Here is a 288,358-nt window from a genome sequence, read left to right as displayed (position 1 = left end):
ACATCAAATGTCATAATGCAAAGTAAGATTATATTTATTTATACTCTTATAATTTTATCATATTTTTACATTTAATTCTATTTGAGTCACATACTTATATCTATGTATAATCTAATGTTCAGAGTAATGAATATACATCTCCTAAAACACCTTTTCACATGTATGATGGTGGACATGATAGTCAGCAAAAATCACATTCTCCTCAACCATTGCGACATTCGTCTAGACTTAAAGATAATTTAAGAGAGGTAAGTTATAAAATATATATCTTACCTCAGAATTACATTGACATATTTTTTTATGACTAGTTAATGCATTGTCTTTTCATATTCGTTACATGTTCCCCATATTTTCATTATATCTATATGGATTTTGATATTTATTGATAGCTAGTTAATGCATTGTCTTTTCATATTCGTTACATGGTCTCCATATTTTCATTATATCTATGTGGATTTTGATATTTATTGATAATGTTTTAATTTCCACAGAAAACAAAAAAGATAAATGTTGATACTATGGTTAAAAGGACCAAAATCACACCAAAGGACTTGAAAGCATGTGGGTTCAAGTCACGCAAACAATACATAGAGCATATATGCTCAACTAGCATTGCTCTCACTAAACCCACTAGGTTTGCTACTTTGAAGTCTAAACATTCCAACAAGTTTAAATGACTTAGGCTACAATAATAGAACTTTAGCCATTGTTTTGTCTATAAAGGGGCTACAAGGACAGTTTCAATATATTAACTTTCTTTTATTTTGTTTTAAATGTTTTGAATACCAATACTTTTGGCACCTAAAACACGAAAGATACATTTTGTTTAATGAGAACTCGTTTTATTTAGATATATAAAGTATGAGTTTTTGTTTGTGGAATATTACATGTGCTCCCTCCAACTAGGCATATATCTTTATCAGTTTTTAACATCAAAAGTTTTGACAAAATCTTGCTAAATTTGATCTTGGGTTAAGTAAAATTTGTTTTATAACAAATGTTATTTAAAAGGTTATCAATCTTTGGAGATTATATATAGTTTGGTCACATTTTTGTTAGTATTTCTATGCACTATGGATGGGTAGAAATCTATGATATTCAAGATAGAATTTGATTCATTGAAGAGCTAGTGATAAAAAAATGCAAAAAGATATGACTTTTATTTACAAAATATTTGATCCGAATGGAAAATGGCATCAACCCATGGTACTCATCCACCCATATTATTCATCAACCCATGGAATTTACCCATGGTATTGTAAATGGCATCCGCCCGTGGTATTGTGAAATCCACCCATGGCATTCATTCACCCATGGAATTTACCCATGGTATTGTAAATGACATCTGCCCGTGGTATTGTAAAATCCACCCATGGCATTCATTCACCCATGGAATTGACCCATGGTATTGTAATTGAAAAAAAACTATAAGTAACAAGTCACATTTTGTAAAAGGACAGATTGTCTGCCACAATGTAGCTTTTACAGTTCAGAGGCATGTAGCGACCACATCTCTTCTCAGAGATAAGCTACCATCGCCCTAGCTGGGTTATTTCCATTTCTATTTGTAAGCATATTTCAGTATTTAACAGGAACACAATAAAATACAGAGATAACCATAAAGACAAATATTTGTCTTTATGGTTATCTCTGTATTTTATTGTGTTCCTGTTAAATACTGAAATATGCTTACAAATAGAAATGGAAATAACCCAGCTAGGGCGATGGTAGCTTATCTCTGAGAAGAGATGTGGTCGCTACATGCCTCTGAACTGTAAAAGCTACATTGTGGCAGACAATATGTCCTTTTACAAAATGTGACTTGTTACTTATAGTTTTTTTTCAGTTACAATACCATGGGTCAATTCCATGGGTGAATGAATACCATGGGTGGATTTTACAATACCACGGGCAGATGCCATTTACAATACCATGGGTAAATTCCATGGGTGAATGAATACCATGGGTGGATTTCACAATACCACGGGCGGATTCCATTTACAATACCATGGGTAAATTCCATGGGTTGATGAATAATATGGGTGGATGAGTACCATGGGTTGATGCCATTTTCCATTCGGATCAATATTACATACAATTCATGTATTTAAAGATGCATATATTTCTTGAATGCATTACTTTACATAAAAAGTGTTTGTTAATTGTTCAATTAAATTTATATGTTAACACGTGAAAAATATTTTTATCTTTAGATTACAAAATTTCCTTATAATTATGGCTATAAAGATAAAAATGTATCCACTTTTTATTTATTTGAATGTAAACTTTATATATAAAAACGATTGTTATATTTTTCAAAAGGGTTATAAATAAAATAAACTATCATCTTTAGAAATTTCATATGAATTGAATTTCACCTTAAACCTTCTATTAAATAGAAATTTTTATTATTTTTATGTTTATATTAAGTTTTTTATTATGTTATTTTATTCCAACATATAAAGATGAATCATTTTAGAATAATTTTGGTAGTTTATCTTTACCACTCCAACTAAATACAACCAAGTAGCTTTTTTTTAATATAAATACTTAAATATCAAACCAAATTAAAAATTGATAAATAAATAGGAATACATAAATGTATAATATTATACTATAAATTTTATATAATGGTAATTGTTGTTAAAACCTTAATGAATTACACAATTACGTCCCTATTATCAATATATTAATAACATAAAGTGTGTGTATGCATAGTTAATAATTTATTATTTATTATCAATATATTATCAAATATAAATACATTTTTATTATAATGTTAATATATAAAGGGAATATATGAAGTAATCACGTGAGTGTTGAAAAAATTGATATAAATTCATTCTATTTATATAATTTTTTTATGGGGGAAATATCTTCCAAATCCATTCAAAAGAACAAGAAATATTCATCATATAAATGCTTAGTAAGAAAAAATTATATGGAATGAATTTAACCATTCACCATATAGCTATAACAAACCATTTATACATAAATGTATAATATTATACTATAAATTTTATATAATGGTAATTATTGTTAAAACATTAATGAATTACACAATTACGTCCCTATTATCAATATTTTTATTAATATAAAGTATGTGTATGCATAGTTAATAATTTATTATTTATTATCAATATATTATTAAATATAAATAAATTTTTATTATAATGTTAATATATAAAGGGAATATATGAAGTAATCATGTGAGTGTTGAAAAAATTGATATAAATTCATTCTATTTATATAATTTTTTATGGGGGAAATATCTTCCAAATCCATTCAAAAGAACAAGAAATATTCATCATATAAATGCTTAGTAAGAAAAAATTATATGCAATGAATTTAACCATTCATGATATAGCTATAACAAACCACTTATATAAGACTTTACCTATTCTCAAAAAATCATAGTAGATCAAATAACAAATCCTAGTGAACCAGAGTAGTGCATATATTACCACAATGCTGACATTGAAATTCGAACAAGAATGAAATTTCAAAAAAAAAAATCATTCCATTTCATTGGAAAATTGTTTAAAAAAAATAATTTTAATGTTTGCCGGCCTTGAAGCTATTCTCTCCTAAGTTTTATGCCTACTTCCCTATCAAAAACATCTACACATTGTCAAATGGTTGACTCCATCATCCATAAAATATAGAGAGTCACATAAATTGTAGGGCAAAGATTCATTTCTATTTAAATTTTAAAAGAATCTCATAAAAAATTGTGGGGTGGAGATTCATTTCTAATTAAATTTTAAAAATAGCACGGTTGTTTATACTCAATTTTCAAAGTTTTTATTAAATTATATTTTAAAATTTCTTCCAAATTTAAAATAAAAATTTATTATAAAACTATTTTTTCTAGCCTTTTTTAACCTTTTAATAATTTAATTTTTAAAGACTCTTTGGGAGAGCTCAATTGAAGTTTTGGGTTCAAATATTGTGCTATCGGCGGATTGGGGTGAGAAGTTGGACATGATGAAAATATAATCCAACCAAGCTTACCAAAAAAAATTGTAAAATTTTAATTTTAATTTATATAAATTTGTATGGAATTATTATGTATAATAATCATTTTCATATATCCAATATTATACATTTAAAATTTGTAATAAAAATTATATATAAATATAAAATAAAAATTATATAATCAAACTTATATAATTAAGATAATATATATAAAACTTACAATTAAATCAAACATATATAAAATTTAAGATATGTTATTAATTTTAATTTAGATATTATATATAACCAAAATTGTATGTACTCTAAATAAAATCTACTTTTGCATTTCTTAAATAATATATAATATTAAAATAAAAATTACGATTCATATTATTTATTAAAATGAATATTTCAAAATATATATATTAGATTATTTATTGATTTCAATACAAATATTGTATGGTGTTGATGTTCAATTTAAAAATAAAATAGAGAAATTTTATTTAATTTATGCTTTAAAGTTTTTAACATTCTTCTCACCTTTTAAAAACATTTTAACTATTTGTTCATTATAATGATTATGGAATCTTAATTAAGCTTTGTGTATATTTAGATGAAAGTCTTGTATATAAACATGGTTTTTATTTTTAAAATATTATATATAATATATGTATTTGATGTAGGAGCATCCGACGAGGCATTGGCTTATATCTATAACTTTCTTATATGTGCATCTTTTCTATATATGCATGTCATTTATGTATCTGCATCGTATATGCGCAAATTCCATATACAAAAATTGTGCATATATGGAAATTGTTCATATATGGAAGATATGCCCATCTCTTCCGTATATACATAAATTTCGTATATGCGCAAATTCCATATATAGAAATTGTGCATATACGGAATTGTGCATATACACAATATATGCGCATATCTTTCATATATGTACATATCCTCTGTATATGCGCAACTTCTGTATATTCACATATCTTCTGTATATGCGTAAATTTCTTATATGTACATATCTTTCGTGTATACACGTCTTTTATATATGTGCATCTACTATATATGCGCAACTTCCATATGCAAAAATTGTGCATATACGGAAGATATATGCATATCTTCTGTATATGTGTAACTTTCTTATATATGAATATCTTCCATATATGTACATATTTTATGTATGTGCATCTACCGTACATGTGAAACTTCCATATATGGAAATTTTTCATATACAGAAATTGTGCATATACGGAAGATATGCGCATCTCTTTTCTATATGCGAAATTTTTCTATATGCACATATCTTCTGGGTATATGTGCAACTTCCATATATACACATAAACTCCATGTATATGAAACTTTAGTATATATAACTTTAGTATATATGCATCTACCATATATGTGCAACTTCCGTATATGTGCAACTTCCGTATATGCGCATATCTTCCATATATGCGCAACTTCCGTATATGCGTAAATTTCATATATGTGCATATCTTCGATGTATGCACGTCTTTTATATATGTGTATCTACCGTATATGCGCAACTTACATATACAAAAATTGCGCATATATAGAAATTGTGCATATACGGAAGATATGTGCATATCTTTTGTATATGCGTAACTTTCTTATATATGCATATCTTCCATATATGTACATCTTTTATGTGTGTGCATCTACCGTACATGTGCAACTTCCATATATGAAAATTTTTCATATACGGAAATTATACATATATGGAGATATGCGCATATCTTTTGTATATGCGAAATTTTTCTATATGCACATATCTTCCAGTTATATGTGCAACTTCCATATATACACATAACCTCCATGTATGTGAAACTTTAGTATATATAACTTTTGTATATATGCATCTTTTGTATATGTGCAACTTCTGTATATGCACATATCTTTCGTATATGCGCAACTTCTGTATATTCGCATATCTTTCGTATATGCATGTCTTTTATATATTTGAATCTACAGTGTATGCGCAACTTCCATATACGGAAATTGCACGTATACGGAAATGTGCACATATAAGAAAGTTATGTATATATGGAAGATATACACATATCTTCCGTATATGTACAATTTCCATATATGCGTAATTTCCATATACAGAAATTGCGCATATACGGAAATTGTGCATATACGGAAGATATGCGCATATTTTCCGTATATCCCTAACTTTCTTATATGTGCATATCTTCCGTATATGCATGTCGTTTATGTATCTGCATAGTGTATGCACAAATTCCATATACAGAAATTGCGGATATACGAAAATTGTGCATATACGGAAGATATGCGCATATCTTCCGTATATACATAATTTCCGTATATCTGCAATTTCTGTATATGGAATTTGTGCATACACTATGCAGATACATAAACGACGTGCATATACGGAATATATGCACATATAAGAAAGTTAGGGATATATAGAAGATATTCACGCATATCTTCCATATATACATAAATTTCGTATATGCGCAAATTCCATATACATAAATTATGCATATACGGAAATTGTGCATACACACAATATATGCACATATCATTCATATATGCACAACTTTTGTATATTGTATATGTGCATCTACCGTATATACGCAACTTCCGTATATGCACATATCTTCCGTATATACGTAACTTCCGTATATTCACATATCTTCCGTATATGCGTAAATTTCTTATATGTGCATATCTTCCGTGTATACACGTCTTTTATATATATGCATCCATCGTATATGTGCAATTTCCATATACAAAAATTGCGCATATACAGAAATTATGCATATATGGAAGATATGTGCATATCTTCCATATATGCATAACTTTCTTATATATGCATATCTTCCATATATGTATATCTTTTATGTATGTGCATCTACCATACATGTGAAACTTCCATATATGGAAATTTTTCATATACGGAAATTGTACATATAGGGAAGATATGCACATCTATTTTGTATATGCGAAATTTTTCTATATGCACATATCTTCCAGGTATATGTGCAACTTCCGTATATACACATAACCTCCATTTATGTGAAACTTTAGTACATATAACTTTTGTATATATGCATCTTTTGTATATGCGCAACTTTCGTATATGCACATATCTTTCGTATAAGCGCAACTTCCATATATTTGCATATCTTCCGTATATGCTTAAATTTCTTATATGTGCATATCTTTCGTGTATGCACATCTTTTATATATGTGCATCTATCGTATATGCGCAACTTCCATATACAAAAATTGCGCATATACGGAATATATGTGCATATCTTCCGTATATGCGTAGCTTTCTTATATATGCATATCTTCCATATATGTACATCTTTTATGTGTGTGCATCTACCGTACATGTGCAGCTTCCATATATGAGAATTTTTCATATATGGAAATTGTGCATATACGGAAGATATGCGCATATCTTTTGTATATGTGAAATTTTTCTATATGCACATATCTTCTAGGTATATGTGCAACTTCTGTATATACACATAACCTCCATGTATGTGAAACTCTAGTATATATAACTTTTATATATATGCATCTTTTGTATATGCGGAACTTCCGTATATGCACATATCTTCCGTATATGCACAACTTCTGTATATTCGCATATCTTCCGTATATGCATGTCTTTTATATATGTGAATCTATAGTATATGCGCAACTTCCATATACTGAAATTGCATGTATACGGAAATGTGCACATATAAGAAAGTTATGTATATACGGAAGATATGCACATATCTTCCGTATATTCACAATTTCCATATATGCGCAATTTCCATATATAGAATATACAGAAATTGCACATATACGGAATTTACGGAAGATATGCACATATCTTCTGTATATCCCTAACTTTCTTATATGTGCATATCTTCCGTATATGCACGTCGTTTATGCATTTGCATCGTATATGTGCAAATTCCATATACAGAAATTGCGTATATATGGAAATTGTGCATATACGGAAGATATGTGCATATCTTCTGTATATACATAACTTTCGTATATGCGCAAATTTCATATACAAAAATTACGCATATACAAAAATTGTGGATATACGCAATATATGCGCATATCATTTGTATATGCGCAACTTCCGTATATTGTATATGTGCTTCTACCATACATGCGCAACTTCCATATATTCGCATATCTTCTGTACATGCGTAAATTTCTTATATGTGCATATCTTCCGTGTATGCACGTCTTTTATATATGTGCATCTACCGTATATGTGCAACTTCCATATACAAAAATTGTGCAGATACGAAAATTGTGCATATATGGAAGATATGTATATGCGTAACTTTCTTATATATGTTCAAATCTTCTGTAAATATGCATAACTTCTGTATATGTGCGCAACTTCTGTATATGCATATATCTTTAGTATATGTGAAACTTTTAGTATATCGTAATGATATGTTCGTCCACGCATGAAACATCAAATAAGATATAAATATAAAAGTAACTTGTAAACTTGATAATTTGTAAATAAGAAAAGAAAAATACGTTACAACTACATTCATGAAAAGTAATGTAACATTGATAGAATATAACATCACATCCACATAAAGATTTAAAATTCAATGAAGATGTTGTCATAAACACAAGTCTAAATTTATGTATTTTTATTCAAAATAGGTCCAACAATACATGTTTCTTTTTTACAAAATAGAACTTCATTTCCAACATAGATAATGGAATCTCATGCCCATAAATGACATAGTGGAAAAAAAACATCATGATTGATCTAAATTATGGGTCTATAAGTCACCCTCGTCCTTCTTTGCACTCCCAGGTGTATTTCCAAATTGATATCTCTGCAAAAATTACAATAATCAATAAGTTGTAAAAATTGAAAGGCATATAATCAATTTCATTAATTCATGATGATATTTTGATCAAATACTCATTCTCACCGTGAGGAACTGAGGCAATGGAGAAGACAACCCTTCCTGGGTAGATGGTGGAGCACTTGGTGACGGATATAGGCATGGTTCAAGGGTGCTGGATAACGGCATGGTGGATGTGAAATAGGGAAAATGTAGTGGGTGTGGGCAACGATACACCCCCATAGGTTGTACGATAGTGGGAATCACTGTAGGCCGGGGGATTAACCCAGGGGGAAATTGGAATGTTAAGGGTGGACGATTGAAAAAATGAGAATGGTGGATGACTGAAGGGTAGGGGTGAGCATTGGGAAGGTATTATATAGGTGGTTATAGGCATGGAAGAATTTATGAAGGAAAAAGGTGGTGGGCGTGGGCGATGATACATCCTAATTGGTTCGAAAATAGGGGGAAGCACCCTTGGGGAGGATATTCGAATATTAATGGTTGAAGCAGTGTTCCCAATGCTAGATCTTTTTTCAATAGCATGTTCATCAAATAAACAAATTCGACAATTTGGAATGTTGTGAGATGTGGGTCCCTAAGTTGTAACAATAAAAAAAGTTCATATAGTTATGCAAATGTGTTGAGCATGATAATATATCGCATTCAATGTAAAACAATGCATAGCATTAAATTCCATACCAATATTGGGTATAATAGAATCTTGCATTATCTCAAGTGCGTGGTCCACATTTCTTTGTTTTTGAGAAGATGACTCCAATTGTTCATCCATTCTTTTTTTCCTTGCATGAACTCATCTAACCCTTTCAAATTGTAGTTTATCTGTCCCTGATTTTGACTTGCGATCACATCGCCACTTTTTATTTACTGGACTCAAGAAACTATGTTTTCTCTTGGTAGTGATCTTAGATGGAGTTATAGTATTGAATTTTTTTTTGTTGTATTCTTGACATGCTTTGTCTACCAAGTTGTTCAATGCATATGCATGTTCCAAATTTGTAGGTATTATGGATCTCAATTTCTCATGAGTTGATATAGATTGAAAGTGAAGAGAGGGAAGTAGAGAGAGATGGAGAGAGAGAGGGAGTGACAAAGAGATTGATAGATGTGGAGTGAGAGAGTGGGTGTGTTTGGGGGGTTGAGATAGAGAGACAAAGAAAGAGAGATGGAGGGAGATATAGATATAGATGGAGGGGGGAGAGAGGGAAGAAGATTTGTTGCATTAGATGCATTAATTTCATTTTAGATGGTGATTTCTAAACCTATTTCATTGCTTGCACTATATGCATTGATTTCAATGTAGATGATTTCTAATCTTATTTGATTGCTTTCACTAAATACATTGATTTCAGTGTAGATGGTGATTTCTAATTCTATTTGATTGCATGCACTATATGCATTGATTTCAATGTAGATGTTGATTTCTAATAATATTTGATTGCCTGCACTATATACATTGATTTCAATGTGGATGATTTCTAATCCTATTTTATTGCTTACACTAAATGCATTGATTTTAGTGTGGATAGAGATTTCAAATCCTATTTGATTGCTTGCACTAGTTGCATTGGTTTTAGTGTAGATATTGGTTTATAATCCTATTTTCTTACTTGCACTAGATGCATTGATTTCAATGTAGATGTTGGTTTATAAACCTATTTGCTTACTTGCAATAGATGCATTTATTTGAGTGTAAATGTTTATTTCTAATCATATTGGATTGCTTGCATTAGATGCATTGAGTGTAAATGTTTTTTTCTAATCTTATTTGATTTCTTGCATTAGATGCATTGATTTCAATGTAGATGTTGATTTCTGATTTGATGTAATTGGATGTATGATGGTGCATTAATTTTAAAGTGTTTGGATTAATATTGTGCATTGATTTTCGTGTAAGAATAAAAAATTATTGACAATGTACATTGATTTTTGTGTTATAGTAATTCAACCTATTAATATTGGAGACAAAGAGAGACAAGGTATGATGTTTACTACAATATCTTAAGCTAAAGATTTAAATGGTGTACGGTTTAACCTATCCTTTCATATAATCTATATGAAAAGACAAAAAAAGTAACAAGGGTGACAATAAGAATAGTAGAAGAAAATAGTTTGAAATTAACCATAGTGAAGACTATTTGTAATTTACAATATTCATATTATTCACATTTTGTATCATTCAACACTGTTACATTGTCAATTTACATTCAAAAAATGTATTTTATCATTTTTCATAATTAAAGTTATTCACAATATATATCACTCAACTAACTGAGGTAACTAAACAATTTTAAAATTAAAATGACTAGAAAAATCTGAGACATATTTAGCATATTTAAAATGATTATATTAATATTAGATGATTTTACATATTTTTGGTAAAATTAATCATATTTTCTTTGGCCGCACACGATTGAAACTAGCTTAGATCCATCTTAACTCCTGATATATCAATTTCCGAGAGGGATCAAATCTCTCGAAGTGCAAACCCTTCCCCAAGTTTTGCACTCAAAAAAGAGATTTGTAGCTTGAGAGTTTTGATCCCTCTCGGCGCTTGATAGATCCAAAGTTAATATGGATCTTATTAAGAGAATCTTTGTCACAATGCGACGTTGAACTCTGGTTGATCATGGTTGTCACAATGTGATGTCGGACTAAGAGACAATATTTGTCATAATGTGACCATGAATATTGCCATGGTTGACCATGATTGACCATGGTTGAGAATGGTTGACCATGGTTAGCCATGATTGACCATGATTGACCATGCTTGACCAATATTGACCATGTTTGACCATGATTGATTTTCATATTGAGAAAATCCTATGATATACCCTAAGATAAATATTATAAACCATGATATATAAACCCTATGATATTATAAACAATAAAATAAACATGGTTGGCCATGGTTGATTTTCATATGTGACGTTCAAACATGGTTGATCATGATTGGTTTTCATATTGAGACAATCATTGTCACAATGTGCTATTGAGCCATGGTTGATCATGGTTGATTTTCATATTGAGACAATCTTTGTCACGATGTGACATTGGACCATGGTGACTTTCAAATTGAGACAATCTTTGTCACAATGTGACATTGGACCATGGTTGACCATGATTGACCATGCTTGACCTGCTTGACCATGGTTTATTTTCATATTGAGATAATCTTTTTCACAATGAGGCATTTGACCATGGTTGAACATGATTATAAATCATATGAATAATATTATACCCTAGAAATATGAATCCTTGGATTAATAAACCCAAGAGATTGATATTATAATCCCAAGGGAACAATAAACCCAAGGGATTAATATTATAATCCCAAGGTAATAATACAAAACCCCAAGGGTTTATAAACCCAAGGGAATAATATTTAACCCAAGGGATTAATATTATAAGCCCAAGGTAGATAAACCCTAAGATAAATATTATAATCCCTTAAATAAACATTGTTGAACATGGTTGACCATGATTGATTTTCATATCGAGACAATCCTTGTCACAATGCAACGTTGGACCATGGTTGACCATGATTGATTTTCATATTGATACAATCTTTGTCACAATGTGATGTTGACCCATGGTCGACCATGGTTGACCGTGACTGATTTTCAAATTGAGACAATCTTTTCCACAATGCAACGTTGAACCATGGTTGACATGATTGATTCTCATATTGAGAAAATCCTATGATAAACACTAAGATAAAAATTATAAACCAATGTATATAAACCTTATGAAAAATATTATAAATGATAAAATAATCATGGTTGACCATGGTTGATTTACATATTGAAAAAATCTTTGTCACAATACGACGTTGGAGCAAAGTGAGTACAAAAGTGTTGTGAATTAACCTTGAGTTTTATGTGTGGCACCTTGGTGGCAGCTTAGGGAAGACATATGAAGGGGTGAACACAAGTTCATGTTACAACCTATGGATTGTGCAGGACAATAGGGAGAGTAGTTGTGGCAGTTGCGTTGAGGGGGTTGAATACAACAAGTGCCATGGATATGTGCAAGGAGGAGAACAAGAAAACCCATGCTAAGCCTTCTGTTGAGACCATACTTATGTTAAGGACACAAGTGTCTGATAGAAAACTTCAATGAAATGATGTTGGTTGTGTATTTTAAATAATCAAATAAAAATAAATAAATATTTATAATGGAGTTGAATTTTTACATGTAAATTATGCATATATGAGTGTAAGACCTTGTAAGGCATGCATATCCTTGAGAAATTATCGATAAAGTCTAGAGTTGGACTTGTTGAGAAATCTAGGGCATCTTAGTTAGGTTTATCATTAATTTTATTTCTCTTCCTTTGACACTTTCTTGTGATGATTATTAATTCTTCTTTTCAATTTATTAGATTACTATCATCAAAACAAATGCCAAACAAGGAATATCACAACACAAAATACAAGATGTAGGCACACAGCCAGGGAAAAACCCCTAAGAAGGGGATAACCTAGTCAAACTCTTCCTTTAGTAGAATTAGATCAAGTTGAGTCATATCAAGACCTATTTTGACCTTGACACAAATTTTCGTCCATCCGTCAAGTCAACCTCCCTTGAAGACAAATAAGATTATATTATGGCATATAAAGTTTTTGTCTCCTTATTTTCTTCTTGCAAACCTTGGTCTCCATCTTTACTTGTTCACAATTTCTAGATATGCTCAGCTTATGTATATGTGCATATATGAAAGTTGCACATATACAGAAGATATGTGCATATATTGAAGTTGCGCATATATGGAGGTTTCCATATATGCATATTATGGAAGTTTCATACTACATTTGTATATGCACAACTTCTGTATATGTGCATATACTGAAGTTGCACATATATGAAAGATATGCATATATACGAAATATATGCACATATAAGAAAGTTGCACATATATAAAAGATATGTGCATATATATAAGTTGTGCATATATGGAAGATAAGCGCATATACATAAGTTGTACAGAACTTCATCCTCTTTATATTTGTGGGTTCTGTATAGTCTTATGTATCTGAGTAACTTCTATATATGTGCATATACGGAAGCTATGCATATACAAAAGCTATGCACAACTTCAACCTCCATATATGCACAGCTTCCGTATATGTGCATATACGGAGGCTGTGCATATACAGAAGTTATGCATATATGGAAGATATGGGTTTCATATGCACATATTTCATATATGTGCATGTCTTTTATATATGAGCATGTTGTCTATATATGTTCTTCTCTTGTATATGCACATAACTTCCATATATGTGCTTCTTTTGTATAAGTGCATATACATAAGATATGCACATATACAAAGTTGTGCATATATGGAATATATGTGATACAAAAAATGCACATATATAAAAGTTGTGTGACTTTCATACATGCATATCTTTTGTATATGTTCATATCTTTCGTAAATACACATATATTTTGTATATGTGCATATCTTCTATATTTGCGCAATTTATATTTATGCATATTTTTTGCATATCTACAACTTACATATATGCACATACCCATGCACAAATTCAACCTCTGTATATACACAACTTCCATATATGCACATATCTTTCATATGTGTGCAACTTCTGTGTATACACATATACGGGAGTTGCACATATAGAGAAGGTATGTTCATATACAGAAGACATGCACATATACAAAATTTGTGCATATACGAAAAATGTGTGCATATACAGAAGATATGTGCATTTATGAATGATATGCACATTTATGAAAGTTGTGCATATACGGAAGTTGTGTAGAACTTCACCCTCTATATATGCACATAGTTTGTATATGTGCATGCCTTCCATATATGCATAAATTTCGTATATGTGCATGTCTTATGTATATGTGCTTCTTTCGTATATGCATTTCTTCAATATAGACATAGAAGATAGGTGCATATGGAGATTGTCATATATGCATATATGGAAGATATGTGTATATACAAAAGTTGCACATGCATAGGAGATATGCACATGTCCATATATGTACAACATTTCATATATGCGCAACTTCCTTATATGTTCATATCTTCTGTATATGTGCTTCTTTCATACATGTGCATATCTTATGTATATGTGCATATATAGAAGAAATGTGCATATACGGAGGATATGCACATATATGGAAGTTGTGCATATGCAGAATCTATGCACATATATGGAAGTTGCACATATATAAAAGATATTCATATATATAGAAGTTGTACATATATAAAGACTGTTGTGTAGACATATTACAGACGTTTTCGTATATGCACATATATAGAAGTTTCACATATACGAAAGATATGCACATATAGGGAAGTTGTACATATATAGAGACTATTATGTATACATATCACGGATGTTGCATACAACTTCTATATATGCTCATATTTTGCATATGTAAATATACGGAAGTTGTGCATATATACAAGATATGCACATATATGGAAATTGTGCCTATATAGTGGATATGCGTAGCTTCCATATATGCACAACTTCTATATATGCGCATATAAAGAAGTTTTGTACAACTTAACTCAGTTACAAAAGTTGTGCATGCCTCTACTATAGGAAAGAGATGACTCAAGTTCATCCTTTGGTTGAGAGTGACATAAGCCTTTGTAGCATATGCCAAGGCAGCTGGATGTCTTCGTACATCTGACACAATCACCTGTTCTTCAAAGTAAGTAGGTGATGCATGCTCATCTGGTGTGTGCGCTCTACGTACTTGTACAACTCATTATTGTGACTCATCAAAGGATATGTTGTACACATTTATTCCTGGATTATCCTCAAGGAGAATGGTATCCCCTTGTTCACTCGGGACATTCTCTATCGTTGGAGCTGGTGAAGCCTGTGGGGTGACCTAAGTTGCTTTTAGCATCAATTCAGTGTCCTGATCCTATTCTGGCTGCTCCATCTCCATGTCCATTTGTTCTACTATTGGCTCATCCTGCAGAGCAAGTTCATGTTCCTGTGGCTACTCACCCTGTTCCTCATCTGCTGCTGGTTTAGAGTCTTCAACCTGTATCGACGCGGTTTGCATTGTCTGTGTGCCTTGCACTTCTTCCTATTCATGTTCATGTTTCACTTCCTTCTCTCTTCTGTGCAGCTCTTGTTCTTCTTTGAGCTTCTGCTGGACTTCCTGCAATTTCCTCTCTACTTATTCAAGTCTTTGCTTCTCCATTTTTCTTTTCACTATTCTCCTATTGCGTTGTCACCTCTTCACATCTATCTATGAAAGAAAAACATACATAATTTGCACATATACAGAAATTTTGCATATACAAAAGATATGTGTATATACAGAAGTTGCGCATAACCGAAACCTATGCATGTCTAGGGACTATCGTATATGCATATTATGTCAGTCTTCAGATATGCACAAATTTCGTATATTCGCATATCTTCTGTATATGCACAACTTTTGTATATGTGCACATCTTCCATATCTTTACATATTTGGAAGTTGCACATATACGATATATGTACATATATGAAATTTGGAAGGAAGTTCTCTGATCCGTGCATTCAGAGAAAAACTATTGATTTTTTTTTTTAAACACAGAAAAATGTAAAAACTCTATTGAATAATGCCCATTAATAATTCTATTGAACAATAAGTTCATACTATTATTACTATCCAAAATGAAATGCCAACTGTATAATGACCCCATGGATATATTGTATGTATGTTGACTATGATAGTTGGGTAACCTGATTATCAAGGTATTGACCTTTCATGAATGCTGACTAACTGTCGAAGAATTCACCTTGAACTATATGCATCATTGTAGTCTCCTATCGAATCACACAGGGATCTGAACTTGTCACTGTGCTTACATGCCTCAGTTCTCTTTCCTGGTTTTTGCATTCACCCATCGGTTTTCCTTACCTAACGCTTGTTCTGAACCTATTAGAAATGAAAAGAAATAGGCGTAGATAGAAATATGGGTTCATTCCCTGCCGCACTTGATCCTAAAGTATGACTACCTTAGTGATACCTTGTATCATGTTGGCTATAGTTGGGTATGGGCTTCTAGTTTCTTCATTTTATTTTTCCCTTTTTAGTTCATTTGTGAGTGGATGCAACACCATCACTAAGATTTGGTGTTCGGTATCATCACTTAATGCCAAGGTTCAATCACCATCCCTCTCCATTCCTTTGTAGAGATTTTTTAGTAGCGAAAATGAGAATTCACATTTGAATTCAGATAGGGCTTCAAGAGGCATCTAAGTAGTGGGGCTAGGATTATGATCCATCTCATGTTCAGTTGAGTGTATAGAACTGAAGCAGAAGATGCAGGAGGACCATAGATTGTAGGATCCAATCTCACCATAGCCTCAAGTAGGCATAATGTAATAAAGATTAAAGGATAATCCTTTCTTGTTAGGAAAGGATAATGTATCAGAGTGAAACCGACAGCATCATTACACTATTTCATAGGAAGAAAAACATACATGAAGTGATATATAGAGGAGAAAACATATTGTGCATTTCTATGATATGAATCAATAAAATAATTTCATTAACCTTCAAGATGGATTCCCTATCACCGCTCCATTACATTCAGTAATTGTATAGCTCAATCCCCTCATGAATAAGCAAATTAAACCAAAGGGAAACCACAAAATTTGGGTCTCTTGGGTGTAGAATTCGAGAACACGTTAAGTGTTTCTTCCCCCTATTTATAAGGAGAGAGGAAGCTTTGAGCAATAGTTACAAAATATCTCAGCCGAGCTCCAGTTGTCTAATCGACTAGTTGTCTCAGCGTGTGATGGTTTTGCTTCCCAAATCATTGCAATCAGATTTGATTCCGTTCTTTAAAATGCAGAAATCACAAAATAAAAGAAAAAGGAAAATTGAATTATGAATTGAGGAAAATAACTCCATGATATTCCTGTTATGGCCTCTGATCAGGCCATGTCTCTGCCAAAATGTGCCTCTCTTGTTGTTTGACGAGTTCACCTATTGATTTTAACTTAATTACCTGACTTCCCCACTATCTGGAGTTGTGAGTGATCAACAGTGGTTGCTTGTCATAGAGCAGAAGCGAAGATTGACCTAGTAGCCCTTCATTGTCTCACTATGCAGAGTTCCATGCTGAGAAATTAATTCTTGGGTGACCTGCACAGTTCCTCCTGAGTCCCATACCTCCATTTACTCACTGAAGACGTGTGTTGGAGAACAAAGATGGCTTATATTACCTCAAGGCAGACCCAACACTCCTTCATGCAGATCATGGTCCTTGCTGCCTTAAACCAATGATTTTTTATCATCACCATTACTTTTGAGACCAACCTCTTTATTACCGCATTCAATTGTGCAACTTCTGACTCATCCATCTCTTTAAACTTCCTCTATTACAAGTTATACACATCTACATAAGTTGTGCATATACAGAAGATGTGTGCATGTATAAAATTTGTTCATATATGGATGTTGTCGTATATGTATACTACAAAAGTTTCACACAAATTTTGTATATGCACAATTTATACAGAAGTTGCACACATACAAAAGATATGTGCATATATAGAAGTTGCACATATGTAGAAGATATGCACATATACATAAGTTGCACATATACAGAAGATATGCGCATATACATAATATATGTGCATATACAGAAGTTGTTTAGAATTTCAGTCTCTATATAGGCACAAATTTTGTATAGACGCATATCTTCTGTATATGCATAAAAAGATATTTGTATATACAGAAGTTGCTCATATACAAAAATTGTGCATATACAGAAATTGCACATATACGATGGTTGTGCATATATAGTGGCTAGAGTTGCACTAAATTATATATATTCCACATAACTTGTGCATATACATAAGATGTGCGCATATACAGAAGTAGTGCATATACAGAAGACGTGCGCATATATGGATATATGGACATGCGCATATAGAAGTTGTGGATATATGGATGGTGTCGTATATGTATATTACGAAAGTTGCACACAAATTTAGTATATGCACAAGTTATACAAAAGTTGCGCATATACAAAAGATATGTGCATATATAGAAGTTTCACATATGTAGAAGATATGCACATATACAGAAGTTGCACATATACAGAATATGTGCGCATATATGAAATAAATGTGCATATACAAAAGTTTCTTAGAACTTCAGTCTCTATATAGGCACAATTTCTGTATAGACGTATATCTTCTGAATATACATAAATAGATATTCGTATATACGGAAGTTGCGCATATACAAAAATTGTGCATATACAGATATTGCACATATACGGTGGTTGCGCATATACAGTGGCTGGAGTTGTGCTAAATTATGTATATTCCGCATAACTTGTGCATATTCAGAAGATATCTGCATATACGAAAGTTGTGCATATATAGAAGATGTACGCATATACAAAAGTTGTGCATAGATGGATGTTGTCATATATATATATTATGAAAGTTGCACACAAATTTCATATATGCACAAGTTATATAGAAGTTGTGCATATACAAAAGATATGTGCATATATAGAAGTTGCACATATGTAGAAGATATGCACATATACAAAAGTTGCATATATATGGAAGATTTGCAAATATACAAAATATATGTGCATATACAAAAGTTGTTTAGAACTTCAGTCTCTATATAGGCATAAATTCTTTATAGACGCATATCTTTCGTATATGCATAAACATATATTCGTATATACGGAAGTTGTGCATATACAAAAATTATGCATATACAAAAATTGCACATATACGGTGGCTGCGCATATACAGTGGCTGGAGTAGCACTAAATTATGTATATTCTGCATAACTTGTGAATATACAGAAGATACGTGCATATACAGAAGTTGTGCATATACAAAAGATGTGCGCATATATAGAAGTTGTGCATATATGGATGTTGTCATATATGTATGTTACAGAAATTGCACACAAATTTTGTATATGCACAAGTTATACAGAAGTTGCGCATATACAAAGGATATGTGCATATATAGAAGTTTCACATATGTAGAAGATATGCACATATACAAAAGTTGCACATATAAGGAAGATATGTGCATATACGGAATATATGTGCATATACGAAAGTTGTTTAGAACTTCAGTCTCTATATAGGCACAAATTCTATATAGATGCATATCTTCCATATATGCATAAACAGATATTCATATATATGGAAGTTGCGCATATACAAAAATTGTGCATATACAGAAATTGCACATATATGGTGGTTGCGAATATACAGTGGCTGGAGTTGCACTAAATTATGTATATTTTGCATAACTTGTGCATATACAGAAGTTGTGTAAATACAAAAGATATGCACGTATATAGAAATTGTGCATATATGGATGTTGTCATATATGTATATTACGAATGTTGTACACAAATTTCGTATATGCACAAGTTATACAGAATTTGTGCATATACAAAAGATATGTGCATATATAGAAGTTGCACATATACGGAAAATATGCCCATATACAGAATATATGTGCATGTACGAAAGTTGTTTATAACTTCAGTCTCTATATAGGCACAAATTCTGTATAGATGCATATCTGCCATATATGCATAAACATATATTCGTATATACGGAAGTTGCGCATATACAAAAATTGTGCATATACGGTGGCTGCGCATATGCAATGGCTAGAGTTGTGCTAATTTATGTATATTTGCGTCTTACATAGATGTGTAGCTTTTGTATATGTGAATCTTCCGTATATGCCCAACTTCCATATATGTGCATATACCATAGCTACACATATACAAAAGTTGTTCACTACTTTAACCTTTGTATATGTGACTTCCATATATGCGCATATCTTCCATATATGTGCAACATCTGTATATGCACATATACGAAAGCTGCATGCATATATAAGATATGCGCATATACAGAAGATATGTGCATTTGTGTAGGGTCGGTGATTTGGGTTTCTAGGGAAAATGGAGATGGCTAGTTCACATGCTGAAATTGACAAAACACCTGAGAAAAGTTGCACATGAAGTAGAATATCTGCATATATAAAAGTTGTGGAGAATATCTTGAGTGATTTCTTTTATGTAGAAGTGAGGACTTGCATTATTTATGAGTAATTTTACTACTACGAATTAAATCATGTTATTGAATGGAATAAGGACCCCATGTGTGGAAGAATCATGACTCAAGGATCCAACAGAGGTTGTGAACACAACCTCAGGACTTAGATTGAGATTCTTTAGTTGATTGGATTATTGTTATAACTAACATTGTGTAGTTTTTTGTACGAATGAGCTTGTTGTTTTAGTTACTGGATTGATCGCACGTCCCTTTGGTGCTCATGAATTAAATGAATATGAAATTTAGATATTTTATTCTTTCATGTGACATATGAGGGATGAATCCATTCTTTGTTACAATATATTATTGTTATAATTTGTTACCTTTGATATAGTATTAACCAATTAATTATATTTCTACATATATTTTTCTAGTGCCTCATAAGTTTATGATTCCCTGGTTGACAATTTAATGTACAACAATTTAAACAATTAAATTTCCTATCAATATCACTTATGATATTTCTACGTTTTTCCATTTGTGATAACTCATACATATATGTATAGTAGTGTTGTGCTATTACCATTGTAAAATTCATCCCATATTAGGAAAAGAGCTCACCCATTTGTATCAAACACAATACCATCTCAAGCCTTGGTGCTAGATTTTACTAGTCAATATCCAACCACTTGTGTGTGTTTGTGTATGTCTTTATGTGTGTATCCTATCCATATTATATCACATTATATAATCATTTTATTAAAAGAACCATGTATCTTTTCAAATACCATCCCCATATCTATATCCATAAAGCTTATATTTTACGCAATAGTTCAAGTGTTGGATAAGTGGACAAATTATGCATTTCCAAAGGATTTGTTTTGTACTCATGTTTGAATTTTATTAACACCCAAGAGAAATTGAATCAAAACTACATGAAGTAGGTTGAGTTTTGAAATCTATGAATTTGTATTGATCATAGAGGAAAAAAACCACTAGATTTGACAATGCATTGAGTCAAAGCACAACGTTGATGACCAAAATGTCGAGAGAGGAAATTGCGTTTAAAATTTGTAATAGTTGTATGAAGGGGATGTGGATTTTAGTAAATCATTGAAGGCTTGTAAACAACCATGTAATGAAGAAATGAAAATGCATTCCAAGAGGGTCTATTTTTTATCAATAATTACTCTAGGAGGATCAATGAAGGAAAAACTCTTTAAAGAATTGCATAACAACATCGTAGGAGATCAATTTGTAGAGAGAAAGTATTTGATATGGAAATTTTACTATTGCCCCAAAGTTTCCATTAATGTGAAGAAATGGGTGGATGGTTGTTTAATTCATGAAAATGCAAAGGAGGAAGCCAAAATAATGAATTGTATATGCCATTTTCATTACTAAATAGACTATGGGAGGAATTTAGTATGTATTATAATTTTGTATTTCCAAGAATGAAAAGAGATATTGACTTTATATTTATGGTTGTTATCTGATTTTCAAAGATGGTGCATTTCATCCCATGGAAGACCAATGATCACACAAACATTATCTATTTTTTTTAGGGAAGTCTTTTCTCCATTTGGTTTTTACGTGTGGCATTACATGAATTCCATTGGAATGGTATTTTACACAATCCTTGTCATTCCTAGTATAGAGATCAATGTTTTAAGTTTTCAACTTCTCTTTCTTCCTAGTTTAATGCTTTCTCCTTCTATTATGGCTTATATATATATATATATATATATATATATATATATATATATATATATATATATATATATATATATATATATATATATATATATGCATTTAGATTATTGGATAAACCATAAAATATGAAGGGAACCCCTATAAGGAGAAAATGATTGGAGGTCATTTTCTTACCCTAAAATTTACGAATTAGCAATTTCAAAATTAATGGTTTCCTCTTGAGTACCATAGAAATAAAACTTTCAAAATAAGTAAAAACATTTAAATTGAAAATTAAATTTAAGCAATATGAAGGAGGCATATAATTCATTTCGTGCTCAACATGGAGATGATACATAGTACTTATAAAACTATAAATAATTACGATATCAACAATAATACAAAGTTAAAATATACACATACTAATACATTTACTCAAAATACATGCCATCAATCATTTAAGAGATAATAATACAATAAATATATGTATTAAATGTGAACTATAATAATAATAATAATAAAATTTCATAGTGAGTAACCATAGACATCTATATATAATATTTATAACCAATAATAATGTTAACCAAATATAAATACAAATGGCAATAAAAAAATCTTAGAATGGAGAGAGATAAATTTAATATGTACACACATTAAAAAAATGACATTAAAAAAATGATTATGTTGAAGTCCACAGGGCCTTGGATAGACGGTGATTAGGTGCCCTGTTAAGGAACTCCTCAATGTGAAGTCACCGGTTCAATTCCCTGCCTCGAATGGGGTATATTGTACATGATGAAGACGCAGTCCTGCCAAGCTTACAAAAAAATGATTATGTTCAAAATGATGAAATTTACATATAAAAAAATATTATAGATTTAATATTTACTTAGAAATATTATAAAAAATAAAATATAATTATATAACAATAATCAAAATTACATGTTTACATAGTAATATTTACATAATTGTGATTTTTGAGTTCTCTCAAATTAAGTGAGATTACAACCAATCTAAATCCATTTTTAATTATAAAAAAATGTATAATTCAAAACATTCAATCTCTCTTCATGCTTAATAAAATTATATTTAATATGGATTTATATTAGGAGTTTCATGTGCCATACATAAACTCAACTTGAAACTTAGAGTTTCATATTTCCCAAATGCTCTTATAATTAGAGAACTCATTCTACATCCCACTATAGAATAATTTGTAACATTGTCATCGTCTCCTTCTTAATGCTTACTTATATCAATAAAAAAATTACAAGTAAATAAATAATATTCTCAATTGTCTTTGATAAATGAAATAATAATTGGAAACATGTGTGGTTGCACTCAAGGAGATATATTAATGATCTAGTATCCCATCCACACATAAATAGATCAAAGTCCATGCTCACATCATTCTTTCAAAAAGTTGAATCCCCCAATTGGATTTAGAGGGTTCCATTATATAAATTCACACACACATCCACCAACATAGATCCATCTTAACCTATAATGAAGCTAATCCATAAATGTAATCATTTCCTCAAATTATTACATTGTTAAAAAGGCTTGCATCTTAAAGGATTTGATCCTCTTGTTAAGATGGATCTAGGGAGACGTTATCCAAATTTCTCCTTCTTTTATTTCTGTGTAGCTTATATGTTTAACTTCACCCTTCTTTATTCATGTATTCAACCTATGAGTTGGAGGGCCCTCTAAATAACTCTACATAAGGAATGAAAAAATCTTTGAAGTAATAAACAACTATAGTTAGTTGGTTATTAATTTATCTCGTGTCTTTTTATATTATCTACATATCAAATTTGATTCCTCCTTCAAGATAACCATCATTCTTCCCAACCACTCAAGTTAATATTTCTTCCCAACCACCCAAGTTAATATTGAATAGGCATACTTATATACATACACATATATATATATATATCTATATATATATATATATATATATATATATATATATATATATATATATATATATATATATATATATATATATATATATATTTGTTTTTAATTGTAAATTAAGGTTGACATTGTAATATTTTATTTAAGCAATTTAAATGTTGTTTGTCATTTATACTTAGAGCCCAACAGGATTACAAATCTCCCTCATGTCGACTTATGAAAAGTGGCTCTGGCTCTACTCTAGAGGCTAAGATATTTGATTTTGTTTCTTGCTTAGTAAATCCATAGTTAAGATGAATCTATTCAAATGGGTTTATCTCTAACTTGGATGAGTTTTATGTGTCCCAAAATGGGTCTGACTCTCTATGATGCAAAGAGAGACTCATTTTATAACCCATTACAAAAGATATTGTAATATCTATCTCCTATGTAATGTTCACTTGCATGAAGAAAAATAAAAATATTTCCTCTCATCATTGATAATTTAAAAAATAACAATAAAATCTTATCAACCTAGCATAGAAGAGATTGTAACATCCAACTCCTATGTAATGCTCACATGCATTAAGAAAAATAAAAATAAAAATATTTGCACTTCTTCTTTGATAAGTTAAAAGTAAAGTTTCTCATGCATATTGAATGATGGAATTTTAAAGTTAGAAATTTTCTCCCAAGAGTTTATCTTATTTTAATACAATCCAAATACTCACTCATAATTTTGAAAAAATGAGTAGATAAAGGGGGAACATTGCCTCCACCAAAAAAAATAGATCCACTTAAAGGATGAGTTTGTCCACTTAGCTAACTAGTGAGAAGTGGAAATGATTTTCTAAATGGATAATATTTTTGTTTAAAGTCATAATTTCATTTAATAGATGTAAACTTTGTACTTAACTATTTTGACTACTTATTAACTCACTCCAAAGAGTGAATTAACTTGTGAGAAGTAGAAATTCTTTTCTAAATGAATAAAATTTTGTTTAAATAATAATTTTGTTTAAAGTCATAATTTCATTTAATAGATGTAAACTTTGTACTTAACTATTTTGACTACTTATTAACTCACTCCAAAGAGTGAATTAACTAGTGAGAAGTGGAAATTCTTTTCTAAATGAATAAGAATTTTGTTTAAAGTTATAATTTCTTTTAATAGATAAAAACTTTGTATTTTAGTAATTTGACAATTTATTATCTTACTCCATGAATGACTTTAATGAGAAGTGGAAATTCTTTTCTAAATAAGTAAAAATTTTGTTTAAAATTATAATTTCATTTAATAGAATAAAACTTTGTACTTGGCCATTTATTAAGTCACGCAAGTGAGTGAATTAGCCTTAGTTTCTAAATAAACAAAAATTTTGTTTAAAATTATAATTTTATTTAATAAACAAAACTTTATATTTTAATCTATTCATTTGATTTAAGAAAATATATCTCTATATATATTACTTTTGAAAAATTTAACCCATTTTAAAATAACTATAAAAACTTGAGGTTATCCGTAGATCCAATCCACTATTAAAACAATAAAAACTTTGCGGTTATGTCAAAATCAGGTGAGGACCAGAACACGCCAGCAACTTGCAGAACCGTTGCGGAACTGGAGATTTTGAGGCTTAGTTCAAGGGAATCCGGATCTTATTGAAGGTGTAGTATTTTTCAGCGTCTTTTCTTGCAAAATGGTAATAGAAATCTGTAATTGTTGCTTTACTTAGGCAGTTTAGTTTACTTGCAAAAAGGGAACGGAAATCTTGAAATGTTGCCTTACTGAGGATGCGCATATATTCTGTGATCCATAGTGTGTAAATTTAATATTTTTTGCTCAGTTTTAAGCTGCTTAAAATTTTTCTTTTCCAACTTTTTAATGTCAAAGATGCGCATGTATTCTGTGATCAATAGATCCAATCCCCTATTAAAACAATAACTTTTCTCTTAAAAATTAAGAACATTTTAATAACAAAACAAAATTCAAAATTATTAAGGAATCCCATTCCTCCCACTACAATTATTTCCTTCAAATTTAAAAATATTAAAATAAAAATAGTTTACATTTCAAAGTATCTGATCCTTCCTTAAAGTTTACAATATTAAGACAAAAATTGTTTGCATTTCAAGGTTTTTGATCCTCTTCAAAATAGACTTTAGCATATATTATTGAATTTTTTATTTTTGGTTTTTAATTGTGCGCAGCCTATGAGTTTGATGGCACCCTCTTTTCTTCTTGTATGTAACCTATGAGTTTGAGGCTGTGTGATTTGTGTACATGTTAACAGAATTCCTTCCATAGTTTTTGTTTATGTACAGTCTAGTTATTGTAACTTATAGCTGCATTAAGCAGGGTTTGGTGGGTGCTTCGCTATTAGTTGGAGGACGCCTTCATTTGGAGGAATTCCCTTATACTATACATTCATGCTAGCTACCATGGTTTGAAAAAACTGTGTGCGACCAAGCCCAAAATCCTAAAGTCAAGCCCTCAAACTTTCCACTGGAAAATTTAAATATTTAGACTGACAGTAATGGCTCAAACAATTACTCTACATCCAATCTCGTTCTAAAATATTCCTAAAACATACAATCTTTAATTTTAAATTTCACTAACATACCCACAAAATACTTACTCATCCATGAGAGCAAGGAAAGAATAATAGAGAGTAAAGAATCCAATTATATTTTGGAAATACTAAAACATGTCTACATAAAAATAGGGCCACGCTATTAAAAATAATATGTGTGCCAACTGAAAGTTTGCAGTTAATATTTTATATGGAGTCTGAATGAAACAAATTGTATATCAAAAAAATATATCTGCAGTAGTAGCATCTATATGGTCCTATCACAAAACACTTAACCCTAACCGTGCCATAACCATGAATTCAATGCATCCTAAGTCGCACGCAATCCTCACAGCTTCACCCGCACCTTAGAATTCTTAACAGTCACTGTGGCCTTGGCATCGAGCTAGTCGACGACAAGGTCACATCGCGCGCAAACTGTTGTCTTCTATAACTTAAACTTCCCAACCTTTATTTTCACGGGAACATGGCCTTTAATTTCAGGGGAATGCTCGCCTGATTTATCTCCGCATTGAGGGTAGACTTCATGGTGTTGGTGAGCTTAGCACCGGTCCCACTGAGTTCCACGTCCAACAAAGTGGTGTTCTTGTGGCCCTGGTAGAATACTAGCATGAAGACTGTGCAAGGCTTCGAGCCTGAATACAAAACTGCGAGAGGGCTATTGTCAAGATAATATATAACGATCCTCTTGTTGAGATTCCGGGCCTTTACTTTCACATCGAATTGGAAATTTGTACTGAAATTGACGGGGTTGATGGTGAAATTAGTAATATGGATGCTGTCGACAGAGTTTTTGGGGATCTTGGGCCGGAAGACCAAATACAGAACACCATAGGCGAGCGCGATTAAAAAGAAAATGGTGTAGCACAAGTAGTGGAAACAGGAGCACCGGCGCTTGAGAGGTGGTGACAAGTATCCGAGATGCTCTCTTTTGGAGATAACTTGGTCCTTTGGAATCTTTAACTCTTAGTGGGATCGACTCCGCCCTTCTTAGATGAAAGATTGCTGGAATTGGGCGCCAATGGAGTGCTTGGCTTCTCGTTTACATATTCTAATCCAGGTGGATATTGGTGGCCACCTGACAAGTCCACCTGGACCCCCACCATTGTCTTTCTTAGCATTTTCAGTTTCCATAATTGTAGCACAACTTACTATTTTTAGCAGTTTTTCAGGTCCTGAACTTCCGGAGCCGTTTTGAGGCCCTAAACGACGTTTTTTGAGGAATCCGGGGGCAACATGATAGTGCTTGGATAGATCTTTCTAATGAGCTATTGTACGCGTCAAACGGAGATCATATGTCAAAGTTACGACCCCGGGAAGTTGATGTACCAATTTACCCCAAACGGGGCCCACAATTTGGCGTTTCATCTCCTAGGGTTAGGTTTTGGAATGTTAAGGGTTTTCCATTGTTTCTCAACAATAAATAGGCCTTCGAGCCTCATTGTAACACAGTTCAGAGGCATGTAGCCATCACATCTCTTCTCAGAGATAAGCTACCATCGCCCTAGCTGGTTTATTTCCATTTCTGGTTGTAAGCATATTTCAGTATTTTCCATTAATGAAATGAAGTATTATTTCCGCTGCATCTTTGTGTATATGGTTATCTCTGTAATTTGTTGCGTTCCTGTTTAAATCCGGATCAGTGGTATCAGAGCGGTCTGCTTTTTCTCTGTTTTTCTTTGCATGTCCCCAACAAGGTCGGGATATAAGGAGTTAGGGCTTGAACTGGTTGAACCTTTGCAAGACCAGCCTCGCAAATCCCGACGGCCTCCCATGGCGGACGAGAAGAAAGACGAGGGGGCAGGAGATCCCATCAAAATCTTGCTCGAAGAAGCCCTCGAGCGACAACGGAACGCGATGATGGACAGCTTTGCCCAGATCCTTCAGCGGCTACCCAGAAGCAACGCATCGGCTTCCAGCAGTTACTCTGGAAACGCCACACCCTTTAAGGTACAAGTTAATTTTGAAATCCCCATATTCGAGGGTCAGATAGACGCAGATGCCATAGATAAATGGTTAAATCTGCTAGAGGGTTATTTTTCTGTTCATGAATTTTCGAGTCGGGAAAAGATTGTTTTTTCTCTTCTGAAAGCAGCCCCCCACGTCAAGGACTGGTGGGAAACCTACTGCGAGCAGAAGGATGAAAGTACTGGCTCACTATTTTCAGCCGCACCCACCTGGGATTCATTCCGGGATGCCATGAAGGAGCAGTACTACCCTGTCGGAAGCTACGAGGATGAATACATAAAGTGGACCACGCTGCGGCAGGGAAGGGACCAAGACGTGCCGGAGTTCACCAATCTTTTCCATACCCTTCGCACAAAGTTGGGTATCAAGGATTCGGAGCAACATTTGATACTCAAATACCGTGGCTGCCTGCACAAGTACATCCAGGAAGAAATACAATTCCTAAACATCCCCTCGCTCGGCGCAGCATACCGATATGCCGTCAAGGTCGAGCAGAAGTTGAAAAAAAAGAAGCGAGACTTTGGATCTGCGAATCCAAAGCAGGGGAAAGGTGCCCCTAAACCACAGAACAAAGGACAAAGCCAAGGCGGGACAACCCAAGACAACCAGCCGAAGCTGCAAGCAAAGAACAGCGCCGCGAAGCTGAGAAAGGACACTGGAAAATGGTGCGAGTTCCATAAGAGCTCCACTCACAACACAAGTGAGTGTCGGGCCAAGCAGTCACTGGTGGCTGAGCTAAAGGTTTCAGAATCAGATGCATGTTCCGACTCTGAGTCAGAACCCGATAAGGGGTATGAAAAAGGGAAGCAGATCATTGATGCGGATCCCAGCGCCACTGTTGCTACCACAAAGATCTAGAAAAATGAACCCGAAGATCCAGAGGAGGAGGAGCGTCTCTTCCACTCCCAGATGTGGGTAAAGGGCTCCCCGATAGAGTTCATTGTTGATAGCGGGAGTCAAAAGAACCTCATTTCGACAGAGGTCGTGAAGCGGTTGGGCTTATCGACCACAGCACATCCACAACCATACACCATTGGGTGGCTTCACCAAGGACGAGATCTTCGCGTGAGCCAGTAGTGTCGCCTTCCATACAACATCAAGCCCTTCACGTATGAGGTATTGTGTGACATTGCTCCCGTTGAAGTTTGTGATGTATTACTAGGACAACCATACTTGTGGAAGCGACATGCTGTGTATGAATCAAGACCCCGTGCTGTTATTATTACATTGGGAAATAAGTTGTTCAGGATACCAGAGGTAGCACCACCTGCCGCCATCTCTTTGATTACTGCAAAACAATGCAGTAAGATCATTTCCAAAACCAGGAAATTTGTTTTCCTGATGATACGCCCTCAAGGAAAGAAGAAGACAGTGGCCGCGGCCTCCAAACGGGGTCCCTCTGCACGACAACTACAGATGGACAAGATTGTGGAGGAGTACGAGGACATCTTCACCTCCCCGGCAGCGGTTCCTCTGCACTGTCAAGTCAAGCACTCCATCGATCTGACCCCAGGTGCGCCGCTACCCAATGGACCAATTTATCGGCGCTCCGTTCTGGAGAACAATGAAATCAAGAGGCAGATTTAGGAGCTCCTACAGAAAGGTCACATCCGTCCGAGTTCATCGCCCTGTGGGAGCCCGATCGTGTTGGTACAGAAGAAGGATGGAACGTGGAGACTCTGTATTGACTATCGGGCGCTGAACAAGATCACTGTCCGTAATAGGTACCCGATCCCGCGGATTGATGACCTCCTAGACCAACTAAAGGGGGCGAAATATTTCAGCAAGATCGATCTGAAGTCAGGATATCACCAGGTACCAATCGAACCCTCTGATGTGTGGAAGACTGCCTTCAAATCCAAGGAGGGCCTCTTCGAATGGTTGGTCATGCCTTTCGGATTGACGAATGCTCCTGCAACCTTTATGAGGCTAATAGATGACATCTTGCGGCCATTCACCAACTCCTTTGTAGTAGTATACTTGGATGACATTCTGATCTTCAGCCAAAGTTGGGAAGAGCACCTCCACCACATTCGACATGTTCTCCAAACACTGCGGCAACACAAGCTATGTGCCAATTTGGAGAAATGCACTTTTGGGATGACCCAGGTTCAGTATCTGGGATACATCATTGATGAATAGGGGGTGCATGTCGATCCAGCCAAGGTCCAAGTCATTCGGGATTGGCCCTCTCCAACCACTCTAACAGAGCTCCGCAGCTTTCTAGGTCTGGCCAACTTCTACCGCAGGTTTTTGTTGGGGTTTTCTCATATTTCGTGGCCCTTGAGTCAAGTCACCAAGGGAGGGGAAAAAGCAAAATTCTTCTGGTTTGAATCTCAACAGAAGGCATTCAGGGAGTTGAAGGATCGCCTCTGCACGGAACCAGTGCTCGCGTTACCAGATTTACAACAACCATTTGAGGTCGAGACAGATGCCTCTGACTATGCTATTGGGGCAGTTCTTACTCAACATGGACATCCAGTGGCATATCACAGTGAAACACTTTCAGACACAGTCCGGAAGTACCCCACTTATGATAAAGAGATGTATTCCATTGTACAGGCCTGCCGACAATGGAAGCATTACATTCTGGGGAAGGAAACGGTCATCCACACAGACCACCGACCCCTGTAGTTCATACAGACCCAAGGGAAATTGCAGAATGATCGCCATCAAAAGTGGTCTACATACCTGCAATAGTTTCACTTGAATATCAAATATAAAAAGGGCAGCACCAATAATGTTGCAGATTGCCTCAGTTGACCACCGATCATGGTGCTAACCACCGTGCTCAACTCTTGTGGGCACGAGACTTCTGATTGGCCACTCCTCTACAAAAGCGACCCAGAATTCGGCCACACATACCAAACACTCTTGGAGGGTCGGCATGTTGCATATTTTCACCTCCAGGATGCCCTATTATGCCACCTCGGTCACCTTTGTGTTCCTTCAAGCGAGCGTGCCAAGATGATTTGGGAAGCACACTACAGTCGGGCTGCTGGGCATTTCGGGGTCGAGAAAATAGTGGCAGTACTGCAAAATTATTTCTATTGGCCGAATCTTCGACAGGATGTTGGGAAGTACATCCGATCATGTACTGCCTGTGCCAATTCCAAACCGACCATTAAGAAGCAAGGCCTCTATACCCCGTTGCCTACCCCTAGCCGACCTTGGGAATCCATCTCCATGGATTACATGTCAGGCCTTCCTTCCACTAAGCATGGAAATGACTGTGTTTTTGTGGTCGTTGACAGGTTCTCAAAGATGGCCATTATGGTGGCCTGCAAGAAGAATATCACAGCAGAAGCCACTGCTAAACTCTTCTTTGAACGAGTGTGGGTGCACTTTGGGATCCCACTGTCTATCATCTCAGATCGGGACAGTCGGTTTCTCAGCACATTTTGGTCCAGTCTCTGGTCAATGCTGGACACCAAACTCACGAAGTCCACAGCCTTCCATCCTCAAACTGATGGCCAAACAGAAGTTGTCAATAGGATTATTGTGCACATTCTGCGCATGTATAAATCAAAGAATCCATGCACATGGGATGAGAGCCTCCCCTATTTTCAGAACAACTACAACCGAGCGCTTCACAGCTCCACTGGCCATATCCCTTTCCAGCGGTTTGGGATTCCAGTCACTATGCCCCATTGATGTGGCCATGCCACTTGCAGCTACTCACATGAATTCAGCTCATGTCCAGTCCGAAACAGATAAGGCCACCAGCTTCATTGAGCGCATCCAACATATTCGCCAGCAGGTCCATGACATTCTTGAGAAATCAAATGCCAAGTACAAGCAGCGACATGATCAACATCGGGTGCCACACAAGTTTCAGGTGGGCGACAAAGTCTGGTTGCATTTGCAAAAGGAACGCCTTACTGGAGCCTATCGGAAATTGAGACCACTTCGATATGGTCCTTACACCATTACTAAGGCTATGGGAGACAATGCATTTGAGCTCAGCATTCCCCCATTACTTGGCCTGCACCCAGTGTTCAATGTGGACCGCCTTCGGCCATACTTTCCACCATTGCTAGACACATCCGACATTGCAGAACAACTCAAACCCACAGAATTAAATCCAGATTGCATGGAACAAGCTGCAACTGATCGGATCATGGATACACAGATCAAGAACACCCACCAACAGAATATCCAACTGTATCGAGTTGTCAAAGCAGGCCAACTCCTTCAGCAGGGCAAGTGGCTCACCAGGGAACAAGTTCAGCAGAAGTTTCCTCATCTCATGGAGGAGCTCAACGCAATGGGGACCATTGCTTCCTAAGGGGGGAGGAATGATCCAGGTGGATATTGGTGGCCACCTGCCAAGTCCACCTGGACCCCCACCATTGTCTTTCTCAGCATTTTCAGTTTCCTTAATTGTAGCACAACTTACTATTTTTAGCAGTTTTTCGGGTCCTAAACTTCTGGAGCCGTTTTGAGGCCCTAAACGACGTTTTTTGAGGAATCCGAGGGCAACATGGGTCCATGGAATGGACCGATGTTGCTCGTCCCAACAATGATAGTGCTAGGATAGATCTTTCTAATGAGCTATTGTACGCGTCAAACGAAGATCATATGCCAAAGTTATGACCCCGGGAAGTTGATGTACCAATTTACCCCAAACGGGGCCCACAGTTTGGCGTTTCATCTCCTAGGGTTAGGTTTTGGAATGTTAAGGGTTTTCCATTGTTTCTCAACAATAAATAGGCCTTCGAGCCTCATTGTAACACAGTTCAGAGGCATGTAGCCATCACATCTCTTCTCAGAGATAAGCTACCATCGCCCTAGCTGGTTTATTTCCATTTCTGGTTGTAAGCATATTTCAGTATTTTCCATTAATGAAATGAAGTATTATTTCCGCTGCATCTTTGTGTATATGGTTTCTCTGTAATTTGTTGCATTCTTGTTTAAATCCGGATCATATTCGCCTGCATCCTTCGCGACATCTGCAGTCATCGGGTACATTCTCTGTTGATTTGCCATCATGGCACCTAGCCCCGAGCTGCGAACAAAGCGAAATGAACCGATTTAGGCTGACAAGATTTGATCTTGGGAGTCCCTGAAACTTAAAATGGATTGACTTATGCCAACGAGACTCGATCCTGGGGCTCGCGAAACTCTAAATGAACCGACTTAGGTCGACGAGATTCGATCCTGGGGCTCCGGGAAACTTAAAGACCTTCACGCAATGATGGGAATGAATTCTGCAGGCGCGGAGCATCCACAAAAGAGATGTTAGTTCATGGCAACCAATATTTCCAATCTGCCTTTTGGAAGGTGAGGGAATATAGCATAGGTTGCCTGGTGGAAAAACTGAGTAATGAAGCTACCCGCAACAGTTGGAGCAGTTAGTATCATGTACCAGTTTCGAACCACATTCTTATGCATTGTTCTGTGTATGTGCTTCTGCAAGAAGTGGGCTGAGGAGACCCTGTTATCTGTACAGGGCATCATGTCAGAGCTCTCCCCGATCAACTGACGTCTAGACGAAGTCTTACCAATTCCAGAGTTCTTCTATCGATGATAATGGGCATGGTTTGCATAGAGGTTTGGGTTTTTGAAGAAAATGAGGGCGGGTTGATTTTCCAGAATGACTTCAAATTTTAATTTCACTAGCCCGTGCATAATTTAAAAACTTGAGCATATACAATCATATATGCTCCATGCCATAACCTCCAAAAGCATGGCGTACTATCAAAGAAATTTCTCGGATCCATCATGGATGCATAAGTCATGGTGGATGAATGTGAATACATACAAAGACATCGACACATTCTCTTATGAATTGAAATCTGTTCATCCGGGAAATGATGTACACGGGTTGATAGCCATGGCATACTATCACCTTGTACTGTACTTGAAGTGGATCTATAGAGGTGGAAATAGGCCTTGCCGGTGTGGCACCACCATCGATAAAAATCAAACCAAAACTTAATATTAAAGAACAATATTTACAATAAATGGGTGTGAGGTTGCCTTTCCTTTACGAAAAAAGACATGTGAGAAACTTAATGCTTAATAATACGCTTTACATATAAAAAGAATAAATTAACATCCTTAGTTTTGTATTTATCTTAATATCATATACAATGTGTTTCATTTTTGTTTTTTTCTCATTTGAAACTCCATATCCCACATACAATGTGTTTCATTTTTGTTTTTTTCTCATTTGAAACTCCATATCCCACATCGTTCATGGGAAGAAAATATCTGTGACTCATATTATTTGATAGACACAAAATAAGGGATGAGAATCTGAGTTATCATATAGATGAATTTATTAAATCATTACAAGATGAGCCATACTTGTTGGTTTGAAATGCGTTGGACAAAAGATTCAAAAGATTCTCTTATATGATTGTTACTAAAAAACTTTGTTTAAATTTTTATATTGTTTATTTTTTTTTGTTAAAATTTTATTTTAATATATATATGAATTTATTAAATCATTACAATAATTTATATACATGAATTTATTAAATCATTACAATAATTTTTATATGGTTTAATTTTAATTTTATATAAGTATTAATATATGCATGTTGGGAAGTTAAAAATTATAAAAACGAGTCAAGACCCTAACCGAGACAAGATCATTTATTTAATTAACGGAAAAATAAATAAAATATATACACAAGTCAAAAGAAATATATATATAAATAAATAAAAATAAATAAAAAATAAATAATATCTCTCTATATATATATATGCAAAGAAAAGTAATCAATAAATAAAACAGGGTCAACAGTAAAATATGGGGCTGAGGCCATCAAACAAATATAAAAAACACTAAAAGGAGTTAAGAACAAATAGGATGATAAAATACATAAAAAACATGAAGGATCAAGAAAATATACTCTAATGAAGAATAAATCAATAACAAATACTGTAAAAAGGACGCCAATACCTACACAGATAAACAAACAAACAAATAAATCCAAAAAATAAGCCTTAAAAACTAGGAGGACAAGACAGGGACCCAACTTCTACTAATATTCCAACCATCATCTCTATTCAAATTATTGTGTCTTTTTCAAATTTCTAGGGCCTCCCTCAATTTATGCTAATGGAAATGACTAACCCTAGCAACGAATTGGGCCTCCTCAATGCAGATGTGATGCTTAGATTTATCTGCATGATCTGCCAAAGCAGAGGAGCAGGTCCTGCGATGCTTGATGTCAACAGCATGCTCACATCTCCTTTGATTAATCAAGCGACCAATCTCACCAATGTAGGGAGTGTTAACACCCAGGTTGTTCCCTTTGACTCCCAAGGGAATACGGTCGGGGTAACCACTAACCAAGCTTTGGATTATAGGTTCTAGCCTACCTATAATCAGAGAGGGCTCTCTCTTTAAGATGTGTCTCTGTTTTGTCAAGATTTTAGGCTAGTTATGATGTTCAGTTTTGTTCAAGGTTTTGGTTGAATGATGTCTTTCAGTATCTAGGGTGAAAATATTTAGATAGTATTAGTTCATTGGGAAATGGATTCTGGTGGTTATAGGTTGTTTGGAGTGTTGAGTGAGATTGTTGAAACAACAGGGCCATTTAAATATTTCATGAAACAAACTTGAAATTGTGATGGTGAAGTATGTTTAACTAGTGAAAAGCGATTATGAATTTTCCACTAAGCTGTGAGTGCAAGAAAGAGATATACTGGACAGGAGCAGACTTGAATTCCTGAGCAATAACCACTGTGAAAGATATAGTGTGGAGGTGCAGCAATTAAGAATCACACCCTTATAACTATAACTGAAGAAAACACTTATAACAGCATGGATTGAGGCCAGGGTATTCTATGAGTAAATCCTGGAACTATTCTTTTTCTCTGCCATTAAACTGTGAAACATAGAGCATGAATGGGTTACGAAGAAATAATAAAAACACATAACGAAGAGTTTAAAGGAGACTTATTGTGTCTTGAAATACGCAGGAATCCTGTAGCATTCAGCAAACACACTACAATGCCTCAGACAACGCAGAACCTTAGAAATTCCATCAGCCTTTGTATTAATACTCTGAAAATTTATAGCATAAGAACTCTAGAAGAGAAAATCAACAACCCCTTGCAAGCTTATGCGAGGGGGAATATATACAATCGGTTACACAAAATATCTGAACCGCTGAGTCACTTAAGAAATAAATATGTTTACCAACTTTATAGAATAGTAGATAAGGAAGTTATTGCTGCTCTTAATACAAAATGAATGCTCTTTAATTCTGTCAGAAGACTTTTTGACCTTTGGAGGCCACTGAGTCGGTAGAGCGTTCTGAATAAATGCTGACTGATGTGTCTTTATGCTCTGTCACGCTGTAGCTTTTTCGACCTTGTCATTTGCAGCTGTCAGTGTTACCTTAATGGCCGAATCTTCCTGCTGAGTTGGCTCAGTCCACTCTTCTTCATTCATATTGCATGCATCAAATTTTCTTGTATATGATAACTTATGTTTTTTGATGAAAAAACTTGATGAGAGCCTCTTGTTCACAGTATCATCTGTATCATTTTGGTCCACCATTCCTGTGTGGGCAGTTGATGTCTCAGAATTGCATCTAAGGTCTCATCTGCCTCTGTATATTTATAGAAGTTTGGAGGCACTTCAAACAAATTCTTGATCTCATTCATAATAAAAAATAAATTCTCTACTCTATCATAGAGATTTTGCCCAGATGCTGGCCCTGTTTCTTCTGAAGTACTTGGTGTTACAGTGATCTGATTTGTAGCAAATGTGTTGACCCTCTTTGCATAGTTCTCATGTGAAAGGAGCCTACCTGCGCTGTTCAGTAAGCCAGGAGGACCTCTGCCTTGTAGTACTGCAAATTTGTCCATGAACACTGTTTACTTCTGTCTGCATGTCCTGGCTTCTTCTTTCCAGTGTTTGTACCAGGCTTCTTAATGTAAGGACCCTCTTTATCAGCAAAATGGTTTCAGTTCTGTTGGGAATTCCCATTGCTGCCAGCTGAGGACCTGTACGGTTGTTGAGCACATTAATCATTCTATTGGCTACCTCAGGCATGTTGCCTAGAGATGCCCTTGATCTCTGGACTTCTCTGTGTGCTTTTCCTATGAGCTCTATTTGCTCATGAATAGTCTCAATATATTGCCACTGATCTGTGATTGATTGGCCAATGTTGGCCCATAAAACTGTCTTAAGCTCAGCCACCACTTTGTCAAGGGTGAGCTCCTTCTCCAGCTCCTTTATCTTCTCCTTAAGGGCCTTTATTTCCCTCCCTTTTTCTGCCACATTCTGCTTTGACTTGTCATATCTTTCATTGAGCTTAGCCAAATTCTCCCTGGCCTCATTTAGTTCTGCCATTTGGGCTTCCAGGGCTTGGATTTCACTCTTCAGCTTCTGCATGTCCAGGCTTTGAGCCTGCTCTGTTGTTGGTGCTGGTGCTGATGTAGATGGTGCTGTTTGTTCTGTGGGAGGAGCAGTAGTTTGAGGAGGTTACTCAAGATTGATTATCTCTGGAGGGGGCTGAGAAGTTTGGCCTCCTTCCTTCTGTTGCAGAGCTGCCTGTAGTGCTGCCTCTGATTCTCCCAATTTCTCTTGTGTCTGGATCAGCTGTTTGTACAACGATACCAGCATAGTTGTTGCATCTTGGTCATGTCTCAGCTGAGCAACCTCTCCTGTTTGGGGATGAAGAGTTGCTGGAATCTTGATCATTTTCCTCAATGCTGCCATGTCTGCATCTCTTAGTTTCAATAGTGCTTGAACAGCCTTGATGTCCTTGGGATCATGCCCAAGCTCTATAATTATATCCTCTAAAGCTTTGATTTAGTTGTCCTTTGCTTGAGAGGATGCCTTTTCCAACTCAAGTTGGGCAGCTGTGTTATTTAGGATATTTTCCAGCCTAAGATTTACCAATGTTTTGTCTGCAAGAGTGGCATACACCATCTCACCCGTTTGCTTGTGCAATTCTATTTGATCCATAGGGTGGATGTCTTTGGCTAGGACCTCAAGGTTGGTCCTTATGTAGTCTGCAGCTGACTGGGGCTGCAACATGGTTGGCATGAAATGACTCATTACCATTTTGCCCTCATGTACATCATAGGTAGACATCAATCTTTGCTGGTTTGTAGGAGCCATCTTTAACAAGTGATTGTAGAGCTGTATCTTGATTGGCTCGTTCCTCTTTTTGATATCAATAAACTGCTGTTTGATGCCTACTTCAGCTCCCTTTTGGTGGCTTGAGGAGCTGACTTCTCCTCCAACTGTCCTTTCATGTTCCTGCTGAAAGGAACTTGCAGATGCATCCATACTCAGTGGACCCATGCCCAAAGACTGCCCAATAGGCATTTCTTCCTCAGAGAGGGGATTCATTCTGTGCCTTTTCTCCCCATGACTTATAGATGTGGTGAGGGGAGTCTCCTGCTCTCTGTCCCTCTTTTTTCCTTTTTCTTCTTGTTGTGGAGTTTGTAGCACTGAGGCCTCCACTGTCTTTTCTTGGCTAGGAGGCAGAGTTTCTTGTGCCTGCTGCCCAATGGATATTGGAGCTTCGGATGTTTGCTCTTGCTGCCCTGGTTGCTCTTGTTCTTGCTGTTTTTTTTGCTGTGCCTCTTGCTGTTGTACTTCCTGCTGCTGTTCTGTAGGAGCTAGCTGTTTTGGCTCCATCTGTTTCTCTTTGCTTTTTCTGGAAGTTTGATGAGTAGTTCTGGCTGCTTGCTGATGTGCTGTTGAAGATGATGCAACTGCTCCAAGCTGCCTTTGGTATGAAGAGGAAACCTCCCCACAAGTTTCCAAGTCAACCTCTTTCTCAATATTTTTTGCTTCTCTTTGTAGCATTTGCTCTCTAGTCATTGGCTCTTCTAGGGTGCCCTCTTTCCAACTTAGTTGATTGGCATATTTCTCAATATGAGGCAATTTAGTGTGAGCATAGCCACCCAATTTATGTTTTATCCTTCTGAGAGAAATGAAATGATTAGGGTCATAAGGTATCCATTTGAAACTAGTTTCAAATCGGAGGGCCTCTAGCACGCCATCTGCTTCCTTCCATCCCTCCTCCCTTATGTTGTAAAAGAAAGGGCCTAGCTGGTTCCTGACTTTTAGTTGCACTTTCTTGTTTTTACTATGGAAATGGATCATGTCTGCATTTCCAAACTGCCTGAAATACTCCAAGGCAAATAGTCTCATAGGGACATATCTTGGCAGCCTATAAGGGTCCAACTCATAGCCATATATTCTGATTACTGTGTGGTGTTGGTAAAAGTACCAATCACCAATGCTGTAGGACTTAGATAGATGGAGAATTCTTTGCATTTCATCAGTTAATCTTGGAGGAGGAACACCATATAACAAGGTCAAAGCTGGATGAATGAAGAGGTCTATGAATTCACAGTATGTGTATGGTGAGCAAGAGGTGTGATGAAAAACCGAAGTCCAAAACACAACTGACCTTGGATTTCCCTGGGCATTAAGTTTCTTGAGAGGAATAGGGAAACTGTCAGGTTGATAAAATAAGAATAGATGATATATGTATCTGGTGTATCTAAACACCTTCTCCCTTTCTAGATTCATCAGTTGCTCATGAATCTTGTTTGCAATATATGTAGCATAATCATAATGCACAACAGGAGGCTTTCCAGGAGAAAATATGGACAGCATAGCCATAATGGTGTCATCAACATCCTCAGTTCCCTTGTAGCCCAAGACATAGCTGATCAAATCTACAAGCATTTTTCCCAAGTCATTGAGGTATGGATTTCCAATAGGAGGCGTTCTCACAGTTTCAGAGCCTGGCTGTATGAATAACTGATTGATTTTGATGATCTGGGCACTGGACAGGTTTCCCCCCTTCTTTAATAAGTCTAACATGGAGAGAGGAGTCAAGGGTCTTGCAGTGTGAAAGTGCAGCATCTCATTTATGGCCTCAGGGGTAATATGAAACAAGACTGAGCCTGTGGGACTGAGAACAACTCTCTGACATGGATCATAGCATTCACAGCATCTATGGATCAAGTCTGGAAGGGGATTGACTTGAGGAAGGTTAAAAATGGGCAAATTGGAGTCCCAAATCCCTAATATATCAGCTCCACTGAGGTGTTGGGCTTTTAACTCATTCAACAGATGGATGTTAAATTTGGAATTCATTGAAAATGAGTCTATCATCTGATAATCCTTATCCCCCAGGGCTTTCCATTCCAATTCTCTTTGTGGGGCATTCAGAGGTTGAATGTTCAATGCTATTGGTGTTTCCATGGCTAATAAGGCCTCTGATTTGTATGTGAAGTGGTTTAACTGAACAGAGCAGCACAGAGGGGTATCTTTAAAGCAGAGAGGTAGATTGCAAAGGAACAGAGGGTAAATTGTAATAGTAGCAATTGAAATACTGCACAGAGGACTGCCAGAGCAAATGTCAGGCCTGAAAAACTCTCTTTACGGTGAATTAGAGTAGTTCGGGTTTTAAGTCCACCAATGCGCGGACATACTGCAGGTTTGGTGAAAACTTGGACAAAGAAGGCTATGCAGGTGAATTTCGATTCAACAGTTGAAAATGAAGGCCAACCACCGGGGATTTACTAATAAATTCAATGTTTTCTTACTCTGTTAAGCTATCTTTGGACAATGAAGAATAAAACCAGGCGCAGAGGAATGCTTTGGATAAATACCTGGTAAACTGTCGACAATGGCTACAAGTGCAGGTGGGATGGGAGCGCCGGCGGTCTCTGGGTCAATTTCTGCAGGTTGGCAACGAATGAACGTAATTTGCATGCAGAGGAGAATAGTTCTTGATTTTGCAAAAAGTGAGAAAAACCGCGTTTTTCGACAAAAATATGGACTTTTGGGATTTTGGCGCTTTTTTTTGGATGACGTCAGCATGATGTCATCAGGTGGGGTCAGGGTCGGATGACGTCAGCATGACGTCATCGGGTGAGGTGGCAAGCTGCGAGTGGTCCACGGGGGTGCGTAGTTGGCGGACATGTCGGAACAATGGCGGACAGGGGCGCTGGCACGGCGGTGATGTAGCAATGACGTGGGTCTGACGTGGTAATGACGTTGGCATGGCGGGTTCACACAAAACCAGAAACGGTAAGTGGATTTTCTCGGACCACCCTCGATACGGAAGTTGTTTTGTCAGAGGGCGACCCGAGAAATTGTGGGGGCGACGAGTGGCAGAGGCCTGACGTCACCCTCTGACAGTTTCTCGGGTGCTATCTTACGGACGTCAGGCCCGACCCGATATGCATGTGGGCCGTCGGATGAAAAGAGCCAGATTCGACGGTCGACGGATCGCTAAGGCGCCAGGACGATACGGCAGCGGGTGGGGATTAAAATAATATTTTCTTTGGAATACGCGCCCGGCGGGGACTTAGGAGTTCGACGGATAATATGGGTTTTTCAATGTAATTTTTTTATACAAATGTGTATTTGCGCCAAACTTTGTATAAAGCTGAAAAGTGGGTTTTCGATGTGTTTTTACAAATAAAGCAGGTTAGGGGTGAAAGTGGGGTTTTTTACAAGGTTCTTTTGCAAATGAAGGGGTAAATGGTTTAAATGACCTCTGAAGGGGAAAGAGGGGTAGGGCTTAGGTTATTTCAACTGACCAGAGGTCAATTTAATCCCTGACTTTGAACATATGGCTATAGTGCCAAAGGGGAAGGGAATATTTATATATTTCTTGGGATTTATACACCATAGTGTTTATAATAGTTAGGGAAAAGGTGAACATAGGGATTTAGATAATAAGAAGTTAGGGGTTAATATGGGTGGAAAAGGTGAATGAGGAGTGATAACACTAAGTTTGTATGGAATCAACTTAGTTTTAGGGAGTAGATCAAAATGAAAAGATTTTTAGACAAGAAATGTGGCTTTTAAAGAAACAAGAACCACCATAAGACCTTGAATTCTTTCATGAAGGCAACTGGTACGGGGATGTTAGCAATGAATGTGGAAAGGGGAGATTAGGAAGTTAGACATGCTCCTTTGTTTTGCTTCAAAATGATGGAGAAGAGGACCTTCTCTATCCACTGATGTTCCTTTATAAAAGGTTACCAAACACTCAATTGAAAGGAATGATATTTCTGCAACCCCATCTGCCTACCCATCTACCTGCCTAGCATTTTTTGTTTCTTCATGGAGGGTGCACTTAGACTTGCGGACCCTTATGTGCTTTTTCTTTTCTTTTGGCTTTTTCTTTTGATTTTCTATCTAGAACTACCCTTATTGCTTCCAAGGTCCCAGATTAAGCAGTTGGGAACCTTAATTCTCTACCTAACTAGTGGTTTGCCAAGATTAGACAGTTTGGACAGACTTCTTTCTCTATTCTATAACAGAAAATTGAATCATGGCATGATCCAGATTAGGCTGTTGGACCATCCATCAAAATTGAGTCAACATCAAGCTTATGTACACATTTTGTCTTCTCTAGGAAATATGGGATCTTTGCATCACCAAAGCAGAGCATATTTGGAACTTTTATTTGCCAATCATGAAATATGAAACCTATTGGTATAGGTAGCTAACAGTGGCTCCACATGGGGATGGTTTTTCCATTTGAAAGACCAAGAACAGCAGGTCAGAATGCCTTGGCCTTTTGACTTCTCTTTACCCAAAACTTGGAGTTTTTCTTCCTTGAAATCTCAAAATTGGAATCTGTCATACTTGTGGAACTTGCTGAACTAAAGCCTTTTCCTGATTCTGCAAGACCTTTCAAACTGAGCTATTGACATGCTGAAAGAGAACGTTATAAACAATATATTATGTACAGAGGAACAACCATGCTATGTTCATGGAAAGTAGTCAAAATAGCGCTTCAACATCCTGCCATTCACAGGACCTTCATCCAAATCAGTCTCATCAAGACCTTTAAGAAAGTAAGTGTTGTTTCCTTGCACTGCTTGGATGACAAATGGTCCTCTCCAAAGGGAATCAAACTTTCCATGTTTTCCTTTATCTTCCCTTCTTGAATCCCACTTGAGGACTTTGTCTCCAATGTTAAAGTCTTTTGCCTTATTCCTTTGGTCAAAAGCTTTCTTTAACTTTTCTTGTAAAACTTGAACTCGGCTATAAACTTGGTCTCTAGTTTGCTGCAAGCATACCATTTGATTGATCCTTCTTTGTATGTCATTGGGCTCAGCTTGACTTTCTTGAAGTTGTTTTATAACAGGGATCCCTAGTGATGAAGGAAATTTGGCTTCTAATCCATAGACTAACTCATATGGGCTGACCCCATTAGATCTCTTGGTTGTTAGTCTGTCTGCCCATAAGGCATTGACAAGCTTCTTATGCCAGTTCTTCTTATTTTCTTCCAACATCTTCTTTATGATGTTTATAATACTTTTATTTGATGATTCAGCTAGGCCATTTCCTTGGGGATAGTATGCAGTAGAATGGCCCAAGGTAATGTGAAATTTGTGGCAGAAATTCACCATCTTCTTAGATCTGAAAGCAGCAACATTGTCTGTTATTATCTTATCAGGACAACCAAATCTAGAAAGGATATTGGTCTCAAGGAACTGAATGATAGTAGAATCATTTGCTTGTCTACAAGGAACAACTTCAATCCATTTAGTAAAGTAGTCTGTGGCTGTGAGGATCCATCTATGTTGGCATGAAGATGAGGGATGAATTTCCCCAATGAAATCCAAGCCCCATTGTTGAAAAGGTCTCTCTGTAGCAATAGGCCTCAAAGGAAGTGGCAGTAACTTTCTCTTTCCCTCAAACACTTGGCATTTATGACATGAGGTAGTAAATTTTTTAACATCAGAGAAGACAGTGGGCCAATAGTAGCCAGCCCTCAATATCTTATCCACAGTGGACTTCCAATACAAGTGTCCACCAAAATCACCTGCATGAAATTCTTTCATGACATTGTTAGTCTCATTCTCAATCAAGCAGTTTAACAGTATACCCTCATGGTTTTTCCAAAGCAAATTGCCATCCATGACACAAAATCTTGAAGCTTTCATTTTTAAGAACCTACATTTAGTTCTGGACAATCCTGGGGGAGCACACAGGTTTTGTAACACATAACATATATCAGAATACCAAGAGGATTGTTCAAAGGCTACATTGATCTTTGGAGTCGCCAGCTCCGGTTCATTGTCCAGTTGGTTAATGTCTAAGGGTTGAAAGTTTGCTTCTGTCATTAGTTTGGCCAAACCTTGCCCTTTTATCAGTTTTGTAGGTTTTATTTCAATATTAAATTCCAATATGTTGGCAATCCATTTGCCTCTTTTGCCCTCTAGGTTTTCTTGGGTGAGTATGTCTTTCACAATGGGACTTGGCACATAAGCTATAACATGGGAGTATAGGATGTAAATCCTAAAGTCTTTAATGGCCTTGACCAAAGCATAAGCTTGCTTCTCCATGATCTGATATTTCAGGGGTGCATCTCTGAGAGCTCTACTAAAGAAAGCAATAGGTTTTTCATTTCCTTGGTCATCTTTCTGTAATAAAACAACAGCAATGGTATGCTGGGAAGCAAAAGAGAAAATGATAAATTCTCTGTCAAATTGAGGATTTGTTAGAACTGGGGTTTGGGTAAGGGCCAACTTTATGCCTTCAAAAGCTTGATTTGCTTCTACTGTCCATTTCACTTTTGAATCCTTCTTGAGCATGTTATTTAGTAATCTGATCAATTCTGCTAGGTTTGGGATAAACCTCCTTAAGAAGTTAATTTTTCCCAAGAAAGCTTGTAATTCTTTGATGTTTCTTGGGTGGGGCATTTGCAAGATAGCTTGTATCCTGTCGGGGTCAATTCTAATGCCATCCTTTGAAATGATGTGACCTAACAGCTTACCTTCTTCCAAACCAAATAGGGATTTCTTGGGATTTAAGGAAATTCCATATTTCCTACAGGTTATGAATATTTGTCTCAAATGCTTCAAGTGTTCTTGGTCAGATTTTGAGAATGGTGTGAGGTCATCTAAATAAATGACAAGGAAGTCATGAATCTCTTTGGCAAAAGCAATATCCATTGCTCTTTGAAATGTAGCCCCTGCATTTTTTAACCCAAAAGGAATTTTGACATATTTGAAGGTTCCCCATGGGGTTGTAAATGCTGTTTTGTCCTGATCATCAGGGTGAACTAGGATCTGGTTGAAACCTGAGAATCCATCAAGTAAAGAAATTCTTGAGGCCCCCACTACTCTTTCCAAGATGTGATCCATCTTGGGTAAGGGGTAATTATCTTTCAAGGACACTTGATTCAAGTTCCTTAGATCAACACAAAGTCTTATCTCACCAGTTTTCTTTCTTGTGGGCACCAAATTTGAAATCCAGTCTGAAAACCTGATAGGTGCTATGATACCCGCTTTAAACATTTTTTGCAGCTCTTTTTCAATTGAAGGGAGAAGCATGGGATTGATCCTTCTCAATTTCTGCTTAAATGGCTTTTGATTAGGCTTGAGAGGGATAGTATGTTGGATAACAGAGGTGTCATAGGATTTTAAATCCTCATAACCCCATGCAAAGACATCTTGAAACTCTTTGAAGAGGTCAATGTATTTAGGTTTTTGATCAGGAGGTAAGGATGCAGACAATTTTATTATCTTGGGCTTTTCAACAGTTCCAATGTTGCATTCTTCAATGGCAGCATTAAGGGGCTGCATTTTTGGTTTTCTAGGGATATCATTTGAATCAAAAATGTCCTCCAATGGAGTTAGGCCTGTTGGAAGAAAATTGTCTTTCAGCTCTATGATTTCAGCCTCTGCACCAGCTATTTCTTCACAACTGATTTGTTGAATTTCTTGTATGTTGTCTTTGTTAAAAATTGTTGGATGTAGCATTTGGTTAGCTGTTTTGGGTGACATTGCCCTGTGGTTCTGTTCACTAAGTATTTGTGATTGACTTGCACCCTCAGTGTCAATGTTTAATCCTGCAAAATCTTGTTGCAAGGTCAGGAAATTATTTATTTGTGTATCATCCTCAAACACTTGCCAGTCTTTAACATTGTTTGGGACAGAGGGTCTGTATTTTATCTCAGCTGTGAAGCAATGGCTAGGTTCAAAGGGTATTTTACAGGTGCTTGCAAATGTGGCCAAACTATGAGCATGCAGGTTATGGGTTCTAGGAATTTTGGTAATTTGAAATTCAGTGAAGGACTTTAGTAGTTCAGCAGTAGCAGATCTATAAGATCTCAGTCTTTTGTCATTGGTGACAAAATTACCCTTTACTTGTTGGATAACTAGGTCTGAGTCTCCTAGGATTGAAACTTTTATGGCTTGTGAGGATTTTACTAGCTTGAGGCCTAGTAAGAGGGCTTCATATTCTGCCATACTGTTGGTGCACCTGAAGTTTAACCTATAGGCTCGGCCTTCTGCATGACTGTTTTGTTTATTATGTATCCAAACCCCTGCTCCTGCCCCTAATTTGTTGACTGATCCATCGAATTCAAGAAACCAGAGGACTTCTTGGTTAAGGGAAGAATTGTCAACTGTTGTGGCAGTTAGCATCAACAACTTGGGATCTTGGCTTACATTTGGTTTTCCTTCTTGAACAGTTTTGTTTATTGATTTCTCAATCATTATTTCTTGAACAACAGTTTCTTCATTTATATGCTGATCTTGTTTGAGTGTCTGGTCTTCTTCATCATTTGTGGGACCTGCATTATCATTGAAGAGAATATAGGAGTCTATGTCAGAATGGACAGCATATATGGGAAAGTTTTGAGGTTTTTCTTCACTGCTGACCATGTATTTCATATGTGACTCTCTATATAACCTCTTGGGTTGACCAAAGACTGAGATGGTGGCATATGACATGTCTGATTGTAGGGAACCTTGGAGTTTAGCCCCCCATGATCTTGATAACAGCATCCCATATTTGATTGGGATATCAACAACTACAACATCCATTAGAATTGTTTTGTTTGGGTACTGAACAAGGGACACACATAAGTCTTTTATTAAGCCTAAACACTTAACTTGGCTGGAGTCAAATGAGAATAGGTCCTTATATGGTCTTGTAATATCTAGATTCAATCTTTCCATGACTGATTTAGGCATCAAGTTGTGAGAGGCACCTGAGTCAAACATTGCATTGTGTAGTATCTTATCATGAACATGCAGGCTGAAATAGAAAGGTAAGATCCCTGTAACTGCTGTCTTTCCATCAACCTCTGGACCGAAAAGCAATTCTGGGGTGTCATCCAACACATTGACATTATCTTTATTACGAGTAAGTTGAAGGGACTTCTTGATTTGTTGTCTATAAATGTCATGCTTGGCTAGTTCTGAAAGAAGAATAGCTACCTTCAATTTGCCAATTTCAGCTTCTAAGTCAAAGGGTCTTTCAGATGGGATCTTGGTGTTGTGGGTGACAGCCTTTTCCTTGCTCACTAAGTCTTCTTCTTGATTCTTTTCTTGATCTTGAGGCTTGTCCTTCTTACTCATCTCTTGAGGAGTGTTACTTGGATTAGGCTGCAAGGGTGATGTAGCCATAGGCTGTTGTTTTGAGGGCAATGGTTCAGTGACTTCTTGAAGGGTTACTTCATTTGTAACTGAATCAGTTGTGTCATTTGGCCCTGTGACTATGGCTCTTTTGGGCTGCTGGCTATCCTTTGTTTTTTCAGGCTGTGTTACATTTATAGTTCTGCTTCTTAGCTTGTATTGCTTATGAACTTCATAAACAGCTGTGTCATAGCCTTGTTTAAAGTCAAATGACTCACCTGACCTGGTTTGGAATTGCTGAATGTCGTCATCCTTATGATCTTCTTGACTCAGAAAAACTTGCTGCTCATCATTCAGGCCCATCAGGTTAATGTGGGTGTCATCTGTTTGATCATTCAAAGTGGAAGCCTTAGTATAGTTTTCCTGGAACGGAGGTCTTATGTCTGGATCAGAACCGGCCTTGCCAACGTTTGGGTTTTGATTTCTCCTAAAATTGGGATTCCTGATAGGGTTATTTTGTGGTGCTTCCCATGATGACTTTCTCTCAACCGATTCTACTCTATCACCCAATCTCTTCATACCAGTGAGTATTGCATCCAGTTTTTGATCAAAGGCTGAGGGTTCTTCTTTGAAGGTGGTTCTCTTTTCCAATCTTGCCCTGTTTCTTTTGGCAATCAGATTAGCCTCTACTGTGACAGCAACCTTTTGGGCATCTTCAAGGGTTTCAGGGGCTCTTTCCTTCAACTGATATGCCATATCAGGGTCAAAACCATCAGGAAATTTGTACAAGGCCAAATCGGGAGGAGGTCTTAAATTCTGTGGTATTGCGTTATATACATTGTTGAATCTTGCACAATAATCCAACATGGTCTCTTGAGAACCTCGTTTGATTGTATCATATTCACCAAGTATGTGCAGGGGATCTTTCTTTTTCTCACATCTGTTCGTAAAGGCTTGATAAAGCTCATCAGGAGTTGTGATGGTATTTACGGCCAGCGATCTAAACCAAGTTCTTACATCCCCTGTCAGGCTCTGAACAAAGATTCTCATTCTCACACTGTCATCATCTATTTCATAGTTCTCAAAATGGTCTTGCATCCTTCTGGCATGCTGAATTGCTGTGAAAGGGCCAGTGGAGTCAAATTATGCGATCTTGGATTGGTAGTCCTGAGGCAGGGCTGCAGCATTAGCAGGTAGCTGCAGGAGTGCATATCTATTAGCCATATTTGCAGGATTTATAGGATTGACAGGGATAACTGGGATAACATGAACGACTGGTACAACAGGGGTAATGGGAATGGTAGAAACTAGAGTGTTGGTCAAGGGAATATGTGCAGTGGATGGAGGTGTGAAGGGAGGGCTTTGGGATGTGGATGGTGAACTGGGGGAATCTGGGGTACACCGAAATAGAACCTTGATTGGAGTTGGAACAGGGTTTGGGTAAGCTGTCTCAGGACTCAAATCAACAAGAGTTTCCTGTCCTTGCTGCTTCCTAATGATTTTAGGGATTGTATTAGGATTTTCAAAAACAGTTGGTGGATTGGGGTCAGGATTTGACCTTGTATATCGCAGATTCTTCTTGGGAGCCAGCTTCTGAACTTGTTTTTTAAATATGTTTTTGGAATATTTTTAGAACTATTTCAAGGGACTGCTCAAGAACCACTGTCTAAAGACAGACAACAGTTTGAAAAAATATGCTCGTCCCTAGTGGAGTCGCCAATTATGTTAACACCCAGGTTGTTCCCTTTGACTCCCAAGGGAATACGGCCGGGGTAACCACTAACCAAGCTTTGGATTATAGGTTCTAGCCTACCTATAATCAGAGAGGGCTCTCTCTTTAAGATGTGTCTCTGTTTTGTCAAGATTTTAGGCTAGTTATGATGTTTACTTTTGTTCAAGGTTTTGGTTGAATGATGTCTTTCAGTATCTAGGGTGAAAATATTTAGATAGTATTAGTTCATTGGGCAATGGAGTTTGGTGGTTATAGGTTGTTTGGAGTGTTGAGTGAGATTGTTGAAACAACAGTGCCATTTAAATATTTCATGAAACAAACTTGAAATTGTGATGGTGAAGTATGTTTAACCAGTGAAAAGCGATTATGAATTTTCCACTAAGCTGTGAGTGCAAGAAAGAGATATACTGGACAGGAGCAGACTTGAATTCCTGAGCAATAACCACTGTGAAAGATATAGTGTGGAGGTGCAGCAATTAAGAATCACACCCTTATAACTATAACTGAAGAAAACACTTATAACAGCATGGATTGAGGCCAGGGTATTCTATGAATAAATCCTGGAACTATTCTTTTTCTCTGCCATTAAACTGTGAAACATAGAGCATGAATGGGTTACGAAGAAATAATAAAAACACATAACGAAGAGTTTAAAGGAGACTTATTGTGTCATGAAATACGCAGGAATCCTGTAGCATTCAGCAAACACACTACAATGCCTCAGACAATGCAGAACCTTAGAAATTCCATCAGCCTTTGTATTAATACTCTGAAAATTTACAGCATAAGAACTCTAGAAGAGAAAATCAACAACCCCTTGCAAGCTTATGCGAGGGGGAATATATACAATCGGTTACACAAAATATCTGAACCGCTGAGTCACTTAAGAAATAAATATGTTTACCAACTTTATAGAATAGCAGATAAGGAAGTTATTGCTGCTCTTAATACAAAATGAATGCTCTTTAATTCTGTCAGAAGACTTTTTGACCTTTGGAGGCCACTGAGTCGGTAGAGCGTTCTGAATAAATGCTGACTGATGTGTCTTTATGCTCTGTCATGCTGTAGCTTTCTCGGCCTTGTCATTTGCAGCTGTCAGTGTTACCTTAGTGGCCGAATCTTTCTGCTGAGTTGGCTCAGTCCACTCTTCTTCATTCATATTGCATGCATCAAATTTTCCTGTATATGATAACTTATGTTTTTTGATGAAAAAAATTGATGAGAGCCTCTTGTTCACAGTATCATCTGTATCATTTTGGTCCACCATTCCTGTGTGGGAAATTGATGTCTCAGAATTGCATCTAAGGTCTCATCTGCCTCTGTATATTTATAGAAGTTTGGAGGCACTTCAAACAAATGCTTGATCTCATTCATAATAAAAAATAAATTCTCTACTCTATCATAGAGATTTTGCCCAGATGCTGGCCCTGTTTCTTCTGAAGTACTTGGTGTTACAGTGATCTGATTTGTAGCAAATGTGTTGACCCTCTTTGCATAGTTCTCATGTGAAAGTAGCCTACCTGCGCTGTTCAGTAAGCCAGGAAGACCTCTGCCTTGTAGTACTGCAAATTTGTCCATGAACTTGTTTACTTCTGTCTGCATGTCCTGGCTTCTTCTTTCCAGTGTTTGTACCAGGCTTCTTAATGTAAGGACCCTCTTTATCAGCAAAATGGTTTCAGTTCTGTTGGGAATTCCCATTGCTGCCAGCTGAGGACCTGTACGGTTGTTGAGCACATTAATCATTCTATTGGCTACCTCAGGCATGTTGCCTAGAGATGCCCTTGATCTCTGGACTTCTCTGTGTGCTTTTCCTATGAGCTCTATTTGCTCATGAATAGTCTCAATATATTGCCACTGATCTGTGATTGATTGGCCAATGTTGGCCCATAAAACTGTCTTAAGCTCAGCCACCACTTTGTCAAGGGTGAGCTCCTTCTCCAGCTCCTTTATCTTCTCCTTAAGGGCCTTTATTTCCCTCCCTTTTTCTGCCACATTCTGCTTTGACTTGTCATATCTTTCATTGAGCTTAGCCAAATTCTCCCTGGCCTCATTTAGTTCTGCCATTTGGGCTTCCAGGGCTTGGATTTCACTCTTCAGCTTCTGCATGTCCAAGCTTTGAGCCTGCTCTGTTTTTGGTGCTGGTGCTGATGTAGATGGTGCTGTCTGTTCTGTGGGAGGAGCAGTAGTTTGAGGAGGTTCCTCAAGATTGATTATCTCTGGAGGGGGCTGAGAAGTTTGGCCTCCTTCCTTCTGTTGCAGAGCTGCCTGTAGTGCTGCCTCTGATTCTCCCAATTTCTCTTGTGTCTGGATCAGCTGTTTGTACAACGATACCAGCATAGCTGCTGCATCTTGGTCATGTCTCAGCTGAGCAACCTCTCCTGTTTGGGGATGAAGAGTTACTGGAATCTTGATCATTTTCCTCATTGCTGCCATGTCTGCATCTCTTAGTTTCAATAGTGCTTGAACAACCTTGATGTCCTTGGGATCATGCCCAAGCTCTATAATTATATCCTCTAAAGCTTTGATTTGGTTGTCCTTTGCTTGAGAGGATGCGTTTTCCAACTCAAGTTGGGCAGCTGTGTTATTTAGGCTATTTTCCAGCCTAAGATTTACCAATGTTTTGTCTGCAAGAGTGGCATACACCATCTCACCCGTTTTCTTGTGCAATTCTATTTGATCCATAGGGTGGATGTCTTTGGCTAGGACCTCAAGGTTGGTCCTTATGTAGTCTGCAGCTGACTGGGGCTGCAACATGGTTGGCATGAAATGACTCATTACCATTTTGCCCTCATGTACATCATAGGCAGACATCAATCTTTGCTGGTTTGTAGGAGCCATCTTTAACAAGTGATTGTAGAGCTGTATCTTGATTGGCTCGTTCCTCTTTTTGATATCAATAAACTGCTGTTTGATGCCTACTTCAGCTCCCTTTTGGTGGCTTGAGGAGCTGACTTCTCCTCCAACTGTCCTTTCATGTTCCTGCTGAAAGGAACTTGCAGATGCCTCCATACTCGGTGGACCCATGCCCAAAGACTGCCCAATAGGCATTTCTTCCTCAGAGAGGGGATTCATTCTGTGCCTTTTCTCCCCATGACTTATAGATGTGGTGAGGGGAGTCTCCTGCTCTCTGTCCCTCTTTTTTCCCTTTTCTTCTTGTTGTGGAGTTTGTAGCACTGAGGCCTCCACTGTCTTTTCTTGCCTAGGAGGCAGAGTTTCTTGTGCCTGTTGCCCAGTGGATATTGGAGCTTCAGATGTTTGCTCTTGCTGCCCTGGTTGCTCTTGTTCTTGCTGTTTTTTCTGCTGTGCCTCTTGCTGTTGTACTTCCTGCTGCTGTTCTGTAGGATCTAGCTGTTTTGGCTCCATCTGTTTCTCTTTGCTTTTTCTGGAAGTTTGATGAGTAGTTCTGGCTGCTTGCTGATGTGCTGTTGAAGATGATGCAGCTGCTCCAAGCTGCCTTTGGTATGAAGAGGAAACCTGCCCACAAGTTTCCAAGTCAGCCTCTTTCTCAATATTTTTTGCTTCTCTTTGTAGCATTTGCTCTCTAGTCATTAGCTCTTCTAGGGTGCCCTCTTTCCAACTTAGTTGATTGGCATATTTCTCAATATGAGGCAATTTAGTGTGAGCATAGCCACCCAATTTATTTTTTATCCTTCTGAGAGAAATGAAATGTTTAGGGTCATAAGGTATCCATTTGAAACTAGTTTCAAATCGGAGGGCCTCTAGCATGCCATCTGCTTCCTTCCATCCCTCCTCCCTTATGTTGTAAAGGAAAGGGCCTAGCTGGTTCCTGACTTTTAGTTGCACTTTCTTGTTTTTACTATGGAAATGGATCATGTCTGCATTTCCAAACTGCCTGAAATACTCCAAGGCAAATAGTCTCATAGGGACATATCTTGGCAGCCTATAAGGGTCCAACTCACAACCATATATTTTGATTACTGTGTGGTGTTGGTAAAAGTACCAATCACCAATGCTGTAGGACTTAGATAGATGGAGAATTCTTTGCATTTCATCAGTTAATCTTGGAGGAGGAACACCATATAACAAGGTCAAAGCTGGATGAATGAAGAGGTCTATGAATTCATAGCATGTGTATGGTGAGCAAGAGGTGTGATGAAAAACCGAAGTCCAAAACACAACTGACCTTGGATTTCCCTGGGCATCAAGTTTCTTGAGAGGAATAGGGAAACTGTCAGGTTGATAAAATAAGAACAGATGATATATGTATCTGGTGTATCTAAACACCTTCTCCCTTTCTAGATTCATCAGTTGCTCATGAATCTTGTTTGCAATATATGTAGCATAATCATAATGCACAGCAGGAGGCTTTCCAGGAGAAAATATGGACAGCATAGCCATAATGGTGTCATCAACATCCTCAGTTCCCTTGTAGCCCAAGACATAGCTGATCAAATCTACAAGCATTTTGCCCAAGTCATTGAGGTATGGATTTCCATTAGGAGGCGTTCTCACAGTTTCAGAGCCTGGCTGTATGAATAACTGATTGATTTTGATGATCTGGGCACTGGACAGGTTTCCCCCCTTCTTTAATAAGTCTAACATGGAGAGAGGAGTCAAGGGTCTTGCAGTGTGAAAGTGCAACATCTCATTTATGGCGTCAGGGGTAATATGAAACAAGACTGAGCCTGTGGGACTGAGAACAACTCTCTGACATGGATCATAGCATTCACAACATCTATGGATCAAGTCTGGAAGGGGATTGACTTGAGGAAGGTTAAAAATGGGCAAATTGGAGTCCCAAATCCCTAATATATCAGCTCCACTGAGGTGTTGGGCTTTTAACTCATTCAGCAGATGGATGTTAAATTTGGAATTCATTGAAATTGAGTCTATCATCTGATAATCCTTATCCCCCAGAGCTTTCCATTCCAATTCTCTTTGTGGGGAATTCAGAGGTTGAATTCTCAATGCTATTGGTGTTTCCATGGCTAATAAGGCCTCTGATTTGTATGTGAAGTGGTTTTACTGAACAAAGCAGCACAGAGGGGTATCTTTAAAGCAGAGAGGTAGATTGCAAAGGAACAGAGGGTAAATTGTAATAGCAGCAATTGAAATACTGCACAGAGGACTGCCAGAGCAAATGTCAGGCCTGAAAAACTCTCTTTACGGTGAATTAGATCAGTTCCGGTTTTAAGTCCACGAATGCGCGGACATAATGCAGGTTTGGTGAAAACTTGGACAAAGAAGGCTATGCAGGTGAATTTACATTCAACAGTTGAAAGTGAAGGCCAACCACCGGGGATTTACTTGTAAATTCAGTGTTTTCTTACTCTGTTAAGCTATCTTTGGACAAAGAAGGATAAAACTAGGCGCAGAGGAATGCTTTGGATAAATACCTGGTAAACTGTCGGCAATGGCTACAAGTGCAGGTGGTATGGGAGCGCCGGCGGTCTCTGGGTCGATTTCTGCAGGTTGGCAATGAATGAACGTAATTTGCATGGAGAGCAGAATAGTTCTTGATTTTGCAAAAAGTGAGAAAAACCGCGTTTTTCGACAAAAATATGGACTTTTGGGATTTGGGCGCTTTTTTTGGATGACGTCAGCATGATGTCATCAGGTGGGGTCAGGGTCGGATGACGTCAGCATGACGTCATCGGGTGAGGTGGCAAGCTGCGAGTGGTCCACGGGGGTGCGTAGCTGGCGGACATGTCAGAGCAGTGGCGGACAGGGGCGCTGGCGTGGCGGTGATGTAGCAATGACGCGGGTCTGACGTGGTAATGACGTTGGCATGGCGGGTTCACACAAAACCAGAAACGGTAAGTGAATTTTCTCGAACCGCCCTCGATACGGAAGTTGTTTTGTCAGAGGGCGACCCGAGAAATTGTGGGGGCGACGCGTGGCAGAGGCCTGACGTCACCCTCTGACAGTTTCTCGGGTGCTATCTTACGGACGTCGGGCCCGACCCGATATGCATGTGGGCCGTCGGATGAAAAGAGCCAGATCCGACGGTCGACGGATCGCTAAGGCGCCAGGACGATACGGCAGCGGGCGGGGATTAAAATAATATTTTCTTTGGAATACGCGCCCGACGGGGACTTAGGAGTTCGGCGGATAATATGGGTTTTTCAATGTAATTTTTTTATACAAATGTGTATTTGCGCCAAACTTTGGATAAAGCCGAAAAGTGGGTTTTCGATGTGTTTTTACAAATAAAGCGGGTTAGGGGTGAAAGTGGGGTTTTTTACAAGGTTCTTTTGCAAATGAAGGGGTAAATGGTTTAAATGACCTCTGAAGGGGAAAGAGGGGTAGGGCTTAGGTTATTAAACTGACCAGAGGTCAATTTAATCCCTGACTTTAAACATATGGCTATAGTGCCAAAGGGGAAGGGAATATTTATATATTGCTTGGGATTTATACACCATAGTGTTTATAATAGTTAGGGAAAAGGGGAACATAGGGATTTAGATAATAAGAAGTTAGGGGTTAATATGGGTGGAAAAGGTGAATGAGGAGTGATAACACTAAGTTTGTATGGAATCAACTTAGTTTTAGGGAGTAGATCAAAATGAAAAGATTTTTAGACAAGAAATGTGGCTTTTAAAGAAACAAGAACCACCATAAGACCTTGAATTCTTTCATGAAGGCAACTGGTATGGGGATGTTAGCAATGAATGTGGAAAGGGGAGATTAGGAAGTTAGACATGCTCCTTTGTTTTGCTGCAAAATGATGGAGAAGAGGACCTTCTCTATCCACTGATGTTCCTTTATAAAAGGTTACCAAACACTCAATTGAAAGGAATGATATTTCTGCAACCCCATCTGCCTACCCATCTACCTGCCTAGCATTTTCTGTTTCTTCATGGAGGGTGCACTTAGACTTGCGGACCCTTATGTGCCTTTTTCTTTTCTTTTGGCTTTTTCTTTTTATTTTCTATCTAGAACTACCCTTATTGCTTCCAAGGTCCCAGATTAAGCAGTTGGGAACCTTAATTCTCTACCTAACTAGTGGTCTGCCAAGATTAGACAGTTTGGACAAACTTCTTTCTCTATTCTATAACAGAAAATTGAATCATGGCATGATCCAGATTAGGCTATTGGACCATCCATCAAAATTGAGTCAACATCAAGCTTATGTACACATTTTGTCTTCTCTAGGAAATATGGGATCTTTGCATCACCAAAGCAGAGCATATTTGGAACTTTTATTTGCCAATCATGAAATATGAAACCTATTGGTATAGGTAGCTAACAGTGGCTCCACATGGGGATGGTTTTTCCATTTGAAAGACCAAGAACAGTAGGTCAGAATGCCTTGGCCTTTTGACATCTCTTTACCCAAAACTTGGAGTTTTTCTTCCTTGAAATCTCAAAATTGGAATCTGTCATACTTGTGGACCTTACTGAACTAAAGCCTTTTCCTGATTCTGCAAGACCTTTCAAACTGAGCTATTCACATGTTGAAAGAGAACGTTATATACAATATATTATGTACAGAGGAACATCCATGCTATGTTCATGGAAAGTAGTCAAAATAGTGCTTCAACATCCTGCCATTCACAGGACCTTCATCCAAATCAGTCTCATCAAGACCTTTAAGAAAGTAAGTGTTGTTTCCTTGCACTGCTTGGATGACAAATGGTCCTCTCCAAAGGGAATCAAACTTTCCATGTTTTCCTTTATCTTCCCTTCTTGAATCCCACTTGAGGACTTTGTCTCCAATGTTAAAGTCTTCCGCCTTAGTCCTTTGGTCAAAAGCTTTCTTTAACTTTTCTTGTAAAACTTGAACTCTGCTATAAACTTGGTCTCTAGTTTGCTGCAAGCATACCATTTGATTGATCCTTCTTTGTATGTCATTGGGCTCAGCTTGAATTTCTTGAAGTAGTTTCATAACAGGGATCCCTAGTGATGAAGGAAATTTGGCTTCTAATCCATAGACTAACTCATATGGGCTGACCCCAATAGATCTCTTGGTTGTTAGTCTGTCTGCCCATAAGGCATTGACAAGCTTCTTATGCCAGTTCTTCTTATTTTCTTCCAACATCTTCTTTATGATGTTTATAAGACTTTTATTTGATGATTCAGCTAGGCCATTTCCTTGGGGATAGTATGCAGTAGAATGGCCCAAGGTAATGTGAAATTTGTGGCAGAAATTCACCATTTTCTTAGATCTGAAAGCAACATCATTGTCTGTTATTATCTTATCAGGACAACCAAATCTAGAAAGGATATTGGTCTCAAGGAACTGAATGATAGTTGAATCATTTGCTTGTCTACAAGGAACAACTTCAATCCATTTAGTAAAGTAGTCTGTGGCTGTGAGGATCCATCTATGTTGGCCTGAAGATGAGGGATGAATTTCCCCAATGAAATCCAAGCCCCATTGTTGAAAAGGTCTCTCTGTAGCAATAGGCCTCAAAGGAAGTGGCAGTAACTTTCTCTTTCCCTCAAACACTTGGCATTTATGACATGAGGTAGTAAATTTTTTAACATCAGAGAAGACAGTGGGCCAATAGTAACCAGCCCTCAATATCTTATCCACAGTGGACTTCCAATACAAGTGTCCACCACAATCACCTGCATGAAATTCTTTCATGACATTGTTAGTCTCATTCTCAATCAAGCAGTTTAACAGTATACCCTCATGGTTTTTCCAAAGCAAATTGCCATCCATGACACAAAATCTTGAAGCTTTCATTTTTAAGAACCTACATTTAGTTCTGGACAATCCTGGGGGAGCACACAGGTTTTGTAACACATAACATATATCAGAATACCAAGAGGATTGTTCAAAGGCTGCATTGATCTTTGGAGTCGCCAGCTCCGGTTCATTGTCCAGTTGGTTAATGTCTAAGGCTTGAAAGTTTGCTTCTGTCATTAGTTTGGCCAAACCTTGCCCTTTTATCAGTTTTGTAGGTTTTATTTCAATATCAAATTCCAATATGTTGGCAATCCATTTGCCTCTTCTGCCCTCTAGGTTTTCTTGGGTGAGTATGTCTTTCACAATGGGACTTGGCACATAAGCTATAACATGGGAGTATAGGATGTAAATCCTAAAGTCTTTAATGGCCTTGACCAAAGCATAAGCTTGCTTCTCCATGATCTGATATTTCAGGGGTGCATCTCTGAGAGCTCTACTAAAGAAAGCAATAGGTTTTTCATTTCCTTGGTCATCTTTCTGTAATAAAACAACAGCAATGGTATGCTGGGAAGCAAAAGAGAAAATGATAAATTCTCTGTCAAATTGAGGATTTGTTAGAACTAGGGTTTGGGTAAGGGCCAACTTTATGCCTTCAAAAGCTTGATTTGCTTCTACTGTCCATTTCACTTTTGAATCCTTCTTGAGCATGTTATTTAGTAATCTGATCAATTCTGCTAGGTTTGGGATAAACCTCCTTAAGAAGTTAATTTTTCCCAAGAAAGCTTGTAATTCTTTGATGTTTCTTGGGTGGGGCATTTGCAAGATAGCTTGTATCCTGTCGGGGTCAATTCTAATGCCATCCTTTGAAATGATGTGGTCTAACAGCTTACCTTCTTCCAAACCAAACAGGGATTTCTTGGGATTTAAGGAAATTCCATATTTCCTACAGGTTATGAATATTTGTCTCAAATGCTTCAAGTGTTCTTGGTCAGATTTTGAGAATGGTGTGAGGTCATCTAAATAAATGACAAGGAAGTCATGAATCTCTTTGGCAAAAGCAATATCCATTGCTCTTTGAAATGTAGCCCCTGCATTTTTTAACCCAAAAGGCATTTTGACATATTTGAAGGTTCCCCATGGGGTTGTAAATGCTGTTTTGTCCTGATCATCAGGGTGAACTAGGATCTGGTTGAAACCTGAGAATCCATCAAGTAAAGAAATTCTTGAGGCCCCCACTACTCTTTGCAAGATGTGATCCATCTTGGGTAAGGGGTAATTATCTTTCAAGGACACTTGATTCAAGTTCCTTAGATCAACACAAAGTCTTATCTCACCAGTTTTCTGTCTTGTGGGAACCAAATTTGAAATCTAGTCTAAAAACCTGATACGTGCTATGATGCCCGCTTTAAACATTTTTTACAGCTCTTTTTCAATTGAAGGGAGAAGCATGGGATTGATCCTTCTCAATTTCTGCTTAAATGGCTTTTGATTAGGCTTGAGAGGGATAGTATGTTGGATAACAGAGGTGTCATAGGATTTTAAATCCTCATAACCCCATGCAAAGACATCTTGAAACTCTTTGAAGAGGTCAATGTATTTAGGTTTTTGATCAGGAGGTAAGGATGCAGACAATTTTATTATCTTGGGCTTTTCAACAGTTCCAATGTTGCATTCTTCAATGGCAGCATTAAGGGGCTGCATTTTTGGTTTTCTAGGGATATCATTTGAATCAAAAATGTCCTCCAATGGAGTTAGGCCTGTTGGAAGAAAATTGTCTTTCAGCTCTATGATTTCAGCCTTTGCACCAACTATTTCTTCACAACTGATTTGTTGAATATCTTGTATTTTGTCTTTGTTAAAAATTGTTGGATGTAGCATTTGGTTAGTTGTTTTGGATGACATTGCCCTGTGGTTCTGTTCACTAAGTATTTGTGATTGACTTGCACCCTTAGTGTCAATGTTTAATCCTGCAAAATCTTGTTGCAAGGTCAGGAAATTATTTATTTGTGTATCATCCTCAAACACTTGCCAGTCTTTAACATTGTTTGGGACAGAGGGTCTGTATTTTATCTCAGTTGTGAAGCAATGGCTAGGTTCAAAGGGTATTTTACAGGTGCTTGCAAATGTGGCCAAACTATGAGCATGCAGGTTATGGGTTCTAGGAATTTTGGTAATTTGAAATTCAGTGAAGGACTTTAGTAGTTCAGCAGCAGCAGATCTATAAGATCTCAGTCTTTTGTCATTGGTGACAAAATTACCCTTTACTTGTTGGATAACTAGGTCTGAGTCTCCTAGGATTGAAACTTTTATGGCTTGTAAGGATTTTACTAGCTTGAGGCCTAGTAAGAGGGCTTCATATTCTGCCATACTGTTGGTGCACCTGAAGTTTAACCTATAGGCTCGGCCTTCTGCATGACTGTTTTGTTTATTATGTATCCAAACCCCTGCTCCTGCCCCTAATTTGTTGACTGACCCATCGAATTCAAGAAACCAGAGGACTTCTTGGTTAAGGGAAGAATTGTCAACTGTTGTGGGAGTTAGCATCAACAACTTGGGATCTTGGCTTACATTTGGTTTTCCTTCTTGAACAATTTTGTTTATTGATTTCTCAATCATTATTTCTTGAACAACAGTTTCTTCATTTATATGCTGATCTTGTTTGAGTGTCTGGTCTTCTTCATCATTTGTGGGACCTGCATTATCATTGAAGAGAATATAGGAGTCTATGTCAGAATGGACAGCATATATGGGAAAGTTTTGAGGTTTTTCTTCACTGCTGACCATGTATTTCATAAGTGACTCTCTATATAACCTCTTGGGTTGACCAAAGACTGAGATGGTGGCATATGACATGTCTAATTGTAGGGAACCTTGGAGTTTAGCCCCCCATGATCTTGATAACAGCATCCCATATTTGGGTGGGATATCAGCAACTACAACATCCATTAGAATTGTTTTGTTTGGGTACTGAACAAGGGACACACATAAGTCTTTTATTAAGCCTAAACACTTAACTTGGCTGGAGTCAAATGAGAATAGGTCCTTATATGGTCTTGTAATATCTAGATTCAATCTTTCCATGACTGATTTAGGCATCAAGTTGTGAGAGGCACCTGAGTCAAACATTGCATTGTGTAGTATCTTATCATGAACATGCAGGCTGAAATAGAAAGGTAAGATCCCTGTAACTGCTGTCTTTCCATCAACCTCTGGACCGAAAAGCAATTCTGGGGTGTCATCCAACACATTGACATTATCTTTATTACGAGTAAGTTGAAGGGACTTCTTGATTTGTTGTCTATAAATGTCATGCTTGGCTAGTTCTGAAAGAGGAATAGCTACCTTCAATTTGCCAATTTCAGCTTCTAAGTCAAAGGGTCTTTCAGATGGGATCTTGGTGTTGTGGGTGACAGCCTTTTCCTTGTTCACTAAGTCTTCTTCTTGATTCTTTTCTTGATCTTGAGGCTTGTCCTTCTTACTCATCTCTTGAGGAGTGTTACTTGGATTAGGCTGCAAGGGTGATGTAGCCATAGGCTGTTGTTTTGAGGGCAATGGTTCAGTGACTTCTTGAACGGTTACTTCATTTGTAACTGAATCAGTTGTGTCATTTGGCTCTGTGACTATGGCTCTTTTGGGCTGCTGGCTATCCTTTGTTTTTTCAGGCTGTGTTACATTTATAGTTCTGCTTCTTAGCTTGTATTGCTTATGAACTTCATAAACAGCTGTGTCATAGCCTTGTTTAAAGTCAAATGACTCACCTGACCTGGTTTGGAATTGCTGAATGTCATCATCCTTATGATCTTCTTGACTCAGAAAAACTTGCTGCTCATCATTCAGGCCCATCAGGTTAATGTGGGTGTCATCTGTTTGCTCATTCAAAGTGGAAGCCTCAGTATAGTTTTCCTGGAACGGAGGTCTTATGTCTGGATCAGAACCGGCCTTGCCAACGTTTGGGTTTTGATTTCTCCTAAAATTGGGATTCCTGATAGGGTTATTTTGTGGTGCTTCCCATGATGACTTTCTCTCAACTGATTCTACTCTATCACCCAATCTCTTCATACCAGTGAGTATTGCATCCAGTTTTTGATCAAAGGCTGAGGGTTCTTCTTTGAAGGTGGTTCTCTTTTCCAATCTTGCCCTGTTTCTTTTGGCAATCAGATTAGCCTCTACTGTGACAACAACCTTTTGGGCATCTTCAAGGGTTTCAGGGGCTCTTTCCTTCAACTGATATGCCATATCAGGGTCAAAACCATCAGGAAATTTGTACAAGGCCAAATCGGGAGGGGGTCTTAAATTCTGTGGTATTGCGTTATATACATTGTTGAATCTTGCACAATACTCCAACACGGTCTCTTGAGGACCTCGTTTGATTGTATCATATTCACCAAGTATGTGCAGGGGATCTTTCTTTTTCTCCCATCTGTTAGTAAAGGCTTGATAAAGCTCATCAGGAGTTGTGATGGTATTTACGGCCAGTGATCTAAACCAAGTTCTTACATCCCCTGTCAGGCTCTGAACAAAGATTCTCATTCTCACACTGTCATCATCTATTTCATAGTTCTCAAAATGGTCTTGCATCCTTCTGGCATGCTGAATTGCTGTGAAAGGGCCAGTGGAGTCAAAATATGAGATCTTGGATTGGTAGTCCTGAGGCAGGGCTGCAGCATTAGCAGGCAGCTGCAGGGGTGCATATCTATTAGCCATATTTGCAGGATTTATAGGATTGACAGGGATAACTGGGATAACATGAACGACTGGTACAACAGGGGTAATGGGAACAGTAGAAACTAGAGTGTTGGTCAAGGGAATATGTGCAGTGGATGGAGGTGTGAAAGGAGGGCTTTGAGATGTGGATGGTGAACTGGGGGAATCAGGGGTAGACCGAAATAGAACCTTGATTGGAGTTGGAACAAGGTTTGGGTAAGCTGTCTCAGGACTCAAATCAACAAGAGTTTCCTGTCCTTGCTGCTTCCTAATGATTTTAGGGATTGTATTAGGATTTTCAAAAACAGTTGGTGGATTGGGGTCAGGATTTGACCTTGTATATCGCAGATTCTTCTTGGGAGCCAGCTTCTGAACTTGTTTTTTAAATATGTTTTTGGAATATTTTTAGAACTATTTCAAGGGACTGCTCAAGAACCATTGTCTAAAGACAGACAACAGTTTGAAAAAATATGCTCGTCCCCAGTGGAGTCGCCAATTATGTTAACACCCAGGTTGTTCCCTTTGACTCCCAAGGGAATACGGCCGGGGTAACCACTAACCAAGCTTTGGATTATAGGTTCTAGCCTACCTATAATCAGAGAGGGCTCTCTCTTTAAGATGTGTCTCTGTTTTGTCAAGATTTTAGGCTAGTTATGATGTTCAGTTTTGTTCAAGGTTTTGGTTGAATGATGTCTTTCAGTATCTAGGGTGAAAATATTTAGATAGTATTAGTTCATTGGGCAATGGAGTCTGGTGGTTACAGGTTGTTTGGAGTGTTGAGTGAGATTGTTGAAACAATAGGGCCATTTAAATATTTCATGAAACAAACTTGAAATTGTGATGGTGAAGTATGTTTAACCAGTGAAAATCGATTATGAATTTTCCACTAAGCTGTGAGTGCAAGAAAGAGATATACTGGACAGGAGCAGACTTGAATTCCTGAGCAATAACCACTGTGAAAGATATAGTGTGGAGGTGCAGCAATTAAGAATCACACCCTTATAACTATAACTGAAGAAAACACTTATAACAGCATGGATTGAGGCCAGGGTATTCTATGAATAAATCCTGGAACTATTCTTTTTCTCTGCCATTAAACTGTGAAACATAGAGCATGATTGGGTTATGAAGAAATAATAAAAACACATAACGAAGAGTTTAAAGGAGACTTATTGTGTCATGAAATACGCAGGAATCCTGTAGCATTCAGCAAACACACTACAATGCCTCAGACAACGCAGAACCTTAGAAATTCCATCAGCCTTTGTATTAATACTCTGAAAATTTACAGCATAAGAACTCTAGAAGAGAAAATCAACAACCCCTTGCAAGCTTATGCGAGGGGGAATATATACAATCGGTTACACAAAATATCTGAACCGCTGAGTCACTTAAGAAATAAATATGTTTACCAACTTTACAGAATAGCAGATAAGGAAGTTATTGCTGCTCTTAATACAAAATGAATGCTCTTTAATTCTGTCAGAAGACCTTTTGACCTTTGGAGGCCACTGAGTCGGTAGAGCGTTCTCAATAAATGCTGACTGATGTGTCTTTATGCTCTGTCACGCTGTAGCTTTCTCGGGCTTGTCATTTGCAGCTGTCATTGTTACCTTAGTGGCCGAATCTTCCTGCTGAGTTGGCTCAGTCCACTCTTCTTCATTCATATTGCATGCATCAAATTTTCCTGTATATGATAACTTATGTTTTTTGATGAAAAAACTTGATGAGAGCCTCTTGTTCACAGTATCATCTGTATCATTTTGGTCCACCATTCCTGTGTGGGCAGTTGATGTCTCAGAATTGCATCTAAGGTCTCATCTGCCTCTGTATATTTATAGAAGTTTGGAGGCACTTCAAACAAATGCTTGATCTCATTCATAATAAAAAATAAATTCTCTACTCTATCATAGAGATTTTGCCCAGATGCTGGCCCTGTTTCTTCTGAAGTACTTGGTGTTACAGTGATCTGATTTGTAGCAAATGTGTTGACCCTCTTTGCATAGTTCTCATGTGAAAGTAGCCTACCTGCGCTGTTCAGTAAGCCAGGAAGACCTCTGCCTTGTAGTACTGCAAATTTGTCCATGAACCTGTTTACTTCTGTCTGCATGTCCTGGCTTCTTCTTTCCAGTGTTTGTACCAGGCTTCTTAATGTAAGGACCCTCTTTATCAGCAAAATGGTTTCAGTTCTGTTGGGAATTCCCATTGCTGCCAGCTGAGGACTTGTACGGTTGTTGAGCACATTAATCATTCTATTGGCTACCTCAGGCATGTTGCCTAGAGATGCCCTTGATCTCTGGACTTCTCTGTGTGCTTTTCCTATGAGCTCTATTTGCTCATGAATAGTCTCAATATATTGCCATTGATCTGTGATTGATTGGCCAATGTTGGCCCATAAAACTGTCTTAAGCTCAGCCACCACTTTGTCAAGGGTGAGCTCCTTCTCCAGCTCCTTTATCTTCTCCTTAAGAGCCTTTATTTCCCTCCCTTTTTCTGCCACATTCTGCTTTGACTTGTCATATCTTTCATTGAGCTTAGCCAAATTCTCCCTGGCCTCATTTAGTTCTGCCATTTGGGCTTCCAGGGCTTGGATTTCACTCTTCAGCTTCTGCATGTCCAGGCTTTGAGCCTGCTCTGTTGTTGGTGCTGGTGCTGATGTAGATGGTGCTGTCTGTTCTGTGGGAGGAGCAGTAGTTTGAGGAGGTTCCTCAAGATTGATTATCTCTGGAGGGGGCTGAGAAGTTTGGCCTCCTTCCTTCTGTTGCAGAGTTGCCTGTAGTGCTGCCTCTGATTCTCCCAATTTCTCTTGTGTCTGGATCAGCTGTTTGTACAACGATACCAGCATAGCTGCTGCATCTTGGTCATGTCTCAGCTGAGCAACCTCTCCTGTTTGGGGATGAAGAGTTGCTGGAATCTTGATCATTTTCCTCAATGCTGCCATGTCTGCATCTCTTAGTTTCAATAGTGCTTGAACAACCTTGATGTCCTTGGGATCATGCCCAAGCTATATAATTATATCCTCTAAAGCTTTGATTCGGTTTTCCTTTGCTTGAGAGGATGCCTTTTCCAACTCAAGTTGGGCAGCTGTGTTATTTAGGCTATTTTCCAGCCTAAGATTTACAAATGTTTTGTCTGCAAGAGTGGCATACACCATCTCACCCGTTTGCTTGTGCAATTCTATTTGATCCATAGGGTGGATGTCTTTGGCTAGGACCTCAAGGTTGGTCCTTATGTAGTCTGCAGCTGACTGGGGCTGCAACATGGTTGGCATGAAATGACTCATTACCATTTTGCCCTCATGTACATCATAGGCAGACATCAATCTTTGCTGGTTTGTAGGAGCCATCTTTAACAAGTGATTGTAGAGCTGTATCTTGATTGGCTCGTTCCTCTTTTTGATATCAATAAACTGCTGTTTGATGCCTACTTCAGCTCCCTTTTGGTGGCTTGAGGAGCTGACTTCTCCTCCAACTGTCCTTTCATGTTCCTGCTGAAAGGAACTTGCAGATGCCTCCATACTTGGTGGACCCATGCCCAAAGACTGCCCAATAGGCATTTCTTCCTCAGAGAGGGGATTCATTCTGTGCCTTTTCTCCCCATGACTTATAGATGTGGTGAGGGGAGTCTCCTGCTCTCTATCCCTCTTTTTTCCCTTTTCTTCTTGTTGTGGAGTTTGTAGCACTGAGGCCTCCACTGTCTTTTCTTGCCTAGGAGGCAGAGTTTCTTGTGCCTGTTGCCCAGTGGATATTGGAGCTTCGGATGTTTGCTCTTGCTGCCTTGGTTGCTCTTGTTCTTGCTGTTTTTTCTGCTGTGCCTCTTGCTGTTGTACTTCCTGCTGCTGTTCTGTAGGAGCTAGCTGTTTTGGCTCCATCTGTTTCTCTTTGCTTTTGCTGGAAGTTTGATGAGTAGTTCTGGCTGCTTGCTGATGTGCTGTTGAAGATGATGCAGCTGCTCCAAGCTGCCTTTGGTATGAAGAGGAAACCTGCCCACAAGTTTCCAAGTCAGCCTCTTTCTCAATATTTTTTGCTTCTCTTTGTAGCATTTGCTCTCTAGTCATTGGCTCTTCTAGGGTGCCCTCTTTCCAACTTAGTTGATTGGCATATTTCTCAATATGAGGCAATTTAGTGTGAGCATAGCCACCCAATTTATGTTTTATCCTTCTGAGAGAAATGAAATGATTAGGGTCATAAGGTATCCATTTGAAACTAGTTTCAAATCGGAGGGCCTCTAGCATGCCATCTGCTTCCTTCCATCCCTCCTCCCTTATGTTGTAAAGGAAAGGGCCTAGCTGGTTCCTGACTTTTAGTTGCACTTTCTTGTTTTTACTATGGAAATGGATCATGTCTGCATTTCCAAACTGCCTGAAATACTCCAAGGCAAATAGTCTCATAGGGACATATCTTGGCAGCCTATAAGGGTCCAACTCACAGCCATATATTCTGATTACTGTGTGGTGTTGGTAAAAGTACCAATCACCAATGCTGTAGGACTTAGATAGATGGAGAATTCTTTGCATTTCATCAGTTAATCTTGGAGGAGGAACACCATATAACAAGGTCAAAGCTGGATGAATGAAGAGGTCTATGAATTCACAGTATGTGTATGGTGAGCAAGAGGTGTGATGAAAAACCGAAGTCCAAAACACAACTGACCTTGGATTTCCCTGGGCATCAAGTTTCTTGAGAGGAATAGGGAAACTGTCAGGTTGATAAAATAAGAACAGATGATATATGTATCTGGTGTATCTAAACACCTTCTCCCTTTCTAGATTCATCAGTTGCTCATGAATCTTGTTTGCAATTTATGTAGCATAATCATAATGCACAGCAGGAGGCTTTCCAGGAGAAAATATGGACAGCATAGCCATAATGGTGTCATCAACATCCTCAGTTCCCTTGTAGCCCAAGACATAGCTGATCAAATCTACAAGCATTTTTCCCAAGTCATTGAGGTATGGATTTCCATTAGGAGGCGTTCTCACAGTTTCAGAGCCTGGCTGTATGAATAACTGATTGATTTTGATGATCTGGGCACTGGACAGGTTGCCCCCCTTCTTTAATAAGTCTAACATGGAGAGAGGAGTCAAGGGTCTTGCAGTGTGAAAGTGCAGCATCTCATTTATGGCCTCAGGGGTAATATGAAACAAGACTGAGCCTGTGGGATTGAGAACAGCTCTCTGACATGGATCATAGCATTCACAGCATCTATGGATCAAGTCTGGAAGGGGATTGACTTGAGGAAGGTTAAAAATGGGCAAATTGGAGTCCCAAATCCCTAATATATCAGCTCCACTGAGGTGTTTGGCTTTTAACTCATTCAGCAGATGGATGTTAAATTTGGAATTCATTGAAAATGAGTCTATCATCTGATAATCCTTATCCCCCAGGGCTTTCCATTCCAATTCTCTTTGTGGGGCATTCAGAGGTTGAATGTTCAATGCTATTGGTGTTTCCATGGCTAATAAGGCCTCTGATTTGTATGTGAAGTGGTTTTACTGAACAGAGCAGCACAGAGGGGTATCTTTAAAGCAGAGAGGTAGATTGCAAAGGAACAGAGGGTAAATTGTAATAGCAGCAATTGAAATACTGCACAGAGGACTGCCAGAGCAAATGTCAGGCCTGAAAAACTCTCTTTACGGTGAATTAGAGCAGTTCGGGTTTTAAGTCCACGAATGCGCGGACATACTGCAGGTTTGGTGAAAACTTGGACAAAGAAGGCTCTGCAGGTGAATTTCGATTCAACAGTTGAAAATGAAGGCCAACCACCGGGGATTTACTGGTAAATTCAGTGTTTTCTTACTCTTTTAAGCTATCTTTGGACAATGAAGGATAAAACCAGGCGCAGAGGAATGCTTTGGATAAATACCTGGTAAACTGTCGGCAATGGCTACAAGTGCAGGTGGGATGGGAGCGCCGGCGGTCTCTGGGTCGATTTCTGCAGGTTGGCAACGAATGAACGTAATTTGCATGCAGAGAAGAATAGTTCTTGATTTTGCAAAAAGTGAGAAAAACCGCGTTTTTCGACAAAAATATGGACTTTTGGGATTTTGGCGCTTTTTTTTGGATGACGTCAGCATGACGTCATCAGGTGGGGTCAGGGTCGGATGACGTCAGCATGACGTCATCAGGTGAGGTGGCAAGCTGCGAGTGGTCCACGGGGGTGCGTAGCTGGTGGACATGTCGGAGCAGTGGCGGACAGGGGCGCTGGCGTGGCGGTGATGTAGCAATGACGTGGGCCTGACGTGGTAATGACGTTGGCATGGCGGGTTCACACAAAACCAGAAACGGTAAGTGGATTTTCTCGGACCGCCCTCGATACGGAAGTTGTTTTGTCAGAGGGCGACCCGAGAAATTGTGGGGGCGACGCGTGGCAGAGGCCTGACGTCACCCTCTGACAGTTTCTCGGGTGCTATCTTACGGACGTCGGGCCCGACCCGATATGCATGTGGGCCGTCGGATGAAAAGAGCCAGATCCGACGGTCGACAGATCGCTAAGGCGCTAGGACGATACGGCAGCGGGCGGGGATTAAAATAATATTTTCTTTGTAATACGCGCCCGGCGGGGACTTAGGAGTTCGGCGGATAATATTGGTTTTTCAATGTAATTTTTTTATACAAATGTGTATTTGCGCCAAACTTTGGATAAAGCCGAAAAGTGGGTTTTCGATGTGTTTTTACAAATAAAGCGGGTTAGGGGTGAAAGTGGGGTTTTTTACAAGGTTCTTTTGCAAATGAAGGGGTAAATGGTTTAAATGACCTCTGAAGGGGAAAGAGGGGTAGGGCTTAGGTTATTAAACTGACCAGAGGTCAATTTAATCCCTGACTTTGAACATATGGCTATAGTGCCAAAGGGGAAGGGAATATTTATATATTGCTTGGGATTTATACACCATAGTGTTTATAATAGTTAGGGAAAAGGGGAACATAGGGATTTAGATAATAAGAAGTTAGGGGTTAATATGGGTGGAAAAGGTGAATGAGGAGTGATAACACTAAGTTTGTATGGAATCAACTTAGTTTTAGGGAGTAGATCAAAATGAAAAGATTTTTAGACAAGAAATGTGGCTTTTAAAGAAACAAGAACCACCATAAGACCTTGAATTCTTTCATGAAGGAAACTGGTATGGGGATGTTAGCAATGAATGTGGAAAGGGGAGATTAGGAAGTTAGACATGCTCCTTTGTTTTGCTGCAAAATGATGGAGAAGAGGACCTTCTCTATCCACTGATGTTCCTTTATAAAAGGTTACCAAACACTCAATTGAAAGGAATGATATTTCTGCAACCCCATCTGCCTACCCATCTACTTGCCTAGCATTTTTTGTTTCTTCATGGAGGGTGCACTTAGACTTGCAGACCCTTATGTGCCTTTTTCTTTTCTTTTGGCTTTTTCTTTTTATTTTCTATCTAGAACTACCCTTATTGCTTCCAAGGTCCCAGATTAAGCAGTTGGGAACCTTAATTCTCTACCTAACTAGTGGTCTGCCAAGATTAGACAGTTTGGACAGTCTTCTTTCTCTATTCTATAACAGAAAATTGAATCATGGCATGATCCAGATTAGGCTGTTGGACCATCCATCAAAATTGAGTCAACATCAAGCTTATGTACACATTTTGTCTTCTCTAGGAAATATGGGATCTTTGCATCACCAAAGCAGAGCATATTTGGAACTTTTATTTGCCAATCATGAAATATGAAACCTATTGGTATAGGTAGCTAACAGTGGCTCCACATGGGGATGGTTTTTCCATTTGAAAGACCAAGAATAGCAGGTCAGAATGCCTTGGCCTTTTGACTTCTCTTTACCCAAAACTTGGAGTTTTTCTTCCTTGAAATCTCAAAATTGGAATCTGTCATACTTGTGGACCTTGCTGAACTAAAGCCTTTTCCTGATTCTGCAAGACCTTTCAAACTGAGCTATTCACATGCTGAAAGAGAACGTTATATACAATATATTATGTACAGAGGAACAACCATGCTATGTTCATGGAAAGTAGTCAAAATAGTGCTTCAACATCCTGCCATTCACAGGACCTTCATCCAAATCAGTCTCATCAAGACCTTTAAGAAAGTAAGTGTTATTTCCTTGCACTGCTTGGATGACAAATGGTCCTCTCCAAAGGGAATCAAACTTTCCATGTTCTCCTTTATCTTCCCTTCTTGAATCCCACTTGAGGACTTTGTCTCCAATGTTAAAGTCTTCCGCCTTAGTCCTTTGGTCAAAAGCTTTCTTTAACTTTTCTTGTAAAACTTGAACTCTGCTATAAACTTGGTCTCTAGTTTGCTGCAAGCATACCATTTGATTGATCCTTCTTTGTATGTCATTGGGATCAGCTTGACTTTATTGAAGTAGTTTCATAACAGGGATCCCTAGTGATGAAGGAAATTTGGCTTCTAATCCATAGACTAACTCATATGGGCTGACCCCAATAGATCTCTTGGTTGTTAGTCTGTCTGCCCATAAGGCATTGACAAGCTTCTTATGCCAGTTCTTCTTATTTTCTTCCAACATCTTCTTTATGATGTTTATAAGACTTTTATTTGATGATTCAGCTAGGCCATTTCCTTGGGGATAGTATGCAGTAGAATGGCCCAAGGTAATGTGAAATTTGTGGCAGAAATTCACCATCTTCTTAGATCTGAAAGCAGCAGCATTGTCTGTTGTTATCTTATCAGGACAACCAAATCTAGAAAGGATATTGGTCTCAAGGAACTGAATGATAGTAGAATCATTTGCTTGTCTACAAGGAACATCTTCAATCCATTTAGTAAAGTAGTCTGTGGCTGTGAAGATCCATCTATGTTGGCCTGAAGATGAGGGATGAATTTCCCCAATGAAATCCAAGCCCCATTGTTGAAAAGGTCTCTCTGTAGCAATAGGCCTCAAAGGAAGTGGAAGTAACTTTCTCTTTCCCTCAAACACTTGGCATTTATGACATGAGGTAGTAAATTTTTTAACATCAAAGAAGACAGTGGGCCAATAGTAACCAGCCCTCAATATCTTATCCACAGTGGACTTCCAATACAAGTGTCCACCACAATCACCTGCATGAAATTCTTTCATGACATTGTTAGTCTCATTCTCAATCAAGCAGTTTAACAGTATACCCTCATGGTTTTTCCAAAGCAAATTGCCATCCATGACACAAAATCTTGAAGCTTTCATTTTTAAGAACCTACATTTAGTTCTGGACAATCCTGGGGGAGCACACAGGTTTTGTAACACATAACATATATCAGAATACCAAGAGGATTGTTCAAAGGCTGCATTGATCTTTGGAGTCGCCAACCCCGGTTCATTGTCCAGTTGGTTAATGTCTAAGGCTTGAAAGTTTGCTTCTGTCATTAGTTTGGCCAAACCTTGCCCTTTTATCAGTTTTGTAGGTTTTATTTCAATATCAAATTCCAATATGTTGGCAATCCATTTGCCTCTTCTGCCCTCTAGGTTTTCTTGGGTGAGTATGTCTTTCACAATGGGACTTGGCACATAAGCTATAACATGGGAGTATAGGATGTAAATCCTAAAGTCTTTAATGGCCTTGACCAAAGCATAAGCTTGCTTCTCCATGATCTGATATTTCAGGGGTGCATCTCTGAGAGCTCTACTAAAGAAAGCAATAGGTTTTTCATTTCCTTGGTCATCTTTCTATAATAAAATAGAAACAATGGTATGCTGGGAAGCAAAAGAGAAAATGATAAATTCTCTGTCAAATTGAGGATTTGTTAGAACTGGGGTTTGGGTAAGGGCCAACTTTATGCCTTCAAAAGCTTGATTTGCTTCTACTGTCCATTTCACTTTTGAATCCTTCTTGAGCATGTTATTTAGTAATCTGATCAATTCTGATAGGTTTGGGATAATCCTCCTTAAGAAGTTAATTTTTCCCAAGAAAGCTTGTAATTCTTTGATGTTTCTTGGGTGGGACATTTGCAAGATAGCTTGTATCCTGTCGAGGTCAATTCTAATGCGATCCTTTGAAATGATGTGTATCATCCTCAAACACTTGCCAGTCTTTAACATTGTTTGGGACTGAGGGTCTGTATTTTATCTCAGCTGTGAAGCAATGGCTAGGTTCAAAGGGTAGTTTACAGGTGCTTGCAAATGTGGCCAAACTATGAGCATGCAGGTTATGGGTTCTAGGAATTTTGGTAATTTGAAATTCAGTGAAGGACTTTAGTAGTTCAGCAGCAACAGATCTATAAGATCTCAGTCTTTTGTCATTGGTGACAAAATTACCCTTTACTTGTTGGATAACTAGGTCTGAGTCTCCTAGGATTGAAACTTTTATGGCTTGTAAGGATTTTACTAGCTTGAGGCCTAGTAAGAGGGCTTCATATTCTACCATATTGTTGGTGCACCTGAAGTTTAACCTATAGGCTCGGCCTTCTGCATGACTGTTTTGTTTATTATGTATCCAAACCCCTGCTCCTGCCCCTAATTTGTTGACTGACCCATCGAATTCAAGAAACCAGAGGACTTCTTGGTTAAGGGAAGAATTGTCAACTGTTGTGGGAGTTAGCATCAACAACTTGGGATCTTGGCTTACATTTGGTTTTCCTTCTTGAACAGTTTTGTTTATTGATTTCTCAATCATTATTTCTTGAACAACAGTTTCTTCATTTATATGCTGATCTTGTTTGAGTGTCTGGTCTTCTTCATCATTTGTTGGACCTGCATTATCATTGAAGAGAATATAGGAGTCTATGTCAGAATGGACAAAATATATGGGAAAGTTTTGAGGTTTTTCTTCACTGCTGACCACGTATTTCATAAGTGACTCTCTATATAACCTCTTGGGTTGACCAAAGACTGAGATGGTGGCATATGACATGTCTAATTGTAGGGAACCTTGGAGTTTAGCCCCCCATGATCTTGATAACAACATCCCATATTTGGGAGGGATATCAGCAACTACAACATCCATTAGAATTGTTTTGTTTGGGTATTGAACAAGGGACACACATAAGTCTTTTATTAATCCTAAACACTGAACTTGGCTGGAGTCAAATGAGAATAGGTCCTTATATGGTCTTGTAATATCTAGATTCAATCTTTCCATGATTGATTTAGGCATCAAGTTGTGAGAGGCACCTGAGTCAAACATTGCATTGTGTAGTATCTTATCATGAACATGCAGGCTGAAATAGAAAGGTAAGATCCCTGTAACTGCTGTCTTTCCATCAACCTCTGGACCGAAAAGCAATTCTGGGGTGTCATCCAACACGTTGACATTATCTTTATTACGAGTAAGTTGAAGGGACTTCTTGATTTGTTGTCTATAAATGTCATGCTTGGCTAGTTCTGAAAGAGGAATAGCTACCTTCAATTTGCCAATTTCAGCTTCTAAGTCAAAGGGTCTTTCAGATGGGATCTTGGTGTTGTGGGTGACAGCCTTTTCCTTGTTCACTAAGTCTTCTTCTTGATTCTTTTCTTGATCTTGAGGCTTGTCCTTCTTACTCATCTCTTGAGGAGTGTTACTTGGATTACACTGCAAGGGTGATGTAGCCATAGGCTGTTGTTTTGAGGGCAATGGTTCAGTGACTTCTTGAACGGTTACTTCATTTGTAACTGAATCAGTTGTGTCATTTGGCCTTGTGACTATGGCTCTTTTGGGCTGCTGGCTATCCTTTTTTTTTTCAGGCTGTGTTGCATTTATAGTTCTGCTTCTTAGCTTGTATTGCTTATGAACTTCATAAACAGCTGTGTCATAGCCTTGTTTAAAGTCAAATGACTCACCTGACCTGGTTTGGAATTGCTGAATGTCGTCATCCTTATGATCTTCTTGACTCAGAAAAACTTGCTGCTCATCATTCAGGCCCATCAGGTTAATGTGGGTGTCATCTGTTTGCTCATTCAAAGTGGAAGCCTCAGTATAGTTTTCCTGGAACGGAGGTCTTATGTCTGGATCAGAACCGGCCTTGCCAACGTTTGGGTTTTGATTTCTCCTAAAATTGGGATTCCTGATAGGGTTATTTTGTGGTGCTTCCCATGATGACTTTCTCTCAACTGATTCTACTCTATCACCCAATCTCTTCATACCAGTGAGTATTGCATCCAGTTTTTGATCAAAGGCTGAGGGTTCTTCTTTGAAGGTGGTTCTATTTTCCAATCTTGCCCTATTTCTTTTGGCAATCAGATTAGCCTCTACTGTGACAGCAACCTTTTGGGCATCTTCAAGGGTTTCAGGGGCTCTTTCCTTCAACTGATATGCCATATCAGGGTCAAAACCATCAGGAAATTTGTACAAGGCCAAATCGGGAGGAGGTCTTAAATTCTGTGGTATTGTGTTATATACATTGTTGAATCTTGCACAATACTCCAAAATGGTCTCTTGAGGACCTCGTTTGATTGTATCATATTCACCAAGTATGTGCAGGGGATCTTTCTTTTTCTCCCATCTGTTAGTAAAGGCTTGATAAAGCTCATCAGGAGTTGTGATGGTATTTACGGCCAACGATCTAAACCAAGTTCTTACATCCCCTATCAGGCTCTGGACAAAGATTCTCATTCTCACACTGTCATCATCTATTTCATAGTTCTCAAAATGGTCTTGCATCCTTCTGGCATGCTGAATTGCTGTGAAAGGGCCAGTGGAGTCAAAATATGAGATCTTGGATTGGTAGTCCTGAGGTAGGGCTGCAACATTAGTAGGCAGCTGCAGGGGTGCATATCTATTAGCCATATTTGCAGGATTTATAGGATTGACAGGGATAACTGGGATAACATGAACGACTGGTACAACAGGGGTAATGGGAACGGTAGAAACTAGAGTGTTGGTCAAGGGAATATGTGCAGTGGATGGAGGTGTGAAAGGAGGGCTTTGAGATGTGGATGGTGAACTGGGGGAATCAGGGGTAGACCGAAATAGAACCTTGATTGGAGTTGGAACAGGGTTTGGGTAAGCTGTCTCAGGACTCAAATCAGCAAGAGTTTCCTGTCCTTGCTGCTTCCTAATGATTTTAGGGATTGTATTAGGATTTTCAAAAACAGTTGGTGGATTGGGGTCAGGATTTGACCTTGTATATCGCAGATTATTCTTGGGAGCCAGCTTCTGAACTTGTTTTTTAAATATGTTTTTGGAATATTTTTAGAACTATTTCAAGGGACTGCTCAAGAACCACTGTCTAAAGACAGACAGTAGTTTGAAAAAATATGCTCGTCTCCAGTGGAGTCGCCAATTATGTTAACACCCAGGTTGTTCCCTATGACTCCCAAGGGAATACGGCCGGGGTAACCACTAACCAAGCTTTGGATTATAGGTTCTAGCCTACCTATAATCAGAGAGGGCTCTCTCTTTAAGATGTGTCTCTGTTTTGTCAAGATTTTAGGCTAGTTATGATGTTCAGTTTTGTTCAAGGTTTTGGTTGAATGATGTCTTTCAGTATCTAGGGTGAAAATCTTTAGATAGTATTAGTTCATTGGGCAATGGAGTCTGGTGGTTATAGGTTGTTTGGAGTGTTGAGTGAGATTGTTGAAACAACAGGGCCATTTAAATATTTCATGAAACAAACTTGAAATTGTGATGGTGAAGTATGTTTAACCAGTGAAAAGCGATTATGAATTTTCCACTAAGCTGTGAGTGCAAGAAAGAGATATACTGGACAGGAGCAGACTTGAATTCCTGAGCAATAACCACTGTGAAAGATATAGTGTGGAGGTGCAGCAATTAAGAATCACACCCTTATAACTATGACTGAAGAAAACACTTATAACAGCATGGATTGAGGCTAGGGTATTCTATGAATAAATCCTGGAACTATTCTTTTTCTCTGCCATTAAACTGTGAAACATAGAGCATGAATGGGTTACGAAGAAATAATAAAAACACATAATGAAGAGTTTAAAGGAGATTTATTGTGTCATGAAATACGCAGGAATCCTGTAGCATTCAGCAAACACACTACAATGCCTCAGACAACGCAGAACCTTAGAAATTCCATCAGCCTTTGTATTAATACTCTGAAAATTTACAGCATAAGAACTCTAGAAGAGAAAATCGACAATCCCTTGCAAGCTTATGCGAGGGGGAATATATACAATCGGTTACACAAAATATCTGAACTGCTGAGTCACTTAAGAAATAAATATGTTTACCAACTTTACAGAATAGCAGATAAGGAAGTTATTGTTGCTCTTAATACAAAATGAATGCTCTTTAATTCTGTCAGAAGACTTTTTGACCTTTGGAGGCCACTGAGTCGGTAGAGCGTTCTGAATAAATGCTGACTGATGTGTCTTTATGCTCTGTCACTCTGTAGCTTTCTCGGCCTTGTCACTTGCAGCTGTCAGTGTTACCTTAGTGGCCGAATTTTCCTGCTGAGTTGGCTCAGTCCACTCTTCTTCATTCATATTGCATGCATCAAATTTTCTTGTATATGATAACTTATGTTTTTTGATGAAAAAACTTGATGAGAGCCTCTTGTTCACAGTATCATCTGTATCATTTTGGTCCACCATTCCTGTGTGGGCAGTTGATGTCTCAGAATTGCATCTAAGGTCTCATCTGCCTCTGTATATTTATAGAAGTTTGGAGGCACTTCAAACAAATGCTTGATCTCATTCATAATAAAAAATAAATTCTCTACTCTATCATAGAGATTTTGCCCAGATGCTGTCCCTGTTTCTTCTGAAGTACTTGGTGTTACAGTGATCTGATTTGTAGCAAATGTGTTGACCCTCTTTGCATAGTTCTCATGTGAAAGGAGCCTACCTGCGCTGTTCAGTAAGCCAGGAAGACCTCTGCCTTGTAGTACTGCAAATTTGTCCATGAACCTGTTTACTTCTGTCTGCATGTCCTGGCTTCTTCTTTCCAGTGTTTGTACCAGGCTTCTTAATGTAAGGACCCTCTTTATCAGCAAAATGGTTTCAGTTCTGTTGGGAATTCCCATTGCTGCCAGCTGAGGACCTGTACAGTTGTTGAGCACATTAATCATTCTATTGGCTACCTCAGGCATGTTGCCTAGAGATGCCCTTGATCTCTGGACTTCTATGTGTGCTTTTCCTATGAGCTCTATTTGCTCATGAATAGTCTCAATATATTGCCATTGATCTGTGATTGATTGGCCAATGTTGGCCCATAAAACTGTCTTAAGCTCAGCCACCACTTTGTCAAGGGTGAGCTCCTTCTCCAGCTCCTTTATCTTCTCCTTAAGGGCCTTTATTTCCCTCCCTTTTTCTGCCACATTCTGCTTTGACTTGTCATATCTTTCATTGAGCTTAGCCAAATTCTCCCTGGCCTCATTTAGTTCTGCCATTTGGGCTTCCAGGGCTTGGATTTCACTCTTCAGCTTCTGCATGTCCAGGCTTTGAGCCTGCTCTGTTGTTGGTGTTGGTGCTGATGTAGATGGTGCTGTCTGTTCTGTGGGAGGAGCAGTAGTTTGAGGAGGTTCCTCAAGATTGATTATCTCTGGAGGGGGCTGAGAAGTTTGGCCTCCTTCCTTCTGTTGCAGAGCTGCCTGTAGTGCTGCCTCTGATTCTCCCAATTTCTCTTGTGTCTGGATCAGCTGTTTGTACAACGATACCAGCATAGCTGCTGCATCTTGGTCATGTCTCAGCTGAGCAACCTCTCCTGTTTGGGGATGAAGAGTTGCTGGAATCTTGATCATTTTCCTCAATGCTGCCATGTCTGCATCTCTTAGTTTCAATAGTGCTTGAACAGCCTTGATGTCCTTGGGATCATGCCCAAGCTCTATAATTATATCCTCTAAAGCTTTGATTTGGTTGTCCTTTGCTTGAGAGGATGCCTTCTCCAACTCAAGTTTGGCAGCTGTGTTATTTAGGCTATTTTCCAGCCTAAGATTTACCAATTTTTTGTCTGCAAGAGTGGCATACACCATCTCACCCGTTTTCTTGTGCAATTCTATTTGATCCATAGGGTGGATGTCTTTGGCTAGGACCTCAAGGTTGGTCCTTATGTAGTCTACAGCTGACTGGGGCTGCAACATGGTTGGCATGAAATGACTCATTACCATTTTTCCCTCATGTACATCATAGGCAGACATCAATCTTTGCTGGTTTGTAGGAGCCATCTTTAACAAGTGATTGTAGAGCTGTATCTTGATTGGCTCGTTCCTCTTTTTGATATCAATAAACTGCTGTTTGATGCCTACTTCAGCTCCCTTTTGGTGGTTTGAGGAGCTGACTTCTCCTCCAACTGTCCTTTCATGTTCCTGCTGAAAGGAACTTGCAGATGCCTCCATACTCGGTGGACCCATGCCCAAAGACTGCCCAATAGGCATTTCTTCCTCAGAGAGGGGATTCATTCTGTGCCTTTTCTCCCCATGACTTATAGATGTGGTGAGGGGAGTCTCCTGCTCTCTGTCCCTCTTTTTTCCCTTTTCTTCTTGTTGTGGAGTTTGTAGCACTGAGGCCTCTACTGTCTTTTCTTGCCTAGGAGGCAGAGTTTCTTGTGCCTGCTGCCCAGTGGATATTGGAGCTTCATATCTTTACTCTTGCTGCCCTGGTTGCTCTTGTTCTTGCTGTTGTACTTCCTGCTGCTGTTCTGTAGGAGCTAGCTGTTTTGGCTCCATCTGTTTCTCTTTGCTTTTGCTGGAAGTTTGATGAGTAGTTCTGGCTACTTGCTGATGTGCTGTTGAAGATGATGCAGCTGCTCCAAGATGCCTTTGGTATGAAGAGGAAACCTGCCCACAAGTTTCCAAGTCAGCCTCTTTCTCAATATTTTTTGCTTCTCTTTGTAGCATTTTCTCTCTAGTCATTGGCTCTTCTAGGGTGCCCTCTTTCCAACTTAGTTGATTGGCATATTTCTCAATATGAGGCAATTTAGTGTGAGCATAGCCACCCAATTTATGTTTTATCCTTCTGAGAGAAATGAAATGATTAGGGTCATAAGGTATCCATTTGAAACTAGTTTCAAATCGGAGGGCCTCTAGCATGCCATCTGCTTCCTTCCATCCCTCCTCCCTTATGTTGTAAAGGAAAGGGCCTAGCTGGTTCCTGACTTTTAGTTGCACTTTCTTGTTTTTACTATGGAAATGGATCATGTCTACATTTCCAAACTGCCTGAAATACTCCAAGGCAAATAGTCTCATAGGGCCATATCTTAGCAGCCTATAAGGGTCCAACTCACAGCCATATATTCTGATTACTGTGTGGTGTTGGTAAAAGTACCAATCACCAATGCTGTAGGACTTAGATAGATGGAGAATTCTTTGCATTTCATCAGTTAAACTTGGAGGAGGAACACCATATAACAAGGTCAAAGTTGGATGAATGAAGAGGTCTATGAATTCACAGTATGTGTATGGTGAGCAAGAGGTGTGATGAAAAATCGAAGTCCAAAACACAACTGACCTTGGATTTCCCTGGGCATCAAGTTTCTTGAGAGGAATAGGGAAACTGTCAGGTTGATAAAATAAGAACAAATGATATATGTATCTGGTGTATATAAACACCTTCTCCCTTTGTAGATTCATCAGTTGCTCATGAATCTTGTTTGCAATATATGTAGCATAATCATAATGCACAACAGGAGGCTTTCCAGGAGAAAATATGGACAACATAGCCATAATGGTGTCATCAACATCCTCAGTTCCCTTGTAGCCCAAGACATAGCTGATCAAATCTACAAGCATTTTGCCCAAGTCATTGAGGTATGGATTTCCAATAGGAGGCGTTCTCACAGTTTCAGAGCCTGGCTGTATGAATAACTGATTGATTTTGATGATCTGGGCACTGGACAGGTTGCCCCCCTTCTTTAATAAGTCTAACATGGAGAGAGGAGTCAAGGGTCTTGCAGTGTGAAAGTGCAGCATCTCATTTATGGCCTCAGGGGTAATATGAAACAAGACTGAGCCTGTGGGACTGAGAACAGCTCTCTGACATGGATCATACATTCACAGTATCTATGGATCAAGTCTGGAAGGGGATTGACTTGAGGAAGGTTAAAAATGGGCAAATTGGAGTCCCAAATCCCTAATATATCAGCTCCACTGAGGTGTTGGGCTTTTAACTCATTCAGTAGATGGATGTTAAATCTGGAATTCATTGAAAATGAGTCTATCATCTGATAATCCTTATCCCCCAGGGCTTTCCATTCCAATTCTCTTTGTGGGGCATTCAGAGGTTGAATGCTCAATGCTATTGGTGTTTCCATGGCTAATAAGGCCTCTGATTTGTATGTGAAGTGATTTTACTGAACAGAGCAGCACAGAGGGGTATCTTTAAAGCAGAGAGGTAGATTGCAAAGGAACAGAGGGTAAATTGTAATAGCAGCAATTGAAATACTGCACAGAGGACTGCCAGAGCAAATGTCAGGCCTAAAAAACTCTCTTTACGGTGAATTAGAGCAGTTCGGGTTTTAAGTCCACGAATGCACGGACATACTGCAGGTTTGGTGAAAACTTGGACAAAGAAGGCTATGCAGGTGAATTTCGATTCAACAGTTGAAAATGAAGGCCAACCACCGGGGATTTACTGGTAAATTCAGTGTTTTCTTACTCTGTTAAGCTATCTTTTGACAATGAAGGATAAAACCAGGCGCAGAGGAATCCTTTGGATAAATACCTAGTAAACTGTCGGCAATGGCTACAAGTGCTGGCGGGATGGGAGCGCCGGCGACCTCTGGGTCGATTTCTGCATGTTGGCAACCAATGAACGTAATTTGCATGCAGAGTATAATAGTTCTTGATTTTGCAAAAAGTGAGAAAAACCGCGTTTTTCGACAAAAATATGGACTTTTGGGATTTTGGCGCTTTTTTTGGGATGACGTCAGCATGATGTCATCAGGTGGGGTCAGGGTCGGATGACGTCAGCATGACGTCATCGGGTGAGGTGGCAAGCTACGAGTGGTCCACGGGGGTGCGTAGTTGGCAGACATGTCGGAGCAGTGGCAGACAGGGGTGCTTGCGCAGCGGTGATGTAGCAATGACGTGGGTCTGACGTGGTAATGACGTTGGCATGGCGGGTTCACACAAAACCAGAAACGGTAAGTGGATTTTCTCGGACCGCCCTCGATACGGAAGTTGTTTTGTCAGAGGGCGACCCGAGAAATTGTTGGGGCAACGCGTGGCAGAGGCCTGACGTTACCCTCTGACAGTTTCTTGGGTGCTATCTTACGGACGTCGGGCCCGACCCGATATGCATGTGGGCCGTCGGATGAAAAGAGCCAGATCCGGCGGTCGACAGATCGCTAAGGCGCCAGGACGATACGACAGCGGGCGGGGATTAAAATAATATTTTCTTTGGAATACGCACCCGGCGGGGACTTAGGAGTTCGACGGATAATATGGGTTTTTCAATGTAATTTTTTTATACAAATGTGTATTTGCGCCAAACTTTGGATAAAGCCGAAAAGTGGGTTTTCGATTTGTTTTTACAAATAAAGCGGGTTAGGGGTGAAAGTGGGGTTTTTTACAAGGTTCTTTTGCAAATGAAGGGGTAAATGGTTTAAATGACCTCTGAAGGGGAAAGAGGGGTAGGGCTTAGGTTATTTAAACTGACCAGAGGTCAATTTAATCCCTGACTTTGAACATATGGCTATAGTGCCAAAGGGGAAGGTAATATTTATATATTGCTTGGGATTTATACACCATAGTGTTTATAATAGTTAGGGAAAAGGGGAACATAGGGATTTAGATAATAAGAAGTTAGGGGTTAATATGGGTGGAAAAGGTGAATGAGGAGTGATAACACTAAGTTTGTATGGAATCAACTTAGTTTTAGGGAGTAGATCAAAATGAAAAGATTTTTAGACAAGAAATGTGGCTTTTAAAGAAACAAGAACCACCATAAGACCTTGAATTCTTTCATGAAGGCAATTGGTATGGGGATGTTAGCAGTGAATGTGGAAAGGGGAGATTAGGAAGTTAGACATGCTCCTTTGTTTTGCTACAAAATGATGGAGAAGAGGACCTTCTCTATCCACTAATGTTCCTTTATAAAAGGTTACCAAACACTCAATTGAAAGGAATGATATTTCTGCAACCCCATCTGCCTACCCATCTACCTACCTAGCATTTTTTGTTTCTTCATGGAGGGTTCACTTAGACTTGCAGACCCTTATGTGCCTTTTTCTTTTCTTTTGGCTTTTTCTTTTGATTTTCTATCTAGAACTACCCTTATTGCTTCCAAGGTCCCAGATTAAGCAGTTGGGAACCTTAATTCTCTACCTAACTAGTGGTCTTCCAAGATTAGACAGTTTGGATAGACTTCTTTCTCTATTCTATAACAGAAAATTGAATCATTGCATGATCCAGATTAGGCTGTTGGACCATCCATCAAAATTGAGTCAACATCAAGCTTATGTACACATTTTGTCTTCTCTAGGAAATATGGGATCTTTGCATCACCAAAGCAGAGCATATTTGGAACTTTTATTTGCCAATCATGAAATATGTAACCTATTGGTATAGGTAGCTAACAGGGAGTACCACAAGAGCATGGGATAACGTAAACACCCTTCATTTTCTTGGGGTCCAATGGGTCTTTGACAGATCTAAGAGAGTTGTGGATGGTATTACTACCCTATATGGAAGGGCCACCGCTATTAAAGTTCATCACTTTGAACGGTCTCGCGTAAGGGCTTCCAAGTTGAAGAAAGATTTGGATTTTCTAAAATGATGTAGAGACTCTTCGCTACTCCATCAAATCAATCAACTGTCACCTAGAATAACGTATAAACACCAAGCAAGCCATTTCAAGCCACGCTGCCCACAAGCTGATCAATCAACCTTCCTGTTGGTCAACTGGAGAGCTTGAATTAGTAGTCATCCTGAAACTAACTCCTGTCAAAAATTGCGTAGAGGCTGTAGACCTTGCACATTTTTCTAACTGAGAAAATTGCATAGACAGGTTGGACAGAAACCCAGTGCCCGTCCCTATCTCCCTCAGGAAATTACGTAGTTTTTCCAGCCAGCTCACTAGTCAGCCGACCGGCTTCTCACCCAGAAAATTGTGCAAATTTCATGAGAAATCCCTTTGCTGCCCAACAAACCACTCAGCTTAGAAACTGTGTCGAGGTGATCAACTAAACAACCTCCTAGCATCAACGTAGTTTTTACTGCCAGCAGCTCGCTGCCAGTTCCCTCCAGGAATTGCGTAGTTTTTGTTTCCAAGATCCCAACATGTGAGTGTGAGTTTCCTCCAGGAATTCCGTAATTTTGGCTGCAAAGGTGCCAGCAGCCATCTGCCAATTCCCTCCAGGAGTTGCACAATTTTGGCTTCTAAGCTCTCGTTGCCCGCTCCTTCCAAAAATTACACATATTTTGTCTATCTAGCCTTCTTGCAGCTCGGACTACCCCTCCCAAAAATTGCACAAATTTTTCCTCCAGCTGAGCCAGACCTCGCAGACAGTGACTGTTGATCCGGATTTCAGGTCTCCATATCCCAGTGACTTCTGCGTAGTTTTCACAGCCAGTGCCTAGAGCTTGCATCCCAACTCGAAGCTTGCAACCTTGTCTTCTCTCCCGGTAACATGCACCCCAAATGATCATTCATCATGGTAGACTAGGAGGTGTATGGATTTGATATCATCTCGTCATGAGTGACTGTAGATATAGGGACACAAGTAAAAATGGTTCTGTGACAGATGGGATGAACAAGGAGAGTACATGCAAGAGGACCTGTTGGTGAATAGACGAAAAAATGATGAATGCAAAGAGATGTGATTGCGAATGGACGATCATGCAAAGTTGTGTTCAAGGACGAATGGATGAACATGTGAAGATGTGTTCGTGCATGGATGGATGAACGGACATGCACTTTTTGTGAATGGATGAACTTGTCAAGCATTCCAACATACAAGAGAGGAGAAATGTGTGAATGCAACATCAAGCGAATCCAATGACCATCGAAGACTCCGCGCACTTTTCCATGTGGAGGTGAAGTTGTGACACACCATGAGGACATCCATCACCGAACAACACTACAGCTCAACATGCACACCACCAATAACATGAATTTACCAACACTGTCATGTCGAGTCTTTTCATGAGTCATGTCGTCCACATCTCTACTGTGAGCCATACTGTTAATCAATGTAATGTAACGTGCAAGTCCAAGAGACCCACTTTTCATATGAAGAGTCATATAAAGTTGAAAGTTCATGGAAGTCAAAAATCATAAGGGAAGCCGAATAGCCATAAGGGTCAGTTTCACCCTTGGCTATAAATACCCCCTCATTTGTACATGGAAAGGATTTTTTCACCTCGGATCCTCCCACAAAGCCTTGAGAGTCTGTAATATTTTCTTTGAGGAGTAAGTAGTGGCTCCAATGCCCCGCCCATGGGGTTAGTGATGTATGGTGTAACAATGTGTCTTAGAACTTTCACGTAATTCGGAAGCCTGCTAACAGGCCAACACATTTTCACACATGTGTTGTAATTGTTGTAAGACTAATCTTGAACACTTGTAATACATGTTGGTTTAACCTATGTTTAACACTTGAACCCATTCAATTGCTGTAATACATATATATTAATGAAAATTTGTTATATGAGTTGTTAACGGTATCCTGCATGTGTTGGTTACCTCCTCGGACATCAGACAAACATTTCAGGTAAAATTTCTATAATGACCATCTCACTCGCACGAACTTCTCCACTGTGTGTTGTATGTGTTATCTTTCCTTGTGTGTTGTGACTGCCGCATATGTGTGGACTGCTCCTCTGGAAGTTGCACATGTCCTGTTGTGTTGTCTGTTCCTAACAGAGTTGGAGCTTCTTCCCATCTGACTTGGGACTCACTCTCACCTTGTCCCTATGCGGTGAAAGAACCATTGACACAAGTAACACTGGCAATCACCAGGCATGCGAACCTCACTACTCGAAGAAAAAGTAAACCACTCTCCTGTGCAGACAAGCAAGAGATGAGGAAAAAATTTAAGATAATGGAAACCAGGCCATCATACCAGATGAGACTCCCACACCAAACGGTGTGAGGTCTAGTTGGGACTTCATATCTGGGTGATCCCTTGAATGTTGGCGGGTCCAACGCTGTTAACATTTCTGGCGCTAGAAGGAGGGCCACCAGTTGTTTATGGCTAAACATCCTCTCACAATGGATCATCAACCATCTGGTTAAGGCAGTAACTCGTACTCCCTCTCACCTATGCATGACTCTGCAATTGGTTACTTATCACCTCCCAAGATTGAACAAAAAATTACATATCATCACATTTGTTCCATCCGTCCCATCACCCACTAGTTCGTGAAATAATTCAGACTGATCCCAGGAATACAACATATTCCATATGCATAAAGGAAGCCAAAAACCACTCCCATATGGGTTTTTGTATCATTAGTGGAGGAAGCAATTCTTGCCACTCTTGAAGGTCTAGCATAAGATGTTGAAGATGGGGAGGAACCTCCAGTCTTTCGACGGGGGGAGTGAGACACCCACATGATCTTGGGCTCAGACTCTGGTATAGGAGGCAGAGGGGAAGGTAGCGTTGGAGGTGGAGGTGGAGATGAACCAATAGACTCAGAGCTTGAACCATTTGATTCTGAAGAAGAGGAGGAGGACTAAGAAAAAGAAGAGATGGCTGACCAAAATTTGGAATGGATGACTCAAGGACCATTATCTCTCTCGAGTGCTCTTCACATGATGCCAAAGCAGGTGGAGAGAATGAGAATCAAGTTCAACCCTGATAGCACATTGAAGGCAGAAGACCATTTAGACAACTTCTACCTGCAGATCCAGACCCTTAAGGTATGGTACGATGACGTAGAATGTAGATTGTTTCCATGTACCTTGGACGGTCACGTAGCTGCATGGTATCACAACCTTGTTGGGAAGAAAATCCCTCCATAGCATGTTTTTGGGGATTAAATCTCAAGTTTTGGTTAATGTAATGTAAAGACCCCGTGAAATGCGGGCGCAGAGCGCGGGAGTCTAGTGTTATCTGCCCTAAAATAATGTAATTTAATGTAAAGTGTGTCGGCCTACCCATGGTCCGCAGACCATGGGATTGTATAAATAGAGTGAGGCTCTAAGTGTAAAGACAATTTTTCTGAGTGTTTGAGAAGAAATAGATAGACGTGAAAGCATGGTTAAAATATAGAAGTGGTTCTGAAGTGTATTGAGTTGTAGTGGTAGGTAGAGGCTCTGCAGCTAAGTACGGAGAGGCCTAAGAGAGTCCGCAGCTGAGTGCGCGGACCCCTGCGGCTGAGTGTGCAGGGCAGAGTCGGGTCTGTAACTAAACTTGAGTATTAATAAAGATAATATTGAGTCAAAATATTGGGTGTCTGTTTGTAGATCTGTATTTCTATGTTGTGGTTATCTTTATGCATTTATATTGTTTTTGAGTACACGTGCTTGTCTGAAAGTTGAATAAGTAATAAGAATATTGGGCTCGCACAAACTAAGTTAAGCACTAATATAATAGCACAGTAAGGATCAAATCATAATGATATTGTATTCACAAAGGTGTGCATGGGTTGCGAAGAATAGAAAGCTGCGGGGAGTAGCGTAGCACGCAGATTAGGATCACGAACCTATAGAACTCTCATCGAGACGTCCCTAGGGTGTGGAAACCTGGTTCCAACACCCTCCCATATTACTTCGGGTGAGACCTCAGTTCGTGCTCCGCGGGCTGTTGCCAAAAGGGCCATTAGTACTGGGATTTGCTTGGCTAAAATCACTGCTGAACTTGGGTTAGGCCCCACATAGCCAACAAATGGTTCCATTGATATGAACAGGATATGCCTAAGGGATGTCTGATGTCATGCCACTGGAACCCATCAAAGAAGGAAATTGAAGAGTGGTTGGACAAGAAGATTCACAAGTTTGCGACACAAGAAAACAGAACTTCGCAAGTATCCGAGAAAAGGTTGCTGGATCGCTACGTGTATATGGAAATCCACAAGATTTCCTTCACATCCTTTCCTTATGAACTGTATGAGTGGATCATGAGATTAGCTAACAACTAGGGAAGGTTTAAGCTTTTCCAACTGATAGTGTGGACTCTAGAATTAGTGCGTAGACTAGAGGCATCAGAAGACAAGATCACGTGAGCTGTGGACCATTTGCTCGACCGGATAATAAGGGGATTTATCACTGAGTTTGCAGTAGACACGAGCATGAGCTACAACGAAGCAAAACGACATTTTCTCAAGGGACCACAAGGTAAGTACATTAAATCTTTGAATACTTGGATTAAGAGGCTGTTATGTGAAAAATGGGTTATGCGAATACATTAATGTTTGGAACGACACGGAGTGGAAAGATCTACAAAGGTAGTGGGGAATTAGTAAACAATCCCTTAATTTCACCTTCGCAAGAGAGCAATAAAGAGCTTGCTCGGGTCTCTCTGAGAAGTGCAGTCAATTTGATAAGGCACCACATTCCGTAGTTACCACCTCCACCCATGCCAGCACCCATATTTAGAGGAGTAGCGAATGAGGATCCGAACCAGTTTTGGTTTGTGGTAAGAGTAGTATGGGAAGCGCAAGGGGTTATGGATGATAATGTTAAGAAGACTACATTGGTGAGTGCACTGCAGGATCATGTGTTGACATGGTATATCAAGCACTCTAATGACCATCCAAATGCAGGGATAACAGAGATCTAGAATGCATTGAACAAAGAATTTAGCTGGTCGAAATCAGAAACACAGTCAATCATCAGGTTTAAAGAGATCGCGATGCTTCCAGGTGAGACCTCCTTGGATCTAGATCAATGACTAAAGAGTACGATCCACGAGGCTAATATGACGCTCACGGATGCACAACATCGCACATGGTTTGTGGCATCCCTGACACCACACTTGAAGACGACGCTGTCAAAACATAAAATTTCCACCCAGGTTGAAGTGTTGGAAATGGTGATGAGGTTGCATGAAACACCGATACAAGATCTGGGCCTAGGGGTTCAAAAAATGCACACGCAACTACAGAATATCTACCTGGAAAGTCATCTCCTTGTAGCCAAAAGAATTCTCAGATATCTCAGAGAAACAATGGACTATGGACTGTGATACCCAAGATGTAATGATTTTTCATTTATTGTTTATACTAATGTTGGTTGTGCAAGTGACATAATTGATCGAAAGAGCACAAGTGGTGGTGGTTTCTTTCTTGGAGAAAGTATAGTTTCATGGTTGAGAAAGAAGTAAGCTTCCTTTTCCTTATCTACAACTGAAGAAAAATATATTCAAACAACTTCTTGTTGCACTCAACTACTGTGGATGAAGAAAACCTTGCAAGATGTACAAGTGTTCTATGTTGAACTTATTCCCATTATCTATGAAAACACAAGTGTAATCAACATGTCAAAGAATCCAATTTTTCACTCCAAGACCAAGCATATCCATATCAAGTATCATTTACTAAGATATCGAGTTGTAGCACAAATTGTGAAGTTGGATTATGTACCTACTAAAGATAAAGTTATTCATATATTCACCAAGGAACTTCCTAGAGAACAATTTGAATATTTGAGGCAAAGATTGGGATTTGTGCCTCTTACCTCCCTCCACTATCTCTTCCTTCAAGAGGAAGAAAGGGACATGTTGCATGATCAATATCTCAAAGTGAAGCTGCCCAGTCCACAAGGATCAACATGAAAGATGAAGATTTGGTTACCAGAGAAGCACGACGATAGGTGGATCATAGTGGTGTCCTTATCATTGATGTCAAAGCGAGAGAGATCTAAAGAAATCAAAACTAAAAAAGGGGGAGTGAGGGAGTGATATAGCGATCATGCATAGAAAATCACAACAAAAACACCAACAATAGATAACACAACAACAAAAAATAGTAAAGAGGAGTGCATTCCAAGGGGAGCACAATTTAAAAGAATTAAAAGAGAGAAAGGTGCTTTGATTAATTTTGGTGTTGCCATCAATGCCAAAGGGGGAGATTGATGAAACATGTTGCCATTGATGGCTACAAGGTGATGGAAACAAAGTTTTCATTATAGTAAATAGGTAGCATAGGTGTCAGAGAAGGTCTCAGGGAGCAGACTAATGGAGAAGCATGGTGAAAAAGGGTGTAGAAGCTTTAGAGCCAATTATGGGGCAATAGATTATCTCAGATGCAGTTACAAGTCACTCAGATGGATAGAGATCTAAAAGCACTTCCTACTGATATATGGAATTCCTAAAAAGGCTTCCTTGATAAAAATTTATATCCAGTCAAATTTTGGTGGCCCCAAGTCCAAATTAATAGAGTTAACAAAGGTTTTGGAGGATGTTTGGCATGCCACCAAATTTGGCACAAGTGCTAAGATAGGAAAAGACTCTAAGCAAGAGCTCTAGGAAAATGTGTCAAACACATTGTGCAGTGGAAAATGTTTCCATTTGAGTAGTTTGCAGTGGTTGGAACACACCCAGAAGCAAAAAATTGGAGATAAGATAAAGAGGTAGTGCGACAAAGAGTCCGCTAGGAAGAAAACAAATGAAAGGGTTGGGCCACATGGTGAATTTCTAGGGGCACTGGAAATAGTCCATTTGATAGGCTCTATGGTCCCAGAAGTGGTTTCCTACAAAATTTGATCGCACATATCAATGGTGGAGAGTTACTCTAGGGGAACCTCTCCCAAAACCAAAATATGCTTAGGAGTGGTGCTGGAGAGAAAAGTCTCAAACACATGGTTTTTGGAAAAACAAATTAACGTAGAAATTAGTCGCAAAACCAAAATTCCAAAGACCTTTTTATCTCTCCTCTAGGAGGATAAGTGGAAGCATAGGATTGGATCAAAAGACAATAGAAGATGATGTTAGCATCAACCAATAAGTGGTGGACATGTGGCATGCTGATATGGAATTTTTGGGCACCCAAGTGGCCCTTTTCTAGGTGAAAAATGTCACCACTTAGAGGTTGACATGTGGCAGGGGTGACATCATCCCAGAGGGATCAACCCAAAAAATTAAATTTTCAGCATTTGGTGGTAGTGCCAAATTGTATAGTACTGGGACATGATGGAAGTGGATAGAGAGACAACCAATTAACAAGAGGTCAGGAAGACCCTACCGGACAACTCATTCAGGTGGATGGAACCCCGGAACCCTGCAATCTCAAAACCTCGAAAATCGTGAAATCTCATAACAAGGTAGAAAGAGAGTCAAAGTTCAGAATCCTGGAACACCAAAACCCTTGAATATCGAAACTCAGAAATCCTGAAATCCATAACATGGTCAAAATAGACAAGGAGAGGGATCCCAAAAGGTTGAAACCCATAAGGCTCTATTTTATCATAACAAAAGAGGGAGGAATTCCGCATCTCATGGGGGAGATCAATGGAAATAGGATCAAAGGCAAGGAATGGGAGGTCTTGTTCCAATCTTGATTCACCTAAAACCACATCGTTGTTCTTGAGATTTCTAGTAAGAGAAGCTTCTCCTCCATTTGGGGAAAAACTACCTGAAGAGGACCAACATGGATTTGCCTAATAAAAGTAGCATTGGCAGCACTAGACCTGTGTAATGGAAGAGGTTACGAGAATGGATTTTCCTGACAAAAATAGTGTTGGGCTTGTAAAACAAGGTTTTTAAAAGCTCTTTAGAATGATTTCAAGGCAAGTTTTATTCCTTTTATTTAGGGATGTTACAAACATGTTTCATGGTGAATACATTGATTGCAACAACTTTCATCACTTTGCGACACTTATGACATTTGAAGACACAAAGTGTGACACTTCAGGGTACAAGACTAGGAGTGTGAAAAAATACTGTATAACACTATGATAAGAGAGGGGTCAATAAGATAAAACCAATATGGTTAGAGGGATGAGATAACCATTGGAGATCCAAGTGAGAAACTTGAAGTGAAGGTCAGGTAGAGACCTTGAAGGCCAAGAAGGATAGTTATCTAGAGTCAAAGGGAGTGAGAAATCTTAGGAGGGAGTCAATCTCTAGAGGGAGCCAAAAACTAAGAGGAAGACAATCTTCACGTACAAGAATTCATGGTACAATATGTCCATGCATGATTATTAGGAGTAGGATGTCTTTAAAGAAGGGTCCCTATCATATAAAGTGAATTGTTTTTTGGAAATAATACTAAGAGGGGGGGGGGGAGTGAATCAGTATTATCAAATCAATAACTTTTTCATTTCCATAATCAGATTCATATATGCTATTTCAATTAAGGGAACCTGCGTGTACATGCAACTGTGTTTAATGCAACTAGCGTATATCTAGCAAACTTATGATTCAGTTAATTCATCATATGTTGATCTTTAATCAGTGTATCATAACTTCATTAACAATATAAACAGTAACTAGGTGCAGTAAAAACAAAACAGATAATCACACATAAGAAACACACGTTAACACCATGATATAAGGTGGAAACCCAATGCGGGACAAGAACCACCTGTTGCTGTTTTCTTTAAGATAAGAAAAACCTGTTTACAATCTTGTACTGGCGCAGACTCATACCAGTATGGAGGCACCAACCTGCAGAAGCCTACAAACTTCTGTCATTCTCCAGCTTCTACTGGAAGGGAGCTACAACCCCCTAGCTCTTGTACTAGCCGATATATTTACTAGTATGTAGGTGCCGACCTACGGAAGGTTGTGACCTTTTCTTTTCTCCCAGGGACCACATTTCATAAATTTTCAGACTGGATCTGTCAATAACATCAAATCACAAAATACATCACCATTGCAATACAACCATCAACTATATCCTCATCATCAATCTTTGAATCACCCAACACTAAATCACTGAAACCTTGTTATCAAAACACAGTCACCAGAACACATATTAGAACCCAGAACTCTGCAACAACCACTTGAACCAAAAGCAACCTCAAATATCGAATCTCATAATTTATACATTACTTGGTTTTGTCAAACCACCGTGTATATGCCCTTTCACCAAAGCGAACCAACGTATAGATCTGAAAATAATTACTTATACTTTCGCTACAATTTACTGCTTCAGATATACCCAGATCATCAGATATAAAGGATAAGACATGCGTTAGTATTCAGATCTGAACTATTTATGATCATACAACATAATGATAATGCATTTTATTCTTCATGATCCCGGTCCATCAACCTTCATTTTCCACATAGGAGCATCCTTAGCAAAGTATCACATACCCATAACCTTCATACCAGATCTCACACTTCATCAGATATTCATCACTTGCACACTTGCACTTTGGCCTAATGATCTTCTTCTCCTTATATAGGTTTAGGCCTCTCTCAATACCATGGTCCAAAACCACATAGGACCGATACCTTGGACCCAATACCTGGGGTCAATACCTCGGACCAAATACCATGGACCAATACCAAAATACCATGGACCAAATACCATGGACCAAAACTTAGTTTTCCAACATGTACACACCTTTCCTTCTGTGAAATTTCATGTGTACATTATACACACCTTTGTATATAGTGAACTTGCGTGTATACACAACTTGGTATGTAGTGAACCTACATATATCTTTTCGTATATGCGACTTTGTATATAGTGAACCTACATGTATACACGACCTGGTATATAGTGAACCTGCATATACCTTTCTTTCTTCATTCTTGTTGTTTACCTTCTATACTGTGATCTTTCATCTGAGAGAGTTGCCATCAAGGAAAATAGTTATGTCATACCTGTATCATAATGCCAACAACTCCCCCTTTGGACTTGATGGTAACAACCAGACCAAGTCACTCTCCCCCTTTGACATCAAGGGCAAAGGGTGGACCAAGATATTCTCTCCCTTGATATACATTCTGTTGTCCATACTCCTGCTGAGTACATGCTGAAATCTCTGATTGAGCTCCCCGTTTTTACATGCTAAGATGTATCAATCCGTCCATGCTCCCCCTGAGCACATGTTGAATTCTGTGATTGAACTCCCCCTTTGTACATGCCAATATGTACCAATCTGTCCATGCTCCCCCTGAGCACATGCAGAGTTTGCAAAAATATTTTTCAAAAGAATAACATGACTCTACAACTCAACTAAGTGAGTATGACCTTCCTATCACCAATGACTCATACATACATCAATCTCCCAACCAAGTGGGGATACACCATTTTGACTCATCCACCTAACCAAGTGGGGATATACCAAATGTTTATACTTGACTGAAATAGAAATTATAACATCGTCCTTCCCATGCATAGTGGGGGTACAAATTACATCATATGACTCATGGGTCTTTAAAAGAAAACAAAGACCAAAGACCTAAACAAGACCATTATAGTCATCAACAACTATCATACACCATATGATCTACACCCTAAGCATCTCTCAGCAACATCAGCAACCTATAACCTGTAATGCCATTCTCTTAGCGAACCAATAACAGGTAGCAAGATGTATCATTTAGCCACATAAGAATCATCACCAAAGACTTCTAACCATAATGCCAACAATTCATTATTCAAAGCATATGCTCCCCATGAACCTGTGCCAACCAACATATACCATGACTGAACCATATGAGAATTCTTTTCTTGAGTTTGTTCTGTTTCTTTTTCTTCAGAGGTCCATATACGTGACTCTACAGCCTTTAACTCGCATATATATGTAACTTCTCTTCATAATAGTTGCATATGCAATTTGGAATACTTAAGGTTTACACTTTCATCTTCCTCTGGGTCTGTTATGTCTTCTAACCGAGTTATGCCACATCTTTCTAACACTAATTATGTCTTCTTCAATACCTGGGATTGAGATGATGTATGATCCTTTTGGTTTGGTGTCCGAATTTTTCTCTTGCATTCCTTTACTTTATGTCCAAACTTGTTAAATGCATAACATCTTACATGTTTCATATTCCTTTTATTGCAATCAATAGCTTTGTGACCAAACATATTGCAAGAAAAACAATATCCCTTAAAGTACCTGGAACGTGATGATCTTTCTGTGTGATGGTATTGAACCATTCTACTTTTGCATCTAGCTGCAATATGTCCAAAATTATGACATTCATAACATTCAACATTATTCATCGGAGGAAATAACTGTCTATCACTTCCACAATTAGGAGCAAAAAATTTTCTTTGAAGAATTTCTTTCCTTGGTTTTTGCAGGGGTTGACCTCTTATCACCTTGTTGAGCATTTTAGGTTTTGCATTAGAGTTCCTTGCCTCAGCCTGTGAGCTAGATTGACCTTCAATAGTTTCATAGAAACCAAGACCAGTTTTGATAGCAAGGGACCTTTGACTAATAAGAATATCATCCAAAATCTTAGTACTGTCTTGAAATCGAAACAGTTTATCCTTTTCTTCTAATTTACCTTTTAAGATATTTACCTTAATCTGATGTTGTTCTTCCTTTTCCAGATATTTCTTCTTTATTTTTTCTTCCGCTTTTCTTCCTTTTTCCACTTGTTGCCTTAATTCGAGCACTTCATGTTCTTGTTCTTTAAGAGCTTCTTCATTCTGCTTCTTTGATTCTTCAATATCTTCTTTTAGAGAGAGGATATTAGATTAAAGTCTCTGGATTGTTATGCTCTAATCTTTTACTACATCCTGCAGCTGCTCCCTTACTCTAGTTACTGTCTCCAGCTAAACTTTTAATCTGGTAACTTCTTCTTTTTCTACGTCATTATTTTCATATTCCATGAGAAGTTTAATTTCTTGATTATCTTTATCACTATTGGATAAGTCATCACTATTATCATGAGTATAATAACTTCTATTACCTTCTCCAGATATCTTTCCTTTGTTATGGGGGCATCTAGTAGCATAATGACCAACTCTACCACAAGAAAAACATTTGAAAGGTAGCTTACCTTTTAACCTTCCAGATCCTCGTTGAAGCTTCTTGACAAAATTTACCTCATATTCTTCTTCTGAAATGTATCTTGATTCACTGAATGCGACTTCTCTCATATCTGATGGTCCTCCTTTTCTCATTTCAAAAGAGGTTAAGATTTCGTGAAGTTGTGTCATAGTGAAATTCTGCAGATCTTTCTTTTCTTCTATGGCAGACACTTTGGGTTCAAATTTAGTAGACAAGGATCTCAAAACTTTCTCAACTAAGACAACTTCCTTAATTTCTTCACCCAGATTCTTCATACAATTGAAAATCTCATCTATATGTAGGAAGTAATTAGCTATGCTTTCATCACTATGCATCTTAAGAGTTTCATACTGAATTATGAGAGTTTGAAGCTTAACACGTTTTACCTGAGAATCTCCTTCATAGCTTAGAATGATTTTGTCCCATATTTCTTTGGTTGATTTGAGTTACATGACCTTGACAAACTCTGATTTTGACAAACTTCCCAATAAGATAGTAACAACTGTGGCATTGATTTCATATTTCTTTCTATTTGCTGTATTTGTAGGAATTGTTGATGGAAATGTATATCTTCCTTCCACGATTTCCCAAATATCCATTCCAAGTGATTGTAGGTAGGCTGTGGTTCTTATCTTCCAGTAAACAAAATTGATCCCATCGAAAATTTGTGGTCTGATGGATCCTTCTCTTTCTTGATTACTCATGATGATGGATCTTCCTTCAAGCGATCAAGGTTCTTCTAAAGGACCTGCTCCAATACCAATTGTTGGAAATAATACTGAGAGGGGCGTGGTGAATCAATATTATCAAATCAATAACTTTTTCATTTCCATAATCAGATTCATATACACTACTTCAGTTAAGGGAACCCACGTGTACACGCAACTGTGTTTAATGCAACTAACGTATATCCAATAAACTTATGATTCAGTTAATTCATCATATGTTGATCTTTAATCAGTGCATTAAAACTTCATTAACCATATAAACAATAACCAGGTGTAGTAAAAATAGAACATATCATCACACATAAGAAACACACATGAACACCATGATATAAGGTGGAAACCCGATGTGGAACAAAAACCACCTGTTGTTGTTTTCTATAAGATAAGAAAAACCTGTTTACAATCTTGTACTGGTGTAGAATCATACAAGTACGTAGGCACGCACCTGCAGAAGGCTACAACCTTATATCATTCTCCAACTTCTACTGGAAGGGAGCTACAACCCCCTAGCTCTTGTACTAGTAGATATATTTACTAGTACGTAGGCGCCGACCTACAGAAGGCTACGACCTTCTCTTTTTTTCTAGGGACCACATTTCATAAATTTTCAGACTGGATCCATCAATAACATCAAGGCACAAAATCAATCACCACTACAATACAAGCATCAACTATATCCGGATCATCAAAGTCTGAATCACCCAACACTGAATCACAGAAATCCTGTTATCAAAACACAGCCACCAGAACATAGAGTAGAACCCAGAACTCTACAACAACCACTTGAACCAATAACAAACTCAAATATCAAATCTCATAATGTATACGCTACTTGGCTATGTCAAACCAGTGTGTATACACCCTTTCACCAAAGGGAACCAACGTACAAATCTGAAAATAATTACTTATACCTTCACTACAATTTACTACTTCAGATATACCCAGTTCATAAGTTATAAAGGATAAGACATGTGTCAATATTTAGATCTGAACTATTCATGATCATACCATATAATGATAATGTATTTAGTCTTTATGATCCCGGTCCATCAACCTTCATTTGCCACATAGGAGCATCCTTAGCAAAGTATCACATACCCATAACCTCCATACCAGATCTCACACTTCATCATATATTAATCACTTGCACACTTTCACTTTGGCCTAATGATGTTCTTCTCCTTATATAAGTTTAGGCCTCTCTCAATACCATGGTCCAAAACCACATAGGATCGATACCTTGGACCCAATCCCTGGGGTCAATACCTCAGACCAAATACCATGGACCAAAACTTAGTTTTCCAACATGTACGCACCTTTCCTTCTGTGAAATTGCATGTGTATGTTATACGCGCCTTTGAATATAGTGAACCTGCATGTATATGCGACTTGGTATATAGTGAACCTGCGTATACCTTTACGTATACGCGACTTTGTATATAGTGAACCTGCATGTATACGTGACTTGGTATATAGTGAACCTACATATACCTTTCTTTCTTCATTCTTGTTGTTTACCTGCTATACTGTGATCTTTCATTTGAGAGAGTTGCCATCAAGGACAACACTTGTGTCATACTTGTATCATAATGCCAATGTTGTTTATATGTCATATGGAGGAGTTGTGGTAGCATGTCAAGGGTGGAAATGTGTTCTAGGTTCGAAGGAAGAGCCATTTCCAGGTGGTGTTTTGAGAATACATCCCTCACTATGAGGGAGTCTTAATATTTTTGGTAGTGTCGAGAGTATTCTCGTGTGTAGGAAAAGTGGGATAAGTGACGGGGCTTTGTACCTATAGATACATGGTATTTTGATGACCCATGCTATTTCACCCTTTGCAAAAGTATAAGGGTGAGCAATTCATTCTTGTGGTTAGTAATAGAGACATCTTGTGGATAAGGATGAGTAGACCTCATACCTCAAAAAATTGAGAGGGCTTATGAAATATGGTCATTAAGAAAGAATCTTGTGGAGGATAATTATGAGTAGGCCTCATAACCATTTAGATCTGAGAGGAAATGTGGAAGGTGGTTGGAATGAAAGAATATTTTAGAGGAGAATTCCAAGTAGGCCTCAGACCTATGGTTAGTAAGAGCACATATACATGTAAAAGGCATGATACATTGAGAGACATTATCTCATGTAAGAAGGAGATTTTCATGAGTAATAATGTAATTTTACTCTTAGTGAGATACTTAGTTGTACTAGGTCTGAAGAAAGAGAACTGAGTGGCAAATGAGATGCAGATCAACAATACCGAGGACAAATATAGGGCTATATTCATTGAATAGGATCGAGGGTAATTTTTGTATGTGTAATTTCCTCAAGGGCCATCATGCTAGTAAGGGAGCATGAGTAGGTTATGAGAAGAATTTAAAGAAGAAGTATTGTTTGGGAAAAGCTTATGTGTAATATGTTACTATGCATCACCTACCTTTTGTTTTTATAAGTTTCAATATGCTAAATTTGTTTCTAGTTAGAAACACCAATATTTTTTAGTTCATTATATGTGTAAAGTTAATAAGAATTTTTTACTAGATATGGTCTGTGTGTGTGTGCACCGATTCTATTGCCAAAAATTCTAATAATTATTTCCTTAAATATGGGTAAACATGTAATAAAATCCATTAAAATTAATCCCAATAATGGCATGATATGGTTTATGGTTGTGTAAATCCAAGGGTCTTGGTTGTCTCTCCCTTATTCTATTGGCATACTACACATTCAACCACAAAATTTTGCACATCTATTTTAATACCTTCCCAATTATTTTTTTCTTGATCCTATGTTATGTTTTCAAGAACCATGCATTTCCTCCTACAGAAAGTGTGTAATTCCAAAAGGATCTTTTGTTTGATTACATAAGTATAAGAGACCTTGAAACCACAACAAAACACTCTTCCATGTAATTTTTTCTAATGCACCAAGGTCCTCCTATAATTTTTGAATGATCTTGCATACCTTCTCATTTTTCTTTCATTCTATCCTTGTTTCTTCCACCTAGTTAGTTTTTGGAATAGACATACAAAATAATAAACCCTTTATGTCTTCTTCTTTCCTTGAGATTGAATTTGGCACAATATTTTATTTTCCCTCTTCGCAAATAATTTCAAAGTAATAACCTAACATCTTTGTAACCTATTTTTATTGAGTTTTGAAATATAATATATATTACAAGAAATACTTCAAACTATCATGACCTATTTTTTAACTACATGTGGTATGGATAACATTTATTTTCATATATGGGTTTGAGTAAATTCTTTTAGTTTTGATACTTTCAAGGCAAAGGGGCTTTCCTTATTATATGAAAAATACACCAATTCCATGGCTTGAGGAATTACACTCCATAATGTGTTGTGAGTGGAGCATGATTGTTCAGAGGACTTTGTTTCAGCCGGATGTATACCCCAAGAAGTTTGTACACCCCTCCACACGGGGGGGTGTGGGGGGGACTTGTCCCCCCCTTGCGGGTCCGGGGGGGCCGATTCCCCCCCGGCTGGGGGGTCCGGGGGCTAGCAGTCCCCTGGTGGGGGCTCGGGGGCAGCACCCCCGAAGCTAAAAACAAATGCAAAATTGCCTTGTAAAAGTATAGTAATTTCTAGTCAATCTGGGCCGTTCATTAGGCGGATGATCTGACGGTAGAACTTATGTTTAGTTTAGGGTTTTTTTTCCCTAGAAGGCAACCCCTCTCTTTGTATGAGGGTATTGTATTTGAGGTTGAGATACAAATGTGTATTCTGTGAGCGAGAAACAGAGAGGTGAGACTGTGAGAGGAAACAGAGGATATTACAGCGGATTTGCTGTAGGTTGTGTCTCTTCATTTTGCTGGATAATAGAAAAGAAGGACTGGCTGTTCAAGGTGGACGTAGCCCAAAATGGGTGAACCACGTATATCTGTGTCTCTCTTGTTTTATGCGTTTTCTGTGTTTATATTTCTGCAATATTTTATGTGTTCCATTGCTTCGTAATATATAATTTTCTAACAACTGGTATCAGAGCCGAAGGTCTATTTGGCTGATAAACTCGTAGGAAAGAAGGGTTCCTGGTTCGAGTGGGAGCAATGGCGGAAGATGGTAAGTTTAGGGTCGAGAAATTTAACGGCCAAAACTTCTCGCTGTGGAAGATGCAGATGGAATATTATATGTATCAGAAAGATCTATACCTACCATTGGGCGGAAAAATAAAGATGCCGACGGGTATGAAAGACGAAGAATGGAACCTTCTCGATAGAAAGGCACTCAAAACAATACGGTTGTGCCTTGCTGTGTCAGTCACCTTCAACATTTCGAAGGAAACCACGACAGAGGGTTTGATGCAGACGTTGTCGAAACTATATGAAAAACCCTCGGCCTCAAACAAGGTATTTCTTATGAAACGGTTATTTAATATGAATATGTCGGAAGGTAGATCTGTTGCAAACCATTTAAATGATTTTAATACAGTTACAAGTCAGTTAAGTTTTGTAGGGGTAAACTTTGATGATGAAGTTAGAGCTCTGTTATTCTTGTGCTCATTACCAGAAAGTTGGAATGGTTTGGTAATGGCCATTAGTAACTCCGTTTCTGGATCTAGTACTTTAAAGTTTGATGATGTTGTCGGTGCTATCCTTAGCGAGGAAATGCGACGGAAAAGCTCTGGTGAGACATCAAGAAATGCTTTGAGTGCAGAGTCTATAGGAAGAAAAATGGAAAGAGGAAAGAGCTTAGGATATCGCAGTAAATCAAGGAAAGGCAGATCTAAGTCCAAATTGGGGATAGTGTGCTGGAAATGTGGAAAGAAAGGACACCTAAAGAAAGACTGTAGATCTCGGAAGGGAAAAGAAGGAGATTCACAACAAGAAAACAATCATGAAGCAAATGTGACAGGTGAGGTGTTACAAGATGCTTTGATTCTTTCTTTCGAAAATATTACTGATTCCTGGGTGGTAGATTCAGGGGCTTCATTCCATGCCACACCTGATAAGAACTACTTTCATGACTATGATCAAGGAGATTTTGGACAAGTTCGTCTGGGTGATGATAAACCCTGTAAAATCGTTGGAATGGGTAAGGTTCTTGTAAAATAGCAGAATGGAAACCAATGGCTATTAAAGGAGGTAAGGCATGTTCCATATATAAAGAAAAATCTGATTTCAACAAGGCAGTTAGGCAGTGAAGGTTGTGTGACAACTTTAACAGATAAAGCTTGGAAGGTCACCAAAGGAGCCCTGGTAATAGCAAAAGGCAAAAAGGTTGGTACATTGTATTTATGAAATGGTTTTCTAACTCTGTTAATGCTTTAACTTCCAAAGGAGCAGATGTAGCATTATGGCATCATAGGCTCGGACACATGAGTGAAAAGGGGATGAAGATTCTTCACTAAAGGAATTTGTTGCCGGGTTTGAAGAATGTTGATTTGGACTTCTGTGAGAATTGCATTTATGGAAAACAGAAGAGAGTCAGATTTCTCAGAGTTGGGAAAGAAAAGAAGAATGAAAAATTAGAGCTTGTGCATACAGATGTATGGGGACTTGCTCAGGTATCATCTCTCGGTGGCTCTCGTTATTATGTTACTTTTATTGATGATGCAACTAGAAAAACTTGGATTTATTGTATTAAGAATAAATATGATGTATTTGATACTTTCAAGAAATGGAAAGCTTTGGTTGATATTGAGACAGGAAAGAAATTGAAGTGTCTTAGATCAGACAATGGAGGTGAATAGTGCAGCAAAGAGTCTGATAGGTACTGTTCTGAGCATGGAATTCGCAGAGAGAAGACAGTTCCAAGAACACCACAAGAAAATGGCGTGTCATAAAGGATGAACAGAACAATCATGGAGCGTGCAAGGTGCATGAGATTACATGCAGGATTGCCTTTACAGTTTTGGGCAGATGCTGTAGATACTGCTGTTTATCTAATAAATAGAGGGCCTTCAAGTTCCTTGGATGGTGGTGTTCCAGAGGAAGCATGGATACGTAAAAAGGTAAACTACTCTATTTTAAAGCCTTTTGGCTGTGAGGCCTTTGTCCATATTGATAAAGAAAACAGAACAAAGCTTGAGGGAAAGTCAAAGAAATGTACCTTTATTGGATATGGTGTTAATGATTTTGGTTATCGCTTATATGATTACGAAAATCACAAAATCATTAGGAGCAGAGATGTAATATTCAATGAAAAGGTCTTGTATAAGAATCAGTTGCAGGAAAAGAAATAGGAAAAGGAAAACAAGGAATACGCAGTTCTTGATGAAATCACTAAAAATGGAAAGGTACCTGAAAATAATAATAATCAACAACCACAACAACAGCAACCACCACAATAACAACAGGCACCCCAAACACCTGAAATTGGTGTTAGAAGATCTACCAGGATAAGTAGACCCCCTGAACGATACTCTCCTTCATTATATTATTTATTGTTGACTGATTCCGGTGAACCCGAATGTTATGAAGAAGAAATGCAGGAAATAAATGTGCTCAAAAGAAAATTGGCAAATTCATTTGCAATGAAGGATTTGGGAGCTGCAAAACAAATCCTTGGTATGAGAATAACTAGAGTCAGGAAAAATCGTAAATTAACATTGTCTCAGAATGAGTACATACAAAAGGTGTTGAAAAGATTTAACATGCACAATGCAAAACCAGTTAGTACACCTTTTGGTAGCCATTTCAAACTTACCAAGGAGATGTGCCCAAAGACCCAAGAAGACATGGGTTATATGTCTAAAGTTCCATATGCATCAGCAGTTGGAAGCTTAATGTGTGCAATGGTCTGCACAAGCCCTGATATTGCACATGCAGTGGGAGTTGTAAGTAGGTACATGAACAATCCAGGAAAGGAACATTGGATGGCAGTGAAATGGATTCTCAGATATTTGAAAGGTACCATAAATAAAGCATTATGCTTTGGTGGTTCAAACATCTCCCTACAAGGATATGTTGATGCAGATATGGCAGGTGACAGAGATAACAGGAGGAGCACTACAGGATATGTATTTACTGTTGGAGGAACAACTGTCAGTTGGGTTTCAAAAATCCAAAGTGTTGTTGCACTTTCAACAACAGAAGCAGAGTATGTTGCTGCTACAGAGGCTAGTAAAGAAATGATTTGGTTACAAAGGTTTATGGGTGAATTGGGTAAGGAGCATGATATGGGCACGTTATGCAATGATAGTCAAAGTGCCATTCATCTTGCAAAGAACTCAGCATTTCATTCTAGGACTAAACACATACAGCTCAAGTACCATTTCATACGATTAGTGTTGGAAGATGGAGAGTTGAAGCTGGAAAAGATACACACTAGCCAGAATCCTGCAGATATGCTAACAAAAGTTGTAACTAGGGAGAAACTGAGAATATGCTCAGTTTCAATTGGTCTTCAAGGATGACGATGAAGATGAGAAATAACCAGGTCCAAAGAGGAGTCATTGTCCAGCAAATGAAGCAGCGATGGAGTTTCTACAATCATTCTCTAAGTGGGAGATTATTGTGTGTGGAGCATGATTGTTCAGAGGACTTTGTTTCAGCCAGATGTATACCCCAGGAAGTTTGTACACCCCTCCACGCGGGGGGGTGCGGGGGGGACTTGTCCCCCCGTGGGGGTCCGATCCCCCCCGGCTGGGGGGTCTGGGGGCCAGCGGTCCCCCGGCGGGGGCTCGGGGGCAGCGCCCCCGAAGCTAAAAAAAAATGTAAAATTGCCTTGTAAAAGTATAGTAATTTCTAGTCAATCTAGGCCGTTCATTAGGCGGATGATCTGACGGTAGAACTTATGTTTAGTTTAGGGTTTTTTTGCCCTATAAGGCAACCCCTCTCTTTGTATGAGGGTATTGTATTTGAGGCTGAGATACAAATGTGTATTCTGTGAGTGAGAAACAGAGAGGTGAAACTGTGAGAGAAAACAGAGGATATTACAACGGATTTGCTGTAGGTTGTGTCTCTTCATTTTGCTGGATAATAGAAAGGAAGGACTGGCTGTTCGAGGTGGACGTAGCCCAAACTGGGTGAACCACGTATATTTGTGTCTCTCTTGTTTTATGCGTTTACTGTGTTTATATTTCCGCAATATTTTATGTGTTCCATTGCTACGTAATATATAATTTTCTAACATAATGAAGGATTTTCTGAAGTCAGGTTGCTAGTACAAAATTTGTACACATAGGCTCTTTAATTTTTTCATAATATTTGGTTGCTCCTTTAGTCTAAAAAAGTCTTCCTTCTTGAATTTTTTTTAGAGGTGTTGTTATTTGATCATAATTCTTGAAAAGGTTGTGGTAATATACTACTAATACGAATAATCCTCTAAGCTTCTTTAAGGTCTTGGAGATTGGCAAATCCTTCATAGGTTTGATTTTGTTAGAGTCCACATTGACACTTTCATGGGATATAATATGACCTAAATATTCCACTTCTTTGACCCCAAAGGAACACTTGGAAGGCTTTACATATAGTTTTTTCTCTTCCAATAGTGTTAATACACTATCAACATGTTGTACATGCTCTTTCCACGATTTGTTATAGATTATTATGTCATTAAAAGGTACTAACACAATTTTTCTATGAATGGTTTTAAAATAGAATTCATCAAGATTTGAAATGTTGAAGGTGCATCAGTAAGTCCAAATGGAATAACCAAAAACTCATACTGGCCTTCATGTTTTCAAAAGGTTGTTTTGGGAATGTCTTCTGCCTCATTCTAATTTGATGATATCTAGAATGAAGATCTAACTTAGTAAATAAAAAAGCTCAATGAAAGTCATCTAATAATTCATTAATGATAGGAATAGGAAATATATCTTTAATTTTCATTTTGTTGAGCCATCTATAATTAGGACACATATTCCATGAAGCATAGTTTTTTATAGTCATCACCACTCTTGAAGAGAAATCACATTAGATAGATTGAATGATGCCAATATTTAACATTTCTTAAAATATACACTAAATAACACTCTTGTGTGCATATAAATACCTGTAAGGAATACTTTTAGGTGGTACACTTCCAGGTTGCAATGAATAACATGGTTATGATCTTGAGTAGGTGGAATACCCTTAGGTATCTCTCCAAATATCTTGGAATGATTGTTGATAACTTTCTAGAGATCCATTAGAGTATAGAATATAGATGTTTGAACATTTAATGAACACAATTGTGACATTACACCATGGTATCCCTTTTTAACAATTTTGTCATGCTATTATAGATTATCACTTTAGAGGGTTTCCCTTGGATACCTCTAAGCTCAATTTCCTTTCCTTCAAGGAAAATCTCATGAAAATATCTTGAAAATTAAGTGTCTCTATTCCTAATGGTTGTAACCAGTCGACCCCTAAGGGTGATGAGTAGAGATTAATGAAGCACTCAGGACGGAGGTTAAAAAATAAAATCAAGAAAATATTAAAAAGGTAAGGTGGAAAAAGAATGGTTCAAGGGAATAACTGAAAAATTATATAGAGAAGTCAAAAGGTCACATAACCATAATCAAGAACTTAATAATGCTAAGAATATGAAAAGGTTTCTAGAAGAAGTAAAATGAAAGATGATCAACATATAAATGAATAAAGTTGTTTAAGAAGAATTAGATATTGAAAATGTTAATGAATAAAATAAAGCAATAAAAAATATCACCCTTTAGCCTCAAAAGGAGAAGGAAGACAAGGTTCAATATGATTCAAGTTGAGCTCTAGATTCAAAATGTGAAATGGAAATATAATGAAATTATCTCAAAAGTAGGTAGTATAAAATACCAATTAAAAATGATATAGGATTCCATAGTCTCTAAAATAATAATAATGATATGGGTGTGAAAAATGGAGATAACCATAAAATGTGAAACTAGATAGACCCCCTCATTACTAGGAAAGTTTTCAAGAAAAGAATATTGATATCAACATAACCAAGTAATAATATGTAATAATCATAAATAATTATGGAATAAATAATCACAAAGTAGTTATTTAATAGGATATTATAGAGACCAATAACTAAAACAAATTGGAGAAGTAACAAAAACAATACATGGAATCGAATGAAATTAAATTATGCAACAACTAACTATCAATGATTATGGCTGGAAATAATTGAGTTTGAATGGATGTATCATATTTAGTGGAAAGAAGAAAGCATGAACATAAGAAAATCATATTACTGGGTTCCATCACATGTAATGCCTTTAATTGTAAACTTTATGGATAAATTTTTTCAAAGGAGGGTAAGATAATAAGAGCCATGGGGGGAATTTATGGTGTTGAAAATAGCAACAAGAAATGCTAAAGATAGAATTGCTATAAATAACATTTCAGGATATAATCCAACTCTGTTGGAAATAGCAAAAATAGAAATGCTCAAAATAGCATTTATATAAATAGCATTTCAAGATAGATTCCAATTTTAATTAGTCCCTGAATTAAAATTCGAATTTGGTCTGAACATCTGTTTGAAAAATCATTAATTAATTCATCTTGAGTTAATTAGTTGGATAAAATAAAACATGAAGTTTTTGTGAAGACATGCAACAATTATCCCTTTGATTGAGGAAGTTATCCCTTAATTAAGGAGATAAGGATGAGTTGTATTTGAGTGGTAATTAGTGAGCTTAGTTAACTGAGTTAAGTCGAGTTAAATTAGTTCCAAATAGTTGGAGGAACTAATTGTGAGTTCAGTCAGTTAATGCATGCATGTATGCAACTAGTGTTCTCCAAATAACTAAATGTTCTCTCATAAATAACTCATGCATGTCAGTTCAGAGAAAGACCCATTTGAGATTAAAGGAAGGGACAACGTACTATCAGTTGGAAGAATTTTCGTATATAGAAAACTCGTACATGTAGAAGGAATTATCTCCTTCAGTATTGCGCAGTTATTTAAGAGGTTAGCGAGCAGTGTGTGAGGTAATTACACACAGATGGAAGCTTGAGGACCCAGGAGAAACTGCGCAAGGAAATAGGAGGCTTGGAGGATTGAAGGAAGGCATATGTGTTGTCTATTCTGTATATGCACAGCAGTGAGGGATTGTACTGAGAGTTGGATAGCTTGAGAGCTAAATCTTTGTATAATCCTAAGATATTTCCACTTGTACGATAATATAGATAGCGGGGTTTTTATCTGAGGCTTTCCCCAAAGTATTCTTCTATGTTTCATGTGTGATTGAATCTTCTTCTCTGTTATATGTGTTCTAGTTGATCTTGCTTAAATCGATTAAGCTTCCGCAAGTTTGATTGTGGAAGTAGATTAAGTATTTTTCTTTAGTACATTGCATAATCAATTTTAATCTACAGTAAAATTTCTACATATGGGTCTTGAATGTATATGATACAATCCCAAATAGGGCATATTTAGTGTTAAATGTATATGTAATGGGGAAAATGTTTATGTAATAGTGATTACTTTAAAGATTTTTCTACATGTGCAATGGGTGAAATATGGATATTGTGTAGTCATTATTAAGGGGAACATATGATTTGGATGTATAAATGTATTTAAATCCCAGTTAGAGTGTTTTGGATGTATGAGTATTTTGTGATAATCCTAATGAAAGTAATATATTTTGGCATCCAATTTTCGTTCATCCATTTCTATTTAGGAATAATTCATTCCCTCAACATCTCAGTGGTTACAGTTTCATACAAGATTGAAAACCTATACCATATGTTGACACCTAATCCTTGTGATTAGGTGAAAATGTGAAAAATAATGTCAATATAAATTAAGGAGAGATGGAATATGAAGAGACACTTGGAGATGAAGCCCAAGAGTCTCACCCTCCATGTATATATCTATGATAGACTTTAATGTAAAATCACAGTTCATTTGAGGATTTACCTCTTGGCCTGACATGGTATCAGAGCGCACTTTATTTTTGGCTTCCCTCTTTACCCTTGTAACTCCGTGTTGCTTATGTTCTACCTATTTTGCAAAACTGACACCTCTGTCATTGCTCCATTCTTTGTGTTAAGCGTTAATCTATACCGAAATTTGTGTTGTTGATTGATGGAGGATCGAGTCTTTCTCTCCTCGAAATGTTGTGGTGCGGTGGGCCTCCTCCATGCTGCACGAATGACATACCGATATTTGGTATGCCGATTTTTTTTATGACTATGGCATTCAAACTATGGCATCGATTGAGTTATTGGATGGTGGTATTACATTGAGTTATGTAATTGTTGTGCTATACAACAACCCTCCCCATTTCAAAAATTTTCATAAAAGACTTTAATAAGAAATGGTTACCCTTTAGAATATAAATAAAATCAATAAATCATTTGAAAATAAATTTTTATAATAAGTTATATAAAAATTTTCTTTTAGGGTAGGTTAAATCGTAATTGAAATTTGCAAAACTTTTGAACCCATGGAAGTCCTTTTAAGCAAATCCAATTCGATTTGAGTAATAAAAAAACCTTATCGAAAAGCTTTATCAATGGAAATAATTATAAAAAGTGAATTGTCGCATCGCGCACATCCTTTATCTCAACGGTGGACTTAAATTGTTCCATTGAGATTCACCAATGCGACAACTCTATCGGAAATCACATATCGCTACTCGTTAAGAAAACGTCCCAAGCGTTCCATGGAAAACCTCTAATTTGACAAGCCGATCACAGTCGCGCACCACTAAAATCATAAGACAATCCCAAAAACTCCTTTGAAATCTTCTAATGCGATTTCATTATTGTATAGCGCACGTTTGATAAAGGCAAAACATGAAATATTATGAACATGTGCGGTTTAAAGTTATAAGTCAATTATAAAGAAAATTTAAACAATTTATCAATTTTAAAGCATGTTGCCTCCCCATGCCAGCTCACCAATGATAGCAATCGCAACCACGCAAAGGAACCATTTAAGCATGGCATTTGTAACTCTCGATCTGCGATATGTAATTATCGCTAATCGTAGATCGGAAAGTCACGATATCCATTCTAAAAAAGGACCATTATAAATTTGCGATGCGACCTACCATCATGGCATTAAAGTTTCACGTTGGAAGTTATGGGGAAATCATTAAGAAGCAGTTATGGTTGAATCCTTCAACGATTTCATCCGTGGTGGCTTAATATATCATAGATCCGTAGAATCTATTATGCTTAATTGATGTTAGTGTTGTGCGATGTGTATTATCTTTGAACAAGTTTTTCCACAGTTATGTCCTTCTATTTCATTTTTCAGAGTGAATATGAAATCATCAGTCCAACAAAAATGTCTAAGAGATCTCGGAAAGCAAAGGTCCCCGTCATAGAGAAAGATGAGCCAGCAAAGTTGGTACCGATAGCTGATACTACCTGTTCAAGTGCTGGCAAGTCTTCATGGGAGGGCGTATATAATCTACTCGAAGATGAGGATCCAAGCGAAATTGAAGAAGAAGGATGAACGACTGATTCAAGTGATAAATCAGAGAATACTCCTAAGGATTTAGCTAGCTCCTTCCTCCACAGAATAGCAACCTATTGTTTCTCATCCTCTGAGAAACTAATCTATCTCTTCATCTTTGATGGCCCTGGTGGCCTCCCTGTCATGCCAAGCTTCTGAAGTGATGTCCTCTTCTCGGTCATGAAACCATGATTTTCTCTCTACTTCTTCCCATTATCTGTGCTCCTTTTCATGTAGCAGTTTTGTTAAAGCTTCAACCTCAGCCTGCCGCTTGTCCTCTCTTTGTTGTTCATCAGATGTTTCCTTGTCTTTCCTTCTTCATGTGATTGTCTGGTCACCTTTTCCTCCAATTGCTTGGTCTCTCTTAGCTTAGCCAGCGTTTCATGTAGAATAGTTTCAGCATCCTGTAGAGAGGATGTTGTGTCCAACATTTTCATTCTTTCTCTCTAGGTGGATGTCTTCGAGCTTCCCCGTTCATAGGTGATGGATGCCTTTGAGGGAGACTTTTCCTTTTGTGTAGCTGGGGTGTCTACAATTGTAATTGGCTCTTTTGAATGTGGGTGGGGTCTTCCAGTTTTTACCCGCATGCTCCTTCCTGCCTTAAAATGCATGGAAGGCTCCCTCTTTCGTTGCCCTTTTTGCTTTGGAGATGTGATAAGGGTAGCCAACACAACTGCTACCTCCCTGGCTAAAACCTCAGGTGATTTCTCCTTTTTGTTCCTCTATTTCCATACTTCCTGTAGAAAGTCCTGTGTCGAATATTTTATGTCTTCCTGTAGAAACTGCTTTCTGGCTTCCTGTAAAAACTGTATTCACTGTTTTGGTTTGCTTGGCTGCGAGTACCTTCCCTTTTAATTTTCCTATGGTTGTCTTGGTTGTGTCCTCACTTGCTTGGACTTTTTTAGTCCTCTCTGCCCTGCTCTGCAATCGTTTCTCCCTTGGTGTTTGTGCCTTTGTTCTACCCATAGTTTTGGGCTCAGCAGCTTCGCCTTTCCCTCATTTCTTTTCTTGTTCTTTCTGTGGTGGTCTGTCCTAGGTTTCCTTACCCCTAGCTTTCTCTTCTACCTCAATATGCTTCCTTTCCTCACTGCTGGATGAAGTGAGTTCCTTAGCCAAAATTCGGATATCATCATCCTTGGACATATTGCGGAAAATCTCTCAGGAGAGAGGGACAGTATAAGTATGGAGGGCATCTTCCACTAGAAGCTTGATAAGCTCATGACGGGCCAGCTGGTCCCATGTCCCTTTCTTCAATTTTGTGCCACACTCAATTAATGATTGTAGTAGGAAATAGGGGATGATTAACTTTTGTTCTGTGGGTAAATCCATCTTATGTCTGAGTTCAGTTAGCAACTGGAAGTGATAACCATATCCAATACTGAACCGCCCCTCACAGGTAATGTATTTCATGATTTGAAGGTTGACCTCGCTCCAAAATGGATGTAGGCTGGCTCTCCGGACCCCATTCTTATATTCTGAAAACTATTCCTCTGGTAGGAAGAATTCTTTCTTGCTCAGGTTAGCTTTGCATTTACACATACAGGTTGGTCTCTACTACTGCATGTCTTCCTTGCAAGGGAATTTTTTATTTTCTTCTTTAAAACTGATGAGGAGATTTCGGATGCAGAAGAAAAAAAAATGGGTAAACTCAGTGAATCATGCAGGCAGACTTCCACTATTCTCAATGCACAGGCAGACTTTTTACTCTCATTTTTTAATTTAATTCCGTGTTCAATTCACCATTTTGCACCAAAAAATCATGAACAAAGAAGTTTCCCCGATCCTACCTCGTTTGGAGCTTGAAATCCGCTGAAAATCCCAGGTTTTCTTTTTGCATGACTGTTTTTTGCGTTTCCTATAGAAGACTTCCTATAGAACGAAACTGCGCTTCCTGTAGAGCCTGATAGGCGGGAATTTTTTTAAAAACGGCCGAAATCTCGAGAAATCATGTAGTAAACTTGCAGACGACCACTGGTTAATTGATGTGGACATGGTGGATGCGTGCTTCAGTTGTGACCGCAGTTGAAGAGAGGGTGGTGAGAATTTCAGCTGAGCATCATTTAATTTCACCGTGATTCGTGGTGAGGGAGTGAGGTGGCCAGGTGTACATGGCCACAAGTAGATTGTAGTGCTATGATGAACTATATGTTCTCTTCTTGTTAATCAATTGCACTGGAGTTCAAACGGCTAACACTACCTGTCTTTTAATTTCACGTGAGTTGTCCATACACGCATGCTGCATGATTTCTGGCTGAGCGCTAGAGAATTGGACAAGGCACTATCGGCTTAATCCCACCACTTCATTCGTTTATGCACTTTCGAATCATATTGATGCAAATAGAGGAACTGGTTAGTCACATACCTGGAAGTCGAGCGTGGTTGTTGTGAGGTGCTGTGGCCTTTCATTTGCTGCATGCATTGGTCTCTGTGGTTGCATGATGGTTTGGTTGCTAATTCATGGTTGTTTTCCTTGTGCAGGTGTCCTCTAGCCAGATCTAAGCTGCAGGAGCTGGCTTCAACATTTATATTTGCACCCTCATGCTGTTGACGCTGAATTTTCACAGGACAGAAACTTGTTTTCTCCATTTCTCCCGAACGATAGACCGGATCGATCTAAAACTTTCTGAGCATGTTCCTATCATCATTATACACCTCCCATAGTGAAATTGCGATCAATGGATGCACATATTTCGAAAAAAATGGAAAATGGCTGAAGATTACAGAGGTCAATTTCTCAGAAACTGTGCATCGGAATTGGCTGAAACTGCTTGGGTATGTTACTATCACCCATATGCATCTCCTCATGAAATAGGTTTTAAAACAAATGCATGGATATGGAGAAAATGCAAAAGTGGCTGACGGTGATGGAGGTTGGTTTCTTGGAATTCGTGCACCAGAATTGGCTGAAACTGCTCGAGCATGTTGCCATCATCCTTGTACAACTCCCCGTAAAACGGTTTTGTAAATGGATGCACGGTTTTCACGTGAGGGAAAAAACAAATTCTGTTCTATGTATTTTTGGTTCAAAGCATTCTGCAAGTTTTTGCATAGAAAGAAAAACTGAGCTTGGGTTGTGATGCAGGCATGGAGATGATGGAGGAGGAGTTTTAAGATTGTAGGAGGACTTCTGAACCCTTGAGGAAGCTATCATGTTCGCCAAAATACCTTTTTGAAATCCATTTCTAGCTTCCTGTAGAAATACTGTAATTTCATAGGAACTTCCTGTATAACACACAATTTTGAGGAAAGAAGCACAATGAAATGGGAAAAATGATGGAGAAGGGTGAGGGATGGAAACATGGATGCTTGCAGGCCTCATGGATAGATTCTTGGCCTTCAAGTCCTCTTCAGAGATCAATTTTGGTTTGTTTGTAGGTTTCCTGTAGAAGACATAGAACTTCCTGTAGAAAACACAGAACTTCCTCTGTCTTTGTTTTGAGCGATCCTCCTGACTTGCAATGTCCTTGCTGCAACCTGAAATTATTCAATGGAAATTAGGTTTTTTTTTTTTTTTGAAAATGACTAGGGTGCCTCATGGAGGTTTTCACCCTAATTGCATGCCCTGGGCGCCTCCAAGGGAGGTTTTCACCCAGAGATCTTATTCTCTTTTCTCTTTTTTCCCAACCCATTGACCGCCTCACAGAGGTTTTCAATCAATGAGCCAATCCGAGGTGCCTCCGAGGAGGTTTTCACCTTAGATTTTTATTTTCATCTTATTTTTATTTTTTCTTTTTCTTTTTTTTCTTTTTTTCTTTTTTTTTTACCCTACCCTACTTGAAAAAAAAAATCATTTTCAAGTGTAATAATACTTCCAATGGAGCCATGTGCACATCGAGATTAGAGACAAAATGATGTGGCGGCTTGAGATGCATGCTTTGACAGCTATCCAGTTTTCAGAGACCAAATGATTTGACTTTGAAGGGATCAAACATAGCTGAGGAAGAGAGTACTGCTGCAACTTAGTGACCGTTTGAAACCATATTTCAATATAGCTCTGATATCCTTGGTCCTCTTGCTGATCTGGATCATGTTTCATGTCACCTTCTACCATGACTTTCTCATCTTCCTCTTTTTGCTGATCTTCCTCTTGAATACATGGAAGATTTGATGGTAACCATGAGGGAACTCTCTCGATCTTTGGTTTTGATGCCTTCTCTTTATCAAGTGTAGCCCATGGTTCTTTTATCTTTTATTTTGAATCTTCTTTTGCTGGATGTGGTCCTTCAATGCTTTTAAGATAATCTCTTTTTTGCAATGCTTTTCCTGAGATATGGTGAAGATCATTGAGCTCAAGAGGAGTCATTTGGACATGTTGTGCCTCAGCTTTGAAATTAGGCTATTCCAATGTGCGGGTTTGGAAATGGTGGTATGGGTAGTTGAGTGGGGGTGTATATTTGAGATGGATGTGGATGGGTTTGTGGTTGGGCAGGTGGTGGAGGCAAATGAGTGGGAGGAGAGTTGTACTGGGGCCTCCACCCCTGATGAGGTGCATTCCACTGAGGCTGTGGCTGAGCATAAGAGTGAAATGAATGAGCAGTTGGTTGGGCATAATATGGGTCTGTGAAGGAACAAGGAGGAGGTGTGAACCAGGAAGGATGAGAAGGGGGACCCCAAGAAGGCATGAAAGTGGCTTGATAGGGGTTATAATAGGTCTGGGATGTCCCTTGCATTCCTTGCTGGTAGGGTATGGGTCCATGTGGCCTCCTTTGATTCATATAATAGATTCATTCAGTGCTTCCTTTGGCTCTCTGATATGCAGCTTTAAGTCCAGGCAAGGAAGGGCACTGATTCATAGGATGGTATTCTTCACAGACGAAACAAACTTCTAGGGAGTGCATTGGACATTCGTTCCTAGGATGCTTTCTAGTGCACTTAGGACAAAAGATGACCAAAGCCCTCCTGGCTTCCTCTTGCTTCCTTTGGATCCGCAAGGTATCCAGTTGCATGGCAAGAAACTACCTCACATCACTCTTGAAATCTTCCATCTGATTTGCAAATTCGTTTTTGGATAAGGTACTGCTCCCAACATTTCTGCTTGCAACCATTTGCTCTAGAGGAATGTTTTCTTCTTCTTCTCCCATAGAGGTTCTTTAAATATGTCTTGTTGTCCACCTAGGGGTTCTTCTTAATCATAGACATCGAAGAAGAGAGAAGGTTGGCTGTGTGAAGCAGTGGAGGGTGTTGTGCAAACATTTTTCTGACTTATCTTTACTCCTACCAGACATGAAATGAAATATTTTTGGTTGATTTTTGTTTCTTTTTTCTACTTGTCCCTGCAAAAACTAAAATAGATTGAACTGCAACTAACTATCTTGCTGAAATTAAAATGCGGAATTGAAATGAAAGCAGGAAAGGACTAATCTATTTTGCTGAAATGAAATTGCAGGAATGAAATGCTAGTCTACGATTACAGAAATGAAATTCTAATCTACGCTTGAAGAATTGAAATTCTAATCTATGAAAGCAGGAAATATCTACTCTACTTTTGCGGAAATGAAATGAAATAAACTACTTAGCAGAAGGTTGTAGTGGAAAATAGAATAAAAGCAGCAATCACCAATACTCTGACGCTTCCCCGGCAACGACGCCAAAAATATGGTGGGCCCTAGTATTGCAGCAATAACGCTGCAACTCCTGGGACTCCCTTCTTTAATTTTATCAACCCGATAGTTCGTAACAAACTTGGAAGCGACAGTGCTGTATGCACAAGTACTAACTCTTGCCGCGACTGTCACTTGATTAGCTGGCACAAGTCCGATATGAGCTTAAGCCAACTTATATGAGCTCTTAGAAGAAGCTTTTTAACTGATGGATGGAAGCTAACTCAAAGAAGGTTAATCTACTTGCAAAAAGAAACTATAAAGCTGAAAGGAAATACAAACCCTAGCAAACCCTAATTTTACCAGCTAGCCCTACTGATGCAAGAAAGAGGATGCAAGCTATTGAAAGAGATGCCATTGACTTCTAGGAAGGTAAAATGCATGTGTCTAAGCTACTTCTACAGTAACACCTGAAAAGAAACATCTTCTTGTATTTTTGAATAAGTTGTTAGAATTATCATGCATGTGCTTTTAAATGGTTTTGACTGTGCAGAGGTGGATTGGCAAGAGGAAATGCTTGGAGGAGGACGGGAAGGTTCAGAGAGGGCCTAAGGGGTTGCTAACACCCTTCCAAGGAGTTTCATAGAGTTTGGCTATCAAGAAACCTCATTCGTGGGCTTCTACAGGAAGTCTGCAGGGGTTCTATAGGATGTTCTGGGATTTCTACAGGATGTCTGTAATTTTCTATAAGATGTTCAGAAATGGGATTTTGGAGGACGGATGGAGGAAGAAAGATGAAGGAGTGGGTATGGAGGTGAGATAGGGGTGTGAGGAGGTCCAGGACTTAGGGAATGGAGCTGAGGAGTGGCAAGGATGGTTGGATTTGTTCAAGGAGAAGTGGAGCAATGTTGCACAAAAATATGGGAATTAGGGAAAAGTGAGAAAATGGAAAACATGAGGCAAGAATCCAAGTTGGAGGATGGAGCAGATGGGATTGATGGAGTACAGGTAGATGGAGAGGTATTACAAGCGCTCTGCAAGTTATCTTCCGAATTAGACAAATGAAGACTTGGAAAATCAAGAAGCTAATTACTTTGACCTAATCTGACCTAGATAATAGCAAAGAAATGGGATAGAAGTTTATTTGCAATGAAACACGTGAAATAGCTATGAGCAACACGTAACCACAGCTGGTATCAATCTCTGCAAATGAAAATCTAACACTAATGATTGCATGGTGAAGCAAAGACTGTGTTTTTGTTGGCAGCAAGGTCACCTTGATCCCAGCTCCTGATCCCACTGAAGGAGAGGTGAAATCAGAGGTGCTTGATGGCCTTTTTCTAAAGATATTCCCTGTTAATAACCTATCAAATCAATATGAACATAAAAATCCTTTTTAATCATCAAAAGCAACTTAAATATCAAAACAAGATTTAAATCTAAATAGCAGATTTTATTCTAAGAATGCAGCAAAGACACATAAAAGTAAACAAAGGAGGTACTGGGAACTTGAGATGGGCCCAACCCCAAGAGCTAAAACCTAATAAGAGCGACTTAGAGCTGGTGAAAATCTGGATTCATCTTTATTGATCAAAAGAATAGTTACATTCTGTCCACAAGGAAAACTTGAAAATGTGCTGAAATGTATAGCTAACCTACTGTCTAAAAAATGACTAAAAGAATGACTAAAATTGAACTACAAACTAGCTAACTTCTGCCTACAAAGTGACTAACTGAAATGAGGCCCTAAGGATTCTTATTTATACAAATTGAGGACCCTAATAGCCCTCCTAAACTTTCGGAACTCGGCTGCCAAAACTTGTAGTTAACAACACTTTTACTAGCACTTGCTCGGTTGCCCTTGTGATAATCGATTTGATGGCCCTTGAACTATGAGCTGATGGTGGAGAATTTGAGGTAAGGGCCCATAAATGAAGGGGACACCTTACTAAAAATCCTCTCCACGAATTTGGCTGCCAAATGCTCATTTAAACCTTTGATTTTGTCTCCAAATACCAAAAAGACTGCATAGAGCACACATTAGACTTGTTGGCATAATGACTAACCCAATTCAGTCTATTAGCATAAATATAATAAAAAACATGCAATAAAATAATGAGAATGGTGGATTAAGTCAAATTAGCAGGTTGAATGAGCCCATATAATTATCCATTTTTGGGGCTCATCACCTGTGTGAAAGTGTTACCATACAATGACCTAGTGAGATGGGTAATAGAGAGTATCAACATAACCGACAGAGCTTTCTTTATTACCGATGGAAGGATGTTCGGGTCATTCAAGGTAGAAGATGTCAAGAAGATGTATCATTTGTGAGACCCCCAGAAACATTACAACAAAGCATTTTTAGAAGCTTTTTCCAAGGAAAACGATGTAGAGTCAGACCCTATCAAGCAACGAAGACATTCCCCAAACAATCATAAGCATGAATCCTTTGGTATGTACTCTGTGGACTCCTTAGCATCTCCCTATTTTCGTGTTGATGCTATGATATGTAGACTCTTTGGAGTCTCTGATTCATCTAGGTTTTCCATAGAAATGGTGCCTTTAATGAAAGCAACAATTAACTCTTATATCATGGATTAGGCAACCATTTTATCAGATAAAATGGCCAACCAAATCCTTGATTATAGAATAAATAGGTATGTAACTACCCGGATAATACCCCCATTCTATATGAGCACCTACATCATGGATACCATATGTTTCAATTAACTACCCCATTCTAGGTTGGAAATGGACTCATCAAGACCCAACTCCTATTCACATTTAACGTAAGTATTTGTGGAAGGCCCATTATAAAGATCATATATATAGTATTTTCCATGGGTTTGTTTTACCCAATCATTAGGCCATATTCAACAAACCTACTCCTCGGTTACCTGATGAGGCCAGCATTGACCTAACTTTAATTGGAAGTTGTTTTGATGAAGAAAAGTTCACCTATGTCAGACTTTTTGCCAGCACCACAGATCCAAATGTTCTCCCCTTGTACATTCTTAATAAGCTACTGGCCAGAGTAATAGCTTACCAGATAATAGAAACAGGAATGTCCAGGAACCTCAGAGAGTCAGAAACAAATGTGGCCTTCATTTCCCCTCCACTGTGGTACTTACTCACTGCATGATTTCAAACGTGCATAGAAAGAAGCAGAGAAGATAAAATTCTAAAGTTAGCAATCATTCCTATGAGACAATATGATCCAAAAGCAGTGGCTTACAACTTTACCACTCAGGTGAAACTTTCCAAATTTGAACATGAGAAAGATGAATATGATGACTTGTTCACTTTGGCTAAGTTATTTTCACAGGTAAAACATTTAGCAAAGATCAAATTGGGACTAGAGGGGATAGATAAGTTTATGCAGTTCAGGACACAGAGGTTACAAACACTACCTTTGGATTTATTGAAAACTACCCCTATGATGCAGCAAGAAGGCCACAGTGAAGAACAAACTACTGAGAAGAGTCCTAAAAGTGAGAAGAGTCCTGACAAAGAGAAGAGTCTTGAAAAGGATAAGAGTCCCGAAAAGGAGCAGACAAATGAAAAGACCAGTGAGCTCCTAGATACCGATATGCATATTGATTCCAGCTTAATCAAGGAATGGGAGTAGTTTGATCAAAAGATCAAGAACCAAAATGACTCCCAAAACATCGTTATACCAGAATCGCCTGCAACACAGGAGCCTATTATTACTAGTACTACAATAGAAGGGGTAGTCGGCATAGTGAACACTCAACATGACATTGAAATAATTCCAGAGAATCCTTCAAAAGAGATTGTATTGAAGGTAGAGGAAATACCACCCCTGGATGTATTTTACAGTCCAAAGCATAGGGTTGTGGTCAAAAGACAAAGGAAAAGGAGGAAAATTGACCAAGGAATATTCTCAACTCCTCAAGCTAAACTTATGAATGTGGTATGGAAAAACTCAGAAGTTAATCCTTCTGAGGATTTAACTAAGTTATCTCAATATGCAGGTGCCTATACAGCCGCTACAATGGACAAGGCCTTCAAAGTTGGCCAACTAATGAAGGAAAAGGATCTAAGGATCACCCAACTTGAAGATCATATGGCAGTGGAACAACAAAATATCAGTCAGCTTGAGCAACAGCTATCGGAACAAAAACAATAGAATGAGCAACTAGTAGAACACTTAAAACTGGAGAAACAAAAGATCGATCAGCAGGCTCTCTAGAAACAACAAAATTTGTCTCAAGAACTCAGCAAGCTTCAAGTGGCAATTCAACAGGAAAAGAAGGCCAAAGTAGAAAAAATTGCACATATGCAATTACAGGTAGAGAAATTCAAAGTGTATCTGAAGATTGGTGAATTCAAGAAAGAAGTTGTGGAAGTAATTAAAGCCTTATCTTGACAACTAAATATCATTTGCCATAAAATATCATTTGTTGACCCATTGTGCACTATCACTGCATCACTCATTGAATAGGCAGTTGACACCAGGCTAGAATTTGAAAATGCAGATGATCAGGTCAAAACATTTCTCTCTTGGAAAATTTTAGAAGAAGGTATGGCTGCTAATCTACCGAAAATGCAAGAATCACACAAATAAATCTTGTTTTCAGAGTGGGAATCATAGTTAATAAAGGCTGAAAGAGCTACTTCTAGAGACAAGGCTACAATGAACAGTGTGATTGAGTTGGTAAATGATAGCTTATATGGAGCTAACTTGATCTCCGATTTCTCCCTGGGAAAGCTCCCTAAGGTAAAAGTGCTAGAAAATCAATGGAAATAGGATGTGGCCAGTAGAGAAGAACAAATTAGCAAAGTGAAAAGCTTAACTTGGGATGCATTTTGGTTCTTCCTAGTCAATCCTCACAGCCAGCAGATGGCCACCAAATGCCTTGTCGACGCTGTCAATCACATAGTTCTCGAGCTTTCAGATGCCACATATACAGGTCAACTACATTCAAGGCTGAGTCATCCTCCCGAAATTTGAGAAATGCTCTCAATTTGTTAGTTTTTGCAAGTGCAAGAGGATAAGTAGATACAATGAATCAGTTCAAAGGCTATCACACTGTTCTTTTGATAAATCAAATCCCAGATTTTCATTTTTGTAGTTTTAACAGCTGAAAGCGATTTTTATTGACAGTTAGTTTTTATTTTTATTATTTAAACCCTTTCATATCTTTAAAGAAAGGGTCCTCAATTTTCTTAAAAACTTGATTTCGGAGGTTACACTTTTATACTTATGAATATAATTTTATCAGTAGTGGATCAAGGTTCTACATTTTGTGAATAAACTTTTTCAAGACCTGCACTTTTGTATCTCCTAGAAGTTTTCTCAAATAAGAAAGTGGAATCGAAGTGTTATTTGCATTGGCAAGACTCAAATGCATGCAGTATTTTTATCACTATTCTTTTGTCTTGTTTCCTTATGTGATGAAGCATTCCTTTTAAAAGTTTCTATTGTTGATGTATGTATGCTCTTCAAATAATTCTTTATCATGTCATTTTTGAAGATTTAGAATTGTTATACTTTAAAGATATATGTCAGCGATATATATTGTTATGAATGTGATATGTTTTATTAATAATTACTTTGTTTAATTTCTTAAACAAAGTAATCATTATCTATGAATGCCTCTTTCTATCGATCAATAATTCATCTATATGATTATTTATCTATTAGAAATAATTAGAAATCGCATTGTTAGTACATTACCTGGGTTAGATAAGTATATTTGTATATTTTTGAGTTATAGGTTAAAGAACTTATCATCTTTATTATACATTATAAAACAATCATCCATCAAAACATTCATTATATGGGAAATGGGTCCCATAATATCCAGTCAGAGCCACCACACCAAACGGAAAAGGAGCTGCACTAAGGTCCAGGCTGGGTGGTTATCCCCAATGTTGGTGCTGGGATTTTAGAGGAATCAACATTTTTGGCACTAGGAGGAGAGCTTGAACTGTGAATGGTGAGAAAATGCAAATCCTTAGGCCATTCTAAGAGTAAAACTCATCATCTCCTCCAACTTCTCCTTCGCATTCTAAATCTCCTATTTTTAAGCGACAAGTTGAAAAGGAAAATACAACACCCACTACTGAAAACTTAAACACACCTGAAAATTCTTCTCTTGAACCCCCTAAAGTACATTCCTTGATTGATAAACTCCAAGGGTTTCCGACATCCCAAGAACAGTCTGAGCTAACCCAAGGAAATGTGACTTCACAATATATTCCATCCCAGCCTCTTACTAGAGCACAGAGTGAAAAGCTTGGTATTCCACCAACTAAATTTCCTCTGCCAAGTCAAAAAAGAGCTAGGAAGACACCTTTAGAGTTTGACAGTGAGATTCTTTCCTCATCATCATCCATTCTATCTAAACCATTGCAAATTCATCCATCTATTTCACAACTCCAAATCATAGTCCAAAAGGGGATAGGTACCCCAACATCCTCTACCCAATCACTTTCAACTTCCTTTTCACCTTCTTCTACCATTAGCACAACAATGGCACAACCTCAACCAATGCCATGGACCAATCCCGGAGCTGTCACATTGCCTACACCCTTGATTCAATTACCAGTTCATCCTAAAAAATGGTTAGCAAAGTTTAATCCTGACATTGGTATATTAGCAGAAGAACATATAAACAATTTCATGTTGTCAATAAACTTGAATTGGGTAACATAAGAAGATGCTGTTGTTAGACTATTGCCATACACTTTACAAGGAGTAGCTAGATTGTGGTATTTTTCATTACCACCAGGATCCATCAATAGCTGGGATGCTTTTCAGGAGAAATTTTTAACCAAGTTTGGAGACTATAGGTCCATAGCCACTTTGATTAATGATCTCTCCAATCTGAAATTTGAATCAAAGGAACCCATCAAAGACTTCAACTCCCGATTTAACAAAATTATGAATAAAATTTCTACAACATCCAAGCCTAGTGAAGAAGTCTGAAGAGAATGGTATATCTCTGACTTGCCTTCAAACATAGCCATCTTCGTTGATAGGGATGCCAAACCCACATTAACAGAAAATATGAAGGAAGTGATCACTATTGAAAAATGTATCATTGATTTGAAAAAGAAAAACACTCTTGAAGAAAGAAAATAAAAAGAGGTTACTTTCAAAGATGATTCAAAGAAGAAAGCAGTTAAAGACCCATATGACATGGAAGGTTTACAAAAGGTTCTGAAAACTATGCCTAATGAAATGGTGGAAATAAAAAAGTAGGTAGCTAAAATTTCTACTAAAAAACCATTTAGAAATTTTAGAAGAAATCAGTTAACTGACCCTAAACCACCTAATGCTATATCCAATGCAGAATCAGACCTAGATGACGATGAAGGCACAATTTTGTCATTGAAGGAAATGGAAGAAGATGAAATAGTTGAATGTCATGGAATGTGGGAATTTATCTTGCCTAATTTTGATACTGAAAGTGAACAAGAAGCTCTCCCAGTAAATACCATAAGTAAAAATGCAACAGATCCTGTTCAAATAAATCCAAAGAATAAAAAATCAAGCCTTGTTACTAAAGATAAAGCTCCCATGAAGAAAACTCCAGTTGTGCCTACCCAAAATCAACCATCATCCTCTAATCCTCCATCATCATCTAAAATATTAGTAGTTTCTGACTCTATGGATTATAACATCATGGAAGACATGAATAAGACTCGAGCAAATATTTCTTTACATGAACTTAGCAAGATCAAATATCAATAGAAGTTGTTACTAAAAGAATTAAATGTGGTACCTTCTTCTCCTCTTCCAACTAGTGTATTATCCAAGGCAGCTAAAGGATCAGGTAAGCCACCATCAAATAAAGTAGATGCTACTGATGTTATTTTGATCGAAGATAGGTCTAATTCTCATACTCCTTTTCTCTCAACTTATGAGATCTATAATAAAAATCTGCATAATTGTCTGATATATTAAGGGGCTTCATCAAACATAATGCCAGCCGTAGTTTGCTCCAAATTAAACATTGAGCCCCAGAAGTTTGTAGTTCATATTGTGCAATTAGAGCGGACTAAAGTGCAAGTTTTAGGAGAAATTAATTCATTTACTATTAGATTATCAGCTGATCCCAAGGTAGTTCAAAGAATTGATATATTGATTGATGACATCCTTGAGTTTTATGGTTTAATTCTAAGCAGGGATTGGTCTGAGAAACTCCATGGTTACATTTCCACTGATTGGTCTCACATGTGGCTTCCCTATAAAGGGAAACCAAATCAAATCAAAATAGATTGGGAAAAACACATGCCTCATATAGTAATGGAGTTTGAACTAGAAAACCAACCTGTAGCTTTCAATAACAACATTATTAGAAATTACTCAGCTGAGTCATTCTTTGGAAATTTTAATGCTCAACAATCGCCTTTTCCTGTTAATAGTATCGCGTCACAAATTGAAAATTTCTCATACTGATACTTCAATATGTGTCAGTGATTATGAACTTGTAAATAAATCTGTAGATAAGCCTTTATTTTGGTCTTTATATTTTGATGGATCAAAATCCAATGATGGTGCAGGAGCAGGACGTATTTTAGTTAGTCCAGAAGGGGAAAAAATTATGCTATCATGCAAACTGGAATTTGAGTGTACCAACAACACTACAGAATATGAGGCATTGATTCAAGGGCTCTATAAGGCAATAGGCCTAAATATTCAATATCTAAAAGTATTCGGTGATTTCAAAATTGTCATCAAACAAGTAAGGAACACTATCCATTGTCTCTCAGGACATCTCAAATATTATCAATCCCTTGTTCAAAATCTCACAACTCATTTTCTGGCATTCAACATTTCTCCTATTCCAAGATCTCGGAATGTAGCAGTTGATTTATTGGCTAATGTTGCTTCTAAGCTCCTTCCATCCAAGGATTATAGTCCAGATAGGTTTTCAATTGAATTAATTTTTTGACCATCTGTCCAAGAAAATGTCACCAATTGGCAGGTATTTAATCATGATGAAGACATCTGAAAGTTCTTGACTTCTAAAAAATCTTATGATGGTTAGATTATCGATTAAAGAGATCATGATCTTCAGCTAAAACAAATACTAAATGAGAATTCTATTCCTAAATCTGTGGTCAAGCTAGAAGATCTTTATGATATCAAAGATAGATTCAAAAAGGTCACTAATGCATAACTTCAAAGTTCTACTTTAAGGTTTGAATTAGTAAATCTTGGCGCTAAGGCCAAACCACAAAATGTCAATCTAGGGCTTGAACTTACATCAGAAGAAAGAGTTCCTTTCATCAGATTATTAAACAAATACAAATTTTTTACTTGGAATTACGAAAATCTGAGAACTTATGATACTTCTATCATTCAACACACAATTCCAATGATTTTTGATGAGAAACCTATACAACAAAAGTTAAGGAAAATTCACCCAAATTTGGAAAGTCAAATCAAAGCAGAGTTGAATAAACTTTTGAAAGCTAAAATAATTTTCTTGGTCAAACATTTTAAATGGGTTTCAAACTTGGTACTTGTAAGAAAAAAGAATGGTGATATTAGGATTTTCATAGATTTTAGAAATATCAATAAGGCATGTCAAAAAGATAATTTCCCATTACCAACAATCGAACATATACTTCAATTAGTTGTTGGTTCAAAGTTAATGTCCTTTCTTGATGGTTTTTTAGGATACAATCAGACACTGGTGCATCCAAATGATAGACTAAAAACTACATTCAGAACTAAATGGGGAACATATGCTTATCAAAAAATGCCTTTTGGTTTGATAAATGTTGGAGCTACTTTCCAACAAGCCATGGATATAGCCTTCAAAGGTTTGATCAATAGGTCAGTTGTTGTTTACTTAGACGACATAACTATATTTTCCAAGAAAAGGGACAATCATCTACATAATTTAAAACAGATCTTTGAGTGATGTAAAAGGTATGGGATTTCCCTAAATCACAAGACATCATTCTTTGCTCTAAATGAAGGAAAACTCTTAGGGTTTATTGTATCCAAAGATGGCATATATTTTGATCCCAATAGGATAAAAGAGATTTTTGATATTCCTTTTCCACATAACAAGAAATCAATGTAATCATATTTGGGACAGATAAATTTTGTAAAAATATTTGTTCCTGAGTTTTCTCATATAGTTTTACCTTTACAAACTATGATTAAGAAAAATTCAATTTTCAAATGGGGACATAACGAAAAAGAAGCCTTTGACTCAATCAAATAGGTAATTATTAATGTTCCTGCATTGAATACTCCCAATTTTTCAAATCATTTTATTTTGTATACTTTGGCCACTGAAACATCTTATACTGTTGTTCTAACACAAATCAATGATCAGCAAGTGGAAGCATCTATATCTTTCTTTTGTTCCAAGTTGTAGGGTGCTGAACTCAACTATTCAGAAGTAGAAAAACAAGCTTTTGCTGTGTTTAAATCTATCAAACACTTTAGACCATTTCTACTAAAAACACACACAAAAGTAATAGTCCCATTCTTCGCAGTGAGGCAATTGCTAGTGCAAAGGGAAGTAGGAGAAAAGAGAGCTAATTGGGTAATAAATTTACAAGAGTATGATATTGATATTAAACCAGTGGAAATTATGAGAGGGCAAGGTTTTTGTGGGTTCTTAGCAGGAGCTTCTAATATTCCAAAACATGAATATTCAGATAAGACTCTTCAAGTGAACGAGATAAGTATCATAAATTCTGAATCTCAGTATGCTGATCTGATATTTTACTTGAAAAATGGATATTCTCCCCCTGATTTCAGTTACAAAAACAAACGTGCCTTAAGATTAAAAGAAAAAAACTTTGAAATCATTGATGATGTGTTATTTAGAAGAAATTATGATTCAATTTTATTAAGATGCCTTGAAAAAATTGAAGCACAAAAGGTTTTTCAGGAATTACATGATGGTCTAGTAGGTGGAAATTTTGGAGGAGATACTATAGCTCACCAAATAATACATGCTGGATATTATTGGCCCACTTTGTTTAAATATGCCCATGATTATTTCAAGAAATGCAAGATATGCCAAACTGCTAGTGGGAGACAAAGGAAACCAACCTTTCCTTTACAACCAGTAAACATTGAGCAACCATTTTGTTGGAAATAATACTAAGAAGGGGGGTGAATCACTATTATCAGATTAATAATTTAATTTTCAAAATATATTTGTATATGATACTTTAGTTAAGTGAACTAGAGTGTAGACGCGACTATACTTAAGGAAACCATTGTATATGCAGAGATCTTTTGATTTACCCAATTTACCATGCATTGAACTTTAACCAGTATATCAGGAATTCATTAGACAGTGCAATAAAAGAAGAATAAAGCATCACACACATGCAACACACATGAACACCAAGATGTAAGGTGGAAATCCAATGTTGGTGAAAACCACCTGCTGTTGTCATCTCTATCTTCTTTTAAATAAGAAAATCTATTTAAAATTTTTGTACTGGTGCAGACTTATACCAGTACACAGGCTTCTACTTGCAAAAGGTTACAACCTTCTCTTGTTCTCCATCTTCTCCTAGAATGGAGCTACAACCCCCTAGCTCCTGTACTAGCTGATATGTTTTCTTAGTACGTAGGCACCAACCTACAGAAGACTACGACCTTCTCTTTTCTTCTAGGGACCACGTTTCATAAATTTTCAGACTGGATCCCTCAACAACATCATTCAATCATCAAATATATCTGCATCAACTAATCACCATTTGAGCCAACCATAGTCGAATCAATCATTCACTTAGACCACCCATCAATCTAATCATTCAGAATACTGTCACCAGAATACAGTAACCAGAACCCAAACTAGAACCTAGAACTCTGCAACAGTAAAGAGAGACAACTGAAATATATTTTATAAGGTATACGCTATTTCCATGTGTCAAACCTGCATGTACATGTGCTTTTCCTAAAGCCAACCAGCGTATACATTTTCAAATATAAATTCATAGTTCTGTAGCTATTCCAAACTTTAGTTATACCCAGATCATATCATTTACAGAATAATATATGCATCAATATTCAGATCTAGAATATACATGAGAAAAAACACATAATGATAGTTCATTTTATGCCTTAAGTTCCTGATCCATCATTAGATCTGTTCTCTCATCATCAGCTAAGGTTCATCCTTGGTTCAAATCTAGCAATGCACTATAACCCAATAACCTACATACTAGATCTCACACTTCATCAAATATTCGATACTTGCACACCTTGGCCTAATGATCTTCTCCTCCTTTTATAGTTTTAGGCCTTTCTCAATACCATGGACAAAAACCATTTAGGACCAATACCTTGGACCAAATACCTAAGGTCAATACCTCGGACTAGATACCTTGGACCAATACCATGGACTAAATACTTCCAACCAAAAATTTAGTTTTCCAAGGTATACACACTTTTATTTTTGTTAAAGTGCATGTGTACGTATATGTGACTTGTATACAGTGAACCTGCGTGTATACGTAGCTTAACAATGGTGAACCTTTGTATACCTCTCTTTCTTCATTCTGTGAAGGCTAATCTATAATTCTTTGTTATTTACCTTCTGAACTGATTCCTTGAAGATGCCCTACTACTGTCATGCATTCTGTCACATCTGATATCTCTTCTTTAGATTCATCTAGTTACCATATCAAGTGAGTTGTTCTACTACAAGTGGGTTTCCATCAAGTACAACACATACATCATAATGCCAACAATCTCCCCCTTTGGACTTGATGGCAACAACCATACCAAGTCACTCTCCCCCTTTCACATCAAGGGAAAAGGGTCATGCTCCTCTCGAGTGCATGCTGAATTCTCTGATATGCTGAAGTGTGCTAATTGAGTTCCCATGATCAAGTCCATGCTCCCCCTAAGCATAGGCAAAGTTCTACAAAACGATGTTCTAAAAGAAGAACATGACTCTATACATACATCTCAAATGACCTTCCTATCACAAATGACTCATACATACATCCATCTCCAAACCAAGTGGGGATATACCAATTGTTTATACATGTCAAAAACAAGAAACATTACATCATCCATCCCATGCATAGTGGGGTTACAAATTAGGTCCTTTCATGACCTTTACATTAAATACATGACATATATAACAGAGACCATATATCTTAAACAAGACCATGATAGTCATCAACAACTATCATATGATTTGCGCCATCGTTAGTTCCAAAAATATCAGCAACCATGTTCTCCCACTGAACCTGTTCCACCTGTTCACTGTCAGATCTGATCATTGTAAATGTTAGTAAGAGATATCAAAGCATCATCATCAATCAGATATACATAAAGTTATCGACAAATTTATGAGGACCAATATATTTCCACATGTTATCAGGAGATTGAAACCATCATCAAACAGAGTAGATAATTGATAGAACCATAATATACCCCCTTTTTTTTAGTCTGTCCCATTTCTTTTCTTCAAACCAACATATATGCGACTGTGCCCATAGAAACCCATGTATGTACGTGACTACACTTTGTGAAACTCGCGTATGACCACCTTTCTCTGAAGAAAATAGGATTTAAGAGTAGGATGATGCAACAACTACTCCTAGCTTTTGTCTGAGATATTCAAATGTCTCTCCCGGCAGTGGTTTAGTGAATATATCAGCAACCTATTCTCTGGAGGGAACATACTCCAATTTGACCTTTTGTTCAAGCACTTGTTCACGTAGAAAATGATATTTGATGGGTATGTGCTTGGTCTTGGAGTGCATGATTGTATTTTTTGAAATACTAATGGCACTTGTGTTATCACATAGAATGGAGATGGTTGGAGTACATGTGATCTGAATGTTTTGCAAGGTTTGCATCATCCAAAGTAGTTGTGTGCAGCAAGATGCAACAACCACATATTCTGATTCAGCTATAGATAATGAAATTGAACTTTGTTTCTTACTGAACCAAGACACTAACCTGGAACCCATATAGAATGCACCACCACTAGTTCTTTTTCTGTCATCAACACTTCCTGCCCAATCTGCATCTGTATATGCATGAAGTGTAAGATCTGTATCTCTAGGATACCATAAACCAAAGTTCTGTGTTCCTTGAAGATATTTGAAAATCCTTTTGGCTGCCTGAAGGTGTGTTTCATTAGGATTTGTTTGGAATCTTCCAACTATTCCCACTGCATGCATGATGTCCGATCGGGTACCTGTGAGATAAAGAAGACTGCCAATCATCGATCTGTAAGTTGGTTGATTTAATGCTACTAATTCATCATTTGAGCTAAGACTACATCTTGTTACCACTGGGGTACATACTGGTTTAGAATCTTCCATGCCGTACTTTTTCAGGATCTGTTTGAGATATTTGGTTTGTGAGAGAAAAATACCATCTTTATTTTGTTGAACTTGTAGACCAAGAAAATAGGTAAGCTCATCAAGCAAGGACATTTCAAATTCTTGCTGCATTACTGAGGAAAAATTCTGACTCATAGATTCTTCATTGCTACCAAAAATGATGTCATCAACATACACAACAGTTATTAGCAATTTATCAATGTCGATCTTTGTATATAGATTGATATCTGCTGTCCCTTTTGAAAAACCTTGTTGGTGGAGATATTTGTCAAGGTGGTAATACCATGCCCTTGGAGCCTGTTTTAGACCATAGAGAGCTTTTATGAGTTTTCATACAAGTTTTGCATCATTTCCAATAATGAATCCTTCTGGTTGTTCAATATAGACTTCTTCTTCTAAGTCTCCATTAAGAAAGGTAGATTTTACATCCATTTGGTATACTTTGAATTTTTGAAAACTAGAAAGAGCAGGCAACATTTTGATGGCTTCAAGTCTAGCAATAGGTGAAAAAGTTCCTTCAAAATCTATACCTTCTTGTTGAGCATACCCTTTACAAACAAGTCTGGCCTTGTTTCTAATAACTTCTCCATTTTCGTTCAGCGTGTTTTTGAATATCCATTTAGTTCCTATGATATTCTTATCATGAGTTCTAGGAACTAATTCCCAAGTATTATTCTTTTCAATTTTCTCAAGTTCTTCATTCATGGCCTTGACCCAACATTCATCTTTGCATGCTTCATTTACATTTTGAGGTTCGGTGGAAGATAGTAATGCTAGATAGCTTGAGGCTTCTGTAATAGTTCTTCTTGTCTGTACACCTGCCCCTTTTCCCCATAAAATTTTAGTTTTTGGATGATTTTTTTGAACATACCTAGACAGAGTCTTTACTTCTACCGTTATCTCTTCTTCTGGTGCTTCATTGGTTTCTTCTTCAGAATTAGTGTGATTTAATGAGGGAAAATGATCCTCATCTTCTTCATAATCTTCAGTTTTTATCTGTTTTTTATTTTTGCATGCTTCATCAGCCACAACAACAATACTTTCAATAATTTTCGCAAGTCATTTATTATAACATCTATATCCTTTACTTCTGGAAGAGTAGCCAAGAAGGAAACCTTCATCTTCTTTGGGTTCAAACTTACCAAGTTTTTCATTAGTCCTTTTGATGTAACATTTTCTTCCAAAAAATTTGAAGTATTTTACAGTAGGAGTCTTACCATACCAAAGTTCATGTGGAGTTCGAGTGTTGTTTACTCGAACATTTTCTTAGTTGAGAATAGTGACAGCGGCGAATGTAGCTTCACCCCAGAAGGTTACAAGAGTTCCAGATTTTTCTACCATAGCTCGAGCCATTTGTTGAACAGATCTATTCATTCTTTCTACCACTCCATTTTTCTAAGGAGTCCTTGTAGTGGAGAACTTTCTTTTTATTCCATGTCGTTCATAGAAGTCAAAGAACTCATCCGAGGTAAATTCCCCTCCTCGATCAGATCTGAGGCATTTGATTTTGCAATCTGATTCATTTTCAACCAAAGCTTTGAAGGCTTTGAATTTTTCAAATTCTTCATATTTATGCTTTAGAAGACCTATCCAACACATTCTGGAAAAATCATCAATGAACAATATAAAGTATTCTTCTCCACGAGGTGACGTTTTACTTGATGGTCCACATAAATCAGTATGAACAAGTTCAAGAGGCTTACTAGCTGATCCTTCTTTTTCAATGAAGTGAGATTTGGTTTTCTTACAGAATTGACATGATTTACATATTGTATTTTCAGTAATGTCGATATCAGGAAGATCACGAACAACCTGGAATCTGCATGCTTTTCTTATTTCAGAAAATCTTAGATGCCCCAATCTTTTGTGCCATAGCCAATTTTCATCATTTTTTCTTAGATAGAATTGTTGTTGTCCTCCCTTGAGCAGGTATAAGTTGTTTGGAGTTCTTGTACATTTGATCACAGTTTCTCCTGTATCAAGCTCACGAACAACACATCTGTTTGATCAAAATACCACTTCATGTCCTTGATCACACATTTGACTGACACTCAACAGGTTATGTTTTATACCATCAACATACATAACATTCCCAGCTTTAACCTTTTCTTTCAAGAAAATGAAGCCTTTACCTTTTATGACAGCAGGAGTGTCATTTCCAAATGAGACACTCTTTTCCTTTTCTAAGGCATTATAAGAGTGAAGTTTTTCTTTGTCACCTGTCATGTGTTTTGAGCATCCACTGTTGATGTACCACTGATTTTCTTGTCCTTATGCATACAAGGCTATACCACATATTTCTGTTTGTGGTTCTTTCTTTCTCCATATTTTGGGATTTAAGGGAGTTTGCACCTTTTGAGATATTTGCCAAAATTTGCTCCTGCGGTCAGATTCTTCATGGCCGAAGTTGTTACAGATTGAGCATTCTATTTCATTTTCAAGAAGAGAAAAGTTATTGTAGGAAATTTTCTTGATCCCTGTCACACTCCTTTGATTTCATGCTTCTCTAATCATGATGGTCTTGTAAGCAACACATTGAGCAACTTTGTGTCTAAAGTTGTGATATGAAAAACATTGACCATTAAAGAAGTTCCTGCGATTATCGAATCTATTGACCCAGTGATTGTAGTTTCTATTCAGCTTTGAAGCAAATTCATTATGATTTACCTAAGGTTGGTTGTGACTTTTTTTAATCCTTGAAGTAAATGGAGCCTGATTTACCTGGTGATCTTCTTTATGTCTTTGCTAAGGATTGGCATATTGTTCACTGTTCTTTGCTGCATTAAGATAGCTTTTAGTGGAGGTTGACGGCTTCTATGATTGAGATGCTTCTTCAATATATCCAAGAACTATATTTATTAGAGGAGAACGCTACACTCTGATAATTTTGTTTAAGGTTTCTGATCCTTTAGCAAATCTAAGATTGAGAGCTTTTGTTTTCTCAAGATCCTTTCTTAGACCCACAATTTCACATTCAAGTTTATCATTATGTTTTTCTCTTTCAGCAAGTTGGTATGTCAAGGTATCTATAATCATATTCTTTTCTTCTAAAAAGATTTTGAGTTTAGAGATTTCTTCATAAACATCATCTTCATCTAAAGCATCCAAAAAATTATCATCTTCATAAGCCATCAGAAGTCTATAGTCATTACTATTTTCATCATCATCACTATTTGCTAGACCATCGTTACCCTCATGAGTATAGTGGCTCTTTTTACTTACGCTTTGTTTTCTATTCCATTTTTCAGTTTCCTTCTCTTTATCATATTTATCTTTATGGGGAAATTTGGTAGCATAATGACCAACTCTACCACAGGCAAAACATTTGAAACGTAGTTTACCTTTGAATCTTCCAGAACCCTATTGAAGCTTCTTGACAAAGTTTACTTCATTCTCTTCTTCTAAAATGTGTCCTGATTCATTGAGTTCTTCTTTTCCTTTCACTAAAGTTATAAATGCGGCTTCTCTCATATCTGATGGGCCTCCTTTCTCATCTCAAAGGTAGTTAAGATTCTGTGAAGTTGTTTCATAGTAATAGTCTGTAGATTGTGTTTTTCTTCTATGGCAGATAGTTTTGATTCAAATTTAGCAGACAAGGATCTCAAAACTTTCTCAACTAAGGTAACTTCCTTTATCTCTTCACTCAGATTCTTCATGCAATTAACAACCTCATTTATACATAAGAAGTAACTAGCTATACTTTCATCATTGTGCATCTTAAGAGTTTCATACTGAATTTTAAGAGTTTACAGTTTAGCACGTTTTACCTGAGAATCTCCTTCGTAGCTTAGAACAATTTTGTCCCATATTTCTTTGGCTAATTTGAGCTGCATAAATTTGACAAACTGTGATTGTGACAGACTTCCCAATAATGTATTGATAGCCTTGGCATTGGTTTCGTATTGCTTTTTACCTACCGTATCTGTAGGAATTGCTGATGGAAATGTATATTTTCCTTCCACGATTTCCCAAACATCTGTTCCAAGTGATTGAAGATAGGTTTTGGTTCTTATCTTCCAATAAATAAAGTTGCTTCCATTAAATATTGGTGGTCTGATGGATCCTCAGCTTTCTTGATTACTCATGATGATGGATCTTCCTTCAAGCGATCAAGCTTCTTCTGTAGGACCTGATCTGATACCAATCATTGGAAGTAATATTGAGAGGGGGGGGGGGGGGGGGGGGGAGGTGAATCAATATTATTAGATCAATAATTTAATTTTCAAAACAGATTTGTATACACTACTTCAATTAAGTGTACTAGCGTGTATACGCAACTATACTTAAGGAAACCAGCGTATATGCAAAGATATTTTGATTTACCCAATTTATCATGCATTGAAATTTAACCAGCATATCAAGAATTCATTAGACAGTGCAATAAAAGTAGAATAAAGCATATCACACAAGCAACACACATGAACATCAAGATATAAGGTGGAAACCCAATGTGAGTGAAAACCACCTGCTGCTATCATCTCTGTCTTCTTTTAATAATAAGAAAATGTGTTTACAATTTTTGTACTGGTGCAGACTTAAACCAGTACACAAGCTTCTACCTGCAGAAGGTTACAACATTATCTTGTTCTATAGCTTCTCCTGGAAGGGAGATACAACCCCCTAGCTCTTGTACTAGCCGATATGTTTGCTTAGTACGTAGGCATCGACCTACATAAGGCTACGACCTTCTCTTTTCTTCGAGGGACCACGTTTCATAAATTTTTAGACTAGATCCATCAACAACATTATTCAATTGTCAAATATATCTGCATCAACCAATCACCTTTTGAACCAACCATAGGTGAATCAATCATTCACTTAGGCCACCCATCAATTTGATCATTTAGAATACTGTCACCAGAATACAGTAACCAGAACCCAAACTAGAACCTAGAACTCCGCAATAGTAAAGAGAGACAACTGAAATATATTTTATAAGGTATACGCTACTTCCATGTGTCGAACCTGTGTGTACACACACTTTGCTCAAAGCTAACCAACGTATACATCTGAAAATATAAATTCAGAGTTTTGCAGCTATTCCAGACTTTAGTTATACATAGATCATATCATTTACAGAATAATATATGCGTTAGTATTCAGATCTAGAATACACATGAGAAAAGCCACATAATGATAGTTCATTTTATGCCTTAAGTTCCTAATTCATCATTAGATATGTTCTCTCATTATCAGCTAAGGTTCATCCTTGATTTAGATCCAGCAATGCGCCATAACCAATAACCTGCATATTAGATCTCACACTTCATCAAATATTTGATACTTGCACACCTTGGCCTAATGATCTTCTCCTCCTTTTATAATTTTAGGCCTTTTTCAATACCATGGACCAAAACCATTTAGGACCAATACCTTGGACCAAATACCTTATACAAATAACATGGATCAAAATATCATGGACCAAATACTTCGAAACAAAAATTTAGTTTTCCAAGGTATACGCCCTTTTCCTTTTTTTAAAGTGCGTGTATACATATACACGACTTGTATACAATGAACTTGCATGTATACACAGCTTAAACAATGGTGAACCTACGTATACCTATCTTTCTTCATTCTGTGAAGACTGATCTATAATTATTTGTTGTTAACCTTCTGAACTGATTCCTTGAAGCTTCCCTACTACTGTCATGCATTCTGTCACATCTGATATCTCTTCTGTAGATTCATCTAGTTACCATATCAAGTGAGTTGTTCTGCTACAAGTGGGTTGCCATCAAGTACAACACATACATCATAATGCCAATACATTTGAACAGTAGGTGCTTGATATCATAGGAGAGATTGTTCCACATTCTTCCAAGCAACACAGATATATCCTTACAGCCACAAACTACTTCACAAAGTGGGTAGAAGCAATTCCATTAAAGGTAGCCAATTCTTATGCAATCATTGAATTCATTAATCAATTCATCATTACCAGGATTGGTGTACCTAATGCCCTTATTTTTTATAATGCATCTTATTTTTCTGGAAGTAGTACAGTTGAATTTTCTCTTAAGAGAGGTTTTAAATTAAAATATTATGAAAATTACTATCCTCAAGGTAATGGTTTGGCAGAGTCCACTAATAAGAATCTTATTAAGATTATTAAAAGAGTTGTTGATCAAAATCAAAAGAATTGGAATAAATATTTAATATTTTCATTATGGGTAGATTGCATAACTCAGAAGGCCTCAATAGGTACTTCTTCTTTTAACTTAGTGTATGGGAAAGAGGATGTATACCTTCAAATTTAGCAGTCCCATCTTTAGCCCTAGTACAATTTATTGAAGAAAATCCTTCTTCCTCTATCCAATTAAGATTTGATCAAATCCTGAATTTAAATGAAGAAAGAGAAAAGGCCAAAATCATTCATGCTAAACATCAACAAGTCATTAAATCTTCTTTTGATGCAAGTTCTACTGGCTTAGAAACATTACAAATTGGTGATCTCGTGTTGAAATGGGACAAAGCACATGAAGACAAAGGTAAACATACCAAGTTTCAAAAGATGTGGCTTGGACCATTTCAAATCATTGAAAAGATAGGCTCATCTTAAAGAAACTCTTTTCTTAAGGAGGTAACCCCTTCTTACCTATATATATTCTTTATAAAAGTTTGTTTGCTTTAGAAAATAATGTTGTAAATAGTCTTCCATTGGTCTTTTACTATTGAAAATCTCTTTGAGAGAATATTGTGAATACTTGCTTTCAATAGGTGAAAACTTTTAAGGAAATGATTACAGTTTTGGAAAGTTGAATAAAACATGAAACTCTGAGAACCTCTTTAAAGTTTGTAAAATCTTTCAAAACCTTGAAAATACTGTAAATCATTCTAATTTTTATAAAGTTAAGAGAGGTTATTTGTAAAAATTAAAGACTTTTCCAAACTTAGCATCCATAACTCTAGAAAATTGTCATCCATAAACTCTTAAGGAGAAAGTTATTCACCCCATCTAGTAAGTTTGTGATTTTTTAGAGTGTAATTCTAAAATATGTTTGATATAAAAGATAAGAAGTCTTATCATAAGCCTGCTTACCATGATCATAGGAAACTAACTAAACTGACATTACCAATACTGCATATGAAAACAAGGTAATGGCTTATAATCATAAGAAAAGGGGTTTCATCATGAGCCAACTTGTTTAGTTCAATTACAACAAGTGAATGGCATTGTTACAAGCTAACACTCAAACCAAGACAATGGCTTTTTATCTTAAAAAATTAAAAGAATATAAAATCAAAAACTATATATGTAAACATATCTTTATGGATTTATCTTTCAAAAGTTATACTCCTAGATGGATGGGACAATGAATGACTGATCACCAAAAGGTAACCCTGTTGAGACTATAGATGTTTGCTAGCAGTAGAGACACTACCTATGACAAAAGAGTAAATTTAAAAGCTAAGTTGGAGGAGCCCCCTACTTTATCTTTATCAACCAATCAAAGCTTGAAGAGACCAAAAATGTTTTTATTTTTAAGGGATTGTAAAAGAAATTGCAAAAAAATGTTATTTTATTCAAAGTTAATTTTTGTTTAGCTATTCTTAGATGGTTTTCTTTACCCTAAATTTTTTCCAAACTAAGAAAGTTTTAGATATTGCATTATTTTTCAGAGAGAACTGTTTTTCCCAGTGAATCGCCAATTGTTGTGATATACAACAACCCTCCCCATTTCAAAATTTTTCATAAAAGACTTTAATATGAAATGGGTACCCTTTAGAATATAAATAAAACCAATAAAAGCGTTTGAAAATAAATTTTTATAATAGGTTATATAAAAATTTGCTTTTAGGGTAGGTTAAATCACAATCGCAATTGCAAAACTTTTGAACCCATGGAAGTCCTTTTAAGAAAATCCAATCCGATTTGAGTCATAGTAAAACCTTATCGAAAAGCTTTATCAAGGGAAATAATTATAAAAGGTGAATTGTAGCATCACGCACATCCTTTATCTCAACAGTGGACTTAAAGTGTTCCATTGAGATTCGCCAATGCGACAACTCTATCAGAAATCACATATCGCTACTTGTTAAGAGAACGTCCCAAGTGTTCCATGGAAAACCTCCGATGCAATAAGTCGATCGCAATTGCGCATCACTAAAATCATAAGACACATCCCAAAAGCTCCTTTGAAATCTTCCGGTGTGATTTCATTATCATATAGCACGCGTTCGATAAAGGAAAAACATGAAATATTATGAACATGTGCGGTTTAAATTTATAAGTCAATTATAAAGAAAATTTAAATGATTTATCAATTTTAAAGCATGCCACCTCCCCATGCCAACTCACCACTGATTGCAATCACAACCACGCAAAGGAACCATTTAAGAATGGCACTTGTAACTCCCGATCTGCGATATGCGATTATCACTAATCGCTGATCGGAAAGTCACGATATCGATTCCAAAAAAGGACCGTTATAAATTTGCAATGCAACATACCATCATGGCATTAAAGTTTCACATTGGAAGTTACGGGGAAATCATTAAGAAGCAGTTATGGTTGAATCCTTCATAGATTTTATCCATGGTGGCTTAATATATCATAGATCCATAGCATCTATTACGCTTAATTGTTGTTAATCCTATGTACTATGTATTAGCTTTGAACAAGTTTTTCCATTGTTACGTCCTTTTGTTTCATTTTTCAAAGCAAATATGAAATCGTCAGTCAAGAAAAAATGTCTAAGAGATCTTAGAAAGCAAAGGTCCCCATCATAGCGAAAGATGAACTAGCAAAGTTGGTACTAATAGCTGATACTACTTGTTCAGGCCTTGAGAAGACTTCATGGAAGGGCATATATAATCTACTCGAAGCCAAGGATCCAAGCGAAATTGAAGAAGAAGGAGGAATGAATGATTCAAATGATAAATCAGAAAATACTCTTGAGCATTTAGCCAACTCCTTTCTCCATAGAATAGCAGCCCGTGCAAAAGTGTTACCATACAATGACCTGGTGAGATGGGTAATAGAGAGTATCAACATAACAGACAGAGCATTATTTACTGTCGATGGAAGGATGTTCGGGTCAATCAGGACAGAAGATGTTAAGAAGATGTATCATTTTCTAGACCCCCAGAACATTACAACAAAGCACTTTTAGAAGTTTTCACCAAGGAGAACGATGTAGAGTTGGACCCTATCAAGCAATGGAGACATTTCCCAAACAAGTACAAGCATGAATCCTATGGTATGTACTCCGTGGACTCCTTAGCATCTCCCTATTGCTATGCTGGTGCTATGATATTTAGACTTTTTGGAGTCTCTGATTCAGCTAGGTTTTCCATAGAAATGGTGCCTTTAATGGAAGCATAAATTAACTCTTATATCATGAATTGGGTGACCATTTTATCAGATAAAATGGCCAACCAAATCCTTGATTATAGAAGAAATAGATATGTAACTACCCGAATAATACCCCCATTCTATATGAGCACCTACATCATGGATACCATATGTTTCAATTCTGACTACCCCATTCTAAGTTGGAAATGGACTCCTCAAGACCCAACTCCTATTCACATTTATCATAAGTATTTGTGGAAGGCCCATTATAAAGATCATATATATAGAATTTTCCATGGTTTTTTTTTGCCCGTTCAACATGCCATATTCAACAAACCTACTCCTCGGTTATCTGATGAGGCCAGGATTGACCTAACATAAGTCAGCAGTTAGTTTGGTGAAGAAATGTTCACCTATGTCAGACTTTTTGGCAACACCACAAATCCAGATGTTCTCTCCTTGTACATTCCTAATAAGCTATTGGCCAGATAAATAGCTTACCAAATAACAGAAACATGAATGTCCAGGAACCTCAAAGAGTCCAAGAAAAAAATGTGGCCTTCATTTCCCCTCCGCTGTGGTACTTACTCACTGCATGATTTCAAACATGTAGAGAAAGAAGCAGAGAAGATAAAAATTATTTAGTTAGCATTCATTCATAAGAGAGTATGATTCAAAAGAAGTGGCTTACAACTTTACCACTCAGGTGAAACTTGCCAAATTTGAACATGATAAAGATGAATATGATGACTTGTTCACTTTGACTGAGTTATTTTCATAGGTAAAACATCTAGCAAAGATCAAATTGGGAGCAAAGGGGATAGATAGGTTTATGTAGTTCAGCACACAGAGGTTACAAACACTGCCTCTGGATTTATTGAATACTACCCCTATGGTGCAACAAGAAGGCCACAGTGAAGAACAAACTACTGAGAAGAGTCCTGAAAAGGATAAGAGTCTCGAAAAGGAGCAGAAAAATGAAAAGACCAGTGAGATCCTAGATACCGATGTGCATATTGATTCCAGCTTAATCAAGGAATGGGAGTAGTTCGAGCAAATGATCAAGAACCAAAATGACTCCCAAAACATCATTATACTAGAATTGTCCGCAACACAGGAGCCTATTGTTACTAGTAATACAATTCAAGGGGTAGTCGGCACAGTGAACACTCAGTATGACATAGAAATAATTCCAGAGAATCCTTCAAAAGAGATTGTATTGAAGGTAGAGGAAATACCACCCCTGGATGTATTTTACAGTCCAAAGCATAGGTTGTGGTCAAAATACAAAGGAAAAAGAGGAAAATTGACCAAAGAACATTCTAAAATCCTCAAGATGAACTTATGAATGTGGTATGGAAAGACTCAAAAGTTAATCCTTCTGAGGATTTAACTAAGTTATCTCAATATGCAGGTGCCTATACAACCACTACAATGGACAAGGCCTCCGAAGTTAGCCAACTAATCAAGGAAAAGGATCTAAGGATCACCCAACTTGAAGAGAAAATGGTAGTAGAACAATAAAAGATCAGATAGCTTGAGCAATAGCTAGAGGAACAAAAAAACCAGAATGAGAAACTAGTAGAATAGTTAAAACTGGAGAAATAAAAGATCGATCAGCAGGCTCTCTAGAAACACCAAAAGTTGTCTCAAGAACTCAGCAAGCTTCAAGTGGCAATTCAGTAGGAAAATAAGGCCAAAGAAGAACAAATTGCACAGATGAAATTACAGGTAGAGAAATTCAAAGGTTATCCAAAGATTGGTGAATTCAAGAAAGAAGCTCTAGAAGTGACTAAAGCCTTATCTCGACAACTAAATATCCTTTTCCATAAAATATCATTGATTGACCCATTGTGCACTATCATTGCATCACTCATTGAACAGGTAGTTGACACTATTCTAGAATTTGAAAACGTAGATGATAAGGTCACAAAATTTCTTTCTTGGCAAAGTTCAGAAGAAGGCATGGCTACTAATCTACCAAAAATCCAAGAATCACAGGAAAAAATATTTTTTTCGGAGTGGGAATCACAGTTAATAAAGGCCAAAAGAGCTACTTCGAGAGCTAGGGCTCCAATGAACAGTGTGATTGAGTTGGTAAATGGCAGCTTATATGGAGCTAACTTGATCTTCTATTGCTCTCGAGGAAAGCTCCTTGTTGGGTGCTAAAAGGTGTCTTTTAAAACTCCTAATTGCCTCACATTAATTATCAACCTGGGTAAGTCTTTTTGTTTCAAGAGTGTAGAGAATATGTGTAAGCTATAAATCCAGGAAGTAATACTTTTTAAGTTGAACTATAAAACTTGATACAAGAGTAACTGGATGCAATCATAAATCTCAAGCTGTAACTTTTAAAGGAAATAATACATCTAAGCATCAGGACTTAATCTCAAGTAAAACCATAATCAAATCTGAAGTAAGCACTTCAATTGAAAATAGCATCAACCGAGAGCATAGGAGCATTAACCAATCTCTTCTAGCTGATTCTATCTAAATCACACTCAATCTCAATTAAACAATTCAAATGGAAATGATGTCAACCGAGAGTTCAGTAGCATTAACCAATCTCTTTCAGTTGATTCTATAATAACCACATTCTCAAGTATGCCCTATTCTATAATGCTGTAAATGAAAGAAAATGAAATCAATTCTATAATCCACACCTTATCCATGCTTGCTTGTGTAAAAATAACTCATGCTTATGCTAGAAATGAAGCACTCTGTAATGAAATTAACACACGCTCTGCAATGAAATTAACACTCACAACCTACAGAATTGAAATGCAACCAGTAATGGAAATCTATAGCGCTAGTGCTAATCTAGCTAGATCTCCCAGTTGTGGTGGGCCCTTGCCACTTCTGGGAGGAAAGAACTTACAATAACTGGAGAATGAATAACCACTCATGCTTAATCAACACGTCTCATTCGATTCGATCTTCACGCATCAAGGAAAATCAACAGATTCTTTCATTGAATGAAAAAAATATAACATAGTTTTCCTGTAATCCAGTAGTGATTACATGTATATATAAAAATCTCTCCATTACCCGTCTCCTCCTATCCTATCCTATCCTATCTCCAATGATCCATATCCCTCTTTGATCTCTGTTCTCATTTAAATACAGAGATAGAAGATAGAAGTTACAACAAATATGATTACAAAATGATTCCGATAACAAAATTGGATTGTTCACAACCAATTGACCAGCAAGATCATATCTGAAATATCTTTCCATCAACATTCAACAAGAATAGGTCGAAGTTGGTATTGCAACTGAGATAATTTGGAAACTGGCCGCAATAGCGAATCTAAGAAAAATGTCTTCATAGAAACTTCTATTTCTCTTAATATGGACTGAATTTGGGAAAAATACTCATTATAAAACTAATTTGGTCTCGTTCTGAAAAAAACCCATGTTTCAGATTTTCTAGACTCTTCTCCATTTGCTCAAAACGTTCAATGTAAAACTGTCACTTCTTATTCCAAGGAATTTCTTAGTTGGAATATTTAATGATGAGCTGGAGATCAAATCTGCAATCTAGAAAATATCTGGGAGGCTAAAATGGTGAGTGATGTTACAACAAATTTATTAATAAACCATCATTGGTAAAATCATGCATAATAATCATCAATTTATTAAAAATAAAGGAGAAGAAATAATATCTATCCACAAGAGCATAAATAGTTATAAAATGGAATTATATGATAAACCATGATAAATGATGTGATAAAAAATGGTAGAAATGGATGAAATAAGCATTAAATAGTGATAATAATAATTACAAACTAGCGGCCCAACATACCCCCAAACTGAATATATTGCATGTCCTCATGCAACCCAAAGACTCTGTATTAACCAAACAATAATACAAAAATTGTTCATCCCAACTCATGAAATGGATGGAACAAATAAATTCTTCCTCAAATAATGAATATTCAATTTTAGCAATGTTGATGAAGGCGTAACAATTTTTATGTTGACGTTCAACTATATGTATATGAAGTTGCAACAAAATATGATATAAGTAACAACAAACTTCATTAACCATTTCCTCAAAACTACAAACCAAAATTTGCTGAAATTTTGCAAGTAGATTTCTACTATATTAATGCTTCTATGATCCAAAAATCAGATTGTTTTGATGCACAGTGCATGATTTTGGAAATTTGACAAACTAATGTAACTTGAACTTGTGTGGGTTGGTGTATTTTAATGATACATCTTTGTTATCAAAAAATCACAAGAATTCAGTTCATAGTTTTAAAGATATACGCCAATCAATTTCTGCATTGTATAAAAATGAAATTGTATGCCTTAAATGAGAAAGGAAATAGAAAAAATTCATCATGTGTAGCAATTCCTCCCCCAAACTAGAGAGTTAGCATGCCCCCATGCAATGTTAAAAAAAAATTGAGGTGGTTGCTACAATTTGTTGAAGTGTATGCTTGGTGTAAAACATGGGATAAGGGAGGTGGTGAGAATGAATAAGAAGATCAATGGATGATAAAAAATATTAATGGCATGGTCATAAGAAAGAAATGAATGAAAGTAACACTCTCCCAAACTGAAAGATGATATGTCTTTGGAAAATGGGAAATGGTAAAGATGTGAAATGAATGATGATAAATAATGCTCAATGGATTTTCATGAAATTCTCCTAATTTTTCAATAAATCAGAAACTTATGTTATTTTACCTCAAGTTTTACCTCCAAAAAAAATGTGGAATGACATGTATGGACTGGCATTTGTTGAAGTTGATGTAGGCTGAGTTGATGTTGAAAGTGATGGAAAAGGTGGAATCCAGGCAAGCACATCATGTCTGAAGAATTGTTTGCATTTGCGAGTTTCTCGAGCCTCTTCTGTTAGTTGCAAAGCATGACCTTGCTACGAATAGAGTTCCCCCCCATACTTGTCCATACTTGTTGTTTTCTTGTAAACAAATCACTATTTTGTATGCAAATTTCTTGAATCCACATTTTTAGTTTTCAACGGAAACAAATAAGCTGTATGCAAAAATTTCAATAAGAAAAAACTTTTGTATAAATGAAATACTAATATTTTATCAAATCAACAAGTTATGGCAGAGTGCAGTAATTATATTGCATGCTATCCCATAATGCATACCTTCCCCCTCCAATTGGAAAAGCACGTTCATGACCATATGAATAGGAAAAGTGTTGTTTTGATGGCAAGGCAATGGAATGAACAATACGACAGTAAATGAAGCAAAGTACACATATCAATGATAGGACGGCAAGAGGTATGGTTATAATGAGAATAGAGCATGTAGAAGTAGTTATGAATAAAAGATAGGATGATTTGGATTGATGAGAGTTATGCGAAAAAGAAAAGGACAGTAATAATATGCCAAGAAGATGCTTTGCTGACGATATTCTAGTCAAAAATGATGTGATTGATCTGGAAACAATTTCTCATGCGTAAAGGTTCAAAACAGGGAAAAATTAAGGAAATAACTTCTCCGATAAAAAAAGAGAATAAGAAAAGGGTATTATAGTAATAATTGACGATAAGATATAAATTCAATACCATAAGCAGAGCCTCTGCTGCTAGCAGGTGTCCATAGTCTCGACAGGGTCACTTTTTAACCCATCTAAGCTAGGATCCTCAATTTATAAATGGAGAGTTCCAGTGTTGTTCTACAAAAGAGATCAGTGTGCTAGCATGGTAACCAGATAACCACACTGCCATTCACTGGGATGTAGCAAAAGTGATCAGGCTGGCTTGTGGTGAGACCTCTTGTTCCAATGATATTTTGGCTATCCAATGGATCATAACCCTAGTGTGGTGGCCATAATGGGAATGTCACTTTATTACAGCCTTATGAACATGGTAGACTAGCTCTTAATGGGACCCCTTATCATCCTTCTACAAACAACATTTTGTTGTTATTACACATTTTTATGATAAATAAAGGGAGGCTCAGTACTCCTTAAGAGTAGGGATGGTGGAATAAGTTGAAGATGTCAATAGAAAAAATTATAGACATAATCTCATTTATTACAAGTAAAGAAGATTATAACCAGGAAGGGTGGAACCAGCATGGTATTAAAATGATCAATCAGTATCATGTACAACAAAAAACAATGTAGTAAAGTAGTATATAAATAATTGTGCCCCTTTTGAAAAGAATATATCATCAAGGAGCTGCTCTGTTAAAGATCATAACATGAATGATATTAACTCGCTTCAATAGAATCCATAATTCTTGCCTTCATAAAATTAGTGTACTTCATGCCCTGAAAGGGAATCAGTAAAGTGTGGTTGAGATGAACTAGGAATAATCCCACAAGAGGAAGGAGGTGCTATTCACAACACACAAAACTTCACAAGAAGAAAAAATGTTGTTCTGAAGAGGGAACAACAAAAAATCAAAAAGTGTTGTCCCCAAGAGGGAACAACAAAAACTCAAAAAGTGTTGTCCCCAAGAGGGAACAACAAAAAAACTCAAAAAGTATGTTCCCTGAAAGGAACAACAAAAACACTTTTTCCCTAGAAGGAACAACGAAAACACTTGAAAAGTGTTGTTCCCTGGAAGGAACAACAAAAACACTCGAAAAGTGTGGTTCGATAGAGGGAACAACAAAAAAACACTCAAAAAGAGTGTTGTTCCCTGGAGGGAACAACAAAATCATACTTAGAAAAAACATGTTGTTCCCTATAAAGAACAACAAAGAAAAACATACAAAAAAGTAAAGGGAACAACAAAAAATACTCGCAGAAAGTGTTGCTTCCTTGGAGGGAACAACAGCTGTTCCTTGTAGGGAACGAAAAAACACACAAGAAGAGTGTTGTTCCCTTTAGGGAACAATATTTTTTCCCTGTAGGGAACAACAAATCAACACACACGAAAAGTGGTGTTCCCTTTAGGGAACAACAGCTATTTCCTGTAGGGAACAACAAATCAACACACATGAAAAAGTGTTGTTCTCTAACAGCTGTTCCCTGTAGGGAATAGTAAATCAACACAAATGAAAAAGTGTTGTTTCCTTTAGGAACAACAACTATTCCCTGTAGGGAACAACAAATCAACACACATGAAAAAGTTTTTTTCCTTTTAGGGAACAACAAATCAACACACATGAAAAAGTGTTGTTCCTTATAGGGAAAATCAAATCAACACACAAAAAACTGTAGGGAAGAACTCCTGTTCACTGTAGGGAACAAAAAATAAACACACACAAAAAGTTTTTTTCCCTTTAGGGAATAGCAGTTGTTCCATGTAGGGAACAACAAATAAATACACAAAAAAAGCGTTGTTCCCTTTAGGGAACAACAACTATTCCATTAGGGAACAACAGTTGTTCCCTTATGGAACAACAGCTATTCCCTGTAGGGAACAACAAATCTACACACGAAAAAGTGTTGTTCCCTTTAGGGAACAACAGCTGTTCCCTATAGGGAACAACAAATCTACACACGAAAAAGTGTTGTTCCCTGGAGGGAACAACAAAAGAAAACAAGGAGAGAAAAAAATCACAGACAAACAATCATATTTATAGCTACAAACAAACAGAAAAACAGAGATAATCAATTGTATTTACGAAAAAAGAAAGAAATAACTTTTTATAGAAATGAAGTTGCCGAAGGATTGCCTTCTGCAATTAAAACTTGCATGGTGGGGTCGTCATTGTTCAATCACTAATGGAGCGGAAACTACAATTTGGAGGAAGCAACACCTGAAACACAAAAATATAAGAGATTAGAAAAGAAACAAAACTTTATTTAAAAAGAGTATATAAATAAATGAATTAAGTAACAATAGCTATGATGTTATTTCCTAATGGAATATCAGCCAATGGAAAAAAAAATGATCTCTTGGAAAAATGTATTGACAGCAGTGACATGAATCTTCAAATGGAAATAAATTCTTCATTTCTTCTATTATGAATCTGTTAGGTAATGAATTGGATGAGATTCCCTTGTTTCATTAAAATTTCTTTCAAGAATCGCTCGTCCATAAAATGACCTTCTTTATTCTCTTAAGACCTGCAAAAATGAGTGTCTACCTACAATAAAAAATTAAATCATGGAGAAAGAAAGGTGATCGGGTTCCCCTGTTCCAAGAATTATGAAAAAAACTAATAATTAGTTACTGTGTAAAACAAATCTACGGAAAAAAATAACAAAGTAAAATTAATTTATTACCTGCGGGAGAGCAGTGACCAACCATACTAACCAATAGTGTTTTAATCACAACTCATTTGCTTTTGGTCCAATTCAAGTGATTCAAAAGCCAAATGAGAGCTAATTTAAATTTGTATCACCAATAGAAGCAGGTTTTGAAAATTTCATGATATGATATGTCAATTTTACTTAGAACAACCTGCATAATAGAGTCATTTTTGATTTCCCCATTTAGAACAATAGTGGATATATTAAGCATAGATTTTTCGTTTGATGACAGATTTGAATGATTCAAATTTAAAATGAAATTAGATTTTTATCACCAATATAAATAATTTTTTAAGAAAAGAAGAATTGATAGGTCAAATACTCTAAGGAACAACCGGAAAAACAGAGTTTTAAGAGTGCTAATTTATGATAGATAGTCAGTATTTTGGTCATAAATTTCTCATATGATATCAAAAATGTGTGATTTAAATTGTATTGTAAACTATATTCATAGGGGAATATACAATAGAAATAGGTTTTCAAAATATAGTCATTCAGGCCCCCAAAAACTGTCTGTTCCAACTCTATTCTTGAGCTCCCTACTAGACATCCTGTCAATGTTTTGGTTATAAATTTTTCGTTTCAAATAAAAATTGAGTAATTGAAATTGGGTTAGAAATTAGAAATCAACGACTACTTAGGATATAAATATGTTTTAAAAATATAGTCATTTAGGCCTCCAAAAACGGACTGTCCCAACTCTGTTCCTATGATGTCTATTAGACACACTGTCAATGTTATGGTTATAAAGTTTTCGTTTCAAATCCAAATTGAGTGATTCAAATTGGGTTGGAAAGTAGACATCAAGGGCTACTTAAGATATAAATATGTTTTAAAAATATTTCCTTTTGGTCCCTCAAAACATGGCTGTCCCGATTTTGTTTTCAGAAATCTTATCAAGCCCACAAGCCAAAAAATATGATATTCAAACATTTTTTCCAAATTGGTGATAAAAATGAATATGAGTGTTTATAGAACTATTATTTCCATTATGATTCATCTACATACACAAATAAATTAAAATATTTATCACCGATGTTGATTTCCATAACATGTTGTAATAAAAACAACTATTTTTACATTGAAAAAATGTGTTTATTTTATTTCCTTATTTATTTTATTTTCTACACTAGCCTATTTTGATTTGAAAAATGAATATGATTACGTATAAGAGTACTTCTAGTGGATCCATTTTTGAAACAAGGCTTCAAGTGTGTATATACCCAAATTTGAAAAATGCATGTTAATAACTATTTTGGTATGAGAAGCCAACTTCCCTTGAAACGATGGTGTCAAAAATTGTTGAAGTATGGAGTGATGCTGCAAGAAATTATGGAGTGAAACCAATCTTCAACATATCCTATACTTTCTTAATTTTCCATAGTCATCATATCATGAAGTTCTTGAGTTTTTAAAACAACTTGTTGATGCAGACTAGAAGAAACCTCATTTTCTTCCATAACTTCTACAATTTTTGGATTTGAAACAATTTGGATCTCACTATAAGTTTTCTCCAATGGTGCATGTGAGATAGAATGGGTGGGAAGGGTGGGTAAATTTTGCAGTTCAACACTGTAAGCATGTTGTACTGGTTTATGATGGCGAGGGTGTGGAATGAGTTGAGCAGGAAATTGTGTAGGGAATGGAGAATTTTGGTGATGTAGTTGATTGGGTTGAATGGATGATTTTGATAGGCAAGAAAGATGTTGCGGAAGAGCTGGTGAAGAATATGGAGGATGTGTTTATGCTATAAGATGAGGGAGAGTAGTCATGCAATCATAAGATGAACAAAGCCAAACTTGTAGACAAGATTTGTGAGGGTTATATTGAGATGGACATGGCTGCCCTAACACATGAGTATTCCATAATGGATTATGCAAGTAAGAGAATGGAGAGGAAGTGTTTTGAACCATACCTTTAGGCCATGATTTCCATGGTTTTGAGCTTGTTGCAGTTTCCTCATCTCTTTGATATGCTACATCCATCCTAGGTAAGGAAGAACAACTATCTATGGGATGCTCCTTTCGGTAATGAAGGAAAAACACTTCTTCAATTTCTTGATTTTTCTGAACCTGCAAAACATCCAATTTTTAACTTAGAGAGCTAATAAAATCAACTTTAAAATTTTCAAATAAAAGATTGATTTCAGCTCTTATGTCTCTTGTTCTTATAGCAGAGTTGGAAAAAAAGGAAGAAAATTCTCTAGAATTCTTACCAGCCTTGGAGAATCCTCTTGAATACCTTATACACAATTCACAAACATCATCATATGACAACTAAAAAAAATCACCTTTTCCTATCAGATTTAAGAGTTCTAAAAATTCATCTTTGATTCCTTTGAGTAGGAGTGTTTTTAAGATATCTTTTTCCAAATACTTATGCTTTGATTTTTGAAGGTTGTATCGAAATTTCTCCACATAGTCCTCCAACCTTTCATCTTCCCCTTGTATCATATCGAAAATATCTTCATTGGATTTGTCGTAGTCTTGGTACTTCTTCAAGAATATGTTCTTCATTTCCTCCCATGTTTGGATGCAGTTCCCACCTAGGCTCATGAACCATCGGAGAGCTACTCTTTTTAGAGGAAGAGGAAACACTTTCAACCTTTGAACATTAGTACAATAATAATATCCTCTACAAAGTATTTCTAACTCAAATAAGAATGTATCTAGATCTTCATTTGTCAAACCATGAAAATTTGGTAGAGAAGATGGGGGGATTATGTGCATTTGTGTCACTCCTCCTAGATCTTTGATAGGGAATTCTAAAGTAGAAATGTGAGCAATTTCTTAACATAATAGAAGATGTTCTTCATGTGTTTCTTTGAGGCTCCTCCTTCAAATATTCCTGTCAATTGGTTAGTGGAATGGGTGGTGCTTACATCACCACTTGAGTGGAATTATGAGATTTTTTTCAAAAATTCTACCTCTAAAATTCCTACCTGAATTCCTACGCAATTCTGTTGAAAGCAGGTGGAGGAGCAAGCACTTTATTTGCTTGTTACACAAGTTCTTGCCTTTTGTTTTTAATACCCAATTCTTTCACAACAGACAAACATCAAACACCTACTTCAACTTCTATGCAATTGTGCTGAAAAACAGGTGGAGGAGCAAGCACTTTACTTACTCGTTACGTAGATTCCTACCTTCCTTTTTTAATATCCAATTCTTTCCCAGTAGAAAATATCAAACATACATCACTCTCTGTGAAATGGCAACACTCTCCCCAGCAATGACGACAAAATTTTGGGTGCTAAAAGGTGTCTTTTAAAACTCCTAATTGCCTCACATTAATTATCAACCTGGGTAAGTCTTTTTGTTTCAAGAGTGTACACAATATGTGCAAGCTATAAATCTAGAGAGTAATGCTTTTTAAGTTGAACTATAAAACTTGATACAAGAGTAACTAGTTGCAATCATAAATCCCAAGTTCTTACTTTTAAAGGAATTAATAAATCTAAGCATCAAGACTTAATCTCAAGAAAAACCATAATCAAATCTGAAGTAAGCAATTCAATTGAACATAGCATCAACAGAGATTTTAGTAGCATTAACCAATCTCTTTCAGCTGATTCTATAATAACCACATTCTCATGTATGCCCTTTTCTACAATGTTGTAAACGAAAGAAAATGAAATCAATGCTATAATCCATGCCTACTTGTGTAAAAATAACTCACACTTATGCTAGAAATTAAACACTCTGTAATGAAATTAACACACGCTCTGCAATGAAATTAACACTCACAACCTACAGGTTTTGAAATGCAGTCGGTAATGGAAATCTACAGCGCTGGTGCTAATCTAGCTAGATCTCCCAGTTGTGGCAGGCCCTTTCCACTTCTGGGAGGAAAGAACTTACAGTAACCGGAGAATTAAAAACCACTCAAGCTTAATCAACACGTCTCATTCGATTCAATCTGCACACGTAAAGGGAAATCAATAGAATCTTTCGTTGAATGAAAATAATACAACATAGTTTGCCTATAATTCAATAGCGATTACATGTATATATCAAAATCTCTCCGTTATCCCCTCTCCTCCTATCCTGTCCTATCCTATCTCTAATGATCCATATCCCTCTTTGATCTCTGTTCTCATTTAAATACACAGAGAGCAGATAGAGGTTACAACAGATATGATTACAAAATGATTCTCATAACAAAATTGGATTTTTCACAACAAGTTGATTAGCAAGATCATATATGAAATATATTTCCATCAGCATTCAACAGGAATAGGTTGAATTTGCTATTGCAAATGAGATAATTTGGAAATTGGCCATAACAACGAATCTAAGAAAAACGTCTTTAGAGAACCTTCCATTTCTCTTAATATGGACTGAATTTGGGAAAACAACACATATGAAAACTAATTTGGTCCATTCTAAACAAACCCCATGTTTCGAGTTTTCTAGATTCTTCTTCATTTTCCTAAAACGTCCATTGCAAAATTGTTACTTCTTATTCCAACGAATTTTTGAGATCAAATTTGCAATCTGGAAAATATCTTGGAGGCTAAAATGGTGAGTGATGTTACAAAAAATTTAATAATAAACCATCATTGGTAAAATCATGCATAATAATCATAAATTTATCAAAAATAAAGGAGAAGAAATAATATCTATCCATAAGAGCATAAATAATTATAAAATGGAATTATATGATAAACCATGATAAATGACGTGATAAAGAATGGTAGAAATGGATGAAATAGGTGTTAAAGAGTGATAATAATAATGAAAAACTAGCGGCCCAACACTCCCGAAGGCAAAAGCACAAGAAAATCAATGGAGACAGGATCTGGCCAGCAGAGAAGAAAAAATCGGCATAGTGCAAAACATAACTTGAGATGCATTTTGATTCTTCCTAGTCAAGCCTCACAACAAGCAAATAGCCACCAAATGCCTTGCCGACGTTGTCAATCACATGTTTCCCGAGCTTTCAGATGCCACATTTACAGGTCAACTACATTGAAGGCTGAGTCATCCTCCGGAAATTCAAGAAATGCTCTCAATTTGTCAGCTGCAAGTGCAAGAGGAGAAGTAGAAACAATGAATTAGTTCAAAGGCTACCACACTATTATTTTCAAAAATAAAATCCCAAATTTTCACGTTTGTAGTTTTAATAGCTCAAAGCGATTTTTATTGACAGTTAATTTTTATTTTTATTATTTACACCCTTTCATATCTTTGAAGAAAGGGTCCTCAATTTGCATAAAAACTTGATTTGGGAAGTTACACTTCTATACTTTTGAATATATTTTTATCAGTAGCGAATCAAGGTTCTACATTTTTTTGAAGAAAATTTTTCAAGACCTGCACTTTTGTATCTTTTGGAAGTTTTCTCAAATAAGAAAGTGGAATCAGAGAGTTATTTGCATTGGCAAGACTCAAATGCATGCGGTATTTTTGTCATTGTTCTTTTGTCTTGTTTCCTTATGTGATGAAGCATTCCTTTTAAAAGTTGCTATCGTTGATGTATGTATGCTCTTCAAATAATTCTTTATCATGTCATTTATGAAGATTTAGAGTTGTTATACTTTAAAAATATATGTTAGCGATATACATTGTTATGAATGCGATATGTTTTATTAATAATTGTTTTTTTTAATTTCTTAAACAAATTAATCACTATCTATGAATGCATATTTCTATTAATCAATAATTCATTTATATGATTATTTATCTATTAGAAATAATTAGAAATCACATTGTTAGTACATTACCCGAGTTAGATAAGTATATTTGTATATTTTTGAGTTATAGGTTAAAGCAATTATCATATTTATTATACATTATAAAACAATCATCCATCAAAACCTTTATTATATGGGAAACTGGTCCCATAATATCGAGTTGGAGCCACCACACCAAATGGAAAAGGAGTTGTACTAAGGTCCGAACCAGGTGGTTATCCCTAATGTTGGTGTTGGGATTTTAGAGGCATCAACTATATATATATATATATATATATATATATATATATATATATATATATATATATATATATAGATATATATATATAGATATGTTGAACATTGTTGATGAGACCATACTCCTAGTTGGCTTGGCTCCTGTGAATGGTATAATGCCTCCACAATACCAATCGGCTCCCGTACTATCGAATGGATTATAGCCCTCCATATCGCCACACCTCACCTCTCTATTGCATTGATTGTGGTTGCAGTGGAGTTTCTCCAATACTCTGCATGGTATATAACACTTAAGGTTTCTCCTTCCGCATACCACCGATCCAAACCACCTCCTCCTATGTCAAACGTTGAATGGTTGCCTCCGTCTCATATCACATGCCTCCTACAATATGTTGTTGAGTCCACATCTCCCACTATGTGCATATATTACACCTTCCCTCATAGTTTTTAATACCCACCATACCATGCTCCGGTTTTTAATACCCGATATACCACACTCTCATATACCCGATACACCTCTAGTCCTAGTTTTTATTACATTAGACGTTGTATTCAATGGATGATTACCATGTTGTCATATCAATGAATGCTCCTCAAGACCACTCTGCTACCACTCGAATCCACCAAACGTTGGTTTTTAATACGACTTTAATATATAACTTCATTACTATGTTGCTTGGTTAATTCCAGCCATATCCACCACCATGGGGCCCAAACTCATTATGTGTATAACACCCCCCCCCTGTTGGAAATAATACTGAGAGGGGGGGGTGAACCAGTATTAACAAATTCTTTTCAATATATTTATACTTTGAAATTATTCTTCAGATATTGTATGTCAGTACCATAAAATAATATGCATGAACAAGAAAAACAGATAGTCACACCAAAGAACACCAGATATAAGGTGGAAACCCAATGTGGGTGAAAGCCACCTGCTGCAATATGTCTCTATCTTCTTTCAATTAGAAACTCCTTTTACAATGATTTTGTACTGGTGCAGTCCTTTACCAGTACGCAGGCTGCAACCTACAGAGAGCTACAACTCTCTCTCGTTTTCCAGTCTCTCTTGGAAGGGAGCTACATCCCCCTTACTTCTTTTCTTTCAAGGACCACATTTGATTAATTTTCAGATTGGATCCAAGAACATCAAATAAAAATCAAGTACATGTGAATCAACCAATCTCCTTATACAATCAAACCAATGAGCCACCCAAACTTCTCAGAATGCTGTAAACAGAAAACCAACACCAGTATCCTAAACTCAGAACACAGCAGCAAATAGAAAACAGGCAGCCAACAAATATTTCAAAGCAGATCCGCAACTTCACCAATATAAACCTGCGGATACCTGCACTTCACCTTCAGCTGTGCTGCGTATACCCGAACTTCGTCTTCTTCTGTACTGCGTACCCCGCACTGTGCCTTCAGCTGCTCTGCGTATACCCACACTGTGACTTCCTCTGTACTGCGTACCTCGCACTGCGCGTTTAGCTGCGCTGCGTATACCCGCACTGCGCCTTCTTCTGTACTGCGTACCTCCGCACTCTCGCTTTAGATCGCCTGCGAACCTCTGATTAGGGCCAAATTAATAGTCCTCCAATGTACTACAGACAGTCAGATCCACAGATCTGATCATGCGCTCGAGAGATCACGTCTTGGCAATAGATTCGCCTTCAAATTTTACCTTGATTTAGATCTAGCTTTTAAAACTAATAACCCAAAATTCAGATCTTAAGATATTCAGCTTTCAAAAGATGTTTCAGCCAAGTGATCTCCTTCCCTATTTATAGTCAAGCCCTTATTCACACCATGGGACAAAACCATCAATAACCAATACAAGGGATCCAAACCGGGGCTAAAATAGATCCTATACCACGCGCCGAAACCATAGGATCATGAACGACGAGCTAAATACCACGGGCCAAACATAAGAAACCCCACGTGAGCGCACTTCTCTGCCTTGAAGTGAGTGAATTGGGGGACCGCACTTTCTGAATGGGTAACCTGCGAGTATGACCACACTTCATGAATGACGAACCTGCGGGTCCGTACCTTTTGAACCATTCACCTGCAAACCTCGTAATTTTCATCATTTTGAGAGCCTGAACATAGTTTAGCCACTTGAGTGAGTTGCCATCAAGTACGACACCAGAATCATAATGCCAACAATCTCCCCCTTTGGACTTGATGGAAACCTCAAGATCCTCAACGTCATTCTCCCCCTTTGACATCAAGGGCAAAGGGTTATGCTTCCCCTAAGAACATGCTCCCCCTGACTATAAACCAGATCTGCAAAGGAAAGAAATTTCTTCAAGAAGAACCATAATCCACCAAACACCATAAATGACCATGAAAGAGATAGAGACATATTGCAGCAATATTCCTTCTGTTCTTCCTCCATAATGCCAACAATGCATTATATGCTCCCCCTGAACCTGTGCCATTCGATCTTCGACCAATCCGCAACTCAGCAAATGTACGCATATACCCCAGATGAACCTTGCGTACAACCAAAAATCAGAAGAGAGTCAACAACAAGATGATGCATCAACAACCCCCAGCTTTTTCCTGAGGTATTCAAAGGTCTCCCTGGGCAATGGTTTGGTGAGTATATCGACAACTTGTTCCTTAGAAGGAACATACTGCAACTTGACCTTTTATTCAAGTACTTGTTCCTGGAGAAAGTGATACTTGATTGGTATGTGCTTGGTCTTTGAATGCATGACTGGGTTCTTTGAAATGCTGATTGCACTTGTATTATCACATAAGATGGAGATAGGTGGTGTACAAGTGATTTGAAAATCCTGCAAGGTCTGCATCATCCAAAGGAGTTGAGTGCAGTAAGATGCAGCAGCAACATATTCCGCTTCAGATGTAGACAAGGCAATCGAACTCTGTTTCTTGTTGAACCAAGATACTAATCTGGAACCCATAAAGAATGCACCACCACTTGTGCTCTTCCTGTCATCCATGCTTCCGGCCCAATCTGCATCTATATAAGCATGAAGTGTGAGATCTGTGTCTCTAGGATACCATAAGCCATAATTTTGAGTCCCTTGAAGATATTTGAAAATTCTCTTTACTGCCTGAAGATGAGTTTCCTTTGGATTTGCCTGAAATCTTCCAACTATTCCCACTGCATGCATGATGTCTGGTCGGGTACCTGTCAAATAAAGTAGACTTCCAATCATAGATCTATAGGTTGGTTGATGCACTGCTGCAGATTCATCATTTGCACTGAGGCTACATCCTGTGACCATGGGTGTACATACTGGTTTTGCATCTTCCATGCCATATTTCTTTAAAATCTGCTTGAGATACTTGGTTTGAGACAAGCAGATCCCTCCTTCATTTTGTTGGATTTGCAAACCAAGAAAATATGTCAGTTCTCCAAGCAAGGACATTTCAAATTCTTTCTGCATCACCAAGGCAAAGCTTTGACTCATAGCTTCTTCATTGCTACCAAAGATAATGTCATCTACATACACAACAATTATTAGCAATTTGTCATTTTCAATTTTTATATAAATATTGCTATCTGCTGATCCTTTTGAAAAACCTTGTTTATGAAGATATTTGTCCAAACGATAGTACCAAGCCCTTGGAGCTTGTTTAAGACCATAGAGAGCCTTTTTCAGTTTGCATACAATATTTGGATCATTTCCAAGAATGAAACCATCTGGCTGCTCAATGTATACTTCTTCTTCTAAGTCTCCATTCAGAAAGGCTGATTTCACGTCCATTTGAAATACTTTGAACTTTTGAAAGCTTGAGAGAGCAAGGAACATTCAGATGGCCTCAAGTCTTGCAACAGGAGCAAAAATTTCTTCAAAATCTATTCTTTCTTGCTGCGCATACCCTTTACAAACAAGTCTGGCCTTGTTTCTAATTACTTCCCCATTTTCATTCAACTTATTTTTAAAGACCCATTTTGTCCCTATAACATTCTTATCCTTTGGTCTAGGAACCAACTCCCAAGTGTTGTTCTTTTCGATCTGCTCAAGTTCTTCATCCATTGCTTTGACCCAACATTCATCTTTGCATGCCTCTTTTACATTTTGTGGTTCAGTGGAGGAGAGTAATGCCAAATAGCTTGAAGCTTCTGCAATTGTTCTTCTTGTTTGTACACCTGCTTCTTTGTGCCCCAAAATCTGAGATTCTGGATGATTCTTCTAAACGTACCTGGATGGAGTCTTCTCTTCTATCCTTATCTGTTCCTCTGGTGCTTCTTGAGGTTCTTCTTCTTCATCATTCTGTCTTTGAGGGTAGTCTTCATCTTCTTCGATATTTTCATGATTTACTTGCCTCGGAATGTATCCTTTTTCATCAACCACTACATCAATGCTGTCAACAATTCTTCCAAGTCTTTTATTGTAGCACTTATATGCTTTACTGTGTGGAGAATAACCAAGAAGAATGCCTTCATCTGCTCTAGGTTCAAGTTTGCCAAGTTGCTCATCAGTATTCTTAATATAGCATTTGCTCCTAAAAATTTTGAAATGCTTTACCGAAGGAGTCTCACCATACCAGAGCTCATGAGGAGTTTGAGTGTTGTTCACTCGGACATTTGTTTTTTTGAGAATAATAACCGCAGCATATGCAGCTTCACCCCAGAAAGTTGCAGGAGTTCCGGACTCATCAAGCATAACACGAGCCCTTTGTTGGACTGTTCTGTTCATCCTTTCCACCACCCCATTTTGCTGAGGAGTTCTAGCTGTAGAGAATTCCCTTCTTATCCCATGTTCTTCACAGAAATCGAAAAATTCATTTGAGGTAAACTCCCCACCTCTGTCGGACATGAGGCACTTAATTTTGTAACCTGATTCATTTTCAACTAAGGCTTTGAAGGATTTGAATTTTTCGAATGCTTCGTCTTTGTGCTTCAAAAGTCCTAACCAAACAAACCTAGAGAAATCGTCAATAAATAATATCAAGTATTCTTCTCCTCGAGGTGACCTTGTCCTGAAGGGACCACATACATCTGTATGGACTAGTTCAAGAGGCCTGCTAGCTGATCCTTCCTTCTCAGGGAAGTTGGTTCTGGTTTTCTTACCAAACTGACATGATTTGCATATGGTGTTGTCTGGAATTTTGATATCTGGAAGACCACGAACTGCCTGATATTTGCATGCCTTCCTTATTTGTGAGAAGCTTAGATGCCCCAACCTCTGGTGCCATAACCAATGTTCATCATCCTTGCTCAAATAGCATTGTTGTTGTCCTTCTCCAAATATGTATAGATTATTTGTAGTTCTTCTACCTTTGATCACTGTTTCACCTATATCAAGATCACGAACACGACATCCATTTGATCTAAATATTACCTCGGTTCCTTGATCACACATCTGGCTGACACTCAGAAGATTATGCTTCAATCCATCAACATACAAAACATTTCCAGCTTTGACCTTTTCTTTCAACTGAGTAGTACCTTTTCCTTTTATAGCTGCAGGAGTATCATTTCCAAACGAAACTTTCTTTCCCTTTTCTAAAGTAGAATATGATTCAAGTTTTTCTTTATCACCTGTCATATGCTTCGAACATCCACTGTCGATGTACCATAGATTTTCTTGTCCCTCTGCATAAAAAGCTATCCCACATCTTTCTGTTTGTGGTTCCTTTATTCTCCATGTTCTGGTGCTTGAGGCTTGTTCCTTTGTCTGCTGAAACCTACTCCTGCATTCAGAATCTTCATGACCGAAGTTATTGCAAATAGAACATTCAATTTCATTTTCAAGAGCCAAAAAGTTGTTATAGGTCCTTTTTGTAATCCCAGTCATACTTCTTTGTTTTTGAGCTTCTCTAGTCATGATTGTTTTATATGCAACACATTGAGCTACTTTGTGACCAAAGTTATGGCAAGAGAAACATTGTCCATTGAAGAAACTTCTGCGATTATCAAATCTACCAGCCGAATGATTGTAATTTCTATTGTCATCCATTCTTGAAGCATATTGAGAAGATTTTACCTGTGGCTGGTTGTAGCTTTTGTTCACCCTTAAAACGGATTGCCCCTGGTTTACCTAATAGTCTTTGTTTGTTCTTGATGTAATTCATCCCTGCTTTACCTGGTGATCTCCATTGTGCTTTTGTTCATTCCTTCTTTCTGCATCAAGATAACTCTTTGAGGTGGATGCTTGAGATGTTTCTCCATTATACCCCAGACCTGTCTTGTTTAGCGGAGAACGCTGTACATTGATGATCTCATCCAGAGTTTCAGATCCTTTGACAAACTTAAGATTAATAGCCTTTGTTTTCTCAATTTCTTTTCTAAGGCAAACAATTTCACATTCTAACTTTTCAAGAAATTTTTCTTTTTCATCAATTTGAAATTGTAGAGTATCAATGATCACATTCTTTTCTTCTATACATGTCTTGAGTCTAGAAATTTCTTCATAAAAGCTATCCACATCTATAGCATCCATGTAATCGTCATCTTCAAAGGCCATTAAAATTTTATAGTCATCACCTCGTTCATCTTCATCACTATTTGATAGACCATCACTGTCTTCATGAGTGTAGTAGCTTTTCTTATTTGCATTTTGTTTCTTGTTCCATCTAATAGGTTCCTTTCCCTTGTCGATCTTATCCTTATGAGGACATTTGGCAGCATAGTGACCTACTCTTCCACAAGCAAAGCATTTGAAGGGCAACTTATCTCTGAACCGTCCAGCACCCCGTTGAAGATTTCTGACAAAATTTGATTCTTATTCTTCTTCTGACCCATGTCTTGATTCATAGTACTCTCCTTTGCCTGAAGCCTTGAATGAAACTTCTCTCCTGTCAGATGGACCTCCTTTCCTCATTTCATAAGCAGTTAGAATTCCATGCAGTTGTGACATTTTAAGATGTTGTAGATTCTCCTTTTCTTCTATAGCAGAAACTTTAGATTCAAACTTAGGTGACAAAGATCTTAGAACTTTTTCAACCACAACAGCCTCTTTTATTTCTTCACCCAAATTTTTCATACAATTAACAATCTCATCCACATGAAGAAAATAGTTGGCCACACTTTCATCATTATACATCTTGAGATTTTCATACTGAATCCTGAGGGTTTGAAGTTTTGCACGTTTTACTTGATCATCTCCTTCATAGCTCAGAACAATCTTGTCCCATCTTTCTTTTACGGATTTATACTACATAACTTTCACAAATTCTGATTGAGATAGACATCCTAGAAGAGTATTGACCGCCTTTGAATTTGTTTCATATTTCTTCTTCTCAGCTGGATCTGTAGGAGTAGCTGATGGAAAAGTATACCCTGTTTCTATGATGTCCCAGACTTCTGTACCCAAAGTTTGAAGATAGGCAATAACTCTTACCTTCCAATATACGAAGTTTGTCCCATCAAAAATCGGTGGCCTGATTGATGCTTCCCTCTTGTAGTTTCTCATGATGATAGATCTTCCTTCAAGCGATCAAGCTCTTTCAGAAGGACCTGCTCTGATACAAATTGTTGGAAATAATACTGAGAGGGGGGGTGAATCAATATTAACAAATTCTTTTCAATATATTTATACTTTGAAATTATTCTTCAGATATTGTATGTCAGTACCATAAAATAATGAGCATGAACAAGAAAAACAGATAGTCACACCAAAGAACACCAGATATAAGGTGGAAACCCAATGTGGGTGAAAACCACCTGCTGCAATATGTCTCTATATTCTTTCAATTAGAAACTCCTTTTACAATGATTTTGTACTGGTGCAGTCCTTTACCAGTACGCAGGTTGCAACCTGCAGAGAGCTACAACTCTCTCTCGTTTTCCAGTCTCTCTTGGAAGGGAGCTACAACCCCCTTACTTCTTTTCTTTCAAGGACCACATTTGATTAATTTTCAGATTGGATCCAAGAACATCAAATAAACATCAAGTACATGTGTATCAACCAATCTCCTTATACAATCAAACCAATGAGCCACTTGAACTTCTCAGAATGCTGTAAACAGAAAACCAACACCAGTATCCTAAACCCAGAACACAGCAGCAAATAGAAAACAGGCAGCCAACAAATATTTCAAAACAGGTCCGCAACTTCACCAATATAAACCTGCGGATACCCGCACTTCACCTTCAGCTGTGCTGCGTATACCCGCACTTCGTCTTCTTCTGTACTGCGTACCCCGCACTGTGCCTTCAGCTGCTCTGCCTATACCCGCACTGTGACTTCCTTTGTACTGTGTACCTCGCACTGCGCCTTTAGCTGCGCTGCGTATACCCGCACTGCGCCTTCTTCTGTACTGTGTACCCCCGCACTCTCTCTTTAGATCGCCCGCGAACCTCTAATTAGGGACAAATTAACAATCCTCTAATGTACTATAGACAGTCAGATCCACAGATCTGATCATGCACCCGAGAGATCACGACTTGGCAATAGATTCGCCTTCAAATTTTACCTTGATTTAGATCTAGCTTTTAAAACTGATAACCCAAAATTAAGATCTTAAGATATTCAACTTTCAAAAGATGTTTCAGCCAAGTGATCTCCTTCCCTATTTATAGTCAAGCCCTTATTCACACCATGGGACAAAACCATCAATAACCAATACAAGGGATCCAAACCGGGGCTAAAATAGATCCTATACCACAGGTCGAAACCATAGGATCATGAACGAAGGGCTAAATACCACAGGCCAAACATAAGAAACCCCACGTGAGCGCACTTCTCTGCCTTGAAGTGAGTGAACTGGGGGACCGCACTTTTTGAACGGGTAACCTGCGAGTATGACCGCACTTCATGAACGACGAACCTGCGGGTCTGTACCTTTTGAACCATTCACCTGCGAACCTCGTAATTTTCATCATTTTGAGAGCCTGAACAGAGTTTAGCCACTTGAGTGAGTTGCCATCAAGTACGACACCAGAATCATAATGCCAACACCCCCCCCCCCCATACATAGCTCCCCTCCCCCACCCCATATAGCCCTCCCCCATATAACCCTCCCCCCATATAACCATACCTCGTATACTCCCTCCCTCATATAATACCTTTGATCTATATATATCAGAATTATAATTTTTTAAACAAAATTACCACTAGAAGTGCATTTTTTGCTAGCAAGAGTGCATTTTACACAATATACACTTTAAAATGCATTCATTGATATCTATTGTTGGAATAGTTCTCTCGGAAAAAGAGAACTATCCTTATGGTCATGGAAGATAAAACATACTCATTTTGAATGAGTTGTGGAAAGGAGTTTCTGTAGGAGAAGGAGAAAATGAACTTTCCAATCACACCTTAGATAAGGAGATTTCCATTTGGGAAAACAAGAACAACAACACTTATTCCTTGATTGTAACATCCGTAAATAAAGACGTGAGTTGCCATATTTAACCATTCTCAAATTCATTTGAATCCTTAAAGAAGTTGAAGGAACTGTATGACTCACACTCTAAACTTGAAGTTGTCCAATTGATGATTAAATTGCTTAGCCTTGAATTGAAAAAAGATGACACTCTTGCTTTAGCATTAGAAGTAAGATTCATTATTCATGATATAAAAACCACTAGTGTTCAAATAGACATTCCTCTCATAGCTTATGCCAAGGCACTATATCCCACTTATTCAAATTATCTTGAGTCATTGCAAGCAAGTGGAAACCTAAAGGAGATTACCTTTAACTCCCTTGAGAAGAAGTTTGTCGAAAGATAAGGATTTTGGGAAGAAGACAACTCCTCAGTCTTCTGAAGAAGCTGTGTGTCTTGCACATAAATAAAAGAATCATTCACAAGATTCTTCTAGAGGGATAGGTAGTCGAAGAGGAAGAGGAAGAAAGAATTTTAGAGGCAGGGAGAAGAAAGTTCTAAGGAAAAAAGTCTGATCTTCATTACATACATTACAATAAAGATGGACATGATGCATCCACATGTAAGTTTCCTTCGGACAAAATTGGGTAGGAAAGAAATGAATCCAAAGTTAAAACCAATGACAAAGGGAAAGGTAAAGCATCCAAATCCACTCATTATGTTGTGGAATATTGCAATATTGGAGTAACTGAAGACTTACTTAATGTTTCACTTGCTTCTTAGAAAAATGTTTGGTTGCTTGATTTGAGGGAAACTTGCCACATGACTTTGACAAAATATTTTTTGGAGAATTTACTAACAATGTTGATGGAACTGAATAATTTTCATAAAAGTCAAAACTCAAGCCATCGAGGCTTAGCACAATCAGGCTCAAACTTCTTTCTCTTCTATACTTTTTTATGCATTTTGTTATATATCTCCTAGAGTTGAGGAGAAAATTGTTCTCTTTGGTCTACATCTACTAGCAAGGACACCCCATTCATATGTCTAATTGCAAGGTTGAGGTCAAAAAAGCATCATATTGCTCACTTGTCATGATGGGGATAGAAGAAGAAAGACTTCTGAATCTGGAAGGTACCTATACTCGTGCCCAAAACTTCTCATACATTTCTCATTATGATGAAGGTACATTTCCATCAAGTCTTTTATGGCATGCTAGATTTGGACACTTGAATTATTACAACCTTCATATGTTGAAGAAAAGTGGTGTTACCAGTTTTCCTACAATTCCTTGGAAACTCAAGCAATGTGATTCCTGTATCTTAGGAAAGCACAAAAAAATGTCTTTTCATGATTCACATTCCAGAGCACATAGAAAGATTGAACTTATTCATTTAGACTTATGTGTCCCAATGCATGTTCCTTCCACAGATGGAAATAAATACATGATGAAATTTATTGATGACTACATCGAAATGTGTTGGGTTTATTTACCAAAGAAAAAAACTTATGCTTTACAAAAATTCAAGAACTTCATGGACTAAAAATGATGAACAATCTCATATTGCCTCTATTCGCACTAGTAATTGAAAATAATACGCTTCAAATGAATTTGAAAACTATCTTTTCCAGCATGGAATCAAACATCAGACAAGTGTACCTTATAATCCCCAATAGAATGGAGTAGCTGAAATAATGAACAAGACAATATCAAATATGGTACGTTCCATGATGTTTTTCAAGAATGTAAATTTGATGTTTTGGGTTGATACAGTTCTATGTGCTGTGTATATAAAGAATAAGTGTCCATCTAGTGCTATTAAAAACAAGACTCCTAATGAAATGCGGTATGGCCACATTCCTTTGGCAAATCATCTCAGGGTCTTTGGTTCCACTTGTTATGCCTTGATACCCAAGGAACAAAGAAACAAACTTGTTGCAAGGAGTCATAAGTATATCTTCTTGGGGCATTCAAATACCTCTAAAGCATACCGTCTCTATGATGAATTTAATAAGAAATTTGTAGTGTATACAAAACACTCAATTGTTGTCCATTTCAGAAACAACCTGCATAGCGCAGCTTCTAGTCTCACTCAAAGCAGCATTTGGGGATGCTAGAACCACTTTTTTTGCATCCAGGGATATGTGATAAGCGGTTTCTAAGACTGCACAGCTTCAAATCTGCCTTAGTGCACATTGGTGTCCTCCTAGGGAATGCCATTGTAACTAGGGAAATGTAGCTTTTAGACCTTCGTGAAGGTCTACAATCAGTATTTGCAGACCTTAACCAAACGATCTATCTATTTTCGTGCATCAGTAAACAACCTTAGATCTGAGTTTGTGAAAATGTATTCAATTTGTCCAAAAACATAGTAGAATTAACTGTTATCTTCGCGAAACAAGATAACTACTTAAATTATGCATTAATAAGACAGATCCAGTGACTTCACACAACATTCATTCATTATTTCATGAAACATATCATTAAGCGACAGAATATAACATAACGGATTCGAAAAAAATGCACAGTAATTCTCCAAAATCAATATTTATTGATCTTTAGTGTTAATATTATAGACTCTTCTACCTTGCACAATCTGTTGAAGGGATCCATGCAGTCAAATGCAGACTTACAAAGGCCTCCCTTGCACTCAGTTGTAGGAACCTTCCCCTTCTCGCCTAAGTACAGGAAGCAGAGCCTTCCTACCTTAGCACTTTCCCAAATAGTTCCTATCTTCATTCTTCACTATCTACTATCCTCTTCTAAACTTACTATGACTCGAATATATAGACTTTTCAATACAATACCATGGTCTGTGGACCATGGGTGAGGCTTAAAACTGACTTAACTATCTATCCAAATAAGGAGCTAAGATCCATTTGACACCTATCTATCTGTGCGCTTTGCATCCACATATCACAGAGACTTTACACCTTTTACAACAACATATACAAAATTTGGGTTAAGTAACCCCAAAACGGACCCTAGGGACCCTAACCCAACATATAGAGATGTGATCTTTCTTGAATCTTCCAAGGCTGACAATGTTGTTGAGCAGTAGCTTCATCATCTGGATAGATTTGGACATGCCAAGCCCTTTCAATAACTAAGCATCTTTTGAAACTCAACTTCAAACATTATGATCTTGACTATGCAAATTTATTTGTCAAGAAAGTTGGCAAAAGAATTGTATATCTTGTGTTGTATGTAGATGATCTTTTGATGATAGGGAATAATGAGAGCTATATTGCATCCATAAAGAAGAAATTCAGGAAAGGTTTTCAAATGAAAGACTTGGGGTATCTTCACTACTATCTTGGTATTGAAGTAACTCAACATCCAAAGTTTATATTCCTCTCTGAAAAGAAGTACATTGGAGATCTATTGAACATATTTGGCATGGTTGAGTGCAATCCTTTGACTACTCCAATGGAATAGAACTTAAAGCTGACATCCACTGAAGGAAAATAATTTGAGGATGCAACGAAGTATAGATAGCTTGTAGGAAGTCTCAATTACCTGACTACTACCAGATGAGACATTTCATTTTCTATTGGAATCCTCTCCAAGTTTATGTAAAAGACTTGTGAGGGAAATTGGTCTGCTATGAAAAGAGTTCTAAAGTACTTGAAGGGAAATAAAGACTTTAGACTTAAGTATACATAGGTGGGTGACTTCATCCTGATTGGATACTTTGATGGAGATAAAGAAACTAGGGTATCTAATTTAGGTTATGCTATGAGTCTTGGATAATGAAATATCTCCTGGAGGTCACATAAACAATCAGTTTTAGCAAATTCGACAACAAAGGCAGAATATGCGACAATAGAGGAAGCAACAAAGGAAATTGTATAGCACCAGAAAATTTTGAAATATTTACAAGTGAAACAAGTGCATTCAACTCCACTCATGATTGAAAACACTTCTGCAATAAAGTTGGCCAAGAACCCAAAGTTCCATGATCGAACGAAGCACATCAATACAAAATACGATCTAATTTGACATCATGTTGAGGCTAAGACAATCCATCTACACCATTGTTCCACAACTGAGTAGATTGTAGACATATTCACCAAAGCTCTTAAAATAGAAAAGTTTGAAAGATTCAAAATGATGCTTGGATTCATCAACATCCCTTCAGATTAAGAGGTGGGGGGGATGTTGACACATAATCCTTGGGATTGGGTGAATATGTGTAAAATAATGTAAATAGAAAATAAGTAGAGTTGGAATATGAAGAGATAGTAGAAGATGAAGCCCAAGAGTCTCACCCTCCATGTATATATCTATGATCAACCTTAATGCAAAATCATAATTCATTTGATGGGTTACCTCCTGGACTAACACCATAATTAATCATAATTAATCTTTTTTTGACAGTCAAAATTTTCTATTTTTAGACCCAATTAATTTTTATTAGAGAGACATTATCCTTTCCATGTCTAGCCTTGAAATGGAATTTCTTCGTGTGTTTTAATAGTTTGTATGTATTCTATCTTGAAAAATATGTCTCTATCATATAAGTCAAGGCCTCCAAAAAATAATTTCACTTGGGCCTAGTAGAACCAAATCACACTCCACTTATAAATTTAAACATTTAACAATGGAAACTTAAATAATGATATAGTAGGACCTAAATTTGTCCACTTTTATGCATCCATATTAAATAGTATATCCTCACAGGTGTGAATAATAACAGTCCTAACATTAGAAGGAGGGACTAAAAAATGAGATCTCTCAATGCTTAGAATTAAAATGAGATTTATATCCATTCATTAAACTTTTAATTTTATTTAGAAGAAACTCTCATGTGTGGTTTACAAGTTATGAAGGTAAAACTTCCCACTTGCTATTTATAAAAAAAATTGTTAACCTTTGGTTATGGTCCCAACAACTCTTTAACTTATTTTATCTTAGATGTGTCTCATGTTAATTTTTGTTATTTCTGAACAATCTTTACTTCGTTGATTTCGTGGACTATGTTTAGGATGTAGCTTCCAAAACTTGTACTTTTAGAGTCCATAATTGTGGAAATTATTACACTTATTAGGATCGACAATGTTCTTTTAAGCATTATTTTCATCCTTGTTTTTCTTCTTGTTGTTGTTAGGGATAGTACTTTGGTTCATTGATTTAGTGGCCTTTGATCTCTCAACATCATTAACCCATTCTGTCTTATCACTAAATACAGATATTTTATGCTAGCTTTATTAATGGTGATGACCTAAAAAAATCATAACTCATATTATAGATAATGATGCATTTTAATACCAGACTAGGTGAGTTTTCTATATGCATATGAAAATGGATTTTCACCTAAACTTATTGATGTATTATGATTCTCTATGACCTAAATTTTGGTAAAGTTATTTCCATATAATCTATTACAAACTTTTATATTCCATTAAATAAAAGTGTTTATTTGAAAAGATTTTAAAATACTCCCATAGGGGAGCTTCAATGAGTTTCCACAATCACAAAAATTATCATTCCCACCATGAACAACCATTCCCTCTTATATTGAGCATGGAATATAAAACCTCTATATATCACCCAAATGATTACAACAAAAAATTAACCTCCATTTTTCCCTCCCAATTATCTAAATTTCCTTTATTTATAATGTGGCATCATATTGAAGTACATGAAAATTTTCTTCAAAATAAACACATTAAATTAGCGGTTTCTTCTTTTACCATATGTTAATGAAAAAGAAAAGAAATTTAACTCTTCCTCCTCTGCTCCGTTATTATTTACATCTACATTGTAATAGAAATAAGTCACTTCATTATCATTTGCATAATTTCCACATTTCTTGGCATACACTATAAGTGGAATTTAAATTCTTAGTTACCCATCTCATAAGATTTGTCAACATCTATAATATCCATCTTCACCTTAGTGGACTTCCTGTAATTTCAGAAGGAATTTGTATTGGTTCTCTTAGAAAAATATCCTACAATTAAAAATAATGCATATAGACTTTAGTAATATAGGTGTTGAGAAAAAATCATGATATGGTACCTTTTGATTCAAATCTACTACGAGAGTCATCGATCATACCCAATGCAAACCAAAATATATTACTAAAATAAAATTAAATGTATCTAAGAGTTTCTATATTATATGTAGATTCTTATTGCTTAATGGGTTTAATAACAATAAGAAAAGTACAATAGAAAACTCACCGTATAAAGATTTCACATAGTGCACATAATTTTTAACTAGAGAACATTCTAAGGAATAAACTATAGGTATATTCAAAATCCACTCATACTGAGATGATTTACAATTGCCTTGTATGACGTAGTGACTAAATATACTCACAACGTTTATACCTGGGTGCTTTGCACACTCTATAATCATTTAGATTCGTCTATCCTCAATTTTAATTCATCTTCATGCTTGCTCCTAATGAATTTCATAGGTTTAAAATTGGTTTACACTAAAAAACTAAATATTATTGATAGTGTTGAATGGTGTTGTCATTGGTGTCAACCCTGGAGTTTGACTTTAGCTAAACACTTGGAATTGATGTCAAATTGTAAATGAACACTCATAATATTTGTTTGAATTACATCACCTTAGAAGCTCCATTTTTGGATGACTGAAAACCCTAGTTCTAGAGTTTGGGTTCCTCGGACTAAGGACATACCCTACACTTGTTGAGGGTCTTTGAAGAAGAAAATCCCTGCATTTTCCTTGTAGGTCTTCTCCATATATTCTCCTCATTGAGATGTTTCTAGTGGTATATGGAAATCCCCAAGAGGCCTCCCAATTTGTGAGATACTTTCATTTGAAGGTGAAGATGCGAGTTTGAGGGAAAAAAACCCCACATGGTGTTGATGTGGTAATCCTCCATTGGATAACACATTAATTTGCATCAAATGGTAATAAAATTTCCATATATCTAAGGATTAACTTATCCCTTGAAGGGTATTAAAAATGATTTTACATTTCTCTCAAGAAGTCTTTACTTTTAAGAAAACTATAACCTAATTATAAAAGGGTTGTGGGATTCCTTTAAAATACAAAAATTCAACATTAAATACATTACCTTCCTAATTCTCTCCAATAGTCTTCCATTATTGAAGTCCCACTCATTCATAAGGAAACCTATTTAAATACATGGTTAGTCCTCCTCACCATACAAAAAAACAAAAAATATTAACTATCTCTAGTGATCTTGCTTTGAAATGACCTCGGCTTCTGTACAAAATTACAAATTTGAAGAGAAGGTTTAATAGTTTCTTTGTTTTGTTTAAATCTCTTGCAGAAGTTTGGTCTTAGGGAACTCTATTTTGATCAACAAAAGGACTACTTCTTAGAGATTCAACCTCAACTAGGGCACCATTTCCCTAGGCCCAGGGTTTCATAGGTGACCTCAGGCCTAGAGTGTAACAAAGATGTGTGAAGGGTTTTTGGCTCCTTTTGTTTTGTTTTTGGCTAAGGGACATTTTGGGTTACCTATTTTAGTTTTTTCTTTTGATTTCTACTTTTATACCTTTGAACGACACCAATGAAGCGTAAAAGGCTTGATCTGAAGTCTAACCTTGCAGCTAGGGAGAAAATCCATATGGCCTAAAATATCCTTTTTAGCCCTAAATTAAGGCATCCTCCTATAAGTTCCAAGTTTTGGATCAAGTAATCCAGTTTGGCTTTCGTCAAATTTTTCATTTAAAAGGGTTTCATCCTTCAGGATTTTGTTACTAGTCTGAATCTCCTAGTAAGACCTAACCATAGCCCTTAAATGCCATTTCATTCCTCGTGCTTCATAAAGAATATTCTAGGGTAGTGAATCGTGAAGAAGAAGGAAAATTAATAGTATTATTGGACTAATAGAAGACCAAAATTATTGAAGTTTCTATTATAATTAAGACTTTGATTAACTAGTTCAAACTTTATGTAAGTCTTCTCTGCGAACCTCCTCAAGGACAGTGGCAACGAAAGAGACTAGGTGGTGCAAGGTAGGAGAGTGGAGTCTCCTTTAGGTTGGAGCTTAAGAACACTTCAGGGTGGTAGGTGGCGCAAAGGCAAGTTGGATCCTCGATGAGGAATTGGAGCATTCGTCCAGTTGCAAATGGTACACAAGGTGTTGGAGCATCTTCAGGTTGGACCCTATAAACTAAGGCATTGGAGTGTCCTCCCAATTGCAGTTGTTAAACAAGGCATTAGAGTGTCCTATAGGTTGGAGCCTATAAATTAGGGGTTTGTAGTGTGACACTTCTAAGAACAGTAAGGCCTCTATTACTGGCAGTTCCATTAGAGAGAGACTGCATAAACTTGTTGACAAAAAAGACTTAATGATCAATATATATATATATATGGACTTGAAATAGATAAGTGACCCTATGGTAGTAGCAGTACATGTAGAGGTATGTTTGGTAGCCCATTGACAATTAAGGATATCATATCTACCCTACATGATCTTGTCTTATGATATATGAAACAATGACCTTATTGTGATGCAGTGTTAGGAATTAACATATATTGAAGGATTGATGATGTTGTACAGTGGCATTAACCTAAATTTATGTATACAACAATGCTATCATTAATGATAGTAACTCTTGTTGAGATATGATGTCTTGACTCAACTTGATAATTGACATATGATAGTGATCAATATACAAAGAACCTCATGTGAGAGAAACATTTGTAGACAACGTTGACATTTACAACAGTAAATGTATTTGACAATGGTCCAGGTACTTGGCACATGATAGTGACCTATAAACATGACCTCTTAACAATATTGTGTCATTCGTAACATTGGTTGTGAGTTTAGTGATATGGATTCCCATATTATGAATAATTGAACAAGAAATGTGACAATGTTGTCACTGATAATAGTGTCTCTTGTTGTGATGTGGTGATTTGACTTGACATGATAGTGATAGTATTGAGCAGATGAAATTTTTTTGATAGCTAGTGGTTTGTAGTACATGCTAAAGGGAAGCAAAGTGATTGTTGACAGATTGTATAGTGATCAGTTTGATATGTAGTTTGTGCATTGTGATTGAGCAGAGGCTAGTTTGGGAATAATGTTACTATGGTTAGATTAACATATGAGGTTTTCAGGACTTGGCAGTGATATTGCTAGGTCCCTACACTAGTAGCATATGGACCTAACATGCATGTTAGGTCCATATACTACTAGTGTAACCCCTTATTGTTTTTTTTTTTTTGGTTGTGGTTCACGGACAACTTGGTCAATGGGTGGCTGCTACTTCCATGGAAAAATCTGGGCTGATCGACCCCGGAGGGAATCAAGCCCTGTGGCCCACTAGCAAGGCCTAACCCTAAGGACTTCGGGCACAATTGACCCTGTGACCTCCCGAATGGTGAGGCACTGATTTTGACCAACTGAGCTAACCCTTGAGGCTTGTAACCCTTTATTGTTATTAGTACAACCCCCTTATTATATTGTTGTGCCCATGTAGTCCCCATGTTGTTATTATTGTGCGCCATAGAAGCCCATTATTATTATTATTGTGCCCTTACATTATTATTTTTATGTCGGCTCTAATTATATTATGACCCCTTAGACTCCTATATATAGAAAGGAGGTCTTGCCATTTTTATCATCCAAGAATTGTTCATTTTTGTAATGTAAAGGAGGTTGTCCCCTCGAAGAGGCTTATTTCTAAGGTGTTTATCTATCTTTTCTATCTTTTTGTGAGCTGGTTTCATAACATTTGGTATCATAGCTTTGGATTATAAGGTTTCACTACTCCAAACAGGTCATCGTGGCATTTTCACTACAAAGTTTCAGAATCTTAAAAACAAAACCATGTGAGAAGAGTTCGGTCTGAACCTCGGGTCCGAATTTCAGATCTTGTCTCACTATATTTTTGGAGATATGATCTTAGGAAATTAGGGATTTTGCAAGCTCCATAATTTCATCTCAAGCAGGTCATCATCAAATTTTCTCTATAATATTTTTTCTACAAAGCTTCAGACTCTGAAATTAAAAATCATTTGAGTTGAGTTCTTGGTGAAGCTCGAGTCCAAATCTCAGATCTTTTCTCGCTATATTTTTGAAGATATAATCTGAGGAAGTTAGGGTTTTAGTAGACTCCCAAATTACATTCTAAACAGGTGACCTTGGGAAAATTGTCATAACTTTCTCTCTGAGCAATAAATTGAAATTTAGTAAGAAGGTAAACAAAGAGGACAAATTGTAGTTTTTTTTGTATATTTTTGAGATCCGAAAGTCGAAACAGTGACACATGGCATGTCATACAAGTTCGCTTTACTGAAAAATTATATAATCAGGCCATCTTAGGATATTGGGCATAACTCTTACTTGGAGAATCAAATTTTGATCAAACTTGTAGGGTTAGAAATAGGCTTAGACGGCCATTGTAGGATGTAATTTCAGAACTTGGAGATCAAAAATTAGTGAGTTATGGTCATTTCAATATCAAGCTCCTAAAATCAAGAAAAAGCGATATGAGGAAGTTTGATGGTAAGGATCCGGTAAATTTAGAACCAACTGATACAAAAGGTACATATTGCATCTATATATTTAGAACCAAATCAATTTTTATGGTATAAAGGGCTTTCTTCTCGTAAAGCACTTGTCAATTGGTAAATTTTCATAGAATAAATGATAGCACATTATGAGGATACAAAGAGTAACACCTTCTTTAGCCAATTGATAAATATCGAATAAAAGGGTTCAATGGCAGAGCAAATTGAGGACTTCCAAAAATTGAATATAAGGGTAAATGATGTTCTAGAGAAGTAAAGGATTGATGTCCTCATAGGGACTTTAAAGGATAACATTCAACATGAGGTTCATCTTTGGGAACCTGATTCATTGGAGAAGGCATTAAGGTTGGCAAGAAAAATTGAAAGCAAAATTATGGAAACAAGGAATCCCACCACTCACGAATATAATTATGGAAGTGTTTTTTCTCCTAGCCTTCCACAACCTATAAGGTTTACATGACAACAATTGGAAGAAAAAAGAGAAAAAGTGCTTTGTTACAATTGTGATAGAAAATACACTAAAGGTCAAAAGTGTGATGAGAAGAAATTATTTTACATAGATTATGAAGAGGAGAAAGAAAAGGATCAAGAAATATCAAAAGAAAAGGATATACACCAGGAACCAACCCCATAGAAAGAAGAAATGAATCCAACCATATCTTGTAAAGCATTGGCAAGAATTACCACTCCTCAAACTCGCAAGATAGAAGGACATATCAAGAAGATAAAGGTTCAAGAAGTGAAATATCACATCAAGAAAGAAGAAATGATATGACCATATCTTGTAATGCATTGGCTGGAATTACCACTCCTCAAACTATCTAGATAGAAGTACATATCAAGAAGAAAAATGTTCAAGAAGTGAAAGATGGCATCAAGCATCAAGAAATGAATCCAACCATATCTTGTAATGCATTGGAAGAAATTACGACTCCTCAAACTCTCAAGATAGAATGACATATCAAGAAGAAAAAGATTCAAGCAGTGAAAGATCACATCGAGCATCAACAACAAGTTCTCCAACTTTTAAAGGATAATACCACTCTGGTGTAGAATCAAATGAAACAACAGGCAAATCAACATCACAGTGAAAGAAGTTTTGATGTAGGCGATTGGGTATTTTTATGGCTACATCTCAAGCAAGCTATTTATGAGAAGGAAATGTTGGCAATACTACATGCACTTACGAAATGGCGGCCTTACCTAATGGGAAGACACTTCAAGGTAAAAATGGATCATGATAGTCTTAAATACTTTTTAGAACAAATATTATCTTTATAAGAATAGAAAAAATGGGTCACAAATATATTGGGTTATAACTTTGAAATCATCTACAAAAAAGGGAAGCAAAATGTTGTTGCAGATGCACTCTCAAAAAGGATGAGGATGTGGAAGCATTGTTTTGTGCTATTTCTATTATCCAACCAGATTTGATAAATGAAGCAAGGGATGAATGGAAAAAGGACGAAGAAGTGTGGCTCCACTCATTCAAAAGTTGCAAAAGATCCCAGTTCAAACAATATTGCCAGAACTTGATAAGGAAGGAAAAATCATATTGGAACCTGGAGCAGTCATAGAAAAAATAACCCGATAGCTATGAAATCGATCAATTTCAGAGTATCTCATCAAGTGGAAGAACTTACCTACTGAAGATTCCACATGGGAGAACAAGAATTTTATACAGAAGCATCAAGAACTACTGAAGCGTTGAGGACAACACTTTTTGAAGGAGAGGGGCATGTTAGGTCCCTATACTACTAGTGTAACCCCTTATTGTTATTAGTACAACCCCCTTATTATATTGTTGTGCCCATGTAGCCCCCATATTGTTATTATTGTGCCCTTACATTATTATTGTTATGTCGGCTTCAATTATATTATGACCCCTTAGACTCCTATATATAGAAAGGAGGTCTTGTCATTTGTATCATCCAAGAATTGTTCATTTGTGTAATGTAAAGGAGGTTGCCCCTTTGTAGAGGCTTATTTCTAAGGCGTTTATCTATATTTTCTATCCTTTTATGAGCTGGTTTCATAATAGATATACATACCAAGCAGTGCAATGGAAGCTTCATTACAATTTATTATATTGATTTTGAGCACATGGAGATCCACTCTTAAAATTGTGAAATGTGGTCTGCCAGTTGATGAGGGAGGAAGGAGAGTGGAGTCTCCTTCAAGTTGGAGCCTGAGAACACTTCAGGGTGGTTGGGTGGTGCAAGGTAGGAGAGTGGAGTCTCCTTCATGTTGAAGCCTGAGAACACTTTACGACGATAGGGTGGTGCAAGGTAGGAGAGTGGAGTCTCCTTCAAGTTCGAGCCTAAGAACACTTCAGGGCGGGAGGGTGGTGCGAAGGCAGGTTGGATCTTGAACAAGGCATTGGAGCATTCGTCCAGTTGCAACTGGTACACAAGGTGTTGGAGCACTTTCAAGTTGGAGCGTGTAAACTAAGGCGTTGGAGTGTCCTCCCAGTTTCAGTTGGTAAACAAGGCGTTGGAGTGTCCTACAGGCTGGAGCCTGTAAATCATGGGGTTGGAGTGTCCTTCAGTTGGAGCTAAAACCTTGATGTAAATCTTTTTAAAACAATTATTAAGAAGTGTTTGGTGGTTTTTGTCCTAGAGGGTTTCCCACCTAAAAGCATATGTATCTATTGTCTCTATTTGTTATGCATTATTAGAAGGTGTTGATGATGTTTATGTTTAGCTCATGCTAATAACAATTAATGCTCCGTAGAATAAAAAATATACTAATTGATAAGAAATATTGATTCACCCTCCCTCTTAGTATTTCCAACAAATAGTTCTATATCCTCAAAAACCAACCCTTAGCCTCTTTGTGTTCTTACTATTCCTTTGATAGTTTAATCATATGATGACATGTAATAACTATATATAATATATTATCTAGATATTTGATGTCAAATCCTTAAGGTCGATTCAACTCTAACTAATTTGACCATATCCATACTTGAAATATTGTATACTTCGCTCTTTATGGATCCTTTAGTAGGCTTATCATAATCTCATACTGACAATGTAATAGTTTTCGAGTTGGCATATGCCACCTCTTCATTGATTCATAAGATCTTACCTACCAGTTGATTTCATCTTATCATTTTTCCTTTGGTCCATGTATATATCACATAGTATCCATCTTTTGCATGTTTTCCAACTACCTACCCCATGTTTGCAAGCTATGACACCTATATTCCACATAGTACCATAGGGTCCTACCTCGTCTCTTATTTTTGGGCTACATGATGTTCAATGGTTTGAAGCATTCCCAAACCTTTCTTACTATATTAGGCAACTCGATTTTCCACAAACTTGATAAGTTTTATGCAACTTACTTGGGTGGGGCATTTTGCCTCCTATGTTGGATGTAGAATGAAATATTACACACTATAAACGTTTTGATTTAAAGGGATGAACCAAATTATTATGATCTTTCCTTTTCTTAGACCTTGGAGTCTCACTCCATTTTGTCAATAAAATTAGACATTTTGGAATTTAATTTTGAATTGACTTTTCTTTTACCTTTGAGTCTCACTCCTTACCTTATAGATCATGTGGATAATTTTGTCCATAAAAATAGAAAATGTAAGAAAAATAATGTATAGATAAGCTAACAATAACCTTAGAAAAAAGAGCATATTCTTGATTGACCTAATTGGTGACTTCTTAGAGTTAGTTTAAATCAAAGAAAGGTCTAAATCAAAGAAAGGTCTAGGCTCATGTTGCTTATGCAAAATGGATTGCATAAGATGACAAGGTAAGTGCCATTGATTCACAATGCCTCGACATTGTTGTTGTTCTGACTGTTAAAATTGCATAAATTTCAATACCGTAATTTGTTATTTTTAATTAATGAAGTCATAGAGAAATTATGATCTCTTTTTAGACTATTGCCTTTTTTTTCACAATGGTTGTCGAAATCAATGACTTTAATCACAAGTCAAAGTATTAAAAAACCCAAAACTAAAAACATAATTAAAAATTAAAATACAATGGCAACAAATTAAGATTCCACAGGCTTATTGTTATTATGATGATGAAACAAATATGTAGACGCCTGTGTAAAGGCGAACGAAGGCAACGGTTCAAACATTTAAAGAAATAATGACAATACATTTCATTACATCCATCAGCAGAAGCAGAAGATCAGAAGTCGAGCTCTCAGAAAACCAATAGTTTGGGTATTATATAAATTATTATCTGAGTAAGAGACTGACACTGAACCGAACACCTAATTTGAATAAATTATTATCTGAGTAAGATACTCACACGGAACTGAAAACCTAATTTGAATGGCTCCCGGGCGATTTCAGGAAGATTCCGACGAGACTGATTATAATTTTGATCATCCACTACACACCACGAGTAGAAGTCCAAGCAGCAGCAGCAGCAGCAGCGAGAATGACAGCGGATCCAGCGAGAGTTCGCATTATTCAGATATTGGTGGAGAACGTGAAGTGCCATATTTAAAGGAGGCATCTGCTGATACAGTGCTCAAGCTCATAGAGCTTTGCTTGATGTACAACCCTAATTTCTCTTGCAATGGCGATTTCTCCATTGAACGTCTGTATGAGACCCTCGACAGAATTCCTCCCGAATTGGTTGAAGAAATCCTGGAAGATGGAACCTCAGACTCAGAGCAGTGGGAATCCGCGGAAGAAAACGTTGAATACTCTGACGCTGCTGGCGCTTCAATAGGTGATGAAGGAAATCGCCATGAAAAAGGAGAGAGGGAGGAATATTACAGACAGGAGCAGGTGGAGCAGAATGGGGGAGGAAAGTAGTCTTAGCGATGAAGGGTCATGGCCATAATAACCCATGCAACAATTAATGCTATTTACTGACATGGCTGTGAATACTTCTTTTGTTCTCAAAAATATTGTTCCTTGCTCTTAAACAACCAAAGTTTATTTCTGGTTAGACTGTCATTTTAAATTAGTGTGAATTTTTTTTTTTGGTAATATTTATAAAATTACGGCCATCCTATTAATAAATATTGTGATAAAATAATGTGATTGATATAAGTTTTTGACATAAATTTGATTGGTATAAATTTCAGGTATATAGAAAATTTTCTTATTAATTTACTTATAATATATTTTAATCCTCATGATGGAATTAAATTTGAAGAATTTTTAAATTTCATAAATAAAAAAATGATTTTTCATAAATAAATAATTATGATTATTAAGAATATTATTATTTATTAATATTATTATTATTATCAAATTAATGTTTTTATTAAATAATTAATTTATGTTATATAATTCAAAATTAAATTATAATAAATTATCTTTAATATTAAATAATAATTAATATAAATTAATGATAATATTAATAATATTTTTATTGTAATATATTTTTATAATATTATTCGAGATAGAAACCAAAAAGATAGTAATCAATAGCAATTAAACATGCTCCGGATCCTTTCTTGGAATTGTCGGGGCTTCCCATGGAACAAAGGCCCCAAGCTAAGTTGGATTTCAAATGATGTTGATATTATTTTGCTTGTTGAAACTTGGGAGCACGAAGAATCTAAGGTCCCTAACGTAGATGGTTTTACGCTATGGTCTACCTGGAACAAGCGATCCTCCCGTAGAGGCATTGGGGGAATAGCTTGTTACATTAAGAAGAACATCTCCCCCCATGTTAGGATTTATAAAAATGACCCTCACAACCAATATAGTTGGATAGAGATCAAAGACATTAATAATAAAATGTCCTACATAGCAATATGTTATTTTCCCCCCATTAATTCTAATTTTTATAAGAAGAAGAATCTAGATAAAACTAACCCTTACAATGGTTTAGAGAATGATATTTCTAGCCTAAGGAATGACGGTAATATCATTTTAATAGGTGACTTTAATGCTCGAACTTCAAACAACCAAGCTATTATTCTAAGCAATCATTCCAACCCTAATCCTCTTTGGTTAGACGAAGACCCTACTCTAGCTAGCAGGTACAAAAGGAACTCTGAAGATCTCGGGGAAAATTTGTTTAGGTTGGAGCTAGTCAAGCTCTGTAGTGCTCAGGATCTCATAATTTGCAACGGTCTAAAGAAGTGGCCCAATTCTAGCAAGATGACCTGCATCTATGGACTTGGTAGCAGCGTGGTAGACTACGTTATTTCCGATCTCCCATTATACAACGAAATAATAAATTTTGACATCTTAAATGACCACGAACCTGACTCTAATCAAAGGCCTTTACTTATAACTCTCAATTTTGTCATGCATAAAGTTCCCATAGAAAATAATACTTATAGCCAAAAGAACTTAATATTTGATAGAAATAAAAATGATCTCTTTCTAAATGAATTAAAAACTAATTTGCTTCCTTTATCTAATATAGACAACATAGAAGACCTCTATCATAATTTTACTACAACCCTCTCATATTTTATTAACAAGTTCTCAGTTGAAGTTTCAAATAATAAAAGAAATAGCAAAACCAATCCATGGTATGACAAAGATTGTAAAAGTGCAAGGAGAGCAATTATGGAAGCTGTTGATGAATCTCTTAAAATGAACAAGATAAAAATATACAAAGCCCTAACTAAAAGGAAAAAGAGGCAGTACATTCGTCAAAGACAAGAGAATCTCTTACACCTCTCTAAGGTAGCTCCTAAGAAATTTTGGAGGCAGATTCTAACTAGGAAGACTAAGGGTAATAATAAAATTGCTCTTCACAATTGGAATTCCTATCTTAAAAAGCTTTATGAATCTCCAAATGTCATGGATAATTTGGAAACCCTTCTCACAACGAAAGAAGTTTTCTCTTTAGAAGACATTAAGTTTGGGGTTAATCGCCTCGCTAATGGGAAAGCTAAGGACATTGAAGGTTACCAAGCGGAAATCTTAAAAATTGGAGGTCCTGTCCTCATCCCCCACATCCACAAGCTTTTCAATCAAGCAGTCAAGCAAGGGTTCCCTAAACCTTGGACTGAGAGCCTCATTATCCCTATTTTTAAAAGTGGGGATACAAATAACCCCTCTAATTATCAAACAATTATGATTAGCCCTCTCTTAGCCAAGTTATATGGTAGTATTTTGGAAAAGAAGTTAAGCATATGGCTTGAAAGTGAAGGTAAGCGGGCTAAAGGCCAAACAGGTTTCAGAAGGAATCACTCAACAATAGACCACCTTGTTACGCTTAGGATCATTGCGGAGGAATGTCGTAATGATAAATCCAATTTATTTTGTTGCTTTGTGGACTTTAGAAAGGCTTTCGATACGGTTCCTAGATACAACCTTTGGAATAGATTAGAAGAGCTAAAGGTTCCTCTCGGGTTGAGAGCTGCCACTATAAGGTTATACGAGAATGTAATTTCCAAGCTAAAGAGCAATGAAGGGTGGTCGAAAGATATTAAGTGTAACATCGGAGTTAAACAAGGTTGCCCCCTCTCCCCTACCCTATTTGGCATTTACATCGATAAGCTCGAAGGCTATTTAGAGGAAGCAGGATGTGATGGCACGATCTTAGCGGGGATAGTCGTCATCCTTCTTCTTTATGCTGACGATATTGTTCTTTTGGCAAGGTGCCCATCTGATCTTAATAAGCAACTCAGGCTTCTTAAGGATTTCTGCTCTACAATGGGTATGACTGTTAACACTGACAAAACAAAAGTTATGATTATCAAATCCAAGAAGGAAACTTACACTAATTTTATGTATGACAATAATAACTTGGAGGAAGTGTATTCTTACAAGTACCTAGGAATTGATATTCATCACAAGCTCAACTGGAACCATAGCATTGAGAAAAGGATTAATGGGGGGTGGAAAGCTTACTTTGGTCTTGAAAATAATTGTAAAATAGCAAACCTTGTAATGTGGGATAAAAAGAAGTTCCTCTTTGAAACTTTAGTCACTCCTGTTATCTTATATGGCTGTGAGGTTTGGGGTTGCAGCATCTCCAGAGAATCATGGAGAAAGATTGAGCAAATCCAGAAGCGTTTTATAACTTATAACCTGAAAATTAAAAGTATACACCCTATCCTATTCTCCTTATAGAAGCAGGTCTTTCCCCTATTGAGAGCCTAGCTATGCTTAGGTTTTTGTTGTACAAGCACAAAATCAGTAACATAGACGATCATAGACTTCCTAAGCTAGCTTTAAATTCTAGCCAAAACCACCTAAGGCTCAATCGAGGGTGGCATAAAGACACAAGGGCTTGGTTAAACTATTGGGAGATCAACGAAAATGATGCATTGCAAAACATAAATAACATCAAAGATATTGTTACTTCTAAGTTCAAAGAAAAAATGTGGTGGGAGAAAGACTTAGCGGCTAAAAGAAAATTAAGTTATTATAAGAAGGTTATCAACCCCACCCTAGAAGATCAAAAGTATCTCTCTATTTTAACTAGCTCAAAGAAGAAAATTAATATAGAAAAGATTAGAACGAATTCTCATGAGCTCCATAGTGAAACAGGTCGTTGGGCAGTTCCTAAAACGCCATGGACAGAAAGGATCTGCCATATATGTGAGAATAGGAACATCGAGGATGAAAACCACTTCCTCTTAGAGTGCCCGCGTATAACCACATTAGATCTCAGTTTCACAATCTTTGTTACAATACTGACCTTCCTAGCCTTTTACAATGTCAAAATTATAGTGAGCTCGTGAGGCTTCTCTCCAAGATTTTTGAGCATAGGAATAAAATCTTAAATCAAAATAGATAATTTGTTTTTTTAGGTCCGATAGACCATTATTTGGTCTCAGCGGAAGTTAACCATCATCATCATCATCATCATTATATATTTATCTATAGTAAATATAAATGAAATTTTCTATTTTCTGTTTTTTATTTATTAATTATTCTCTATTTATTAGATTAAATAGAGAATTTGAAAAATATAACATCATATTTTTCACTTTAAAATACATTAATAATAAATTAAATTAATTTATTATTTCCTTTGCCACTCATTAAAAATAAGCTTCCACTGACACTTGCAAGTCTTCAATATGGTCTGAATCACAATGTGTTTGCCAAAATTGTATCTCATGGTTTCACTAAAGTCTTAATGTCCTTGGGTTATTATAAAGTCTTAATGTCCTTGGGTTATTATAATTATGCACGGCCATTTAACATTCCCCTTTATCACATGCCTTATCATTGTCTTACTCTTCCTTTGCATCCTACAATTCTAATTTAGTTTTTCTCTTCAAAGATTTACATGCCCAAGAGTAGAAAATTTGAAATATGAGGGTTTAGTTATTAGCTATTAAGATTACGGTTTTAGTTGAATAACATTTTTTAAGATTTAAGTTCTTATCTATTAATAAGAAAATTATCTATTTATTAGATTAAATAGAGAATTTGAAATATTTTCTTGAGAGGTGGCATTTTCTTCATGTTGTTTGTTCATTTTCTCTAGTGTGTTTTAACTAGGTTTACTAGCACTTTTTGGGTTTGTCGCAACCATTTTAAGGCCTATCTTATCGTAGGTTTTGGAATGGTGAGATTTCCTTGTTGGTTTTTAACTTGGAATTTTTTTGAAGTTAAAATATGGACCAACAATCCTCACTGAAACACATGCTGACACAATATTACGGTGCAACCCCTTATTAGACTGCGCAGATTATATCCACTATTGCTCATGGAACGTTTCAGAAGACTCCGAGTTCATCAGAATGCACCCGCGTTATCTTTATATGCCCATTCGAACCAACTGAACTACCACCACCAAAAGCATCACTAGGAAGTTGAGATTTGTTGGGCCAACAAGATGTAGGGAATCAAGCGAGTTGTGAATTTTAGAAATCACAGCCTCCTCCTTGCCAGAATCGAGGAAATAATGAAGTCATACGAGGATGTCACGATGATATCTGCGGAGGTTCCGGTGGTGTTTGCCAAGGCATGTGAGATGTTCATCGGTGAACTTACCATCAGTACTCTCATGTCCTCAAATCACATTAACTACGGACCTTGCAGAAAAAAAGATATAACTGCGGCCATAACTAGAATTGATATATTCGATTTTCTTATTGATATTTTCCCTTTAGGACCAGGGAAGTGTTGAATGAGCAAAGTTATTTATTTTCGCTGCAATAGGTGTTGTTTAATCTATTAGATTTATTATTCTTTTGGGTTTGAAATATTTATATTAAGGTTTATATACTTTGGGTTTATAATATCAATATCTTGAGTTTGTCAATTTAAGGGTTCATATTTTCAAGGCAACAGCTCTAATGTAGATGTTGTTTAATCTATTAGGTTTATTATTCTTTTGGGTTTGAAATATTTATATTAAGGTTTATATACCTTGGGTTTATAATATCAATACCTTGAGTTTGTCAATTTAAAGGTTCATACTTTTAAGGTATAATATTACTCATACTATTTATAAGGTTTAATATAAATCTCTTGGGTTTATAATTATGTTCAACCATGGGCAACCATGGTCTAATGTCACATTCTAAAAAGTATTTTCTCAATATGAAAATGAATCATGGTAAAACATGGTCAACCATGTTTATTCTAAGGTTTATAGTATTTCTCTTACGGTTTATATACCTATGGTTTATAGTATTAATACCTTGGGTTTATCCCTTGGTTCGGTGGTCCAACTTCACATTGTGACAAAGATTGTTTTAATATGAAAATCAACCATGGTCAATCATTGTCCAAAGCCACATTGTGAGAAAAGTCGTCTCAATATTGAAATCACTCATGGTCAACCATAGTCCAATGTTGCATTGTCACAAAGGTTTTGTCAATATGAAAATCAACAATGGGCAACCATGTTTATTTTACTGTTTATAATATTTATCTTAGCATTTATATATCTTGTGTTTATAATCATGGTCAACAATGTGCCACCATACCTAGGGTTTATAATCCCTTGGGTTTTAGTATTAATCATTTACTTTTAGTATTCCCTTGGGTTTATAATATTAATATTTTGGGTTTGTTAATCTAAGGGTTTATATTCCTACGATGTAATACTATTCATAGAGTTTATGATATAAACCCTAGTGTGTAATATTATTTATAGAGTTTAGTATTAATCCCTTGGGTTTATTATTGCCTTCTATATATGAATCTCTTAAATTGATCAATTTAAAAGTTCATATTCTTATATTATAATATTATTAATCCCTTAAGTTTATTAATCTAAAGATTCATATTCATATGATATAATATTATTCTGGTATGTTTTTAATTAAAAACTCAAAACTAAAAACATAATTAAAACTTTAAAATAAAAATACAATAAACTTATCTAAATCAATGACTTTAATCACATGTCAAGATAATTAAAAACTCAAAACTAGAAACATAATTAAAATTTAAAAGTAAAAATACAATGGCAACAAGATTCCAAAGGCTCATTGTGATTATGATGATGAAACAAATATGTAGACGCATGTGTAAAGGCGAACGAAGGCAACGATTCAAACATTTAAAAAAGTAATTACAATACATTTCATTACGATCAACAGAAGCACAAGATCAGAAGTCGAGCTATCAGAAAACCAATAGTTTGAAGAAATTATTTTAAGTTTATTTAGTTAAGGAAAAAATTTATGATATAGATTGTTTTTTACCTGTGTAAAGGCAAACGAAGGAAACGATTCAAACATTTAAAAAAGTAATTACAATACATTTCATTACAATCAGCAGAAGCACAAGATCAGAAGTAGAGTTATCGGAAAACCAATAGTTTAAAGAAATTATTTTAAGTTTATTTAGTTAAGGAAAAAATTTATGATATGTACGAATTTACAGGGTAAGTTCCTCAGACAGAACACCAAAGGACACCGCTCATAAACAGATTACAGATCAATACACTAGTATTTTTGACGTGGTTAAAACCGTCAAAGAGGGAAACAGTCCACGGCCTGAGCCAACACGGCCACTTCAGGCAATTTATTAATAAAAGAATGAAAATTTACATAAGCCTCTCTCATTGACGGTTACCCTACAAATGACCCTCCATGCTTTTTAAATAGAGATCATGGACCAATCGGGTGCTAAGCCACAGATCAAGTGTTGGTAATACTGAGGAGAGAATGAATCGTCGGATCACTACATATCGTGACCGTCAGATTGTAAGTTACAAAAGTACATAGTAAAGAAACACACTTTACTTAACTCTACACTAAACCAAGTTATACTTAACTATTTCCTATGTGTCGAAATATCCTAACATGATATAGATTGTTTTTTAATCTGATTTTTGTATTCAGTTTTATAATAAAATCTCCCAACTTTTGACAAAACTTTAGTTAAATAATTTATCTCAAAAACTAATAGTCACAATATCTTAATTTTCTAGTTGTCTTTAAAAGCCTCCCATTATAAATAATTATCTGAATAAGATACTCACACGGAACTGGATACCTAGTTTGAATGGCTGCCAGGTGGTTTCGGGAAGATCCCGAGAAGACTGATTATAATTCTGATCATCCACTAGACAACACGAGTAGAAGTCTAAGCAGCAGCAGTGAGAATGGCAGCGGATCAAGTGAGAGTTCGCATTATTCAGATATTGGTGGCGAAGGTAAAGTGCCATATTGAATGGAGGCATCTGCTGATACAGTGTTGAAGTTCATAGAGGTTTGCTTGATGTACAACCCTAATTTCTCTGGCAATGGTGATTTCTCCATTGAACCTCTATATGAGACGCTCGACAGCATTCCCCTGGAATGGGTTGAAGAAATCCTGGATGATGAATCCCCAGACTCAGAGCAATAGGAATCCACGAAGGAAAATAGTGAATACTCTGATGAAGAAAATCGCCATGTAAAAGGAAAGGGGGAGGAACATTACAGCCAGGAGGAGGTGAAGCAAAGTGAGGGAGGAAAGTAGCCATAGCGATGGCCATAATAACCCCTGCAACAAGAAATGCTATTTACTCACATGGTTGTGAATACCTCTTTTGTCGACAAAAATATTATTCCCAACTCTTAAAAAACCAAAGATTATTTCTGGTTAGATTGTCATTTTAAATTAGTGTGAATTATTTTTGGGTAATATTTATAAAATTAGTACAATTGTATTAATATAATAAATGTATGGATAAATGTAATTGATATAAGTTTAATTTTTTTTTTACCAATAACCCAAGGCTATTAAAACTATAGTGAAGCTATGACCCAAGGCCATTAAAACTATAGTGAAGCTATGAGATAAAATTTTGGCAAACACTTTGAGGAGCGATAATCGAAATGGATGCGAAAAAATCCTAATGGTCAGGGGCCATGAGTTAGGTAGCGCAGGAACCAAAAACTACAGTAAGCAACTGAAAGCAAGAACCAACAAAAATGACAGAGGAAGGAAGGAGGGGAGAGACCCCCTCCTATCGAGATACAACAAGAGGGGAAGGACAAAAAGACAACAATGAGGCGGAAGAAACGAAAAAACTGGGACCTGTCCTTGGAGCATGATGGCAGGCAGGCATAGGCAAGTGTTTACCATGTGCGGTAGAGAAACTAAGATTCATAATCCCAAAGAACAAATTGGAGTGATACAGAAGCTACATGAAAGATCATGCACTAATCTGCAAATTCATCAGAGTTTGGCCGACGGAAAAGGACCTCACCAGATAGATCCAGAAAAAATGGCAACTCCGAGGCCATATTGAACTAAAGCTAGGAGCAAAATGTTTTTTTACGGTAATTTTCTCAAACCCGCAAGATAAATAAAAAGTGTTTTAAAATGGTCCATACTACCATTATAATGTGGGACTATTTGTGAGATACTCCGAGGAATTAACTCAGACAAGGAAAAATTCTTAGCAGCTCAGTATGGGTAAGGTTGTTGGATTACTAATGGACTTCTAGGATCCAGAAATCTTAGAGGGAAAAGGAAATACAATAGGCAGCTTTGTTAAAATAGATGAAACTACAAAAAAGGGAAGATACACCTTATATGCTAGAATTTGTGTCTATATGAATATAGCTGACCCTATTTTAGATAGAGTTGAGTTAGAGTATCATGAGGAAGTATGGCAACAAACCCTTGACTATGAGCACATACCTTTCAGATGCAGAAGATGTCATGAGTATAGACATCTGTTCAAGGAATTTCCACTCACAATAGAAGAAGAAGAGTGGAGAAACAAACAACAGAGGGAAAATCAAGAAGACTAGGAAGGGTTCCAAAAAGTAAAAAGCAAAAGAAGACATACAAGAGAGAACCCCAGTGAAGGAAGGAAAGAAAAACAAACCCATCTAGGTAATACAAATAGCTTTGAAATCCTACAAGAAGAAGAAGAAGATAATGAGGCCCAAACATTGGATTATTAGGGAGAAAAGGGAAAGGAAAGTAGCACAAGTCAAGGCAAATCACATACTAAGAGAAAGGCACAATGTGAACCAGCAGAAAAGGAGGAAAAGGAAGCGAGGGAGAAAATGGACAATGCAGGAATGGAAATTGACACAAGCAGAGGAGAAGAACTAAGCATGAAAGAAGAAGTATTGCGGAAACTTCTAGATGAATGGAGACACCTGGATGAAAATTCATTCCAAAAGAGAAAAAAGGATCTATAGAGAAACATTCCAACAATACCAAGTGAAATAGGGACAAGGAAAATTGGAAATGGTAGAACAACTAGGCCTCCAACAAGATAATACTCAAGACCAGCAAAGCAAAACAAAAGGCAGAAAAAAGGAGGCAGGAGGAATATACAGGAATCGATTCTGATCATGGGAGAAATGCTAGTGAACATTGGAAGAGTAGTGTCACTCTCAACAATATTCCATCAGTTAAACGAAGTACACCAATGATAATCACATCTTGGAATATAAGAGGCTTGAATAGTAAAGGCAAACAGAGACACCTAGTGGATAGGCTAAGAAAAGAAAAACCCCAACTAATGTTGGTACAGGAAACAAAAATCTCAGGAAGGAAAATGGAAGAAATCCTAAATAAAATCAAACCAAAATATGAATGTATGACCATAGATGTGAAAGGTAGTGCAGGAAGCATCTCAATACTACGGAACCCTGCAGAAATCTTAGCAGACTACTGGATAGGTATGAAAAGAATACTCACGGGGAAGTTCAAGTTAATAGGAAATAGAGAATAGTTTCTAGTATCGGTAGTATATGGCCCGCATACACCATCAGAAAGAGGAAGCTTCCTCATCCAGCTACAATAGTTAGGAAACATGCATAAAGAAAAGTTTTGGTTGATAGCAAGAGACTTTAACATGACAACATTAAAAGATAAGAAGAAAGGAGGACTGCAAAGAGAAGAGCCTAATGGAGAGATTCAGGGACCTTTAGGTAGAACTAAAGATGGTCGATATCCCAACCATAAATGGAAAATACACATGGAACAATCGATGAGGAGGGAGTAGACAAATAGCCTCAAGGCTAGATAGATTTCTAGCAACATAACACTTCATAGGAAAATATATCTTTTACGAAGCATCAATTCTCCCATGTCTAGGGTCGAATCCTTGGCCCATCAAATTAGAAATTTCCATGAACCAGCAAAACTAGAATAGACCCTTTAGGTTCGAGGCATTTTGGCTGAGAGATCCCAACTTCATAGAAAAATGAAGAACTGGTGGGAGGAGACTGAGACTGGGATGGAAGGAAGAAATAAAATGCACACTCTCCAACTCAGATTAAAAGATCTAAAAGGAAATATAAAGAAGTGGAATAGGGAAGAACTCAAAAATATTTAAAAAGACCAAGAAACTCTTCAGTTAACGATGAAAAGAATCCAACAGAAAATCATAGATGAAGGAAGAAGTGAAGAACTGGTAGAAGAAGAAGGATTGTTGCTAAATAAGCTAGAGGAAAGAAGAAAACAAGAGGAAATCTTATGGAAACAAAAATCGAGAATCCAATGGCTAAAACAAGGAGAGAGAAACATGAAATTCTTCCATGACTCAATGTTGCAACACCGACAACAAAACAAAATATTCTCCCTAAAAGACAGTGAGGGCAATAGGATAATATAGAAAGTAGAAATGGAGAATTTGATGGTACAACATTTGAAAGAGATCCTAACAGAACCCAATATCAGAAGGGAGGTTAACATTGAAAGACTCAGTCAACGTATCCCTAAATTGGTGACTAGAGACCAGAACTTGGCACTCCTAAGGGTCATAACGAAAGCAGAAGTGGAGGAGGTAATAAAGAAGATGTCAAAGAATAAAGCACCTGGGCCAGATAGATTCATTGAAAAATTCTATCAAGCCATGTGGAACTTTATGAGTCAGGATATAGTGAATGTAGTAGAAGAGTCCCGATGCACCAAATTAATGCACCCAACCTTAAATGCTACCTTCGTAGCCCTGATACCAAAGGCAGAGAACTCAGAAGAACCACAAGGGTTCCAACCAATAGCGCTTTGCAACGTCATATATAAAATCCTAGCCACTATAATGGTGAATAGACTAAAACCAATACTACCAAAACTGATATTCCAAGAAGAGATGGGGTTTGTCAAAGGTAGACAAATAATCGATGGCATAGTAGTAGCACGAGAAGAAATCCACTCATTGAAAAATTAAAAAACCAAAAGAATGTTGATAAAACTAGACTTAGCTAAAGCGTATGATAGACTTAGTTGGGGATACGTCCAACAAATCCTAAAGGCATACGGCTTTTAGGACAGGTGGGTAAACTGAGTAATGTCAATGATCAACACATCAATTATGTCAATTCTATTAAATGGGTCACCAACAGAAGCCTTCAATACAACCAGAGGACTCAGGCAGGGAGACCCGTTATCCCTTTTCCTGTTCATCCTTACAGCGGACAGACTAGGAAGACTAATAAAAGCTAAAGTGGATAGAGAAGAACTGAAGGGATTATGACTATGGGAAAATGACCTACCTCTAACCCACTAACAATTTTTTGATGATTTTATGTTATATGGACAGGAAACACTTAAAGAAGCAAAATAAATAATGGAAATTCTCACAGAATTCACTGAGGCCTCGGGGATAGAAATAAGTAAAGAAAAATCAGAAATTCATTTCTTCAATATTCAATCTTCCTCCCAAGCTTTCTTGGTAAGAACCATGGGTTTCAGAGTCAGGAAATTCCCTACAAAGTACTTAGGCATCTTGTTAAACGACCAACAGAGTCGAGTGGCTAATTGGGGAATCCTGATAGGCAAGATGCAAAAGAGAATGCAAAACTAGACATTCAGGGCATTGAACATCCCGAGCCGCATAATCCTGCTCAAATCGGTGGTCCAATCCATACCAATTTATCAACTGACCAACCAAGTCGCACCCAAAACAATCTGCCAGAAAATGGTAGATATGTTTAAAAAATTCCTATGGCAAGGGTCGAGTAAGATAGAAAAGTGGGCGCTGATATCCTAGAAACAGCTAAGTAAATCACTAAAATAATGAGGACTAGGCTTGAGATACCCATACATCCTAAACCAGGTAATGGGGGCAAAGTTGTGGTGGCGTTGGATACAAGGAGGTGATGACCTATGGAAAAAACTGTGGGAGAGAAAATACGAGATGCCCAGGTCCCCAGAAGGAAAGTTGAGAAGCCAAACTGAGAGGAAGGGCTCGGCAATCTGGAACTTGGCAAGAGCCAATAAGGAATTGATCAGTGAGCATAGCTTCTAGGAAGTAAGAGAAGGGGACAAAGCGAAATTCTTGGAAGAGGCATGGCAACAGAGAGAAAAACTTAACCAACAACCCCTACTCCAAGAGATATACTAGTTCACCATCCAAACAGAGGGTGACACAGTAAGTAAATATTGGAGCCTAGAGTCGGATGGCTATTGGAGGAAGTGGAAACAAAAGGAAAATTGGCAAGAAGCACCTGTAGAAGCTAACTGGGAAATATATGAAAAGGAAATGGAATCAAGGAAAGTAGCGGTTAAAGAAGGGACAGACACACTAAGGTGGGGAAACAGAATCAAAGGTATGTTCACAATAGTAGAAGGATACTATCTAAAAGCAGGATACAACAGACACACAGAAACAAAAAAATGGGAAAGCATATGGAAAATGAAAACATGACCAAAGGTGACATTCTTTACCTGGATACTGAGCCACGGGAGAGCGTTAACATGGAACCAGTTGAGGAAGAAAGGAATGCAAGGCCCATCGCAATGCGCCCTCTGTTGTGAATAGGAAGAAAGCATGGAACATCTAACCAACGAATACATGGTCAACAACAACCTATGGAGACAGCATCAGCAGCTCTTTGAAATCAGTGACAGAGACAGAAACAACATGAAAATAATGATTGAGAAATGGAGAAACAAACCTTACCAGAATCCAATCCTGAATAGAGCGTGGAATCTATCTTTAGGATTCATTCTATGGAACATTTATGAAGAGCGGAACCGCCTGATCTTCAAGGAGGATGGCAGAGAAAAGAATGGAATATGGAACCAAATAACCTATAATATAAGAGAGACAATCCTCACAAAGAAGTGGTACGAAGAGGACTGGAAAACGGACCAAACAGAGACAAGAATAATGACACGAATGTAACTAAAGCCTAGTATGACAAACATGATAGAAAAGAAACACCACAATAATGAGATGGAAGAGGTCAATCACTATAGAAATCCTCAATAGGGGTTCATCAAGTTGAATTTCGACGGGGCCACGAAAGGAAACTTGGGAGAAGCATGGATTGGTGGAGTATTCAGAGATGATAGGGGAATGACACTCAAGATCTACGCAATGGACTATGGCAATGCAACAAATAGTGAAGCAGAGCTTCATGCATTGAAAAGAGGGCTAGAAATTGCCATACAGGAGGAATGCCACAAGCTTCAGGTAGAAGGAGATGCGAAACTGGTAGTGGACATGGTCAAACAGCTTTAGCAAGGAACACTAGTGGAAAAAATTAGTAGTAGCTAGAGAACTACCTAGTTGGTGAAGGAAATAAGAAAACTACTAAAATAGATAGCCTACATCCTTGCCACCCATGTGAGAAGAAAGGGAAACAAACCAGCCGACAGTCTGGCGAATTGGGGTTGTAGGAATAGAGGAAGACCACTGGATACAATTGAGGCTGAGCCAATGCAGATGGAGGAGATGGAAAACTTGAACTAACTTCTTGAAAAAGATAAAGAAGGATATAAGAAGACCATAGAAAATCTAATGCGGCCATGGAGGAGTGGCTAGGAAAGGGAAGGAAGAGGACATATGAGGGAAGTACAAGCGCGGGGAATAAAGTGAGAAGACAGGTAATCTGGTAGATGATGGAGCAGTGCAGAGAAGGTACACCTCCCGAGAGTACGGGGGTGGTGATGGATGAAAATGACAGAGAGGAGGGCAGGGCAAAGAGAAGGTAGCAGGCAGAAGAATGACACCAAGTGGCAGAACAAGGACAGTCATAACACGACAAGAGCAGCTGGGAGAAAGTGGGGATTAATGAGAGGCAACGGTAGAAAGGACATAAGGGCAACATCCCAAGATGAAAGTGAATGGATCCATGCTGGTAATAAAGCCAGATAGGTGGCGGTTAAGACAAGGGACAGGAGGAAGAGAGGGATAAAAATCAACGAAAATAAGAATACAGTAAATTGCATGCAAACGAAGACAAGGAAAGCTGGTGAGAAGGAAGGTGGCAAAAGAGAGAAGACACAGGTGTCCAAAGGAAGACGAAACAGATCAACAAGTTTGTATGTTGCCCTCTCGTTCCATACTCCTGCTAAATTCAAAAGTATTCTAAGTAGGAAAATAGGAAGTCTGCGTTGGAAAATGCTTAGGAATGTATCAAAGGGTATCAGAACTTCCCACGACAAGGGAAAAATCATTCCCATAGAACACCTGAATTCCCTGGGCAGGGAAATTTGGAGGAAGGATCTCATACCCAGGAAGGAAGAGGTCCACCCGGGGTTAAAAGCCTGTAGCATTCCCAAGAAAAACATGACGCTGACCAGGTCTGTAGGAATGATGGGGAGAGATCTAGAAGATAAATGGGAATCAACCCGGGAGAGAAAAATCCTAAGGTTTAAAGGGATCCAGGAAATCCTGCATTCTAGGGGGGAGGGTAGGAAAACCGGATTCAAAAAACCTATAGAAAAGACTGGGAGATCCTAGGGAAGAGGGAAACAAAACCGGTCCTCAACCAGGAAGGAACCCTTGTGGCTGCCCAATTTGGAAGGGCATGGTACAGATAGATGCCAAGGGTGTAGAGAGGGAAGAAAACCACGAAATTTCCCAGTCTTGGCTAACAAAAGGACTAGCTCTAAACCCCATCAGACCAAAAACCTGATGGTAGTAAATCTAGGAAAGGGAAGGAAACTGAGCAATTGAGAAATTGTGTTGATTCATTATTATAACTCTAATATATGCTTTGATTTTGTGATATGTATAGTAACATACCTGGAAAAGCACAATGAATAGAATAGAGAACATCAAGATAAAGACAACTACATCCAGATAGAGAACAAAATGGCCCCTAGGAAAGGACAGAGAGTAACTAAAATGGAAGAAAGCACAAGTGGAACAACGATGAAAAGAGGCAAGAAACCAGGTGGAGAACATGTTAGCCCCCTATACTACTAGTGTAACCCCTTATTGTTATTAGTACATCCCACTTATTATATTGATGTACCCATGTAGTGCGCATATTGTTACTATTGTGCCACATAGAAGCCCACTATTGTTATTATAGTGCCCTCACATTATTATTGTTATGTCGGCTCTAATTATGTTATGACCCCTTAGACTCCAATATATAGAAAGGAGGTTTTTTCATTTGTATCATCCAAGAATTGTTCATTTATGTAATGTAAAGGAGGTTGCCCCCTTGAAGAGGCTGAATTCTAAGGCATTGATCTCTCTTTTCTATCTTTTCTTGAGCTGGTTCCATAACATTTGGTATCAGAGCTTTGGATTCTAGGGTTTCGCTGCTCCAAACAGGTCATTGTGGCATTTTCACTATAACATTTTTTAGGCAACGTTTCAGAAGTTGGAAAAAAAACCCATTTGAGAAGAAATTTCTCTGAACCTCGGGTCAAAATTTCAGAGTTGTTCGCGCTATATTTGCAGAGATATGATCTGCGGAAGTTGGTCTTTTTGTAGACTCCTGAATTACATTCCAATCATGTGACCTGGGGAAAAGCATCATAACTTTCTCTCTGGGGATCAGATTGAAATTTCGTCAAAACGTACAAAAACAAGATGGACTTTAGTTTCTTGTATGCATTTTTCAGATCCAAAGGTCGAAACAGTGACTCGTGGCAACTCGTACAAGTTCGCTCTACTGAACTAGTCTATAATCAAGTCACTATGGGAGATTTCGCATAACTCTTACTTGGAGAATCCAATTTGGGTCAGACTTGTGGCATTGGAAAGAAGACACAGAGGGCTACTGCAGGTCACAAATTCAGATCTAGATGATTGGAAAGTATAGAGATACATCAGAGGCAATATCGAGCTCCTACAAAGTGAAAAAAGGTGTGTAGATTTTCTTAAATTTTTGCTTAAGCTTGGTTTGAAAATTTATTTTGAAGGAATTCAAAGGGCATAGTAGAGCATTATTATCGGTAACTGATGCCTCGAGGAAAGAAAATGCAAACACGTAGTAAGGAACCTGAAAGATCTAGCATGACTCATGAAGAAGAGGAAGAAATGCAACATGATATATCAAAATTACAAGACCAAGTGCAACAATTGTCCCTTGTACAAAAAGGAACAGAATCTAAGATGGATGGTTTAAAGATAGACGTAGAAGCTAAGATGGATTGTTTAAAGAAAGGTGTTGAAGTTAAGATGAATGACATGGAAGCTAAGATGGATGATTTGAAGATAGAATTGAAGACAGACATGGAAGAATTGAAGATAAATATGAATAAGTTGCTACAAGAAAGGGTCACTAATGGTGAAATGGTAGTAAAGGAAACTCATGATGAGAACAAAAGAAATGTTAATCATGATTCCATAGACTCTAATGTTGGATCAAAGACCCACCATATTCCAAAAATTGATATGAGGAAGTTTGATGGCAAGGATCCCGCAACATGGATATTACAGATGGAGCAATTTTTCGATCTCAATAATGTGCAAAACACACAAAAGGTACGTATGGCAACTTTATATTTGGAACCGAATCAGTTTGTATGGTATCAATGGCTTTGTTCTCATAAAAAATTTATCACTTGGGCAATTTTTACGGAAGAATTGATAGCACATTATGAGGATACAAAAAGCAACACTTTTTTTAGCCAATTGATAAGTCTCAAACAAAAGGGTTCAATAATGGAGCACATTGAGGAGTTCCAAAAATTGAACATAAGGGTAAAAGATATTCCAGAGGAGCATAGGATTGATGTGTTCATAGGGTCTTTAAAGGATGATATCCAACATGATGTTCGCCTTTGGGACCCTGATTCATTAGAGAAGGCATTCAGGTTAGCAATAAAAATGGAAAGCAAAATTGTGGCAACCAGGAAGCATACCACTCACAACTATAAAGACGGAAGTGTTGTTGCCGCTAGTCTTCCACAACCTATAAGGTTGACACCACAACAATTGGAAGAAAAAAGAGCAAAAGGTCTTTGTTATAGTTGTGATAGCAAATACAAGAAAGGTCATAAGTGTGCTGAGAAGAGATTATTCTACATAGATTGTGAAGAGGAAGAAGAAAAGGAGCAAGAAAGGTCAAAAGAAGAGGATATACTCGAGGAACAAAGCCTAGATAAAGAATAAATGAATCCGACCATATCTTGTAATGCATTGGCGGGAATTACCACTCCTCAAACCATCAAGATAGAAGTACAAATCAAGAAGAAAAACGTAATAGTGTTGATTGATTCAGGAATTACCCACAATTTTATTCATTGTAAGGTAGCAAGAGAATTGAATTGCTTCTTATATCCAGCACCAGAGTGTCAAGTGATGGTTGCAAATGGAGGAACAATAAATTGCTCGGGAAAGTGCCATAATATCAAGCTATCCATGGGAGAATATGTATTGACTAGCCCAATGCTTTCCATTCCAATGGGAGGTGTTGATGTTGTACTAGGAGTCCATTGGCTACAATCCTTGGGTACAATAGATTTTAATTTTCAAGAAATTTTCATGAAATTTTCTGTGGAAGGAAAGGAAGTTGAATTAAGGGGTATTGCATGGGAACTGAGAAAGATAATCAGCTCTAACGGTATGACAAAGCTTCTAAAAAAGGAACAAAGAGGTGTAATTGCACAATTATGTTCACTAGATGTGTCCACAGTGGAATCATCTATTTCTCCAGATCTCCAAAAAGTCTTGGACAATCATTGCAAGGTATTTGAGACTCCCAAAGGTCTCCCACCTATTCGTGATCATGATCATGCTATTCATCTGATTCCAGGAAGTGTTCCTCCAAACATCAGGCCGTACAGATATCCCTATGCCCAAAAGAGTGAAATTGAACATATGGTTGCAAAAATGCTAGAGGTTGGTATAATTCAACCAAGTCAAAGTTCTTTCTCTGCTCCAGTCATTTTGGTGCATAAGAAGGATGGATCATGGCACATGTGTCCGGATTATAGGGAGCTCAACAAGCTCACTATTAAATATAAGTTTCCCATTCCTATCATTGATGAATTACTGGATGAATTGCATGGATCAATTTACTTCACCAAGTTGGATCTTCGTTCAGGATATCATCAAATCAGAATGAAGATTGAAGACATTCCGAAAAAAACATTTAGAACTCATGAGGGTCATTATGAATTTTTGGTCATGCCTTTTGGCCTTACCAATGCACCTTCAACATTTCAAGGATTAATGAATTCAATTTTCAAACCATTCCTTAGAAAATTTGTGTTAGTATTTTTTGATGATATACTAATCTACAGCAAGTCTTGGAAGGATCATGTTGAACATGTTGACAGGGTGCTACAACTATTGGAGGAGAAACAATTATATGCAAAAAGATCCAAATGTTTCTTTGGAGTACAAGAGGTGGAATATCTGGGTCATATTGTATCTCATGAAGGATTTAAGGTAGACCCTAGCAAAATTAAAGCCATTAAGGAATGGAAAATTCCCACATCCATAAAGCATCTGCGAGGATTTCTCGGGTTGACAGGGTATTATCGCAAGTTTATTAAGAATTATGGGAGAATAGCATCACCTCTAACAACATTATTGAAGAAAGATGCATTTTCATGGAATCCAAAAGCAACAAAGTTATTAAACATCTCAAAGAGGCAATGTGCCAAGCACCGGCCTTAGCTACACCGGACTTCACAAAAACCTTTATTGTGGAATGTGATGCTTCAGGAAATGGAATTGGTGCTGTTTTAATGCAAGATGAAAGACCCATTGCTTTCGAAAGTCGTCCAATATGGCGACCCTACCTAATGGGAAGACACTTCAAGGTAAAAATAGATCATGATAGCCTTAAATACTTTTTATAACAAAGATTATCCTCTGAAGAGCAACAAAAGTGGGTCACAAAGATGTTGGGTTATGAATTTGAAATCATATACAAAAAAGGGAAGCAAAGTGTGGTGGCAGATTCACTCTCAAGAAAGGATGAGGATGTGGAAGCATTGTTGTGCGCCATTTCTATTATCCAACTAGATTGGATAAACGAAGCAAGGGATGAATGGAAGAAGGACGAAGAAGTATGGCCACTTATTCAAAAGTTACAAAAGATCCCAATTCAAACAATATTGCCAGAAATTGAAGAGGAAGGAAAAATCATATTGGAACCTGGAGCAGTCACAGAAACAAGAACCCAACATCTACGAAATCGATCAATTTCAGAGTATCTCATCAGGTGGAAGAACTTACCCGTTGAAGATTCCACATGGGAGGACAAGAATTTTATACAGAAGCATCAAGAACTACTCAAGCGTTGAGGACAACGCTTTTTGAAGGAGAAGGGCATGTTAGGCCCCTATACTACTAGTGTAACCCCTTATTGTTATTAGTACAACCCACTTATTATATTGATGTACCCATGTAGTGCCCATATTGTTACTATTGTGCCACATAGAAGCCCACTATTGTTATTATTGTGCCCTTACATTATTATTGTTATGTCGGCTCTGATTATGTTATGACCCCTTAAACTCCTATATATAGAAAGGAGGTCTTTTCATTTGTATCATACAAGAATTGTTCATTTATGTAATGTAAAGGAGGTTGCCCCCTCGAAGAGGCTGAATTCTAAGGCGTTGATCTCTCTTTTCTATCTTTTCTTGAGCTGGTTTCATAACAGAACAAATGAAGAAAATCATCGACGCTTACATGGCTAGGAATCCACCAGACATTAGAGCCCAGATAGTGAGTTGGGAGAGAGAATTAAATGACAGTATCAAGCACTGAGATATCCCCATGGAAGAATGGGAAAGTATGGTGCTGGACCCGTGGAACACTTGAGGAAGACATTCCCTATTCAGGAAAACTATCCAACAATACTGGGTAATGAAAAATGTGGTGGCATGGGCTATGACACTACATCAAGAGCAAATGGCAAACGAAGGAGAAGAGGCACAGGAGAAGAACAAGGAAATGGACCCAGTCAGGGTGGAACTCCTCAGGGAGATAGCGACAATTTAGATACAGACCTACCAAAACAATCTAGCCCTGAGTAGAATTGAACAGACTCTCAAAGAACTAAAGTGGAGAATAGAGTATAGGAGTGAGATGCCAGGATCAAGTGCCAAGGCGCCAGCCCTAGTAATATCCTCAGATGAGGAGTGAAACATAGATCCAGTGTGATAGAAAAAACTTTTTTCTTTTCATGAAATGCATTTACATGTTTAAGTTTAAATTAAGTTCCAGGAACAACAGTATATACAGTCAAAACTGTGATGCTAGATGGATAGCAATAAACCTCCTTTTGGACAGGATTTAATGCTGATAGGTGGTAATCTGGTTTCCTTCGGGCAGGTAAGCCACCTAGAGCAAATGGTTGATAATTTTTTTTTGAAAAAGGAGTATAAATAGAGGATCTGCCAAGCTTACAAAATAAAAATAAAATTTGGCAAACACATTTTGATGTAGATCATATTGAAGAGTAGCATCTTTTTAATATGTGATAGAAATAAAAATTAATTTAATTTATTATTTTTTTCAAAACTGAAAAGTATGATCATTATTTTTCAAATCCTTTATTTAATTTGATTATATGGCCTTTCCTAATAGTTTTTTACTTATGAAAAAAAGTTCAAATCTAATTCTAATATAAACCATATTTCTAATTGTATATATATATAGAATCATTAAATCAAATCATTTATATGTAAATTAAACTATAAGTGTTTATGGATATAAACGGTTTTCTAAAAATGTATATCTATATATATATGAGAGAAGTAGGAATGTCTAAGTAATTACTGTTTTGATTAAAGCCAATTGTTTACAATTCCTTTTTATGTATTTTATAATTACTTTTTATGTATTTTATAATATGGTTTAAAGAGAGTATTTTTAGTGAGAGTTTACACACTCTAGTTAGTTTTCTTTTTCTTGGGTATTTGTTGGTGGAGGTTTGCACTGGACTGTTGATCTATCATTTTTGGTGTGGTGAAAGTATGGAGGACCTAGAGGTTGTTGAATATGATTCGGTGAGTCCATTTATGGGCCAATTTTTGTCTCTTGTGGTGGTTCTCATGTAGGGTTGTATTTCTTTTCTTGTAAATGTTGAAGGGGGTCTGTTCCCTTCCATCCATTGCCACGTGTCTTGATATTTTTCTTCATAGGTAAATATTTTCACCTCATATGGTGATTACTCTCATGATGTAAATGTGGGGGCTTTTTCCACATCAGATCCACCCTTATTTGGTGATGGTTTGTTATGTTTTTTGAGATCTCTTTAAGTGGGTTTCCCTAATTTACAATTTCCATTTCCCTCAAGTGGTCGTAGGGTTTCATCATGTTTGGTCTCCTTGTCCTTTGGTGGTCTTTCCATGGTTATGGAACCTTTTTCTAAAGTCACTTGTCAGTTTTTATATCCCCTCTGTTGAAGTCATTCCTCCACAGGTTTCAGCGATATAGGAGGCTATAGTGCCTAGTCTGAATAATGGGTCTAGACTGGTGGTGTTTTAAAAGGAGTTTAGAAAACCTTGAATGCAAGCTTTGTTTGGTAGGGAGACTCCTTCAAAAGGAAAGAAGAATAGGATTTTGAAAAGCAAAAAAATCCTCAACTCCTTAAAACCTTTGCTTGGGGAATGATGTAGAGATGGCACAAGCGGTGGAACTCATAGCTAGAGGCTGCAAGTTCTATTTTAAAAACTCTTGTTGAGTGGGTGAACTGCAAGTTAAACCCATTGGTCATCGATATTATAGACATTTTCCTTGTAGCCAAGGGTTGGATACAGTTAACTTTCAAGTCTCATGAGGAATCAAAAAAAGTTGTGAAAGAGGTATGGGCTATTGATTCCACCCTTGTTATTTTTAAGTTTTGTACACCATTATTTGATGCTAGTAAGGAATGGATTTATGTGGTTTCGATTAGGGTTCAATTTATTCCCTTTTTTTTCCAATATGTGGAGTCCTCAAAACTTTGCAAATTTGAGGAATAGTCAGGGAGCGTTTTTGGATGTGGATTAATCCTTTAAAGAAACAACATACACGTTGGTGGATCAACATCTGGTAAAATTATGCCTCTAGAAAAAACTTCATGAAACTATGAACATTGGGAAAGAAATTGACATTTTACAAGTTCTCAAATAAAAAGGAATTACGATCAGATGTAGTAGGTGTCATAAATACAATCATCTAGTAAATAATTGTAGTCTTCATTTTAAAAAATGTTCTTCCTTTGGAAAAACTAATAAGAAACAAAAGACTACAATAGAAGCCCCAGATGCTACGCAAGTTTACAAAAAGAATATTGTGTGAGGTTATAGTTTCAAATGTCAATTGGTATTGTTTTACCTAGTTCCCTTATGGTATCTCCAAAGGTTTCTCAAATGGAAGCTACATCAACAAATCATTTGGCCATCATCAACCAATTTGGGTTGGAAATTTCGATCCCTAGTATTTTTGTTTCCCTTTCCCCTATGAGTTTTATTGTAAGTTATTTCTCTTATTTAAGAAAATGTTGGGATGAATATTCTTCTAGAATGGATCCTATGCTCTCTCAAATGTCATTCAATTATGTTTCCCCTATGAATTCCTCTTATCCTATCCCGATTAGGTTGTCAGGTTACTCCTCGTTGAGAGCATTGATCTCTTCGTGGTGCTTTGGAGACTTGGATGAGGGTAATGTCCTATATAATTTGTGATTGACACCACTACCCTTAGTATTCTATAGTCTTCAAGGTGGCCTAGGTCAATTTTCCATTTCCGACCATTTTATGAAGGGGAGGGGGAGAAAATCATATATCACATTAGCAAATGAAAAATCCCATGAGGAGATGGTTGTGGGAAGATGAACTTCCAGAAATTGGGCCCTTAGAGCATTGATAGCCCACTACAGGGTAACTCAATGAATTTGTGTTCTTTCAATTGTAGAGGGTTGGCAAGTAACCCCCAAAAACTTGCTTTTAAGAGATTTTTTTAGGTGGAGAAACCTCACGTTATTTTTCTTCAAGAAACTCTTGGGGAGGGCAACAACATTACAAAATTATTAGAATATATTCTAGACTCCTCGAAATTTATTTCTTTCGATGTTTATGGTAGATCAGGTGGCTTGGCCTTTGGGTGGGATTCCCTAAATATTCGTGTTCATAATACCTGGAGTATCACCTCAAGCATGGGTTTCATAGTTTTTTCTCTAGAATTAGATAATATCTTTAATTTCATAAAATTTTATGGACCAAATGTGGATTCGGTTTCCTTCTACAGTGAATTATTCAGAAATATTTGAATTGATGTTGAACTGTAAGTAGAAACATTTAGATGATTGTCTTTCGGATCCATCACATAATTGAAAAAATTACTGATATTTTTTGGAGGATGTAATATGGTTCATCATCAAGATGAAATAGATGAAGATATTCTTATCTGATATGGATATAAAAAGAGTTAGGTTGAATGCAAGGCAAAGAAGAAAACAAAAAAGATATTATATATTAATTAGTATTAAGTAATGTTGCTCATATACCATGAGTGGAAATTACATATATTTAAGATTTATATTAAAACTTCTTATGAATTAACTATTAACATAGGTCTATAAGAATTAAAAAACTATAATATTAGTAAAGCGATAAATGAATATTACTCTTCATTAAATTAATATAAAAAAATAAAAAATTATAATTTAATTAAAAGGAAAAAATCTATTAAAAAAGTAGGATAAATTTATTACAATAATATTCTCTTTAAAAAAAATAAGTTTAGTAATGTTAATGTCAAGATTTATATTAATTGTAAACAATAATATAACTTACATAAAAAAGTATAACAACAATAAATTAAAGCATTAATTCATAAATCATTATTTAAATAAAATAGAAAATCATAAAGGCTTATAATAAAAATTAAAAAAAATATATAATTTATTAATTAAGGGTCATAATAAAAAATGAATTAGAATAAAAATTATGTTTAAATAAAAATGATTATTCACCTTGAGCTGGTCGGCTCCCCACTTTGGCAGCACAACAGATCATATATATAGACCAATTTCTCTTCTTTGTAGATTCAGTCATGAGGATGAGTTCTGTTTTAGACTCAAAACGTAGAAATAAAAATGCAGACTATGAAATATCGAGCTCACAATCTCAAAAACCACACCACAGAAATCTCTAAACCATTAAAAAAGAGATTAATCGTTAAAAAAATAATAATAACTACAAAAATAATAAAAAAGTCATATATTCATAATGAGTCAAATTAATAAAAATAAATAAGTCTAATAATAAGAAAATTAGGGAATAAGTGAATTAGGAGGAAACTAAATTAAAAAAGAAATAATTAAATAATAATCACATTAAATAAATAGTTTATATATATATATGGAAAATAAGAATAAAAAAATAATATTAAAAAGTAATAACAAGTAATACTAAAAACCAATTATATATATATATATATATATATATATATATATATATATATATATATATATATATATATATATATATATATCCAAATTAAGGGAAAAGGGTTAAGTAAATAAAGAATAATTAATAATAACAGTTTACATAAATAATTACTAAATGACTTTTTCATAGATTATAATTAATTTAAATTTAATAAATAAAAATATAATAATGGAAAATAATTCTTAATTATAATGGATCATATATAGATTTAGGGGTGGGAATAAGTAAATAAATTATTATTATAAGTAAATAAGTTTAATAGAAAAAAAGGTTATAATAAATTTATAAAATAATTGAAGATAATAATAAGAATTAAATAATAACAAACAAGCTTCATGGGCATAAAATACATGGTGATGAGGTGTATTGTTAAATCACTCCGTAATGTGAAGGTCATCGGTTCGAAACTTTGTGGGTAAAAATCAAGTCATGTTAATGGTTAGTGTGGCCCAAGTCGGCTGTGATCCCCAGATGATTTTAATGGCTTAGGTGCCCTTGGATTGCGGTTTCTTAAGCCATAGGTCAAGCCTAACTTAATTTCTAATGAATTTAGACCACTTGACAAACAAACAATATAATAATAAAAAACAAGAAAATAAAAGGCCAACGGATAAGAAAAAAAGAAAGGGAAAAAAAACAAAGAAAACCAAAGAATCGAGGAGCAAAATTAAGAAAAAAAAGTCGAGGAAAGAGCACGGATCCAATTTCTATTGATTCTCCAACCGTCGTATTTGTTAAGGTTGTTCATTGCACACTTCTCAATCTTGATGCCTTCGATGAACTTTTTGTGATGATAATGGGAAATCTTAGTTACAACACAAGCATCCTATATATAAATGTGATGCTTAATATTTTCAGAATGTTCAACAAGAGTCGAAGATCTAGAATTATTATGCTTGATGTCTGCAACATGCTCATGAATTCTATGCTTGATAGAACAACTAGTCTCACCTATATAAGGCTTCCCATAGGAATATGTGATCATGTAAACCCCTTTACAGTTAGAGGGGTCAATTCAGTATTTAATAGACCTAAGGGAAGACCGAATGGTGGTAAGAAACTTACAGGTCATAGAGATATTATTTTTCTTAAGAATCCAAGCCAACTTGTTAATGGTTCCTTGAAAAAAAGGAAGATGGACAGTGGAAATGGGATTGTAGGAATTAGGTTTAGTTTTAAGCCCTTTCATTTCTTTTTCAACCTTTTAGAAATACTTTGATGTGTGATTAAAATTTGATAATTAGTGGTCATTTAAAATTTTCCCTATTTGTTGTTGAATTCTAAAGACACCATGCCAGAATTGATTCTCCCATAGACTACTTTTCATTAAAAAATCCTCTAAGTGCTTAATTGATGTTGATCCAGTCTGATTAAAACCGACATGGAGGAACCAACAAGTAGGCGAGGGTCATGTGTTAAAAAGGCTTGACAAGTTTTTTGTGGCAAAACCCATGGTGCTTAGGTTTCCTCTTTTATGTCAGTGGGTGTGATTTGGAGATGAACCAAATCACTTTCCAATACTATTAGAATTAAAAGGACAAAATCATAAGCCTTTTAGTCCATTCAAGATGAATTCTAACTCGATGAAAGATGATATTTTTCTAGCATTGGTTAGATACAATTGGCGTTCTTTTAATGCTCATTATAGCTTATATGTGGCCAACCAATTTGAGGCCAATTTAAAACATATCAAGCATTTGATAAAGGAATGGCTCACTTCTATTCACATAAAGGAGGAGGTAGACTGCAAGCAAGTTGAACAAAAAATTGAGGCTTTTGAAACTAGAGCTAAGGAATATTGTTAATAGGAATCCTTAATTGTACATACTTGAATCAAGAAGAAACAATATTAATTCCAATAAGGAAGCCTTTAGGTGCCTTAAAATTCGGGAAATTTAGTTGGATTGTGTTGACAAGAACACCCATTTCTTTCATGCCTATGCAAAAGGAAAAAAATTGATCAATGCTATTTGGAAAATGAAATATCATGAGGGATGTGAGATCAAAAAAAATTTAAGGCCTCCTTTGTCTGGGTAGGGCCCATTTCCAAAACATCTTCAATGAACCTAAGGGGGTCATTATTACAAAAGATTTCAGAGTGACTTATTTTTTCCCAATATTTGTGAAGGAGAAAATAGATCCCAAATGGAGGAAGTGTATAATGACGAATTAAGTGAAGTTCTTACCAATTTTCAAAAGATAAGAGCTCAGGGCCTCATGGATGGGCTATATAATTTTTCTTAGTTTTTTTTATCCTATAGTTAAGGACTTACCAAGAGTTGTCAATGAATCTAAAAGGGAAGGAAGGGTACTACGAGCTTTCAATTCTACTTTCATATCCCTTATCCCTAAGGTGAATAGCCCTATGTATTTTAAGGACTTTAGGCCTATCTTCCTATTGAATTGTGTATATAAGGTCATCTCAGAGGTTATTTCTAGAAGGATTAATTCTATACTCTCAAAGACCATTTCAAAACAGAAATTTGGTTTTCTATAGGGGAGACAGATCGACGAAGCCATCAGAATCACTCAAGAAGGGTTACATGGCATAAAAAACCAGGATAAAGGTGTTGTATTCAAGATATATCTCTCAAATGCATATGATCGACTTAATATTATTACTCATGTGGGTTTTAAGGTATTGTTTATCAATTGGACCATGAGTTGTTTGATGTTTGTTTCTTTTGTTGTTTTGATAAATGGATATGATTCACCTCTCTTTCATGCACAGAGAGAAATGGGACAAGGTTGAAATTTTTCTCCACTTCTATTTATGATTTTTGTTGAAGGCCTTAGCGACATGTAGGAGGAGGACAAGAGGAGAGGTGAGTTTAAAGGTGTGGTTATAGCTCATGCTCTAGCAATTACACATCTAATTTTTGTTGATGATATACTTATCTTTTATAATGGATCAGTTAGAGATATCCAAAATTGCATGAGATTACGTTTATGTTTGGTAAAGCTATAGGTATGATCATTAATGAAATAAAATCCACCATATCTTTTTACAATTTGGAAGAGTATGAGATCCTTAATATCATATCATATCAATCTTTCCCTTTTTAGATAACTGAATTGGAAAATGGTTTAAAGTATTTGGCTTTTAATATGAAACCAAACTATTACAAAACATAATATTAGATTTGTTTGATAGCTAAGTTAGAGAAAATACTCACTTGTTGTATTTCAAGTGATTGTACATAGCAGGTGGGTCAGTTTAGTAAAATCAGTTCTTGAAGCCATTATAGTTTACTAGATGTAATTGGATTGGATCCTAAAGGGTGTTTTGGAGAAATCCAAGAGGATATATTTCTAGTTTTTGTGGGTAGGATCCCAAGATCATTTTATCCTTTATTGGGTCAAGTGGAATTGTATTCCTGTGCCAAAGTTTCCCAAGATATTTTTATGCTCTCAAAATCCCTTGTAGCAAATTGTAGGTGGAGGCGTCTCTCTGCACATAGTCTTTAGACGATGTTGGTCTACCAAAAGTATATTACCATTATTCATTGGAAGATTGGGTGTGGTTTTAGGAATAAACATGACATAATATACCATTTGTATGGAGTGTTGTTGTCAATTGATTTGGTCTAATTTCTTCGAGTCTGGCATGGAATTTCAGGAATGGAAACAAGGTTATGTTGGGCTAAAATCCTTGAATAGAGGGTGGTGATAGACACAGAATATCAAAAGCTCTCATTGATACTCTAAGAGATCAAGGATATTCCATAATTTCTCATATTGATAATCCTCCTTAAACTACCCTTTAGCATCAAGGTTGGTTTACAACTACAGATTTTAATCTTCAGGTTGTTTTTTGGGAGTAATCATGTAGATACTTCTATGATATTGTTTTAGCTCACATTATATTAAACGACAGCGAGGATGAGTTAGTTTGGGTGGTTTCTCTGCATGACATATATGCACCTAAGTTGGGTTATATTCATTTAAATTTTCTTGAGAAAAATGTTGATATGTTCTGGTGGTGAAGAGTACTCTGGAAGTCGAAATTCCATTCAAAGTCTCACTTACTAGTGTATTATTGAGAAAAAAGTTCCTACATAAGACGTAATGCAACGTAGACATAATATTAGTCCTATATGGTGTGCCTTGTGTACAGGTACTGAGGAGACCATTGATCACTTGTTTGTACATCGCTATTTTAGAAAACAAGTATGATCGACTTGTATTACACTTCATGCTATAATTGGAAATGGGAGGGTATCTTACGTGAAGAGGAAATTTCAATCTAAAAGTCGCCTCTTAAGGAAAAAACAAGAAATTAATAAAAAAATCCCATGTAGACAATTTTTTAATATTACTTTACTTTTATCTATGTTCAACAATATTTATCAGCACAAGATTTAATACAAATTTTTAATATATTATTTCTATTTTTTTTACTTCTATCGAAATCCCTCAATATATGGAAATTTTATTAAAATAGTTTTCTATATATTTTTATATTTAACTATTTTTTTAAGTGTTTTTTTAACAGCATTGTCTATTGAAGTCACAATTTCACTTGGAATATATTTTTGGCCGAAATCCAGTAATTTTTCATTTCATAATATGTTTGTTGACTATTTAATTATTTTATATTTAACTATTTAACTATTTTATATTTAACTACATAGTCTAAATTTTTTGCCAAAATCTAATAATTTGTCCTTTTTGGAATATGTTTTTTTAATTATTTTATATTTAAATATATTTAATTATTTTATATTTAACTATATATTTTTTATTTTTTGCAGTAATCTAGTAATTTGTCCTGTCTCGAATATGTTTTTTAACTATTTAACTATTTAACTATTTTGTATTTAACTATAACTATATTTTATTTTTAACTATTTAACTATTTTATATTTAACTCATTATATATTTTATATCTGACTTTCTTTTTGTTGTTTTTTTGGAGCATGTTTATTAATGTCAAATGGGCCCACATTTTTAATTTATATTTTTTCACTAATATTAAGATTTACATTGCATTAATAATTTTCAATATTCTAATTCCTATATTTCACTAATACCCAAATTAAATAATTTAAAATTATTTAGGACATGTACGTCTTTTTAAATTTAAAGGATTTTGATTAGTTTACATCTTATGATATAGAAATTATGTGAAAATTTCACGGGGACTTTTAGACTGAAATTTCCTCTAATGAGATCTGGAAAGCTTGGGTTCAAAGTAGGTGCAAAAAATGTTTTAGAGCCCTTCCCCTCATTATTAGTTGGGGAATTTGGTTGGCTAGGAACAAGTAACTTTTTCAAAATATGCCATCCTATCTCGAAAGGATTGGTGCTAAGGGTTTAGCTATTTTTTCACACTACCCCTAGTCAAATGTGCTAGCTTGTGGAAGAAGTATGTTATCATAAAATATGAATGTCAATATTCATTGGGGATATTTCATTGAGGCCTCTCAAGGGGAGGATACACTTTGTGGGGTAGGGGGAGGGTGTAGGCTATTCTTCATTTACCTTAGAATCATTATTTTTATGTCAAGATGAGTTTGGGTAGAGGTATGAACAACTAGGAAGAGTTATTAGCATGTAGACCTCTTATTGTTTTTCTTAGAAGAAAGGTTGTGATCAACTTCAACTTTTTGGTGACTCTTTGTTGGTAGTGAATTGGGCCAATGAGACTCAACTATGTTGGAACATATCCATTGTTAATATTTTGGAGGATCTCTTAGATTGAAGCATTTTTTTAATCCATTTACATGCATGCATGTTTATAAGGAACAAAATGCGAATGTTGATAGGATTTCTAAGGAGGTATTTCATATGGATCGGGGGTTATGGTAGGTGATTGAAGTAGTTTGAGAGGAGCACCACCAGGTTTTCCATAGACCTTACATGGATGAAGTTATCACTTCGTAATTCCCTTTAGGATGAGGAAAGGGCCAGAGAGGTAACCACAAACAGCTCCAGGCTAGAAAAAAGGCCTTTCTAGCCAGAGGGGGCTCCCTCCCATGAGATTGTAAGATTTAAAAGATTAAGGCACAATCTATACAGAGACCAGTTCTAGAAAAATGAAATTGAATATGTTGGGTTGAAGTGCCATTGATTCAAAAGGTGATAAAATGTGATCAACTATCCTTTAGTTCATTTACTTATGCAAGTAAATCAACATCTAATACAAGGGTTGTAGTCATGACTTTATACACGATGACATATTGTAGCATAGAGGATAAAAATTAAAAAGAAAGTAGATTCCTTTCTCAGCAAATAAACAAAATCATTCATTCATAAGAAAGAGAGCTAGCTATAATAGATAATAAGTATGATAATATGGAATTTCATTTGCAACTGAAAAACATGAAGGCAATCGAAATAGAGCAACTTTACTTAATTCCAAATCGAATGATTCATAATACTCATAGACATGGAGAGATATTAGAATATTTGAGAAATAAACACAAAAAAAACCAAACATCATACCATGAGAATCCTTATAAAGTGTATCAGTAACCCTCAAGTCACAAGTACTCTACCATGAATTAATCACAAGCAAAAACTCTAAAAACTACAACATACAATGTTTTGCCAAAAAAACCTTATTTGTCTTCATTCATAAGAATATATAGTAAAAACATGGAGGAAAATCATTTCAAGCTCACTGCATCTTTGATCCTTTAAAGGGTCGATTTAGAACTAGGGAAACATAGTAAACTGTTATTTTTCCATGTTTTTCATCCAAACATAAAGCATAAAGCATCCTTTTTTTTTCTTGAAAGAAAAAAAAAACCTAATTAAGTACAAATTATCTTTAAAAAGGTCTTCAAACTGAAACAACTGATTGAAATAGAAAAAATCTAAAAGTTGCTTTTGTGTCTGCTCAAAATCCTGCATAGCGCCCAAATCTTCATGCTTCTAGAACTCACACGTGGCAAGCAGTTGGAGGGGTGATCTAGACACCATATGTACTCCACGCCAGCACCTTCAAAACCTAATAGGTAGCTATCAGACTGTGTACATGAAATGGTCACCATGGGCTGCGTAGCGTCTGTGTAGCACCTGCGTACCAAAAATGCTACAATTGTTTCCTGAATTCTCTTTATACTTCTTAACATTGTAATGAAACTATTATGCAATGATATCAACTTTAACATATTTATAAAATGGAAAATTAAAACAAAACTTGAGAATTAAAAGGAAAGCCTGATCATTTTATTTTCCTCTTTCTTGATAATTTACTGCTAGAAACCTTCATGCTAGGAGTCTTGGATTTGGGATCTGGACTGATGAGGTCTTTTTGCTTCACATGTGGTGATAGAGTAGGTGATGTTTTAGATTTAGGATCAAACTCAAGAATTTTCATGAGTGTAGGTATAAGAACAAGCCCCTCATACCTCTTCAACAATATATGTGCCTCCTCTAAATCATGTCTCATAGTTCTCAACGGTGCATTCAAGACCAAATTCTTTACATACAAATTTCTACACTATATCCTGACTCGTTGTGACTACTTGCCAAAAATTTTACCCTCTCAAGCGCTTTGGATGCCTCTTTGACCTCATGGTAACAATTTTCTAAAATGTGCTGAATATATTTCTTATACTCCTTGTTTTGTTTCCTGAATTGGTTGACCTCGTCTTTTGATTTCTTCTAACTCCTGTAGGCACCTTGAATGGGGGTGTACAAGGGGCTTTAGCTATTTGTTTCATTTTTTTCACATACTTCAACTTTGATTTAAACACCCTGACTACTAGCTCATTAGACCTCACTACCACATTTCTAGCTTGTTCAACAATGGTAACATGTTTCTTCTTCCCTTTGGCACTTGTTGAGGGCGACTCCATCTTGTCCTCTGCTAGTTTAATGGCTTGTTTTATGTCTCTATTATGCTTCTCCATAAATGTTATCGTGGTCTAATTTTTAAACAATGCCTCTCTTATCTTTCTTATTTTAGGATCCTCTTCCTTGTACTATACATCACCTATTTCTAGTGGTGTTATCTCTTCCTCAAAATCTGATTGTACCATTTCTAGTCCCTTAACCTCATCCACTATTTCATCCACCTGTGCATCTATCTTCTTATCTTCATATATTTCTACAATTACTTGAGGGGCTTCCATTTCTTGGTTTTTCTTAACTCTAGACTTTGTTATAGGTCTCATCACAAATTCATCTTGGATTGTTTCTTTAATTTTGACCTTAAGTCTGGCTTGTTTAGCTGATGTTTCCTGTTTCTATGTTCTTTTGTCTACCTTGTCATCCTCTATGCCTTGAAACTTAGTTTTCTTGCTCAACTTGCCTGGCTTGGAAATTTCCTTCTTTATAGTCTTCATTTCCATAACTATATGAGCACTCTCCTTCTTTGGATGTTCCTACTTGTATTCTTCTTTATCTGCTTGATTCAAGGTGACCTAGTTTGTGGCAAGAGGACAATATTTGCAAGAAAATCAGACCAAGGAATTTTGTTTCTTTCAACAACATGCTTAACCAAGATTTTGATCAAAGAGAAACGAAACAAACTTGAAGCATGGTTATCCTTTTGAATGTGTACTTTAGTGGCCATTCTTTGTAGATTTTTAAGCAAGAACTAAGGGAGGTTCATGGGCTTTCTTTCAGTGAAATTCCATAGAAACCTGAGATGATATTGGTATATTCTACTGAACCTACCTTCACAAGTGAAATATCTTTGGATGACCTTCAAAAGGTATACATACTACTCTTGGAGATAAATGTTAGGGAAGGTGGAGGAAAACTTGTCAAGATACTCTGGTTCTACAAACTTCTTATAGGCCAAAATATCTAACTCATCCCCTTTGAACCATTTCTCCCCTGTTGTTGGGAGATTGGTTGCATAAACGATGAACCTTTTAGACAATATAATCTCCAAGTCATCTAGCTTCACTATGTTGTATTGCAAATTTAGAGCAAATAAACTGGCTAGTTTGACATTATGACCTACTTTCTAAATATTTTGGTGGAAAGGGATGCACCGTGTGTTCTAAAAAGCCACTCTAATGGCAGGGGATGAATTGAGCAGACTCAAAGTACTTTTCTTAGTATGAACAAGGTAACCTCATTTTTTGCTGGCAGTAGGGGCCATCCTATCTGTATACCTAGCTGATGGATTTGGAATTTTGAGTTGTGACTACTTGTGCAGACCCAAAGGAATGAGAGCTGGCTCGTATGACAGCAAAATTCCACTCAAGAAGTTGTAATAATAAGGAGGTGACAACACATATTATGTCATGAAATAAAAGCAGGAGTCTTTAAAAATTTAAAAGGTATTCAAAATCGAATCTTCACGAAGCATTCATCACTCATAATTTAGGCTTTGAGCAGTCAAGAAACACTCTTGGAAGTAAGACTGTGTTTTCTAACAAGACAAGGTGTGCACAACACATGTTTCCTGATAGTGATAGGTAAATTCTTAAACATTTCGACAACGAGAATTATCAATAAGAATTCACATGAAGGATGACTATCTCTATACCTCTGAAATTTCTTCGTTTCAATCCGTATGCTGAAAACTAGCTTGAGATGACTTATTTTGTTGTATAAGAAGAATTTCGCACTATGCTCAAATGGTCTGCAACCTATAAACCTGCCTTCAACTCCTAATCCTCTCTGCACAGTTTGAACTCTACTACAACCCTTGCTCTGAAATGAAGCCACTCATCTCATCCTCTCCATACCACCTGCGAGTAGTCACATAGAAAAATGGCGGCATGCATAATGAATTGAAATTTTGGTGCGGATGTAAGCAAGATGAACGTGCAACTCACGTTTCTTATCAAACTTCTCATGCTTAAAACTTGTTGTTCATTTTGTGTAAGGTGGCGTAGAATTTGGCTATGATAGCTTTGATAATCAATGTGTATCGGGGCAGATAGGACAATAAACAAATCATGGTGGGTAATGATGTTTAGGGAAGGGAATAGTTTTAGGCCTAGGGAAATGTGATTTAGATGATAAAATTTTTAGGCCTAAATTAAATCGATAGGATTAAGGTAGCATTAGGGAATGAGGGGAAGGAATGAAATGTGGTAAAAAGGAAAGAGGTTGAAGGATTTATAAAATGTTTAGCAAAGGTGTAGGTCAAAGCATTAATAATTAGGGTCTTTTTGAGATCCTTTCCTCAATAGCTGACACTTATACCATGTTACCCCACCTATCATCACCTAATACGTGGACACAACAATAAAACATTGACAAACAATAGACACTCTTTCTCAATGACTGAAAAAAGTGATAACACGACTGAAGATCACTCGTTTGAGCAATGACAGGTCAAAACATAACAGTGAGAAAATTTTATGATTTTGACCTTCTTCTAAATAGAAAATAATTGACTCGAGGTACTTTTCGACTGACCAAATAACCATCTCTAACATGGAATCCATTGGGGATGGCATCCTACCTATGAGGTGCCAAGAAAGACACCACAAACTATTAGCCTTCCCATTGGACAACATGGTCATAACAATAAAAGAAATGATATACAGACTCTGAAGGATAAAAACTTTACTAGTTACAGTGACTACAAACGTTATAAAAATTAACTGATAGACTATAATATTTATGGCAGCGATTAGTTAATATCTCATGGCCTTCACTTCGGGCTTCAAATCTTAACTATGACTACCCACACTTGCATTATTAAAAAAAGTGGTATAAACAATGAGATGATCTCTCAACTTCCAACTTAAGAGAGGAAATGTTTGAGTAGGCTGCCATTCATAGGCCCTATTCCAACTAGCTGATCTGACAAATATTCAAGTAAATATGTGTTCTATCCTCTAAAAGCAACAACTTTAAAAGGCCCTTTCCACAAATTTTCAAATTTCCCATGCTTTCCCTTATCCTCATTCGGAGCATCCCATTTCAGCACGTTAGGTCCCTATACTACTAGTGTAGCTCCTTATTATTATTATTGCAACCCCCTTATGGTATTTTTGTGCCCATGTAGTTCCCATGTTGTTATTATTGTGCCCCATAGAAGCCCACTATTGTTATGGTTGTGCCCCTACAATATTATTGTTATGTAGGCTCTCATGATATTGGGACCACTTAGACTCTTATATATAGAAATGAGGTATTTTCATTTGTATCATCCAAGAATTGATCATTTATGTAATGTAAAGGACATTTCCCCCTTGAAGAGGCTAATTTTGAAGGTGTTGATCTATCTTTTCTTCTATTTTATAAGTTGGTTTCATAACATTTGGTGTCAGAGCTTTGGATTCTAGGGTTTCGCTTCTCCAAACAGGTCATCATGGAATGTTCGCTATAGCTTTTTCTGTACGAAGTTTTCAAAGAAAGAATAAAATCCCATTTGAGGTGAAATCATTCTAAACCTCAGGTCTACATTTTAAATCCTGTATCGCTATATTTTTGGCCATATGATCTAAGGAAGTTAGGGTTTTTGCAAGCTCTAGAATTCCATCTCAAACAAGTCATCGTTGCATGTTCGCTATAAATGTTTTTCTACGACTTCTCAGACTATGAAATTAAAACCCATTTGCACTGAAATCATGCTGAAGCTCAGGTCTGAATTTCAGATCTTGTTTTGCTATATTTGTGGAGATATGCTCCAAGGAAGTTAGGGTTTGTTCAGGCTCCCAAATTACATCCCAAATAGGTGACCTTGGGAAGATCGTCATAACTTTCTCTCTAAGTATCAAATTGAAGTTTCGTGAGAAGTTACAGAAAGAGAACAGCCTGTAGGTTTCTTTATATCAGTTTCCTATCTGAATTTTGAAACAATGACACATGGTGCTTTGTACAAATTCACTCCACTGAAAGAGTATATAATAAGGTCATCGTGGGATATTGGGCATAACTCTTTCTTGGAGAATCCAATTTCAATCAGACTGGTGGCATTGGAAAGAGGACATGGAGGGCTACCGCAAGTCAAAATTTCAAACATTAGAGAATCAAAATTTTAGAGATAAAACAGATTCAAGATCGAGCTCCTAAAATCAAGAAAAAAAGATATGAGGAAGTTTGATGGCAAGGATCTGGTAAATTGGAGACTACAGATGGAGAAATATTTTGATCTACATGATGTACAACTATTAAAAAAGCTACATATTACATCTTTATATTTAAAACCAAATCAATTTCTATGGTATAGAGGGCTTTGTTCTCGTAAACCACTTGTCACCTAGTCAATTTTCATGGAGGAAATGATAACACATTATGAGGATACAAAGAGAAACACCTTCTTTAGCCAATTGATAAATCTCAAACAAAAGTGTTCAGTTGAAGAGCACATTGTGGACTTCCAAAAATTGAATATAAGGTTAAAAGATATTATAGAGAAGCAAAGGATTGATATCTTCATAGGGACTTTAAAGGATAACATTTAACATGAGGTTCGTCTTTGGGAACCTAATTCATTGGAGAAGGCATTCGGGTTGGAAAAAAAAATTGAAAGAGGAATCATGGAAACAAAGAATCCTACCACTCATAACTATAAATATGGAAGTGTTTTTTCGCCTAGCCTTCCACAACCTACAATGTTTACACCACAAAAATTGGAGGAAAAAGAGAAAAAGGGATTTTTTAAAGTTATGATAGCAAATGCAGTAAAGGTTAGAAGTGCATTGAGAAGAAATTATTTTACATAGATTGTGAAGAGGAGGAAGAAAAGGATCAAGAAACATCAAAAGAAGAGGATATACACTAGGAACCAACCCTAGAGAAAGAATAAATGAATCCAACCATATCTTGTAAACCATTGGCAAGAATTACCACTCCTCAAAATCTCAAGATAGAAGGACATATCAAGAAGAAAAAGGATCAAGAAGTGAAAGATCACATAGAGCATCAATAAATGAATCTGACCATATATTGTAATGTTTTGGCAAGAATTTCCACTACTCAAAATCTAAATATAGAAGGACATATCAAGAAGAAAAAGTTTCAAGTAGTGAAAGATCACATCGAGCATCAGCAACAAGTTCTCCAACTTTTGAAGGATAACCCCACTTTGGTGCAGAATAGAATGAAACAACAGCCAGATCAACATCTCAGTAAAAGATTTTTGATGTAGGTGATTGGGTATTTTTACGAATACAACCATACAAACAAATGTCCCTCAATCAAGCTAAGAAGGATAATAAATTATCACCAAAGTACTATGGTCCTTACAAGGCGCTGCGAAAGAATGGTACTATGGCATACAAATTGGAGGTTCCTTCATCCTCTAGAGTGCCCCTAGTTTTCCATGTTTCATGCTTAAAGAAGGTTATAGGTGACAAGCTCCCAGTTGAAATAATATTGTTGGAACTTGACGAGGAAGGAAAAATCATATTGGAACCTAAAGAAGTCACGAAAACAAGAACCTGATAGCTACGAAATCGATCAATTTTAGAGTATCTCATCAAGCAGAAGAACTTACCAACTGAAGATTCCACATGGGAGGATCAAAATTTTATACAGAAGCATCCAAAACTACTCAAATGTTGAGGACAACACTCTTTGAAGGAGAGGGGCATGTTAGGTCCCTATACTACTAGTGTAGCCCCTTATTGTTATAACCCCCTTATGGTATTGTTGTGCCCATGTAGTCCTCATGTTGTTATTATTGTGCCCCATAGAAGCCCACTATTGTTACTATTATGCCCCTACAATATTATTATTATGTAGGCTCTAATTATATTGGGACCACTTAGACTCCTATATATAGAAAGGAGGTATTTTCATTTGTATCATCCCGGAATTGTTCATTTGTGTAATGTAAAGGAGGTTTCCCCCTTGAAGAGTCTGCTTTTGAAGGCGTTGATCTATCTTTTCTTCTATTTTGTGAGTTGGTTTCATAACACAGCACCAAATCTCCAATCTGAAATCTGTTGCATTTGTTCTTTTGTCATATATCCTCTTTATCCAGTGTTGTAACAATTGTGTGTTCCTAAATACTTCTTCTCTTAACTGTTGGAGATGGATCATTTGACCAATTCTCTATTGCATTTCATTTGTCTCTACTTCTTCTTCTTATAACAATATGATGACAAACACTCAGAGAGATGAAGGAAACAGTGCCTTTGTTCCATACATCAGTTCAAATGGAGACATGCCTATAGATATTTTAGTACTAACCCGATCTAACAATAATGCATGGATCAATCTTTTGTGCTAGTTCCTTTTATTCTCTTGGAACAATTTTTTGCTAATGTTGATGAGACTCTTGTTGTATGACTCTACCAAGCCATTTCCCTGAGGGTAATAGGTTGTTGAATGTCACAAACCGATATTATACTTGTAGCAAAATTCAATCATCCTTTTTAAATTGAATGTAGCAACATTGTCCGTGATAATATTTTTCGGACAACCTAAATGAGATAGAATGTTCTTTTCTAGAAATTTAATGATAGTTTCATATGTGGCCTTCCTAGCAGGGAATACTTCAATTGATTTTGTAAAGTAATTTGTTCATGTTAAATTCCACTTATGCTTCCTAGAAGAGGAAGGATGAATTTCTCCAATAAAATCAAGTCCCCATTGTTGAAATGGTGACTCAACTACTATAGGCTTTAGAGGCAGGGGAAGTAACTTCTTTCTACCTTCAAACATTTGAAATTCCTTACAACCAGGCACCCTCTTATACACATCTACAAATAGACTAGGCCAATAAAGTCCAGCTCTTAGAATCTTATTTGTTGTAGTTTTCTAGTATAAGTGACGACCACAATCACCCTTATCAAAATCTTCTATTATTCTCTAAGCTTCATCCTCCAATATACAATTAAGAAACATCCCACCAGGATCTTTCCAGTATAAAAATTGGTCAATAACATAAAATTTTACTGCTTTTAATTTTAAAAACTGAGCTTTAGTTTTGGGCCAATCCGGTGGTGCTTGCAAATGTTGTAAAACATATTGGATATCTACATACCATGGTTAATCAATGAATGTTTCTAACACTTTCTCATAAACATTTGAGATTTCTTCCTCTATTAGGAAATGAGAAAATTAATTTTAAGGGATTGTAAGTTTTATTCTGCCATCATATGCGCCAAACCCTGACCTTTAATTAGCTTTGTCAGTGTGATTTCTTTGTCATATTCAAGAATTTTCGCGATCCACTTCCTCATCCTTCCATCTCGGTCACTTTGAGTTAAAATATTTTTAACTGTTGCACTAGGCACATAAGCCACAACATGAGAATGCAAAATGTACACTCAAAAATATTTTAGGGCTTCAACAAGCGCAAATGCTTGTTTTTCGATTATTTCATACTTGAGCGCAGCATCTTTGAGCACCCTACTAAAAAATGCAATGGGTTTATCAACTCCCTACTGATTTTTCTACAAAAGAACCACATTGATATTGTGTTCAAGTGCAAAAGAAAACACTATGAACTCCCTTGTATAATTTGGGATGGCCAAAGTAGGAGCACAGGATAGAGCTGATTTAACTTCACTAAATGATTTCTTGTTGTCTTCATTCCACTTTACCTTGCTATCTTGCTCTAGCATGTCTATAATTTTCCTAGAAATCTCAGCCAAATTGGGAATGAACCTTCTCAAAAAATTAATTCTACCCAAATGTGACTAAATTTCCTTCTTGCTCCTAGGAGCATTCATTTTCTAAATAGCTGCAATTTTGTTAGGGTCTATTTTTATGCCATATTTTGAAATAAAATGGCCCAACAATTTTCCTTCCTCCTAGGTTGAACAAGGAATTTTTGGGATTTAATGAGATGCCATGCTTCCTACATTTTTCCAAAACTGCCCTTAAGTGTTGTAAATGTTCCTCATTAGATTGTGAGCAAACAATAATGTCATCAAAATATATGACAAGAAACTTATCCCTTTATTCTACAAAATCCATTTCCATTGACCACTGAAATGTTTCCCCACCATTCATCAAATCGAATGCCATCTTAGCATACTTGAAAGTAGCCCTGGGAGTTGTAAAGGCGCTCTTTTCTTGGTCCTTTGGGTGAAGAAAATTCTAGTTATACCAAGAGAATCCATATAGTAGTGACATTCTTCTAGCACCCACTACTTTCTAGAGAACATGATCCTTTTTTGTAGTGGATAGTTGTCCTTGAGGGACACCCTATTTAAGTTCTTGAAATCCACACACAAGCTAATCTCACCCATTTTCTTTCTGACTGGTACAAAAATGGACAACCAATTTGAAAAATAGATGGGAACTATAATATCAGCATCAAAAAGTTTCCTTACTTCTTTTTCGATTAAGGTTATCAATACCGGATTGGTCCTCCATATCTTCTTCTTGAATGGTTTTTGATCCTTTTTTCTTGGTATTATATGCCAAATTATCTCTTTTTCACAACTTCAGGTCTTCATACCCCAAGAAAAAACATTGGATAATTTAGTAAACAATTCTAAATATCTTTTTTTCATATCAAGGCTCAAGGTTTTGGACAACTTTATGATCTTGGGGTGTTCTATCATACCTATATTACATTCTTCAATTCCTTCTCCAACGAGTGCTAGTTTTGGTCTTTTGATCACATCATTTTGGTCAAACAACTCTTCCAAAGGTACGAGACCTATTGGAAGAAAGTTGTCTTTAAGTTGCAATATCTTGAACTCAGAACCTTGCTAATCCAATTTCTCCTTCATCTAATATTTGAAAATTTCCTTATTTTCATCACCCCACTCACTATCTCTTTCCCATCTCATTCTAGCAAACTCTTCTTTCATTAGCAAGAAATTTTCTACCTGCTTTTCATTTTCAAACACTTGCCAATGACGATTGTTATTAGGAAAAGTGGGTCTCTTTCTTACCTCTACCCTATACATTCCTTTAAAATTACTAGGGATGTCAAAATCAAAGGCTGAAGTAGATAATGCATCCGCAACAACATTGTCTTTCCTCGGGACCATCAAAAAACTGTACTCAAAAAAATTATGCAAATAATCAAGTACGCCATTTCAATAAGCTCACAGGCAAGAATTCTTGGTCTGTTATTCATCTTTAACTTATCTTAGCCCCTAATTTCTTCAAATTCCTCATACCCAAAATTAGAGTTTCATATTCCACCATATTGTTGGTACAATCAAACTCTAGTTTATATGAACACAACTTTGACTTACCAATTTCTAGACTAATAATCCACACCCCTGCTCCAACTCCTTCTCTACTTTCTACCCCATCAAAATGAATGGTCCAAACTTAATGTTTCTTCCTTGCTTTGCCATCTATTTCACCTTTGGAATTTATAGATTTTTTTAGAGCAGATTGGATGATTTGTCTCTCGTTTTCATTATTGTCCCACCCTTCTTTTTTAAGGTTTTCTTCTTCAAAAATATGTTTTACATTTCTCTCTTTATCTTCACTCAAAACATCAGATTTTATTTCTATATCTTGCTTCTTTTTGACATCTAATTTACTTTTGTTGTCATGCCTTGAATGCTCATGCGAAATTCGTTTCTCCTGAGTGGTGTTCCCTACTTCTCCAATCTCTGAAGCAAGACCTTCATCAATAGGACAACTTGAATTTAACAAAAAAATTAACCTAGATCGGAATGGACATCATAGACCGAATGATTAATAGGTTTATCCTTACTATAGATCATATACTGCATGAGAGGCTCTCTATATAAACTTCTCATCTGTCCTCCAAAAATTGGAATTGTAATGAATGACATGTTAGTTTGTAATTCTCCATTTAGTTTTATCATCCAAGATCTAGACAACAACATACCATACGTGGGAGGTATGTCTGCCACCATAATGTCCATCACCATGCATTTAGAAGGAATCTGAGTCAATGATATTGCTAAGTATTTAATTAAGCCTAGACATTTCACCTTGCTGGAATAAAATGAATATAGGTCCTTGTATGGTTTCGTAATGTCTAATCCAACCTCTCCATGATCACCTTAGGAATCAAATTATGTTATGCCTGAGAGTCTAACAGAGCATTGTGTAGGATTGTTCATGTATATTCAAACTAACATAAAAGGGAGGAACATCACCATATTGTGTTTTATGCTCAATTTTTGTCCCAAAGATGATAGTTGGATGATCATCTACTAAATTTACTGTATCAGAGGTTTTATATACTTTAAGTGCCTTTAAAATCTGAAATCTATATTGATCATTTCTCCCTAATTCACCAAGAGGGATAGAAATCTTCAACTTAGCAACTTCATCTTTAAGATGGAATAGACTTGTTACCTTTTCTATCTCCTTGTGAGCAACATATTTCTTTTCCGCAACTTCTTTGTCTTTGAGCATGTTGTCTTTCCATTGATAGGAGGTTCATTCATTTGAGCACTTGTGCTAGGAATATCTTTCTTCTGATCACTTGTGCTAGGAATATCTTTCTTTTGAGCACTTGTACTAGCGAGGATCTCTTTAACACCACTGGCATGCACTTCTTTTCTTCCTACATTGCTAATTGGTGCATCCTTCCATATTGCATTACCTCCCATAGTCCTACTTCTCAAATTATACTATCACTGCACTTGCATTATAGCATTATGGAAACCATTTCTATATTCCTCTCATTCAATCATCAATGCATCATTTTGGGATTGGGACAACAATGGTTCTTCCTCTTCCACTTCAAAATTTTCAAGTTGTTCATATTCTTGATCCTCTTTGGTCAAATACACCTCCTATTGCCCATCACCAACAAATAAAATTTGATCTTCGGAAGTTTTCTCATCTTCCTCACCTTGATCTTGAGAAAAAATTTGTCGGAGCGGTGGCCTTATTTGCTGTTGTGATTTTTCTGGACCTTTCTCCTCCCGAGGTTTGTTAGGAAACTTTGGCTGCCTTTGGAAACCATGATTTCTGATTTGTAGACCAATCTGGGTCTCTCAGATTGATGTCTGCTCATCCAGGGAGATATTTTACATCATCTTCTCCATTATCCTAACCAATGTTTCAAATTTAGCATATGAGGAAGTGGCAGGATCCTCCTTAATGATGACTCTTTTCTCAGACTTCAATTTCAAATTTTTCGCTAATATATTAGCCTCCACACTGACTGCATTATTTTGCATGTCCTCTAATGTTGTTGAATCTCTTTCTCTAAGATGATAAGCCATTTCATGGTCAAAAGCATATAGATAATGCAATAAGTCCAACCTAGGAGAAGGCTTAATCTCTGCAGGAATTGAATTGTATATTTCGTTGAACCTTGTAAAAAAGTATTGAACAAATTCTCCGGGTTTTATTTTCAAATTATTATACTCAACCAAGATCTGCAAAGGGTTCTTCTTTTCACCCCACCTTGCAAGGAAAGAATCTTCTAACTCTTGATAATTTGCAAAGGCTCCCGGGCGATAACTCTTGAAACATTTCTTGACATCACTGAAAAAATCTAAGAAAATAATCTAATTTTAACATCATCATAATCTACTTCCTTCAAGTCCACAAAATCACTGACCTTGTCTACATGTTTCTTAACAATGATTTCTCCGATGCGATCATCCTGCAGAAGCCTCTACCCATAATTGAGAGGTAAATCATGAATTTGAGTAGGCAACACCAACGGAGCATAACTTGCTTCCATAACTACTATTTGAGTAGTTTGATGACTGACAGGCGATGTAACAACAACAGTAGAAGATGGAGGAACTTGATGAATTAAAGTTGAAACTAAGGATGAAGGCTTTTGAACTGGAGTCAAAATAGAGCCAATAGTGGAAATAGATGGAATGGGGAGATTGATCTGAGACAGGAATGTGTTTTCAACAGTTTTCTAAATTTTGTCTACTAGACCTCTGAGTTTACAAAATTGTTTGATGATATTCTGACTGAACTCATTTTTTGAGGATGATACACAAGAACTCAAATTGTCTAAAACTGATATAATTTCAGCAATACTAGAACAAGACCTCATCCTAAACAACGAGATTTCAGAAGAAATTTGGGGTGAAGAAAAAGATTTCTAATAGGATGGTAGCTAACTTGACTTTCTAGCACCGCTCTCTCCTTCCTGAGGAGTTTTTCAGGATCAGAAACCAAGACAGGAAGGTTTTGGTCAGGGTTCCGCCTGGTGAACCTCCTAGAATCCATATCTTCTAGGACAAGAATGCATGCAACACAATTTTCTAACAATCAAAGGAATATTTACAATTCAACATATGATGTACATTTTAGAGATGAAACTTCCTAGGATAATTTTAAATTTTGAATCACCAGCAATGATGCCACCATGTTATCACTCTGTAATTCCCTTTAGGCTGAGGAAAGGGCCACAGAGGTAACCACAAACCACTCTGGGCTAGAAAACGAGCCTTTCTAGCCAGAGGGGGCTCCCTCTTCTAAGATTGTAAGATTTGAATGCTTCAGGCACAATCTTTATAAAGAACAATTATGGAAAATTGAAATTGAATATGTTGGGTTGAAGTGCCACTGATTCAGAAGGTGATACAATGTGATCAAATATCCTTTAGTTCATTTACTTATGTAAGTAAACCGACACCTAATACAAGGGTTGTAGGCATGACATTGGACATGATGACATATTGTAGCATAGAGGAGAAAAGTTAAAAATAAAACAAATTTCTTTCTGAGCAAATAAACAAAATCATTCTTTCATGAGAAAGAGAGCTAGTTATAACATATAACAAGTATGAGAGTATGGAATTTCATTTGCAACTGAAAACATAAAGGCAGTGGAAATAGAGCAACTTTACTCAATTTGAAATCAACTTCTTCATAATACTCATAAACACGGAGAGATATTAGAATATCTGAGAAATAAACACAAAAAATCCAAACATCATATCATGAGAATCCTTGTAAAGTGTATCGGTAACCCTCAAGTCACAAGCACTCTATCATGAATTGATCACAAGCAAAAACTCTGAAAACACAAAATACAATGTTTTTCCAACAACAGACTTCTTTGTCTTCATTCATCAGAATATATAGTAAGACCATGGAGGAAAATCCTTTCAAGTTCACTTCATCTTCAATCCTTCAAAGGATCAATTCAAAACTAGGGAAAAATAGTAAACTGTTGCTTTTCCATGATTTTCATTCAAACATAAAGCATAAAGCATCCTTTTGTATTCTTTAAAGAAAAAGAAACCTAATTAAATACAAATTATCTTTAAAAAGGTCTTCAAACTGAAAAGAACTTACTAAAAAGGAAAAGTCTAAAAGTTGCTTTTGTGTTTGTTGAAAATCCTATGCAACACCCAAATCTTCATGCTTCTAGAACTTACACATGGCAAGAAGTTGGAGGGGTGAGCTAGACACCATACATATTCCACGCCAACACCTTCCAAACCTGATAGATGGCTATTGTATTATGTACCTGAAATGGTCAAACCATGGGCTGTGTAGCGAATGTGCAATGCCTGCATAACAAATTTGTTGCAGCTATTTCCTGAATGCTCTTCCTTTCTTCTAAATGCTATCATGACACTATTATGTCAATCATATTGACCTTAACATATTTATACACCAAAAAATTAAAACAAAACTTGAGAATAATAAGGAAAGCCTAATCATTTTATTTTCCTCTTGCTGGATAATTTGGTACTAGAAATCTCAATGCTAGGAGTCTTGGATTTGGGATCTGGAGTGATGAGGTCTTGTTGCTTCATAGGTGGAAATAAAGCAGGTGATGTTTTGGATTCAGGACCAAACTTAGGCATTTTCATGAGTGGAGGTATAACAAAAGCTTGCTCATACCTCTTCAAAAATTTATGTGCCACCTCTCAATCATGTCTCATAGTTCTCAGTTGTGCATTCAGGACCAAATTCCTTACATACAAATTTCTGCACTGTCTCCTGAATAGCTGTGACCACTTGACAAAATTCTTACTCCTGTCAAGAGACTTGGATGCCTCTTTGACCTCATGGTCATAGTTTCCTAAAATGTGATAAACATAATTCTTATACTGTTGGTTTTTTTTCCTGAATTGGTTGACCTGATATTTTCATTCTTCTAACTCCTCTAGGGACCTATGATACTGTTTCCATTGATTGAATGGGGTTGTACTAGAGGCTTTAGCTATTTGTTCCATTTGTTTCACATACTTGAAATTTGATTTAAACACCTTGACTGCTAGCTCATTAGACCTCACTACCACATTTGTAGCTTGTTCAGCAAAGGTAACATGTTTCTTCTTCCCTTTGGCACTTGTTGAGGGTGGCTCTACCTTGTCCTCTACTAGTTTAATGGCTTGTTTTATGTCTCTATTATGCTTCTCCATAAATGTTATCCTCGTTTGATTTTTAAACAGTGCCTCTCTCATCTTTATTATTTTAGGATCCTCTTCCTTGTACTGTACAACACCTGTTTCTAGTGGTGTTATCTCTTCCTCAAAATCTGAGTGTACCATTTCTGGTCCCTTAACCTCATCCACCTTTTCATCGACCTATGCATCTATCTTGTTATATTCAGATATTTCTACAATTTCCTGAGGGGTTTTCTCTTCTTGGGTTTTCTTAACTCTATACCTTGTTCTAGGCCACAACACAAATTCATCTTGCACTGTCTCTTCAATTTTATCCTTAAGTCTGTCTTGTTTAGGTTATGTTTCTTGCTCCTCTATTGTTTTGTCTACCTTGTCATCCTCTATGCCTTGAAACTTAGTTTTCTTTCTCAACTTGCCTGCAAATTTCTTGCTTGGATTGACACTTTCCTTCTTTACAGTCTTCATTTCCATAATTGGATGAGTGCTCTCCTTCTTTGGATGTTCTTGCTTGTATTCTTCTTTATCTACCTTGATTGAAGGTGACCTAGTTTGTGGCAAGAGGTCAATACTTCCAAGAATATCATACCAGGGCATTTTCTTTCTTTCAACAATGTGCTTAACCAAGATTTTGATCAAAGAGAAATGAAATAGAATTGAAGCATGGTTATCCTCTTGAATGTGTACTTTAGTCGCCATTCTCTCTAGACTTTTAAGCAAGAACTAAGGGAGGTTCATGGGCTTACTTTCAATGAAATGCCATAGAAACTTGAGATGATACTGGTATATTCTACTAAACCTACATTCGAAAGTGAAATATCTTTTGATGACCTTTAGAAGGTCTACATACTACTCTTGGAGATAAATTCTAGGGAAGGTGGAGGAAAATTTATCAAGATACTCTGGTTTTACAAACTTATTATAGGCCCAAATGTCTAACTCATCCCCTTTGAGCCATTTCTCCCCTCTTGTTGGGAGATTGGTTGCATCAACTATGAAATTTTTAGGCAATATGATCTCCAATTCACCTAACTTCACTCTGCTGTCTTGAAATTTTAGAGAGAATAAACTGGCTAGTTTGACATTATGACCTGCTTTCTAAATCTTTTGGCAAAAAGGAATGCACCCTATGTTCTCAAAAGCCACTCTAATGGCAAGGGACAAATTGAGAAGACTCAAAGTACTTTGTTCGGTACAAAGTAGGTCACCTCTTTTTTTGATGGCCTCGAGGGCCATCCTATCTCTACAACTAGCTGATGGATTTGGAGTTTTGAGTTATGACTACTTGTGCAGACCCAAAGAAAGGAGAGCAGACTCGTATGACAGAAAAAATCCACTCAAACAGTTGTAACAATAAGGTGGTCACCGTTGTCCTTTGAGATAACCAAATTTCAATTGGTTATCCCAAGGCATCTATAATGTTTTGTTGATTTTAATGTTTTTGATGACCAGTGAACTATTTATAAACAAGTGCTTTAAACTTAGAAAGATTATTAATAAAACAAAAGGTTTTTCTTTACATACACATGGTTATTTTTATTTTAAGTGGATGGATAAGAAGAATGTGTATATCTATAAGTTATTTAATATTCACACTGAGTATTTTAAGTAATTTATAAGAAGAAATCAAGAAAATAATGTTTCCTTGAGCAACAAAATATAATTAAACTATTACAGAAATCTAGTGCAATTTAACTTCAAAGAGGAATTTGCAATAATAGATAGTTCTACAAATTAATCTCTTATTTAAATGAAACTTCACTGTGGATTCAAAATGAAATTGATATTCAATTAAATTTTAAAACGTATAACTATTTAATTTTTAATTATATGAACAAGACATAATGAGAAACTAGATGAAAGCAACTCACTGAGAGATAGACCATATGAGGCAAATTTAGAATCCTTTATTATCTCAAAAATGTTCCAACTTAGTACAAATCTATGTGATAACTGGTTCAAGGGTTAAACCATGAATACTTCACCAGAATGAATTACTTAAACAAAATTACAAAAATATTACAATAAATTCCTGAGTGACACGAAATTATATTAATACTTAAACTAACATAAACATAAGTAATTCGATCAAAAGGAATGAATGTAAATATTTTTCCCTATTATGAAGGAGAGAAATTTCTGAGTGGCCACTATTCGGGCATTGCGCTAGTGAAGCTGACATACCCTTTAATCCGAAAATTCACACAACTTTCCCCACCTTTCTTCATCTGGAACAACTATCTTGGTTACCTTGCGGTAGATTTCATCTACCTCATATACCGATCAAACATGGTTTTAACTTTGAAAATATGCTTTATCTCATGTTGAATAAAACTTATGTTGTTGATGGCTTCGTAAAACGCTCTGCCTGTCATAGAACCTTTGATATTGGAGGACTTAGCTATATCCATGGCAATGTCTTAAAGCTTCTTCATGTAGTCTTCCCTCATCATTAATTTATCATTAATTACAAACAGTGAAGGCAGAACTTTCTAGTTCAATGCATCAATCCTTGTGAAAAAACTATTAACTCCTACCCCTAGAGTGCGACACTTATCTGTCACTTGTACAACTAAGTTCTTCTTTGTCATAACTTTCTTCACCTCCAAGATGGCTTTTGTTCTGTCACCCACTACTAGATTATCTAGCTCATATCTATTTTTAGAATTGAGGAACATTATGATGTTATTGGTTGTAGTAGGCATTTCTCACAGTTGAGCATTGATATTGGCAATGGCCTCCTTCGCTTTCTCCATGAGTTCCTTTTGCTAAAAAATAATTTGGATACATGACCAGATTTCATCTATCTCTTCAATAATATTATTCCAAATGATTTCTTTAACATGACCCAGCATAGAGCCAATAGAACACTTGGTTGCTGACTTCTTCCATGCCTCTATCTGATTTTGAGCTCTCTGAAGCTCTGCCGCATGAAAAATATCATATTTCTAGCGATGATAATCTGGAAGTTTCACTTGGTCCTATAGCTTTTTGACCTCTTCAGTCTGGAGAGACATGTTTTGTACTGCATTGTCCAACTAATCTACAACATCTCCTGGACTTGTTGTGGTAGATATGGCTATAGGAATGGCTATGATAGGAAGTTCTTCCAAATGGACAACAGTCTTTTAGCACCTTTCTCCTTTACTTTAATCAGCTTCTCCATCTCTGTATCCATTTGCTTGAGTTGTGCAGTCTGCTCAATGATGAGCTTCATCATATCTGCCTTTTGAGTCTCTATCTCTTCAATATCCTTAGCTAGAGGATCTTTTGTAGCTGGCAGTTTTAACTGCTTCCTCAATGCTACTGTGTCCAAATTATTTTTCTTCACAAGTTCCTCTGCAACATTGATGTTTGAATGGTCATAACCTAGTTTGATCACCAAGTCTTCCATGGTTTTAATCCTGGTATCTTTGACAAGCGCATAGACCTTCTCCATCTTTAGCTGTGATTGGACATTTGCTAAGGTAACCTGCAGTTTTGATAAAGTCATAGCAGTGTTAGTAACAGTTGAAAATATCATTTCCCAAGTCTGCTTATGCATCTCCATTTGGTCAACGGGATGTATATCCTTTACATCGAACTCAAAGGTTGTCTTCTTGTAGTCTAATTTTGCCTTAGGCTGGAGAAATTATGCTTGTAGGAATGCCATTTTCATCTTTCTTTTTTCCGAATCAAAGGCTAATAGTAGCTTGCTTTGAGCACCAGAAGCCTGCTTCTAGAATTGGTTATAGGTGTTAATCTTCAAGGCTTCATTCCTGACTTTTATCTCATTGAATATGTCCATTATACTCTTCTCTGTTTCCCCTGAAGTAGATGTGCATGTCTGTATAATTTGTTATTGCTCTTCTGAAGTTGTGGAGGTGGTGGGAGACTCTGTGGTCTTATCACACAATAATGAGGAAACAAGTGGCTCGTTAGTCGTAATAATGGTATACTTTTCTGAATATTTGCTAAGGCTTAGTCTGCAACTAAGCTTGGCCTTCTCTCTATACATTATCTTAAATCCTTCACTGAAAATGTCAGTCCCTAAAGGCGACTCTTCCTCTCTACTTCTCTATGTTGTTTTCTCCTGCATGGTAGGAGTATGCACTATAGATGATGATACATGTTGTTCTTCTACCTCCTGTAGGGTATTCTCAACCCATTCTAACTGATTCTTTTATTTCTCTATCTCTAGCCTGGATGTATGAGACTAAGGAGCATACTTGGTTTCTACCCTTAATTTAGAAATGATCCCTAATGGATCATACAACTAGGTAAAGCTAAGGCTAAATTACATTTCCTTCAAAAGCTTATCTGCTTCTTCCCCTTCTTCCCTACTATTGAAAATGAAGGGGCTAATCTAAGTTTTGATTTTAAACCAGGACTTCTTCTTGCTAGTAACAAAGTGGATTTCATCCATATTTATCATCTTCCTTATGTGCTCCAGAGAAAAAATCCTCAATGGGAGGAAATTGGCCACCTTGTAAGGTGGGAGCTCACATCCAAATATTCTTAATTTTGTGTAGTTCTTGTAGAGGTATCTGTTAGCACGTGGATTGAACCTCAGGCTAAATGAAGGCAATGTGAGGGTAACCACAAACCACACTTAGCCAAGTAGCTAGCCCTACTAGGCCAGGAGAGAGCTCTCTCCAAAAGGATCTAATCCAAATTGACTAGATCTAGAAACTGATATTAGGCTTGGTATAGTAGCACAAGGTTTGATTTGATTTTGAAGGGGTTTTGCTGGATCAAGAGGAGGAAAATAGTTAGGGCAAGGAAATAAGGTTAACACTGCAGGATGTTCGATGGGGCAAGGTAGGCACAATGATCAGAACTTTAGGGTTTGATGCATAGGGGATTCACTAGGGGAGCAATATCATACCACGTGGGTTCATATTGGGAGACATATATTGAGGAAAAAATGACATAATATATTGGGGGATATATAGGGGGTAAATGGTTATTATATTGTAAAATATAAAAAATGGTGCTCAAAGTTATTGAAAAAAGATGAAGGGGTATAAAAAATGTTAATGAAAAAATGGATTCCTATAGTATATAGTGAAAGTAGGGGTTTTTTAAATTGGGAAGCTATATTGGGTTAATATTGGTAGGGAGTTAAATAATGTAATTTTTAGAGGGATTTTCCAATATGTAGTCAAATTAAGGGTATTTTTTAATATGCCACGAACACACGTGATATGTCATAGCTTCATTGAGTGAATCCCCCATGGGTTGATGGATGAGGTGGAAAGACAGGTGAGGAGATGCAAAGAGCATGTAAACCACATGGATTCTTCCTAAACTAAAGAAAACATAGACTGTGAAATGTCTACCCAAAACAGTGCATAAAAGTTATGGATTCTGCCTTTCAGACTTGTATACATTCACATAAAGAGTATGAAATGATGAAATGGAGTCAACAATACATTTTAACACATGAAAACATAATGAAAACTTAATTGAGCATCATACCACATGGATCCCAAATAACTAGTTGCAATTTTTCATTAATCTCCTACTGTAACTGGTAGAAAATGATGTCTATCAAAGCCTAAGAAATCCCACTGAATCCAACCCTTTACGATGAGAAAGAAAAAGAAAATATAGACCCCAAAAAACTCATCCTAAGCTCAAGGGGTCGAATCCATGAGAAGAGGAGTTGTTTCTAACTAGATCTAAACTGTTAACAAGAAAATATGGTGGTCAAAGTAACTCATCCCTGACCCAAACAAATTGATACATTACACCTCATGAACTTGTTTTACATGATGAATATAGCCTAGTAAGATCTAGAACCATCATAATTACATTCAACTCATCAATTACAAGGATAAAATCATGGTTTTCCAACATGAAAATGAAAAATGGGACAAAACAGTGAAAAACTAGACAATTTGTCAAATGTGTAGCACTAGTGCTAGGCGCAACACCAATGTGAGGTGCACCCTTCAAATTCAGCTGCACTTTTTGAGGCCTTCCTGATGTCCAAATCAGGCCCATAATAGCTTGTTGGAAAGCTCCACCTATCTACTTTCCTAAACATCTTAAATTTTTGCATTTGGAGTTCATTTTCCCTATCAAATGTCAATTCTCCCAACCTTGCTCAAGGCGTAGCGCCCAGGCCGAAAAGAGGACAAAAAGGTCATTTTTTGGGTGTTTTTTTAACTTTTTTCCCAACCAATTCTCCTCCAAATCCTTAGAAAAAGTACAAGGTGTAAATACTCATCACTAGAAACCCAAAAATACTGACCTTTTGCTAATTAGATGCCTCAAAAAAGAGCACAATGCCCATGGTGATGCACATTTTCCTTCCATGACTATGCAAACAATGGAATGAAAAACATAGCAACTTCTTCCAAGCTCAAAAATGATCCATCATGCCCAAAAATGTGTTTTTATGAATAATCATAGATTAGAGGCATGTAAGGATGCCTCAACAAGCATGTCAAATCTCCTCCTCTCCTCTTGCTTGGTCAATTTGTCAATTTTCTCATGAGCTCTTTTGAGCTTGCTCCTTACCACTTGGTTTCTCCTTGCATAATACTTGGCCATCTTCCTTTGTAAATCCACATCTCTATTTGCTTTGTCCAAGAGGGTCTCCAAGTGTGTGTTCACTTTCTCAAGCCAAGACTCTCTGTTTTCAGCTATGTCCTTGACCAATTGCTCATTTAGAGTGAGCTACTCCTCCAATTCTGCCTCTTTTTTTCTTTCAAGCTCTAAGGCTTTTTTTAATCCTCTTGTTCTTGGCCTTTTTCTTTGTCCTTGTTCATCATCCGGCTCTCCAATATCCATAAGCCTCATCAAGCTGAAATTTGGCTTTCTCAACTTCCGTCTTTTCCTTGATGTACTTGATTTGCATTAACTCTTGCTTATCCTCTAGCTGCTTGTTCTCTTGCTCATAAAAGGAGATAACATATTGGGCTCTTTGTAAATTAACCTCAAGATCCCTAATTTTGGCATCATTTTCTCTCAAGGAAGCTCGAGAAGATTTGTTTCCCTCCTCATCACTAGTGTACACAAGGAGAAATTCCTTTTCAATGTCATGCTCTTCATGTTGCTATTTGACCTCTGCTTCCTCTACCATTTTCTCCTTCCCTTTAACCTATAATGTTGATGACGAAGGCAAGGCCCCTCCCACTTTTCGTGGGGTAAACACCTGCCTCTTTCCCCTCTAATAGGTGAAATAAAATGGCTGAAAACTTCTCCTCTGTGGTATACTAGTATGACCATGCTCATTGTGTACATCATGTCCCTTATTGTCATTATGCTCATCATGTCCCTCATCACTATCATCATCTGTAGTGGGTGAATGAATGGCTGCATGAAATTGTGATGTAGATGGTGTGGAGGTGTCTCGTGAAGAATGACCTATTAAAGATGAGTATAAGAATGTTGTGGTGGATGAGAAGAAGTAGATGGATGAGCGGAGGGTGATGGAGGAATGCATGGAGCTGGCTAAGTAGGTGGTTCATTGAATATCTCATTAGCTATGAAGGCCTCCCAAGTAATGCCTAGTTGATCTAAGTGATGGAGGAGTATGATTTTGATAAGAGAATGATGGAAAATACTATGCATCTGATGAGTTGGGTCCCTTTTGTGACCAATATATGTCATCTTGTCAATACTCCTGAAAAGGTAATATTGAAAATTGAGCATTCTTACCCTGGTAAAGTGCATGAGAAGCCTGACGTGATATGAGTATAGTCAGGAAATCCTTCCCTCACATGTGAAATACCTCATGATGATCTTCATCAATGGCACATACTTGTCCAAAAGAAAAGAGAAAGGGAAAATTCCCTTTTTATCATTTCTAAACCTTGTTTTAAGATATGGCTCATAAAAACTGTGATGCAGCTCCTTCTAGTTGAACCATTTCCCTCCTACATTTGGAATTCCAGAGACCTGTGATATGATGGCTGAAGATATAGTGAATGTGACCCCAGCTAAAGTGACCTAGTTGTTTTCAAATTGAGGATGAACTGCTTGGTTAACTAATGATGAAAATTCAACGTCTCAACCCTTTGGCAAAACTCTCTAAACAACCCAAGTGCCTGAAACATGATACTGCAAGTGGTGATGCCATAAGTTCTGTTTTATCAGTGGGTTCAAATCTACTAATTCTCCCTCCTTTCTTGGTTGGCCTCCTAGGCTGTCTTTCACCTTCTTCTGAACTACTTTATTCTTCCATGCTTTGTAGGTGAAAACTTGAGGAACTAATATATATGCCAAGATGAATGAAATGGTGAGGGTGATTTGAATTTGACAAATTATAAGAAGTACTACAACTTTGATCGAAGAAGTGATTTTGGAAGCATGCAAGGGAGCTTTGATAGGGTTTCAAATTTTAGAGTGCCAATTTGCTTAATTGATGGAGAAAAAGAGATGTTGGGCCACTTGCTTGTTGAATACAAGTAGTTTAAGCCTTTGTGGTTTTGAGCAGATGAAGGAAATGATGTTTTGGTACCCCTAGAGTTTTCTAGGCTCCTCTTTCCAAACATGCAGCAGCAAGTGCTAGCGTGCAGTGCCATTTGCAAGCACACACTTCAATCTATAGGCGCGCAACACCGTTAAATTTAACTCAGGCTCGAACTGGCAAATGCACCAATGACCATACAGGTGTGCAACACCTTCTCCCAGCATGCAACGCCCTAAACAAATGTGCCTTTCTGATTTTTTTCCTCCTTCACTCAATCTCCTCTTTTCCAAGGAGAACTTAGGATGCAAAGGAACTAATGAACTTTACAAAATGCCTTTGAAACTTTAGATAGAGGATGATTTTGATTTTTCTCAAGAAAAAACCCACTTTATAATGTTTGTTTGGAACCTTTTATTTTGTTTTCATATATTTGTCTAATGTTTCTCTTTCTCTATCTCTTTTCAGGTGGATGAAGCTTTGATTGAGATGATTTCTTCAATATCTCCTTTCTTGCAGCAAGGAGACATGATTGGGCAGCTTGGGAACAATTATTACATATAATGACTTAAATTACATCAAAAAAAATATAAGCAAACTAAAATACTTTGTTTTCATCTCAAAAACATGTTTTTGAGATGAAAATTACATCAACGAAAATGAGAACTTTATACAATAACCATAACTTCACTATTTGTTTATTGGTCTTCCTCATATTTTTTCTACCCTTTATTTACATGTGAAACTATGCTTCTGACCTTGGCAGTGGACCCAAAGACCTAATGAAAATACAACTGCCTTGACTCTAAAAATATCATAATTGAAACCATACCTAAATGCAACCTGGAGATGGGTCAGCAAATATACCTTATGAAGGAAAATTTAATTTTTTGAGAAGAAGACAACCATCAATGGACCATTTTGGCATGACCTAGTGGAATGATAAAAAATTCAGTATGGGTCACCTAAAATGAAAATGCAAAGAACGGATTTGAACCCTGATGGAAGTATGTAGATACTGATACTAACATTGGCCTTATTGGGGATGGCAACTCCTTGGAGGTGTCAAGAACACCGTAGACCAAGTGCCTAGTTGATTAGGCCAATATGGTCAAACAAATGAAAGACTGAATTTTTTTGAAATTTTAAAAAGGTGACTCAATACAAAATGAAAAATAGCTCACAATTGACTCTAGACTAACTCAAAAATCTACTAAACACTGCACAAAGCATTTAAGTTTTATAACCTTCACTTCGGGCCCCAAGCTCAAATGACATTGTACTTCAAAACTCGCAAATTGGTATATACAATGACAATGAAACAACTTCAACAAGTTGCATAAAAAATAGTAGTGTTTCAGGGGCCTGCCATTCACTGGCCCTCTTGAGCATTCTTGACCATCCATTTCCTTTAATAAAAATGCATTCTGTCCTCGATAGGCTGATATTTTATACGGTCCTTTCGATAGATTGTCAAACTTACCATGCTTTCCTTTTTCTTCATTCGTGCATCCCATCGTAGCACTACATCTTCCAGCCGAAACTTTTCCACCTTAGTTTTGTGGTCATAAATTTTCTTTATCTTCTCTTGTAGTCGAATTTTTTTTTTGAGAAACCTCTTCCCTTGTTTGTTGAAGGTGAATCATTTGATTGATCCAACATTAAATATCATCCTCTTCACTACCATCTTCTTGCAATAATCTCATGACTAGGACAGCAAGGGATGTGGGAAGCACTGTATCAGTACCATAAACGAACTCAAAAGGTGACATACCTATTTATTTCTTACTGCTCACATTGTCGGCCCACAAAGCATTGACAAGCTTCCGATGCCAATTCTTTTTGTTTTCCTCCAGCATCTTCTTAATAATGTTTACCACAGATTTATTTGAAGAATCAGCTAGTCCATTTCCCTGTGGGTAGTATGTCGTGGAATGATCCAATGTGATGTTGTATTTGTTGCAAAACTCAACCATTCTCTTTGACTTAAATGTTGTTTCATTATCTGTAATAATCTTGTGAGGGCAACCAAAACGAGACAAGATATTGGACTCTAAAAACTAAATGATTACCATGTTCGTAGCTTGCCTTATTGAAATGGCTTTGATCCATTTGGTGAAGTAACTAGTAGTTGTCAAAATCCATTTGTGCTATGCTGATGATGTAGGATGAATTCCTCCTATGAGATCAAGCCCCTATTGCTGGAATGGTGCATCAACTACAAATGGCTTCAAAGGAAGAGGAAGCAGCTTCCTTTTTCCCTGAAAAACTTGACATTCGTGGTAGCTCATGACTGTCTTATATAAATCTGAAAACAATGATGGCCAATAATACCCTCTCAAAATTTTTACAGTTGTTGTTTTCCAAAGACAAGTGACCCCCACAATCTCCTCTATGAAAATCATTCATTACCTGCTGAGCTTAATTTTCAACCAAACAATTAAGGAGAACCCTTCCCAGATCTTCCCAATAGAGAGCACTATCTAAAATGCAGAATTTGGTAGACTTTAGTTTTAGTGATCTACCTTTACTTCTTAACATTCTAGGAGGAGGAGAAAGATGTTGAAGAACATATACTATATCACAATATGAATGTGAGTTGAGAAACATCTCTAATACCTGAATGAGGGTGCCACCCTCCTTGTCATTTGACATTGCTGCAATGAGATTTATGTCTAGAGCATGAAGATTCGACTCAGCCATGAGTTTTGCCAAGCCTTGACCTTTGATGAGTTTCGTGGGTTTAATCTCAAGATCATACTCTAACATTGTTGCTATCCACTTACCTCTTCTTACTTCCAGATCAATTTGCATGAGGACATCTTTAACAGTCACGTTAGGAACATATGCTATGGTATGTGAATGCAGAATGTAAACTTGGAAATATTCCGATGCCTTTATAAGAGCCAAATATTTTTTCTCAATGATATTGTAGCATAGAGCAGCATCTCTGGTAGTCCGACTAAAAAATGCAATGTGCTATTACACCTAATCCTTCTTTTGCATCAACACTGCAGCCAATGTGTGCTCAGATGCAAATGAAAATATAATAAAATCATGAGTATAATTAGGACTGATCAAAACTGGGGTTGTGGTCAAAATAAGCTTTACCAAGTTGAAATATTTACTGGCATCCTCAATCCATTTCATAATGATTTCCTTCTTCAACATATTAGTTAACTCAGGAAAATTCTCAACGAAATTTGGTATAAATCTGCGTAATAACTTCATCTTACCATTGAAAGCTTGAATCTCCTTTTTGTTGCATGGAAAGTCTATTTGCTGGATTACCTCCACCCTAGAAGGATCAATGCGAATACCATCTTTAGAAATTATATGACCGAGGAGTTTACCTTCCTCCATGGAAAAAGTCTCTTCTTTGGATTTAAAGAAATCTTGAACTCCCGGCATTTCTGAAAAACAATCCTCAGGTGGTGTAAATGCTCATCATCGGAACCAAAAAATAATGTCAAGTCATCTAAATAAACCACAAAGAAAGATATCCTTCTTGTTAGTGAAAGCTATATCCATGGTCGGCTAAAACGTGGCCCCGACATTCTTCAACCCAAATGGCATCTTGGCATACTGAGAATTTCCCCATGGTGTTGTGAAGGCAATTTTGTCTTGGTGTTTTTCATGCACCAAGATGTGATTGTAACCTAAGTAGCCATCTAGTAGGGACATCTGTGATGCTCCAACCACTCTTTTCATAATATGTTCCATCTTAGGAAGAGGATAATTATCTTTCAGGGATACTTTATTTAGGTTCCGGAAATCAATGCACAAACAAGTTATCTCTCCAGCCTTTTTTCGTACCGGGACCAAAGTTGAAACCCAATCAAAGAATCTAATTGGAACAACGATACCAGCTTTAAACAATCTATTTACCTCTTTCTTGATAGATGGAAACAACTTTGGATTGATCCTCCTCAACTTTTGTCTAAAGGGGTTTTGATCTGGCTTGATAGGAATGGTGTGTTGAATGATGTTCTTGTCATATACTTTCAAATCTAAGTAATCCCACGCACAAACATCAAAAAATTCAGAAAGAAATTTAACGTACTTAGCTTTTGACTTAGAAGAAAATGTTTTTGATAGCTGAACAAGCTTGGACTGGTCTGCTGTCCAATTGTTTACATCTTCAACTCCTTTGTCAGTAGGAACCAAGATTGGTTTTCTCGCCACATCATCTTGATCAAACAACTACTCTAAAGGTATAAGACCTCTAGGAATAACATTATCCTTCAGCTGTAAAACATCCATCTGATTTACCTCAATGTCTTGTTCATCAGAATCACAAACATCATCAATGAAAGCATTCTTAAACTTCCCTTCATTCTACAAAAAGGAATTAATTTCATTGTCATCCCATAAAACTTGCCAATATCTCATATTGTGAGGAACAATATGCCTAAGTTTGACATTAAATTTCAAATTTATTACTAGAATTCATTGGACATTTTAGATTACTCACTCCTGTAGAAAGTGAATCAGAAATGATGTTTTGACTTCTCGGCACCACTGTCAATATGTATTCAAGAAAAATTTTCAAAATATCCAGGCCTGTGCTCCTATAAGCTCTCATTCGCGGATGCTTCGCTTGATATTCTCCTTTGACTTGCTTAATCACTAGCTCTAAATCATCATAAACAGAGATCCTTTTCACACCCAGCTTCTTCAAAATATATAGACCTATAATAAATGCCTCATACTCCACTTCATTATTAGAGAAATCGAAAGCTAATTTATAGGAACACACTCTAGCATTACTTGGGACTTTTTCTAGCTGAAAAACATGACTTCGAATCGAAATTCCAATACCTGCACCATCTTTACCTAAAGCACCATCGAAGTCCATGCTCCAAAGGCTGTCTTCATCTTCCAAATGTTGGAATTTTGCTTTAGTTTCGATCTTACCTTTGCTGGTTGCTTCATTTTTCTACTCTTTACTGACTTTCTTCTCCTATGGAGGTTGCTCAGAAGGAATTTCCATTTTTTCCTTTTCTTGATTAAGAATTGCTCTAAAACTATCAGAAATTTCTGGTACATCATCCACTTCTACAAGTTGAATATCTACTTCATTCAATCCACTATCAGTGTACAAAACAAAAGACTCTAAATCTGTATGTACAACATTAATCGAATGATTTATGGGCTTCTCTTTAGTAGTGATCATATATTTGATCTTCTTTTCCAGGTACAACTTCCTCAATTGACCGAAAATGGGGATTGTAGCATAAGAGAAGTCAAGTTGTAAAGTACCTTTAAGTTTGGCTCCACATGATCTAGACAACAACATACCAAATCAAGGTGGGATATAAGCTACTATCACATCCATCAAGACATTCTTAGCTAGGATTTTATCTAAGGAAACCACCAAATATTTGATGAGACCAATGCAGTGAACTGTACCAGAATCAAATGAGTACAAATCATGATATTTTCGGGTGATATCCAGGCCCAACTTTTCCATGATGGCCTTGGGCATCAAATTGTGGGAAGATTCGAAATCAAGCATAGCATTATGAAGAATATACTCATGCAGTCTAAGACTCAAATAAAAGGTTGGGAATTCGCTATCTTCTAGCCGACCTTATATAGCTAGACCAAAAATAATTTCAGGGTGATCATCCTCAACATTCACCATGTCGAACAAAGGATCAATTTGTAGTATTCTAGACACATGGTGTTTGTAATGGCTATTCTTAAAAAGCTCAGTCAAAGGAATGGACACTTTCAATTTAGAAATTTCACTTTCTAAATTCAAATATGTGAAATTTTCTACCTCTTTGACACCGATGTTCCTCTTATCTATTTTCTTCTTCGTTGCACTATCCTTTTGATGATTGTCTTTCTCTTTTGCAGCTATACTTGTTGATGGCTGATTTACCTTGCTGGAATTCTGATCGACAAGTTCCTTTCCTTTTTTCTGATTGTTTGAGGGATCATTCTTTGATTGAACATCCTTCCTCTTCTAAATAGGATTGACTGGTACATCTCTGATCCTCAAAGGATATTTTCTCTATTTTGCACTAAAAGAATTCATGTAAACATGATGATAATCATCAGATTTGACCTCCAAAACAACATCGTTTGCTAAAATATATTCCTCATCCTTTAGAGTGCCATAACTTTTTGAATACTCCTCATCTTTGATCAGAAATATATGCATACCATCAGTAGTGAAGTAGTGATTAGTTTCAATTACTGGATCTTCCTTGTCTTCTTCTTCCACTCCTTGAACATAATTCTATTGTAAGGGAGTTATAATCTATTGTTGTTGTTGCGTTGGTTTTTCTGGTGCTTTTTTCTCTCTTTGCTTGATTTAGAATTGTGGTTGTTGTTTCCCTCTAAAGTTTGGGTTCCGGATCTGCGATTCAGGTATGTTTGTGATGGACAACCGATCAACCATCATTTTCATTGTTTGAATCAATGTATCCATTTTTACATCTGAAGTAGATGCTTCTTCTTTCACAGACACTCTTTTCTCTAATTTCATTCTTGCTCTTTCGGCCAATAAGTTCACTCCTATGCTCATAGCATTATTTTTCATGTCTTCTAGAATTGTAGGATCACGTTCACGCAATTGATATGCCATGTCAGCATCAAATCCATCTGGAAACTTAAGCAAAGCCAATCCCTTTGGCAGTTTGATTTTGGTAGGGATAGCATTGTACACTGCATTAAATCTCACATAATAGTCTTGCACACTCTTGCCAACATTTCTTTTGATGTTCTCATATTTGGACAGAATCTGAAGGGGATTCTTCTTCACCTCCCATCAATCTAGGAATTGCCTCTGGAGGACGGGTAGAGTAGTGATAGAAGCTGCCGATAGGGCTCTGAACCATTTCCGAACTTCTCCTCCAAAACTTTGTTAAAACAGCCTCATCATCACATCTTGAATTTCAACTTCATGGAGGTCAAAAAAATCATTCATCTTGTCTATGTGCTATTGAGCTGTGATGGTTTGGGTGCCATCAAAGAAAGGTATTTTGGTTTTATAATGAGGGGGCATGGCACCAGGATTTTGAGGAAAAAAAGGGGTGTATATCGAGTAGCCATAACTGGAGGTGGGGGAGGTGGTGGATTTAAAACAAGGATTGGGATATTCGGTATAGTCAAAGGGGGGTTAATGATATATTGTGTGATGTGAACAATCTGTGAACAAGAAGGAAAGGGGTGAGAGATAGTTTGAGTAGAAGTAGATGCAAAAGGAGATATTTCGAAAATCAAAAGATGGCCTATGAGTCTTATTTTGTACCCAAGTGTTTAAGTTTGAATATAGGTTCTACAAATTATCAAGAGTGTGTATAAGTTGTGACCCTGATTTATTGTGTGAAGGTAAGTCTTCAATGGGGTTATAAAGAGATATAGAAGAATAAAAAATTGTCTGATCAATTCAACTTAAAGACTTACTACAAAATAATCTCTACTCAAAATTAACATCAAACTCAATGTCTTTCAAAGTTTCTAACCTTCCCGAGAGTGAATTAACACAAGGAATGAAATCCTCACTTGATTGTTGTCCAACTAAACTAGATTTCTTTGCATCTTTCTTAGATTTTCACCCAATTTTATCAAGATCATTGACAATGGCTGGAGGGTTCAGATCTGGATTGGATTTGGTGTACTTTCGGGAAGCCAGTATGTCTAATTTTGAAATCTTATATACTACTTTACAACTTTCCAATTCAGCCTATTAAATTCTAAAAATCATCATCCAAAAGCTTAAGATTTCAAATGAAACATGCTACTGAGGTGATTTAACTTCTGATCTTTAGAGTCCCCAATATGGTCACCACTATGTTAGCACCTAGATTGAACCTCAGGCTGAAGGAAGGCAATGTCAGGGTAACCACAAACCATGCTTAGCCAAGTAGCTGGCCCTACTAGGCCAGGAGAGGGCTCTCTCCGTAACGATCTCAGCCAAATTCATTGGATCTACAAACTGATATTAGTTTAGGTATAGTAGCACAATGTTTGATTTTATTTTGAAGGGGTTTTACTGGATCAGGACGAGGCAAACAGTTAGGGCAAGGAAATTAGGTCAAAACTGCAGGGTGTTCGATGGGGCAAGGTAGGCACAATGATAAGAACTTTAGGGTTTGATGGATGAGGTGGAAAGATAGGTGAGGAGCTAGAAAGAGCATGTAAACCACATGGATTCTTCCTAAACTAAAGAAAACATAGACTGTGAAATGTCTACCCAAAACAGAGCATAAACATTATGGGTTTTGCCTTTCAGACTTGTATACATTCACATAAACAGTATGAAATGATGAAATGGAGTCAATAATACATTTAAACATATGGAAACATAAGAAAAACTTAACTAGTACAAAATGATGTCTATCAAAGCCTAAGAAATCCCACTGAATCCAACCCTTTACAATGCTAAAGAAAAAGAAGATATATACCCCAAACAACTCATCCTAAGCTCCAGGGGTCGAATCCATGAGAAGAGGATTTGTTTCTAACAAGAAAATAGGGTGGTCAAAGTGACTCATCCCTAACCCAAACAAACTGATACATTACACCTCATGAACTTCTTTTATCTGATGAATCTACCCTAGTAAGCTCTAGAAGCATCATAATTACATTCAACTGATCAATTACAAGGAAAAAATCATGATTTTCCAAGGTGAAAATGAAAACTTGGACAAAACAGTGAAAAACTAGACAATTTGTCAAAGACGCAGCACTAGTGCTAGGCATGCAACACCATTGCCAGGCGCTCCCTCCAACTTCAGATGCACTTTTGGAGGCCTTCCCGATGTCCAAATTAGGACCACAATAGCTTGTTGGAAATCTTGGCCTGTCTCCTTTCTATAACATCTTAAATTTTTGGATTTGGAGTTCATTTTCCCTTTCAAAAGTCAATTCTCCCAACACTGATCAACACGTAGCACCAAGGCCAAAAAGAGGGTAGAAAGGTCATTTGTTTGGGTGTTTTTTGACCTTTTTCCCAACTAGTTCTTCTCCAAATCCTTAGAAAAAGTACAGGGTGTATGTACTCATCACTAGAAACCCAAAAATGCCGACCTTTTGTTGATTAGATGCCTCAAAAATACGTGTTTACCTTCTATGACTATGCAAACAATGGACTAAAAAACACATCAACATCTTAAAAACTTAAAAATGATCCATCATGCCCAAAAATGTGTTTTGATGACTAATCAAAATTAGAGGCATGTAGGGATGCCTCAACAAGCATGTCAAGTCTCCTCATCTCCTCTTGCTTGGTCAATTTGTCAATTTTCTTATGAGCTCTTTTGAGATTACTCCTTGCCACTTGGTTTCTCCTTGCATAATACCTGGCCATATTCCTTTGCAACTCCACATCTCTGTTTTCTTTTTCCAAGAGGGTCTCCAAGTGTTTGTTTACTTTCTCAAGCCAAGACTCTTTATTTTCAGCTATGTCCTTGACCAATTTCTCATTTAGAGTGAGCTACTCCTCCAATTCTACCTCTTTTTGTCTTTCAAGCTCTAAGGCCTTTTTCAATCCTCTTGTTCTTGGACTTTTTCTTTGTCCTTGTTCATCATCTAGCTCTCCATAATCTCCATAAGCCTCATCAAGCTAAAATTTGGCTTTCTCAGCTTCCCTCTTTGCCTTGATGTACTTGATTTTCATCAACTCCTTCTTATCCTCTAGTTGCTTGTTCTCTTGCTCATAAAAGGAGATAACATATTGGGCTCTTTGTAAATTAACCTCAAGCTCCCTAATTTTGGCATCCTTTTCTCTCAAGGCAGCTCAAGAAGATTTGTTTCCCTCCTCATCACTAGTATCCACAAGGAGAAATTCCTTTTCAATGTCATGTTCTTCATGTTGCTATTTGACCTCTGCTTCCTCTACCATTTTCTCCTTCCCTTTAACATGTACTGGTGATGATGAAGGCAAGGCCCCTCGCACTTTCCATGGGGTAAACACCTACCTCTTTCCCCTCTGGTAGGTGGAAGAAAATGGATGCAAACTGCTCCTCTGTGGTATACTAGTATGACCATGCTCAATTTTTACATCATGTCCCTCACTGTCATTATGCTCATCATGTCCCTCATCACTGTCATCATCTATAGTGTGTGAATGAATGGCTACATGAATTGGTGATGTAGATGGTGTGGAGGTGTCTGGTAATGAATGAACAGTTGAAGATGAGTGATAAGAAGGTTGTGGTGGATGAGAAGAAGTAGATGGATGAGCGGAGCATGATGGATGAATGTAGGGAGCCGGTTGAGTAGGTTGTTCATTGAATATATCATTAGCTATGAAGGCCTCCCAAGTAATTCCTAGTTGATCTAAGTGATGGAGGACTATCATTTTGATAAGATAATGTTGGAAAATACTATGCATCTCATGAGACGGGTCCCTTTTCTGAGCAATATATGTGATCTTGTAAATACTCCTGAAAAGGTAATATGGCAAATTGAGCATTCTTGCCTTGGTAAAGTGCATGAGAAGCCTGATGTGGTATGAGTATAGTCAGGAAAACCTTCCCTCACATGTCAGATACGTCATGATGATCTTCATCAGTGGCACATACTTGTCCAAAGGATAAGAGAAAGGGAAAATTCTCTCCTTGTCATTTCTAAACCTTGTTTTAAGATATGGCTCATAAAAACTGTGATGCAGCTCTTTCTGCTTGAACCATTTCTCCCCTTCATTTGGAATTCTAGTGGCCTATGATATGATGGCTGAAGATATAGTGAATGTGACTACTGCTAAAGTGACCTATTTGTTTTGCAAATTGAGGATGGACTGCTTGGTTAATTGTTGATGAAAATTTATGTCTCAACCCTTTAGAAAAACTCTAAACAACCCATGTGCCTGAAACATGATATTGCAAGTGGTGATGCCATAAGTTCTATTGTATCAATGGGTTGAAATCTAATAATTCTCTCTCCTTTCTTGGTTGGCCTCCTAGGCTGTCTTTCACCTTCTTCTAAATTACTGTATTCTACCATGCTTTATAAGTGAAAACTTGAGGAACTAATAAATATGCCAAGATGAGTGAAACAGTGAGGAGGTGGAGTGAAATATAGTGAGGGTGATTGGAAGGTGACCAAGTATAATAAGTACTACAAATTTGATCAAAGAAGTGATTTTGGAAGCATGCAAGGGAGCTTTTCTAGGGTTTCAAATTTTAGAGTGCCAATTTCCTTGATTGATGGAGAAAAAGAGATGCTCGGCCACTTACTTGTTGAATGTGGGTAGTTGAAGCCTTTGTGGCTTTGAGCAGATGAAGGAAATGATGTTTTGGCACCCCTAGGGTTTGCCAAGTTCCTCTGGCGAAACGTGCAGCAGCAAGTGCCAACGTACAACACCCTCAACAAGTGCACCCTTCACCCTACAGGCATGCAACACTGTTAAATTTAACTCAAGCTCAAACTGGAAAACATGCCCTTGACCCTACAGGCATGCAACACCTTCTCCCATCGTGCAGTGCCCTCAGCAAATGCATTTTTCTAATTTTTCCCTCCTTCAGTCAATCTCCTCTTTGCCAAGGAGAAATTAGGATGCAAAGGAACTAATGAAATTTGAAAAATGCCTTTGAAACTTTATATAGAGGATGAATTTGATTTTTCTCAAGAAAAAACCCACTTTATAATGTTTGTTTGGAACATTTTATTTTGTTTTCAAATCTCTGTCTAATTTTTCTCTTTCTCTGTCTCTTTTCAGGTGGATTAAGCTTTGATTGAGCTGATTTCTTCAATATCTCATTTCTTGCAACAAGGAGACATGCTTGCGTAGCTTGGGAACAATTATTACATATAATGACTTAAATTACATCAAAAAAATATAAGAAAACTAAAATACTTTGTTTTCATCTCAAAAACATGTTTTTGAGATGAAAATTACATCAATGAAAATGAGAACTTTATACAATAACCATAACTTCACTATTTGTTTATTGGTCTTCCTCATATTTTTGCTACCCTTTATGTACATGTGAAACTATGCTTTTGACCTTGGTAGTGGACGCTAATACCTAATGAAAGTACAACTTCCTTGACTCTAAAATATCATAACTAAAACCATACCTGAATACAACATGGAGATTGGTCAGCAAATATACCTTATGAGGGAAAATTTGATTTTTTGAGAAGAAGACAACCATCAGTGGACCATTTTGGCATGACCTGGTGGAATGATAAAAAATTCAGTATGGGACACCTAAAACGAAAATGCAAAGAGCAGATTTGATCCCTGATGGAAGTATGTAGCTATTGACACTAATAGTACCAGTCCCCTGTTTACACTTGATCTGACAGTTGCAACACCCTTTTAATTTCCTCACTAATCCTTGGTTCTATTCTACTACTTAGGAGACATATTTATGGACGAACAAACATCTCTGTAAGTTGTTTATAAGTGTACTCCTTCTGTTCCTTCATCACTATAGTAGTCCAAAATATGACTGACTACTGGTTTCCTTTTTCATCCAGATTTTGCAAGGAAAGTTTGACATTTTCCCCATAAAAGTATAAGAACATGTAAAATAGCACAAAGGCATACTCTAATACCTCCTCGGTTGGAAATTTGATAATCTATTGATGAATTTACTCTGCAATAAATTGGTTGAAGTTAAACACAATAGGGGGTTTGGAATCAACAGAGAAAATGGACATAAATCCTATGATGGTCTCATCTACCCATTGATCAGAGTAGTAGCCAAGGAGGTAGGAAAGAACTGTGATAATCTGCTTGGCTCTATCAGGGAAAATAGAGGAGGCATAGGGAGGATGTTTCTTTGGCAGTGAAGCATCTTCTGTTAAGAAAAGTTCCAAGGTTTTGGCCCTCTTGGTAAAGTCCAATTTCTGGTATAGTTCAATCAGTGCTTCATAGGAAAATGGGATAGCATTCTCTACTACAGGGGCCTACATCATCTGGTCTATGGCCTGAGTAGTGATGGTAAATAGAATTTGTCCAGTAGGAGTAACGATGGCCCTTTGGCTTGGAAAATATGATGCAAGACACTTTCTAACAAAATATGGGGTATTGTCGGTATGAGGAAGAATGTAATGAGGTAAGTTGGATTCCCACAACTCGATGTCATCGAACTTGTCAATGTATTTTTCCTCAAGCTAGCAATACATCTCAAAGAGGTCAAGTTCACAGAGTGCCTCATGAATTTTATAGTATCTGTTAGCCATAGGAATGTGATGAAAATCTATGGGAGGATAGATCAGAGTATTGACAATTTCCTATCGTCCTTTGTCCTTTGGAGGCATCTTGGCCAAAAACAGGAATGAAAACTAGATGGGAGGCTTGAATATTTAGACATGAGTTAGGTTTTGGAGACAAGAATAGAAGTAATAGGCTGGAAATGATCAAGCAGAGAGTGTCGGTGGCGGTCAAAAATATCGGGATTGAGTCCAACAACCTGTAACAAATCACTAACAGTAATAGTAGATGGATTCAGTAACTTGTTCACAAGTGGAAAGGAGGTTTATGTAATGAATTCAATTTTTCCGTTGAAGGAGTGTGGGTTCGTTGGGCTAATGGATAAGCTAATTGAATGCTTAACAACTTAATTCTGGAGGGAATGAATGTGATTTGATTAAGTTAACGTATGTATTACGTGGTGGAAGGTAAGTGGCGGGACCGCAACGGGTAGGAGAGCGGTATGGGGAAGGAGAGAATCAGATTTTCGGAAGGCGGCGAGAGTGGTTAGTGGTTTCACTTGAGGGGGGTCCGAAATGCTATGAGATGACACGTAGGGCCAAGCACAGTTTCGTATACCACCCACTTCGGACCCTCCTCCCCCCGACGGTAAAGCTCATTTGGTGGGGGGGGCTAAAATATGATGTGGGCCGTTGGATGTGGGAAGATAGGCAGAGATGGAGCGTGATGTGGCAGAAGTTAATCATGACATGATGGGACTTTTCTTGGTGGGGTAAGGTATTAATAATGTAATGTGTTGGGAATATATGCGATATATGAGGGGTATATCGACTTAGGGATAAGTGGGTGGAGGGAAATATGAGCGGAGGGGGAATGATTTGGGATTTTAAACTTAGGGATAGGATTAATGCCAAAATTGCTTGATATATAAAACCTTAGAGTAAACCCTTACTCCTTTTCCTTCTCTTCTTCACATGCAAACAAAATTTGATAATCGACTCGTGGTGCATTTAGACTAACAACCTATGCATTTATAAGAACATGAAATGAAGCCTTTCTTTTATTTTTTCTTCCCTAGCATTTTATTTTCATTTTTCCTTCTTCATTTAGGGAAGCTAACACATAACATTTTATTGATATGGATGCCTATAAAACATTAAATTGACCTAACATTTCAACTTTTCTTGCTTTTGCATCCATATCCTTACTTAAAATTTTAAAATTATTTTTGATTAATATGCTAATTTATCAAAACCAGATAATGTTACAACATCGGCTCTACTTGGGGACTGCTTCCTCCTATGGGATCCATAGAACAAGCAGATCCAAGGGCCTCATCCTCAAGCTATGGATTCTTTGCTGAAAAAGATACTCATTTGTAATTTTTTCAAAAATAAATTAAACTCTCCAGATATTTACAGATGATGAATGAATGAAAATTCAATACTGAATGTAATGTCTCAAGTATTTCCCATTAAATGGCAATGAGGAATACTCTCCTTCTATATTTTGTAGGATGAATGTATTGTTCCCTTTGACCTCTGCAATGCTGAATGGACGAAACCAAAGTTTGTCAAATTTTACGTGTTTGCCTTTATCTTCTCTCCTTGTATCTCATCTAAGCACAAGGTCACATTTCTTGAAATTTCTTTCCCTAGCTTTTCTGTCGAATAGTTCTTTCATCTTATTTTGGCATTTCCTTATCTTGTACTGAATTTCATCCCTATCTTCATTTAACTCAATAATTTCATTAATCCTTCTTCAGAAATCATCTTTTTCTTCATAGGATACCTGAAGAAATATCATAACAGGTAAAGCTAAATGAGTAGGAAAAATTGCTTCCTTTCCATAAACTAACTTGAAATGAGACTTGCTTGTTGATCTCTTAGGAGAGACTCTATTTTCCAAATTTGCATGGTCTGTTGGTTGTCCCAAATCTTTTTATGGTCTTCGAGAGTCTTCTTAATGACCTTAACTAAGCTCTTGTTGGAGGAATCTGCTAGCCCATTACCCTGTGGACAGTATGGTGTAGAATGGTGTAAAAGGATTGAATACTTTTGGTAGAACTCAATCATTTAAACACTTCTAAAAGTTACTACAATATCTACATTAATATGTTGATGACATCCAAATCTTGATAGGATGTTTTCTTCAAGAAATTTAATCACAACAGTATCAGTTGCATTTTTAATAGGTATGGCTTCTACCCACTTCGTGAAAGAGTCTGTAGCAGTTAAAATCCATTTGTGTTGATTACTTGATTGTGGATGAATTTACCCTATAAAGTCAAATCCCCATTGTAGAAAATGGGCATGGATAGATACTGGGACCAAAGGAAGTGCTGATAGTTTCTATTTTCCAACAAATAATTGGCATGGTTTGCAACTTCTTACTCTTGCTCCAACTTCTTTGAAAAGTGTGGGCCAATAGAAACCTGCTTTTAAAATTTTGTAGGTTATTGCTCTCCAGGCATTGTGTCCACCAAAAAACCCTGAATGGAACTAGTCTATAATTCCCTCTCTTTCATTTTCAGTTAAACAAAGTAGAAGGATACTAAGAGGGTTTTTCCAATATATATTAGCATTGATAATGTAATATTTTACTGCTTTAAGCTTTAGTGCTTTGCACTACTTCAAGTTAAGATTAGTTGGACATTGAAAATACCTAAGAAATTTCCCAATATAAAAGCACCAATTAGAGATTAGATATTTCTAATCTATCAGAAAAAGAATGGCTTGATCTGAAGAAAAAGGTTTTTGTGGATTCTTTCCTTCTCTAAGAGGAGGAGGTTCTTGTGGATTCTCCTCAAATATCAAGGAAGGTTCTTGTTGATTCTCCCCTAATGTTAAGGAAGGTTCTTGTGGATTCTCCCTTGATGAAATTTCAGAGACCAAATTTATCCCCAGTACCTTGCAGTTGGATTCAGCCAATAATATAGCCAAGCCTTGGCCTTTTACTAGCTTTGTGGTCTTAATTTCAAGGTCAAATTCAAGGATTTTAGAAATCCATCTCCCTCTTCTACAATCAGTATCAGGTTGGGGCAAAATAGTTTTAACAACATGATTGGGGACATAAGTTGTAATGTGTGAATGTAGGGCATAGGTTCCAAAGGTTTTGAGGGCTTGAATTAAGGCATAAGCTTGTTTTTCAATTATATCATACCTAAGTTCAACATCCCTCATAACTTTGGAAAGGAAGGTTATAGTTTGGTCATCATCATTTGTGTTCTTCTATAAAAGTACATCAAGTAAGGTTGTCTCAGATGCAAAAGAAAATATGCTAAAAGGTGAAGAATAATCAGGGCTAGATAATGTAGTGGCCTCAGATACAGCCTTTTGGATCTGATCAAAATCATATCTAGCAGGAACTGTGCATTTCACTTCATTGTTTTTCTTCAGCATATCTGTTATATCTTTAACTATCTTAGCATAATTTGTGATGAACTTCCTGAGAAAAATAATCTTTCCAAGCAAGGTTTGTATCTCTTTCTTGTTCCTTGGTAGAGATAGGGTCTGAATAGTTGAAACTCTCTTTGGGTCAATTATAACTCCCTCCTTGGAGATTATATGCCCTAGCAATTTCCCCTCCTTTACAACAAATAAGGATTTCTTTGGATTGATAGATATTGCAAATTTCCTACACCTGTCAAAAACCTTATTGAAGTGTTTTAAATGATTTTCATCAGAATCAAAGAAAATAGTTAACTCATCTAAATAAATGACAGTAAATTTATATGTTTTAACCACAAATGCTAGATCCATGGCTCTATGGAAAGTGGCTCCAGAATTGGTCAACCCAAATGGCATTCTAGAAAACATAAATGTACCCCAAGACGTGGTGAAAGCAGTTTTGTCTTGCTCAACTTGACTTACCATGATTTGGTTGTAACTAGAAAATCCATCTAGCATAGAAATCCTATTTGCACCTGAAACTTTCTTAAGTAGATAATCCATTTTGGGCAATGGATAATTATCCATTAAAGATGATTTTTTAAAATTTTGAAAGTCTACACATAGCCTAATCTCACCAATTTTCTTTCTAATGAGAACTAGGTTGGCTACCCAATTAGAATACCTAAAGGTACTATGATATGGGCATCCAAAAACTTTTTGAGTTCTTTCTCAATGGTTGGAAGTAGTATGGGATTGATTCTTCTTAGTTTTTGCTGAAAGGGTTTTGCTTCTAGTTTCAAAGGAATCTTATGCTCAATCAAAGATGTATCATAAGTTTTCAACTCATTATAAGACCAGGAAAAAACATCTTTGTAGTTTTTAAGAAGATTCAAGTATTTGGTTTTTACATCCGAAGGTAAGGTTGATGACAATTTAACATTTCTCACATCATCCAAAGTCCCAATATTGCATTATTTGGTTTCTTCTTTAGGTGGGTTAAACAAGGGGTTTTTAGAGACGTCATTATTATCAAATAGTTTTTCCAACCGAACCAATCCATTAGGAATAAAATTATTAGATAATTGGATGATATCATGATCAACGATTTTAGGACTCAATGAAGTTTCTGGATTTTTTTTATTTAATTCTTGAATATCGTTTTGATCTCCTTCAATTTTCATATTTGAGAAGTCATCAATGACTTGAAGAAAAGATTTTAATTGTTCATCATCTTCAAAAATTTGCCAGTGTTTAATGTTATCAGGAATTGATGGTCTATACTTTACTTGAATTTGGTATTCTAACAATATTGGCTAAGGGATTTTGAAAGAGGTTAATGATACAGCTAGTGAGTTAGCATGCATATTTTCATCTCTGGGAATAACAGTTCTGTTAAATCCTTGGAATAACTTTTCAATTGTGTCCCAAGCTTCATTTCTATAGTAACTAAGCCTTGGGTGTTTCGTTTGGCAAATATTTCTAACCTGGTTCATTATAAGCTTGGAATCAAAAAAGAAACTTGAGTTCTAAACCTTTAAACTCTTAGCTAGCTCAAGACCAAGAAGAAAAGCCTCATACTCAGTCACATTATTGGTGACCTAAAATTCAAGTTTACATGACTGAGTTATGTTTTCTTTATTTGGTGAAATTAAAACAATTCCTATTCCTGCTCCTTGTTTTGAGCAAGAGCCATCAAAATAAGGTTTCCACATATCTAATTCTACAAATTTAGGTTTGGAAAAAATATTTTAAATGGAAAGTTGATTGTTTGATGCATTTTGTGAAGATAAATGAAAGCGACCAAAATCCTGATCTACTGCATAGATATAGTGGTTTTTTTCTTGATCAGACCTACAAACAATATGAAGGAATCTGACTTTCCTATATAATGTTAAATGCTCACCTCCGTAGATTGGGATAGTAGAAAAAGACATGTCCATCTGAAGTGATCCTCCAAGTTTATCACAACATGATCTAGATAGAAGCATGCCAAACTTGGCAGGAATATCAGTGACAATTATTTATAAAACTATACTCTTGATAGGTATTTGAGCTAAGGTCACAACTAGGTCTTTGATCAATCCTTGGCATGGTACTTTCTTTGAATCAAAGGTGTAAAGGTCATGGTAAGAATGGGTAACTTGTAACTGAAGTTTATCCATAGTTACCTTTGGCATAATGTTATGAAAAGCTCCAGAATCTAGCATGCAATTATACAAAAGAAATTCATGAGCCTTTATAGTTACATAAAATGGTTGACAAATTTCATTGATCATATCAAAACTAGGTCCAAATAAAACCGAGGGCTTTTCATCCTGCAAACTAATAACTTCTCCCTAAAAATCTACACTAGAAGACTGTATCCTTTTAGACACTTGATTTTTGTAACCAGGATTTTTTGAAAGTTTAGCTAAAGGTATAGAAATCTTGACCCTTTCCAATTCCTTTTCAATATTAAAGGTTTTCAAAATATTCTTGTCAGATGAAGAGGTTTCAGTGGATGACTCTATAGTATGAGGTGTTGGAGTTTATGTTTGAATGGTTCTCATCGCAGATTCAATTATGGTGGTAGATTTGGAGGTCTACCAGGACCTGATCTAGGCCTTAGATCATACCTTCTATTCCATTCTGTAATAAAAAATTCAGAGAATGCTAAGTATTTTGAAAGTTGAGCATCTCCTGGTTCTTGTTCAAAAGACTGAGGTGAAGAAACGATTGCCATTTGTATTGATGAAGAGTTAGTATTATTGATATCTTAAGTGATTAAAGGGCATGTATTCTGTGGTTGTTGATCATCAATGAACAAAGGTGGTTGAATGTTTTGATTAGAGCCTAATCTCTGAATAATCTACATTTGAGGATTTCTTCGAATTTGAGTTTGAGCTTGAGGTCTGACAGTAGCTTGCTGAATAGTGCTAGGTTGTGTTTCAATTTTAGAAATCCTATTAGAAAGGTTTCTAAGTAAAGATGTAATTTCATCACTTTTCTGATCTTCAAGTTGATATCTGGAAGAGGATGAATCATTGATCTTAACTTTTAGTTTTCTTTCTTCTTTCTCTGCTTTAGCTTTGAGTTTTTCAGAAGATGACCTATTGGATTCTACCTCTATAGAATTTGTCTGCATGTCTTCTAAAGTATTAGAAACCCTTTCCCTTTTCATGACTGAAAATTCATCCTCAAATTCTTTGGAAAATCTGATCTTTATAGCTACTATTGGTGGTTTGCAATCAGCGGGCATTTTATGATAGAGTTTGTAAAATCTTTTTATGAATTCAACAACTGGTTCACCGAGATTTCTCTTCAATTCTTCAAATTTAGTTAGAAAGTAAACATGATCTTTCTTTACCCCCCATTGGTTTTTAAACATGGTTATGAGTTCATTCCAAGTTCTGATAGAGTTAGCTCTAAGTTGCCTAAACCAGATCCTAACATTTCCTTCTAGAGATTGTACAAATAATCTCATATAAATTGTTAACAAAATCTAGGAAAGTTGATACATGATCTTTTGCTGAGGGACCTGTTTCTCCATTAAATATGGGTAGATGTTTTAGATAACCACCACGAAAATTTCCCAAGTTTGCAGGGAGAACTAGAGTAGCATACCTTACTTGCATAATGGGTTGAAAAGCCATTACAGCAGAAGGAGTATGTGGTGACTGAGTGGACGATGATTAAGAGGAAGATGATGAAGATGAATATCTAGGAGATGAAGATGAATCCATAGGGATATTAGTATGTGGAGGAGAGGGAGGAGACCTTTTTGAGGATCTAAAAATGGTTTTAATAACCAACTTTTTAATCCCTGGTGGAAAGTCTTCCTTATTATCAAACAAAGGATTTGAATAGATAGAAAATGTCTCTTTAAGATTAGTAGAGGTTGATGGAATAGAATAAGGAGTTGGAGTAATAAAATATTAAGGCCTGAATTTAGGTAAATGCAAACCCAATTCTTCCTCACATGAAGGTGATTTGACAAGAATGGTTGGGACTTGATATGAATCAAGTGACTATATTAAAAATAATGATTGAAGATCTACTCCTATAAAATGAAGTTCAAAAACCATAGGAGGTAGTTCAGTCCAATTAGGATGGGATGGTACAGCTAGAAAAGGATCTACATATGAGATGTCTTCATGGTGTAAAGTTGAAGAGGAAGAAGGTGTTCTATGTCTTCTCCTTGAAGAGGCTCCCCTGATAAGTCATTCTAGGTCTCGTAGAGGGCTAACAATCTTGAAAGCATAAGGTGATCTAGTGTGCTTAAAAGGAGCCAACTTTGACTAGTGGAATTGTCGGGTGAAAGATTTTGACCTATATCCTTATCCTTTATTCACCTTAAAGGAAAGGGAGAATCGTTTCCCCAGGGAAAATTTAGCTTTCAATTCTTCGGTCCCTAGCAATGGTGCCAATATGATGTTGTCCTTTGAGATAACCAAAGGTCAATTGGTTATGCCAAAGCATCTATAATGTTTTTTTGATTTTAATGATTTGGATGACTAGTGAACTATTTATAAACACGTTCTTTAAACTTAGAAAGATTCTTAATAAAACAAAAGGTTGTTCTTTACATACACATGGTTATTTTGATTTTAAGTGGATGGATAAGAAGAATGTGTAGAGGTATAAGTGATTTAATATTCAAACTAAGTATTTAATCATTTCTAAGTAGAAATCAAGAAAATAGTGTTTCCTTGATCAACAGAATATAATTAAACCATTACATAAATCTAGTGCAATTTAGGTTCGAAGAGGAATCTACAATAACAAATAGTTCTACAAATTAATCTCTTATTTAAATGCAACTTCACAGTGGATTCAAAATGAAATTGATATTCAATTAAATTTTAAATCAGATAACTATAAAAGATTTAATGATATGAAGAAGCCATAATGAAAAACTAGATGAAAACAACTCACTAAGAGACAGACCATATGAGGGAAATCCATAATCTTTTATTATCTTAAAAATGTTCTAGCTTAGTACAAATCTGTGTGATAACTGGCTCAAGGGTTCAACCCTAAATACTTCAACAGAAATTAAGTATTTAAACAAAATTAAAAAAATATTACAATAAATGCCTGAGTGACATGGCATTCTATTATTATTTATAATTAATAGAAACATAAGTAATTTGATCAAAAGGAATGAATGTAAACATCTAGCCTTGATATGAAGGAGATAAGTTGTTGAGTGGCCACTATTCGGGTGTTGCACTGGTGAAGCTGATGTACCCTTTAATCCTAAAATTCACACAACTTTTCCCACCTTTCCTCATTTGGAAAAACTATCTTGGTTACCTTGCGGTAGATTTCATCTACCTCCGTATACCGAGAAAAAGTGGGTTTAACTGTGAAAATATGTTTTATCTCCTGTTGAATAAAACTTATATTGTTGATGCCTTCATACAATACTCTGCTTATCATAGAACCTTTGCTATTGGAGGACTTAGCTGTATCCCTGGCAATGTCCTGAAGCTTCCTCATAGAGTATTCCTTGGCAATTAATTTATCATTGATTACAAATAGTGAAGGCGGACCTTTCTAGTTCAATGCATCAATCCTTTTGAAAATCCTGTTGACTACTACCTCTAGAGTGTGACACTTCTCTATCAGTTGTACAACTAAGTTCCTCCTTGTCAGAACTTTCTTCACCTCCAAGATGGTTTTTGTTCTGTCATCCACTCCTAGATCATACAACTCATATCTTTTTTTAGAATTAAGGAACTTTATGATGTTGTTGGTTGTAGCATGCATTTCTCCCAGTCGAGCATTGATATTGGCAATGGCCTCCTTTACTTTCTCCATGAGTTCCTTCTGCTAAAAAATAATCTGGATACATGGCCAGATTTCGTCTATCTCTTCAATAATATTATTCCATATGATTTCTTTAACATGACCTAGCATAGAGCCATTAGAAGACTTAGTTGTTGAAATGTTCCATGCCCCCACTTTATTTTGAGCTCTCTGAAGCCCTGTTGCGTGAAAAATATCAAATTTCTGGTGATGATCCTCTAGAATTTTCACTTGGTCCTACAACTTTTTGGTCTCTTCAGTCTGGAGAGACATGTTTTGTACTTCATTGGCCAACTGATTTGCATCATCTCCTGTACTTGTTGTGGAAAATATGGCTGTAGGAATGGATGTGATAGGAAGTGCTTCCAAATGGACAACGATCTTCTTAATAACTTTCTCCTTTTCTTTAACCAACTTCTCCTTCTATGACTCCATTTTCTTGAGTTGTGCAGTCTACTCAATGATGAGCTTCATCATATCTACCTTTTGAGTCTTTATGTCCTTAATATCCTTAGCGAGAGGATATTTTATAGCTAGCAATTTTAATTGCTTCCTCAATGCTACTATGTCCAAATTATTTTTCTTCACAATTTCCTTTGCATCATTGATTTTTGAAGGGTCATAACCCAGTTTGACCATGAAGTCTTCCAGGGTTTTAATCCTATTGTCTTTGGCAAGCGTAAAGACCTTCTCCATCTTCAGCTGTGATTGGACATTTTCTAAGGTAAACCACAGTTTTGATAAAGTCATAATAGTGTTAGTAACAGTTGAAAATATCATTTCCCTAGTCTACTTATGCATCTCCATTTGGTCAATGGGATGGATATCCTTTAAATCAAACTCAAAGGTTCTCTTCTTGTAGTCTAATGTTGCCTTGGGCTGGGAACTTTTGCTTGTAGGAGTGTCATTTGCATCTTTCCTTTTTCTAAATCAAAGGCTAACAACAACCTGCTTTGAGCACCAGAAGCCTACTTCCAGAACTGGTTGTGGGTGTTAATCTTCAAGGCTTCATTCCTGACTTTTATCTCCTTGAAGATGTCAACTATACTCTTCTCTATTTCCTCTGAAGTAGATGTGCCTGTCTGCATAATTTGTTGCTACCCTTGTGAAGTTATGGATGCCGTGGGAGACTGTGTGATCTGATCACCCACTAATGAGGAATCAAGTGGCTCATTAGTGGTAATAATGGTCTGCCACTTTGAATCTTTGCTAAGGCTTAGTTTGGAACTAATCTTGGCCTTCTTTTTGTACATTATCTTAAATCCTTCACTAAAAATGCTAGTCCCTAAATGGGATTCTTCCTCTCTGCTTCTCTTGGATGTTTTCTCCTGCATGGTAGGAGTCTGCACTATAGATGTTGATATTTGTTGTTCTTCTCCCTCTTGTAGGGTATTCTCAACCCATTCTAGCTGATTCTTATTTTTATCTATCTCTTGGTCTAGATGTGTGAAAGTAAGGAGTAGACTTGGTTTCTACCCTTAATTTATAAATGATCCCTAATGGATCATATGACCCGGTAAAGATAAGGCTGAACTGCATTTCCTTCAAGAGCTTATTTTCTTCTTCCCCTACTTCCCTGCTGTTGCAAATGAAGGGGCTAATCTGTATTTTGATTTTAAACTGGGACTTATTTTTGGCAGCAACAAACTGGATTTCATCCATATTGATCATCTGCCTTATGTACTCCAGAGAAAAATTCCTCATTGGGAGGAAATTTGGTAGCTTGTAAGGTGGGAGCTCACATCCAAATATTATTAATTTTGTGTAGTTCTCCTAGAGGTACTAGTCCCCTCTCTAAACTTGATCTGATAGCTGCAACACCCTTTTAATTTCCTCACTAGTCCTTGGTTATGTTATTCTACTTAGCAGACCTATTGCTAGATGAAAAAACATCTCTGTCAATTGTTTATAAGTGTACTCCTTTTGTTCCTTCATGACCATAGTAGTCCAAAAGAGGACTGACTGCTGGTTTCCTTTTTCATCTAGCTTTTGCAAGGAAAGGTTGATGTTTTCCACCCGAAAGTATAAGAACATGTAAACTAGCACAGAGGCATACTTGAATACCTCCTCAGTTGATAAGCTATTAATTAATTGACACTGCAAGAAATTGGTTGAAGTTAAACACAATAGAGGGTTTGGAATCAACAAAGAAAATGGACAGAAATCCTATGATGGCCTCATCTTTCCATTGATCAGAGTAGTAGCCAAGGAGGTAGGAAACAACTGTGATAATCTGCTTGGCTCTATCAGGTAAAATATAGGAGGGATAGGGAGGACTTTTCTTTGGAAGTGAAGCATCTTCTATCTAGAAAAGTTCCAAGGTTTTGGGCCTCTTGGTAAAGTCCAATTTCTAGTATACATTAGGGGAATTTTGAGGTCTAAAATGGGCCTCCTAATGAAATTATAAAATAATATTGAAAATAATAAAATAATATTAGATTATATCATCAAATTTTAGAGAGAAAAAAACAAAAAATTACTTTTTAAAGTCGTATTTTCAACTGATCTCGCTATGGGTTTATTCAAATTTTGTGAAAGAACACTTTTTTGATGCATAATTTGATTCCTCATCCAAGGAGTATCCATTTTGCATACTTTCGATGGACCCTGCTACATGAAAAATGAGAAATACATGAAAAAATTTATTGCAATCACGTTTTTCATGTATTTCTCATTTTTCGTGTAGCAGGGTCCATTGAAAGTATGCAACATGGGTACTCTTTGGATGAGAAATTAAATTTTTCATCCAATAAGTAATCATGCTTGAAATTTGAGTAAAACCGTAGGGAGATAAGTTGAAAATACAATATAAAAAAGTAGTTTCATTATTTTATTATTTTTAATCTTTTTACTTTTTTACCCCAAAAATGGTGAATCATCCCCCATGGTTGACATCATCATCTTGAATCCTATTGGTTCTTATCAAATTTACTTTGTTTGTATATTTTTCTTAGCAGGCCCATTTTATACAGCAAAATTCCCTTAATGGTTCAATCAGTGATTCATAGGAAAATGGGGTAGCATTCTCTACTATGGGGACCTGCATCATCTGGTCTATGGCTTGAGCAGTGATGGTAAACAAATTTGTCCAGTAGGGGTAACGATTTCCCTTTGTCTTGGAAAATATTATGCATGACACTTTATAACAAAATCTGGGGTACTTGGGTACGAGGAAAAATGTAATGAGGTATGTTGCATTCCCACAGCTCGATGTCATTGGACTTGTCAATGTATTTGTCCTCAAGCTAGCAATACATCTTGAAGAGGTCAACTTCACAGAGTGTCTCATGGATTTTATAGTCTCTGTCAGCCATAGGAACATGATGAAGATCTATGGGAGGATAGATCAGAGGATTGACAATTTCCTCTGGTCCTTTGTCCTTTGGAGGCATCTTGGCTAAGAACAAGAATGAAAACTAGATGAGAGGCTTGAATATGTAGATAGGAGTGAGGTTTTAGAGACAAGAACAGAAGTAATAAGATGGAAATGATCGAGCAGAGATTGTCACTCGTGGTTGAAAATGTCGAGATTGAATCCGACAACCCGTAACAAATCCCTAACAGTAATAGTACATGGATTCAGTAACCTACTCACAAGTGGAAAGGAGGTTTATATAATGAATTTAGTTTTTCTATTGAAGGAGTGCGGGTCCATTGGGTTAATGGCTAAGCTAATTGAATGCTTAAGGACTTAATTCTGGAGGGAATGAATGTGATTTGATGGAGTTAATAGACGTATTACGTGGTGGAAGATAAGTGGCAGGAACGCAACAGGTAGGAGAGTGGTATTGGGAACGAGGGAATCAACTTTTTGGAAGGGGGGAGAGTGGTTAGTGGTTTCAATTGAGTGGGGTCCGAAATTCTATGGATCTAACACGTATGGGTGGGCATGGTTTCGTATACTTCCCATTTCGGACCCCCCTGACGATAAAGCTTAGATGGTGAGGGGGGCCGAAATATGATGTGGGTCATTGGATGTGCGAAGATGGGAGGAGATGGAGCGTGATGTGGCAGGAAGTTAATCGTGAAATTACGAGACTTTTCTTGGTGGGGTCGCGTACTAATAATGTAATGCATTGAGAATATATGCGATATATGAAGGGTATATCAACTTAGGGATAAGTGGGTGGAGGGAAATATGAGTAGAGGGGGAATGATTTGGGATTATAAACTTAGGGATAGGATTAATACCAAAATTTCTTGATATATAAAACCTTAGAGTAAACCCTTACTCCTTTGCCTTCTCTTCTACACATGAAAATAATATTTGATAACTGACTTGTGGCACATTTAGACTGGCAACCTGTGCATTTATAAGAACCCAAAATGAAGCCTTTCTTTTCTTTTTGCTTCCCTAGCATTTTATTGTCCTTTTGCCTTCTTTATTTAGGGCAGCTAACACCTAACATTTTATTGATATGGATTCCTATAAAACATTAAATTGGCCTAACATTTTAACTTTTCTTTCTTTTGCATCCATATAATAACTTGACGTTTTAAAATTATTTTTGACTAATATGCTAACTTATCAAAACTAGATAATGTTACAATAGTGACAACATAGATTATGAAATGAAATACAAGAAGGAGGATTTAAAAATTTAAAAGGTATTCAAAATCAAATGTTTAGGAAGCATTCATCATTCAAAATTTAGGCTTTGAGCAATCAAACAATACTCTTGGAGGTAAGACTGCATTTTCTAACAAGACAGGGTGTGTGCAACAAACATTTTGTAACAGTGATAGACAAATTCTTAAATATTGTGACCAGCATAATTATCAATAAGAATTCAAAGGAAGGATGATTGTCTCCCTACCTCTACAATTTCTTTGTTTCAATCTGTACGCTAAAAACTGTCTTTAGATGACATATTTCATTGTACAGGAAGAATGTCACGATATGCTCAAATGGTCTAGAACTTGCAAACCTACCTTCAAATGTGGAGCCTCTCTACGCCTTTTGAACTCTGCTACGGCTGTTGCTCTAGAAAGAATACACTCATCTCATCCTCTCCATACCACCTGCGATCAATCACATAGAAAATTGGTGGCCTACGTAATGACTTGAAATTATGGTGCTGATGTAAGCAAGATGAACGTACAACCTACATTTATTATGAAAATTTACATGCTTGAAAGGCATTTTTCAAATGTTGTAAGGTGGCAGAGGATTTGGCTATGATATCTTTGATAATCAAAGTGTGTCGGGGCAAATAGGATGATAAACAAATCATGGTGGGTAATGATGTTTAGGGAAGGGAATAGTTTTAGGCCTAGACAAATGTGGCTTAGGTGATAACGATGATAAAAAATTTAGGCATAAATTAAATCGATAGGATTAAGTTAGCATTAGGGCATGAGGGGAAGGAATGAAATGCGGGAAAAAGGAGATAGGTGGAAGGATTTATAAAATGTCTATTAAAGGTGTAGATAAAAGAATTAATAATTAGGGTCTTTCTGAGATCCTTTCCTCAGTAGCTGACACTCAGACCATGTTACCCCACCTATCATCACCTAATACCCATACTCAATAATAAAATATTGACAAACATTGGACACTCTTTCCCAATGATCGACCAAAGTGATAACTTGACTGAAGATGAATCCTTTGAGCAATGACAGGTCAAAACATAACAGTGAGAAAATTTTATGATTTTGACCTTCTTCTAAACAGAAAATAATTGACTCGGGGTACTTTTCGACTGACCAACTAACACACTCTAATAGATGATATCCTTCCTACAATCATGTTTAAGTTTTGAGACTTTTCAAAATTTTCTTTTCTTGGATGCTTCATAACAAAAAAAATTGTATGTATCTCAGATGTTATTTTTTTCATAATTCCGTATAATGAGAATACAGTAGCTATCTATTTTTTTTTTTACTCTGTAAATTACACTACGGGATTTGGGTGGTATCCTAGTGAATGCACACTTTAGTGTGCATATACAAAATGTATTTTCTTTCACACTTATGAATGGAACTACAATTGTTTTCAAAGGAAAAAGATAATATTTCATTTAAAAATTATTTAGCTAAATTAACCTAGTACATAGGAAATTTAGACTTTCAGATGATAATATATATAAATAGATGGAGAATTAAATATTAGGATCAGAGACTTATCATAAATGGAAAAGAAAGGTTATAAAAATAATTTTTTAGCACAATAAGGAGAGGTACATAATAATAGTAATTTGAACTTGAGAAAAATATTAGAATAGCTAGAGAAAATCTAAATAATAGTTTAGCCCTAAATAGTTTAGAATGTAATTTGGATTTCAAACTCCTCCAAAGAGGAAGTGAATAAGCTCATAGATTTATACCATTAGGAATTAAAAATATATATTTATACCTGATAATATTTCTCTTAATGGAAAAGAAACATGAGGAAATGCTTGTAATAGTCAAGAAGGAACTACAAAATAAAATACAAATTGAAACAATTTTTTTTCAAACCATAACTGAGAAGATTATATTATATTAAATGTGTGTCCTAATTGCAACAAAAACTAGATTTAGAGCAAACCTTTCCTTCTAGCCAAGCCTTTTGTTGGCATTAAAGGCCCATATTTTATAAAGTATAGTAATATAAAGGAAATTTTCTCTTGTAATCCACAATATAAACTAAGAAGAAAGTATCCAAAATATGATAAACATGAGATAACATAGAAATGAACTTGGAGAATATCTATCCCAAACTATGGGAGGTTCAAGTTGAGGAGAATGATTTAGGTCTAAGGCTGGGGGAGAGATATCAACAAGAGATGTTGATGATTTAGATTAGGGTGTGATCCAGGTGGATGTTGGCGGCCACCCACCTATCCCATTTGGACCCCCACAACTGTCTTTTTCAGTTTCCTTAATTATAGCGCAGTTTACTATTTTTAGCAGTTTTTCGGGTCCTAAACTTCCGGAGCTGTTTTGAGGCCCTAAACGATGTTTTTTGGGAAATCTACCTCTACGATTTTGTAGGTAAAAAATCGTCTTTTCCATCGTAGTCCTCGGAAAGGTCTTTCCAACGGGCTATCATGCGCGTCAAACGGAGATCGTATGCCAAAGTTACGACCCTGGGAAGTTGATGTACCAATTTACCCAAACGGGGCCCATAGTTTGGCGTTTCATCTTCTAGGGTTAGGTTTTAGAATGTTAAGGGTTTTCCATTGTTTCTCAATAATAAATAGGCCTTCGAGCCTCATTTTAAAGACAGTTCGGAACAGTTCATAGGCATGTAGCCAACACATCTCTTCTCAGAGATAAGCTACCATCGCCCTAGCTGGGTTATTTCTATTTGTAAGCAAATTTCAGTATTCTCCATTAATGAAATGAAGTATTATTTCCGATGCATCTCTGTTTTTATGGTTATCACATCTCTGTATTTATGGTTATCTCTGTAATCCATTGCGTTCTTGTTTAAATCCGGATCAGGGTGGGGCTTACTAGATTGATAATTTTATCTCTTCAATTTGAGATTTTCATGCATACATTTCATCTTCTATTCCCTAAATTTGTTTCCTTTGAGAGATAAGGAATTACATAGTTGAATTCCAATTGGGTTCCAAGTGATCCTATTAGATTTATAGCTAGGTGATTTCCTACTACAAATGTCAAATGGCTTGGGGTTAACAATTGAGGAATTTTCCTAACTTGTTTCATCCTTAAGTGTCTAGATGTATTCTCTAAGATTTAGGAATGACCTATATAATGTGACCTTCTCAGGAGTGGAAGGAAGAAGAAAGTGATTAAAATACCTTGTTATGTTGAGGGATTAACACTAGAAAGTCCTTCCATGTTTCATAAATGAGCGCAATTTGTGAGTAAGCTAAGGGAGGAATAATATCAAGGGATCAAAACAAAGCGCTTATCACAAAAGTTATAATTTGTTACTATATTCTTCATTTATATGGAATATTAATCTCTTTTACCTCTCTATATGCAATGCTTTTATGAGACCATAATATTTCTAATGTGATTAGGTCTTGTTGCATCCTTTCCTTTCTTAGAGGCAAAGAAGTTGTCTCGCTATGTTTGTGAATGTGTTTAGGTGATAGGACTAGAGAGATGAGTAAGATATCAAAGTAAGGAGTTGAAACTTCAAATATTGGATTGGATATACACCCAACACTAACATGCGATGATAGCAAGGTGTGGCCCTATATTTTATTTTTCTATGTTATGAAAGGAATAGTTTGCATTAGATCCAAGGGATTTGGTTGTGATTTGTATCCATTGTCTAGTAGACCATGAGGTAGGATCTATGGGACAACTATCCCTTTTCAATTAAATAAAATCATGGTAAAGAGAACTGACAAATCTAGTAGGATAAATTCCTAGTGTTCTTATTCTAATTTTCATATCCCTTGCTTTTGATTGTTTCTAAGTGGTTTTTTGTTAACTCTGATCTCCTATGGGTTCTATTTTAGTGAAAATATATATCTTTTCACTTAGATATGAGTGCCCCTTTTTAATAAAATTTGATTAGAAGACCCATTCATTCCTTATTAGTGTTTTACAGTGACTAAAACCCCACATCACTCCATGACCTCTATCATAGAGTGACTATCATGTACAGAACTTGTGTTTTCTCTCGGAGTTATGGACTACTAAGTTATTTTTTTTTATGATATGTTTTACATTTTCCCTTTGGAGACATAGATCTATGTGTTCCACCTATGGGAGGATTAAATATGACTTAAATATGATGTATGTCGTTCCTCTTTTAAGAGTTTTGATTGAAATCTTACACTTTGATTGGTTTTTGTGAGGTTTTTCATCCTTCGATTGCCTTGTTTGGTGATTCATATTCAACTTGGTTTTTTAAGATTGTGAGTATGATCTAGATTCTCAGTAGTTTTTTCTTCCTTTCTAATATGAATATTTTTAAAGAAACCCCCATCTTGTGGTGTATTATGTTTTTTTGCTTTGTTAGGGTTTGGTTTTTTTTCCCTTGTAAAACATTGTAGTATTGGTTTGTTGGCTTCTTGTATTTTGTTACAAATCCAAACTTTATTTTTTGTATCTGTGTCCATTGTTTGTTTTATTTGAGAAGAAATAGTTCACATATAATTTGTTTCAAAGTCATAGTTTGATGCTTTTGAGTGCTTTTATTTGGTGCTTTTGCATTTGCTTTTTTTTTTTTTTTTTTTTTTTTTTTTCTGAGAACATTTTGGGTACATTGAGTGATTATTGAGAGAGATTGTGAGGCTTCATTTGTCACATACAACAAGAAAAAGAGCTCTCTACCATTCCTTTAGCTAGTTTTCATCGAAATGAAAAGTGATTTCATACTTCATATAGCTTTCATATTAGATTAAACTTGAGTCACTAAATACCATCTCAATTTCTCCATATACCCATTGGTTAAAAAATAACCATAAAATAAAGATCTAATAAAATAAATTTAGAATTTCTAGTTATTTCACACCAACATTAACTTAGAGGTGTAGAGCCTTGAAATTGGTTTACAGAGGACACTCTTCCAGGTCCAAAACTGAAACTAGTTCCACTAAAGAGTGTAGATCCATTATCACATCAAAAACTTACCAGAAATATCCTCTCACATTACATTCAAGCACGTGATAATATTGGAAAATTGTGGAGTGAAATCCCCACTCCCTTGGTATTTTTGTTCACTAGATTACTTACACCTGAGGATATTTTGAGAAGCAAGGCTTATTGTGTGTAATCTCTTAAGAGGTTTCAATCTTAGTTATTTTTCATTTGTGTATGGTATCGATCACACATGTCCTTTCAATTATTTTCTTTCAATGTGGTACCCTTACTGGCCCATCTTTAGGGCTTTTACCTAACTACTTGTGTGTGGGAAGTGCCCATGGTATTTGAGGAAATTGTCAATCACCATACTAGTGTTCCTAGGGGGTGACGCTAAGCTCCATCGAGGTCTCTGGTTCATTCAAGGCTAATATTAGGAGGTTGGGTTAACTTCTTCTCATACCTTCACTAGTCCAAGGTACTTTGGAATTTAATCACATCAACCATATTGGCTTTAATGAGGTACCCTTTTAAGTGTTGTTTCTCTCATTTTTTTTATGGGGCATTATGTTCGGTCTAAGTCTAATTGGCCATAAGGGTGTATTAATTATTAATTGAATATATATATTCATTTTGGCTAACCCAATTGTCCATAAATCTCAAATATTATGAAAACTTCCTCCCGAAGAGGAGGGTTCACTGCCACAGATATGCAGGATATCTCTACTATCGAGGTGCTTAAACTAAACTAAACTTAGGAGAGTTATTTTTTCTTTATAGGGGAAGAAAAAGTTGTCCATATAGTTGTAGATAAAATTCCCCTAGCAAATGGCAATGCACCTTTGATGAATTATCTTGACCCCGTACTAGTACAAGTTAGTATTGAATTTTGTCAACCATTTTCCTTGTTCTTGCAACAAATGGTCAGTGAGAATGGTGTTTCCACCATGGGAGAGATGGGACCTTCTTTATCATCTACATGTGGAATTTAATCTATGATGTCCTCATTATCTTCAATTAGTGTGATATATTTTGTTAAGTCCCTATAATACTAATGCATCCCCCTTATTATTATTGTTGTTCCCATTTAGCCCTATATTTTTATTGTTGTGCCCCATAAAATCCCATTATTGTTATTGTTGTGCCTTAGATTATTATTTTTATGTAGGCTTTAATTATATTGTGACCCCTTAGACTCCTATATATACAAAGGAGGTCTTTTCAATTATATCATCCAAAATTTTTTCATTTATGTAATGTAAAGTAGGTTTCTCCCTCAAAGACAATAATTTTTAAGTCGTTGATTTATCTATTTGAGAGCTAGTTGGATAAAATTTGGTATAAGAGCTTTGGATTCTAGGGTTTCACTGCTTCAAGCAAGCCATTGTGAAATTTTCAATATCACTTGTTTTATACAAATCTTCAGAAGAAAAACTTATAACCACGTGGAGCCTAAATCTTAGTGAACTTTGTGTACGAATTTTAGATCTTGTCTCGCTATATTTTTGGAGATATGATCTAAGTAAGTTAGGGTTGTTGTAGGCTCCGAATATAAAACAAGTTACCCAAGGAAAATCATCATAATTTACTCTCTGAGAATCATATTTGAATTTATTAAAAGGTGACAGCAAAATGATGAACTTTATTTCTTTTTTTTATCATTTTCACTGCCAAAGGTCAAAATAGTGACACATGGCACTTCGTACAAGTACACTATATGGAAATAGTCTATAATTAGGTCATCATGGGAGATTGTGCATAACTCTTTCATGAAGGATCAATTATTGGACTGAATTATTTGTTTGGAAAGAGGACTCAGAGGTCTACTATAGGATGGAATTTTAGATCTTGGAGATTTGTAATTACAAAGATACAACAGATGCAAAATCTAGCTCCTAAAAAGCAAGAAAAAGGTGTGTATTTTTTTAATTTTGCATAACTTTTGTTTGAAAAATAGTTTGAATTGATTCAAAGGGAATAGTTAAGCATATATATCATTATTTTATTTCAAAATAACTTGAAATAAAAAAAATGGGAACACCTAGTAAGAAATCTGAAATATCTTCTATGACACATGAAGAAGAGGAAGAAATACAACATGATATATCAAAATTATGAGACCAAGTGCAAAAATGTTTGCTCTCACAAAGAGTAACAAAAAATTAAATGGAAGCTAAGATAGATGGTTTGAAGAATGTTATGGAAGCTAAAATGGATGGTATAAAAGAAAAAATGGAAGGAAACTTGGAAGATTTGAAGAAAGCAAACATGGAAGGTTTGAAGGAAGGTTGGACAAAGTTGCTACAAGAAATGCTTCCTAATGGCGAAAAGGTATCAGATGAAACTCATGATGATAATAAAAGGAATGTTAATCATGATTCATAGACTCTAGTTTTTAATTGAAGACCCATCATATTCCAAAGATCCATCGGAGGAAGTTTGATGGAAAGGATCCAGTAACATGGATATGATAGATGGAGAAATATTTCAATCTCCATAATGTGAAAGACACCCAAAAGGTACACATTATAACTTTATATTTAGAACCTAATCAGTTTGTATGGTATCAATGGATTTGTTCTTGTAAACCACTTGTCACTTGGTAAATTTTTAAGGAGGAAATTATAGCACATTATGAGGTACAAAGAGTAACACCTTCTTTAGCCAATTGATAAATCTCAAACAAAAGGATTCAATGGAAAAGCACATTGGGGACTTCCAAAAAATGAATATCAGGGTAAATGATATTCGAGACAAGAATATAATCGATGTATTCATAGGAACCTCAAAGGATAACATCCAACATGAGGTTCCCCTTTGGGAACTTGATTCATTGGAGAAGGCATTCAAAGTGGCAAGAAAAGTTGAAAGAAAAATTATGGCAACAAGGAAGTCTACCACTCACAACTATAAAGATGGAAGTGTTGTTTCTCCTAGCCTTCCACAACCTACAAGGTTGAAACCACAACAATTGGAGGAAAAAATAGAAAAAGGTCTTTGTTATAGTTGTGATATAAAATACACTAAAGGCCATAAGTGTGCTGAGAAGAAATTATTCTACATAGACTGTGAAGAGGAGGAAGAAAAGGAAAAATAAATATCAAAAGAGGAGGATATACACCAGAAACCAACCATAGAGAAAGAAGAAATTAATCCGACCATATCTTGTAATGCATTGGAAGGAATTACCCCTATTAAAACTCTCAAGATAAAAGGATATATCAAGAAGGAAAAGGTAAGAGTGTTGATTGATTTGGGTAGTAGCCATAATTTTATTCATTGTAAGATAGCCAAGGAATTGAACTGCTTCCTATACCAAGCACCAATGTCAAGTGATGGTTGCAAATGAACTATAAATTTCTCTATAAAGTAACATAATATCAAGCTAACCATGAGGGAATATGTATTTAATAGTCCTGTTAGCTTTGCTATAAGATTAAGCTTTTGATGGGTAAAAAGTAGGTTTGGCAGTGCAGGTTGTGCTTTCAAGAGGTTCGCAGAAGTTGGTTTCATCTCCCCCTTCATTCTCCTTCATTTTCCTTTAAACCCCTTTATCTCTGTTTTTCTCTCAAAACCCCGTTTAAGCCACCCTCCACCTCGTTCATCCTCATTTCTTCTTTTTCCCACGATTCATTCATTTAAAATCACATGCAAAGGTTTTTCATTTTAGCCTGAGTGCAGAGTTAAAATGGCCATATGACCATTTCCTCATAACCCTAAGCTTTAATAAAATCCCGAGCCTGTGGCTTTACCTGTCACATCAACCCCGAAACATACGCATTCACCCACATCCATCCAATCATCTCCCATTGATCCGATGATATCTGCTGCTCCTGCTCCCCTAACCTACGTGTCCGTTAGTCAGCGGGGAAAGCTATTTCCCCGCCATCCCATCTGCCACGCGGCGCCTTATTACTGCATCGCACCCCGTGGTACAAAAACCTCCACAGATCCCGAAGCGATGTGGGGAAACCGCTTACCGCCCTTCCTTTATGGCTCCCCGCTCATTAACTGTCAATCACCTCCACCGTCCGATAGCCGTCAGATATACCCGACGGTGATCCGATGGTCCACGTGTCTTCATTTGCATTACCTTCTGATGGCCTCTGCATTCCAATCTCCGTCGTTCATTTACGAGATCCAACAGTCCACTTTCTTCCCACGCATATGTCTTCCATCACCTTTCGCCATCAGATCTCAGTCGTTTGTCTGAGCCATCCAACGGCTAGCATTTTCTATCAACTCCTAGTTCATTTTCAATGCAATGTTCATGTTTTGGCAGTTCTGTGCACCCGAAGAAGGAAGGAGAACGTGATCCAAATACTCTCCGCAGTTAATATTTTAGCTACCACGTTCAAAAGATAGCATGGCCAAGGAAGGAGAGTACTGCCTCGAGCAGTTGAATTCATTTACCAACTATGGAGTTTTTGTCCCATACGGTACTCCACCTGCTCAAGAAGGACATCAAAGTACCAAAAAGGCCGATTTTGTTCATTTAAACACTCAGCTTGCAGTAGAAACCCATAACTAATTGTAAATATGGATGGTGGCCAGTTATGACCCATCCACGCTTAGGGCAGCAGAGCAATTTTTGTAAACAAATTCTATATATAGCCAAAAGCAAGATGTAATCAAGTTGATGAATGTTATTCTGATGTAAGCTTCAACTTCTGGAGACTGTAACTACTGTTACACCTGTAGCTTCTGGTCTTCATTTTTAGCTAATACAAGCTTCTTTTGCTGTTAATTGCTCACTTTCCACTTCTTCTTCTTTGTTCCATGCTATGCCTGCTATGCATTTATTCATGTGATGTTGATGTTTAGCATTAGAGGGCTTGTCATCCCACCTCTACGTTAGAATCTAGTTAGTTTCATTGAATTTGTATTGAGGCTTTTGTTGTTTTAATGCCAGAGAGCTGTCATCCTATCTATGCATTAGGAAATATATTTACAGACCTTTTAACTAGTTGCAACTGGTCATCACAGGGTCCTGTGCATCTGCTGGTGTGATCAGTATTCTCCATCATCACAATTTTCCTTAAACTCTGAGTAATTGGTGGTCTAAAGCCTTGTAGTCTGGGGGTGTTCACCCATGTCTGGGGTTAAGCATACTAGAAGTGGTTATCTGGCTTGAGTATGCATCATTTCTCTCATTCATCCACCATTTTTCCAACATTTTTGTTCAGTTTGTAATGTTCCCAAGCATCTCTGATATACAACCTAGGAGAGTTTCTTTGGGTGATAACATTAATTGGCGCCATTGCCGGGGAGAGGAGAATTGAAGCTCAACTTCTCTGGGAGAACGACACAGCTTCAAGATTTGATGATAGACAAGGTTTGAACACAGTTTCTTGTTGTAATCATCTATCTGGTGACTCCATTGGAGGAAGACCATCTTTTGGCGACTCCACATTGAAGTTCTGGCTCAGTTTGTGAGACATACTCGAAGAAATCCTTAGAAATCACCAGTGCCTGACCCTAAGAAGATCATTAAATTGAAGAAAGCTTCATAGAAAGGGGCATCAGGATTAGGTAAGCCTAAGAAATCATATTCATCTATGAAAGATAAAGTTAATGCTGACCAATTACAGTTTGAAGATTTAGAGCACAACACTATTAATAATGAAATTCATTCAGAGATTAGTTCAGCCCCTTGTTCAGTTAGTTCCCCTTTGAATCTCAGTCCAAAGAAATCTTCCAATACAGTCCAAAACATCCCTTTATCTCTACCATCCATCACATTACTTCCTATTGCTCAATCTGCTAGTATTCTTCGACATATCCCAATTATGGCAGGCCAGCAAGAACCCACAAAGATAGAAAGAATTGTTGCTACTAGGTATGGACCTTTAGTCTTTCCTGTTCCTCTAAATCCTATGCCTGTGGGAGAATATCAAAAATATATGCCTAAATACACTGGCACAGAGGGAGTAACAGCAGAAGAACACCTAGAAGCTTTTTACAGTTATGCTGATAATTTAGATATAAGTGAAAATGATGTATGGATGAGAGTTTTTGTCGAGAGCCTTGATAGAGAGGCCAAGAAGTGGTTCAGAGAATTACCCTAGAGATCTATTAAAGATATTGAAGCCTTAGATGATGCATTTTTGAAGCACTAAGGAGATAAAAGAGACTTGTTGTATTACCACACTGAGTTTGGTAACTTGAAGAGGGAAAATGGGGAATCATTGCCTGATTCCAATAAAATATTTAATCGAATGTATAGTAAAATACCAGCTGAGGTAAAGCCTACCCCCACCTTTGCCAAAATTACTTATGCCAATGCTTTTGACTCTGATTTCTGCCTGTTATTGAGAGAAAGAAGGTGTGCCACACTGGCAGGCATGCAAGATGCAACCCTAGAAGTAGAGTCTAATATCATGGTTGTAGAGAAACTAAAAAATCAAGCTGACAAAAGGAGGCAGAGAGGTCAGAATTCTACTTCTTTTGCATCATCTTCAGAGCCTAATTTAGAAAAAATGACCAAGATGATAGAGTCATTGGCTGCTGAAATTTCTAAGCTAAAGGTTGAGCAAAATTCAGGAAAAACAAGGCAGCAGAACACATTTGCTCCAAGAAATCAGAATCCATTCAGAAGAGCAAATGATCAGTTACAAATTATGCATAGGGGTGAAGATTCAAAAGAAGATCAGAAAGTTAAGGCTCCTTTCCAAAATGTAGTCATGGAGGAGGAATGATTTGAAGAAGATGAGGATGAAATTCACTGCATGGAAGATAAAGGCAACACTGCATTTTTGACATTGGCTGAGTATGAACAATCATTGCTACAGGAACAAGATAGTGAGGAATGGGATAGAGAAGTTGTTCTTCAAATTGAACAGCAACAGAGATACAATTTGAGGTCCAATGCAAGAAATGTCAAAGAGAATCCTGCCCGGAGAGATGTTGTCCAAACAGAGTCACAAAATATCAAGAAGAGGAGATCAGCAGCTGATCCAGTCATTTACAAAGCTCCAGTTCAAGAGGTAAAAGGTTCTGATAAGTTATCTTCATCTTTTAGCTTTGAATCAGAAGTTTAGAAATTGAAAATATATGTGCCTCTGTTAGAGTTGGTAAAGAGTGGAGTATTTAGAAAGCCTATCCTTGAAGCCCTTGAGCTAGAAACCACACAAGCCTCCACTGACTCTGTCAATTTGCAAGATGACAAGCCTGCCATTGTGCTTAGCCCTATGATAGAACCTATTGATAATAATTCTCCATATTTTAATGTCTCTTTGACCATTCATGATAAAATCCTCCACAATTGTCTACTAGACACAAGGGCCAACCACAATCTGATGCCTAAAGCTGTCATGGAAGAGTTAGGCCTTAATATCACTAGACCATATCATGATTTATTCTCTTTTGATTCAAGGAAAGTGAAGTGCCTAGGATTGATTAAAGACCTGGCCATTACCCTAACCCAGCTGCTCATGAAGAGTATGATAATGGATATTGTGGTAGCAAATGTCCCTCCTAAGTTTGGTATGCTATTGTCTAGAGGGTGGATTAAGATATTAGGTGGGACATTACAAAATGATCTATCTTGTGCTACTGTCCCAGTGTTTGGAGGAGAAATCAAGAGATTATATAGAGAAGCACAGCTGGCATACATCATCAATGATTAGAAGAATCCTACCAATCATCCCATATATGCAGCGGACATTGATTTTGGAGCATGTATTCTCCAAATAGAAGAAACTCAGAAGGCCTCAATGCAGATGAGGAAACCAACAGTTCAGGTTGAAGAAGAGCAAGGAAGTCAGGTTTGGGAGATGTTCTTTGATGGAGCATGTTCCAAGGAGACTGCAGGAGTAGGGGTGGTGCTAGTATCTCCAGAGAAGGAAAGCATTCAGCTATCTTTCAAGCTGGTTTTTCAAGTCACAAATAACGTAGCAGAATATGAAGCTCTGATGTTGGGCCTTAATGCAACAAAAGACAGAGGAATCAAGAGTATAAAGGTATTTGGAGATGTTGATATGATTATCTAGCAAGTAAATAAAACATTTCAAGCAAAGCACCCAAGGCTGAAACCATACAGAGATGAGCTATGGAGAGTCAGAGGTTCTTTTGATTATTTCTATATTTCATATATCCCTAGAGCCCAAAATCAGCTTGCTAATTCCCTTGTTGTTTCTACTAGTCTATTTATTCCTTCCATGCCTCTCAGACTAGTTTATGAAGTCCAAATGAAGTATAGACCATCCTTGCCTGATAATGTCCACCATTGGAAAGTTTTTAATGATGATGATGAGCTAAATAGGTTTCTGCAAGTCATTGATGAGTTTTTCAAAATGCAAATTGACCAAGAGAATGAAGCCTTGGAAGAAAGTCCCCAATCCCAGCTTAGAAATAAAATTGGTAAAAACAACATTGTTCAGCTTCCCAGCAATCATATTCCTAAGGGTCTAATTCCTCTTGAAAGACCGTTTGACCAAAATGATGTGCCTTACAAGGCTACCCAAAAAGAAGACAAATCTGTAGTCTGTAAGCATAATATAAGAAGTCCAGGTCAGCCTAGATATGTAAATTTGTCCACTCATTTATCTGCTGATCAAAGTGCTGAATACTGCAATTTAATGAGGCAATTTGCTGATGTGTTTGCCTGGGAGTATAGTGACCTGAAAACATATGATAAGAACATAATTAAGCATAAAATCCCTCTAGAGAAAGACACTATTCATTTCAAATAGAAGCTAAGACCAATAAATCCTATGCTTCTTCCACTGATTGAAAAAGAAATTAAAAAATTACCGGCTACCAAGATCATAGTCCCTCTCAGATATTCAAAATGGGTAGCCAACTTGGTGGTGATAAGGAAGAAGAGTGGAGAAATTAAACTGTGTATTGATTTCCGAAATTTAAACAAATGTTCCAAGAAAGACAACTATCCTCTACCCAATATGGAGCATTTGCTGTAAAAAGTCTCAGGAGCTAAAGTGATGTCTTTCTTGGATGGTTTTTCAGGCTTTAATCAGTTTGTTGTGCATCCAGATGATCAAGAAAAGACTGCATTACCACTCCTTGGGGCACTTTCATGGATGCCAAAATTCCTTTTGGGTTGATGAATGCCGGAGCCACCTTTCAGAGAGCTATGGATATAGCATTTGTGGGAGAGAAGGATAAATTTGTCCTCATATACCTTAATGATATAACAGTATACTCTAGCAACCATCAAAATCATTTGCAGCATTTAAAAAAAGTGTTTCTGAAGTGCAGGAGGTTTGGAATTTCAGTCAATCCTAAAAAGTCACAATTGGCTTTAAAAGAAGGCAAGTTGTTAGGACATGTTGTGTCTACTACAGGTGTCTGAATTGACACAGAAAGAGTAAAAGCAATACAGACTTTGTCTGTCCCCAGATCAAAGAATGATATTCAGTCCTTTCTGGGAAAAATTAATTTTGTCAAGAGGTTTATACTAAATTTTGTTGAATTAGTGAAGCAATTACCTCTATGTTGAAGAAAGGATCAGATCTCAGATGGATGGATATCACAAGAAAATCATTTGAGTCTCTTAAAAAAGCCATTATTGAGGCTCCTACATTAATTAGTCCAGATTACATCAAGGAGTTCCATATATTTTCATCTGCCTCTGAGGACACTATTGCAACAGTTTTATTGCAGGCAAATGAAGAAGGTTCAGAACATCCAGTAGCATTTTTCAGTAAGAACTTGAGGGATGCTGAACTGAGCTATGATATTATAGAAAAACAGGCATATGCTCTTATTAAATCCTTAAAATATTTCAGAGTTTATATCTTACATTCCAAGATAATTGCATATGTACCTTCTACTACAATAAAAGATTTTTTAACACAACCTGATGCTGATGGAAGGCGGGAAAAATGGATTGCAAAAATGATAGAATTTAATATGGAATTGAAGCCCACAAAGCTGGTCAGAGGTCACGGTCTTGCCAGATTGTTAGCTGAAGAAAATTTCAAGTCTTTAGATATTGATTTCCAGTGCACAATTGCAGAAAATGGTCAGGAAGAAGAAGAGGAAGAAGTTGAACCAGACAAAAAGCAGGTAGTGGCTGAAAATCTAGCTTCTTGTAATTGGTACTCTGAAATAGTTAATTTCCTACTGAAACTAGAAATCCCTTCAGGATTTACTCAAAGTCAGGCCAGAACTTTAAAACTTAGAGCAGCAAAATATTGCATTAGGGAAAATCTGCTCTACTGGAAGGATCCATTTGGAATATTTTTAAGGTGTTTGGACAAAGAACAGTCAAGAGAAGTTATGCAGAAATTTCATTCCAGCATGTGTGGAGGGCACCATTATTGGAAAACTACAACCCATAAAATTCTCAGAGCTGGGTACTATTGGCCCTCTTTATTTTCTGATGTATTTTCTTTTGTTAAATCTTGTGACAAGTGCCAAAGATTTGAAGGAAAACAGCAGTTGAAGTCCCTGCCCTTAAAACCAATAATTACAAAAGGACCTTTTCAGCAGTGGGGCTTGGATTTCATTGGAGAAATCAATCCACATTCCAGTGGCCAGCACAAATGGATATTAGTAGCTATTGATTATTTCACTAGGTGTATTGAAGAAGTCCCTACCAGGAAGGCTAATCATAATGTGGTCATAAAGTTTTTGATAGAGAATATCTTCAGTAGATTTGGTTGTCCACACAAACTAGTCACAAATAATGCAGCAGCCTTCAAGGAAAAACAGCTGGTGGAAATGTGTGATTCAATGGGTATCAAACTTGTTCATTCCACCTCATATTATCCTCAAGGAAATGGTCTAGCAGAATCCTCCAATAAAAGCTTGATAAGGATAATTAAGAAGCTGTTAGAGGAAAATAAAAAGAATTAGGATCCAAAGCTCAAGTATGCACTATGGGCTAACAGAGTGACCATTAAGAAATCCATAGGGAATTCTCCTTTCAAGTTGGTATATGGCACTGAGGTTGTATTTCCAATTCAGCTAACTCTCCCTGTGGCAAAATTCCTTCAAGAAGAGCAGAATGAGGAAGAAGAAATGGCAAAGAGGATCACTGATTTAGCAGAAGTACATCAGATTAGAGAACAGTTGGTTGAAAAGGCTGCAGCACATCAGAAAAAGACTAAGGAAGCCTTTGAAAAGAAGGCAAAAATAGATAATTTTCAGGTTGGAGACCTGGTTTTGAAATGGGATGTATTGAAGGAAAAGAAAGGCAATCATGGGAAATTTGATGCTTTCTGGACAGGCCCTTTCATTATTTCACTGATTCAAGGGAACAACACCTTCTTGCTGAAAAGTATGGCAGGAGAGACAATTTTTGATGGCCCAGTTAATGGGAATTTTCTAAAAAATTATGTTGTTTAAGGTCTTTGGGCCTTAAAGTTGTAAATATTGTGCTTTTATCAATTTTAGTATAGATGCAGTAAACTCCATGCCCAATGTAACAGTAGGAATTTTGGTTAATGTGTTTTCAGCTGGAAAGGCATTGATCTGCAGGTTCTTGAGACCTCATAGGGAGGCTCTCATCCCAAGAAGGAGCCAATGTTAGCTCTGCTATAAGATTAAGCTTTTGATGGGTAAAAGGAGGTTTGGCATTGTAGGTTGTGCTTTCAGGAGGTTCACAGAAGTTCATTTCATCTCCCCCTTCATTCTACTTCATTTTCCTTTAAACCCCTTTATCTTTGTTTTTCTCTCTAAACCCCGTTTAAGCCACCCTCCACCTCGTTCATCCTCATTTCTTCTTTTTCCCGTGGGTCATTCATTTAACATCACATGCAAAGGTTTTTCGTTTTAGCCCGAGCACATAGGTAAAATGGCCATATGACCATTTCCTCATAACCCTAATCTTTAATAAAATCTCGGGCCCGCGACTTTACCTATCACATCAACCCCGAAACGTACGCATTCACCCAGAGTCATCCGATCATCTCCCCCGGATCCGACGGTATCCGCTGCTCCCACTCCCGTAACTTGCACATCTGTTAGTCAGCAGGGAAAGTTGTTTCCCCGCCATCCCATCTGCCACGCAGTGTCTTATTACTGCATCTCGCCACGTGGTACGAAAACCACCACAGCTCCCGAAGCCGTGTGGGGAAACCGCTTACCGCCCTTCCTGTATGGCTCCCCGCTCGTTAATTTTCAATCACCTCCACTCCTCGATAGCCATCAGATTTGCCCGATAGCGATCCGATGGTCCATGTGTCTCCATTCGCATTACCTTCCGATGGCCTCTACAATCCAATCTCCACCATTCATTTACGACATCCAACGATCCACTTCTTCCCATGCATATGTCTTCCATCGCCTCCCACCATTATATCTCGGTCGTTTGTCTGAGCCATCCAATGGCTAGCGTTCGCTATCAGCTCCTAGTTCATTTTCAATGCACTGTTCATGTTTTGGCAGTTCTATGCACCCAAAGAAAGAAGGAGACCATGATCCAAATACTCTCCACAGTTAATATTTCAGCTACCACATTCAAGAGACAGCACGACCAAGGAAGGAGAGTACTGCCTCGAGCAGTTGAATTCATTTACCAATTATGGAGTGTTTGTCCCATACGGTACTCCGCCTACTCAAGAAGGACATCAAAGTACCAAAAAGGCCAATTTTGTTCGTCTAAACACTCAGCTTGTAGCAGAAACGCATATCTAATTGTAAATGTGGTTGGTGGCCAGTTATCACCCCTCCACGCTTAGGGCAGCAAAGCAATTTTTGTAAAAAAATTCTATATATACCCAAAAGCAAGATGTAATCAGGTTGATGAATGTTATTCTGATGTAAGCTTCAACTTCTCGAGACTGTGACTACTGTGACACCTGCAGCTTCTGGTCTTCATTTTTAGCTAATACAAGCTTCTTTTGTTGTTAATTGCTCACTTTCCACTTCTTCTTCTTTGTTACAGGTTGTGCCTATTATGAATTTATTCATGTGTTGTTGATGTTTAACATTAAAGGGGCTGTCATCCCACCTCTGTGTTAGAATCTAGTTAGTTTCATTCAATTTTGTATGTAGGTTTTTGTTGTTTTAATGCCAGAGTGTTGTCATCCTATATGTGCATTAGGAAATAGATTTAAAGACCTTTTAACTGGTTGCAGCTGGCAATCACAGGGTCCTGTGCATCTGCTAGTGTGATCAGTATTCTCCATCATCACAATTTTCCTTAAACTGTGAGTAATTAGTGGTCTAAAGCCTTGTAGTCTAGGGGTGTTCACCCATGTCTAGGGTTAAGCATAGTAGAAGTGGTTATCTGGCTTGAATATGCATCATTTCTCTCATTCATCCACCATTTTTCCAACATTTTTGTTCAGTTTGTAATGTTCCCAAGCATCTCTGATATACAACCTATGAGTGTTTCTTGGGGTGATAACAAGTCCAATTCTTTCCATTCCAATGGGTGGTGTTGATGTTGTACTAGGAGTCCAATGGTTACAATCTTTGGTGATGATAACTTTTGCTTTTCAAGAACTTTTCTTGAAATCATTTTGGGAAGGAAAGGAAGTTGAATTAAGGGGTATTGCAAGGAAATGATGAAATATAATCAACTCTAATGGAATGAAAAATATTCTAAATAAAGAAAAATGGGGTGTAATTTCACAATTATGCTCACCAGGGACTCAAACATCGAAATCATTTATTTCTCCATATCTTCAAAAATTCTTGGACAATCATTCCAAGGTGTTTGAGACTCCCAAAGGCCTCCCAACTATTGTTTATAATGATCATTTTATACACTTCATTCTAGGAAGTGTTCCTCCAAATATTAGGCCTTACAGATATCTTCATGCGCAAAAGAGTGAAATTGAATGTATGGTTACAAAAATTTTAGATGTTGGTATAATTCAACCTAGCCAAAGTTATTTCTCTGATCTAGTAGTATTGGTGCACAAGAAGGATGGATCATGGGGTATGTGTGTAGATTATAGGGAGCTCAACAAGCTCACTATTAAAGGAAAATTTCCCATTCTTATCATTGATCAATTTTTGGAGGAACTACATGGAGAAATTTACTTCACCAATCTGGATCTTCATTCAAGATATTATCAAATTAGAATGAAGACTGAATACATTACAAAAACAACACTCATAACTCATGAGGGTTATTATGAATTTTTGGTCATGCCTTTGGCCTTACTAGTGCACCTTCCACATTTCAAGGTTTGATGAATTCCATTTTCAAATCCTTCCTTAGAAAAATTGTGTTAGTATTTTTTGATGATATACTAATCTATATAAAGTCTTGGCAGGATCATGTTGAACATGTTGACAGTGTATTCAAACTATTGGAGGAGAAACAATTATATGAAAAAACCTCCAAATGTTTCTTTGGAGTGTAGGAGGTGGAATATTTGGGTCATATTGTATGTCATGATGGTGTTAGGGTAGACCCCAACAAAATTAAAACCATTAAGGAATGGAAAATCCCCATAACCATAAAGAATCTTCGAGCAATTCTCAGGTTGATAGGATATTATACAAATTTGTTAAGAATTATTGGAGAATAGCGGCACCTCTAACATCATTACTGAAGAAAGATGCATTTTCTTGGACTTGAGAAGCAATGAAGACCTTTGAACATCTTGAAGAGGCAATATGCCAAGCACCAGTCTCAGCTATGCAATACTTCACAAAAACGTTTATTGTGGAATGTGATGCTTCAGGAAATGGAATTGGTGTTGTTTCAATGCAAGAAGGAAGACCCATTTCTTTTGAAATTCATCCAATCAAAGGAAAGTATTTACGCAAATCTATTTATCAAAAGGAAATGTTGGTAATACTACATGCATTAAATAAATGTCGACCTTGGCTAATGGGAATACATCTCAAGGTAAAAATAGATCATGATAGACTTAAATACTTTTTGGAACAAAGATTATCTTCAATAGAGCAACAAAAATGGGTGAAAAATATGTTTGGTTATCACTCTGAAATCATATACAAAAAAGGGAAGAAAAATGTTGTTGTATATACACTCTCAAGAAAGAATGAGGATGTGGAAGCATTGCTTTGTGCCATTTCTATTTTCCAACCTGACTAGATAACCGAAGAAAGGGATCAATGTAAGAATGATGAAGAGGTTTGGTCACTCATTCAAAATTTGTAGAAATATCCCAATACATCTGATACATTTAGCTAGAAAAATGATTCATTATGGTACTATTGTAGTGGCTACAACCACCCTCATAAATTTTACCTATGCCTTGTTTTGGAGCCTCCCTCCTAAATCACAACAACTCATCTCACACTGACCCAAGTACTTGTGCTTTGATGGATATTTATCTTTCACATTATTTCTTGTGTTCTCTTACTTGATTTATTTTCTAACCCACAAGTCGATCTCTTGATTTGGTTTCAACCCGGTTCCAGGTTTTCCTTTGTGAACTGCGTAATAATTGAGGACAACCAACCTTTCTCTTGGCAATTTCATAGTCCAAGCTAATAGTGAAATTTCAACTCCGAAATTTCACAGAGCTAGCTGAAAACCTGTATTTAGTTGGGAAACTACGTAGAGCATGAGAGGAAGCCTAGATCTACTAAGGCTATAAATTGCGGGAAGCTTCCCACTCGGAAGTTTCTTCTGTGCATGAGCTAGCGAGTTTCCCAGTCCTTCCCAAAACTACACAATCTCTCTGGGAAATGTGTTTAAGCTTTCCTTGAAAAAGAAAAAAATAAGTAAAAAAGTGAAAAATCATCCCTAGAAAATAGGGATCTATTTTTCGCAGCCCGGAGGAGACACTTGAGTTATTTTGGAAATTGTTGCCAAGTGTCACCTTTTCCTTGATTTTTGGCCTTCACGTCATAAACCGTAAATTGACTAAATCTATTTAATCAGTGTAGCCAAAGCTCATTTTCACATTCTATCTTGGAGCTCTAGCATTCCTAAGGAGATCAAGGAACCTTCGGTGTGATCGTCGTTGCTTTTCTGGGTATGTCTCGCTTTTCTAGCCTTTTGTTGTTTTTTTTATCGCTTTTGTTTACTTAGCTTGTGAGATTGTTGTTTCACTCATTTTGTTGAATGGACGATGGATTTTCAACTTGTTTTAGCTTGTAGAAGTGTTGTTTTAGGTTTTGCAATGCCTTTCCCAAGTGTCACATGCATCACCTAGTTTATGCACTGATGGTCGCCATTGCAGAAACTCTCTCCACATGCTTCATTCTCCTTCAATCTGATTAATTCCTTCACTTGTTTCACTTGCATGTATTATCATTCTCTTATATCTGCACCTAAAATAATTCAATCCTTCATATTTTTTCGATTTCTCACATCCCTTGGGCAAATCTAGGCTTCCTTGCCCTAGATCTCATTTTCCCAAAGACACACTATGCATTTTTGGACTTCAAGGCCTCACCCTTGGCTTCTAGAACTGTGCAGAGGTTTTGTAGGCATAGCTTGAATTGTGCACTACGTAGTTCGAGGAACGAGCCTTGAGCTTTGGCCACTAAGGCTGCACAATGCGTAGTCTCTCCTACCATGTTCCAAGACTTAAATGCACATTCCATAGTTCCAGTCAGTAAGACCTCCCCACTAACTACTGGGACTACGCAATGCATTGTTCCAGCTGGCAGCTAGTCACCTATGTGAGACAAGATTGTGTAATCCTTCCTAGCAGTTGCCCCATTTGTTGCTTGCTCTCTTATTAAAGTGATTTTGGTTCCAAGTTAATATTTTCATGTCATGAGTTTCCTCTCTGTCTCCAGGGACATCATTTGTTGAGAAACTCTCTAGCAATTACAGGTGACATGGATTCCAAGAGAGTTGCATGAAAGGATACTCTCAAGAGTAGCACTAGGGAAGTAGTTGAGTAGGAGTTAGTGAATTTTCTATTTTATGAAAACACTCAGTTTTTCATTGAGAAGGGAATGAAGTTAACATGGTAGGAAATCAAGGATATCTTTTCAGGGAACTTCAAAGAATATCTAGAGGATAGACAAGTTTACATCAATGTCCATTGGTCAAGCTTACATGACGTTGCATGCAGGTACCCCGCCTTCCCATGTAAGGACATAATCCACTAGATTGTCTCATACACAGATCCAAAGACTATGAAATTGAGCAGTGCCAGTGGGATACAACTTGATAACTTCAGGGTGGGGAACTTCAAGAGATGTATCATTTACCTCAACTGATGAACCACATGGATGCACTTTTCTATGCCACCAACAACTTTGTGAACACCAGAGATATTGTAAAGCATTGGGTGAAAGAGTCGTCGAAGTTCACAATGACACCCAATCATGTTTACAAGAAAAATTCACTCAAGAAGGCCTACGAGTTCTTGATTATCTTTGCATGTCAATTATAAGGTCAAGAGAGAATGGAGACCATTCCAGAAAATTGGGTGGTTGTGTAGGTCGAGTTGGTTAATGATGGAAGGCTATTCAACTAATGAGATCTGTTGGCTCTTCAGTTGAAAGTACATGTTACTAACACTGGGAATCTACCCAAGGATGAGCAAGAAAGATTCTACATGTTCACATATTTACCTGATGTAATATGTGCCCAACATCAATTTCCTGTCATGGATTGGACATGGACACCAAAAGAGACTGTCATCAACATTTATTGCATGTTTCATTTTTACTACAACTACCAAGGATTTATGGTGAGGCTGACCTACCATTTCATCATCCTAGTGTACAACTTGATCTTTGAGTAGGATCCACCTTACATGTCCCAAGAAGCAATGGAGACAATACTTAACATTGCAAATTTGTATGCCACACCCAGTGGCACTTTCATCAGGATGTTTGGCAGAGAGAAGCCTCTGCATGTTCTACCAAGGTATTGCATGGACAAGTTGGTCATGCAATAGGTCTCATATAATATATCCATAGGGCTATTAGCATGGTTGCATAGTAGGAAGAAGGCTTCATGGCCCTCTCTTCCTTTTCGGATTAGATTGTACAATATTAAGAGCTTGAAGGATGTGGATGCCAAATATTAGGAGATAGTGAAGTTCTCATTTAGCACCAAAGACTATAATTCGTCTGATCCCCATGATATTTTAAAGAACCACTGTGCGAAGGTGTACTATCCGTGGATCCACGAGACATTTTATTGGGAAAAGGAGGACTCTTGGAGGTATTGTTACAACTACTCCAAGCTCAATGAATCAGTCACTATAGTCACAGCATGGAAAGTTGGTCTGCTAGCAGCAACACTGCATGAAGCAACAACAACAACAATAATAAGTATCAAACTAGTGTAGGACAAAGGTAAGAGGAATATTGTCGAGAACCCATAGGTTGAGAAAAGGTACAAGTTCAAAGAAGATCCTATCATTAAGAAAGCAGCTTTGGTAGCGGAGGAAAAGAGGCAATAACACATAAAGAGGGTAGAGCGAAGGAAGTAGAATGGAATTTGTATGAAACAAAGAAGAAGTTGAAGGAAGAGTAGGAGCTAAGAAGGAGAGAGAGGTAAGAGAAGAAAAAATAGGAAGAAGAAGAAAGGTAGGGTGTGACGACAAAATAAAAAATTCCCATATAGTTTGAGGATTCAGAACAACCAGCGACTGGAGAAGAGGGTGAATAGTTGCAGGATCAAGAGCTTTCTCAGCAGATTGATTAACTAATTGAAGTGATTGACATGGAGTTGGGGCAAGAGACACTGAACCAAGACACCGAACTCATGTCGAGAGCACCTGAGGTCACCTCTCAGTCTCCACCTCCTCCAACGTAAAAAAAAATCCCGAGTGAGAAAGGAGAGGTTGTTCTCCTTAATGATGATCTGGTGATGGATGTGTACAATCTATAATTTGAAGATTGCAGAGAAATATTATACAAACATGGAAAAATCATTTCCCAGATGATCACGCATCACCTACATTGATGAAGGAAAGGGTGATAGTGTCATATATCAAAAGGCATCCAGTTGCCATGGCTGATGCCACTTTGGCTTATGCATGAGCCACAATCTCAAATACCAAGTTCTTGTTAGCTGAAAATGAACAAATAGCAAGGAACTTACAAGCGACCAAGAAAAAGGAAGAATAATCCACAGGTTTTTCATTGGCAGAGATGAGGAAAGTGATACTTGCTAAAATATCAACTCTTGAGACCATCATGTGCAAGCTCTATGACATATTTTTCATCGTGCATAAGGCGATTATCCATTTGTATGGCTTTCAGCAGTAGAGAAAAAGGTTTTTCCAAACTCTTAGGGACATACACGCTGCTATCACCCATGTGAAAGAATGGGCAACGTAGTACAAGGGAGCCTCACTTCACTTTCCAAAGATGATGAAGCCATAGATAGAGCTAGACAAAGTGAAGAACCAGATTTTTATCCAGAACTACGAGCAACTCACCCAGTTCGTCAGCAGCATATAAGCTTCACATACATGGTTGTACAAGAGCTTGGATGTCATGGTAAGAAAACATAGGGTCCCGTCAATTGGTTCCCTCATCGAAGCTAAGCACAAGAACCAAGTCTGGCTAAATATTGACAAGTACATGAAGCAGCTAAGGTGAGAGGCCACTAGTGATCACTTGGAACTGAGTGCACAAAACATGTAGAAGTACATTGGTGATACTATTATGGTCAAAACCATGTTGCACATTCTTTAGAATGAGTTAGACAAAGGATCTAAGACCATATTCCCAGAAGTTATGGAGGCAAGAATTCGCTATCGGAAAGACACCATCAGGGATTTTGGGGACATCATCGCACAATACCAAGCTTGGTATTAGTACGTGACCAAGAAGCATCAAGTGGAGGTTGTCGAGTTGGTCTTTCCCAAAAATTCTGAGTCATAGTGTTTTGCCTTGTTAGGCTATCTCTAGACTATTTTGTCTCACATGGGTACATGTGGAAATTGTATATTATTTGTAAATATGTTGTAAATAAAATTCCAAGTGTCATTTGTGGAATGTGAACAGTCACTATGTCATGTAATAAGTTATTTGTAAAGAAGTTCAAGAGTCATGAGGGTAGTCAAAAAATCATAAAGGGGAATGTCAAGGGTCACCCCACCATTTGTTATAAATAGAACCTCATAACTCATAGAACATGCTTTTGGGGAGCCAAGCTTTTGGCTAGGCTTAGGCTTAGAAAAGGTTTGGGAGTATTGTGATAAGCCTTGGCTTCTCCAAAATATAGATCTAGTATAATTATTTGATGAAGAAAGTGTTCTTGACTGTAATGTTCCACTATTGGGGCTAGTGGTTGTCAATGGTGTGTGTATGGATGGAACTTTCACTTATAATAATAATAACAGAGGCAACATGCTTTCATGCATATGTTTTTATTGTAGTTGGACTATTCTTGTTTCTTTAGCAATGTATTTTGTTTAACTAGCACATTTCCTTATGAACTACTTTGTATGCAATTGTATGAATCTTGTTGAATGTGTGTTGTTGGATTAACTCATCACTTTGGTTTGTGGACTATTCCACATTTTAGCTTGTGATGTCATTCTGCTCATGTATTCCTTTAAGGCTATGTACTATTAAAACCTTCTAAGGGACACACTTATTTTTACCCTCCATGTGTTAGAACCCCCATGCATCTCACTTGACTCACTGCAAGGTCACATACTTCCTTCAACCAAAAGATATCATACTTATCTCTGTGTGCTACCACGGTCAAGGCATTAAACTACCACCCACTGCTGGGACTCCTACTCAAAACAGTCTGAGGTCTAGTTGGGACTTCTTACAAGGGAGATCCCTTGAATGTTGGTGGGTCCATCACCATCAACATTTTTGGTTCTAGAAGGAGGGCCAGATTACAAGTTGTGTTTTTGAGGTTTGATTTGAATTTCTCCACATCATTAATGACTTATATTATAATCACAACCTCGGCATGTTTTTCTCACTCTATTGGTTTCAATGTGTCATCAGATGTTATAAATGATTTGTCATAGCTCAGATTTGATGGTGAAAGTGGAACATCCCTATTAATTTACATTGTTTCCTTTCTGGGTTTCTCAGACGACATTGCCTTTGAGTTGTTCGCTTTCATGTTTGAAGGGCACGTCAAGCAATGGTGTCACACATTGCCCATGGCCTCTATAAACTCTTTTGAGCACATGATCAAAGAATTAGGTTGTGAGTTCATCTTTTATGACCATAAAGAACTTCATCACAAAATTTTAAAATTGTGAAAAGAGCCTGATGAATGAATTACACACTTTTATGATCATTTCGATCGTTATTGTTTTGAATTTCTAGAAGATGAAGTTAACTGGAAAATTTTGAATGAAATATTTCAGTATCTTTTTCTCATCTCTCATAAGCCACATGAGTTAGAATATTTTAAACCCCTCCCAACATACCTCAGTGTTAGAGCTTTGAAATATGAGACAGACAAGGTTGTTGTCCCAAATGAACCTCTATCCCCTTCTCATCAAACAACTCTATCTCCACAAGACAAGGTGGGAGAAGTTATGAACCTACCTATTGAACTCTCACCATCTCCTCCTACCCCACCTGCTCTACATTTTTGTGTAGATTTGGATAGCAAGCATGATGGTTGTCACGTGGTCTCATCCGCTCAGCCTTCGTTTATTGGTTCCTCTAATCCTCTGGATTTTGGTATGTTTTTTTCATCTGTTCAGGAATTCACATGTGATTTTCATGAGGATCAAGCTATGGAAGACGTTAATGTTGAAAAACCAACCTGTGCTATTATTTTTTATGAGTATGTGCGGGAATTTGAATAAGGAGTTGCAGTGAAGGATGACCTCCTTTTGTCCACACCTCGTCTATTTTATCCTAACATATTATGTGGTTATGTCATTTCTGATTCCTCTTGTGAGAATATATCTCCAGATGTTTTCACTTCTGATCATTCACAGAATGCGCAGGATGTCATTCTATCATTTGATTGAGGAGAGGATAAATATTTCTTCCCAGATCCACTCGATCTCTCATCTTTCATTTCTGGAAACTCGGAGGGTGAAAATTGTTGTTTCTCATCAACCCCTCACTATGATTCTTCAGATCATGAGGATGTCATTGTCCATCTTGAATTTTCTGATGGTGGTTTTCATGATCTTCTCACTCATTCTTGTGATCATGATTATGATTCACCTACAATTGATATTTCTAAGCCACCAGTCTTTGATGATCCATCTTTTGATCAAATGGAAACTCCTGAAGATGTTGAGGCTCTTCAGCCCAAGTTGATGCTTATGTCAAGTTCTGATAGCCTTGAGGTCAGTCCCACTTCCAAACATAAATCTATTGAACCTCTCCAAGCTCCTCATCACTCTCTTGATCACATCGAAAATCAATCCAATTCATAGTTTTCACATGCTCCACCATAACCACACGATCCTATTGCCCATGCATTGGAGGAGTCACACGTAGCAAGAGTTTTTGTGAAATGAAAATTTTCTTCTTTCTTCATGTTTGCTTGTTTGTTGAGTTCGAAGGTGCGTACATGCTTTTTGTCCACATGCAATGTGACGCAACACCATGATACGTCTATAGAGTGCCTTCCATGTGCTTTCAATATTTTCTTTTATGTTTATGTATTCAAACTTTAAACATTTTGGTTTGCATTTCTTTATCTTTCTTATATATTTGTATGCTTGAATAGATTTCTCATCAACCATTCCATCCCCTACATGGGTCAATCAATGCATCGGTGGCTACATTGGAAATATCACTTCACGTGATTTGGCCCATGCTCTTCTTAGATTAGGAGTAGGAGTAGTGTTTTCTTTCCTATCTTGTTTTGGTTTAATCACTTTGTTTTTCTTTGTCTTACTTCTTTCCTTTGCTTCTTTTCTTGTACACCTATAGGATTAGTTCCACATGAAACCGTGCTTGGCTTCTTGAAACAAGCAGGGTGAAATATAGGAGGACTTGTACCACTATCAACACTTGGTTTTCTATTTATTCAGTCTCCTTATGAAGATCTTTCATTTCTTGTAGTCGATGATACCCTGATGGAAAATACATTCCTTTCAAAGTGTGTCTTGGTTAAATCACAACACTTTC

Source organism: Pinus tabuliformis, chromosome 7, assembly GCF_031772625.1.
Source record: "Pinus tabuliformis cultivar Carrire ecotype Pingquan chromosome 7, CPIR1, whole genome shotgun sequence".
NCBI lineage: Eukaryota > Viridiplantae > Streptophyta > Pinopsida > Pinales > Pinaceae > Pinus > Pinus tabuliformis.
This window is presented reverse-complemented; position numbering follows the sequence as displayed.